This window comes from Patella vulgata, chromosome 7 (assembly GCF_932274485.2).
Source record: "Patella vulgata chromosome 7, xgPatVulg1.2, whole genome shotgun sequence".
Classification (NCBI taxonomy): domain Eukaryota; kingdom Metazoa; phylum Mollusca; class Gastropoda; family Patellidae; genus Patella; species Patella vulgata.
The window spans coordinates 4,159,934-4,448,291 of record NC_065885.2 but is presented as its reverse complement, the minus strand read 5'-3'; the positions used below and the strand labels follow the sequence as shown (position 1 = coordinate 4,448,291).

At 38.6% G+C, this 288,358-nt stretch overlaps 6 protein-coding genes and 3 long non-coding RNA genes across 9 annotated transcripts; 7 read left to right on the top strand and 2 right to left on the bottom strand.

The window, feature by feature from the left end:
• Positions 1-95,765: 95,765 nt before the first annotated feature.
• On the bottom strand, positions 95,766-120,439 carry LOC126827133 (cytochrome P450 4F6). The gene is made up of 13 exons (XM_056102214.1): positions 118,963-120,439; positions 116,929-117,115; positions 115,518-115,687; positions 114,102-114,213; positions 113,021-113,041; positions 103,439-103,457; positions 103,042-103,104; positions 102,494-102,617; positions 101,958-102,087; positions 100,658-100,787; positions 99,853-100,131; positions 98,844-98,909; positions 95,766-98,311 (listed from the first exon to the last, which is right to left on the bottom strand). Exons 1-13 carry the CDS (start codon positions 119,218-119,220, stop codon positions 98,209-98,211), a joined length of 1,662 nt encoding a protein of 553 aa, XP_055958189.1. The 5' UTR covers positions 119,221-120,439; the 3' UTR covers positions 95,766-98,208.
• Positions 120,440-126,526: 6,087 nt separating this feature from the next.
• Positions 126,527-132,796, top strand: LOC130013690 (uncharacterized). The gene is made up of 6 exons (XR_008788915.1): positions 126,527-126,665; positions 128,054-128,109; positions 128,868-129,057; positions 129,836-130,010; positions 131,709-131,815; positions 132,401-132,796. It is a non-coding gene; the product is annotated as an uncharacterized LOC130013690 (long non-coding RNA).
• A 2,923-nt stretch (positions 132,797-135,719) lies between these two features.
• Positions 135,720-142,168, top strand: LOC126827146 (uncharacterized). Its single transcript, XR_007682580.2, has 6 exons — positions 135,720-135,831; positions 136,698-136,753; positions 138,015-138,204; positions 139,706-139,880; positions 140,870-140,976; positions 141,671-142,168. It is a non-coding gene; the product is annotated as an uncharacterized LOC126827146 (long non-coding RNA).
• Positions 142,169-149,643: 7,475 nt separating this feature from the next.
• On the top strand, positions 149,644-160,148 carry LOC126827125 (uncharacterized). The gene is made up of 7 exons (XM_050556337.2): positions 149,644-149,783; positions 150,519-150,698; positions 151,574-152,914; positions 154,365-154,502; positions 155,264-155,362; positions 157,661-157,752; positions 159,925-160,148. Exons 2-7 carry the CDS (start codon positions 150,521-150,523, stop codon positions 160,051-160,053), a joined length of 1,977 nt encoding a protein of 658 aa, XP_050412294.2. The 5' UTR covers positions 149,644-149,783; positions 150,519-150,520; the 3' UTR covers positions 160,054-160,148.
• Positions 160,149-165,779: 5,631 nt separating this feature from the next.
• Positions 165,780-181,326, top strand: LOC126827145 (EF-hand domain-containing protein D2). Its single transcript, XM_050556381.2, has 4 exons — positions 165,780-166,121; positions 168,535-168,682; positions 169,585-169,722; positions 180,909-181,326. The coding sequence occupies exons 1-4, from the start codon at positions 165,943-165,945 to the stop codon at positions 181,047-181,049; spliced, it is 606 nt and encodes a 201-aa protein (XP_050412338.1). The 5' UTR covers positions 165,780-165,942; the 3' UTR covers positions 181,050-181,326.
• Positions 181,327-181,331: 5 nt separating this feature from the next.
• Positions 181,332-187,473, top strand: LOC130013534 (uncharacterized). Its single transcript, XR_008788718.1, has 2 exons — positions 181,332-183,404; positions 183,656-187,473. It is a non-coding gene; the product is annotated as an uncharacterized LOC130013534 (long non-coding RNA).
• A 651-nt stretch (positions 187,474-188,124) lies between these two features.
• LOC126827141 (integrin-linked kinase-associated serine/threonine phosphatase 2C) lies at positions 188,125-201,003 on the bottom strand. The gene is made up of 10 exons (XM_050556375.2): positions 200,846-201,003; positions 198,814-198,957; positions 197,275-197,392; positions 196,418-196,524; positions 195,015-195,108; positions 194,506-194,593; positions 193,961-194,082; positions 193,118-193,237; positions 191,219-191,300; positions 188,125-189,136 (listed from the first exon to the last, which is right to left on the bottom strand). Exons 1-10 carry the CDS (start codon positions 200,877-200,879, stop codon positions 189,014-189,016), a joined length of 1,032 nt encoding a protein of 343 aa, XP_050412332.2. The 5' UTR covers positions 200,880-201,003; the 3' UTR covers positions 188,125-189,013.
• Positions 201,004-211,894: 10,891 nt separating this feature from the next.
• On the top strand, positions 211,895-234,695 carry LOC126827134 (synaptotagmin-1). The gene is made up of 6 exons (XM_050556362.2): positions 211,895-212,142; positions 224,922-225,141; positions 226,380-226,549; positions 227,777-228,298; positions 228,761-228,878; positions 229,766-234,695. The coding sequence occupies exons 2-6, from the start codon at positions 224,970-224,972 to the stop codon at positions 230,071-230,073; spliced, it is 1,290 nt and encodes a 429-aa protein (XP_050412319.2). The 5' UTR covers positions 211,895-212,142; positions 224,922-224,969; the 3' UTR covers positions 230,074-234,695.
• A 45,431-nt stretch (positions 234,696-280,126) lies between these two features.
• On the top strand, positions 280,127-285,836 carry LOC126828121 (transmembrane protein 26-like). Its single transcript, XM_056102213.1, has 3 exons — positions 280,127-280,135; positions 284,292-284,832; positions 285,832-285,836. The coding sequence occupies exons 1-3, from the start codon at positions 280,127-280,129 to the stop codon at positions 285,834-285,836; spliced, it is 555 nt and encodes a 184-aa protein (XP_055958188.1).
• The last annotated feature ends 2,522 nt before the right edge of the window (positions 285,837-288,358 follow it).

Genomic DNA, 288,358 nt, shown 5'->3' with positions numbered 1-288,358 from the left:
TATACCCGCCGTGTATCCTGTTTCCCGTGACCTGTCCAACCTCGTGGGTTTTCTCCGGGTCCTCCGGTTTCCTCCCACTGCTAAAGCCCCCTACGCGCAAGCGAATTATTAAAATAAAATTAAACCATATGTTAGTCCCGAAATGACCTAGTTTGTGTCGAGTGGACGTTAAACCCCATTTCTCTCTCTCTCTCTGTTTCCCGTGAATAAAAGTTCCAACTCCACTCCAATGCTAATAACATAAATAATCTCACTATCTAACACACTAACAAGAGGAACCACATTATCCTTTGGGAGAGAGAGAGAGGAAGACTAATATATGGTTCAATTTTATTTTAATAATTCGGTTGCGCGTACGGGTCTTTAGCAGTGGGGGGAAACTGGAGGACCCAGAGAAACTCCACGGGGTTGGACAGGCAACCCTACTCCTCGTCACGTACAACCGGGGAATCGAAATACTATCCTTTGAATTACAGCGGTGCTCTTTACGTCAATCAGTATTGCAAATAATTTGCATTGGCCTGCACAATAAAAGAAATGAAATGAATGCTTGACGCGAACAGAACTTCAAAATGATGTTTAATACGAATCATAATTACCAGTACAACAACTGACTTCTACTTTTTACCCAAATTAAGGTCAAATAAAGGGTACGATGGACTTGTATTACAGAAGGGCCTTGGTTCGATGTGACTCCGATCGTTTTTACTTGAAACTGATTGTTCCACAGAAAGCTTATACAATTTACTACAAGATGGCGCCATTAACTGGGGTTCGTTGAAAAAGTGACTTAGATCGTTCTTCCCCGGGCTCTTCAATTCATTATGTACTTAGTACAACCAGAAGTGGGTCTTATGATCGTCTTAATATCGTAACGTCTCCAAATAAAATGGCGGAAGTTTCAATTAGAATTGAAATCAATTTTAGTTGAAGATGCATTATAATATAAGATCTAAACAATAATGCGGTCATTCATGCTAAAATAGTTTCAAAATAGATAATATTGAGAAATTATTATATTGAAAATTTCAGTCACATTACTTTATTTTCGTATTTCAAACCACTTAGGCTTAAAAACAAGCAAAGACCAATCTAAGACGTATCCTTAAATGTTCCTCACAAATGTTCTAAAATACATCTTAGTTCAGTCGGGGCAAAATAGCGTTTAAATAATATTTCTATGTCCTGAAATAGTCGTAATATGTCGGTAACAAATGGTTAAAAGTGCAGTCGCGTCAAAATAGCTTTTAAGTAGACATTTATTTTTATAATATCGTCTTCTTGTCGGATATATCTGTATGACTCTGTCTTTAAGACTTTTACTGCCGAGAAAATAATAGAATAATGGACCCAAATGAATGGAAGGCCATTTACGTCATGTATTTTTTAGAATGTCAACGACGGGTCCACTTCCGACATGTGAAATTCCCGAATATTTAATGATAATTACGTCTGTCTACATTATCCACGTTGGTCCAAAACAGGAGGAACTTAAACCCCATTTCATTTCATTGGAATAATATTATTTGTAATCCACACACAAATAGTAATGCATTTAGATTTAGACTTTCATATTTCACCAAAATGTCTTTGGGTGGCCGAATAGTTAATGCATCACCAAGTCTGTCATTAAGTCAAGTGGCGTGGGATCAATTTCAGGCTTGTACGTAACAATGAGTACGGTCGTTTGTCCAACCTCGTGTATTTTCTCCGGGTACTACAGTTTCCTCCCACTGCTAAAGACCCCTACGCGCAAGCGAATTAATGAAATAAAATTGAACCATATGTTAGTCCTAAAATGGTCTAGTTTAAGTCGAGAGGGGGTTAAACCCCATCTCCCTCTTTAATAGCTCAATCAGTGCATAATTAGTCTCGAAATTACCGAATTTGTGTTGAGTGGACGTTAAACTCCCCCCCTCTCTCTCTCTCCTTTACATAAATCCTTTCCGCTTAAACAGTTATGGGTAATGGGTGTTCTCTGTTATAAAATGAAATAAGAAGGACCACCACCCAATAAAAATTCAATGACCTGTAATGATTTCATAACAAAACTTAGATTAAATCTTTACGAGCACGATTCTTTCCTTTTATAATGCTAAGATATTTATTATTTCAATCCATTGCAAGTGGTTTTTCTTGTTAATTCAAATCTATAACTGTCATAAACCAATTACATGGTTTAAATTAAAATATATATATCTTCTGAGGCAAATAGGAAATTCGTTTTACTCCGTCGATCGAATGATTACAGTAAACATTATAAGATTTATGTGCTAAAATAAATCGATTAACGCTTTGTTGAAATTGTCATTTAAACTCTTCAAGAAGACCACAGACATGAACTACTTAACCTTCATTCACTTCAAGAACACAACAAGATTTGTTTCTTGCTGTATATTATTAACCTTTCTTGTAAGTAATTGTACATGGTAAAAAGTGGGATCGCCTGTCTAACCTCGTTGGTTTCCTCCGGGTTTTGCGTATTGCTAAAGACCAAAAGCGCGAAAGCCCTGTATTGAAATAAATATATCAAATTTGCCTAGTGAGTTGAGTAGATGCTAAATCCCCTTTCACCTCAATTTCCGTAGGAGGGAAATGCATTTTGTTGTGGGCGGGGAGCTGGAAATTTTAATTGATAAACATATACTAAGCAGCAAAAGAAACGTCAGGTCGGTATGTTACTCTGAATAGACGCATTGCATAAAACTTGCCAAATGTTTTTATTGTATATTTGTGACCACATCTCCAACTTTACCTGAGCAATATAGTTCCTTCCCAAAAACAGAATTGAACCCAGGAAATGTTCTCAAAAACGCAACCTGACTTCTGAGATGGTAATGTGTTCTCTATGATTTTCATGTAACTCACGCTGCACCAGCCCTATAAAATGCACCCCCATACCTGGTTGAATCATTCACACTACAACGTCAGCAGCATTCCAGACTCGACGCTGGCCACACTGCCCAAGCCGTTGCCAATCACTTTCAGGTTAATGTTCGGACCATCTACAGGCTTCAACAACGCTTTCGGGCCACCAACACCACGGATGATCGCCCCCGAACTGGTAGACCAAGGGTTACCACAAGGCGACAAGACCGCCATGTTGTGTGACAGCACGTACAGAATCCCTTCACACAGGCATCTGAGACAGCACGTCAGACAGTGGGAACACACGGAAGACTCATCAGTACCGATACAGTGCGTCGACGTCTCACCATATAGAACCTCCATTGCCGTAGAACTTACCGTGGACCGATCCTCACCCCTCGCCATCGACGTGAACGTCTACAGTTTGCCCAACAACAACAGAACTGGCGACACAGGCAATGAAGAACTGTTCTGTTCACAGATGAGAGTCGGTATTGCGTATCAACTGCAGATGGCAGGGCCAGAATATGGTGTCGACGTGACCAGCGTTATTCTGATCAACGTGTCATGGAACGAGACTCATGGGGAGGTCCAAGCATAATGGTTTGGGTGGAATCGGCCTGAACCAGAGAGTGGGTCCTGAGGTGTTCCAGCAGTGCGCTACGTCGGCCAAGCTCTCAGTCCCCACGTCATACCACATTTCGCACGTCATCGAAACACCGTTTTCCAGCATTACAACGCCCGTGCCCACACCGCCAGAGTTACTCGGGACTTTCTACTGCAGAACGGTGTCAACGTTACGCACTGGCTAGCCCTTAGTCCGTAATTAAACCCCATTGAACATCTTTGGGATGAAATTCAGAGGAGATTTAATAACGTCGTACCGAGACTAAACACAACCGATGGATTGCGCCAGGCTTTTCTGAGAGTGTGGTTCCAGGTGCCAACGGCGTTCATCAATCGTCTGGTCCACTCCGTGTACAGACGCTGCGCTGCTGTTATTGACACGCGCGGTGGACACACCAGATTCTGATGTATAGACTGTGTACAGACTCTAAACCTTCTCTTAATGTCTTGGAATTGTGATGAATAAATCACTAATGTGTAAACATACTGTTCACAAATAATTGCTTTGAGTCATTTAGTAAGTCGTTTTCTAGAATGCTTTGTTTAAAGTGCCTTTCTGATTTTGAAATCGTACTGACGTTGTTTTGCTGTTTAGTATATATTTGCAAATTAATTGAGTGAAGACCCCTGCCCAATTCTCTCCAACAGGTTCCGAAGTTCCTGCCTTAATCCGATCACCCTATGAACAGCACATTCATTACTTAAAGATACATTAGTTAAGAGTTTAATAAAGAGTTGGTCATTCTTGGTATAATAATTCAAAAAAAGAAAATATTGAAAATTCCATTCAAATTAATTCATTCTCAGCCAAGTTATTACTGTTTGTAGTTTTGACAAGATGTGTGCATAATGGTAACCAGGGCATTGGTATAATCGGGACTTAGCCCCGCTTTCCCCAGTTTTAAATTAAATTTTTAAATGGCGAACCGTTTTAATCTAGTTAAAAGCTCGAGTATCCGATGCCATCGAGAGTCGATTATGGTCTTGTTTTGTTAATAAATGTCTAACTAATAGTTTATATAACATTTCAGGCCTAAAGAAAGACCTGCAATAGGCAGATTTATCTCTTGTATAGTGTATGTTTAATTGATCTAATTCTCCGATGTAGCGCAAATGGTTCTCTGGTGTATAATACCGACCATTTCTTTTCGGATTCATTTTTCTGCTTCAAATTACGTGTTTTAATATTTTTCGGTACAATTATGGGCGCCTGAAGTGTTTTGCTCCTGGACGCTGAGAACCCTTGCTACGCCAGTCTTAATATAATATTTCCTTGGGTGGTGCTTATTCGGAATGGTTTAATTCAGTTCATCGACCGCTTACCACTTTTGTAAAGAAAAAAAACCTGAATTCTAAGATGGATGAGATATGAAGCGAGTGGGTGTATTTTTTGTCAATGGCAGTACTAGGTCTAGTGTCAATATGATTTCAGTCAAAATATTTTAAATCAAGTGAAAATAAACACACTATGTGACGAAGCATAGATAGTTTGAATGATGTATTAGTTCAAGTAATAATACGGCTTATAAACGTTTGAGGAAGAATATCCCTGTTTAAAACGTGTTCTCAACACTTCTAATTGAATTTCATTGACAATTTGAAAGCACTCTGGTCCGGAGAGTAGATGGGGTTTGATTTCTGAGAGAAGTTTGACAATAATCTGGCATCAACCCTTCATTCAGTAATAGACTGGGTTGTTTTACAATACCCTGGCTTCAGTCTTTAATTCAGTAATAGACTGGGTTGTTTTACAATAACCTGGCTTCAATCTTTAATTCAGTAATAGGCTGTGTTGTTTTACAATAACCTGGCTTCAATCTTTAACTCAGTAATAGACTGGGTTGTTTTCATTAAGGTAACAGTATAGATAATGTTCAAATATGACACGATAATAGGCAGAAAATGAACCTCGTGTATTTTATTCTCCTTACATTGATTTTAAATGTGTTTTTATTTGCCCTAATTTAACCGGGGGTTTTTTCATTTGCCTTGTATTAAAGATATGATATTAGATTTTAATCCTGATTTTAATGTAGATAAGCTAGAACCATTATATGATTTATTGCTTAGTTGTATTCCAGTTGAATGGTGTGATATCAATAAGACGTCGTGTGGGGATTACAGTTCTGACTTATTGCCCGCTATTCTATATGACGACACAGTTTGTAAAGTTGATTACAATAACCTGGCTTCAACCTTTAATTAAGTAATACATTTTTGTTTTGTTTGTTTTTTGTTTTGATTAATGTTATCAAAATAGGTTACGTTCAACTATTACACTTGAGTAGAATTGATATTAAATCTGTTTCCATTTACCCAAATTTCATGTGGATGTGTCTTGTCGTCGCCAATTCAGTAACAGGCTGGGTTGGTTTTATTAATGTAACAGTGTGTTACGTTCAGCCAGCGCCGGGGTAAATATCCAGTCCCGGCTAGCTAACCTGTTTTATTGAATTACGAGAGTCACAGTTGTTCAGTTGGTAGGACGTTGGCTGGCTAACCTGGAGGTCGTCCCTACGTTGGACGAGAAACCCCCGTCATTGATGTAGGACGGAGGGCCTGGCAAGGAACAACGTATAGCCGTTCGGGTGGGACGAAAAAACTCCAGTAATGGCGTGGCGGCCCGTTAAAGCCACCGGCCACATGATCATCATCGCTCCATAGCCGGTCCAATGCCCCCCCCCCCCTTATAATGTTCAGCAGAAAAGGGGTTTTGAGACGAATATTGACAGAATTTTTTTTTTCAATTTGTGTCCGACTGGCACTTCGGGCGATCGCCCGATGGCCCAATCCTCTTCTGAATCTGTGCTTGTAACCTATGTATCCAGCGCTTGATATAAAATGTTACTGGTATACAATCGTCTTAACTACGGAGATAGTAACCTGTAAATCGCAACGTAAAAGAGGTTTTAAGAGAGAATTGAAAATCTTTCCGAGACAAATCTAGACGATCATCAAGGCTAATAAAATGTGTAACCGAAGAGAGTATGCGTCACACGTCAGCTGTCGGTAGTTTATGGGATGGGCTTTCCATATCGCGTTCTTTTAATGATTTGTTGGTTTCGAACGAACTGATATTTCTTCCCAGTCTCATATAACAACTTGATCTTCACTGCCTCATATAACAGCTTGATCTTCGCGGTCTCATATAACAACACAACTCTTGATCTTCACGGTCTCATATAACAACTTGATCTTCACTGTCTCATATAACAACTTGACCTTCACAGTCTCATATAACAACTCTTGATCTTCACGGTCTCCTATAACAACTCTTGATCTTCATATAAAAACTCTCGATCTTCACAGTCTCATATAACAACTCTTGATCATAAGGAATAGATACTGTTCCAAGCCATGCCCCCGTCGTCAACTGCTGACAAGGGGAAACAACACAGGAATATCATTCTTAGCCAACACTGGGAGCGAATCCGAGGCCAGACGTGTTAATGGCATGCAGTTGTATATAATCTATCTTTCAGAAGTATGAATGGCATACAAAAGTGACGATGAAATGCTGTGAAAACAGATCATCTTTTTGAAGTGTCGATGAAATTAGCATTTCGGTTGAGGTTTTATAACACTTGAAAGGAAGTGTCTTTGGAAATGTTTCTAAAGTGAACACTTCGCTCTAAGTGTTCCAAGAAGATTGTTATAAATGAACATTTCGGTGGAGTTTTTTTTAAACCCTTCAAGGGAAGTGAGTGTGTCAGAAATGAACACTTCGTTTGAAGCGTTCCTAGACGTGTGTCATTTCCGTACGGGTGTGGCTCTGAAAAATATATTTGGAATGTCTTGAATTATTAACATCACATCAGTAAAATTGACGCACGACAACCTTTTCCTTTAAATCAAAATAGGAGCCCTCGACTAGACAAGACACAGTAAACCATTTGATTAAGAGAAATATTAGATAGTTATAACCAGTTCTTGGATTTGCCACGTATCAGAGATAACCTACATTGAAATGTCGAATGTGTGATCATCAATGACATGAAGACTTTTATGGACAAACCGATAAATACACGACCAGGACAAGTATCGTTATTTCAATATATCTCTGGTGTCATCCCAGTTAATTAAAGACTTCTCTAATATACGGTTCTAAAACGCCCGTACGTCATATCAAACTGATACTAATGACAGACGGAAGAACAAAATAGGGAAATGATTATTAGTATTGTCCGTCACCTGCTACATAACTCATTTTCATTGTAATTTTACTGACGTTCTGAAGAAAGGTATCAAGTTTAATTACATTAATAACCACTCTTCTTATTTTTGTATCAAATGTGGCCATTGATTCACTAGTCTACACAGAATATCAAAACTGACATCGGTTTTATTTCGTCTCCACCAAATGTTGTATTAACTCTTCAAATTGCTTTCTAGAATGTTAACTTCCATGTATTTGGTTTCGAATTTGAGCTTTTAGTCCGTTTATATGTTACATCGTGGGATTCGTTTTGTTCAGCTCGGTTTTATTTCGTCGCGACCCAATTGTTATCCTATCAAATTGTATTATACAGTGAAGTTAATGATTGTATTTCTTCTCAACCAAGGGGGTTGGGTGGCCGAATTGTTCGCGCGTGTGCGTTGTATCACAAGGTCGGTCATTGAGTCAACTGGTGTAGTTTGTGATTCCCCGGTTGTACGTGACAAGGAGTAGGGTCGCCTGTCCAACCTCGTGGGTTTTCTCCGGGTCCTCCGATTTCCTCCCGCTTCTAAAGACGCGAGAGAGAGAGAGAGAAATGGGGTTTAACGTCCACTCGACACAAACTAGGTCATTACGGGACTAACATATGGTTCAATTTTATTTCCATAACTCGCTTGCGCGTAGGGGTCTTTAGTAGTGGGAGGAAACCGGAGGGCCCGGAGAAAACCCACGAGGTTGGACAGGCGACCCTACTCCTTGTCACGTACAACCGGGGATTCGAAACCACGCCAGTTGACTCAATGACAGACTTTATGATACAGCGCGCACGTGCTAACCATTCAGCCATCCAACCCCCCTTCTAAAGAGCCCTACGCGCAAGCGAATTTTTGAAATTATTTCGTCTAATTAGTAAAATAGTGTGTAACTGATCAGACATAATAATTGTGTAGCAATAATATTTTCAGTAAACTGATTGTGAAAAAAAAAACGTCCATCAGGCAGAAGGTAATTGGTAGTTGAAATATTGCTAGCCGGATGTGGACAGTGTGATTGACAAGGCATATACTGGATGTGGGCGTGGCCTGCCTCTTTTTTTTACGCCGTACAATCCCCATGTTCTACAAATTGAAAACAAGTATGGCGATTATTTAGGGCGTTATCTGTTGTTCAGCTTTAATGGCGATAAAATACTCGATGCCTTGTGTTATCAAAACGATACGTTAAAGCCTCTGTGCTCCAAAAGAGTAAGCAAAACTCATAGGTGGCGCTATCGTGTTTTGACTATATCCTATATATTGTTAGCAGTGGGTTTGTATTCCTTATCCCAGTTGTAGCAGAACAGTAGGACGTTAAACCCCATTTCATTTCATTTTTCAGTAGTGGTTACCGGGTGTAAACCAATTTCCAATTCATATCTTGGTAAACACGGAACGGAATCATTTTTGGATTGTTATTGCTTGCAAGTGATTAACAAGCCAAAACTTGAATTCCCGTTTCTTTAATGAGCTGTCCACCATCGTCTCAAATCAAATCACTTTCTGAACTTGTGTAATGAAGCGTGTGGGACAAAACAAATACTACCTTGTCACTGAATTGCGGAAATGGACAAATTACAGACCAGTGGCAGAAGACATTAATCTTGATTGAATAAATGGATATGTATTTACAGGAAGCAAGTACCTTCCGTTTCGTAACATATTCCAGATGTCAGAAAACACGACACTGTGACGTATCTGACTTTAAGAGTGTACGAGCATTTGTCAAGCGGTGTAATTACCAGTTCCAAGATTCTAAATTAACGGAGAACTCGTAATAAAATGTGGTTTATTTCACATTTGTTCTTTGGGTGAAAATACATTAAAAGCTTTGGCTACAAATCGACTCGGTTTGTCTGTCTTAAGTTCACAAAGTCATCTCAATATCTACTTTACGAGTCGGGGTGTTGGGTGGCCGAATGGTTGAAGACGTGCGCTTTTTATCACTAGATCGATCATTGAGTCAAGTGGCGTATCGGTGCTTATTGGCCGAATGGTTTTAACATGTGAGCGATAGATCATTGATGGGTGGGGGGGGATGGTTAGCGCGCGTGTTGTAATATACGGTCTGTCATTGAGTCAAATGGCGTGGTTTCGATTCCCGGTTGTACGTGACAAGGAGTAGGACCGTTTATTCAACCTCGTGGGTTTACTCCGCCCCCCCCCCTCTACTAAAGACCCCTACGCGCTTGCGAATTATTGAAATAAAATTGAACCATATGCTAGTCCCGAAATGACCTAGTTTGTGTCTAGTGGGCGTTAAACCCCATTTCGCTCTCTCTCACTGTCATTGAGTCGGGAGGCGTGGCTTCGACTCACCTCTTTTACGTGACAAAGAGTAGCGTCTATGTCCAACCATAGGTTAGTCCCGGAATGACCTAGTTTGTGTCGAGTGGACGTTAAACCCCGTGTTCTTTCGCTTTTTCTAATAAAGCCGCGTCTCTTCTAAATAAACGTGGCCTGGTAAAACATCAACATAAAATAAATGAATTCAAAGGACAATATTGGTATTACTCAGCTATCGTAGCAATGATCTCTGTGTTAAAATTATATTTGGAATGTGTTTAACCAGCTTTATCACATATGTGATAATGACTGGCACCAATATTGTCCTTTAATGTTTTCTCTTTACGGCTATCCGAACCATCTCAACAAGATTTTATAAATTCACTGACTCAATTAGCACACACCGACTAGTCGCCGTCCCTTGTCAGTCCTGCAACTCTGACGACTAGGGTCATCACCCGAGAAACGTTCTCGACCAACAACAACATCGAACCCGGGACATCCTGCTTAGTGAGCCACTGGAGCTTCAGAAAACGGAAGATCTTGTAAAATTGCCCCGCTCCCCAGAAGCATGTACTCCAGAATCTTGTGACTATGATTGCTACACAATTTACTACAGAAGCATCAAAGGCTTCGTGTCCAGACACATTCTGACCCGTATGGCTATTAAAAAGAGCTCATCAAGTATAGATAAACATTTCTACTATCTTCTGCACAATTTGCTACCAATAGTAAACTACCAACTGTTTCACAATTGGTACTCATGGTTTCCTACTATCTTCTGTACAATTGCTACCCATTATGGCCTACTCCAGTTGTAAAGAAGGTATAAAGTAGGCAACCATCTATATAGTTGATCGTTCGGTCTATTACCTTCTACACAGTTGGCATCCACAATGGTATGTCACGTTGGTATCCATTATGGCCCACTATCTTTAACACAGATGGTACCCATAGTGACCTACTGCCTTTAACACAGATGGTACCCATAGTGAGATGGTACCCATAGTGGTCTACTACCTTTAACACAGATGGTACCCATAGGGACCTACTGCCTTTAACACAAATGGTACCCATAGTGGTCTACTACCTTTAACACAGGTGGTATCCATAGTGACCTACTACTTTTAACATTGATGGTACCCACGGTGGTCTACCACCACCCACGCACTTGGTACCCATATTGACCTACTATCCTTTGTAGATTGATTTGAATAGTTTTGGGATTGGTTAAAATCAGGGACATTAGAAAAACTTAGCAAAATGATAAACACATCTGTGCTATCTCAAGAGAAAATACCTACAGACTAATTACTTTTTTCTGATAATTAAAAAAAACGATAAAGTCAACAATTACCATTTGGTATGAAGCTTTGTTCAATTTTAAGGCATTTTCTAATGTCTTGGACCTTTATTAACACCAATTAAAATATCATTGTTTTCAATAATTTGTCAAAACGTATTAAATGTGTGGTGTTAATTATTCTGAGGAGTATCAATTTGGAAATCACAGTAGCAGGGGTGATTAAAAAAAGCGTTAATCATTTTGAAAAAAAAGATGTCTACACTTTAAACAATATATACCTCATTAGCCGATATCGGTTCAGGATTCTGATAGGTGTGAACGTTGTGAAATGAAATGAAATGGGGTTAAACGTCCTACTGTTTTGCTCCGATACTGGGCTAATGAAGACGGGCATACGCCACGCAGTGGAAATTTTGCCCGGACAGCGGCAGTATGGCCTACTCTTATATTGAGTTCCAACTGCCAGGGGATCTTTTACATGTACGCCATTGTTTACACGTGACCTAGGTTTTCGTCCCATCCGCACGAGTAGACAGCTGTCCTTGTCAGGCCCTCGGTCCTGCATCAATGAATAGGGGAGCCACGCCGGAAAAACTGGATGAACTTTCTCGGTCAATGCAGGGATATAACACCCGACCTCCAGGCTAGCGAGCCAGCGTCTTACCCATTTAGCCACCGTTATCCCCTGTTGGGAGTGCTATCATAAGCCCGACACCAAGGGAGCAGTAGCCTCATATCCTACAAATTAAATCATCATCATAAAAAAAAATCTTGGCATGTTTTCTCCATTTAACTAGTTGAAAGGAACATATTATGGGGTGGCTTACTATAGCTACACCGCATCAGATATAAAACGTGTATAATCGTTCTCTTAAAGATGCATTATGTAAGATTTAGATAAAGAGCTAGCCATTCTTGTAATAATAGTTCGCAAAAGGATAATGTAAAATGAACAATTTGAAAATTTCATTCAAATTACTCTATTGCGAGCGAAGATATTAGCCTTTGACAAATTTGAAGGTTTGACAAGAAGTGTGCAATAGTTTCAACCACCGTACTGGTTGTTCGAAGCTAAGTCTCGCTCCTCCATTTTTAGCTTTAATCAAAATATGGCTGAACTGTTCTAATCTATTTAATATTGGAGAAATCCGATGCCATCGAGAGTTAATTATGGCCTGGATAAGTTAACTTATGTCTAATTAATAATTTAGAAAACATTTCAGGTCTAAAGAAAGACCTGCAATAGGCAGATTTAGCTCTTGCATAATGTATGTTTAAGTTTTGGTATTACACTACAGCGTAATAGTAGTACAAGTCTCGACAGTAAGGTAACTTTGTGTTTAGGATTGCTTTCTAGGCCTTCTAGGCCTTGCAATCGACAGAAGTACCTATAGTCAACCTTGGTTTTGTCTAAATTTATATCAAATCAGACTAAGCCAAACAAGGTCGTTATTTTTTTTTTTGGGGGGGGTGGGGGCGGGGGTCTATCGAAGTTTCCCCCAGAACTGCTACCCCATGGAGCCTCACGTGCCACATCTGTTAATATTGTTCAAACCTACACCATAAGGATCAGTTATTTGTCAAGTCTACAGGTCGGAAAGTACCAGGAATAGAGCAATCGAAATATAGGCTAAAATTTGGATAAGAAACTCTACCGAAAAAAAGAAAATGCTGTGAAAGAACTTTAAGCAATGAATAAGTCATTATTTTTTTCATTTTTTACTACACCTATAGCAGATATCAGGACTGAATTAATGTTATAGTTTTTAATGTGTTTATTTCTGCAAAAAATTGATGTGCAATTTAGTGAACCATTTACATACATATATGTAGACCTGTGGTTTTTATTAATAAATGTTTTAATTTGTTCATTTATTTATATTTTAAAAAAAAGCTTTGTATAGTTGTATGTGTGACGTGCGAGTATAGTTGAGAATGATTTAAATCCATATATTTATGTGTTTATTTTTTTTTATTTGCTTTATATTATAGATATTTGTCATTTTTAATTGGGAAAGTTATGTTTCAGAGTTTGATATATGCTTTTCCTCTTTTTTTTTTAAAAAAAAAATTACAAAAAAACAATCTTGCTATTTACGGCGGGGGGGGGGGGGGTATTTTTTTATTTTATTTGAACAAAAAATCTAAAGAAAAACCAGAAAGGACAATGAGAGAAGCAAAGATGTTTGTTTTGCTATTAACTTTAAACCAGCGGTTGCCAGGCAACATACGCCCACATTTTCCAAGAGATAGTTAGAGAACAAACTAAAAACAAAAGCGATTTTTCGTACAACCATGGGCCATAATCCAGAAAGTTATTGTCTGAAATGCGCAAGGGACTGAGATCATTTGGAAATAAAGCAGTATTTGAAGTTTCATCAAAATCGGATAACAATTGTGACTTCTAGAGTGTCCACACACATACTTGTTATTACATACTTTTACACTATTTGCGTACAAAGAGCTGCCATTTTGTCTGGAAGTTTCGGTCAGATTTTTATGAAATTCAAACTCAACCTTCATTGATGTGTAACGTTGATATATGCGAACGGTGTTTTAAATCGGAATTGTGATCTCTAGAGGGACCAAAAGCTAAAAACGCGATTTTTTGTACAATCGGAGGTCATTATTCAGGAAGTTACGATCCGATATGCGCCAATATCGAAAGGAACAAAGATCTTTGGGTTATAAACATGTATTTCACTTTTATCAAAATCAGATAAGAAATGCGACATCTAGAGTGTCCACAAGCTAAAAAGGTGATTTTTGTACAATCAGGGGCCATAATCCACGAAGTTATGGTCCGATACATGCCAATATCGAAGGAACCCAGATCTTTGGGGTATAGACCTATATTTCAAGTTTCGTCAAAATCGGATAAAAATTGTGACCTGTAGAGTGTCCACAAACAAATTATAGACGGACAGAAATGAAATGGGGTTTAACGTCCTACTCTTCTGCACCTAACCTGGGCTAATTGAAGACGGGCATACGCCATACAGTGTGCTATGAGGGAAATTTTGCCCGGGCAGCGGCGCTACGGCCTACTCTTATATCGAATTCCAACTGCCAAGGGATCTTTTACGTGCACGTCAATGTGTACACGGGACCTCGGTTTTTCGTCTCATCCGAATGACTAGACAGCTGTCCTTGTCAGGCCCTCCGTCATGCATCACTGACAAGGGGAAACCACGCCGGAAAATCTGGATGAACTTTCTCGGCCAATGCAGGGATCGAACACCCGACCTCCAGGCTAGCGAGGATTTTGAATACATAACAGGAGATATTGTCTGCCGAAGTAGGACAAATGGGCGCAGCTGTGTATCGGTGCATCGCAAAAATAGTTTCAAATTGCGACATCTACCAGCGACAAAGAAAAATATTTTACTGCAAAAACAGACTCAACAATCATAATAAAATTTAAAAAAAATAATAGGTTTTTTTTTCAATGTGCTGACATTTAAATTTCTTGTAACACGTAGTTGGTCATGACTCACAGCACTTTGATACAACGTTTGGGTAATAATTCCTCTTTTTCTTGAATTGTTTCCCTTATTTTTACTTTGTTTTCAATTTGAGTGAAACGTGTATCACTGAAGGCCCGGGACCATACTGCGCAGTGAGTGCATACGCCTAGCCCACCGCTGGTCCATTCTCCTGATTTGATATAATTTTATATGATTGTTGTTGTTTTAAAACTTTGTGTATATTGTTTCATATATCCGAAATTTATTGTGTGCCTTGTCCACGAGTCTGTTTTGGGTAATGGACTGTCCATGTAGCAGTTTTCCTGCACTAAATATTTTTGTCGTCTAACCGGGTGCAGTCCTGCTACACTGACTACTTTTGTCGCCTAACCGGGTGCAGTTCTCTCACACGGACTACTTTTGTCGCCTAACCGGGTGAAGTTCTCCCGCATGGACTACTTTTGTCGCCTAACCGGGGGAGGGGATGATATGTCCTAGTGGACGAGAGGATCGCCCTTCGAGCCCTAGTAATTCGGTCACCTATGGCTTGAGTGTGCGCTAAGCATAATAAACTAAGACAACTTAAATAAATGTGACATCACCAAGATTCTTCTGTCGGTACCCCCCCCCCCCCCCCACACGCACACACCACAACAACATCAGTTGAACTATAAAACTGTTCACTGATGAATTATCGATATAAAATCGATGGAACATGTAGTGTGTGAATATTAAAGATGTTCCGTACATAGGAATTAGTATTCTTTGTCAGAAAATTGATAGTAATAGCTTAGTTACAATATCGACTATTCCCTTGATCTAATTAAAGTCTAATTCATCTCACGTAATTAGAAAACATAAACAACCTTCGTTCAACTCGTCTGAGATTTTTTCATCAATAAAATTAGCAATCCTTCGTTCCTTCACAAAACCTGAATATGCCTTTCTAGTCCAGGTCAATCAAAAATACATTTTTGTTGAGATTCCAATCTACTCATTATTTTTTTTATAATTTTTAATTCCATGGAAATAACCCAAAACGCACCTTCGTGGAAGGGGGTGGGGGGTAATCATTGAGTCAACTAGCGTGGTTTCGATTCCCCGGTTGTACGTGACAAGGAGTAGGGTCGCCTGTCCAACCAACCTCGTGGGTTTTCTCCGGGTCTCCTCCCACTGCTAAAGACCCCTACGCACAAGCGCACAAGCGAATTATTAAAATAAAATTGAACCATGTGTTATTCCCGAAATGACTTTGTTTGTGTCGAGTGGACGTTAAAACCAATCTCTCTCTCTCTCTCTCTCTCTGGGGGGTTGGGTGCGCGCTGTACCATAAAGTCTGTCATTGAGTCAACTGGCGTGGTTTCGAATCCCCGGTTGTACGTGGCAAGGAGTAGGGTCGCCTGTCCAACCTCGTGGGTTTTCTCCGGGTCCTCCGGTTTCCCCCCACTGCTAAAGAACCCTACGCGCAAGCGAATTATTGAAATAAAATTAATTAAACCATGTGTTAGTCCCGAAATGACCTAGTTTGTGTTGAGTGGACGTTAAACCCCATTCTCTCTCTCTCTCTATCTCTTTCTCTTCGTGGAATATTATAAGATGTCATATTCATGTTTGAACACATGGAGCACTGGTGGCACATCAATCTGATTAAAAAACAGATCGATATTTCGTTTCGTTTTTTTTAAATACTTTCGATGGCCTATACTACATGAAGATCTGACCAGTTGCAGTGGGAGGTCGCGTCTAGGCTTTTGACTCTATGACGTCAGACACTTGATTAACCAATCGGCGTTGATGTTTCTAGTAGGATACCCACAGTTCCAAGAACTCGCTGCAACAGGCCCGTTTCATTGGCTAATCCCTCACATCAGCCAGAACGCGCAGGTTATATAACAACTTTTCCAGATCCTAGCGTAGTAAAGACAAGTAAAACGAAATTTTGAACTATAAAAAACGAAACGAAATAGGATCTGTGTTTTAATCAGATTGAGTCTCACATCTATTTTTTGTCTGTCGGGATTCACCATATTATGTTTGGCGCAATATAGCCCGGTTGGAGCTGACGTGCCATTAAACAACATTTCTCTAATCATTTGTCTGTCGGGATTTGTCTAAACTACTCAAAACAAGTAATTTACGGACAATATTTATCAAGTGTGAATAGATTCATGATCTTTCACATGACGATCAGCGACTTGTTTTTTTTTTTGTTTTTTTTTAATTCTCTGGACAACATTTGAGGGATTGCGCAATACCATGCACACTATAATGACAGATGGGACAGTAAAACAAAGTCAGCCCCATAATGGGCTAATTCCGCTCAGTATTTATGAAGATATGCATTGAAAATTTGTCAACATTCCGCATCCACTCGACACAAACGAAGTCATTTTGGGACTAACATATCATTCAATTGTATTTCATTAATTAGCTTGCGCGTAGGGGTCTTTAGCTGCGAGAGGAAACCGGAAGACCCGGAGAGAAGTCACGAGGTTGGACAGGCGAACCTACTTCTTGTCACGTACAACCGGGGAATCGAAACCACGCCAGTTGACTCAATGACAGACCTTATGATGCAACGCGCACGCGCTAACCATTCGACCATCCAACCCGACCTCTCCTCTGTAAGTAACGGTCCGATATACGCCAATATAAACATGCATTTCAAATTTTATCAAAATCAGATAAAAATTGTGACATCTAGAGTGTCCACAAGCTAAAAAGGTGATTTTTTGTACAATCAGGGGCCATAATCCACGAAGTTATGGTCCGATACATGCCAATATCGAAGGAACCCAGATCTTTGGGGGATAGACCTATATTTCAAGTTTCCTCAAAATCGGATAAAAATTGTGACCTGTAGAGTGTCCACAAACAAATTATGGACGGACAGGGGCGACGGCATAATACGTTCACATGAAAATGTGGGCGTATAAAAATTATCCAATAATAAATACTGAATATGAAATTATATTATTTTGTAACACTCATTATGCATCTGGAATGTTCATGTTATTCTGTTTTAGTATTAAAAGGTAGGCAAAGCAATAAATGATTGAAGATTCTAATGTTTTCAATGATTTCATTTTTGGGGTTTTTTTTTACCAAAATTTCATTTTGTCTTGTATCGCCGAAATTCTAAATATAGGTGTTAACCTATATGTAGAGTGTTATGGCGGCGACAAAGCAACTTGACAGAAGGGACGTATTTTTAACAGCGTGTTGTGTCGCTCGTACTGACTCCAGCGAGGTAAGCAAGGTCTTATTTTCTCACTAAATGTTCCTTCACATTGGGCAGGTGTACTGACATCCGATCGTTTAACAGTAAAAAGTTGCCAAGTAAAATTGACCTCGACAAGGATTCAATAGGGCGGTTCCTGAACGTACCGAGTGAGTGTAATGCGACCTACGCTCAGAACTGAACTACAACCATGGTAGTCTGTTACTCCCCTTAAATTCAAATTTAATTTGAATAAATATGGTTTCTCGTTCTATTACTTGCCAGTACGGGCTTCAGTGACACATTGATTATTGGTCTATCAATCGCCTAAAACAGGTTCACGTCACGAGAATATCCTTCATTATAGTATCTGGAACACTAAACTAACAATACCTCAACTAACAATACTCTCTTTCAAAAATTATTCCAAAACATTAGTGGGAAGGTCTAAAAGGTTGGTACAAGATTGAACGTCGTTCTGCCATCGCCATGCTAGTTTACGTCTAAGGCGCGTCAATGTTGTCTAAGGTGACGTCATTATGAAAAGTGGGAGGAGCTACCGGTGTCTGACGGAACGGTCAATTCCAGGAACAGAGCGAGGTCCAATTTGTGTAGGTGTCGCCTACAGACCGCAATTCTTGAGATTTAATCCTTACACCATAGGGATGATCTCTAGTGATTATGATGCATGTGCCTGTGTGTCGTCTACAGGCCGCAATTGTTAACGGATCGTTTTGAGACTTAATCCTTATACCAAAAGGATGACCCCTAGTGTTTATGATGCATGCCCAGCCCATTTTTTTTCTTTGTGTGTTGCCTACAGGCCGCAATTCTTGATGGGTCGTCTGAAACTTTGCATTATTATTCCTTATTCCCTAGGAATGACCGCTGTTTTTTTTGGTGTTGGCCGTGAAATTCTCTCGGGCATTTCCCGTCTGTTTTCACCTTGTTATTTGTGTAATACGGAGAAGACAACCCGAGGTCCTGTGTACACATCGGTGTGCACGTAAAAATAACAATTGGAATTTGATACAAGAATATGCCGTAGCGCCACTATCGATATGCCTTGCCTGTCTTCATTAGCCTAATCGCTGCACAAAAGTCAAACTCCGGAAGTGTGGTTTAAAGTTTTTAAATTAGTTTAAATTAGCATACGGCATACAATAATATCTTTATAGGGATAAATTGTTTGCGCGCACAAGAGTTTAGGGGGGGGGGGGGGGGTCTACGCCTTGCAACGTAGAGCCCTAACATCAATGCCACGTCACTATACTCAATGACAGACCGTGTGATCTAATTAACTTAGGGAGGAAGTAAAGCTCTTGCCACGTTGAATTACGAGACTCAATGAAAAGCCGTGCGATGATTTTAGATGTCATCTGAACGCATCGGGGGCGCCGCTGGTAGGGGTCTGGGGGGGGGGGTTCTCACCCTAGAAAATTTTTGAAATTTGACAACGGGAAACGTGTTTTGCAAGCACTTCTGGGAGAAATCTAGGTATCATATTTTCCAAATATATGCTGCTATTTTGACTATAAGACACACTACTGTACTACACAAGACACTCATGACAGGTCTGCTTAATATAATGCTAATACAATGTATTTCTATCCAAATAATAAATTGCATCTTATACATATCGAGGCATGAATACATGTATCAGAGACCATTTCACCTTAAGGTGACAGACATTTGCACGTCAGCATAATATATTTTACTAATCGTTGTGTATGTATGATTTTTCGCGTGCGCACTCTCAATTTTTTGAGGGGATTCCGCGTGAAATTTAGAGCTCTCAGCGGGGGTCCGCTTATACGGGTGGACTTATTGTTTAAAGCGGGCCTGGGAGGACACCGTCCTCCTAAACTCCCTGCCAGCACGCCCCTGGAACGCATAATGAAATTGTTTGTATCTGTACTTCATATTGTAAAACTAATATTAGCGGTGTTATTTATTTCATAGTTCACTGTAATGAGCATGCTATTAGCAATGAACATGCTAGCGGAAATTATAGCATTCCATACAAGTGATATTTTACACGTCAAAACAAGTAGCCTATTTTACTTGATGCCTTCCGATCAAAGGAAATCATTTGCAAACCTTGAATCAAAAAAAGCTTACAAATGGCTATAAAGATAACAGAGACTCAGAAATATCCGATTTTAGAATTATATAATAAGACTATATTTGAACCTAAACGACTTCCCTTCGAAAGAAAAGTTGCAATTAGTGGAAGCAATTTCATTCAAAGATATATAAAATAACGTGGAATTGGATTCTTACCAAAAAAAAAACGTGTTAGTGTGGATTGCTTTAATATAAAGATGCTTTCTATTTAATGTTAAATCGAGAGAGAGATGGGATTTAACGTCCACTCGACACAAACTAGGACATTTCGGGACTAACATATGGCTTAATTTTATTTCAATAATTCAATGCGCATAGGTGTCTTTTAGCAGTGGGGGAAAATCGGAGGACCCGGAGAAAACCCACGAGGTTGGACAGGCAACCCTATTCCTTGTCACGTACAACCGGGGAATCGAAACCCCGCCAGTTGACTCAATGGCAGTCTTATGATACAGCGAGCACGTGCTAACCATTTGGCCATCCAGCCCCCTTAATGTGAAAGGAGCTAAATCTGTACATTGTGGTATCTAAAATTGACGACAATGAGCCAATCTCAGTGTACATGAACTGATTTCCATTCTTTTTGTTTTTAAATTTTATTGTAAAAATTGACACTGGGCCAATATGAGTATACATCAGCTGATTTCTGTTCATTTTTTAAAAACTCTGTTTTAATTGCTTACCGGTTATGTTCAGTCTGCATTGGAAATACGGTTTGACATTACAGATACGCACTGACGGTTTGCCTTTTTCATCAAGGTGCTCATTACAAATTGCGCCCAAGAGCACGTACTGATTTTAAAATTGTTCATTCTGTCTTAAATAGTGGATATTAGTAATTAGGATCAAATATTTTCCCGGTAAGATTAGCATGGATAAAAAATTAAGTTTGCAATGACGGTGTCTGTGATTCTCCGGAAACGGCGAATGCACAAAATTAGGGATAATGCGACTTGTTAATCGGGATTCCATTATTTCCCGCGTTTTTTTTTTTTTAAATTTTACTGTAAAAAATTAAACTACCGGTAAATTCACAACGAAACGAAAAAATGCAACATGCTGATAATACACGAAGGCGTATATTTTAAATGCCATTTAAAGACATGTCTTCTATTAAATATTCACTTATATGTGTTAATAATTATACGCTGATGAAATAATAATTATTTACAGTTTTTCGACCAAAAGTAGATTTCAAGATAATTTAGATGGGCAGATTCGTCTGATTTTTTGCATACTTTGTAATGTTAACATGTCCGATAATCAAGTGGCATTATTCCTATTTTTGGTCCGTTCGCCATTCGCCGTTTTAGGAGAATCGCAGCCACCGACGAATTAGAGGTTTATGTCCTTTTACAGATTTTGAATACATAGCAGGAGATATTGTCTGCCGAAATATGACAAATGGCGCAGCTGTGTATCGCTGCATCGCAAAAATATTTTTAAATTACGCCATCTACCAGCGACAAAGAAAAATATTTTACTGCAAAAACAGACTAAACAATCATAATAAAATAATAATAAAAAAAATAATATAGGTTTTTCTTCAATGTGCTGACATTTACATTTCTTGTAACACGTAGTTGGTCATGACTCACAGCACTAGGATACAACGTTTGGGTAATAATTCCTCTTTTTCTTGAATTGTTTCCCTTATTTTTACTTTGTTTTCATTTTGAGTGTGGGGGGATCACGTGGCTAAGTGGGTAAGACGCTGGCTCACTAGCCTGGAGGTCGGGTGTTCGATCCCTGCATTGGCCGAGAAAGTTCTTCCAGATTTTCCGGCGTGGTTCCCCCCTTGTCAGTGATGCAGGACGGAGGGCCTGACAAGGACAGCTGTCTAGTCCTTCGGATGAGACAAAAAAACGAGGTCCCGTGTATACATTGAAATGCACGTAAAAGATCCCTTGGCAGTTGGAATTCGATATAAGAGTAGGCACACTGTATGGTGTATGCCCTTCTTCATTAGCCCAGTATAGGAGCAGAACAGTAGGACGTTAAACCCCATTTCATTTCAATTCATTTCATTTTCAATTTGAGTGAAACGTGTACCACTGAAGGCCCGGGACCATACTGCGCAGTGAGTGCATACGCCTAGCCCACCGCTCGCCCATTCTCCTGATTTGATATAATTTTATACGTTTGTTGTTGTTTTAAACCTTTGTGTATATTGTTTCATATATCCGAAATTTATTGTGTGCCTTGTCCACGAGTCTGTTTTGGGTAATGGACTGTCCATGTAGCAGTTCTCCTGCACTAAATATTTTTGTCGTCTAACCGGGTGCAGTCCTGCTACACTGACTACTTTTGTCGCCTAACCGGGTGCAGTTCTCTTACACGGACTACTTTTGTGGCCTAGCCGGGTGAAGTTCTCCCGCATGGACTACTTTTGTCGCCTAACCGGGGAAGGGGAAGATATGTCCTAGTGGACGAGAGGATCGCCCTTCGAGCCCTAGTAATTCGGTCACCTATGGCTTGAGTGTGCACTAAGCATAATAAACTAAGACAACTTAAATAAATGCGACATCACCAAGATTCTTCTTTCGGTACCCCCCCCCCCCCCACCCCACACACAACAACATCAGTTGAACTATAAAACTGTTCACTGATGAATTATCGATATAAAATCGATGGAACATGTAGTCTGTGAATATTAAAGATGTTCCGTACATAGGAATTAGTATTCTTTGTCAGAAAATTGATAGTAATAGCTTAGTTACAATATCGACTATCCCCTTGATCTAATTAAAGTCTAATTCATCTCACGTAATTAGAAAACATAAACAACCTTCGTCCAACTCGTCTGAGATTTTTTCATCAATAAAATTAGCAATCCTTGGTTCCTTCACAAAACCTGAATATGCCTTTCTAGTCCAGGTCAATCAAAAATACATTTTTGTTGAGATTCCAATCTACTCATTATTTTTTTATTATTTTTAATTCCATGGAAACAACCCAAAACGCACCTTCGTGGAAGGGGGGTAGTCATTGAGTCAACTAGAGTGGTTTCGATTCCCCGGTTGTACGTGACAAGGAGTAGGGTCGCCTGTCCAACCTCGTGGGTTTTTTCCGGGTCCTCTAGTCTCCTCCCACTGCTAAAGACCCCTACGCACAAGGCACAAGCGAATTATTAAAATAAAATTGAACCATGTGTTATTCCCGAAATGACTTAGTTTGTGTCGAGTGGACGTTAAACCCCATCTCCCCCCTCTCCCTCTCTCTCTCTTCGTGGAATATTATAAGATGTCATATTCATGTTTGAACACATGGAGCACTGGTGGCACATCAATCGGATTAAATTACAGATACATATTTCGTTTCGTTTTTTTTTAAATACTTTCGATGGCCTATACTACATGAAGATCTGACCAGTTGTAGTGGGAGGTCGCGTCAAGGCTTTTGACTCTATGACGTCAGACATTTGATTAACCAATCGGCGTTGATGTTTCTAGTATGATACCCACAGTTCCAGGAACTCACTGCAACAGACCCGTTTCATTGCCTAATCCCCCACATCAGCCAGAACGCGTGTTATATAACAACTTTTCCAGATCCTAGTGTAGTAAAGACAAGTAAAACGAAATTTTGAACTATAAAAAATGAAACGAAATAGGATCTGTGTTTTAATCAGATTGAGTCTCACATCTATTTTTTGTCTGTCGGGATTCACCATATTATGTTTGGCGCAATATAGCCCGGTTGGAGCTGACGTGCCATTAAACAACATTTCTCTAATCATTTGTCTGTAGGGATTTGTCTAAACTACTCAAAACAAGTAATTTATGGACAATATTTATCAAGTGTGAATAGATTCATGATCTTTCACATGACGATCAGCGACTTGTTTTTTTTTTTTTTTGTTTTTTTTTTTAATTCTCTGGACAGCATTTGAGGGATTGCGCAATACCATGCACACTATAATGACAGCTGGGACAGTAAAACAAAGCCAGCCCCATAATGGGCTAATTTCGCTCAGTATTTATGAAGATATGCATTGAAAATTTGTCAACATTCCGCATCCACTCGACACAAACGAAGTCATTTTGGGACTAACATATCATTCAATTGTATTTCATTAATTAGCTTGCGCGTAGGGGTCTTTAGCTGCGAGAGGAAACCGGAAGACCCGGAGAGAAGTCACGAGGTTGGACAGGCGAACCTACTTCTTGTCACGTACAACCGGGGAATCGAAACCACGCCAGTTGACTCAATGACAGACCTTATGATGCAACGCGCACGCGCTAACCATTCGACCATCCAACCCGACCTCTCCTCTGTAAGTAACGGTCCGATATACGCCAATATAAACATGCATTTCAAATTTTATCAAAATCAGATAAAAATTGTGACATCTAGAGTGTCCACAAGCTAAAAAGGTGATTTTTTGTACAATCAGGGGCCATAATCCACGAAGTTATGGTCCGATACATGCCAATATCGAAGGAACCCAGATCTTTGGGGGATAGACCTATATTTCAAGTTTCCTCAAAATCGGATAAAAATTGTGACCTGTAGAGTGTCCACAAACAAATTATGGACGGACAGGGGCGACGGCATAATACGTTCACATGAAAATGTGGGCGTATAAAAATTATCCAATAATAAATACTGAATATGAAATTATATTATTTTTTAACACTCATTATGCATCTGGAATGTTCATGTTATTCTGTTTTAGTATTAAAAGGTAGGCAAAGCAATAAATGATTGAAGATTCTAATGTTTTCAATGATTTCATTTTTTGGGGTTTTTTTTACCAAAATTTCGTTTTGTCATGTATCGCCGAAATTCTAAATATAGGTGTTAACCTATATGTAGAGTGTTATGGCGGCGACAAAGCAACTTGACAGAAGGGACGTATTTTTAACAGCGAGGTAAGCAAGGTCTTATTTTCTCACTAAATGTTCCTTCACATTGGGCAGGTGTACTGACATCCGATCGTTTAACAGTAAAAAGTTGCCAAGTAAAATTGACCTCGACAAGGATTCAATAGGGCGGTTCCTGAACGTACCGAGTGAGTGTAATGCGACCTACGCTCAGAACTGAACTACAACCATGGTAGTCTGTTACTCCCCTTAAATTCAAATTTAATTTGAATAAATATGGTTTCTCGTTCTATTACTTGCCAGTACGGGCTTCAGTGACACATTGATTATTGGTCTATCAATCGCCTAAAACAGGTTCACGTCACGAGAATATCCTTCATTATAGTATCTGGAACACTAAACTAACAATACCTCAACTAACAATACTCTCTTTCAAAAATTATTCCAAAACATTAGTGGGAAGGTCTAAAAGATTGGTACAAGATTGAACGTCGTTCTGCCATCGCCATGCTAGTTTACGTCTAAGGCGCGTCAATGTTGTCTAAGGTGACGTCATTATGAAAAGTGGGAGGAGCTACCGGTGTCTGACGGAACGGTCAATTCCAGGAACAGAGCGAGGTCCAATTTGTGTAGGTGTCGCCTACAGACCGCAATTCTTGAGATTTAATCCTTACACCATAGGGATGATCTCTAGTGATTATGATGCATGTGCCTGTGTGTCGTCTACAGGCCGCAATTGTTAACGGATCGTCTTGAGACTTAATCCTTATACCAAAAGGATGACCCCTAGTGTTTATGATGCATGCCCAGCCCATTTTTTTTTCTTTGTGTGTTGCCTACAGGCCGCAATTCTTGATGGGTCGTCTGAAACTTTGCATTATTATTCCTTATTCCCTAGGAATGACCGCTGTTATTTTTGGTGTTGGCCGTGAAATTCCCTCGGGCATTTCCGGTCTGTTTTCACCTTGTTATTTGTGTAATACGGAGAAGACAACCCGAGGTCCTGTGTACACATCGGTGTGCACGTAAAAATAACAATTGGAATTTGATACAAGAATATGCCGTAGCGCCACTGTCGATATGCCTGTCTTCATTAGCCTAATCGCTGCAGAAAAGTCAAACTCCGGAAGTGTGGTTTAAAGTTTTTAAATTAGTTTAAATTAGCATACGGCATACAATAATATCTTTATAGGGATAAATTGTTTGCGCGCACAAGAGTTTAGGGGGGGGGGGGTCTACGCCTTGCAACGTAGAGCCCTAACATCAATGCCACGTCACTATACTCAATGACAGACCGTGTGATCTAATTAACTTAGGGATGAAGTAAAGCTCTTGCCACGTTGAATTACGAGACTCAATGAAGAGCCGTGCGATGATTTTAGATGTCATCTGAACGCATCAGGGGCGCCGCTGGTAGGGGTCTGGGGGGGGGGGGGGCTCTCACCCTAGAAAATTTTTGAAATTTGACAACGGGAAACGCGTTTTGCAAGCACTTCTGGGAGAAATCTAGGTATCATATTTTCCAAATATATGCTGCTATTTTGACTATAAGACATACTACTGTACTACACAAGACACTCATGACAGGTCTGCTTAATATAATGCTAATACAATGTATTTCTATCCAAATAATAAATAATTATACATATCGAGGCATGAATACATGTATCAAAGACCATTTCACCTTAAGGTGACAGACATTTGCACGTCAGCATAATATATTTTACTAATCGTTGTGTAGGTATGATTTTTCGCGTGCGCACTCTCAATTTTTTGAGGGGGGTCCGCTTATACGGATGGACTTATTGTTTAAAGGGGGCCTGGGAGGTCACCGTCCTCCTAAACTCCCTGCCAGCACGCCCCTGGAACGCATATTGAAATTGTTTGTATCTGTACTTCATATTGTAAAACTAATATTAGCGGTGTTATTTATTTCATAGTTCACTGTAATGAGCATGCTATTAGCAATGAACATGCTAGCGGAAATTATAGCATTCCATACAAGTGATATTTTACACGTCAAAACAAGTAGCCTATTTTACTTGATGCCTTCCGATCAAAGGAAATCATTTGCAAACCTTGAATCAAAAAAAGCTTACAAATGGCTATAAAGATAACGGAGACTCAGAAATATCCGATTTTAGAATTATATAATAAGACTATATTTGAACCTAAACGACTTCCCTTCGAAAGAAAAGTTGCAATTAATGGAAGCAATTTCATTCAAAGATATATGAAATAACGTGGAATTGGATTCTTACAAAAAAAAAAACGTGTTAGTGTGGATTGTTTTAATATAAAGATGCTTTCTATTTAATGTTAAAGCGAGATCAAGAGAGAGATGGGGTTTAACGTCCACTCGACACAAACTAGGACATTTCGGGACTAACATATGGCTTAATTGTGTTTCAATAATTCAATGCGCATAGGTGTCTTTTAGCAGTGGGGGAAAATCGGAGGACCCGGAGAAAACCCACGAGGTTGGTCAGGCAACCCTACTCCTTGTCACGTACAACCGGGGAATCGAAACCCCGCCAGTTGACTCAATGACAGTCTTATGATACAGCGAGCACGTGCTAACCATTTGGCCACCCAACCCCCTTAATGTGAAAGGAGCTAAATCTGTATATTGTGGTATCTAAAATTGACGACAATGAGCCAATCTCAGTGTACATGAACTGATTTCCATTGATTTTGTTTTTAAATTTTATTGTAAAAATTGACACTGGGCCAATATGAGTATACATCAAATGATTTCTGTTCATTTTTTAAAAACTCTGTTTTAATTGCTTACCGGTTATGTTCAGTCTGCATTGGAAATACGGTTTGACATTACAGATACGCACTGACGGTTTGCCTTTTTCATCAAGGTGTTCATTACAAATTGCGCCCAAGAGCACATACTGATTTTAAAATTGTTCATTCTGTCTTAAATAGTGGATATTAGTAATTAGGATCAAATATTTTCCCGGTAAGATTAGCATGGATAAAAAATTAAGTTTGCAATGACGGTGGCTGTGATTCTCCGGAAACGGCGAATGCACAAAATTAGGGATAATGCGACTTGTTAATCGGGATTCCATTATTTCCCGCGGTTTTTTTCTTAATTTTACTGTAAAAAATTAAACTACCGGTAAATTCACAACGAAACGAAAAAATGCAACGTGCTGAGAATACACGAAGTCGTATATTTTAAATGCCATTTAAAGACATGTCTTCTATTAAATATTCACTTATATGTGTTAATAATTATACGCTGATGAAATAATAATTATTTACAGTTTTTCGACCAAAAGTAGATTTCAAGATAATTTAAATGGGCAGATTCGTCTGAATTTTTGCATACTTTGTAATGTTAACATGTCCGATAATCAAGTGGCATTATTCCTATTTTTGTGGCGTTCGCCATTCGCCGTTTTAGAAGAATCGCAGCCACCGACGAATTAGAGGTTTATGTCCTTTTACAGATTTTGAATACATAGCAGGAGATATTGTCTGCCGAAATAGGACAAATGGCGCAGCTGTGTATCGCTGCATGGCAAAAATAATTTTAAATTACGCCATCTACCAGCGACAAAGAAAAATATTTTACTGCAAAAACAGACTAAACAATCATAATAAAATAATAATAAAAAAAATAATATAGGTTTTTCTTCAATGTGCTGACATTTACATTTCTTGTAACACGAAGTTGGTCATGACTCACAGCACTATGATACGTTTGGGTAATAATTCCTCTTTTTCTTGAATTGTTTCCCTTATTTTTACTGTGTTTTCATTTTGAGTGTGGAGGGATCACGTGGCTAAGTGGGTAAGACGCTGGCTCACTAGCCTGGAGGTCGGGTGTTCGATCCCTGCATTGGCCGAGAAAGTTCTTCCAGATTTTCCGGCGTGGTTCCCCCCTTGTCAGTGATGCAGGACGGAGGGTCTGACAAGGACAGCTGTCTAGTCCTTCGGATGAGACGAAAAACCGAGGTCCCGTGTATACATTGAAATGCACGTAAAATATGCCTTGGCAGTTGGAATTCGATATAAGAGCAGGCGATAGTGCCGCTGCCCGGGCAAAATTTCCCTCATAGCACACTGTATGGTGTATGCCCGTCTTCATTAGCCCAGTATAGGAGCAGAACAGTAGGACGTTAAACCCCATTTCATTTCATTTTATTTCATTTTCAATTTGAGTGAAACTTGTACCACTTAAGGCCCGGGACCATACTGCGCAGTGAGTGCATACGTCTAGCCCACCGCTGGTCCATTCTCCTGATTTGATATAATTTTATACGTTTGTTGTTGTTTTAAACCTTTGTGTATATTGTTTCATATATCCGAAATTTATTGTGTGCCTTGTCCACGAGTCTGTTTTGGGTAATGGACTGTCCATGTAGCAGTTCTCCTGCGCTAAATATTTTTATCGTCTAACCGGGTGCAGTCCTGCTACACTGACTACTTTTGTCGCCTAACCGGGTGCAGTTCTCTCACACGGACTACTTTTGTGGCCTAACCGGGTGAAGTTCTCCCGCATGGACTACTTTTGTCGCCTAACCGGGGGAGGGGATGATATGTCCTAGTGGACGAGAGGATCGCCCTTCGAGCCCTAGTAATTCGGTCACCTATGGCTTGAGTGTGCGCTAAGCATAATAAACTAAGACAACTTAAATAAATGCGACATCACCAAGATTCTTCTCTCGGTACCCCCCCCCCCCCCCACACACACACACACACCACAACATCAGTTGAACTATAAAACTGTTCACTGATGAATTATCGATATAAAATCGATGGAACATGTAGTGTGTGAATATTAAAGATGTTCCGTACATAGGAATTAGTATTCTTTGTCAGAAAATTGATAGTAATAGCTTAGTTACAATATCGACTATCCCCTTGATCTAATTAAAGTCTAATTCATCTCACGTAATTAGAAAACATAAACAACCTTCGTCCAACTCGTCTGAGATTTTTTCATCAATAAAATTAGCAATCCTTCGTTCCTTCACAAAACCTGAATATGCCTTTCTAGTCCAGGTCAATCAAAAATACATTTTTGTTGAGATTCCAATCTACTCATTATTTTTTTTATTATTTTTAATTCCATGGAAATAACCCAAAACGCACCTTCGTGGAAGACGGGTGGGGGTAGTCATTGAGTCAACTGGCATGGTTTCGATTCCCCGGTTGTACGTGACAAGGAGTAGGGTCGCCTGTCCAACCAACCTCGTGGGTTTTCTCCGGGTCTCCCAGTCTCCTCCCACTGCTAAAGACCCCTACGCACAAGCGAATTATTAAAATAAAATTGAACCATGTGTTATTCCCGAAATGACTTAGTTTGTGTCGAGTGGACGTTAAACCCTCCCTCTCTCTCTCTCTCTCTCTCTTCGTGGTATATTATAAGATGTCATATTCATGTTTGAACACATGGAGCACTGGTGGCACATCAATCTGATTAAATTACAGATCGATATTTCGTTTCGTTTTTTTTATATACTGTCGATGGCCTATACTACATGAAGATCTGACCAGTTGTAGTGGGAGGTCGCGTCAAGGCTTTTGACTCTATGACGTCAGACATTTGATTAACCAATCAGCGTTGATGTTTCTAGTATGATACCCACAGTTCCAAGAACTCGCTGCAACAGACCCGTTTCATTGGCTAATCCCTCAAATCAGCCAGAACGCGGATTATATAAATACTTTTCCAGATCCTAGTGTAGTAAAGACAAGTTAAACGAAATTTTGAACTATAAAAAATGAAACGAAATAGGATCTGTGTTTTAATCACATTGAGTCTCACATCTATTTTTTGTCTGTCGGGATTTGTCTAAACTACTCAAAACAAGTAATTTACGGACAATATTTAGCAAGTGCTAATAGATTCATGATCTTTCACATGACGATCAGCGACTTGTTTTGTTTTTTTGTTGTTTTTTTTTTAATTCTCTGGACAACATTTGAGGGATTGCGCAATACCATGCACACTATAATTGTGTGACAGCTGGGACAGTAAAAGAAAAGTAGCCCCATAATGGGCTAATTCCACTCAGTATTTATGAAGATATGCATTGAAAATTTGTCAGCATTCCGCATCCACTCGACACAAACGAAGTCATTTTGGAACTAACATATCATTCAATTGTATTTCATTAATTCGCTTGCGCGTAGGGGGTTTAGCTGCGGGAGGAAACCGGAAACCCGGAGAAAACTCACAAGGTTGGACAGTCGACCCTACTTCTTGTCACATACAACCGGGGAATCGAAACCACGCCAGTTGACTCAATGACAGACCTTATGATGCAACGCGCACGCGCTAACCATTCGACCATCTAACCCGACCTCTCCTCTGTATTTTTATAGAATATAACTTGTGACTAGATTATAATATTTTAGAGTAAATTTTCTAATGCCACATTATCTTTAAGTGTGTGACCGAAAATAATATTAGTCGTTTTTTTCATAATTTTACCAAGTACGAAGTATTACGAAGAGAGTGGCTTGCTTGTGTAAATTATGCAAATCCTGATTTTTGAACTTAAGATTTCAACGGCGGTTTGCAATGGACATTTTTATGACCTACGACATAACTTTATTGAACGTTTCGGAATTCTGAACCAGACAAATATTTTACGGGTACCATTCCCGAAATTTAAGTACTCTATAACTTTCATCAAATTGAACGATCATTTAGGTGCATAGAACTTATTAACATAAGCTGCTGTTGATAACTATGTTATATTGACTTTGTATATACTTCTGTTAAGTTACAAACTACATAAGATCTGTGCACACGCTCCGCATTACTTCAAAGGAATACATGACGAGACAGTTGCATGTATGATCATGAGTCTTATCTATGATCGGAGGGTATATAACTGGAGACGAGGAGAGACACAGAAAAGAGACGACTGGAGAGACGCAGACGAGAGAAAGGCAGAGACCGTTGGATGGACTCGTCCGAGTTCAGCCGCTGCCTTTGAAGAGGGGCAGAATGTTGGATTTCATATAGTTATGTGTGTTCCTGTCGTAGTCTAGTTCCTGTATAGTTTAAGTTCCCGTGTTGCTGTTGTGTGTATGTAACTTTAGCTGTTTTATATACCTGATGTAAATAAATCATATATTTACTACACTCATCTCTGTTATCACTAAAATAGTGTTATGACCCTTCCTTATTGATATATCGGTTACTATTTAAAACTTAGCCGTTAGCCAACACATAACACACATGTCCTTCATTCCTTTTTCATTTTGAACATCTTTCAAAAAAAAAAAATAAATAAATCGAAAGGGGCAGTAGATACGTGTGGTTTTCTTGTCGTCTACTCACATCGATGTCTTTTTAATTTGTAAACTTGTACTTATTTAAATTCGGTCGACATTATTCGGTAAATTCAAGTTTAACATACATTATGCAAGAGCTAAATCTGTCTATCTGCCTATTGCAGGTCTTTCTTTAGGCCTGAAATGTTTTCTCAATTATTAATTAGACGTTTATTAACTTATCCAGGCCATCATCAACTCTCGATGGCATCGGATTTCTCCGATATTAAATAGATTGGAACAGTTCAGAAATATTTTGATTGGAGCTAAAAATGGAGGAGCGAGACTTCGCTTTTAACAACCAGTACGGTGGTTGAAATTATTGCACACGTCTTGTCAAACCTCCAAAGGCTAATATCTTCGCTCGCAATAGAGTAATTGGAATGAAATTTTCAAATTATTTATTTTACATTATCTATATTCGAACTATTATAGCAAGAATGGCTATCTCTTTATCTAAATCTACATAATGTAGAGTGAATCACAGATTTTTTTTTTAAAGGCTCAATACCACTCTTGTTGTAACTGAATAATATGTCCCAATCTTTATTCTGGTCAACAAATTGTACTATTTTACAATATTCCAATTAATTGATGATACGAATTTCATCTTAACACACCTAATTTAAAAAATTGGAAAAATTCAACTAAATGATTTTAAAAGCCTAACGTAAAGCTTTTCAAATGTGACTTGGATTTAAAAATATTTTCGAATCCTCTGGACAAGTAAAATTGGATTTAATAGATAATTTACACAACAGGTAGGATACTTAAACATCTAATACTTAGAATAAGGCTATTATTTATTTCCTGGAGCTGTCAAGCCAGCAAGAGTGTTATTGTCCCTTTAAATACATTATGTCCTTTTAACAACGAGTGAGGGTGATAACAGAACACACGTATATCTGCGGCGGCTTCTTTGGTGATCAAGAAACTAAACTTGATTACCCAATCAACAATCTTAATCAAATGACCGCTAAGGTGCTAATTAATTGTTAGTTACTTTAGTAACATAAATTGTATCGGCTCTGCTCTCTACTACGTTACTGTCAGCTCCTAATGACAACTAGTATGAAAATAAGGCTTTTCACCATCTCGGTTCTAGGGCTATTTTGGAACCCTTGCCGTCTATTTTTCACTGTGATTCTTCTTTGGTCGCCAAAAAGGAATCATTTCTAGTCACATCCAACACCATAGATGCACCCAAACCATTCGACGAAATTCCAGTAAAATAGCGTGATTGGCCAATGGACTATCGGTATGCAAATTGCGCGTGATGAACAGTGTTAACGATGTAGTAGACATATTCAGGGAGATAGTATACGCGTCAATTAAATATATCTAGAATAATAGCCGAGTGAGACATGTTATATTCACCAATCAAGTTAATATGACGGCCATAAAACTTTTTAAAGGTTTTTTTATAAATAATACAAATGTTGAAATCTATTTGTTAAGTAAAAGCCTATATAATTTAATTATTTATATTGGTTTCATTGGTGTTCATATATCAGCGGCGTCTATTATTGTAGATATATGGTTGACTTACTCGAAGGGGATCGGTTAGCACGTGAGCGCGGTATCATAAGGTCTATCACTAAGTCAACTGGCGTGGTTTCGATTCCCCGTCGGTACGTGACAAGGAGTAGGGTAGCTTGTCCAACCTCGTGTGTTTTCTCCGGTATCCCCCACTGCTAAAGACCCCTACGCGCAAGCGAATTATTGAAATGAAACTGTACCAGATGTTAGTCCCGAAATGACCAAGTTTGTGTCGAGTGGACTTTAAACCCCCTCCCTCTCTCTCCCTCACACTCTCTCTCTCTCTCTCGCTTACTCGAATATATTCCGATTAAAATGATACGGGAATATGGCTACAGCCACTATCTTGGATATGGCATTGATAAAACAAAGTCTAAAGTTAAATGACAAATTGCCCCGCTCATTTCATATATAAAAAAAATATTCATTAGTTAATTGTTTTATTTTATTAGGGTATTAAGGAATCAGTCAGGCGTCAATGAGTACACACCCCGGGTGTGTATATGGTAATAAAGAAAATGGTGTTTGAGCGGATTAAGAGTGTTTTCGATGAATGACAAATTCGTTTTTACGGGATGGCCTAGTGGTCTAGAGTGATGCGCTTCGAGCTCTATTTTGCCGGTCGACTCTGGCTTGCGATCGTGGTTTGAGCGTATATGGATTGCAGATAGGGGCGTCTTCTCAACCCTCGTGGGTTTACTCCGCGTACTCCGGTTTCCTCCCACAGGAAAGACCCTCTGCCCGTGCGTAGAGATAATAAAAATGAAGAGATTAAAGAGGAAGTTAAAGACTAAGAACAACAACGAAGGTGGCTCATTGTCTGCGATATAACCCTAAATAGAAGCGGCGGTAAAACCACTACTAGAAGTAGAAGATGACTCGATCAATTTTAATCAGACTGGTGTGACCCAGTAACCACTGGCTATAAGCACAGACAATTTTGTTTGGCCATTTTATGTGCTCTTTAAAGTTTTAACTGATCTAATTGGTTTGCTTTAAGTCATTTTAAGTTAAATTGGGTCAATTACTTGACCTGTTTGGATATTTACTGTGAATCTGGCATGTAACCGGGCTGCTAGCTTAATAATATTTTCTACGAATCAATCAGACATCTCGTTTGTGTTTTTTTTTATAAATACGAGAAAATCTTCTTTCCTAAGCATTTGAACCTGTAATAAATAGTTGTATTTGATATATATTGTTCGTGAAATAAATTTTATTGAGGGATTTAGACAAAACCCAACCGATACAAAAAATAGATCTGTCGTGCCCGTACATGATTCTGTCATTAGGCATTCCATTCACGGATTAATGGATGAAATAAAGCGTCATTTCCTTGCTTTTGTATTGAATCTTCTCCTGGAAAATTAAACTAAGTCCAAACATGAAAATATCAATATTCATCAATGCGTAAGCTCTTTATATTTTTCTTAATTACGCTGGACTCCGTTTCACCGATTATTTCACGGTCTTAAACGTTACAATGAGCAAAAATCAAACAATCGTTTAGATTTATTTCTGGATTGGGTAATCTCCCTTGTATACCTTTAAAGACTCCTTATGAATCCGCGACAATATAATACTATATGTAGCTATGGGATTATTACGGTTAGAAATATACTGCTTAAAGCTGAACTCTGATTACAAAACTACTGAAATAATTAAATAAAAACTATGTTAACACCCTAAACAACCGCCATACTTGTTTTCAATTTATAGAACAAACATGGCAATCGCTTAGGGTTAACAAAAACACATAATATCAATATGCATCAATTCGTAAGCTCTTTATACTTTTTGTCCCCCGACTGTCGAAGAAAGCACTAATAAAATGGATCGGGGCCCTTATTCACGAAAACTTAAACTAAGATACAATCGAAATTTTAAGAAATACTGCAATTCGATTGGCTGACCAGTAAAATCAATTTGAATATATCCAATTTGCATATTGGTCAGCCAATCGAATTGCAGTATTTCTTAAAATTTCGATTGTATCTTAGTTTAAGTTTTCGTGAATAAGGGCCCTGTCCATCCGCCTATCTGTCCGTCACACTTTTTGGGACACAATAACTCTGCTTCTAATTGAGCTAGAATGTTCAAACGTGGTGTAGGTGTTTATTACGTGCATTTCTTGGCGGAGTTCGAAGATGAGCATTTTCTGCTTATGGTCAGCAGAGATAAGCAATCGGTTGATGCTTTGGGATACGATAACTTTAGTTCTAATTAAGTTAGAGGGGTGAACAGTAGAGTATTGATTCATTATATTAATACCTTGACTATGTTCGATAATAAGCATTTTCTGCTTGGGCTAAGTAGCGATAAGCAATTTGATTGTTCAAGACATGGGAACATAACAACTCTGCGTTTAATTGATGTAGAATGTGTAACCTTGATGTAGATGATCATTAAGTAAATGTTTTTGACTGAGTTCAATGATTAACATTTCCCACTGAAGCTAAGCAATTTCATTAGTCGATGCTTAGGGACAATATAACTTTGATTCTAACTGATGGAGAGTGATGAAACTCAGTGTATAGTTTCACTACCAGGTTTACTTCAATACCTTGACTGAGTTTGGTTGTGAACAGTTTATGCTTAACTGCAGTTGGCCAACGTTAAAGGTGCTGCCCAGACCAAAGACCAACACATTATTAAGCGAAGTTCCTCAAGCGAAACGTACAATGCGCCGTATCGGACGTTGACGCAGGGACATGACAGTCATCTCTCAGTGTTCCTAGAACAACCTCAGAAAGGGTTCCTATAGGGACCATCATAGAACCACCTCAGACAGGGTTCCTATAGGGACCATCATAGAACAACCTCAGAGAGATTTCCCATAGGGACCATCATAGAACAACCTCAGACAGGGTTCCTATAGGGCCTCAGACAGGGTTCCTATAGGGACCATCACTGAACCACCTCAGACAGGGTTCCCATAGGGACCATCATAGAACCACCTCAGACAGGGTTCCTATATATAGGGACCATCATATAACCACCTCAGACAGGGTTCCTATAGAGACCATCATAGAACAACCTCAGACAGGGTTCCCATCGTCATCATCATAGAACAACCTCAAACAGGGTTCCCATAGTGACCATCATAGAACAACCTCAGACAGGGTTCCCATGGAGACCATCATATAACCCCCTCAGACAGGGTTCCTAGAGACCATCATGTAGATTTTAAAAGTGTTTTGAAACCATGTAGGCAGTTTGATGTTTTACCACATCAGTACATTGTTCTAGACTCAGTTTTTAAACAGGCATTATTCAAGAGCTCTACCTGCTTATTGAAAGTCTTCCTTTAGGCCTTAAATTTTATATAAATTATTAATTAGACATTTATTAACATGGCGAGACCATAATCAACTCTCGGCGTGATCGGATGCTCTAGATTTTCAACAGATTTAAATACGATTTGTGGTTAATGATTTAATTTAAAATGTATAATCGAGACGTGGTAGTGTTATGGTAGTGATAAATTAAACAATGCATTTTAATAATATTCTTAAATAAGATATGATACATAACTGTAGCAATGACAATCGACGATAACTCTGCTCAGAATGAAGTAATTATGCTGAAATTTCCAACATACTCCCTTTTCATTATCTATTTGGGAATTATCGTAGCGAGATCTGCAGGGTCGTAACTAGCCCAGAGCAACGAGGGTGTGGGAAGTGTTCTCAGGGGAGCTGTACAATTGATGGACAATTTTTTCACGGGGGGGGGGGGCAGGTTGATACGGACCTGGCGATCTGTCTGCCCTCAATCTATATATTATATAATGCATATTTAAGTAAAAAAAAAAGTACACAACGTGAGTGAAGTCAGGATGATTAAGTGATCTGTGATATGCTTAGTCGTGACACGGCGTAGTGTCGTGTCCTTTTGAAAGCCGTGTCTGCGAGGGGGTTGGATGGCTGAATGGTTAACAAGTGCGCGCTGTATCATAAGGTCTGTCATTGACTCAACTGGCGTGGTTTCTATTCCCCGATTGTACGTGACAAGGAGTGGGGTCGCCTGTCCAGCCTCGTGGGTGTTCTCCGGGTCCCCCGGTTTCCTCCCACTGCTAAAGACCTCTACACGCAATCGAATTATTGAAATAAAACTGAACCATGTGTTAGTCCCCAAATGACCTGTTTTTTGTCGAGTGGACGTTAAGCCCATCTCACCTCCCTCTCTCTCTCCCTTGTCTGCGATATCACACTCGATGGAAGCGGACGTTAGACACTAACAGCAAAAGAATGGAGGATAGTGTTATAACAAGAGAGTTATTTTTTTTATCAATAAAACTAAATGTTGCTAGTCAATCGACACATCCAGGATATTAGACAATAATTCGTCTGGCATCAAAAACATTAACTAATAAAGTTCCCTTATGTAATTTCAACACGAACGTCTTGTTGTTTAGTGCAATGATTGTTACTTATGTTTAAAACAAGAAATTCCCTTGAGTCTGACGAATGAATAATACGTTGTATTATGAGAAATTATGTGATAAAATGGTGACATGTAGCTAGGCTAATGGCGAGTTATGAATCCTAGTGGAATTTGAAAGTATGTATTCTGGACGTAATAAATATCGAATCACTTATTAAATTTGATTTTGTTATGTTACTTTAAATTTATTCGAAAGCGATACAAGATTAATGGCAGCCATTTTAATCCTCTGTGTCCTTCAGTTTATAATAAAATAAACACATTGGCGCGTGGAGTATTATCGTTCATATAGAAATCATTTGTTAAGGCGAGCTCAATTTTCGCCAAGGTCGCTGAGATGTAAATAAGGTTAGGGCACATGATTGTTGGCGTCATTGTACATGTACCTTAGGGTTAGGGTAAGGGTTAGGGATAGGGTTGGGATCAGCGCTAGCCCTGTTTACATCTCATAACCTTTGAACAAACTTGAAGTTGGCCTTATCAATTAGTCTAACCCCCCTGTCAGTCGTGCAGGATGGGAGACCTAACAAGGAATAGTATCTATTCGTCCAGATTGGCGTGCACGTAAAGTAACTATTGACCACTAGGTGGAAGCGCAACTGTCCGGCACAATTTAATAAATATTATTTTGAATTCTAATTGTCAAGGGTTCTTTAACTTGCATGTCACGTGTACATGGAACTTCAGTTTTTCTTCCAATCACCGACAAGAGGAAACCCTACTTGGAAATCCCGGAAAACCTTCTCTGCCAACAATTGGACTGAACCGCGGACCTTACTCACAGAGTTCATTGGGATTGTCCGGCGTGGTCCCCCCTTGTCCGTGGTGCGGGACTGAGGGCCTGACACGGACAGCTGTCTAGTCCTTCGGATCGTACGGAAAACTGAGGTCCCGTGTACACATTAGCATGCACGTAAAAGAACCATTGACAGTTATAATTCGATATAAGAGTAGGCCGTAGCGCCACTGTCCGGGGACAATGTCCCTCATAGTTATCTTTAGCCGGTCAGAGCAGAGCAGTAGGACATTAAACCCCATTTCATATCATTTGTTATTCACTGAGCCCCGGCGGCCTCCACCACCTATCTAATGAATGTTAGAAAACTGAGTCATCCAATATTCATTACAATCACTAATTCTGTCGAAACACAATACTAGGAAGATAAACTCCATCTTATTTCATTTCTAATGTTGAACTGTTTAACTTACAGACTGGTGACCATTGTCGCCTTTTTTAAGAAAGCCAGAGCGCCGCTGTCCGGGCAAAACTTCCCCTTATAGCACAGTTGGAGCAGAACATTACAACATTAAACCCTATTTCATTTCATTTCTATCTTAAATGATTTTTTTTTCTATCTTAAACGCTTTTTTAAAAACAAATAATCCAAACAAGGAAGAAATATAGCCATTTTTTTATATGCCCCTGTTTCGTATGGTACCCAATAATCTGTTCAAGTTGATAGGATGACAATACCACAGTCTAAACTGTAATACATATTAAATAACTTTCAATAACCAGTTTTTTACACGATCATTTAGTCTGGTTGATAGACATGACATTTAGACTACATATCTTATTAAATAAAAATCACCAATAAATGTTTTATCTATTGCTATATATTTTAATACCTTTCAGTTTAATTAAATCTGGGACTTATCTAATGGGCTACAGGACTTATCTAAGGACAGGGCCTTGTTTAATGATATGGTACAGCAAAGTTAAAACGAAACGGTGACTCGACACGTGTCGAGTGTTTGATATTCGCTTCTGTTAGCCGAGGAGGTTAAATTCCTCAAATTAAAAATTAACATCTACCAATCTTGGAATTTGATTGACAAATTGACAACACGAAACCCTGTTACTCTTTTATTTGGAAAATGAGTGACTCCTAATCGACAGTCTCACGTGTGACTAAGTTCTCGAAATTTTCAGCAAATACGAAACGACTATCAATTGCTGACATTGCCTACGGATTACTAGTAGTCAAATCGTTAACGGATTGCTTGACAATGACCTTTGACCCTTATACGATTAATCAAAAGAAATAGATTAAAGGTGTTACGTGCAAGCATATTTGTTATAGCGTTTGGAAGCGTTTCTTTTCGTTTCGTTCTAATCTGAGTTGACAGAAATGAAATTAAATGGGGTTTAACATCCTACTGTTCTGCTCCGAGCTGGGCTAATGAAGACAGGCATACGCCATACAGTAAAAATCAATTTGCATATATCCAATTTGCATATTGGTCAGCCAATCGAATTGCAGTATTTCTTAAAATTTCGATTGTATCTTAGTTTAAGTTTTCGTGAATAAGGGCCCTGTCCATCCGCCTATCTGTCCGTCACACTTTTTGGGACACAATAACTCTGCTTCTAATTGAGCTAGAATGTTCAAACTTGGTATAGGTGTTTATTAGGTGCATTTCTTGGCGGAGTTCGAAGATGAGCATTTTCTGCTTATGGTCAGCAGAGATAAGCAATCGGTTGATGCTTTGGGATACGATAACTTTAGTTCTAATTAAGTTAGAGGGGTGAACAGTAGAGTATTGATTCATTATATTAATACCTTGACTATGTTCGATAATAAGCATTTTCTGCTTGGGCTAAGTAGCGATAAGCAATTTGATTGTTCAAGACTTGGGAACATAACAACTCTGCGTTTAATTGATGTAGAATGTTTAACCTTGATGTAGATGATCATTAAGTAAATGTTTGTGACTGAGTTCAATGATTAACATTTCCCACTGAAGCTAAGCAATTTCATTAGTCGATGCTTAGGGACAATATAACTTTGATTCTAACTGATGGAGAGTGATGAAACTCAGTGTATAGTTTCGCTACCAGGTTTACTTCAATACCTTGACTGAGTTTGGTTGTGAACAGTTTATGCTTAACTGCAGTTGGCCAACGTTAAAGGTGCTGCCCAGACCAAAGACCAACACATTATTAAGCGAAGTTCCTCAAGCGAAACGTACAATGCGCCGTATCGGACGTTGACGCAGGGACATGACAGTCATCTCTCAGTGTTCCTAGAACAACCTCAGAAAGGGTTCCTATAGGGACCATCATAGAACCACCTCAGACAGGGTTCCTATAGGGACCATCATAGAACAACCTCAGAGAGGGTTCCCATAGGGACCATCATAGAACAACCTCAGACAGGGTTCCTATAGGGCCTCAGACAGGGTTCCTATAGGGACCATCACTGAACCACCTCAGACAGGGTTCCCATAGGGACCATCATAGAACCACCTCAGACAGGGTTCCTATAGGGACCATCATATAACCACCTCAGACAGGGTTCCTATAGAGACCATCATAGAACAACCTCAGACAGGGTTCCCATAGTGATCATCATAGAACAACCTCAGACAGGGTTCCCATAGTGACCATCATAGAACAACCTCAGACAGGGTTCCCATAGAGACCATCATATAACCCCCTCAGACAGGATTCCTAGAGACCATCATATAGATTTTAAAAGTGTTTTGAAACCATGTAGGCAGTTTGATGTTTTACCACATCAGTACATTGTTCTAGACTCAGTTTTTAAACAGGCATTATTCAAGAGCTAAACCTGCTTATTGAAAGTCTTCCTTTAGGCCTTAAATTTTATATAAATTATTAATTAGACATTTATTAACATGGCGAGACCATAATCAACTCTCGGCGTGATCGGATGCTCTAGATTTTCAACAGATTTAAATACGATTTGTGGTTAATGATTTAATTTAAAATGTATAATCGAGACGTGGTAGTGTTATGGTAGTGATAAATTAAACAATGCATTTTAATAATATTCTTAAATAAGATATGATACATAACTGTAGCAATGACAATCGACGATAACTCTGCTCAGAATGAAGTAATTATGCTGAAATTTTCAACATACTCCCTTTTCATTATCTATTTGGGAATTATCGTAGCGAGATCTGCAGGGTCGTAACTAGCCCAGAGCAACGAGGGTGTGGGAAGTGTTCTCAGGGGAGCTGTAAAATTGATGGACAATTTTTTCACGGGGGGGGGGCAGGTTGATACGGACCTGGCGATCTGTCTGCCCTCAATCTATATATTATATAATGCATATTTAAGTAAAAGAAAGTACACAACGTGAGTGAAGTCAGGATGATTAAGTGATCTGTGATATGCTTAGTCGTGACACGGCGTAGTGTCGTGTCCTTTTGAAAGCCGTGTCTGCGAGGGGGTTGGATGGCTGAATGGTTAACAAGTGCGCGCTGTATCATAAGGTCTGTCATTGAGTCAACTGGCGTGGTTTCTATTCCCCGATTGTACGTGACAAGGAGTGGGGTCGCCTGTCCAGCCTCGTGGGTGTTCTCCGGGTCCCCCGGTTTCCTCCCACTGCTAAAGACCTCTACACGCAATCGAATTATTGAAATAAAACTGAACCATGTGTTAGTCCCCAAATGACCTGTTTTTTGTCGAGTGGACGTTAAGCCCATCTCTCTCTCTCTCTCTCTCTCTCTCTCTCTCTCTATCTTTCCCTTGTCTGCGATATCACACTCGATGGAAGCGGACGTTAGACACTAACAGCAAAAGAATGGAGGATAGTGTTATAACAAGAGAGTTATTTTTTTTATCAATAAAACTAAATGTTGCTAGTCAATCGACACATCCAGGATATTAGACAATAATTCGTCTGGGATCAAAAACATTAACTAATAAAGTTCCCTTATGTAATTTCAACACGAACATACTGTTGTTTAGTGCAATGATTGTTACTTATGTTTAAAACAAGAAATTCCCTTGAGTCTGACGAATGAATAATACGTTGTATTATGAGAAATTATGTGATAAAATGGTGACATGTAGCTAGGCTAATGGCGAGTTATGAATCCTAGTGGAATTTGAAAGTATGTATTCTGGACGTAATAAATATCGAATCACTTATTAAATTTGATTTTGTTATGTTACTTTAAATTTATTCGAAAGCGATACAAGATTAATGGCAGCCATTTTAATCCTCTGTGTCCTTCAGTTTATAATAAAATAAACACATTGGCGCGTGGAGTATTATCGTTCATATAGAAATCATTTGTTAAGGCGAGCTCAATTTTCGCCAAGGTCGCTGAGATGTAAATAAGGTTAGGACAGATGATTGTTGGCGTCATTGTACATGTACCTTAGGGTTAGGGTAAGCATTAGGGTTAGGGATAGGGTTGGGATCAGCGCTAGCCCTTTTTACATCTCATAACCTTTGAAGAAACTTGAAGTTGGCCTTATCAATTAGTCTAACCCCCCTGTCAGTCGTGGAGGATGGGAGACCTAACAAGGAATAGTATCTATTCGTCCAGATTGGCGTGCACGTAAAGTAACTATTGACCATTAGGTGGAAGCGCAACTGTCCGGCACAATTTAATAAATATTATTTTGAATTCTAATTGTCAAGGGTTCTTTAACTTGCATGTCACGTGTACACGGAACTTCAGTTTTTCTTCCAATCACCGACAAGAGGAAACCCTACTTGGAAATCCCGGAAAACCTTCTCTGCCAACAAGGGGACTGAACCGCGGACCTTACTCACAGAGTTCATGGGGATTGTCCGGCGTGGTCCCCCCCCCCTTGTCCGTGGTGCGGGACTGAGGGCCTGACACGGACAGCTGTCTAGTCCTTCGGATCGTACGGAAAACTGAGGTCCCGTGTACACATTGGCATGCACGTAAAAGAACCATTGACAGTTATAATGGCCATAGCGCCACTGTCCGGGGACAATGTCCCTCATAGTTATCTTTAGCCGGTCAGAGCAGAGCAGTAGGACATTAAACCCCATTTCATATCATTTGTTATTCACTGAGCCCCGGCGGCCTCCACCACCTATCTAATGAATGTTAGAAAACTTTGTCATCCAATATTCATTACAATCACTAATTCTGTCGAAGCACAACACTAGGAAGATAAACTCCATCTTATTTCATTTCTAATGTTGACCTGTTTAACTTACAGACTGGTGACCATTGTCGCCTTTTTTAAGAAAGCCAGAGCGCCGCTGTCCGGGCAAAACTTCCCCTTATAGCACAGTTGGAGCAGAACATTACAACATTAAACCCTATTTCATTTCATTTCTATCTTAAATGATTTTTTTTTCTATCTTAAACGCTTTTTTAAAAAAAAATAATCCAAACAAGGAAGACAAATAGCCATTTTTTTATATGCCCCTGTTTCGTATGGTACCCAATAATCTGTTCAAGTTGATAGGATGACAATACCACAGTCTAAACTGTAATACATATTAAATAACTTTCAATAACCAGTTTTTTACACGATCATTTAGTCTGGTTGATAGACATGACATTTAGACTACATGTCTTATTAAATAAAAATCACCAATAAATGTTTTATCTATTGCTATATATTTTAATACCTTTCACAGTTTAATTAAATCTGGGACTTATCTAATGGGCTACAGGACTTATCTAAGGACAGGGCCTTGTTTAATGATATGGTACAGGAAAGTTAAAACGAAACGGTGACTTGACACGTGTCGAGTGTTTGATATTCCCTGCTGTTAGCCGAGGAGGTTAAATTCCTCAAATTAAAAATTAACATCTACCAATCTTGGAATTTGATTGACAAATTGACAACACGAAACCCTGTTACTCTTTTATTTGGAAAATGAGTGACTCCTAATCGACAGTCTCACGTGTGACTAAGTTCTCGAAATTTTCAGCAAATACGAAACGACTATCAATTGCTGACATTGCCTACGGATTACTAGTAGTCAAATCGTTAACGGATTGCTTGACAATGACCTTTGACCCTTATACGATTAATCAAAAGAAATAGATTAAAGGTGTTACGTGCAAGCATATTTGTTATAGCGTTTGGAAGAGTTTCTTTTCGTTTCGTTCTAATCTGAGTCGACAGAAATGAAATTAAATGGGGTTTAACATCCTACTGTTCTGCTCCGAGCTGGGCTAATGAAGACAGGCATACGCCATACAGTGTGCTATGAGGGACATTTTGCCCGGAAAGCGGCACTACGGCCTACTCTTATATCGAATTCCAACTGTCAATGGATCTTTTACGTGCACGTCAATGTGTACACGGGACCTCGGGTTTTCGTACCATCCGAACGACTAGACAGCTGTCCTTGTCAGACCCTCCTTCCTCCACCCCGGAAAATCTGGATGAACTTTCTCGGCCAATGCAGGGATCGAACACCCGACCTCCAGGCTAGCGAGCCAGCGTCTTACCCACTTAGCGGGGAGTTTGGATGGCTGAATGGTTAGCACGTGCGTAATGTATCATAAAGTCTGTCATTGAGTTAACTGGCGTGGTTTCGAATCCCCGGTTGTACGTGACAAGGAGTAGGGTCGCCTGTCCAACTTCGTGGGTTTTCTCCGGGTCCTCCGGTTTCCTCCCACTGCTAAAGACCCCTACGCGCAAGCGACTTATGAAAATAAAATTGAACCATATGTTAGTCCCGAAATGACCTAGTTTATGTCGAGTGGACGTTAAACCCCATTTCTCTCTCTCTCTTTACCCACGTAGCCTAGCACCGTGACGTAGCTTTATCTATGTAATATTTTGCCAGGAATTAGAATTGGTTTTATTCAAGTGTTTTATTACAATGCTAGTAATTACGATTAAACAGGATGGGAAGTGGGGGGGGGCGAATGGTTAGCGCGTGTGCGTTGTATCATAAGGTCTGTCATTGTGTCAACTGGCGTGGTTTCGAATCCACGGTTGTACCAAATTTGCCAATACCCGTTTATTTTATTTCCATATTTTAAAGAAAATTACTTTATTTATGAAGTGTTCGTCTCTTACTTCGCCATATCCAGTAACATTATATGTATCTTTTCGATAGGCTTATTCGTGACAGGAAGGAGGGTCATCCAAGGTAGAGAGGTAAAAAAGGGGTGAGGATTATCTTGTAGAACACGGGGAAGGGTAGTGGGATCATCTGGTACTTTTAATATAACGATGTGAAGAAAATAGTATTACATATATAGTATACTGTATAATGTTCTTGACAACATGGTATAACACTGTATAATGTTCATGATAACATAGTATCAGTCAGTATAATGTTCATGATAACATAATAGAACACTGTATAATGTTCTTCTTTTTTAACACAGTATACTATATAATATTCTTGTATACTGCTTAATGTTTTTGTATTACACATTATACTGTATAATCTTCATGATAACATAGTATTACACATATATATACTGTATAATGTTCTTGATAACAGGAAGTAGGGTCGCCTGTCCAACCTCGTGGGTTTTCTCTAGGTCCTCTTTATTGAAATAAAGTTGAAACATATGTTAGTCCCGAAATGACCTAGTTTGTGTTGAGTGGACGTTAAACCCATCTCTCTCACGCTTTATTAAACAATAACCAACAATTATATAAAGAAATAAAACCAAATAATTTCAAAAACCCAGATTTGGAAATAAAAATACATTAATGTTACCCGTAATACGAACACCGTGGTTCTGAATATATCTGTTCAATGTTTTTCGATATATGTTCAAAACTGACCCATTTACCTTAATAGATTTACACTCTCCTATCCATGCAGTGCAGTTGCTTATAAACAGAGAAATCAACGAAAAGAGCAACTTTACGGTAGTACCAAATTAACTCTCACTAAATAAATATCTGGAACGAAATCTGGAAGTAGATTATCTGCGATCACAGATAATTGAAAGTTCATCGACTCATAAATCATAGTTATGATAAATCCTATCAATATATGTAGTGGATATGTCACGTGTGGTAATTTATCGAGGTAGTCAAGAAGTACTCTAGTAGTTAGATATACCCAGATGAATAAAATCAAATCAACTTACAATTCCTGGTAACAAATTCTTGGATTAATTTTAGTTGTGATCGATACTCTACTTGTAAATCTTATTGATTGATCTAAGAAGTGGTTAATATAGATATGTCCTATATTTTCACTTGTGTTATAATCGTTAACATGAAGTCTTATCAATATACAAGTGTAATCAACAGATATCCTAAAATATCGATAAAAATAATCAGTTTTCATTTAACAAAATACACCAAATCCATCTGTAGGAGCCGAATCGTGTTTCGGTTTATATCTACCAGATGATCTTTACATGATGAAGATGGAAGAAGCGGTATTCCGTACATTCCGAACGACCAGACGCTTTTTAGAGACACCCCCTGGACCACTGGCGATACCAGAGGAACTTAAAGGAGCTAAATCGCTAATATTTGGGACCTAGAAATTGACACAAATGGGTCGCAACGCATACAGTAATATGAACTGATTTACATTCTATCGTTTCCGTTTTTACTCTAATTTCAAATCAGTTATGTTCGGCGAAATACACCAGACGTCTCAGTCGAATACCAATCTCTAGCGTCTGGTTATTCCAGTCTATTGCGCATGCTCTCCATATAAGAATATGGCGTCAGCGATTGGCATGACTTACGGAATCTCCAGTCTTTCTTGTCCCTTGTTAAAAATGAATGACACTGAAACGCATATTTGTCTTAAATATTGGATATATTTTTCCCGGTAAGATCACAACATCCATGTTGATTTAAACTGACAAATAATTGGTGTTTTCAGTGTGGAAGATTTTGGATGATATTGAGTTGGAGACTTAGCTACTTTAATGTGACAATGATTATATTTTGACTTGTGTTTATAACCATTAAATAAAGAGGGGAGGATAACTCTTGTTTTCCATTTTTTGCGTCACTTCCGTTTCTTGAAACTTCTTTACGCATCTATCGTAGCAATAATCTCTGTGTTTAAATTATGTTTGGAACGTGTTTAAGGAGTTCTATAACATATGTGATAATGGCTGACACCAATATTGTCCTTTAATATACACGAATACAGATAACTGCGTCTATAATACCGTCTACAATTTCTAATTAACTTCAACCTAAATTATATCAAAAACATTGACTTTACTTCCGCATTCACCGGGTAAAAACTTGATGAGAAAGACAAAGACTTTTAGATAAAATTGTAAAGGAAATGATATTATTATTTCACCTGTCATGATTTCTTTGATTCTGTTTATTAAGGTAGATAAAAATGGCGAACAACTGACAAGCTACGGAACCAACAAATACTAGATACAAGTTCTCACCGAGATTAAAATTCGAGCTATTCTAGTAGACCATGACCATCGTCCATAAAACAGCATTATAAGGTAAAGTAGTATGTAGAGTCGACACAAACTAGGTGATTTCAGGACTAACATATGGTTCAATTTTATTTCAATAATTCGCTTGCACGTAGAGTATTTCTTTAGCAGTGGGAGGAAACCGTAGGACCCGGGGAAAACCCAAGTAGGCAACCCTATTCCTTGTCACGTACAACCGCGAAATTGGAATCACGCCAGTTGACTCAATGACATACCTTATGATACAGCGCACACGCACTTACCATTCGAACATCCAACCCCTAATCGTTAAATAGAAGAAGAAGCCGAAAGACTAGACGACGTTTCTCGGGGTCACCTTCCTGAACCAATGACAAGGCGAATAAAAGACGCCGGACGACTAGACGTTTTTTAGAGACACCTTCCTGAACCATTGACAAGACGATACCAGAAGAACTTAAATCAACCATGGATGGAATCACACCTACTGGCTCCCATTTACAATAGAAGATAACTTGAAATATATGTATTGATAACACCAAAAGATTAGTGTTTTTTTTATTTGGTTTTGTAGTCTTGACCCCTTTCTCCAGCTTTAGTCGCGGATATTGAATAAATCGATACTAAAAGCTTTTTAGCGAGATGTTGTATCCAATAAGTGATTATTAAATTGTCGCTAGCGTGTTCAACAGACATTAAAAATATACAATAACATTAAACAGGATGTCAAAATCACAAAACAGTCTTTAGTGGTGAATAATCGACTAATAATCAAATCTAAACTTAAAACCAATATTAGACGACTAGACATCATTCTTCTCTCCGCAATTCTTTTATTTTCCAACATATCGTCTTAAATTAGTATCAACTTCACCGAGTCTTTATGGTCTTAGAGGATAACTCTAGTGATTTCCGGTAATATTACTGTCGCCATATGTAATTATATTATTTTATATAACCAGATTAAATAGATGATACAATCGGTCAACTCTGATAAGATGAGGATCAAGTGTAGATATGATTTGTACCGTCGGAACTTCTTCATTCATTCTTTATAGATAAGGTTTAACATTCCACGTGTCTGCACCCACATGGCTAATGAGGACGGGCGACGCCATGCGATGTGATTTGAAGGACATTTATACCGAAATGAAATGCAATCGGTCAACTCTGATAAGATGGGTATCAAATGTAGATATGATTTGTACCGTCTGAACTTATTGATTCATTCTTTATAAATAGAGGTTCTGCACCAACTTTGCACAAGGGAGGAAAACGGTGTCTTCTCCTAATCATTATTAATATCTGGTGACACGGTATTCTGAACAGTGGCTTCGTGGGTCAGACGCTGGCTGGCTAGCCTGAAGGTCGCATGTTCGATCTCGGCATTGAACCGCGAAAGTTCATCGGGATTTTCTGGCGTGGTTCCCCTTGTCAGTGGTACAAGATGGATGGCCTGATGGGATGGGACGAAAACCCGAGGTCCCGTGTACACATTCTTGTCAGTGGTGCACGACGGAGGGCCTGATGGGATTTCGCGCACGTAAAAGATCCCGTGGCAATTGAATTCGATATAACGGCCATTGTGCCGCTGCCCGGGCGAAATGTCTCTCATAGCAGACTCTATAACGTATGTCCGTCTTCATTAGCCCAGTCGGAGCAGAACAGTAGGACGTTAAATCCCATTTCATTTTATTTCTGTATTCTGAAAATGCTGTTTTAAACGTTTTCTCGGGATCGATGAATATCTCTTACACTACATTATATTAGTAAAGATTTAAATAGAATTAGTGATGTCATGGATACAACCTAATTATAATAGTAAGGATTAAAATAGAATTAGTGATGTCATGGATACAACCTAATTATAATAGTAAAGATTAAAATAGAATTAGTGATGTCATGGATACAACCTAATTATAATAGTAAAGATTAAAATAGAATTAGTGATGTCATGGATACAACCTAATTATAATAGTAAGGATTAAAATAGAATTAGTGATGTCATGGATACAACCTAATTATAATAGTAAAGATTAAAATAGAATTAGTGATGTCATGGATACAACCTAATTATAATAGTAAAGATTAAAATAGAATTAGTGATGTCATGGATACAACCTAATTATAATAGTAAAGATTAAAATAGAATTAGTGATGTCATGGATACAACCTATATGTAACATTAGAAAAAAATGTCTAGGAGGAAATAATTAGGGATTTCATGGATACTGGCATTGAGAAGAAACCAGGCTAGAACATTCCGAGTAAGATTCTTGGCCAACCCTGGATTTGAACCCAGGACCTTCTGCATCGTTGGTTAGGCAGCCTTATATTTACTGGGCCATTTTATGTAACGAGGCGCCACAATGCGACAGCTAAATTGTCCGGACGTTTGTCTGGCTTCAATGGTACCGTGAATTATTATTTAGACGTATTCACATGCCAAACCCAAAATCGAGATGATATTGGATGTTCAAGCCTGTCAGAACTCGATGCTTATCTATAATTTGAAGAATTTTTGTCAGCAAGATCCAAAGATCAAAAATAATTAGAGATTTCATGGATAAAAACTTAAGTTGGAAATTGACACCCGCATGATATAGTGTTTTAAAATGTTTTCTGTTTAAATTAATCACCCACTTCCTGCTCTACCTCCATTTAACTAAATATATTGTAAAAATGGTAATTGTACAAGAAGTAGGCGTTTAAATATAATAATAATTTGATTTTATCTATCTGCTGATCATAAGAAAATACATAAATCTCAAACGATGAATTCATTTTACATAAATATTAACAAAAAAAACTTTAGAAATATTTGCCATTACAGCCGTAAGTTGGTGGGTTTTTTTATAGGTTATATATCAACGTGAAGAAATATGTCACAAAGAATATTGGTTTTGACTGGAGTAAAAAGGAACGACAAACACATGACATTTAGTCTTTAGAATTTCTTTAATATGAAAAACAAAATGTTTTTTTTATCATGAATTAAATGATCGCTCAACGCACGAGAAAATCAATATGGATTAGCGACATACAAATGACATCCACACTTGCTTTAAAATTTGTTGTGCAGTTAGTTTCATAACATGCGGTTCTCTTTCTGTCATTAAAGGGCAATATTGGTGTCAGTCATTATCACATATGTGATATAACTGGTTAAACACGTTCCAAATATAATTTTAACACAGAGATTATTGCTACGATAGATGCGTAATCAATGTTTCAACAATCGGAAGTGACATGAACACGAAGAGAAAAATAGAAAAAGTCCGTGCATTACCATGTTTTTATTAAGTATAGAATGAATAAAAACAAGGGAATGCACGGACTATTTCTTTTTTTCTATTGTTCTCTTATCTATTGACATTCAATTACTTTTTTGAATTGTCAGATATCCTTTCACAGTCTCATATAACAACTTTTTGTCTTCGAAGGAATTATTAGTGAGCAGAAATTCGCCCATGTATCTGTTATCACTCGTCACTTTAGTCAGTTATATAGAGGATAACTCGTGTTTTCCTTTTGCGTTCGTCACTTCCGATTGTTGAAACATTGATTACGCATCTATCGTAGCAATTATCTCTGTGTTAAAATTATATTTGGAACGTGTTTAACCCGCTCTATCACATATGCGATAACGACTGGCGCCAATATTGTCCTTTAATATCATAATAATTAATCAATCACACGCCGAGACGAACCTTTTCCTGTTTTGTTCACAGTGCAAATATTGAGAATGATCCTTTGGTTCTAACTCTTATTCTCATGTGATGGTTAAACCCCATTTCATTTCTCACGTGATGTCCGTGTTCATAAAACCTTGTAGCTATTGTTTTCGTTTGTTTTTTTTTTTTTTTGGTTTTTTTATGAATTACATCTGTTAGCTGTACATGGTACACGTGTATGGTGGACTATGGTTGCCATAGCAAATATATATTATTTTGATATAATTTTATATTATTTTTCAAATTATTTCCAATTCTATTTATTATTAATTTTTTTTTTAATTTTTTTTTAAATTTTTTTCTACTTTTATTAATTTTTATTATTATTCATTTAAATATTTTATTTATTTTATAATTTTTTTTAATATTTATTTATTTGAATTCTTTTTTTCATCTTCATGATTTTTTTTTTTTTTTTTTCATGACAATTTTTATTTTTCATTTCATATAAAACTTTTTTTTATTTCACAAAAAACTTTTTTTATTTCACAAAAAAAACTTTTTTTTATTTCACAAAAAACTTCTTTTTTTATTTCATACAAAACTTCTTTTTTATTTCATAAAAAACTTTTTTTTTTATTTCATAAAAAAACTTTTTTTTATTATTATTTCATAAAATACTTTTTTTTATTATTATTTCATAAAAAACTTTTTTTTTTATTCCATAATTTTTTGTTTTTTTTCATTCATAAAAAAACTTTTTTATTTTTTTTTTCATTCATAAAAAAACTTTTTTATTTTTTTTAATTCATAAAAAAACTTTTTTTTTTTTTTTTTTAACACGTCCCCTTCTTTGCCATAGTGTTTAGGTTATCCACCCCTGAATGGTATCTGATTGCAAGTTGTCTCCCTTATGAAGTAGCCTGATTGTCAAGTTTTGACTTTCGATCCGATACCTACAAGATTTCAAAACCCAATAACAAAAGAAAGTGGGATGATATGAAAAAGGACATGACAGATCGCCGCAAAGGACGAAAAGTGGGCGCAAATCCCGAAGAATCTGACGTGACAATTACTGTGCAACGTGTTTCATATATCCCATCCCAATGATTACTAACATCTAAACATTGTCTCGTCAGATCCTGCTCCTGAGAGAGAAAGGGGGGAACATGGGGTTTAACGCCCACTCGTGGGGGTCTTTAGCAGTGGGACGGGGCGGCGTTGGTGTGTGTGAGAGAGAGAGGGGGGGGGGAGAGATAAATGGGGTTTAACGTCCACTCGACACAAACTAGGTCATTTCGGGACTAACACATGGTTCAGTTTTATTTCAATAATTCGCTTGCGCGTAGGGGTCTTTAACAGTGGGAGGAAACGGAGGGCCTGGAGAAAGCTCACGAGGTTGAAAGGGCGACAATGGCGGTTTTAAAAACAGTTTTAATAGAAAACAATAAAGAGCATCTAAATATATAAATCACATTAAAATTAATTTTCAAATAAACGAAAGCAGAAACATTCGTGTCAAATGGAGATCTATATTGGACTGAAAATTCTAAGTCTGTTAATGTCGTGCTGTCGTCTAATTTTAACTTCCATTCATGTAATTTCTAAATTAAGACAATGTCTAAACTAATTTATTTGTTCAGGGTAGATTGTAATTACATGTCATCTTACTTCTAGTATTGAGACGAAAAATGTCTTCCTCATTCACGCTTTACATGTTTAGCATGAACATCGAGCACATTTAGAATTTTGACATCATTATGAAGTCGTTTAGTGTCAGCACTGCGTGCTCAACTGGGTGATTTAGTACCTGATGGATTACCTTGGTATCAACGACCCCTGCTTCATCTGATTGAATGGTTGGACAGAGTAGGCCTACTATAATTGGAAACAAGAGAGAGAGAAATGGGGTTTAACGTCCACTCGACACAAACTAGGTCATTTTGGGACTAACATATGGTTTAATTTTATTTCCATAATTCGCTTGCGCGTAGGGGTCTTTAGCAGTGGGAGGAAACCGGAGGACCCGGAGAAAACCCACGAGGTTGGACAGGCGACCCTACTCCTTGCCACGTACAACCGGGGATTCGAAACCACGCCGGTCGACTCAATGACAGACTTTGTGATACAGCGCGCGCACGCTAACCATTCAGCCATCCAACCCCCCAATTGGAAACCATATCGAACATGATATAGTTTTCAAAATACTTTGTCACATAGACTAAACAACCATTTGTTCATAATGATACGGACAATGTGCCAAGCTTACATTATTTATACTGGTTGCAATATTGGACCCGCGTGACGTATTTCATTGAAACGCGCTTGCTGGATAGTGTCTGTATTTTTAAGTTGTTTAATGGTCTAGTGTAAGACATTGCGTAATATATAGATATAGCCCTCGTGCTATCGCACTCGTACATCATCAATATATTAATTAAAAATACATTATGTAAGATTTAGATAAAGGGTTGGCCATTTTTGCTATAATAGTTCGAAAATAGATAATGTAAAATGAATAATTTGAAACTTTTATTCAATTTACTCTATTACGAGCGAAGATATTAGCCTTTGAAGGTTTGACAAGACGTGTGCAATAATTTCAACCACCGTACTGGTTGTTCGAAGCTAAGTCTCGCTCCTCCATTTTTAGCTTAAATCAAAATATGGCTAAACTGTTCTAATCTATTTAATATCGGAGAAAAAGCACAATGCGTGACGCATGTCCGTCTTCATAATAGCGCTTGGTAAAGAAAAATAGCGCAATGTGTGGCGTATGTCCGTCTTCATAATAGCGCGTGGTAAAGAAAATAGCACAATGTGTGGCGTATGTCCGTCTTCATTATAGCGCGTGGTAAAGAAAAATAGCACAATGCGTGGGATATATCCGTCTTCATAATAGCGAGTGGTAAAGAAAAATAGCACAATCCGTGGCAGATATCCGTCTTCATAATAGCAAGTGGTAAAGAAAAATAGCCCAATGCGTGGGATATATCTGTTTTCATAATAGCGTGTGGTAAAGAAATATAGCACAATGCCTGACGCATGTCCGTCTTCATAATAGCGCGTGGTAAAGAAAAATAGCGCAATGTGTGTGGTATGTCCGTCTTCATAATAGCAAGTGGTAAAGAAAGATGGCACAATGTGTGTGGTATGTCCGTTTTCATAATAGCGAGTGGTAAAGAAAAATAGCACAATGCGTGAGATATATCCGTCTTTATAATAGCAAGTGGTAAAGAAAAATAGCCCAATGCGTAGGATATATCCGTTTTCTTAATATAGCGCGTGTTAAAGAAAAATAGCACAATGCGTGACGCATGTCCATCTTTATAATAGCGCGTGGTTAAGAAAAATGGCACAATGCGTCGGATATGTCCGTCTTCATAATAGCGAATGGTAAGGAAAATAGCACAATGCGTGGGATATGTCCGTCTTCATAATAGCGAATGGTAACGAAAAATGGCACAATGCGTGGGATATGCCCGTCTTCATAATAGCGAATGGTAACGAAAAATAGCACAATGCGTGGGATATACCTGTCTTCATAATAGCGAGTGGTAAAGAAAAATAGCACAATGTGTGGGGTATGTCCGTTTTCATAATAGCGAGTGGTAAAGAAAAATAGCACAATGCGTGGGATATATCCGTCTTCATAATATAGCGCGTGGTAAAGAAAAATAGCACAATGCGTGACGCATGTCCATCTTCATAATAGCGCGTGGTTAAGAAAAATGGCACAATGCGTCGGATATGTCCGTCTTCATAATAGCGAATGGTAACGAAAAATAGCACAATGCGTGGGATATGTCCGTCTTCATAATAGCGAATGGTAACGAAAAATAGCACAATGCGTGGGATATGCCTGTCTTCATAATAGCGAGTGGTAAAGAAAAATAGCCCAATGCGTGGGATATATCCTACTTCATAATAGCGAGTGGTAAAGAAAAATAGCACAATGTGTGGGGTATGTCCGTTTTCATAATAGCGAGTGGTAAAGAAAAATAGCCCAATGTGTGGGATATATCCGTCTTCATAATAGCGAGTGGTAAAGAAAAATAGCCCAATGCGTGTGATATATCCTACATCATAATAGCGAATGGTAAAATAAATATAGCGCAATGCGTGGGATATGTCTGTCTTCATTAGCGCGATTACTGCAGGAAAGGAAAACGTAAAACCCAACATTATTCACACATAAACAAAATAAAATGAATCTATTTGTAAATATACTTCACAAGAGTAGGGTGACCCACCATAAATAAATATCTCCATATATCTCCTTATATCTCGACAATTACGCCACAATATTTATATATATGCCAAGCCTCAAATCAGTTTCACACAATTATAGTCACTAAATAAACGATCATGTTGTACTTAATAAGCTATGACCATTAATCATCTATAAATAATAGACTGAAAACTGGTTCCAAGTGTCGTCCATTACATCCAGACACTTTTGAGTAAAAGATAGGTTACGTGCCCTTGTTTTGAAATTAGTCTCGCTTAACCAGTCTATCGACCATTCTACGTCTGATTGACAGGTCGGGATAATCAAGACTACTTTTTTACGAAACATAACAGAAAGCTAGAACAAGAAATTGAATTTAGAAATAAGCACGTTAGGTAGCTCAACAATCGTTTTAAGAACCTTGTAAAAGTAAAATGAAACTACTGCAAGTATCAGGTTCCTGTCTAATCCGAGTGATTCAGAGATATTATTTGTACTAAACCAAAAGATGCCGCTCTTAACGGTACAGTTAATGATAAAGCGATTTAAAAAATGAAACGAACGTAATTTCTAAATCTGCTGTAATAACCAAGAAGCTTAATTTCACTGCTATTCAAAATCGTCAACAATAAATTTTTTACGGCTGTAATAGTTGATAGATTTGTAGAGAATTGCACGTGCCATGGCTATTTATAGTATCATATTGTCAGAAAGTTGGTCTCGGCACGGCGAATGTATACGCTTCAGTGGTAGTCTCGAACTATCAGCGGTGGACTTTATTTCTGTAGAGCACATGGGCCACCCTAACAAGAGGTCGGTTGTCTTTCCAACCTCGTACCCCTACGCACCAGTAAATTACTACCCGTGTTAATATAGGTAACATTTCCTTTTCATATATGTAATTTTCTTTAAATAGATTCTTATTACGTTACTCAGCGGGTCGAAATTTATATCAGGTTTTTTTACACGTTGTATATTTTCCCGTATAAGTGGTTCAGTGAGTAAGACGTTGGTTCGCTAACCAGGTCCTGTGTTCGATCCTTGCGTTGGTCGAGAAAGTTCATCTGGATTTTCGGGCGTGGTTCCTCCTTGTCAGTGGTGCAGGACAGAGGGCCTGGCAAGGGACGACGTGTACACATTGGCGTGCATGTAAAAGGTCACATTGGCTGCTGTCCGGGAAAACTTTCACCCATACCGCACTGTACAGCGTTTGCCCGCCTTCATTAACCGAATCGGAGCAAAACAGCAGGGCGTTAAAACCTACTTCATTGTATTTCATGTCCGTATTATTCTTCTTTCTGTGACATATAGTTTAAGGGGGGACATGGCCGAATGGTTAGCACGTGCGCGCTGTGGCATTGAGTCAACTAACGTGGTTTCGATTCCCCGGTTGTACTTGGCAAGGAGTAGGATCGCCTGTCCAACCTCGTGGGTTTTATCCATATGTTAGTACCGAAATGACCTAGTTTGTGTCGAGTGGACGTTAAACCTCATCTCCCTCTCTCTCTCTCTCTCTCTCTGAGTTGTATTATGAAGAAGCTAGTCGGGTGTCTCTATTTGCTTTAGCTGAAGTATCAATTAATAAACGGCTGTCATCATAAAAGTGTGTAATCAAACTAGTAATGTGAGTAGTCCACGAGTGATTATTTCTACAAATACACAGGCATCTAGAGAGAGTTTGGCGAAAAATATCGTCATTTTGGTTACCCAATCTGTGTACTAATTATGCTGTGTAATTTTCTATAGAGAAAGTCTGACTAAATGCGGCCCTGGTCACCATGGTCACCAGTCTGTATGTTTGAATCTTTACTAATATAATGTAGTGTAATAGATATTCATCGATCCCGAGAAGACGTTTAAAACGTCCAATATTATCTACATCCGCTTTTTTCCCAGAATACAGAAATGAAATGAAAAAGCAGCGATGAGTAATTAGTAACAGATTTGATCAGTTTTCCAACAATGGTTTGAAGCTAAAAATGTAATACAGGAAAATCCTGCTAAAACAAAACAGATCCTATTTCGTTTCGTTTTTATAGTTCAAAATTTCGTTTTACTACACTGGGATCTGGAAGAGTTGTTATCATTGACGTGTTCTGAATGATGTGAGCTATTAGCCAATGAAACGGTCTCTTACGGCGAGATGTAGGCGTGTTTTCCACGGAAGTGTGGGTAATCCATTTGTAACATCAATGCTGATTGGTTAATCAAATGTCTGGCGTCATAGGGTCAAAAGCCGCTCGTATGACCTCTAACGCGACCTATCGCAAGCGAACTATTGAAATAACATTAAACCATAAGTTAGTCCCGAAATGACCTAGTCTGTGTCGAGTGGACGTTAAACACCCTCTCTCTCTCTCTCTCTCTCTCTCTCTCTCTCTCTCTCCCCCTCTCTCTCTCGCTCTCTCATAACAACCGTTAGCGCTAAATGTTATTGAAAATATAATTGCAAATTTAATCAGATAGTTGTGGAACAGTCCGGATAAAACTGTTTTTACCTAGAATATACCAAATGGAGCTCAAAGCATGTGAAAGCTAAATTAAATTAAAGGCTCAATACAACTCTTGTTGTAACTGAATAATATGTCCCAATCTTTATTCTGGTCAACAAATTGTACTATTTTACAATATTCCAATTAATTGATGATACAAATTTCATCTTAACACACCTAATTTATAAGTCAACTAAATGATTTGAAACGTCTAACGTAAGCCTTTTCAAATGAAACTTCGATTTAAAAATATTTTCGAACTCTCTGGACAAGTAAAATAGGATGTAATGGATAATTTACACAACAGGTAGGACACTTAAACATCTAGTACTTAGATAGTGGTATTATTTATTTTCTGGAGCTTTCAAGCCAGCAAGAGTGTTATTGTCCCTTTAAACATACATTATGCAAGAGCTAAATTTGCATATTTTAGCTCTTTCTTTAGGCCTGACATGTTATCTAAATTATTAATTAGACATTAATTAACGTATCCAGGCCATAATCAACTCTAGATGTCATCGCTAGCCTGCGATATTTACTGGAATGGGGTCCGATTTGCTGCTCAACTTTCATTCATGATTTAATCATTAAATGGATAATATGTTGTTTTTTTTTATCGTAACGGCTTTAGTAATGATGATCGAGGCTAGGTCGAAAATTCAATCGCTAAATTCTCGGTTCAGAGTGAATCAATTTGACTGAAATGTTCGGCAAATTCCCTTTAAATTATTTAGTTTTTAACTAATATAGTGAGAACTGGCAGCTCTTTATCTAATCTCCCATAATGTATCTTTAATTTTCCAAGTGTATTTTTTGGATTACAAAATAATTTCAAACCATGACTTATTCCATTTTACTTAATTTTGTAAAAGATAATGGATGAGCGTATCTGTCAGTATGTTATTATAAAAAAAAGGGCATAAATGTAAAACAAATCCGTTGTATAAAGAATTATTAACTAACTGACATGAAATATATACTAATTATATCGACAGTAAAGTTCCTCTTGAAAAACAAATTACAGAGAACAACAAACAATGTTCATGACAATACGACGAGATATATGGTTTGCAACTTTTAAGGGGTCAATAGTTCAAAGGCAGAGTACGATTACAGAGTACGGGGGATGGATGGCCGAATGGTTAGCGCGTGCGCGCAGTATCATAAGGCCTGTCATTTAGTCAACTGGCGTGGTTTCGAATCCCCAGTTGTACGTGACAAGGAGTAGGATCGCCTGTCCAACCTCGTGGGTTTTCTCCGGGTCCCCCGGTTTCCTCTCACTGCTAAGACCCCTACGCGCAAGCGAATTATTGAAATAAAACAATTAAACCATATGTTAGTCCCGAAAAGACCTAGTTTGTTTCGAGTGGACGTTAAACCCCATTTCTCTCTCTCTCGTACTGGTGTGCTTCGATTGGGCTAATGCAGACAGCAGGATTTAAAATAGAAATATTCATTGTTACGTTTATTAGATAGGTTGTGCAAGTTGAGGCGGCCGGGATTCAGTGAGTAAGGAATGAAATGGGGTTTAACCTTCTACTGTTCTGATCCGACTGGTCTAATGATGAAGGACATACGCCATACAGTGTGCTATGAGGGGCTACTCTTATATCGAATTCCAACTGACAAGGGATCTTTTACGCGCACGTCGATGTATACACGGGACCTCGGTTTTACGTCCCATCCGAACGACTAGACATCTGTCCTTGTCGGGCCCTCCGTCCTGCACCACTGACAAGGGGAAACCACGTCGGAAAATCCCTATGAACTTTCTCGGCCAATGCAGGGATCGAACACGCGATCTCCAGGGTAGCGAGCCAGCGTCTTACCCACTTAGCCACCGTAGCTCCAAAGGCAGAGTACACTAAGAGTACTGTCATTATGAAGTACAAAGGGAAAATATAGTTTATAGATTAGGACTCCAGCCAGGAATTATGTAAAACATGATTAGAATAGATAGCGTTTATACTTCATCTTTTATAATTCTCAACATGGGAACTGTTAATAAACACACGCGTGTCCTCGAAATAGAACATAATTACTCACCGACGATATTACTATTTTTATAGAATGCAAAACTCTTCCTTGTCGAGTTTAGAATCCGGGAGATAGATGGAGTCCACTAGAAACAAACTATATCATTTTTCAATCTGGTTAAAACACAGATGCTATTTCTTTTCGTTTTGAATTTACTACATATGCTTACATTCGTATTTCGTGTAGCATATAGCAGATCATGACTCCTGCTGGCATTACACAATGGGTTTTTTGGGTTATATTCCTAATTATTTTCAAATTTGAGTGAAGTCTGTGTCACTACAGACCCGGGACTGTACAGCGCAGTGGACGCTTACGGCTAGCCCCCGGATCCATTCACTTTTTTTTTAATTGTCTGTATCTTTGTGTTTTCCTGAGTATGATGTCTTGTCCGTGTATTTGTTTTTTGTGTAAATTTTGTGTGGTGCAGTCCACCTGCACTTACTATTATAGTTCAAAATTTCGTTTCACTTGTCTTTACTACACTTGGATCTCGAAGAGTTGTTATTTAACTCGTGTTCTGAATGGTGCCAGGGATAAGCCAATGAAACGGTCTGTCACGGCGAGCTTTAGGCGTGTTTTGCACGGAACTGTGGTTAATCCACTAGTAACATCAATGCTGATTGGTTAATCCAATGTCTGACGTCATAGGGTCATAAGTCGGTCTTTTGACCCCTGACGTGACCTATCGTTATAATTTGTCAAATCTTCATGTAGTGGAGGCCATCGAAAGTATAAAAAAACGAAACGAAATATAGATCTGTATTTGAATCAGATTGATCATTTTTGGGACTAACACGTGGATCACCTTAAGCTTTATAATTCGTTTGCGCGTAGGGATATCGTGCAGTGAGAGGAAACCGGGAGATCTGTCGAAAAGCCACTAGACGGGGTGTAACGTTCACTAGAAAAAAACTATGTCATTTTCGGGACTAACATATGGTTCAATCTTATTTCAATAATTCGCTTGTGCGTAGGGGTCTTTAGCAATGGGAGGAAACCGGAGCACCCGGAGAAAACCCACGAGGTTGGACAAGCGACATAAACATTATTTATCAACTTAAGCACAATAATTGGTTTGCACGTAGGGGAGGAACCTAGAGTACCCAGCGAAACGCCACTTGATTCAATGACAGGCGTTACAGCATTCGACCATCCACGCACCTGTTTTAGAAACAGTGAGATATGTCTACTTGTAGTGATAAATAGGCCCGTTTAACTTTATTAATATGGCGTTATGGTCGACTGTGGCGTCAGAGAGTATTTCCATATAACGTTTTTTAATGATATTGAAGGGCATACTATACCATTAAGTTAATTGATTTTGTGATGATTTGGCTGACAATGTTTCCAAAGTCTGCATACGATACATAAGTATGATCGTCAACTACATACAGAGAGAGAGAGAGAGAGAGAGAGAGAAAAAAACTTGACTCAATGACCGACCTTATCATCTACACCCCTCACGTTAGACTACCCGACAACCACAACCTCCCTAGTACCTTGAGGATCACGATGGCTAAGTGGGTAAGACTCTGGCTCGCTAGCCTGGAGGTCGGGTGTTCGATCCCTGCATTGGCCGAGAAAGTTCATCCAGATTTTCCGGCGTGGTTTCCCCTTGTCAGTGATGCAGGACGGAGGGCCTGACAAGGACAGCTGTCTAGTCGTTCGGATGGGACGAAAAACCAAGGTCCCGTGTACAAATTGGCGTGCACATAAAAGATCCCTTGGCAGATGCAATTCGATATAAGAGTATGCCGTAGCGCCGCTGCCCGGGCAAAATTTCTCTCATAGCACACGGTATGGCGTATGCCCGTCTTCATTAGCCCAGTTTAGGAGCAAAACAGTAGGACGTTAAACCCCATTTCATTTCCTCAGTACCTTAAAGATACATTAGTTAAGAGTTTTATAAAGAGTAGGCCATTCTTGCTATAATAATTACAAAATAGATTATTAAAAAAAGAAAATGTTGAAAATTTCAGTCAAATTAGTTTGTTCTGAACGGAATTGTCACTGTTGGAAGTTTGGCATCAATTGTGTCTGCATCGTCTATGAGAATTGGCGATCGTTTGATTGACAGACGATAACTCTACCAACATATTCTCGATTATCAAGTAACATGCTTAATGGCTATGGTAGCCTCGCTTGGCAGGCCTTTTATCACCAGTTTCCGATAGTGACATCAGCTACTAACGTTAAACGTTAGCTTGGTCCGCCCTTTATTGATTTCATTTTAAATGGACGACTGTTTAAATCTGTATGCAAGCCATCCATGGGTCTTCAAAGTTGATTTTGAGTTTGTCGTGTAAATATAGGTCTAATTAATAATTTCTATAACATCTGAAGCCTAAATAAAGACTTGCAATAGGCAGATTTAGCTCTTGCATAATGTATGTTTAAAGCTTACAGGCCGTTGCATTAAGATCTCTTTACGGTCTGAGAAAGGTTAAGAACCGATGTGTATATAGAAATTTGGCCATAGGGGAGTCCGGGGTGGAGACAACGTCAAGTTTATAGTGTGATGTATGGGGGGATTACCACAGAAGTTTATAAAATCAAAAGCTCTGAGACAATATTTAATGTGAGGTCTGGGGAAATACCACAGCTATGTATAAAATCAAAAGCTCTGAGACATTATTTAATGTGAGGTCTGGGGAATTACCACAGAAGTGTATAAAATCAAAAGCCCTGAGCCAATATTTAGTGTGAGGTATGAGGGGGTTACCATCAGAAGCTCTGAGACAATATTTAGTGTGGGGTCTGGGAGAATTAGCACTGAAATCTGTACAATCAGAAGCTCTGAGAGAATATTTAATGTGAGGAGGTCTCGGGGGAATTACCACTGAAATCTGTACAATCAGAAGCTCTGAGACAATATTTAATGTGAGGAGGTCTGGGGGAATTATCCCTGAAATCTGTACAATCAGAAGCTCTGAGACAATATTTAATGTGAGGTGGTCTGGGGAAATTACCCCAGACACCTGTACATTCAGAAGCTCTGAGACAATATATCTGCTCAGTTATGTGTATACATCAATAGGATTACAGTGGTGTAAGTTTTAAACGGCTGCAGGCTCCACACATTTGAAGAGGCCCGGGTAAGAACGATCTAAGTCGCTTTTTCAACGAACCCCAGTTAATGGCGCCATCTGGTAGCAAATTGTATAAGCTTTCTGTGGAACAATCAGTTTCAGGTAAAAAACGATCTGTCGAGTCACATCAAACCAAGGCCCTTCTGAAATGGCCTCCCGGACAAAATCCATCGTACTCTTTATTTGACCTTAAGTTGGCTGAAAATTGGAAGTCAGTTGTTGTACTGGTAATTATGATTCGTATTAAACATCAAAAAGGGGTTTAACGTCCACGCGACACAGACTAGGTCATTTCGGGACTAACATATGGTTTTTAATTTTATTTCAATAATTCGCTTGCGCGTAGGGGTCTTTAGCAGTGGGAGGAAACCGGAGGACCTGGAGAAAACCCACGAGGTTGTACAGACAACCTTACTCCTTGTCACGTACAACTGAGGATTCGAAACCACGTCAGTTGACTCAATGACAGGCCTTATGATACAGCGCGCACGTGCTAACAATTCGGCCATCCAACCCCCCCCCCCCCTCAGGATGAATGTAGATGAAAACATTTGCTCTGTGAAAGCAGATAAAAATCTAGCCCCACCGGACACACGCCTGAAGAGAATAACACAAGAGTGTGCTAAATGTAAGTTATAACAGACCCAGACCTACTATAATAGAAGTTGCAACCAGAAGACGATGTGTTGTGCTGCAACAAAAACAACATTAATTACATGCTGATGGTCTGAGATATGTTTTTCATTACTGATTAAAGACACATATTGCTTCAAACAGTCCTGGCTAGCAAAATATATGTTGATATTTTAGGGAAACAATAAGAATATCTATTGAGTAGACTTGCTTCCAGAAGGCTGTATTTTAACGATTATAAGCAGATATAAACAGAAACACGATTCGGTCACATACAGATGAATATGGTGTATTTTCTTTAATGAAAACTGATTATTTATATCGATATTTTAGGATATATGTTGAATACACTTGTATATTGATAAGACATCATAACACAAGTGAAAATATAGGATACATCTATATTCACCACATTCGTAGATCAACCAATAAGATTTACAAGTAGGGCATCGATCACAACTAATATTAATCCAACAATTTGTTACCAGGAATTGTACGTTGATTTGATTTTATTCATCTGGGTATATCTAACTACTAGAGTACTTCATGACTACTTCTATAAACTACCACACGTGACATATCCTCTACATATATTGATAGGATTTATCATAACTATGATTTATGAGCCGATGAACTTCCAATTATCTGTGATGGCATATAATCTACTCCCAGATTTCGTTCCAGATATTTATTTAGTGAGAGTTAATTTAGTACAACCGTAGAGTTGCTCTTTCCGTTGATTTTCTCTGTTTATAAGCAATTGAACTACATAGATAGGAGAGTGTCAATCTCTAATGGAAAATGGGGTTAGCTTTCAACATTTGCTGTCTATAGACACACACACACACACTATGCAGTATGTGTATGGAAATTATTTTGTAATTGTTGTCCTTCCCTCTCCATGTAATACTATATATGTAGGATATTAACCTACCCAGGGATCACGCGGCTAAGTGGGTAAGACGCTGGCTCGCTAGCCTGGAGGTCGGGTGTTCGATCCTTGCACTGGCCGAGAAAGTTCATCCAGATTTTCCGGTGGGATTCCCCCTTGTCAGTGATGCAGGACGGAGGGCCTGACAAGGACAGCTGTCTAGTCGTTCGGATGAGACGAAAAACCGAGGTCCCGTGTATCCATTGGAATGCACGTAAAAGATCCCTTGGCAGTTGGAATTCGATATAAGAGTAGGCGATAGTGCCGCTGCCCGGGCAAAATTTCCCTCATAGCACACTGTATGGCATATGCCCGTCTTCATTAGCCCAGTATAGGAGCAGAACAGTAGGACGTTAAACCCCATTTCATTTCATTTATTAACCTACCCGAGGATGATATGATAGAGAACACGCGGGCGAAGACCAAGTATTCCCTTTCATATCGATCTGAGGGAGAGAAGGTTTATATCGGACATATACAACGTCATAGTTTTAATCACCTTTAAATAAAGTGGACTCTCCCATTAACAGTCAACAATGATTGGATAATTGCTCGATAGTTTCCGCCAAATAACGAAAATTACCGAACTAAACACGTGGATGTTATTGTTTATACCCAATTACAGTCGCCATTTTGGAGTAGCAATAGGTTCAATTGAATTGAAAACAAAACAAAATACGTTAATACGTCATCAGACGAAGAACCGAAGAGGATCTACTAGTTGCTAGTCAATAGGATGAAGACATTTTGTATTAAAAGGCAATCTTTTCCGATAATTCTGACAGTGAACCTTGAAGGTTTTCGGTATGTTCAGAGAAGGATTTGACCGACTCTGTGAAGTGGACTGTGCCCAAAAATACTTTACAAAGGAACTCTTGGGATGTAAATGCTTTCAAGTCTTGGAGGGTGTAGACATAATCGAAATGTGGACGTAAAAAACCCAATTAATCAACATATAATGACGTCATGAAAGGTGACGTTATATGAGATATAACTGCTACGCACATCAAAGAAAAAAACTTCCGCCAGTTCTATATTGATCAGATATCCCTCATTATTAAGAACCACGATGTTCATATTAAGGGCATCATAAATGTGGGGTTTGTCCTTTATATAATTCTCGGCTTTGGTTTATTAGCTTGAAATTATTTTGAAATTGTTGGCTATGTCTTAAAATAAACGTCATATCAATTTCATCCTGTTCTTTCCTCTGTAAAACTATCAATTTTATCCAATCCTTTTACCTGTAACAGAATTAATCAGCAATGTAAACATTAACTTATTTACATTTGAAATTATGAATCGAACCAACTTCATGTAATGATTTAATTTGCAATTGTAATAATTAGTTTTGTCAACAACAGATGTACGAGTATGTCGCCTTAATTAAACATACGGCTATCAGTAGAGATAAAGAATCAATAGAGATGTTTCCCGTTTAACAGTTACACTTACATTTACATTTAGACAAGTGTAAGTATAACTGTACATTAGAGAGGTTTCGCAGCTTTACATTTGCACTTACATTTACATTTAGACGGTGAAACGTCATCAGTTTTTGTGACGTATGACGTGAAGCGAACCACACTCATAAAAGTGAACTATAAGTTCACAACACTAAGCTAAACCTTGTTTAATTTCTATAACCCAGTCCAATTTTAACTGTGAATCGTGGTTTTCACGAAATAAATCCACAGAGAAGATCTTCTCCTTCATGTAGATAAAATAAGAAAAGACTGAGACAAAAACTCTGCGCGCTTTACTAATCTCATCTTTAGCAATCGATCTGTGATCGTGGACCTAGTTTATGTCGCCACCTACTAATTGTAACAGTAAGTGTGAATTTAGCGCTACGTCATAATGTATAGTTTCCACTTAAACGCTTACCTAAATGTAAGTGTAGCTGTTAAGTTGCGAAACACTTACACCTAATAGGTGGCGATACAAACTGGGCCATGATGAGATTACTAAAGCACGCACATGTTTTGTCTCAGTCTTTTCTTACTTTATATACATGCAGGAGAATGTCTTCTCCATGAAAACCACGATTCAGAGAAAAATTGCGGACTGGATTATAGAAATTAAACAAGGTTTAGCTAAATGTTGTGAACTTACATTTATGGGGGCTGTTATCCATTGGACATACTTTTATGCCGCGGGTTCGCGTCATACATCACAAAAACTGATGACGTTTTACCGTTCAAATATAAATGTAAAGTTGCGAAACCTCTCTGTTTTGTAATAATATTACAAAACAAAGCGGTTTCGCAAGTTCTGTCTGGCTGAAAGTAGGGACTATAATTTAATACACCCTACTTTATCACACCCCATCCACCTATCTTCTCATTCCAAATCCCAAGAAGCGATAGTTATGATTTTTATTTTTTTTCGTATCCTACATGCAGTAATGCAGTTATAGAACGGTAAACATTACAAATATTGTTTAAACCAATACTTAAAGTAGCCAAGTCTCTAACTCAATACCATCCGAAACCTTCGACAATGAAAACACGAATTACTTGTCAATTTTGATCAACATTGGTGTTGTGATCTTACCGGAAAAAGATGGGCTTCTGATATCCAATATTTAAGACAAAATAAACATTTTACGATTGGTACACGAATCGTGTACCATAAGGCGTTTCAGCGCAATTTCTAACAAGCGACTCGAAGAACGAGGTTAAATATATTCCACAAGTCATATCAAACGGTGACCCCATATTCTTATCTGGAGAACATGCGCAATAAATACTATCGGTGTAGACTGGAATGACCAGACACTAGAGATTGCCATTGGGTTGAGACTTCTGGCGTATTTCGCCGAACATAACTGCTTTGAAATTAGAGTAAAAACTGAAACGATTGAAAGTAAATCAGTTTATTTACATTCATATTACATTATTATATACGTTGCGACCCATTTGTGTCAATTTGTAGGTCCAGCATATTAACGATTTAGCTCCTTTAAGAGCTCTCGTAAAATCGTAATCTAGGCGTTACTCTTGAACATGTGTTATCTTAAACTGTTTTAAATTATCCGATCTCTAGACTTAATTTTATATCAGGAGGTGTAGTTAAATTGTAGGCCTACAATTAAATACTCAAATTGCATTTTATTACAGAGTTTTGTCCCATAACAGCAGCCCACGCCGGTAGAGAACCCGAGACCTCTAGCAAATGAGCGTGTTACGTTCTGCGCCACTGCGACAACTACAATTATATACTCAGATAGCGTTTTATTATTATTATTCTACAGTTCTGTCTTATTACAAAAACACTCTCTCTCTCTCTCATATTCATATGGGTGATTTGATCTTTAACGTCTGCTGTCTGAATTATAGTTATCGCCGACAACCTTTTTAGCACCTGTTAGCCCTAATTAAACTTTTGTCCGAAAAACATTGTTCTACCCCTTTACGATGTTTTCCTAGGAAAAAACGGATAGCACGCCACGAAATGAAACGCTCTATCAAATATGCTTTGGTCGGCCTTGCATATTAAACCTTTAACATTTTTTTCTGATTAATCGTATAAGGATCAAGGTTCATTGTCAACCAATCAATTACCGACTTGATTCTATTAACTACTTGTAATTTGTAAGCAATGTCAGGAATTGATAGCTATTTCGTATTTGCTGAAAACTTCAAGAACTTGGCCACACGTGAGACTGTCGATTAGGAGTCACTCATTTGCCAAATAATAGAGTAACAGGGTTTCGTGTTGTCAATTTGTCAATCAATTTTCAAGATTGGTAGATGTTAATTTTTAATTTGAGGAATTTAACCTCGTGTTGTCAATTTGTCAATCAAATTTCAAGATTGGTAGATGTTAATTTTTAATTTGAGGAATTTAACCTCATCGGCTAACAGCAGGGAATATCAAACACTCGACATGTGTCAAGTCACCGTTTCGTTTTAACTTTCCTGCACCATATCATTAAATAAGGCCTTACCCTTAGATAAGTCCTGTAGCCCATTAAATAAGTCCAGGATTTAATTAAACTGTGAAAGGTATTAAATTATATAGCAATAGATAAAACATTTATAGATGATTTATATTTAATAAGATATCTTGTGTAAATGTCATGTCTATCAACCCGAGGAGAGGGTCATGTAACAAGAGACACCAACTAGGTGGGTAGAGTTAAGGTGTGTGTAGAAACAGGGTAGGTGGGTGGAGGCAAGGGGCGTGTTGAAACAGGGTAGGAGGGTGGAGGTAAGGGGCGTGTCGAAACAGTGTGGCTTGGTGGAGGCAAGGGGCGTATTGAAACAGGGTAGGTGGGTGGAGGCAAAGGGCGTGTTGACACAGGGTAGGTGGGTGGAGGCAAGAGGCGTTCAGAAACAGGGTAGGTGGGTGGAGGCAAGGGGCGGGTAAAATCAGGGTAGGTGGGTAGAGGCAAGAGGCGTTCAGAAACAGGGTAGGTGGGTGGAGGCAAGGGGCGGGTAAAAACCGGGTCAGTGGGTAGAGGCAAGAGGCGTTCAGAAACAGGGCAGATGGATGGACGCAAGGGGCGTGCAGAAAAAGGGCAGGTGGGTGGAGGCAAGGGGCGTGTAGAAACAGGGTAGGTGGGTGGAGGCAAGGGGCTTGTAGAAACAGGGTAGGTGGGTGGAGGCAAGGGGCGTGTAGAAACAGGGTCAGTGGGTGGAGGCAAGGGCGTGTCGAAACAGTGTGACTGGGTGGAGGCAAGGGCGTGTCAAAATAGTGTGACTGCGTGGAGGCAGGGGGCGTGTAGAAACATGGTAGGTGGGTGGAGGCAAGGGGCGTGTTGAAACAGGGTAGGTGGGTGGAGGCAAGGGGCTTGTAGAAACAGGGTAGGTGGGTGGAGGCAAGGGGCGTATTGAAATAGGGTAGGTGGGTGGAGGCAAGGGCGTGTCAAAATAGTGTGACTGCGTGGAGGCAAGGGGCTTGTAGAAACAGGGTAGGTGGGTGGAGGCAAGGGGCGTGTAGAAACAGGATAGGAGGGTAGAGGCAAGGGTGTGTAGAAACAGGGTAGAAGGATGAAGGAAAGGGGCGTGTAAAAACATGATGGGGGGGGGATAAGGGGCCTGCAAAAACCCTGATTATCATATATAAATTAATTATTTAATACAATCTAGAGTGTGATAATGTCATTTCATCAACCTGTTGAGATTTTCATGTAGCAGGACGATCGGGGGCTTTTTTTCCAAAACAAATAGGGCTTAGTTTGGTAGAGCAACATATGTATTTGGAATAAACTGCGTTATGCTCATCTCCTACTGCTTTCATCATAATTAATGTTTATATCTGTACGTAGCAAGGAGTAGGGTCGCATGTCCAGCATCGTGGGGTTTGTCCGGGTGCTGAAATAAGATCGAGTCATATGTTAGTCCCGAAATGACGTTAAACCCCATCTCTCTCTCTCTCTCTCTCTCTCTCTCTGCAAAGATAGACACGATGATGTATGAAACTATCGCTCGAAAACTAAATGATAGCTGTATAGTCTCTGCTGGTAGAGGGTCTCTGTGTAGCCTCTGCGGTACTCTGAATACATGTAAATAAATGATCTGTATATGAACGAGAATACTCCATGCGCCAATGTGTTTATTTTATTATAAACTGAAGGACACAGAGGATTAAAATGGCTGCCATTAATCTTGTATCGCCTTCTAATCAATTTAAAGCAATAGAACAAAATCATAGCGACCCAATATTTATTACGTCCAGAATACATACTTTCAAATTCCACTAGGATTTATAACTCGCCATTAGCCTAGCCACATGTCACCATTTTATCACATAATTTCTCATAATACAACGTATTATTCATTCGTCAGACACAAGGGGATTTCTGTTTTAAACATAAGTAACAATCATTGTACTAAATAAAAAGACGTTCGTGTTGAAATTACATAAGGGAACTTTATTAGTGTCCATCCGACACAAACTAGGTCATTTTGGGACTAATATATGGTTCTATTTTATTTCAATAATTCGCATGCGCGTACGGGTCTTTAACAGTGGGAAGAACCGGAGGACACGGAGCAAAAACAATAACTCAGTTGTAACACTACCGCCCCTTGCTACTTCTTCTTTTAGTGTTTAACGTCCGCTTCCACCGAGTGTGATATCGCAGACAAGTTTATTTTCTTTTATTATCTCAGCGCACCTGTAAACCAACAAGGTTGAAATGGTGCCCTCTATCTGCAAGTCACATACGTTCACACCAGGGATCTACGCGGCGACCGTAAGCCAGAGGTAACCTGCCAGCTAAAACTCAAAGCGCAACACTCTTTTTTGCTTGAGAAAATTTTATTCAGGTGCTATTAATACATCCACATTCACTCTCTAGATATAACAATGTAGGCCACCCAACCCCCCATTGCCTTTCCGTGTCCCAGGTCTTTAAAAAAAAGTAAGGGGCGGGGTTGATGGTCGAATAGTTAGTACGTGCGCTTTGTATCATAAGGTCTGTCACTGAATCATCTGATGTGGTTTCGATTCCCCTGTTGTGCGTGACAACGGCTATACTTGTTTTCAGTTTGTTGAACAAACATGGCGATCGCTTTGGGCGGACAAATACACAGGCAGGCCACACCCACATCCAGTATATGCCGTGCCAAGCAAGGTGTCCACACCCGTTTAGCTAGTCAACTACCAGTTACCTCCTGACTGATTGAATTTTTTTCACTATCAACTTACTGAAAATATTATTGCTACACAATAATTACGTCTGACACGGCATATACTGGATGTTTGTTATTTGTTAGGATGTTATTTTTTTTTATTTAATTATTTCCGTAGTTTTTTTTATCGAAGTTCAGCTTTAAGCAGTATATTTCTAACCGTAATAATCCCATAGATAAATCTAGTATTATATTGTCGCGAATTCGTAAGGTATACAAGGGAGATTATCCAATCCAGAAATAAATCTGACCGATATTGTTTGTTTTTTGCTCATTGTAACGTTTAAGACCGTGAAATAATCGGTGAAACGGAGTCCAGCGTAATTAAGAAAAGTATAAAGGTCTTCCGCATTGATGAATATTGATATTTTCATGTTTGGACTTAGTTTAATTTTCCAGGAGAATAGTCAATACAAAAGCAAGGAAATGACGCTTTATTTAATCCATTAATCCGTGAATGGAATGCCTAATGACAGAATCATGTACGGGCACGACAGATCTATTTTTTGTATCGGTTGGGTTTTGCCTAAATCCCTCAATAAAATTTATTTCACGAACAATATATATCAGATACAACTATTTATTACTGTGACAGTATTAGTTCTTTAATCAGGTTTAACGTCCACTCGACACAAACTAGGTCATTTCGGGACCAACACATGGTTCAATTTTATTTCAATAATTCACTTGCGCGTAGGGGCTTTTAGCAGTGGGAGGAAACCGGAGGACCGGAATACCCACAGTTCCGTGCATCGTACACCAAGAACTCGCTGCAACAGTACGTTCCATTGGCTAATCCCTCACACCAAGCAGAACGCGGGTTATATATCAACTGTTCCAGACAAGTAAAACACAATTTTGAACTATAAAAAACGAAACGAAATAGGATCTGTGTTTTAATCAGATTGCGTTTTTTTTTATTAACACGAAGATCACAGGAGAATATGAGTTACAACCAAAGAATGGTTCTAAATATTTGAAGTGTAAATAAAAAAGAAAGTGTTTCTACTCGGCGTGTGGTTAATGTATCGTTATTTTATTATGATCAAATATTAAATAAGGGGCATGTTAATAAACAAAATTTAAATCCAGTGCGAATGTCATGTGGATGTCGCTAATCTATATTGATTATCTCTCGCGTGGAAAGATCATTTAATTCAAGATAAAAAAAGCATTTTGTTTCCTATATAAAATAAATTCTAAAGACTAAATGTCATGTGTTTGTCATTTCTTTTTTACTGCAGTCAAAACCAATATTCCATGTGACATGTTCAGGAAACATAAAAATTCTTTATCGACAAAAAACTACACATTGATATATGACCTAAAGAGATCAACTTAAGGAAATAAAGACAAATATTAATCAAGTTCTTTTGTTAATATTTATGTAAAATGAATTCATCGTTTGAGATTTATGTATTTTCTTATGATCAGCAGATAGATAGACTCAAATTAGTATTATATATATACGCCTACTTCTTGTACAATTACCATTTTTACAATATATTTAGTTAAAAAGAAGTAGAGCAGGAAGTGGGTGATTAATTTAAACAGAAAACATTTTAAAACCCTATATAATAACGGATGTAAATTTCCAACTTTATTTTTTATCCCTGAAATCTCTAATTATTTTTGATCTTTGGATCTTGCTGACAAAAAATCTTAAAATTATAGATAAGCATCGAGTTCTGGCAGGCTTTATCTTCATCATACTCCTGACAATGTTTCGTTTGATTATACCTAATCCCACTAAACACTGCTTTAACGAAGGCAAATTTCTGTTCCAAATTATGACTGGTCCGATTAACAACCAATAGCTAACTGCGTTACAAAAGCATTACGCTTAAAACAGAACTCCAAATTGGACCAAATATGTTTACATAACGTTACGTCATGACTCACGATTTTGTTATGCCCAATTAACCAGTGCATAGCAGAATATTGCAGAAAAACTAATTGCGTGACAAACGAGGTTATCAAATCGAAAACAATGTAAACAATACTGTTTGGAGACGAACAACTTTCACCGTTTTTAATACTGTAAATCACTGTCCAAAGTTTTAGGGAAGACCAAGATTAAACGAAGGGCTGTCATGTTGCTGTACTTGGGATAGACAAACTCCCTCAAAAGCTCGGGTATCAGAAGCCAATCCAGTAATGGTCAGAGAGGGATTTCTCGGGCCATTGCTTTAGGAATATGTATCTTCATCTGATATTTTGATTTGGCATGTGAATACATGTCCAAATAATAATTCATAGAATAACTGAAACCAGCTAAATGTCCGGATAGCTGTCGCATTGCGCGTCTCGATAAGTAGAATGGCTCCGTAAAGATGGGGCTGGCTCCACTACGATGCAGAAGAGTCTTGGTGCAAACCCAATTTTTTGCTCCATAAAATCCCTAATTATTTTCGTTTGCGGGACTTACTTAGAATTGTTTTTTAGTGTTACATATATTCATCGATCCCTGGAAAACTTTTAAAAGATACAATATCATCTTCATCCGCCAGAGAGAGAGATGGGATTTAACGTCCACTTGACACAAACTATGTCATTTCGGGACTAACATATTGTCCAATTCGGCCAGCTAACCCCCCTGAATGAATTAAGAAGTTCAGTCGCTGTCCGGCTAAACTTTTCCGCGTATGTCCTATCTGTTAGGCCGATTGGTGCCGAGAAGCAGGAAATTAAATCCGATTGAATTCCAGAAACGTAGGACCTTAGCAGGGGGGGGGGGATTTAACTCTTTCATAATGTATCTATAATAATATGTGTGGCTGTCGTTGTTTGTCTGTCTGTCTGCCCATGGTTGATGACTACACTAGGCCTGTTCCGAGGCTGAAATTTGGTGTATAATGGTAGGGCTCGGAACGGGAGGTAACATATGCCTGGTGGCGATGGACTACCACTTCCGGTTTTGGAGTTATGCTACTTCCGGTTGCTGCCTATACCCGTGCTACGCCTGGACAACCGATACTCTTTAATAAAGAATGGATTACGAAGTTCAGACGGTGAAATTCATATCGGAAACCTACGGTGGCCCATATACCTTTAAATATTTTGTAGTTTTGGGTTTTGTTTTTTCTCCCCCGCCTTTCGAAGAAAGCAAGGGACTATTATAATATGTTCGTTCGTCCGTCTGTCTGTCTGTCCGTCCATCAGTCTGTCCGTCACACTTTTTGGGACACAATAACTCTCCTTCTAATTGAGCTAGAATGTGCAAACTTGGTGTAGGTGTTTATTAGGTCAAAGCCTTGATGGAGTTCGAAAATGAGCATTTTCTACTAAGGGTAAGCAGAGATAAGCAATTTGGTTGATGCTTTGGGACACGATAACTTTAGTTCTAATTAAGTGAGAGTGGGGAAACTTGGTGTATAGTTTTATCGCATCAATACCTTGAGTATAGATTTATTATATCATTACCTTAACTAAGTTCGATGATGATAATTTTCTGCTAAGGCTATTTGATTGGTCAAGACTTTGGAACATAACAACTCTGCTTTTAATTAAGGTAGAATGTTTAGACTTGATTTAGATGTTCATTAGGTGAATATCTTGACTCAGACTAATGTTTAACATTTCAAGCTAAAGCTAAGCAGAGCTAAACAATTTCATTGGTCGATGATTTGGGACAGGATAACTTTGATTCTATCTGATAGAGAGTGATGAAACTTAGTGTATAGTTGATTATCAGTTTGATTACTTGATACTTTTGAAAAAAATAAATATGTGATTAATTAATATGTGTCATCTATTTATTTTGTGATTTCGGCGGGAGACAACAGCCTCACTGTTAGCTTGTTAGTTTTAGTTTTAGGTTTGTTTTTTTGTTTTTTTTTTTTTTATTTTTGTTTTTTTGTTCTCACCTACGTAATTGTGTGATCATAAACTAGTAAAGATATAATGACTATGACCGTGTTTGTGACTTTGGTTTTTGACTCATGACGTTGGAAGTTTTGTCAAGATTCGGTGCATTGACAGCTCTATCGGTTTAACGTCACGACACGCTATAATTAATTGGCATAGGCGAAAAGTGTGTGGTCGTATATAAAGAAGTATTGATAAAAAAAATATGACATCTTTTTTATCTTTATAATTAAAAAAAAAACATCCGGAAAAGGAAGATCACTTGATTTCAAGTTAGATGAACTGGTATATACATCTAAAAAAACCACTTTCTCTGATTTAAAGCTGAACTACGATTACAAAACTACAGAAATAATTAAAAAAGAAAAGGTAAAGCCCAAAACAACCGCCATACTTGTTTTCAATTTCTAGAACTAACGGTTGCAAAAGTCCATGTTGTTGCCACAACTACTGTTTTACAGTTGTTGTTGTATGATATTATGGACAGGTTGATTTAATTAAATTATTTACACTTGAAAATTGTTAAAAACACAAAATAAAAAAAGTCCCCAGATATCAAAAGTTATTTAAAAGACACTTATAAATTCACTGTCGTATGAAGAGAGGGCGGGTCATCTTCTCCCTTTGTCATAATAAAGTTAAAACAGGAGGTCCAGCTGACTGATGTTTGGCGTCATCAGAGTGGATAGAAAAAATAAACCGCGGGGAAAACGAATCCGCTGGCTGTATGTGGAAAAGCGAAGTGCTCGCAGTAAAAACTACATAGCTGGGCCCGTTTTAGTTTTAAATACAAATTCGCACCAATCAAATTCAAAGTCCTAATTCAAGGCACTTCAGTCAGCTCTGATGAGAAGATTACCAACATTTGGGACCTGCTTAATTAACCCTGAAACACGTCATTGTCAATGGGCATACATTTTGCAAACAGTAGTGATATTTATATTGTAGCACAAATTAGAAATTTCCTCGATTCTGATTGGTCGAAAAGTGTGATCGAATGGACAATAAACCCCCTCTAAATAATCAAGGCGAATTACTGCGTATAAATATAACAGTGTACATTTTTTTTCATTTTTGTACCCCATGATCTTCCTCAACTCAAATCTTTATTGGCAAATATCTTCAAGGAATTCTGCACACATGACTATCACATCATTTTCAAACATCATCTTTTATGAAAACACATTCCTGAAATACATAAAACAGTAAAATTCAGTCATAAATTAATTAAACCCGTTTTCAGGTATCCAAATTATTTGTAACTAGGCAGTGACTGTATGGACAATTTTTTTTTCGTTTTTGGTAGGCTTGCTTCACTCACCGATTTTTACTTAATCAGTGGAATTTTTTTAAAATCATGCTTTCAAAATCTGACTAGTATGATCTACCTAATAATAAGTCATTGGTCACAAGAAATACAATGAGGGAGTCGAAAATAGCAGCTGAAATATAGGTCTAATCATTATGCTGAAATTGTCATTTGTTGACAACACGTCAGAACAGCTACATAGCAACCACTAGCATCTTAGGCTAGACATCACTGTCATGGTTTATATGTTATTTTTGAGGATGTAAGTATGAACTTCAATTGTGTAAAGAAGAACTAGCTACAACATTGTGATAACAGTCTGCAAAATAAAATAATAAAGGCTCAAAACTTACATGAAACTCCCGAAATGAAGTCATCTTTGTTGCCAAGAGTTACTTCTCTTTTAGTCTCGGATAGCAGGCCGAACTTATTTCAATCACGCTGACACCCGTTTCGAAATACCGCAATATATACTAATTTCCTGTTCGTTTACAAATCGTCAAACGGTAAAAATATTTTTGTTGTCTATATCAGAATAATATTTTCTTTCATAATTCATTTACCAGCAACTCGAGAATCAAACATTTTAAATTTGCTGGAAAAAAGGACGATCTAAATCTATTGAGAATGTTTTGATAAATGAACGCAAGCACGTGGCCAAATAACGACTTTTTAAAATGAGTGCAAAAATGTTTCCTAAATAGTTCCCAAGAAAATCTCCAAATATTTAAGCTACAATATCGATAAACACGTTCCTGTTACGTATTTAGAGGGAGTTTATTGTCTCGTGTTCTAATGATTCAAGCATGGTTAAATGGACAATAAACCCCCTCTGAATACGTTACAGGAAGTGTTTATCTCCTAATTGAACTATGATCATGACTCTGTTATATCAGGCGTAACGTTATATCGTCGAGGGGGGGGGGGGGGGGTCACGGTGGCTAAGTGGATAAGACGCTGGCTCGCTAGTCTGGAGGTCGGGTGTTCGATCGCTGCATTGGCTGAGAAGTTCATCCAGATTTTCCGGTGGGATTCCCCCTTGTCAGTGATGCAGGACGAAAGGCCTGACCAGGACAGCTGTCTAGTCGTTCGGAGGGGACGACAAACCGAGGTCCGATGTACACATTGGCGTGCACGTAGAATATCCCTTGACAGTTGGATATAAGGGTAGGTCGTAGTGCCGCAGTCCGGGCAAAATTTCCCTCATAGTTCACTGTATGGCGTATGCCCGTCTTTATTAGCCCAGTTCCGAGCAGAAGAGTAGGACGTTAAACTCCATTTCATTTCATTTTATATCGTTGAGTAATTTATTTTGAGGAACAACAGTTAAGACACATTATGTAAGATATATGTTAAAGATATATTATGTAAGATTTAGATAAAGAACTAGCCATTCTTGCTATAATAGTTCAGAAATAGATAATGAAAAATGAAAATATTGAAAATTTCATTCAAATTACTCTATTGCGAGCGAAGATATTAGCCTTTGAAGGTTTGACAAGACGTGTGCAATAATTTCACCCACTGTACTGGTTGATCGAAGCGAAGTCTCGCTCCTCCATTTTTAAATTAAATCAAAAAATGTCTAAACCATTTAATCTATTTAATATCGGAGAAATCTGATGCCATCGAGAGTTGATTATTGCCTGGATCAGTTAATTAATGTCTAATTAATAATTTAGAAAATATTTCAGGTCTAAAGAAAGACGTGCAATAGGCAGATTTAGCTCTTGCATAATGTATGTTTATTATGATTAATACAATGACATCATTATTAATGTGACGTCATAATGTATGTTTATTATGGTAGGATGTTATGTGGTTTAAAACGGTGAGTTTACACCTGGGTGTGAAAAGGTTATCACCTAGGTGAAATGTTACACTGTTGTTCCTTTGAATCAGGTTCTTGGTGACAACACTGGTTTAACGTCATATGATACTTTTATTATTTATCCAAACATTACAAGACTCCTTAGTTAATGATTGCTTAGTTGCATGGGTCTCTGCCCCCCCCCCCCCATGATTTTGATCGCCAGGACAGATTTTCAGGTTTATATCCACACGAATGTCCCGTTTTGAAGGCTATCTAACCACTGCCTTTGGTCTCGCCACAGTAATTCATCTTCACGATACGGCTTTCATCGAAATAACACTGGTAAACTGTTCGTAATTGTTATTTTGGTTTGGTAATGAAAGGTTCCAGGGTTCGCCCGTCCCCCCCCCCCAATTTTTTTTTTTATGACAAATCCACGCCCTTGCTTAGTTAATTATTTGTTAGTTAGCTTGTCTTGAGTATATAACACCATCTGGTAATGGCCAACCATATGTTTAATGGATCGAACTCTCTGTCGTGACAGCTGACATGATAGGATATTTAAATGGTCAAAGATGGCATGATATCGTTTAGATATTATTCTCCTAATTTGTAACAGAAAACGTTTCCACCTTGGCGAAAAGTTATCACCTAAGTGAGAACTATAAAGAAAACCTGAAAAACAAAACCCAAAACTACAAGCGAGTTTTCTCCGAGTCCTCCGGTTTCCTCCCACAGCTAAAGACCCCTACGCGCAAGCGAATTATTGAAATAAAATTGAACCATGTGTTAGTCCCGAAATGAACTAGTTTGTGTCGAGTGGACGTTAAACCCCATTCCTCTCTCTCTCTCTCTCTCTCTCTCTCTCTCTCTCTCTCTCACTTCGGTATAAATGGAACCACGGTTGTACGTGACAAGGAGTAGGGTCGCCTGTCCAACTTCGTGGATTTTCTCCGGGTCCTCCGGTTTCCTCCCACAGCTAAAGACCCCTACGCGCAAGTGAATTATTGAAATAAAATTGAACCATGTATAGGTCCCGAAATGACCTAGTTTGTGTCGAGTGGACGTTAAACCCCATTTCTCTCTCTCTCTCCCACTTGTTCGGTATAAATGAAGTCACGGTGGCTAAGTGGGTAAGACTCTCGGTTGTTCGATCCCTGCATTGGCCGAGAATGTTCATCGGAATTTTCCGGCGTCCTTTTCGTGGTGTAGGACGGAGGGCCTGACAAGGACAGCTGTCTAGTCGTTCGGATGTTACGAAAACCAAAGGTCCCGTGCACACATTGGCGTGCATGTAAAAGATCCCTTGACAGTTGGAATTCGATATAAGGGTTGACCGTAGTGCCGCTGTTCTGGCAAAATTGCCTTCATAGCACACTGTATGGCGTATGTCCGTCTTCATTAGCCCAGTTCGGCGCAGAACAGTAGGACGTTAAACCCCATTTCATTTCATTAATTATAATAACTGCAACCAGCCAAATGTCCGAACAATTTAGCTGTCGCATTACGCCTCGGTAAGTAGAATGGCTCCATAAGGATAGGGCTGGCCCCGCAACGATGCAGAAGGGTCTTGGTTCAAACCCAATTTTCTTCTCCATAAAATCCCTAATTATTTTCTTTTTGCGGTTCTTACTTTGAAATGTCTTTTTAGTGTTACATATAGTCATCGATCCCTGGAAAACATTTAAAACAATTCGATAAAAGAGTAGGCCATAGTGCCACTGTCCGGGCAAAATTTCCCTCATAGCACACTGTATGCCGTATGTCCGTCTTCATTAGCCCAGTTTAGGAGCAGAACAGTAGGACGTTAAACCCCATTTCGGTATAAATGTCGATGATCTTTTAGAGGCATTTAGTAACTGGATAGAGCAATAAACTATAACACATACTTATGGAAGAACAATTACTCATTTATGTGTATGTGTGTATGTGTTATAGTTTATTGGTATAAATGTCCTTCAAATCACATCGCATGGCGTCGCCCGTCCTCATTAGCCAAGTTGATGTGGACACGTGGGATGTTAAACCTTATATATAAAGAATGAAACAAGAAGTTCAGACGGTTCAAATCATATCTACATTTGATACCCATCTTATCAGAGTTGACCAATTGCATTTCATTTCTGTATAAATGTCCTTCAAATCACATCGCATGGCGTCGCCCGTCCTCATTAGCCATGTGGGTGCAGACACGTGGGATGTTAAACCTTATATATAAAGAATGAAACAAGAAGTTCAGACGGTACAAATCATATCTACACTTGATCCTCATCTTATCAGAGTTGACCGATTGTATCATCTATTTAATCTGGTTATATAAAATAATATAATTACATATGGCGACAGTAATATTACCGGAAATCACTAGAGTTATCCTCTAAGACCATAAAGACTCGGTGAAGTTGATACTAATTTAAGACGATATGTTGGAAAATAAAAGAATTGAGTAGAGAAGAATGATGTCTAGTCGTCTAATATTGGTTTTAAGTTAAGATTTGATTATTAGTCGATTATTCACCACTAAAGACTGATTTTGACACCATGTCTAATGTTATTTTATATTTTAATGTCTGTTGAACACGCTAGCGACAATTTGATAATCACTTATTGGATACAACATCGCTCTAAAAAGCTTTTAGTACTGAGATATCAAATATCTGCGAGAAAGGACTAACACATGGTTTAATTTTTAATTTCAATAATTCGCTTGCGCGTATGGGCGTCACACGTGGAACACGCTAGCGACAATTTGATAATCACTTATTGGATACAACATCGCTCTAAAAAGCTTTTAGTACTGAGATATCAAATATCTGCGAGAAAGGACTAACACATGGTTTAATTTTTAATTTCAATAATTCGCTTGCGCGTATGGGCGTCACACATTGGGGGGGGGGGAATATCTATACAACTTTCTTGTAAATGTGTATATGTATGTATATAGTATTGGTTATGAGCTTCAATTGTTAGCAGCTTAGTATACTAGTGTTTCATACGTTCCATAGGAACGGCAAGTGCAGAGAGGTTGCATCTTGAACATCATCATAAAAACCCACTGCCTGGCATCTGATATGGAAAATGAAACAGCGAACAATAGCAGTAATGATATACAATAATATATTTATGGATCACATCAAATCCCACACATGTATCACACATATAGATATAAAAATCTGTTTATGATGACCACAAGTCCTACACATATAAATATATCTTACAATTATAAAGAGTATTAGAGAGAGAGAGAGAGAGAGAGAGAGAGAGAGAGATGGTTTAACTTCCACTCAACAAAAACTAGGTAATTTTGGGACTAACATATGGTTCAATCTTATTTCAATAATTCGCTTGCGCGTAGGGGTCTTTAGCAGTGGGAGGAAACCAGGGGACCGGGGAACCGGGGAATCGAAACCACGACAGTTGACTCAATGATAGACCTTATGATACAGCGTGCACGCTCTAACCATTCGACCATCCAACCCCACAAAATATATAAGGGATATCTGTTAGTAGAAAACAGTATTCAGAAAAATCTTATTTCTATAAAAGTTATAAAGAGTCGATTCTTGTGGGCACTGTCTTATTGATTACATACATGCAACGCATATATCTATGTCATAACTAGCAAGATAATATCGAATGAATTATGGACAACGAGCTAAAATCAACAGCAGACTAGATCAAAATAACGTTTTTTCGTTTCTTTTATCGAAAAATGTATCACTTCCTTCTGCAAACCCGTCTGTTCCTTCGTTTATTTAATTGGCCATCGTATTTCTGGTACTGTATAAACAAAGTTTCATGAAGACGCAAACAGGAGCGTGTTGTGTAGGCCGTTAAACCAATATTGACCCCTAGTAAAGCCAATCCATCGCCTTGATAATATCTCCTAATCTTATTAACATGCCATTCCACACCCCTTCTTCAAAACATTATTTGACTGAGTTGCCAATGCTTGTTTTATTAGATTTTTATAAGACTAATCCATTGATCGTCACTTTAATCTACTTTAAAGCCCCTGAGTGTAGTCAATTATTGCAGCTAAAAAGACATTTTATCAAGAATGTTATAAAGTTAAACGATTTTTGTTTTTGTAATGGCCAATCACACCCTAATCTGTTGCATTTAGATATATGATGTAATTTATTAACTGGGTAACCGAGATTTATAGCTGATGTGGGTTTTTATTTATTATATTTTATCAATTTTAGGAAAATTGCAAACTTTTGACAAAACGAGCTATTGGGTAAAATTGATAAAAAAAATTTCAGATATTCTCTCTAGTTACATCATGTTTTCTGAGCTTTCTCGGCCAATACTAGGATTATTACAACTATCTGAAACAGATAAAATTAATTTGTACTGCGACTTGAGTTCCCAATTGCCGCATTTCTGGGACATTAGAAGCAAACTATATCTGTACTCACACGTTTCTAGATAACGTCAGCCACTGAGTCGAGCGCTGCTATATATGTACGTGTTTTACCCACACCTTACTAGATAACTCCAGCCACTGAGTCGAACGCTGCTATATCTGTACGTGTTTTACCCACACGTTAGTGGATAACGTCAGCCACTGAGTCGAACGTTGTAATATATGTACGTGTTTTACCCACGCCTTACTAGATAACGTCAGCCACTGAGTCGAACGTTGTAATATATGTACGTGTTTTACCCACGCCTTACTAGATAACGTCAGCCACTGAGTCGAACGTTGTAATATCTGTACGTGTTTTACCCACGCCTTACTAGATAACTTCAGCCACTGAGTCGAACGTTGTAATATATGTACGTGTTTTACCCACGCCTTACTAGATAACGTCAGCCACTGAGTCGAACGTTGCAATATATGTACGTGTTTTACCCACACGTTAGTGGATAACGCCAGCCACTGAGTCGAACGTTGCAATATATGTACATGTTTTACTCACACGTTAGTGGATAACGCCAGCCACTGAGTCGAACGCTGCTATATCTGTACGTGTTTTACCCACACGTCACTAGATAACGCCAGCTACTCAGTTCCAAATTCCCGCATTTCTGGGACTTTTATTATGATTGAAATTGTTGTTGCCTCCAGTGATTGCCTCTAGTGCGTTTATACCGACACGAAACGTTAACCTTTTATTGAAGTTCGATAACTCTTCAAATATCAGAGTCAAAAACAAATTCGGCAGATATAAGGAGGGATATTCTGATGTAGTTTCGTACATTGCATTGATAACGGCCGGTTATTGAAATTCGATATTATTCTGTGCGACTTTAAATATTAGACGAGTAGGTTGTCCTTAGTGTGGTACAAGTCTAGATAAACAGGAAGGATAGGGTAACACAAAGGTTGGAAAAACATGAGAATAAAACCAGTATCTGATTCCGATCCTAGGACGCAACATCAATACTTATTTAACACAGGCTTTCTAGAAATAGATATCGTCACTATTTTACAATATTTCTAAAATAAATTCTTTAATGTATCGCAGACCGGGGTTACAGTTTATCATGTCTCTTATAGACAAGACATCGCTCTCTGATCTATGTACAAACCCAGAGAAATCTGGTTTGCCATTGAGTCAAGTGGCGTGGATTCGATTTCTCGCTTGTACGTGACAAGGAGTAGGGTCGCCTGTCCAACCGCGTGGGTTTTCACCGGGTCTTACGGTTTATTACGCTGCTAAAGACCCATACGCGCAACCGAATTATAGAAATATAATGTTAGTCCAGAAATGAACTAGTTTGTGTCGAGTGAAAGCAACCGAATTAATGAAAAGAAATTTAACCATATGTTAGTCCCAAAATTACTTAGTTTGTGTCGAGTGGACGTACCTCTCTCTCTCTCTCTCTCTCTCTCTCTCTCTCTCTCTATCGTGTATAATACGACCACATCAGCAAACTAAACGCAAGCCGTTTTGAACATATCTAGATTTTATGTCGTGTAGTAAATTAGAATCATGGCAGTGAAGCCAAGATATGGAGATCATTTTGATTAGATGAATATCGATCTTGATCATAATACATTCTAATCATAATCGATTAGCCCATTACTGATATCAAGGCGTCTTACCAGTTGTGGGCGCATAAGGTTGTTTTCAAAATCAATTACTTAATGAAGCTGGCCATGTCTTGTTTTGATCGTAAAGTCGGAGTCGACTTCGTTCTATTCTAAGTAGGAGGCAATCGGATTAAAATACAGATCTATACTTCGTTTCGTTTTTTAATACTTTCGATGGCCTCTACTACGCGAAGGTCTGAACAATTGTAGTAAGAGGTCGCGTCGGGGGTCATATGAGCGGCTTTTGACCCTATGACGTCGACATTTATTAATCAATTAGCGTTGACGTTGACGCCAAGAATTCGCCGTTACAAAATATTTTATTGGCTGATCCCTCACATCAAGCAGAACGGCAGTTATATAACAACTCTTCCAGATCCTAGTGTTGTGAAACCAAGGTTGAAGTACGAGGCATAGTGGTGAAGGTGCTGGGTTCGCTAACCAGAAATGAAATGAAATGGAGTTTAACATCCTACTGCTCCGACTGGGCTAATGAAGACGGACATACGCCATACAGTGTGCTATGACCCCATCTCTTATATCGATTCCAACTGTCAAGGGATCTTTTACGTGCACGCCAATGTGTACACGGCACCTCAGTTTTTTGTCCCATCCGAACGACTAGACATCACTGACAAGGTGAAAACCACGCCGGAAAATCTGGATGGACTTTCTCGGCCAATGCAGGAATCTAACATCCGACATCCAGGCTAGCGAGCCAGCGTCTTACCCACTTAGCCACCGTGGTTCCAGCTGGTTACCGAGCCAGCGTCTTTCTTACTGAGCCACCGCAGCTCCCCACGCTAATCAGCTTTCCAGCGTGGTTTCCTCCTTGTGTATACGTGGACATGCAGGTAAAAGATACCATGAAATAAGATTAGGTCGTAACGTTTCCGACGTGGTTCCCCTTGTCAGTGGTGCAGAACGGAGGGCCTGACAAGGACAGCTGTCTAGTCCTTCGGATGAGACGAAAAACCGAGGTCCCGTGTATACATTAGAATGCACGTAAAAGATCCCTTGACAGTTGGAATTCGATATAAGAGTAGGCGATAGTACCGCTGCCCGGGCAAAATTTCCCTCATAGCACACTGTATGGCGTATGCCCGTCTTCATTAGCCCAGTATAGGAGCAGAACAGTAGGACGTTAAACCCCATTTCATTTCATTTCATTTAAGGTCGTAGCGCCGCTGTCCGGGCAAAATTCCCTCAAATGCCCGTCTTCAGTAGTTCGGTTGGTTGAGAAAATGAAACACCATTTCATTTCTATTCCTTGTGTAATTGTTTAACAGTGTTATGTTATGAGAATGTCTAGTCGTTCGGATGGGAAGAAAAACGAGTTCCGTGAACACTTTAAAGACGCCTTGGAATTCAAAATAAGAGTACCGCATAGCGCAATTGTCCAAGAAAATTCCCCCCATAGCACTCTGTGTCGCGTATGTTCGTCTTCATTAGCCCAGTAGATACACACAATTAGTGCGTTAAAGCCCATTTCATTTGTATTCTATATGTACAATCGTTCACCAATCATATGTCCGTCTTCTTTAATCCGGTTGGTGTAGTCGCCTGTCAAACCTCGTGGGTTTTCTCTGGGTCCTCTGATTCGCAAGCGAATTATTGATATAAAATTAAAATCTTATGTTAGTCCCGAAATGACCTCGTTTGTGTCGGATTGGCGTTGAACCAGATCTCTCTCTCTCTCTCTCTCTCCTCTCTCTCTCTCTCTCTCTCTCGCTCTGGTTGGTGCAGAAAAAAACAAATAATTTGTATTCTAAGTGTAATTGTATAACAATCATATTTTATGAGGATGTCTAGTCGTTCGGGTGGGACGTAAAACCGACGTTCCGTGTACACATTTCTATTCTAAGTGTAATTGTTCAACAATCATATGTTATGAGAAGTTATTGGGTCGTGATGATCAGTTCTACTGATACGTCACCAATTATTTATACAAATAGACTCTGTTAACCAGTACAATAACATAAATCTAGTGATATTTGTTATTGTAAATCTTTCTTGTCGTAAACGCATCAATAGTTTTACACCAATGTTTTCATCATCAGTACGTTTTTGTTTGACGTTTTCGGATGATATATAGTGGTAATATTTGTATTTCTGTTGTAAGAGGTTGGAGTAATAGTAGACTGGATAAGCTGTTCTAAGACGTCACGCTGAGCAGGTTATCCAGTGTAAAATAATTAGCGCTTGGATAAATGGTTGACGTACGAACGATCAAAAACTAATCATATCTTTAAAGTGTTAGGAAAGTAAAATAAACTATAAACTCGCGTTCAGGAAGAACAGCTTACTGATTAAAGGCATTGTATAACGTTCAGACGCTTATTTTTAAACTAGTTCATAATCGCTGGGGTTTTTAAGACAGCGATCGTGTTGCGTTCACACGTACTATACGCCAAACCAGTTTAACTATTCTGACCTCTTCGGTCGGGGGTTAAAGTTAACTACGCATGGGTAGCTTCACATCCTTTATTCGGTTCTCGCAGGCTTTCGATCAATCTGTTTTACAGAGAATTACGAGTCCTCTAATATATCTGTAAAAGATGACTGCCTTTAACACGTGCCGTCACAGCACGCGGCGTCAATCATTGGCTGAATGGCGCGTGCATTGTTTACATAAGACGTTACTGCTACTGACAGAATGCTGCCTTTTACTCATTTTAATACCCATTTACACTAAATACGTCAAACGTCTGTATTTATTTTTCTAATATATAAAAAAATGTTTTAGAATTTAATTTGTTGGTGGAAAAATGTAAATATTTGAGACTCATTAAGTCGCATTGATGTCATCCTTATCAGTGATTGTAGAGGCCTAGCGAATATTCACTGCTGATCAGTGTTGCTTTCGATAACACTGGCACTTACTGGAATGTAACTTACTGCGCAAAACGAGCCGGAGCCGGGGTTTTAAGCCCACCCGTTCAGACGGCCAAGATGAATCAGTTTAAAATAAAAAGCCTTCACGAGACAGGTCGCGAGCTTGGGTTTTTAAACTGGCTTATTTGCCCCACATTGCGTTCAGGCGAGAAAGTTGAACTGGCTTAACGATACCCGGGTTTTTTAAACCAGTTGAACTTAAGCGTCTGAACGGGCTATTGTGTCTTACAATTATATAACAACCGTTTTTTTTTTATAAATAGACTGACTTGGTGTATATTTATGATTAACTTCATAACTGTATGTTTTTGAATAACAAAGATGTAGTTATGTGTAGGATAAAATACGAGACTGAAGATAAACCTTCTATGTTTACATGTACGCAAAATGAGAATATCCCAGAATTCCCATAAGAAAAACCTTAGACCATGTTTTCTTATAGAAAAAAAAAACCCCTACCTTGGAAGAATAACCTGTTACAGATTTAAAGAAAAACTTTCAGAAGAATAACCAAAATTCCACTGTATATATCCGACTTTCAGACCTCAAGTTATTCCGGGCATAGAATATACCCCAAAGATCAAATAGATTTACCGTTATAGGTTTATAAATCCATATATTGTGTTTTTGTTGTTAGTTTTTGGTGTTCAACCCTATCAACTTATTTTTTATCTACAAGTGTCTAGGTCGAACGTTGCTATATCTGTACTTGTACTATCTACATGTTGGTCTACACCGGGATCGAACACGGGGCCCCAGGTTAGCGAGTCAACGTCTTACCCACTGACCCATTGCGACGTCTCGTCAATATACCGTAATGTGCCATCTATACTTCGACCGTTTTGTCCCATCCGTCAATACCTCGAACGTTTTGTCCTATCTGTCTATACCTCGAACGTTTTGTCCCATCCGTCAATACCTCGAACGTTTTGTCCCATCTGTCTGTACCTCGAACGTTTTGTCCCATCCGTCAATACCTCGAACATTTTGTTCCATCCACCAATACCTCGAACGTTTTGTCCCATCTGTCTATACCTCGAACGTTTTGTCCCATCTGTCTATACCTCGAACGTTTTGTCCCATCCGTCAATACCTCGAACGTTTTGTCCCATCCATCTATACCTCGGCAGTTTTGTCCCATCTGTCAATACTTCGAACGTTTTGTCCCATCTGTCAATACCCCGACCGTGTGCAAAGCCAGGTGAATATTATCTGAACAGCAGCGTGTCCGCCTATTTTTCATCTAATTCCAAATGTCAAGAGTTTTTAACGTGCACGCCAATGTGTAAACGAGTGGACCTTGACTTTTTGTCTCATCCGAACGACTAGACTAGACACACCTTTCTTGTCAGACCAGTAGGCGATACTCCTTACAAATAGAATCCAGGCATGAAAAAAATCGAAACCACTCTACTTGACACAATGACAGACCTTGCGACCTAAAGAGCATCCGCTAGACCACTCGAGCACTCAAACCCCTTGTTAACCATGAATAAATAACCTTAAATTAAATCTCGGACATTTATTTCTTTTAACGTAATGATAAATATAGGTCAATGACTATACATGATGGCACTTGACTGAAATTGACTGCACGTGGCCTAATTTTCGTAAATATTGGGAACGTTTAGCCTTTTAAGTAAAAATGTTCAATTATGTACCCATTCAGCGAATGGTTCCTGAGAGTAGATTTCGTATAGTCCTATTCTCTAGAGTGCCATTAGTTGTCAATGAAATGGTTGGAAACCTAACGAGTTGCTATTGTTAGTCAGTGAACTACGGTTCATACAGATCGTACCGCTCGAGGGTAAACTCGTACCCATTCATACACGATGTAGTTAAAGATGTGTTCCCTGGGGGTATAATTAGGTCACTTATTGGAAACCCCCCAAAACCTGTTTTTATTTTCCAGAAAATATAATGCTCCTCTATCCACAATTCGAGGTTTTGCAACCCCTTTCCGTACTTGAATATTAGATAATCGTTTCGCTAACCCAAATACCTTCTGTATAATATTAACTTGTTTGCCTTGGGTTAAGGTTGTACGTGACAAAGAGTAGGGTCGCCTGTCCAACCTCGTGGGTTTTCTCCGGGTCCTCCGGTTTCCTCCCACTGCTAACGACCCCTACGCATAAGCGAAATAATTGAAATAAAATGAAACCATATGTTAGTCCCGAAATGACCTAGTTTATGTCGAGTGGACGTTAACCCCCCCCCTCTCTCTCTCTCTCTCTGTGTCTCTCTCTCTCCTTGGGTTAATTAACAGTGTATTATTTATGATTATAAATTTTAAATAATGTGGTGGATCACGTGGCTAAGTGGGTAAGACGCTGGCTCGCTAGCCTGGAGGTCGGGTGTTCGATCTCGATTTTCCGGCGTGGTTTCCTCTTGTCAGTGATGCAAGACGGAGGGCCGGACAAGGACAAATGTCTAGTCGTTCGGATGGGACGAAAAACCGAGGCCCTGTGTACATATTGGCGTGCACGTAAAAGATCCCTTGGCAGTTGGAATTCGATATAAGAGTAGGCCGTAGTGGCGCTGCCCGGGCAAAATTTCCCTCAAACAACACTGTATGGCGTATGCCCGTCTTCATTAGACCAGTTTAGGAGCAGAACAGTGGGACGTTAAACCCCATTTCATTTTAAATAATGTAATTTCATTTTCTGTAAATGATTTATTAAAGGAGACGGATGTATATAATCTTCACCTTGTTTTTACATTCTCTAAGTATATGTTGTATTTTTATAACATCTAGATATTTATTCAATACAAAAAGTTGATGCTTTTAAAATTCAGGAAAAAATTGGTCTTTGCGTAAAGGGTTGGATCATTAACCATAAAGATCGGGGTTCGTTCAAGGTGTGTGACCATTAACCATGAAGACCGAGGTTCGTTCAAAGTACCATTAACCATAAAGACCGAGGTTTGTTCACGATGTCTGACCATTAACCATGAAGACTGGGATTCGTTCAAGGTGTTGGACTATTAACCATGAAGACCGGGGTTCGTTCAAGGTTTTGGACCATTAACCATGAAGCCCGAGGTTCTTTCAAGTTGTCTGACCATTAACCCTGAAGCGTGGGGTTCTTTCAAGGTGTTGGACCATTAACCCTGAAAGCTGGGGTTCTTTCAAGGTGTGTTACAATTAACCATGAAGACCGAGGTTCGTTCAAAGTACCATTAACCATATCGAGGTTCGTTCAAGATGTCTGACCATTAACCATGAAGACTGGGATTCGTTCAAGGTGTTGGACCATTAACCCTGAAGACCGGGGTTCGTTCAAGGTGTTTGACCATTAACCATGAAGACCGGGGTTCCTTCAAGGTGTCTGACCATTAACCCTGAAGACCGGGGTTCGTTCAAGGTGTTGGACCATTAACCATGAAGACTAGGGTTCGTTCCAATCTGTTTCACAGAGAATTACGAGTCTAGTATTAGTAATATCTCTGTCAAAGACGACTGTCTTAACACGTGCCGTCACAGCACGCGGCGTCAATCATTGGCTGAATGGCGCGTGCATGGTTTACATAAGAGGTTACTGCTTCGGAGAGAATGTTGCCTTTTAGTCATTTTAATACACTTTTACACTAAATAGGAAATAATATTTACCTACAAACACGTCAAACGCCTTTATTTATTTTTCCAATACATAAAAAAAATGAAATGTTTTAGAATTTAATTTGTCGCAGGAAAAAAGCTAATATTTCTGGTCATTGAGTCGCATCGATGCCATCCTTATCAGTGATTGTAGCGGCCTAGCGAAAATTCACTGCTGATCAGTGTGGGTTCGTGCAAGGTGTTGGACCACGAAAGTTTCTCGAATCTCTACAGCCAGCATGATTTCCCCTGGTCAGTGATGAATCACGAAGTGCCTGGGAAGTAAGGGAGGGCACCAGCTCTTTGGAATGGGGTTACACGTACACGTTGACGTGAACTTCAAAAAACCTATTGGCAGTTTGCATTCGATGAAGTGTGGGCAGATCGCCGGTGTCCGGAAAAAATTTCATGCCGTATTTATTCAGAGTGATGCAGATAAACAGGACTTTAAACCCCATTACTTTCCAAAAGACCGTGACAGGCACGGTGACATGAAACAATTCCAGAAATAATATATTAATTTCTAAAATGGAAAACCGTTGAGATACGTGACATCCCGCACACAAAGATAGACCAAAAACATCGATGGTTACAATAATATAGTGTAATTGAAGCGTGTATGTTTGTGGAATTAATGGGAAAAGTGTTTGGATTCACTTTAGACTATAGAAATTAGACGACTCAATGTCTCCGACGGTCTACACATATGTACGTTAATTGCCAACATCACTTGTTATTCCCTTCATTTAATTTAATATAAAATGGTTTAATAACGTAGAGGAGATCTTGTCGTCATCCTGATGCTTCTCATGTTCGCCATCTTTATCGTGTTTATTATCCGGTAATTCGTGGTGTGGTAAATGGTCACGAAGAAAGAGTTTTTAATCTTTCTTCGGCCACGTTTATTTGTAAAATTAAGCGTGACTTTATAAAAATATGACTAGCTACATATTTAAAGCCGTTGGTCATTATTTTCAGACAATAATATATAATTTGTCAGGGGGTTAATAACGGCGAAGATTTTAATAACTGTTAAAATATTTGATTAAGAAAACAAAATATCAACAGTCAATTCTAACACGAATCTATCATAAGGTCTGTTATTGAGTCAACTGGCTGTGTCTCGATTCCCCGGTTGTACGTGACAAGGAAGAGGCTAGCCTGTCCAACCTCGTGCGTTTTCTCCAGGTCCTCCGGTTTCTTCCCACTGCTAAAGATCTCTACGAGCAAGCGAATTATTGAAATAAAATTGAAACATATGTTAGACTCTCTCTGGTCTTGGGTTAATTAATTGAGAAAAGACATCATTTTCTTTCTACCGTATACCAGTGTATTATTTATGATTGTAATTTTTAACCAATGTAAATGATTTCTTAAGGGAGAAGGATTTATACCGTTCATTAGTCCTGAAATAAAATAAAATGAAATGGGGTTTAACGTCCTTCTGTTCAGCTCCGACTGGGATAATGAAGACGGGCATACGCCATACAGTGTGCTATGCGGGAAATTTTACCTGGACAGGGGCCCTGCGGCCTACTCTGATATCGAATTTCAACAGCCAAGGGAATTTTGCATATACACAAATGTGTACACGGGACCTCGTTTTGTCCTCCCATCCGAATCACTAGACAGTTGTCCTTGTCAGGCCCTCAATCCTTCACCACTGACAATGGGAAACTTTCTCGACATCCATCCTAGCGATCGAGCGTCTTGCTTTCTTAGCCACTATGGCTCGCAGTCCTGAAAAAACCTAGCGTGTGTTAAGTGGAACTTGTACTGACAAACAGTAGGGTAGACTGTCCAGGCTCGGGTGTGGGTGTGTTCTTGTTCTCCCCAATGTCACCTGACAGCCACAGACAATAACCAATCATGTGTTAGCATTAGTAACTGGGAGTATTTAAAGCCAGTTCCTATCCATTACACAAATGAAGATATGACGTCACCCATATAAAGCGTTGATAACCCTACCGCAGTGATTTTAACCAGTTGTCGCTGCACACATGTTTGCCGCGAGATCTTCCTAATTTTGAACGGCACATTAAGAAAATGCGACAAACCACGTGAAACCAATTGAGTATTCCCTGGTGTCGACTGATAAGTTTATAGTCTCCATCATCCAGAAAAATATTCTACGAATATTAGCATGGGTCCGTTGTCAACATTTGAGAATAGCTATGTCATCGGCTAGATTATCCATTTGTCATACCGTACAGAATAATAATCCCCTGAACAAGATGTGCAAATTCACCAACTAAAGGGAGCTAACTCTCAATATCATGGCACAGAACCAGTAAGTCTTTCCCTGTTAACGTGATCTCATCATGGCATTGGGCAGTGTTTGTGAATGGATTTTTAAGAGAAAGAGAGAAATGGGGTTTATAGTCCACCCGAGTTTATCGTCCACTAGATACAAACCAGGTCATTTCGGGACTAACATATGATTCAATTTTATTTCAATAATTCGCTTGCGCGTAGGGGTCATTAGCTGTGGGAGGAAACCGGAGGACCCGGAGAAAACCCACGAGGTTGGACATGCAACCCTACTCCTTGTCACGTACAACCGGAAAATCGAAACCACGCCAGCTGACTCAATTACAGACCTTATGATACAACGCGCACGCGCTAACCATTCCTCCACCCAACCCCGCTGAATGGATTTTTAAGATGAACAAAGTAACAGGCTTAAACAACATTTTTAATGTTTTTTTAAAAAACGTTTTAATCTTCCTATAATATTATCACATTCTGCAATAGAAAATTGAAGAATAATAAAAAGAAATTAAGTTTATGACCTTGAGTGCCAAATACAAAAATGAAATGAAATGAGGTTTAACGGCCCACTGTTCTGCTCCGACTGGGCTAATGAAGACGGGCATACGCCATACAGTGTGCTATGCGGACAATTTTGTCCTGGCTCGGTTTGCCCTTGTCAGTGGTGCAGGACGGAAGGCCTGACAATGACAGCTGTCTAGTCGTTCGGATGGCACGGTTAGGTTAGGTTAAGCATTGGGGCTAGGCCCAGGGCGAGGGTTGGGGTTGGGATTAGCGCTAGCCCTATTTAGAACTCGTAACCTGTGACAAAAATTTGATTTGGCCTAATCATTTAGCACAAAACCGTCTTCATATACCGAAACAGATGCCAAGTTATTAACCTAATATGGCAAAGTTTACGTTGTCATGGTAATATTTACCCACCTTCCTTGTACTTTATCAAGTATTGTTTGTTCCGTAGCTTGCATCTATGTTGTCAGTTGTTCACCATTTTTATCTACTTTAATCTACAGAAGCTACAGAATCAAAGAAATCTTGACAGGTGAAATAATAATATCATTTTATTTACAATTTTATCTAAAAAGTCTTTGTCTTTCTCATCAAGTTTTTCCCCGGTGAATACGGAAGTAAAGTCAATGTTTTTGATATAATTTAGGTTGACGCTAATTAGAAATTGTAGATGGTTTTATAGATCCAGTTTTTTTGTCTTCGTGTATATTAAAGATGCATTATGGGAGATTAGATAAAGAGCTGGCAGTTCTCACTATAATAGTTAAAAGGTAGATAATGTAAAGAGAATATGTTAAAAATTTAATAAAATTGAGAAAGTTTATTTAGTCTTTGTGTATTTGCCAGATGTGAAACGGGGAAGAAACGCGTTACAAAACAGTATACTCATTTTTAGATATGGCGACCATTTAATGCAGAGATCTATTCTGGAAGTATGAGGTAGATGGATTTCTGTGTTAAAATAGTACTTAATGCACTTGCATGGTTTATAATACGGATTAGAATTTCCTATTTGGCAAATTATATCACAGAATGGACTTCCAGCTTCTCTACTTTCAGCATGTGGATGAACATCACTGATGCACACAAAACCAAAAACTAATACCAAAACGAGCACGAATGTGAAACGCATGACTATTTCCCTGTCCTCCAGAATAAAATGATTATTTGAGCAGCCACAAATTTTGATAAATGTCAGAATTAACCATTAAATATCCTAATTTTATTTTTAATATCGGAACATCAAAGACAAATGTTATTTAATTAAGTTAGAATGGTATCCATTGTTGTTTGAGGTCGCTGGATATTGTTAATAACGCATTGTTCACAAATATATTTAATGTTTTAATGGAAACAGGTTGTCGATAGACACATAAAAAAAGAAATAATATCCAGAATAAACATTGGGTTTTTTATTATTTTGTATTAGAATAATAACATTTATCGTACTTATGAATAGATTGTGTCTAAACTTAAAAGTAAGATTAAGTAAGATTTTTTTAAAACGTTGTTTTTGTTAATCCCGTCTTCATTATTTCTAGGGGGATTGGATGGCTGAATGTTTAGCACGTGTGCGCTCTATCATAGGGTCTGCCATTGAGTCAACTGGCTTGGTTTCCATTCACCGGTTGTACGTAACAAGGAGTAGGGTCGCCTGTCCAACCTCGTGAGTTTTCTCCAGGTCCCCCGGTTTCCTCCCACTGCTAAAGACCCCCTACGTGCAAGCGAATTATTAAAATATATCAGTCCCGAAATGACCTAGTTTGTGTCGAGTGGACGTTAAACTCTCCCCCCCCCACTCTCTCGCTCTCTCGCTCTCTCTCATTAGTACTAATGCGATTATCCATGAGACTGAACTGATGGAAATGTGAATTTAAAGACTGGATAATTTGTAGTACTAAAAGAATACATGGCTTTAAGTGCTTTTTGTATGCGGCGGAATGGCAAACATTCTGGTGAAATACTAGAATCAAACATAATAATGCAAATATCATGTTTAAACAAATGCATAATTTTAATGGTGTTATCCATGCGGTTTAAGCGCCGGAATAATATAAATATCATGTTATAGACTGGTGATGTACTAATACCTAACGAATACATAGCTTTAATAGTGTTATCCATTCGACTGAACCGCCAGCATAGTTTGCGGAAATAAACGGACCTAAATAACCACAGAACGTCAACGGAACAGTCAGAATAATGGAACATTTTATGTAATAGACTATACATCATTTACGTGAAACATTTGATATGATAAACCTGAACGTAACATAAGAATGACTTGAGTATTTAAAAAAAAATAATAATTTGATCTCTTGTAATAGTTTTTGCGTTGTATTACAATCCTTAATATTTGCAATAACAAAAAATAGCTTAACTCTAAAGCCGTTGATAGTCATTGCAATCTGATTAAAATACAGATCTATATTTCGTTTCGTTTTTTTAATACTTTTGATGGCTTCCACTACATGAAGATCTGACTAGTTTTAGCGGAAGGTCGCGTTAGAGGTCATACGAGCGACTTTTGGCCCTATACCGTCAGGCATTTGATTAACCAATCAGCGTTGTTGTTTTAGTGGGTTACCCACAGTTCCGTGCACCTCACGCCAAAAACAGACCGTTTCATTGGCTAATCCATCACAAGGCTCACATCATTCAGAACACGGGTAATATAACAACTCTTCCAGATCCTAGTGTGGTAAAGACAAGTAAAACGAAATTTTGAAATTTAAAAATGAAAACGAAATAGGATCTGTGTTGTAATCAGATTGATAGTTATTGTCGGTTTTTAGACATTATTGATTAGTAAAGATTTAATTAAGAAAACAAAATCAAAACCAGCGATATTTTTACAATATTGTAGTTAGTAATGCCCCCGTCAGACCGGGTGGCGTCCTTACTGCGCAGCAGCGACCGTACGGCGACCACAAAATGCAAAAGATCGCTGGCAAACGTGTCCCAAAATATTACAAACTTGAAAAACATCGCGTTTTGACATCTTTCCAGGGCAGATCGCAGAACCTTGGCGTTTGTTTTGGACATGTAGTTTGTAAGAGTTACAAAATCCTTCAAATGAAAACCAGAGACTTTAGACCGGGGTGGCGTCCTTACTGTGCTATTACGGCGACTGAAAATGGTCCCAGAGCGCGTCAAGGTCGCCATAAGCGTGGTAAAAGCATGGTGGAAACGCCAGAAATCGCGATGTGGTCTCCATGGTCGCCAGTGATCACGGATTCACATTTTCTCGCACTGTGTTCACGTTTGCCAGCGACATTGTGCATTTTCTGGTCGCCGTACGGGACACCATCCCGGTCTGGCGAGGTATACATCGAGAATGCTATCAAATTAATGCTAGGTTCCCACTATCACGATTCGCGCTATGATTAAAATCGTGGAGTAATTGTGGTGATCCTACAGTTTTATAATATATTGAGGCCAGTCGTAGCAATCGTGTTGATCGTATCGAAACGTATCCGAACGTATCTGCACGTAGCAGATCGTGGACTCAGTAGGGACAATCCTACCATAACGCATCGCACGACAGTGGGAACCAGGCATAAGTAATATATCAATCAATATTTCTTATCTTCTAATCTCGGCGGAATTTTGTTTAATTTTGAAGTTAGACATATTTCAGCATAGGTCAGCCTATTGTCTTCTGGTAGCTGTTAATTTTGAAGTTAGACATATATCAACATAGGTCAGCTTATTGTCTTCTGGTAGCTGTTTAATTTTAAAGTTAAGACATATATCAACATAGGTCAGCCTATTGTCTTCTGGTAGCTGTTAATGTCTTCTGGTAGCTGTTATTGTCTTCTGGTAGCTGTTAATGTCTTCTGGTAGCTGTTAATTTGATTCCAGTTTCTGATCTCATAACGGCAGCCGTTTTTCTTCGAACCACGTGATTCGGGTCAACCTTTAACTCATATCTGAAATATTATATAATTCATTTTTCAAAATGAAATAAATTGATGTGGTAGTTTTTATTTTACTATATATCACAAATGGTGCAATATGTTAATTTTGTCGCCTGCCCAGTCTCCGGGTCCTCTAGTAATTATGTCAATAATTCGCTTGCGGGTAGGGTTCTTTAACAGTGGGAGGAAACCGGAGGACCGGGATAAAACCCGAGAGGTTGGACAGGTGATCCTACTCTTTGTCAAGTACAACCGGGAATCGAAACCACGCCACTTGATTCAATGACAGACCTTATGATGCAACGCACACGCGTTAATCATTCGGACACCCAACTCCCCGTATCAAAAAGAGGTCCAGCCAAGGATGTTACCTATCATCTTGTCGTCATATCGTTAGCGGAGGGTGCCGAATATATTTGTATTTTCTTAGTAAATGCCCATTGGAATATGAATATTTTGGACTTATACCGTTTGTCTAATGGTTTGGATTGTTCATACTTGGTTTTATTTTATTTCATCTAACTACGAGTACATATAATCATACCTTTGAACTATCCTGGATATAAGAATCTTTTCTTCGTTCAGGGCAAAGTGTTGTCCAATACAATTTCTGGAATAAAACCAAATTCATCTAAGTATATTTATATCAATTTATATCAAAATACAAAGATGGCAGCAACATGTTGACCAAAACTATGTGTGGAGGCTAAATAACACGTCAAATTATGCAATGGCGCGAATGTTTTAATCAACTGATTACCTCGGCCATCAAATGTTCTAGAGAGTTGAGTATTGCCTTGCTATGTGAATAAGCTCTAAATAAAAATTTAAATGATATCTGAAGTCAGAAAAGGGACTCGCAATAGGCAGATACCTAATGCAAGAGAGAGAGAGAGAGCGAGAGAGAGAGATGGGGTTTAACGTCCACTCGATACAAACTAGGTCATTTCGGGACTAACATATGGTTCAATTTTATTCCAATAAATCGCTTACGCGTAGGGATTTTTAGCAGTGGGTGGAGAAAACCCACGTTGATGGACACAAACTAGGTCATTTATGGACCAACATATGGTTAAACTTTATTTCAATAATTCGCTTGCGCGTAGGGATCTTTAGCAGTGGGTGGAAACCGGGGAGCCCGAAGAAAACCCACGTTGATGGACAGGCGACCCTACTCTTGTCACGTACAACCTGGGAATCGAAACCACTCAAGTTGACTCAATGCATGCCTCTTTAAACTGTTCACAACAATAAATGGTGAGAATTTAATTTTGATCATTGCTCACCCTCATCGGGATTTTCTCCTTGTCAGTGGTGCAGGACGGATGGCCTGACAAGGGCAGCTGTCTATTCGTTCGGATGGGACGAAAAACCGAGGTCTCGTATATACATAGGCGTGCACGTAAAAGATCCCTTGACAGTTAGAATTCGATATAATAGTAAGCCATAGTGCAATTTCTCTCATAGCAGACTGTATGGCGTATGCCCTTCTTCATTAGCCCAGTCAGAGCAGAACAGTAGGACGTTTAACCCGATTTCAATTCATTACTCACCTTGGGCCTGCTGAAAATGGAACAAAAGCATAACTGTCACGACCAGTCGTATTCTGTGGCAGGAAACGATCTGGTTGAAACTCCCAAGGATCAGACCAGATTAAAGGATTATGATGAAGATTAATGAGATGAATTGAGCAAGCTGTTCCTTCAGGAATCACGTGACCATCTAATTCTGTATCCTGGGTTAACTGACGCTGAGCAAATGGAACAGGACAATGTAGCCGCATCCCTTCTTTGATAACGCGACTTAAATAGTCTAATTTATTCAGATCGCCCCTGAAAATAAATAAAAATAGGTTGCCATCCAATATTCACACAGCAGCTAAGTCGTCCGTGCAGCTCCACAAAAATTGTGGCATATTTATTCTTTTATCGTTAATGGTAGCTAAAAATGCGTATCATTTTCAAAGCAATTGGCTGATAAATTAAGCCTCTGTGGTGCCTAAAGGCAATTGTGGACGCCAGGCGGAAGGACAGATCGACAAACGGGTGTGACGACTGCGACTTTTTGTAGTTTTTTTAAACCAGAAACAAGTTCCATGCAACTAGTAATATTGTTTTTGCTACTATCATTTGCTAGGTCATTTCAGGACTAACGGTTGTTTTAATTTTATTTCAATAATTCGCTTGCGCTTAGTGGTCTTTAGCAGTGGGTGGGAACCGGAGGACCCGGAGAAAACCCACGAGGTTGGAAGGCAACCCTACTCCTTGTCACGTAAAACCGGGAATTCGAAACCACGCCAGTTAACTCAATGATTTTAATTGTGATACAGTATACTTAAAAAATATCAGAATTTCTTACCATTCAAGATTGTCACCTTGTTTACTGTTTAAAATGTCATCTACTTCATCCCGTACATTTTGTTGATATTGAGGATGTTGAGCAAGGGAATATAATATCCAAGATATGGCACTAGCTGTTGTATCATGACCTGTTAATTATTAGAGCTACAAGTAACCAACGGGAATATATATCAAGGAGTTCAGATGATAACGTTGTCGCTAGGGCACTCACAAGATTTTACAAACGCCAAGTAACCAACGGGAATACATATCAAGGAAATCGGGTGATAACATTGTCGCTAGGAAGTCCAGGGCGTTCACAAGATTTTTTAAACGCCAAATCGCTGAATGTTACTATCAGAAATTCATGAAATTCAAGGAGCTTATTCATCTCACTGATGTAAACAAAACACGCATTTTCAAAAGATCATGCTCAGTGGTGAGGGTTGTCAAGCTCGAGGGTTGTCGAGCATTAGATGCTAAGTGGTGAGAGTTGTCAAGCACCAGGGTTGTCTGACCTTGGATGCTCAGTAGTGAGGGTTGTCAAACACCAGGTTTGTCTGACCTTGGATGCTCAGTGGTGAGGGTTGTCAAACACCAGGTTTGTCGAGCATTAGATGTTCAGTGGTGAGAGTTTTCAAGCAGCAGGGTTGTCGAGCATTAGATGCTTAGTGGCGAGGGTTGTCAAGTAACAGGCCACACTGATCCGCAGTGAATATTCGCGTGGCCTCTACAATCACTGATAAGGATGACATCGATGCGACTTAATGACTACAAAATATTAACTTTTTTCTTTCGACAAATTAAATTCTGAAACATTTTTTTCATTTATTAGAAAAATAAATAAAAGTCGTTTGAATTGTTTGTAGGTAAAAGTCATTTCCTATTTAGTGTAAATGGATATTAAAATAAGTAAAATTCACCATTTAGCCCGAATCCGTGACGTCTTATGTAAACAATGCACGCGCTATTGAGCCAATGATGGACGCCGCGTGATGTGACGTCACGTGTCGAAACAGTCATCTGTAACAGAGATATTAAAAAATCTCTGTGAAACAGATTGGTAACAGGCATGTTGAGCATTAGATGCTCAGTGGTAAGGGTTGTAGGGCACGAGATGAGTAATGCATGGCGATGTTTGTGGGGCACGGGGTGAGTATGGTGAGGTAAGGGTTGTCGAGCACGAGTCAGTGAGCGCCTCCTCGTTACATATTCAACCAGTTTACAGTTAGTTTTGGTTAATGATTTTAGTGAGATGACAAATAAAGATAAATCTGAATAATGATTTTAGTGATAATATCGATAAACTTAAAGTCAACCTTCAAATAAAAACGTATCCACTTCATTTCTGATTTCTAACTGTGATAATCCAACACCAGTTTCATCTCGAGCTGTTAGTAGAATATCTAGAAAATCTAAATATCTCTTTTTGGTTGGTCCTTCTCTCTCCTGTTAAAAACCGACAACTAGATATCAAAAATAATGAAATGAAATGGAGTTTAACATCTTATTTCTTTAAGCATCCTGGCTAATGAAGTTGGGCATATGTCATGCAGGGTTCCATGTGGGACATTTTGACTGGGCAGTGGCGTTTCCGCTTTGGACATCATGTTTTATGTTCTATTATTATTAAATAAGGGCCATTCCATGTCAAGTGGATTTGGGGTGGGAAATCGACCCCCTCGAAAAATCGGGAAAAAAATATATGTTATAATTATTCTACATATTCTACATGTTATTTCCAGATTTCTTCGAGGGGGTCGATTTCTGAAAATTGACCCACTTGACATGGAATGACTCATAAACATTACCAATCCAACGCCCGATTCAAGTTGGTTCAAAATCTGCAACTTACTAAAGTTTGTCGTCGTTTCTCGATGATGTCTTCTGAGACTGAGTGAACATAATCACACTGTTCTGCAAACCGTTTTCCATTCTTGGTATTATAGTAAATAAAATCAGGATACAGAAAGGGATTCCTGAAACAAAGTACAGTCAGACTCTTTTATATCGAACTGCAAATTCCATGAGATATTTTGCAAGATAAGCGAACTTCGATAAATTCATTTCTAAAGGGCACTGGACTAGAATGCTTAGGCACTGTTTCCATAAACCACAGCTCCCTTGGTCGACCCTCCGATATGACGTTATGGTCGATTCATATAGTTTATTATTGAAGCTTGCAAAAAATGAATACATGATCAAAAAAAAAACATGAATACATAATCTAAAGAAATTAATATATGAACCGAATAATTAATACACGAACCAAAATATTAATATATAAACCAATCAAATCAATACATGACCGAACAAATTAATACGTGATCCAAAAAATTAATGCAACAGACTAACGTGAACACATAATACAAAATATATTAGTAAAGAAAATAGTACAGGTACCTTCCTCTATTAAACCACAATTCAGACAATTCATTAACAGCTTGTACATACGGATGCGTTTCACTGAAAGAGAAAGTCAATGTATTCAAATTCTAAACTAGCAGGAATGAATTCAAGAAAACGAACTGCGACACCAATGACATTTCTTATTTCTTGAGTTCGCATCGCTACAACAGTTTTTGTTATAAACAGTTTGTATTTTCAATTTACAAACGAAATTGTGTGTATAATAACACAGTTTTGGGGCGAAATAGAGCTTCGAGGTTTCGTTTTTGAATTTCTGGCTTTAGGGTTTCACATAGCGCCGATGAAACCCGTCATAGCTGCTTCGCAGTTCTAGTTCTTTGTTTAGATACTAACAAGAAATATGTTTTAATTGAACAGGTAAATAACTCACCCTTCAAGTTGAATATTTCCTATATATATTGTAAAATAACTCACCCTTCAAGTTGAATATGTCCTATATTGTAATATAACTCACCCTTCAAGTTGGATATTTCCCGTATAAGACATAGCACATTGTAATATAACATCTAAGGTACAGAGTGATATTAAACTAAATAGTTCAAAACTTTCTCCTGTCTCAGCATACTGATCAATTTTACTCTGAAAGGAAAAAAAAGAAATGAAATGAAGTGGGGGTTAACGTTCTAGTCGTGTGCTCTGATTCGAGATATTGAAGTCAGATGCACGCCATGCAGTGTGTGTAGGGTGAGTGTGTGTGTGTTCGGGGGGGGGGGGTGGTATAGGGATGTGTGTGTAAGGGGTGGGGTGGGGTGTGTTTTAATATTGCAACTGTCACGTGTATGGCTTTCAGAATGAGGGCGATTCATTGATTGGCGATTTACAGTCCATACGAGAACTATTTTAATGTCCAGTTCAATCGACAAAATGTCTTCATAATAAACACCAGATTAAGCTTGATCTATCAGTTTAATTTTTATTTTTGTTTTACCAGATTAAATATTTCAAAAACCAACAAGTTTAACTCCGCAAGTTTTATAAAGTCATAAATGACTGGTCCTGTTCACAAACGAATAGTCCAGAAGAAGAAAAGGCAACCCAAATGGCGACTAGGCCCGTTAGACCACACAAACCACCCCAAACAATAAAATGGCCCCGAATCCTAATATGATTAAAATACAGATTTATATTTCGTTTCGTTTTTTTTATTCTTTAGACGGTCCCGTGACTCCGGACCTTTTAACCAAAATTTTGAACAACTCAAAAAAGCAAAACGAAATAGGGTCTCCATTTTAATCTGATTTCCGGGGCTCCATTTTGGCTCGCTATACTCTAACTGTTCCTACTTTATAAATTTCGTTGTTACGATCCTGTGCCGAATTTGTTTCCCAGAGGATTACGAAAGTCTTCTAATATCTCTGTAAAAAAAATGACTGCCTTCAACACATGACGCCATATCACGCGGCGTCAATCATTGGCTCAATGGCCGAGCATTGTTTACATAACACGTTACTGGTTAGGGCAGAATGGTGCCTTTTACTCATTTTAATACCCATTTACAGTAAACAGGAAATAATTTTTACCTAAAAATACTTCAAACGTCTTTATTTATTTTTCTAATACATAACAAAAATGTTTTAGAATTTAATTTTTCGGAGGAAAAAAGTTAATATTAGGGGCTCATTAAGTCGCATTGATGTCATCCTCATCAGTGATTGTCGCGGCCTATCGAATATTCACTGCTGATCAGTCTGACCTGTGCCCAGACCCAAGGGGTGACGATTCTAATAGTATTAATAAATAATATTGATATTAGACTCACGATCAAAATATCAGCTGCCTCATTGTAGATTTTAACATACGGTTTTAGAATATCAAAATGGAATGCTGGAGTTAGAAGTCGTCTGGATCTAGCCCACCTCTTACCACTGGCTAACAACAGGCCTTCACCTAACCAAGGTATAGCAAACTCATAAGCTCCACCTATTCCTCTAGGTTTAGGCTCTGAAACAAGAAACAAGATACGTTTTGTCATTCCATTCCTTTCCAAATCCGCAAATGGGAAATAAAAGGAGTTAAGCGGTACTCCAACGTAGTACTTCAGGAGGGTTTAACACGCGTGCCTTGGATCATACGGTCTGTCATTGAGTCAAGTCGCCTAATTTCGATTCCCCGCTTGCACGTGGTAAGGACTAGGTTCCAGTGTCCAACGTCGTGGGCTTGTCGTTCCAGCCGAACGACTAGACGTTTCCCTTGCCAGGCCCGCTGTCCTGCACCACTGACAACGGGGTACCACGCCGGGAAATCTCGAAGAACTTTCTCAGTTAACATCATGATTGAACACGGAACCTGCGGACTAGCGACCCAATGTCTTACTCACTCGGCAACCGCGGCTACCATGCATATATGAAATGGGGTTTAACGTCCTACTTTTTAGCTCCGACTGGGCTAATGGAGACGGGCATACGCCATACAACGCGCTATGAGGGGAATTGTGCCCGGGCAGCGGCACTATGACTCACTCATATCGATTTCCAACTGCCAAAGAATCTTTTACGTGCACGCCAATGTATACACGGGACCTCGGGTTTTTTTCGTCCCATCCGAACGACTAGACAGCTGTCCTTGTCAGGCCCTCCGTTCTGCATGCATATATAGACCTTCACGTCGTATATTAGATCTATTTACCTGATGTTTTCAATAAAACTTTTATCGTGTCAGGATGATTAAGTTGTATGACCGGTTTCAGCAGACTTGCCCACGTGCGATAGAATTTGGGATATTTCAATAACAGTGATTCGACATATTTCATTCTGTCTTCAGTGTTACTTGGTAACTGAAAATAAAACATCTATAAAATAATAACTCTGATTCTATTTATATACGTGGGATCACGTGGCTAAGTGGGTAAGATGCTGGCTCACTAGCCTGGCGGTCGGGTGTTCGATCCCTGCATTGGCGGAGAAAGTTCATTAAAATTATAAATACATGGTTTGTTTACATACATGTAGGTCTATTTCATATGGATATAAATACAGTGTGTGTTTAAATGTCGGCCTACTATATATAAATACACGATTTATTAACATGTACACCTACTATATATATATATATATATATATACACCCACACAGTGTATGTTTACATGTAAGTGTACTACAGAGTACAGTATGATGACATAATAGGCTTGAGTTAATACGTACCTTGTGTAGGTTACCCCATATCCAATGCAAGTCTGTTTCTCCTGGAAGATCATTGAAGAATTTAAAATATTTTCTAAATCGTCGGACAGCATCTACAAGCTTGAATACTAGATAAATCACAATGATAGAAAACACAGCCTTCCAAATTATACTAAGTTCGCCGGAAAACATTTTAAAAGGTCTATATGTTTTAACTCGACTTCACGGACTTCGATATGACGTAAGGTCAAAATATGGAACGCTTCACGAGTTGTGAGTACGTGCTAAACAAAACTTTATCTTGGTCAAAATCCATTCAGCGATAAGACGATAATACAACCTACTTTTTACACAGTGGTGGGACCGAGAGGGGTAGAAGCACCCGTATGCATGTGTAAAAGGGCACGTAAATGATAAGGCCAACTCAAGTTTTCGTCATAGCTCACGAGATGTAAACAGGGCTAGCGCTAATCCCAACCATAACCCTAACCCTGAACCTAGCCCCAATGCTTATCCTAACCCTAACCTACAATCTCGCCAACGTGCCCTAACCTTATTTACATATCAGCAACCTCGACAAAAGTTGACCTGGCCTTAACAAATAGATTTTGCCTGGGGGCAAATATTTCGATCATCTATGTCATCAGCGGTTGATATGAACTGAATATATCGACCTGAGATGACGTCATTAGCGGGTTGATATGAAATATCAACCTGTCATAACGTCATCAGCGGTTGATATGAACGAATATATCAACCTATGATGACGTCATGACAAGTTGTTATGAGATATAACTGCTATGGACATCAAAGTAAAAATTACCGCCAGTTGTATATATATAAATAACCAATTTTTATCATCACCGGGTGGATGTGACCTTTCACAAAGGAATAAAAGAGAGTTGTTCCCCTTATGTCGATTGTCAGTCCGGAACGTCCCGAATTGACAGAAATGCGATACAGTGACGCGGTATTCATTCCTGTCACATTTCCTTCAGTCCGAACAACTGAGGTGGTGTAGAATCATGACGTAATATGTTTTTACTGTAATGATTGGTTGATATATTTCCTTATGCAGATCACGCATGCGTTATAGCTCTAAATCCCCCGTTTCACTCGATTGTCATTATCTTGGGGATAGGGAGAATTCAATTCCGGGACATTCAATCGGGTATCCCCGGATATCCCCATTTTCCCAAACAACTTTCTAATGGATAGGCTTTCTAGGAGAACGTCGGATTCATCTGAGCAGTGCAAAAACAAATCCGCAACAAATGATTCTTACTTTGAGTACAAAAACTGAAAATCGGCCTTGGACAAACATAATTACAGGTGTTTTGGGTACCAACCCAGTTTCCCAAGTCCACCTTTGTGGAAACTGATTTCATGCTAACAAAAAATATGCTTTATCCGCTATTAGACCATCGAAAAAATCATTATCGTCAGATTTGACTAAATTCCATAGTGGGAAATTCTAATTGTCGAGACATTACTAATTGTCCCACCCCAAAAGCTAAACTAGATTACCCCATTTACTAACCCCAAGGGCTAAGCCAGCTGAGTCCATTTACTGACCGCACAAAGCTTGTTGCAAAATACTCAGCATATCCTATCCTCATGCATCAAGAATGACCATCGCCGGACACGACGCCTTTTATTGCCCGACCTCCAAATGTAATGTACATTAACTAACCCTAACCCTATCGAATAAAATGTTCTTTAATAATGGATTACGCCAATGTGTATAATGTGGCCTCGGTTTTCCGTCCCATACGAACGACTAGAGACTCTCCTTGCCAGGCCCTCCGTCCTGCACCACTAACAATGAAACACCGCACCGGAACTGCCTCGGCCAACACCGGAAGTTCATGAATAATAGATAAAGAAGGAATCGAAGAATATATGTTATTTATTCAATAGAATAAGTAAAAAAAAGGGTCGAATTATCATGCCAAACAAAACAGCATATAAAAGATATACATTTAATAATATAATTTGTTAAACTGACACGCATGAAGCCCTTTCATACATTAAAAGGGGGTATCCCCAGACGGATATAGGACATTAACAGGGGGTATCCCCAGACGGATATAGGACATTAACAGGGGGTATCACCAGACGGATATACGACATTAAGAGGGGGTATCACCAGACGGATATACGACATTAAGTAGGGATATCCCCAGACGGATATACGACATTGATATCGCCATAAGGATGTGTTACATTAAAAAAGGGTAATATTCCCAGAGGATATAGGGGTCTTTAGCAGTGGGAGGATACCCTAATTTTGACAGTCCAAGATGGAAATCGAAACCATTGACCCAATGCCAGAACTGACGACCAAAAGCGCACGCGTTAGACCACTACATTCAATGACAGACCTCATGAGCTAAAGCTACCCCCCCCCCCCTCATCATACTGACAATATAAATGTAACCATTGGCGACTGATGAATTAATGAATTAATGAATTAATTAATTATACACTTTAGCAAGTAATATTTTCACATTATTAGTGGAGTATTTCTACGACAAAAATAAAACAAAACAGATATCAAATATTTTAAAACATGGATATGGAGTTATGTCTCAAACTTATCGTTATTGGACGATACACAATTATTATAAGGGATTCAAACATGAGCCTTTTAAATAAATAAAAACAACAACATGGAAAATATCCGGATGTTTCTAGAAGTTATCTAAACTTCCGTGGGTAGTCGTAACTGTCCGTAAATGTGACGTCATTTTAGTCCTTCTGCTCATATTCTAGTCTATATTTCTATGTGCAGAAGGACTAAAATGACGTCACGGATTGCTTATTGACGTAATATTGACGTTCGGGTTCGGGTTATACTTATGGAAAGGATATGTTGACATAATTACTTGCAATTTTTAAACTAAAAATGATGCTTTTCCGGTGACCTTTAAAATGGATTAGAACCATATTACAAAATAGTATACTTATTTTTGAACATGGTGGCGATTCAGGGCAGGGATTTATCGGTGAGACAAACCACATTTAATTCACACTTTTTAACTGTATTTATGTATTAACTAGAAGAATGCCCGGCTTCGCTCGGGGGTCATAACCCCGAAACCGGTAGTGGTAGACTAACGCCACCTGGCCTATGTTACTCCCGGTCGGAGCTACCCCTATACCCCAAATTTCAGACTCGGGGCAGACCTCGTGTAACCGCAAACCCCGAACAGACAGACAAACAGACAAACGAAAGTCCCAAATATTAGTATAGATAGATTATGATATTTGTTGAAATATGAAACTAAGATTTGAAAGTATGGCAACCCGTATACACAATAAGTATAGTTTAATGGTCGAGTGCGAGTAGACATTAAGTAATATATTGATATTGCACGGATGCGTTTTAGCACGAGGGATATATTTATATATTACGCAATATCTTGCACGAGAACATTAAACAATTTAAAATACAGACACTATCCATCACGTGAAATTCAATGAAATACGTCACGAGGGTCCAATATTGCAACTAGTATAAAGAATGTACGCTTGGCACACTGTCCGTACCATTTTTTGAAATAATGGTACGCCAACGTCAAAGGATGCCGTCATATCTGTATTTTAAATACCTTAAACAAACTCTCGTACAAAGGCAACGTACACACAAATATAATTCAAAAAAATGATTATTTTATCAAACGTTACCAGACTGTATAAACGTCTCTATATAAACCTGGCCGTTATCATTGCCAAGGATTCCATTGTCCACCATGACGCTGAGGATCGCTCATCGGATCAAAAGGTGGGTACCGACACGGCACGGACGATTGTTCGTAAAATGCTAGTCTGTCTAGAAGAGATCGCACAATGTCTAAATGATATGGTGATAGATCCGTCTCTTCAAATGGATCTTCACGAAGATTAAACAGCCAGATATTCTTAGCGTCCTTGTGTCTTCTCTTGCGGTGTCCTTCATCGATATAATTATGACGGGGAGTGCGAAGAAGGCCGGGCTCCCCCGAACCACCATCCGATAACGAGAATAACCACACACTGTTTGAACCATATTTAATACCCGGATTTAGATCACGTGCTATATATGGTGGGGGTATCCATGATCCATTACCTGAAATGATATTAATAGTAATGAGTTAGACGACTGAGAACGGGGGCGGTTGGGTCAATCTGATTCAAATACAGATCTATATTTCGTTTCGTTTTTTGAAATTTCGATGGCCTCTACTACATGAAGATCTGACAAGTTGTACTGATAGGTCACGTCAGGGGTCAAAAGATCGACTTATGACCCTATGATGTCAGACATTTGATTAACCAATCACCATTGACGTTACTAGTGGATTACCCACAGTTCCGTGCAAAACACGCCTAAAGCTCGCCATGACAGACCGTTTCATTGGCTTATCCCTGACACCATTCAGAACACGAGTTAAATAACAGAGAGAGAGAGAGAAATGGGGTTTAACGCCCACTCGACACAAACTAGGTCATTTCGGGACAAACATATGGTTTAATTTTATTTCAATAATTCGCGAGATAACCTAGTTTGTGTCGAGTGTTATTTATAACTACTGGCCTATTCAATGTGTCTTTACGATCATCCACGATTGGACCGATGGTAACGTTGCCGGCTATTTTTTCGACAACTGTTCAGAGGAGATGGGATAACATGGAAGTTCAGGGGAGTTGGGGTAACATGGATATTTAGAGGAGTTTGGATAGCATGAAAATTCAGAGGATTTGGGATAGCATGGAGGTTCGGAGGCGTTGGGACACCATGGAAATGTAGATGGGTTGGGATATCATGGATGTTCGGGGGAGTTGGTATATCATGGAAGTTTAGAGGAGTTGGTATATCTGTGGAAGTTTAGAGAAGTTGAGATATCTGTGGAAGTTGGGATATCATGGAAGTTTAGAGGAGTTGGGATACCATGGGGGTTCAGAGGAAAAATGGAAGTTCAGACGAGTTGGGATATGGAAGTTCAGAGGAGTTGTTTTTCTTATAAACAATATTTATTCAGAAACTGAGCGGATTGAGCAACAGGCAAAGCCTATATAAGCCATTCTCCCGGTTCAGAGTAGTTGGGATATTATGGTGGTTCAGAGAAGTTGGGATGAAATGGAAGTTCAGGGGAGTTGGGATAACATGGAAGTTTAGAGAAGTTGGGATAACATGGGATTTCACACTAACCTGGATCGCCGGTTATTAATTTCCAGTCACCAACTCGTATTGCTGCTCTGATTCTGTTATCAAAACTGTCTTTATAAAGACGTCTACCTGTTTTAACTGCAAGGGGATCAATATTATGTAGAAGTTCCTTTCTTGGACTCGGGGCATTTTCGCTGTTGAAAGGAAAACTCTAAATTTTAGATCATATGTACGGGTTTCACAGCCTAATATAATCTAATCATATATGGGCGTACTTAAACTAGAAATTAAATAAACACTAAAAGGAATTTGAAGTTCTGCGTTTCTGAATCAAGCTTGCTAATGAGGACGGGCATATGCGGCATAGTGAATATTCAGTGTGACGTCAGTGTGCTGATCAGTGTGACGTCATCCCTATCAGTGATTGTAACGACCGTTCGAATATTCTTTGTTGATCAGTGTGACAAATCATAGCCATCCAATCAGCAAGGGGACACAACTCCATTCACTTAGGCGGGCGCATATTTCGGAACATAAAAGGGCTTAGAAACGAAACGAAATACTAAACTATTAATAATTAATTAAGCCGTCTGTGATATGTCACTTTAATTACCCCAATTCTAAATGATGCGATCTTTTGAAATGCTTATTACCTTATTGTGGTCCAAAGGTCATAGCCATCGATAGGTTTTGTACCGTTTTTTCTGGCTCCTGCTAACTTTATCAACGTGAGAAACCAGTCCGACACGTGAATTAAATGATCATTATTACCACTGTACTGAAGTAATGGACTGCATACAAAACCTACTGCTCGCATACCGCCATCCCACAATGATCCTTTCCATCCTCTCAATGGCCAGTTGTTTCCGCCTTCCTCGATGGAGCCACCATTATCTAATAATATGTAAATACAATGTCAAAGAATGTTGGAATATGGAAACCGAAATGATATGGGGTTTAAGGTCTTATTTTTGGATACCGACTAGGCTATTGAAGATGGGAGTACGCCGTACTGTGGGTGGGCGATTGGTTAACGCTAACGAGTTTGATCATAATGTCTGCCATTGACTCAGGTGGTGAGGTTTCGATTCCCCGCTTGTACGTGACAAGTAGTAGGGTCGCCTGTACAACCTCGTGGGTTTTCTTCGGGTCCTCCGGTTTCCTCCCATACGCCCAAGCGACTTATTGAAATAATATTGAACCATATGTTAGTCTGTACACATAATTTCGGTTTTCGTTCTATTCGAACGATTACTATACCACGAAATAACCGTAGGCCCACGTATGTATCCCATGGCAACAACATACGTTACAAACCCATGGAAACGTAATACGGTGCTTTACCATGGGAACACCATGCGTTACTATGTCATGGAAGCGACATATGTCACTTTGGAATTGGAACGCCAGTTACTGTGGAATGTTTGTATGGGGAAGTCCATGTACTATGACAATAAGTGTCCTCCTTGTTTTTATGGCCTGTAAATTTGATTGTGATACTCACCAGTTGAGAAAATAAACACAGTATCATCCCACATATCATAATCTTTTAAAGCATCGGTAAGATTTCCTATACCTTCATCTAGACACGATACCATTCCTTAAACATTATAAACATAACTTATCATACACTCTAGACACGATACCATTCCTTAAACATTATAAACATAACTAATTATACCATCTAGACACGATACCATTCCTTAAACATTATAAACATAACTTATTATACAATATACATCTAAATTTACAAACTAACAAACATATGGTTGAACTTATAAATTTTGAAATAACTTCATGATAGCTATTTTGTTTATATAATGAAATTTAATGATCCGGTTATATTTTATTTGATGCATTATTTAATAATGAAATTTGCCCAGCATGACAAAGAACTCTATTTTGTAATATATGGTTCTAGGGGCTACTCACCGTACACAAAGTGTTTGCGCACTTGGGATGAAATCAAACCAGTTTAAAGTAACTTCTCAATAACCATTTGTTTTAGAAGGAATTTAATGGTGATATTTAGTGCAGTATTTGTAATTCCAAATGGCAAGGGTTAATTTACGTGCACCTCAATGTGTACTCGGAATCTCGGTATTTCGTCTCATCCGAACGACTATACGTTTTGCCTTGCCACCCGCCCTGTACGTGATGGTTGATAAAAGGAGGACAGATCTTGAAGGCAAACTTTCGGAAAAAAAGATCTCATGATACAGGTTTCTATCAACTTAAATACATACTACCCTATGTAAGTCTTAAACCCAACCCCATTCAATTCCTAAAACGTGGCACAAGTCCAATTGGAACGTATATATATGAATGTGAAAACCACCAATGATCAGGGCCGTAACTAGCTCAGAGCACCGGGAGGGGGGAGTGTTCTCGGGGTTGCTGTAAAATTGATGGACAATATATAAATCTATTTTTTTTCTGGTCGACAATTTTTTCACACGGGGGTGGGGCGAATTTTTTTGCAGGGGGGGGGGGGCTTTGTCCCCCCTGCACCCCCACCCCACCCCTATAGTTACGGGCCTGCCAATAATCTAAAATAAATTACATTGTTATAATCTTTCAATGGTATTTAGTAACAAGATAGAATCCAAACAAAATAGCTACGAGTGGATTTTAAGGCGACGTTTTGATAGTGTATTCTCTCAACGTTATCAAGCTAAAATACACTAGTGGCTGTTTTCCATAAGTATGTGTTTTATTTTTTAATTACATTGTTATGGATATTGAACAATATGAAATCGTACCTGCGTATATTCTGCGGTTTTTATCTGTAAAATGATCGTATTGCCTGATGTAACTTCTGGGTACTTGAAGAGGTGAATGAACTGCTTGGTACGACAGATACAGGAACAATGGCTGATAGAATGAAAACAAACAAACAATCAGATTCTTGAAATGAAATGAAATGGGGTTTAACGTCCTACTGTTCTGCTCCTATGCTGGGCTAATGAAGACGGGCATACGCCATACAGTGTGATATGAGGGAAGTTTTGCCCGGGCAGCGGCACTATCGCCTACTCTTATATCGAATTCCAACTGCCAAGGGATCTTTTACGTGCATTCTAATGTATACACGGGATCTCGGTTTTTCGTCTCATCCGAATGACTAGACAGCTGTCCTTGCCAGGCCCTCCGTCCTGCATCACTGACAAGGGGGAACCACGCCGGAAAATCTGGATGAACTTTCTCGGCCAATGCGGGGATCGAACACCCGACCTCCAGGCTAGAGAAATAACTTTCATTGTGGTCATGTAGCAAAAGAATCCTTGAGAGTTGGAATTCGAACAAGATATCTGGCATAGCAGACTGCATTACAGATGCCTGTCATCATTAACCCCATTGTATAACTGACTTTTATTTAATTTTAAACATACTTTATGCAAGCGCTAAATCTGCTTATTGCAGGTCTTTCTTTAGGCCTTAAATGTTATATAAACTATTAATTAGACATTTATTAATATGACAAGACCATAATCAACTCCTGATGCCATCGTTAGCCTGTAATATTTAGTGGATTTGAATACGTTTTGTGTTGGGTGCTTTAACGTAAAAATGGATAATCGAGACTTTGTTTATTCTCGTACCAAGGATAGTAATGACGATCGAGGCTAGTCTAAAATTGAATCGCTACTATATCGGTTCAGAGTGAAACAATTTGACTGAAATGTTCAGCATATCTTGTTGTCATTATCTATTTTTTTAAAGGAGCTAAGTCGCTAATATTTGGGACCTAGAAATTGACACAAATGGGTCGCAACGCATACAATAATGTAATATGAATGTATATAAATTGATTTACATTCAGTCGTTTCTGTTTTTACTGCAATTTTGGATGATATTGAGTTAGAGACTAAGCTATTTGAACTATTCCGGTTTCCTCCTACCGCTAAAGACCCCTACGCGCAAGCGAATTATTGAAATAAAATTAAACAATATGTTAGTCCCGAAATGACCTAGGTTTTGTCGTGTGGACGTTAAACCCCATATCTCTCTCTCTCTCTCTCTCTCTCTCTCTCTCTCTCTCACTTTAACTATTATAGCGAGAACTATCAGCTCTTTATCTAATCTTACCTAATGCCCTTTTAAGATGGATTTCAAGCCAGCAAGAGTGTTATTGTCCCTTTAAGATGGATTTCACTATGTTATAATATTACACCCACCTTTCTTTGGTCGTGATTTCGGATGACGTCAATTGCTTTCTCTGTGAATAGATGTGTGGAATATTGCCCCGTTCCATTAAATATATTTTTGTCGTTGTCATGGAGATCATAACCACAATAATCAAAACATCGATAATGATCGAAATAATCCTCAGCCCCTGTCAAATAACCTGAAATTAAATGAAATGGGGTTTAACGTCCCACATGTTTGTACCAAACGGATAATGATGACGGACATACGCCATGCAGTGTGGGTGGTGTTTTACAAGAACCGACGCGTTTCCGCCTACCCTTCGTAGACTTCCGGCCGCTAACGTGTATACGGGCCCACCGCCCTGCTGCATTGACAAATGCACACTCTATTACCAGCAACTGTGACAGCAGGGGCAACCCGGAACACAGATACCAAAATTGTCTAGCGACTTGACATGCCCCATTTGCTCCTATGGTACTGTTGAATGCTTATTTTAAATTCGGTAAAAATCTTACAATTTTGTCGAACTCTCAGTTAAAAGTGTATTTCCGTGCATATAATATAAATTCTTCGCTTAAAATAACAAATAATGAGTGTTATTACTCGAATTACAAATGGCCGGAAACGTCAATTTCATTAGAAGGTCAGAGAACACGTGTTGTATACCAGAATCAGATACGGCCACAGACCACACCCGTTGACACAAATGATAATGCCCGTCTCTTTGATGGGGGTTTGGATGGTCGAATGGTTAGCGCGGGAGCGCTGTATCATAAGGCCTGTCATCGAGTCAACTGGCATGTTTTCGATTCCCAGGTTGTACGTGACAAGTAGTATGGTCGCTTTTCCATCCTTGTGGGCTTTCTCCGGGTCCTCCGGTTTCCTCCCACTGCTAAAGACACCTACGCGCAAGCGAATTATTAAAATAAAATTGAACCATATGTTAGTCTCGAAATGACCTAGTAAGAATCGCTCAATAAAATAGTACACAACTTGTTCAATATGGTGGCCATTCAGAGCAGAGATCCAATCTCAAAGTAAATGTTTGTCTATGTGCCAATCTGATTAAAATACAGATCTATATTTCGTTTTGGTTTTTTATACTTTCGATGGCCTATACTACATGAAGATGTGACCGGTTGTACTGGAAGGTCGCGTCAGGTGTCATACGAGCTGTTTTTGGCCCTATGACGTCAGCCATTGATTAATCAATCAGCGTTGACGTATCTAGTGGTTTACTTGTCGTAACAGACCGTTTCATTGGCTAATCGCTCACTTCAACCAGAACGCCGGTAATATAACAACTCTTCCAGATGCTAGTGTAGTAAAGACAAGTAAAACTAAATTTTGAAGTATAAAAAACTAAACGAAATAGGATCTGTGTTTTAACCAAATTGTCTATGTAGAGAATGTCGTGAACAAAATAAATTGACAAACCATAGAATGAATCAAATCCTCTATTTGTTGGTAGAAATTTTTCTTTGTAAAATCCCAGATGCCATTTGCCTATAGCATGTGTAGAATACCCAACTTCCTGGAACTTCTCGGCAATTGTTGGACTGTTTCTGGGTAAGGCATTGGCTTGACTTGGACGAATCACGCCATGTTGTAATCCTGTGTGAATCTAGAAATTACAATTCAGAAAATCTTTTTTTAAGAAATTAAATATAGTAATCGTGATTAAATAATATAGATACACATAGTATATACGTGCGGAGACGTTTGGGGGGGGGGGGGGATTGGAGGTGGGAGGGGTGAGAACGTGGTTGGGTGGGGTGTCGTTGGATGTCGTTGAGATGAAAAACAGAGTTTCAGTGTACAAATCTTAGTAAAAGAACCCCTGACCGTTGGAATTCGATATATACGAGTAGGCCGTCGCACCGCTGTCCAGCTACAATTTCCCTCATAGCACACTGTATAGCGTATGCCCGTCTTCATTAGCCCAGTCGGAGCAGAACAGTAGGGCGTTAAACACCATTTCATTTCACTAGTTTAGCCAGGCCACAATATTTGTTCAATATTAAACTGAAATCCACAACAGTAGAGAAGTTTTTGAGTTTTTTGTGTGTATGTTGTGAACGGCAATTGGTCCCCAACGTTCTTTGAAAAAGGCCTAAAACTCCTCCAACTGATGTACGATGAACATGAAGCATGACTCTTCCTTGGATTGACGGATTTTGAGTTTTGATATGACTTCGAAGATGGCGGCGATGACGCCCGGGTCCTGGTCAAAAGTAAGCCCCTTTTCCATAATTATGCGTTTTCACGGCGTTTCTGCGCGGTCCCACTACATATATAAGACCAACTATTTCACCGGCGAACACGCCGCTAAAACGCGCACATGGGAAACGGACCATACAGAAATGAAATAAAATGGGGTTTAACGTCCTACTGTTATGCTCCGAACGGGCGTATGCCATACAGTGTGTTATGGGGGAAATTTTGCCTGGACAGCGGCACTACGGCCTACTGTTATATCGAATTCCAACTGTCAAGGGATCTTTTACGTGCACGCCAATGTGTACACGGGACTTCGGTTTTTCGTCCCATCCGAACGACTAGACAGCTGTCCTTGTCAGGCCCCCCGTCCTGCATCACTGACAAGCGGGGCGCCACGCCGGAAAATCTGGATGAACTTTCTCGGCCAATGCAGGGATCGAAACGGACCATACGCTCGTCTATTATCAGACTATTACTAAAAACAGGCTATACAAAGCTTACATAACCATGCCTACAGAAGTTGGGCCAGTACAGATTATCGCCCTTATAATGGGAATTGAAAACATGAGAAATATGTGTATAAAATGGTATAAAAAAACCGGAAGTAGGAGTTTAAATAAATAATATTATGTCTGTATACATAGAGTTGTACCATCTGGTTACTATAACACACGTTAATTTAACAGTAACAATTGACAGGTGCCCGTTACTATATCATACGTTGGTTTAACGGTAAACATATACCAGTAACAATATACAGGTGTCTATAACTATACCGCAGTGTTAGTTTATTATATATAGTATAACATCCCCCCCCTCCACCACACATACATCTCTTTGTTTATGAAATAAAATGAAATGGGGTTTAACGTCCTATTGTTTTGTACTAATGAAGACGGGAATACGTCATGCAGTGTGCGATGATGGACATTTTGCCCCGGCAGCGGCGCTATGGCCTACTCTTATTTTGAATTCCAATTGTCAATGAGTATGTGTACACGGGACTTTGATGTTTTGTTCCAACCGATGATTATAGTAATTGTCCCTTACCAAGCCGTCCGCTCTACACCGCTCTACAACACTGGGATCGAACATGGGACCTCCAGGTTAGCGGCCATTGTCTACTCCCTAGGCCACCGCGGCTCCTCTATTTTAAGAATCCGTCGATATTTATTATTATTACTTTATCTACCTATATATTTATGGTGTTTATCAGAGGGTAAATATTATAAATAGATAAACCTAACTTACTTGATAACGCCCAGTCATAAACTGACTACGGGTCGGGGTACAAACTGGTTGTACATAATAATTCTCCAATCGAACACCACCCGAGGACAATCTGTCGATGTTCGGCGTTTTAATCTCTGATCCGTGATATCCAACATCGTGGTAGCCTAAATCGTCAGCAAAAACAAACACAATGTTTGGTTGACGCCTTTGTCCGTTGATGAAATTAAACAGAAATGTCAGCATAAATAGAAACTGTACTTGTTTATAAAAACACATGGTCTGGGGTGTGTATACGTCACCTGACAAGGTTCATGATCGTGTCAGTATTTTCAGGAAAAGTCTTTTCACGGGAACTTTGGTCACGTGACAGGATTCCGTTTTTCTAAAGCGAAAATTCTAACAATTCCACATAAGAGTGTCAAAGAGAAGTTATAGAGTACGAACAACTGTGAATTAAAACTATATTATCATTGTCGCTCAGTAATACACTAGGACAGTATTCCACAGCGATAATTCTGACCATGCCACATTAGAGTGTCGAAGAGACGTTATACAGTATAAACAACTTTAAAGTAAAACTATATAATCATAGTCGTTCTGTAATACACTGGGACAGTATTCCACGGAAGTGTATCCAGTGTATTTCCTTTCTGTGTATTTTCCTTAAAGGTTTATCACAGTATACAGACTAGAGAACAAACATAGATTTGTATTAAGTGTATTTCATTTCTTTTTTTCCTTAAACGTTCATGATATCATACACAGTCATTGCATTCCATAGACTTGTACGTGACAAGGAGCAGGGTCGCCTGCCCAACCTCGTGGGTTTTATCCAGGTCCCCCGGTTTCCTCCCACTGCTAAAGACCCTACTCGCAAGCGAATTATTGAAATAAAATTAAACCATTTAATCCCGAAATGACCTAGTTTGTGTTGAGTTGACGTTAAACCACACTTCTCTCTTTCTTTCTCTCTTTTCTGTTTATTTTCCTTAAAGGTTTATGATAGACTGCAGACTAGAGATCCTAGTCCATCAGTAATAAACAGCAATTGTATTCCATAGACTTCTGTGTCCTGTGTCTCAGTAACAAGCAGTAATTCTATTCCATATACCTGTGTCCTACGTCCTAGTTATAAACAGCGCTAATTCTATTCCTGTGTCCGGCGTTATAAACAGTCATATAGTATACCACAGAATATCATAACCCATGTTTCAGTAATAGTATTCTATAGAACTGTTACGTGTATTTCCAGTAATTGTATTCCGCAGAACTGTGTCCTGTATATTCCAGTTCATTTACTAAATGTCATTGGAACAGCGAATAAACAGCGTTAAATAAAACTTCCTTCCTTTGTTTATCTTATCATCCACTATAAACGTGGGTGAAGTGAAGCAATGTCCAATATCTGGTACATACTGATTAATACCCAACCACAGTTAGTACTAAATGATAAGGCCAGCTCAATTTTTCGTCATAGGTCACGAGATGTAAACAGGGCTAGCGCTAATCCCAACACCGAACCCCAACCCTGGACCTAGCCCCATGCCTACCCTAACCCTGACCTACAATCTCGCCTAGGGGTCACGGTGGCTAAGTGGGTAAGATGGTGGTTCGCTATCCTGGAGGTCGGGTTTTTGATCCCTGCATTGGCCGAGAAAGTTTATTCAGAATTTCCGGCGTGGTTCCCCCTTGTCAGTGATGCAGGACGGAGGGTCTGACAAGGACAGCTGTCTAGTTGTTCGGATGGGAGGTCCCGTGTACAAACTGGCGTGCACGTAAATGAATTCGATATAAGAGTAGGACGTAGTGCCGTTGTCGTGGCAAAATTTCCCTCATAGTACACTGTATGGCGTTTACCCGTCTTCATAGCCCAGTTCGCGCAGAACAGTAGGACGTTAAACCCCATTTCATTTCATTTCTTTACAATCTCGCCAACAATCACGTGTCCTAACCTTATTTACATCTCAGCGACCTTGACAAAGAATTGAGCTGGCCTTAACAAATAGATTTAGCTATCCAACCACTAGATCCCATTTGAAAATGAACCTTGAACTCAAATACCAGCATCCATGTTTCTAACACATCATCGTGCGTATCTTAAGAAAGCGTCCAAAATTGCGGTCAAGAGAGAATGACGTCATAATGTTATCTAGTTCTGTACAGTTTAAACTAGATATAACTGTAATTGGTTGAAAATGGTTCAGCATACATTTATCAACTGAACTGGGTTAATGACCTTTGACATCGATCCTATCAGTGTGCATTTATCATTCATAATATTTAGATTCTTAGAGATAGCGTGTATTGTTACGGCGGATGCAGTTGGTTTGGTATGGTACAATTATTCTCGTCTTATGAAAGAGATTTCATCCATGGAGTAATTATTGCTGAAATATCGAAAGCGTTTGTTTGTCTGTTCAGGGTTGGCAGCTACAATAGGGCTATCCCGAGACTGACATTTGGTGTACAGTTGTAGGCCTCGGGGCGGGAGGTAACATATGCCTGGTTGCGATGGCCTAGTACCACTTCCGGTTTTAGAGTTATGTAACTTCCGGTTCATGGCCATACCCATACTCCACCGGGTCAACCGCTAGTTGATCCATAATCTTCTTTGAGTGGTATTTAGCAAGTGCCACGCGTAATTAAAGTAGCTAAGTCTTTAACTCAATATCATCCACAGTCTTCGACATTGCAAACACTAATTATTGGTCAATTTAAATCAACATTGATGTTGTTATCTTATCGTAAACGGATGGGCTTCTGGTATGCAATATTTAAGACACAATGAAAATTTTAACGATTTAGCTCCTTTAACACAAAATACAAAAACATAATTTAGAACACATTTCTAATTAAAGCGACGTTTCGTTGAGTGTTTTCTCAAAGTTATCACGAAAATGATGATGAATATAATATGAAGAAGTTGAATATACAAAAACAGGTAATAAATTGATTACAAATTTCACGTCCAATACATATAAAAGAAAAGAAATGAAATGAAATGAAATGGGGTTTAACGTCCTACTGTTCTGCTCCGACTGGGATAATGAAGACGGGCATACGCCATACAGTGTGCTATGAGGGCAATTTTGCCAAGGCAGTGGCACTGTGGTCTACTCTTATATCGAATTCCAACTGCCAAGGATCGTTTACGTGCACGTCAATGTATATATGGATCCTCGGGTTTTTCGTCCCATTCGACTGACTAGACAGCTGTCCTTGTCAGGTCCTCCATCCTGCACCACTGACAAGGGGAAACAACACCGGAAAATCCCGATGAACGTCCAATACATATAACATGATATTATGAACTGTCTGGTTTAAATAAAAAAGAAATTTTGTATTTATTATTCATAATATTGGAAATTAAAATCACGAATGAGAATTCCACATTGGAGTGAAAATATGGGACCCTAATATCCAATATTTGAGACACCATAAGCAATATAAAATCAGAAAACGACCTATGGACATAATGATTGGGTTTAACGTCCACTCGACACAAACTAGGGCATTTCGGGACTAACATATGGTTTATTTTTATTTTTTTATTTGTTTTAGGCCCATTTCCGTATATTTTAAGATTCCGAAGAATAGAGTTATACGCCCTTTAATTCTTGTATTTGTATTAGATGATATTTATTGTAGTGCATGTTCGAGAAAACAAAACTAGTTTAATCGTTATACCAGATACACGATGATCTCAAAGATAATAATGATTAACAATTTGCTGTCAGACATTATTATTATTTTATGCAAAGGGTATATAGGAGTAACACATATATACTATTCAAAAAAAGTAGGGGATATTTGATTTTTAAGTGTTATTAAAGTCACCTAATGAAACTGACGAAGAAACAAATGACAAAATGAAATGAAGTTCACATTCATCGATTTATTCCAAATGATCGTTAGACTAAGTAAGGCACAGACTGACCATTATAAGGGTAAAATGATACCCGGGGTCAAACAGCAAAGTTACCACAGCATCACAACCAAATCAGTAACGGGTAAATCCTCCTCTGTTTGCCCAACAAGCATTGATCCGACGTGGCATACTCCTAATGAGACGTCTAAGGTCATTTTGGTCCAGATTGTCCCATTCCTGTTGCAACGCAGCAGCAAGTTCTTGGACATTGGCAGGACGTTGTTGACGTTGACGTAACCTCTGTCCGGAGAGGTCGGGACTCAGTGCTGGTCAAGGTAATGTGGTGATGTTCTGTTGTTGGAGGTAACCTGTAACGATCCTGGCCCTGTGACATCTTGCGTTGTCATACTGGAAGATGAAACGGCGGCCTTGGCGTCGTGCGAACGGCACAACATGGACTGCCAAGATGTTGTCCCGGTAGTACTGGCCTGTAACACGCCCTGCAACAACATGTAAAGCCGTTCTTCCAGCAACAGTGATGCCTCCCCACACCATAACAGAACCACCCCCAAATCGATCATGTCTGATGACGTTAACGTCTTGGAAGCGCTCGTTTCGACGACGCCACACCCTCCTACGTCTGTCCAAAAAATCAACAGTGAACCTTGAATCATCTGAAAACATCACATTGCTCCAGCGTCGATTATCCCAGTGTTGACGATCCCTACACCAACGACGTCTTGCCTGAATGTGATGATCTCTCAAACAAGGGATCACGCGAGGACGTCGGGCGCGAAGGTGACCCCTATGCAGTCGATTCCGAATCGTCTGGCCACTCACTCTCACACCAGTGTCTGTTTGAAGACGAGCGCTGATCTGATTTGCTGTGATGACACGATTTCTCAAGGCCAAGGTACGGATAAATCGATCCTGGGCTTGAGTTGTCGCCCTTGGTCGACCTGAGCGTGGTCTGTCCTGTACAGATTGTGTATCACGGTATCTGGACCATAGCCTGCTTATGACAGACTGAGAAACATTCATCGTCCGCGCCACAACCGCCTGTGTTGTGCCGATCTGTAGCATGCCAAGGGCACGTAACCTTTCATTTTGGGTAAGCCGACGCATATCAAAATTTGTTTTCTGGTCACTAAAACAATTAAACTGATGTTTCCACCCTGGAATTCAATGCCACAATGACTGTAACATTCAAAGTCAGAGTCGTGCAAATCTTGGGTTGGACCCCCATGATGATCCCAAGCATCACATGCATTCCATGCGGTAGCTATTGGTGCGTTTGGGCGTCACATGTAACTGGAAATGTTTCTTCTGTTAGGTTCTATAGTGACTTTTTTCGTAGTCATTTGCATATTTTAGTATTATGCCCCCAAAATCAAATATCCCCTACTTTTTTTGAATAGTATTTATTTGCTCTTATATATTCATGTGTTCATCGCATGAAATGAAATGGAGTTTAACGTCCTGCTCTTCTGTTCCAACTGGGCTAATGAAGACGCGCATACGCCATACAGTGTGCTATGAAAGCAATTTTGCCCGTGTAGCAGCACTACGGCCTACTCTTATATCGAATTCCTACTGCCAAGGGAATTTTTACGTGCATGCCAATGTATACACGTGACCTCGGTTTTTCGTCCCATCCGAACGACTAGACAGCTGTCCTTATTAGGCTCTCCGTCCGGCACCGCTGACAAGGGGAAACCACGTCGGAGGATCTCGATGAACGATGTCGGCCAATGCAGGGGTCGAACACCCGACCTCTAGGCTAGCGAGCCAGCTTCTTGCCCACTTAGCCACCATGACTCCCACATCGCATACAATACCTCAAATTGATCAGAAGTGAAAATTCACTAGGCCGCTACAGTCACTGATAAGGATGACATCACACTGATCAGCAGTGAATATTCGCTAGGCCGCTACAATCACTGATAGGGATGACATCACACTGATCAGCAGTGAATATTCGCAAGGCTGCCACAATCATTCAGAGGGGTGACATTAATTAGCTCGCAATATTAACCTTTTGTCCTTCTGCAAATTTAATTGTAGAACATTTTTTGAAGTATTAGAAAAATAGATAAAGGTGTTTGAAGTATATCTTGAAAAACATATTTCCTATTTAGTGTAAATGGGTATATAAAATGGGTAAAAGGCACCATTTTGCCCAGACCAGTTCACGCTACAACGTCTTATGTAAACTATGCACGCGCCATAGAGCCAATGGTGGGCGCATCGTGATGTGACGTCACCTGTAGAAGACATACTTAAACTTATAAAGGTCTGCCATCTAATACAGATTGACAGCACATATGTTCCTGGTTGATGAAGATGGAGTAATTAAACGTATTGTGGGTCGCTTTTTGAGGCTGTTGTTTGGAGCCAATTAACACAGATTCTGTTTTCTCATATTTCTAGCCTAAAGAATGATTTAAATCCGATATAATAATATTGCTTTCGATGATGCATTTTGAAAGACCAAAATTAATATTTTGGAATAGAAGGCCATATTTCTTGAAAATTGAACCGAACGCTTTAGTATACAGGCTGAACAGAATTGGACCGAAAACAGACCCCTGTGGCACTCCTTGGGGTAGTTCAACCTCGTATTCCGGCAGTAGGTCGAAAACCTGGAAATGTGGTTCACCTAATGTTTTTTGATGGATTATATATTTTCTGTATGTGAAGGTTCAGAATCCGAATGATGCCACCTTGGTACCGTTGTGGAAATTTAAATATTCAAGATGGTCGTCCTTCGGCATTTTCGGGTTGTTTACTGTAATTTAGTGTGGTAACATTTGTCCGAGGTGTGTAATATATTGAAATATAGGTTTTCGTTGTCAATTATAAACATAAAAACAGTTCCGAACAAAAAGAAAAGGTATTCCAACCAGAGGATATTCTTCCCCTTGTATTCTTATAAGGACACAAATTTCACACGGTCAAACACCATCAACTATCGGACCATCGTGAGCTGAAAGCAAATGTTTCTAAAATCTAACTGGTGCTAACAGATTTGTCGTGCCCATCCTTACGTATTTATATAACCCACCTTTGCTTGGGTTTTGTGTTTTTGAGCAGGGCGTGTATATGTTTTGTTGACTGACTTTTTGATTAAAATGCGCGTTTGGGGGATAATTTGTTGTTAACTGGTTTTATTTTTGGTATTGTATTTAAAACAAAACTGCGTGTTTAAATCAGTGTTCATTAAATAGGTGTATTACGCAGTCACATGTTTTTTCCGGTAGACTATAACCCAATCAGGGCCGTATCTGGCGGGGGTGCAGGGGGTACATTGCACCCCCAGAAAAATAAGGCGCCCCGAGAAATTGCGCCCCCAACCCAACCAAAAAAACCCAAAAATTATTTGACAATCTTTCAATTATAAAATAATCCACTTGATTATGATCACACAGTAATGCTCTTAAGGCACTGATCAGTCGATCGGTTTTAAGGGCGCCCACACCCCAATGGGTTCGTTTGCCCTGATCCAAACTTTCTTATATCACATACGTGGAGGCTATGGCGCCCCACCACTCTGCTGCACCCCCACTTTTAAAATCCTACATACGGCCCTGAACCCAATATATGTACTTATATCATTATCAGATTGTATTAGCTATTAAACGAAATTTTGTACTATTTGAAATACCAATCTATTACAGAACTGAAAATGTCAAAGGATGAACAGAGACACCGTTTATAGTTAATTGCAATCCTCTACTGTGAATATATTTAAAGGTTGATTTTAGTTGTGAACAGTTGGTACATGTGCCTCTATAAAGTATGAGAACTCCCGTATATCTGTTGGCTGTTTTATTATGGATTAACCTAATCCAAGGTAAGCTTGAGTGTACTACAGACAATAGGCATAGGGTCTGGGGGCACTGAAATTTGTACACTGAGTATAAGATTATACAATATATTTAAAATCATAAGGGCCGCAGTACAATCAGTATAGGGCCAGGGGTATGGGGCCGTTGTGCAATAAGTACAGGACCCGGAGTATGGGGCCGTTGTGCAATAAGTATAGGACCCGGAGTATGGGGCCGCAGTACAATAAGTATATGACCCGGAGTATGGGGCCGCAGTACAATCAGCATAGGACCCGGGGTATGGAGCCGCTGTACAATCAGTATAGACCCGGGGTATGGGGCCGCTGTACAATCAGTATAGACCCGGGGTATGGGGCCGCTGTACAATCAGTATAGACCCGGCGTATGGGACCGCTGCACAATAAGTATAGACCCGGGGAATGGGGCCACTGTACAATCATTATAGGCCCACAGTGGTCCAAAGGGGAGTGAATTTGGGATCCCACCAATGACTTTGATCTAGGACCCACAAATAGGTAAACCCGACTCTAACTAAAGATAATGCTGTTTTTCATGTTTAAAGTAACACTATTAATGTATAAAAACCAGGTCCAGTTATCAGTTTATAAAACGCCACCACGTCCAGTTCAAACATACTATTTTATGGTCATCGACAAGCTTTCTGACTCGTACAAACATCCACATTTCTCAAATACAATACTTGAAAACTCTAATTCTTAAATTGGTTGGCTATCCAAATAACGTGTGTTTAGAGTTATTTAAATGGGCATTGTGGAAGATTAGATAAAGGGCTGACAGTTCTCACTATAATTGTTAAAAACAAGATAATGTAAAGGGAATTTGCTGAAAAGTTCAGTCAAATTGATCCACTCTGAACCGAGTTATTAGCGTTTGAAGTTTGGGCCTAGCCTCGATCATCATTGGTAAAGTTGGTACGATAAAAATCATATCCATTTTTGGATTAAATCATCAATGATTGTTGAGCAGCAAATCGGATTCAAATCCAGTGAAAATCTGACACATAAGATGGCATCGAGAGTTGATTTAGATTTTTTCACGTTAATAAATGTCTAATTAATAGTTTATATAACATTTCGGATTCATATCCAGTGAAAATCCAACACATAAGATGGCATCGAAACTTGATTTAGGTCTTTTCATGTTAATTAATGTCTAATTAATAGTTTATATAACATTTCAGGCCTAAAGAAAAATCTACCATGGGCAGATTTAGCTCTTGCATAATGTATTTTTACTATCTAAATTAATATTCACATTCAATAATTGGTATGATTAAAATATGACGAATGACGATGGATTATCTGAGCTTTCATACCCTTATTACCACGTTAATACAAAAAGTGAAAAATGTTTGATCTTGCTTTTTTTTCAGCTGATGTCTTTTTTCATCATGGAGATACTCAAGTACGCTATGTGACCAAGACCAAGGTACATTATTATTTATCACGTGATTGTTATGTTTATTATTCGTCATAAACAGGAATATAAATAAATCGAAAATACATCTGTTTAAAGATTAATCAACTCGATCAATTATAAGTTTTATCCATTTGAAGTTTATATCGATTTTAAATTTCTAGGTAATAATAATTATAAAACGATTTCTATACAAAACAGATCATATGAACCGGGAACCAAGCATGGCATGATCGCAGCCATCTGTGAATTATAACGTCATATCAAAAATCGAAGTCGCCAATCCATGTGTAAATTTTCAGTGGATCCGGCATGACAAATGTCAAGTCCATCGTACTTGAAAGAGTGTTGTCCACAAGAAGATGCACAACAAGAACAAGAGTAGGGCTTGGGGCCAAGTTCCTGGTCAAAAAAGAGGGTGCAAACGGAACTAATGGGTAACCTAAACGCTAAATCTATAGGATAAATTGACATTGTAGAGACAATTATCCATTCAGATTTTGTCTTTCTTTGCTGGTTCAGAGCATCATAGGGGCAGTTCATGGAGATTTTTCAGAAGATCAACAGCCAACACATTAGGTCCACAGCCAACAGCCAACACATTAGGTCAACAGCCAACAGCAAACACATTAGGTCAACAGCCAACAGCAAACACATTAGGTCAACAGCCAACAGCAAACACATTTGGTCAACAGCCAACACATTTGGATCGAACACTACCACTGTATCCATAGTGGTGTTACGATACTTTTTGTTTTTGTTTATTATAGAATGGCGATGTGAATAAAAGGGCGGATTGTAGCTGTTATTGCAAACGGAAGTGGAAGAAGGATACGTGGGATTGTTGTACATGCTCCTGGACAGATAATATCTGTTTCCCTGGTGACGTCAGTGTTACCCTGGAATCAGGCAAGGTCATTGCCATGGATAAATTGAAACAAGGACATAGAGTTTTGGCGGGTAAGTCTTTTATTTGTTTGTTTTTGTATTTGTAATTTTTAAAACGTCAAATTCTACAGAACAATACGAAAATGTCTTGTTAACCAGTGAGTGGTTTAGATCTATCGGTATATTTGCAAGAATGTAGCCTGACAAATTTTGATCAAAGTCATTATTGTAGTCTGAATGAAACCTGGGGGCGCTTCTTGTGCGGGGGTTATGGTCGTTGCTCGCACTGGAATTCCAGTTGATGATGGTGTGCCCTGTCACTGGTTCTAAACATTATTGTTGCTGAACATCTAGCTGTCAAGAATGGGCCTGCAACTGGTTTAACCATCATTGACTCTACTACTGTATTCTTTGTCGCTGTGACTTCTTCGATCTTTAGTCCCTTTGGTAAATGTCCTAACAGCGCATGCATCCGCCAGATGTTTGCTAAAAAAGGTAGGTGGGGGGGGGGGGCAAGGTACCGACGTTACGATTTCGCTAAGGGGGGCACGCCCCTGTTGAGATTCTCCAGTCTAGTGTTAAACCAAAAGAGCAAAGTTATTTTAAAACAGCCAGTAGTTGATCGGGAGTTACATTATAGAGCCCCGGGTTGAAAGTAGTATAATTTCGACACCGGACGTGATCGTGTCACTCCCAGGTCCTTAATACCGGAGTTGCATGGATAGGGTCCCGGGTCGAAAGTCGTACAATTTCGACATCGGAAGTGGTAGTGTCACTCCACGGCTCTTTATATCACAGACAGACAAACATACAAACAATAGTGACAAATATATATGTTTATATATTCTAGTCACTGCAGAAGGTCAACTTGTGTTTAGTGAAGTAAAGACGTTCCTCAAACGTTATCCAGACAATATGGCCGTCTACTTAGATTTGATAACAGAAGATCAGCAGACGATATCGTTATCGGAAAGTCACGTGATATTTAGTTCCACAACCAATAATACTAAAGAAATGATTCCAAAGTAAGTTCATAGGAGCTAAGTGTAAAACTCTTTGATGGAGTTCAAAATGGGACGTGCTCAATAAGATTTATAATTTGTTTGGCGTGCACGTAAAAGATCCCTCGGCAGTTGGAATTCGATATAAGAGTAGGCCGTAGTGCCGCTGCCCGGGCAAAATTTCCCTCATAGCACACTGTATGGCGTATGCCCGTCTTCATTAGTCCAGTATAGGAGCAGAACAGTAGGGCGTTATTTTTAAACCCCATTTCATTTCATGTTATTTCATTTATAATTTGTTTAGAAAGATACATTATGTGAGAGGTAAATCTGCCTATTGCAAGTCTTTCTGTAGGCCTTAAATGTTATATGAATTATTATTTAGATATTTACTAAATTGCCAAGACCATAATCACCCCTCGATGCCATCGGATGCTCTAGATTTTCAATGGATTTAAACACGACTGGCGGTTAATGATTTAATTAAATAATGGATATTTGAGACTTTGTTTACTATCGTAATAACGGTAGCAATGACAATCGCGACTTCACTATTCTCCACACAGCCCTAACGTCGCTGAGAATGAAGCCATTTGATTGAAATTTTCAAGATATTCCCTTTACATTATCTATTTTACTATTATAGCGACAAGTGTTAGTCCCTTATAGAAATCATACATAATTTTGTTTATGAATTTTATCTTCGTTATAGACTGACTGTGTCTAGACAGTAACATGCTAGAGCTACAACGGTTCAATGATTAATTCAGTGAACCTCGGTAGACTGGCTGTGTCTAGAGTCTAGACAGTAACATACTAGAACCGTAACGGTTCAATGATTAATTCAGTGTACCGTTATAGAGCCGCAACCATTCAATGATTAAGATAACGATGCATCATTTACATTTTGAAGTGACAAAACAATGATTTACTCTTGACCGTAGCGTCTTAAAGGGTATAGCCGATCGAGACAGTTCCGAGAAATATGCCAGCCTGGTTTGCTATTGGCAGTTGGCCTAACAAGGATCAGCGCCTAGTCCTTTGGATGGGACTAAAACCGAGGACCCGTGTACGTAAAACCGAGGACCCATGTACACGTTAGCGTGTACGTAAAACAACGCTTGACAGTTGGAATTGGACGACGGGGAGAGAGAGAGAGAGAGAGAGAGAGAGAGAGAGAGACAAAGATTAGAGACATATGCTCTTTAAATATAATTTTCTTTCTTGATAACGAAGTTTACAATGTGTCATCTGATCAATAGTTATCTAAAATAATGAGATCAAACAAAATTCATTTGTATCATAAGGTCTGTCATTGAGTCAATTGGCGGGGTTTCGAATCCCCGGTTGTACGTGACAAGGAGTAGGGTCGTCTGTCCAACCTCGTGGGTTTTCGTTGGGTCCTCCGGGGGTCCTTCGGTTTCTTCCCACTGCTAAAGACCCCTACACGCAAGCGATTTATTGAAATAGAATTGAACCACGTGTTCGTCCCGAAATGAACTAGTTTGTGTCGAGTGGACATTAAACCCCATCTCTCTCTCTCTCTCTCTCTCTCTCTCTCTCTCTCTCTCTCTCTCTCTACAACTGCAGGCAGTTTATGAGCTAGTTGTTGGTATTCATTATTACTATTGTGTGACTACCCTTTGTTTTCACATGCTCATCTGAATCCATTTTTTTTTGTTTTTTTTATTTTAAATGAATTTATTTTGTTGTATTTTTAAGTTTTGCTGGAAGAGTAAATATAGGTGATTATTTATTCACTACAGATAACTGTAAAATTGGGATATGTCAAGTTAAAGTTAAATCAATTACACACAATGTTAGAAAAGGTAAAATATTAAATTAAACAATTACTCACAATGTTAGAAAAGGTAAATTATTAAATTAAACAATTACTCACAATGTTAGAAAAGGTAAATTATTAATGTAACGTTAAATAAAACAATTACACACAATGTTAGAAAAGGTAAATTATTAATGTTACGTTAAATACAACAATTACACACAATGTTAGAAAAGGTAAATTATTAATATTACGTTAAATAGAACTCCGCCCAGAACACACCCGGTTGATTCCGGTGATAAACGAAATGTTCACAAGCAGAACCCCCTTTCTAGACCACATCTAGAACAACCCTGCACCTGGTGGTTACCAACGAGCTTCGTCATGTTTCGGTCTCGAACGGTTGATTCCGGTGGTAAACGAAATGTCCAGAAGAAGCGAAAAGGGAAGAACAGAAAGTGAGCGCCGATTAGACTTTGTATGGTATTCGCATCACGCGGCAAAATGACCTACGTACATTGTTCAGTTGACATTAAACTAGTTTATTAAATTTTCATCGCTAATCATTTTTATTTTCGAAATATGCCATTCAGAAATGTTTCTTGCTCACCAAAATGTGAATATTTTTCAGGCGTCTACGTTCCGCTTACAGATGAAGGCACGGTGGTTGTAAACAAAATGGCGGCGTCTTGTTACAGCTCCATCAATCACCACCTAGCTCACCTGTTCATGACACCAATCAGAAGATATCCATGGCTGTTGGGAGATTATCAACAACAAGGCTATAGTCCATTTATAAGTTTCTTAAAGGACTTTGGTCACTGGATTCTACCAAATAATATGCAATTCGATTTAAGTAAAGAAGGATTCATGGCTGCCAGAACTCAAACTGAGCTATAAGCATCGTGTATTTAGGAGTTGATCCATATACGTTTCTTGTGTTTAATACTTATAATGTTTTGTGTGACTTTTATGGATTTTGAGAGAATGAATTGTCTAATGATTCTTAATATAATGTCACGTTTAATTTATTGTATTGTTTTATAATATTTGTCTTTAAATATAAATAGCGAGATAGAGAGAGAGAGAGAGAGAGAGAGAGAGAGATTGGGTTTAACGTCCACTCAACACAACTTAGGTCAAATCGGGACTAACGTATGGTTCAAATTGATCTTGTGCATAGGGGTCTTTAGCAGTGGGAGGAAACGGGAGGACCCGGGGGAAACCCATGAGGTTGGACAGGCGACCCTACTCCTTGTCACGTACAACCTGGGAATCGAAACCACGCCAGTTGACTTAATGACAGACCTTGTGATACAACGCGCACGCGCTAATTATTCGACCATCCAATCCCCCTAATAGCAACCATTACGTTATAATTCGCAAACCATTGAAGGGGGCGGTCAACGATTGTTAACAGGTTTTAAATATGTATTAAGAAACAATCCTATTTTCCAATGTGGATTCCCCTTGTCAGTGATGCAGGACAGAGGGAGAAACAAGGGCAGCTATCTACTCGTTCGAACGGGACGCAAAACCGAGGTCCCGTGTATACATTAGCCCGGTCAGAACCACAATCGCCGCAGTGTTTCGTTTGATTAGAGCTAATCCCACTAAACACTGCTTTAATGGAAGCAAATTTTTGTTCCAAATTATGACTGGTCAATAGTCCGATTTACAACCAATAGCTAATTGCGTAACAATTTGAATACGCTTTAAACATAGCTCCACATTGGAACAAATATGTTTACATAACGTTACGTCATGACTCACGATTTTATTATGCCCAATTAACTAGTGCATAGCAGAATATTGCAGAAAAACTAATTGCGTGACAAAGAGGCTATCAACACTGATACAGTGTCAACAATACTGTATGGAGTCGAACAAGACTTTCACCGTTTTTAATACCTTAAATCACTGTCCAAAGTTTTAGGGAAGACCCCAGATTAAACGAAGGGCTGGCATGTTGCTGTAATTGGGATAGATTTGATTGAACGGGGAGAATAGACACACTCCCTCAAAAGCCAATCTACCAATGGGCAGAGAGGGATTTCTCGGGCCATTGCTTCAGGAAAATGGGTCAGAGCAGAACAACAGGACGTTAAAGCCCAATCAAAAAACTTTTTGTAAGCGATAACTTTTTTTTATTATTATTAAAACCGGAAGTGATGTAATTGGTTCAACTCGCACGTGGTCTCTATAGCAAGCAAACAAATTGTTGTTCACGCATCGTCGTTGGCTTAAAATCTGATAAAAGGGATTGTGTATTGGGATGCTATAAGCATGAAATTATGGGGGGGGGGGGTAATTTCTCGCTTACAAAAACATTTTTGCGCGGGTTTCAGAGGGGATTGTTTCTTAAAAACATACTTAAATTTATGGAAACCGTGTTGAAAAATCGATGCGGACATGGAGAAAACCCACGAGGTTGGACAGGCAACTCTACTCCTAGTCTCGTAAAAGCTAAGAATCGAAAACCCGCCACTTGACTCAATGATAGACCTTATGATCCAAAGCGCATGCGTTAGACAATTCGGCCACCTAACCTTACTTTCGTCCAGGACAGAAAGATAAGTTAGCAAAACAGACATGGCATCCAGATGACATAGAATGAGATGAAATGGGGTTTAAATGTCCTACTGTTCTGTCACGACTAGGCTGATGAAGCCCGGCATACGCCATACAGTGAGTTATGAGCTAAATTTTGCCCGGACAGCGGCGCTATTGCCTATACTCTTATATCGAATTCCAACTGCCAAGGGATCTTTTACGTGCACGCCAATGTGTACACGGGACCTTGGTTTTTCGTTGCATCTGAACGACTGTCCCTTGCCACGCCCTCTGTCCTGCACCACTGATAAGGGGGAACCATGCCGGAGAATACTTCCTGATAACGATCATAGTCTTTTTCTTGAATGTAACTTTAGGTTAAATATCACTCGATTTACCTCGTTCTTCCATTTTCCCAGCATTGCAAATGCGCATGTATGGTTTGGTGGTCAAGCTGACGTGAATTTGAAATTTGAAATTTACTAACAACCATTTTGACGTCAGATTGAATTTCAGATTTTGTCTGCTGTTTCCCCGTTTTTTAAAGGGGGAGAGAGAGAGAGAGAGAAATGGGGTTTAACGTCCACTCGACACAAACTAGGTCATTTCGGGACTAACATATGGTTTAATTTTATTTCAATAATTCGCTTGCGCGTAAGGGTCTTTAGCAGTGGGAGGAAACCGGAGGACCTGGAGAAAACCCACGAGGTTGGACAGGCGACCCTACTCCTTGCCACGTACAACCGGAGATTCGAAACCACGCCAGTTGACTCAATGTCAGACTTTATGATACAGCGCGCGCACGCTAACCATTCAGCCATCCAACCCCCCTTATTTAAAGGGACATTAAGATTAGATAAAAAGCTATAATAGTTACAATATAGATAACATAAAGAGAATATGCTAAAAAATTTCATTCAAATTACTTCACTCTGATCCGAGAAACCCAAATTTCAAAAACACTGTAGCCTCGGTTTCCATTGTTACCATTGTTACGATAATAAACAAAGTCTCGATTATCCATGTTTACGGTTAATCTTATGCTTCAATTTAATCTGTTTAAAATCGTACCCAACAGATGGCACCGAGACTCGAGAGTTGATTATGGTCTTGTCATGTTAATAAAAGGCTAATTAATAATTTAGATAAAATTTCAGGCCTAAAAAAGACCTGCAATATGCAGATTTAGCTTTCACAATCTGAATGTTTAATAAGAGTGTACGAAATAGTTTCATCGTTAGATTATAATTAAATGGGTATATTATCAAATTATTCAGCTATTAAACATAATTTTCAGCCCTGTGAGATACCAGTCTATTATAGAATTGAAAATGCCAAACGATGAACCGAGAGAAGCGATTACAATTATATGCAACCCTTTGCGTATTTAAAGCGTGATTTTATAGTTGTGAGCAGTTAAATAAGTGAAGTTGATACGTGTACATCTATACGGTATGAGTACTCCCGTATATTTGTTGACGGTTTTATTATGGATTAACCTAGTCCAAGGTAAGCTAGAGAGAGGGAGAGAGAGAGAGAGAGAGAGAGAGAGAGAGAGAGAAATGGGGTTTAACGTCTACCCGACACAAACTAGGTCATTTAGGGACTAACATATGGTTCAATATTATTTCAATAATTGGCGTGCGCGTAGGGATCTTTAGCAGTGGGAGGAAACCGGGGCATCCGGAGAAACCCACAAGGTTGGACAGGCGACCCTACTCCTTGTCACGTACAACCGGGGAATCGAAACCGCGCCAATTGAATCAAGAGAGAGCAATGGGGTTTGGGGTTAATGTACACTCGACATAAACTAGGTCATTTCGGAAGCGATAATTCAACGCCATCAGGCCAATGTTACTCTTGAATCAAGAGAGAGCAATGGGGTTTGGGGTTAATGTACACTCGACATAAACTAGGTCATTTGGGAAGCGATAATTCAACGCCATCAGGTCCGAGCTACCCCTATACACCAAATAAAAATTTAGTTAGTGATATTTCATAGTTTTTAAAATATATTAGATTGGTATACAAAGTTGATTTCACTGTGGGGGGAGCGCTGGTGGTCATCTTTCGGTGTCGCTTGACGTGTTCTGGAATTTTTGTTTCTGAAAAAAAAAAGAATTAATTTGAGGCTCTCGGGTTAGGGTCACATTAGTGTGTTCCCTAGTAAGGATTGAATTTTCTAAAAATGAGTTTTTCCGCTATCCCGGGGTTAGGGCGAGGGGTTCTTATAACTAGTTGATTTTATTTGCATGTGACCGTGGATGTTGACCACTGTCTCATTGCACGGTTTTCAAAGGATAGCAAATCATCAACAATAATGATCAGAAACGTTGATGGACGAAGTGTAAAATATTTGATCTTGCTTTTTTCAGCTGATGTGTTTTTTCATCATGGCGATACTCAAGTACGCTATGTGACCAAGGTCAAGGTGGGTTATTATTTATCACGTGGTTGTTATGGTTATTACGCGCCATAAACAGAAAGTTTGCCTAGTAGCCTATAAACAGACTATAATCATTAGTTGAAAAATATCAGACCACAAATACTCAAGTCGATCAATGCTAAGTTTTAGGGGAGTTACGGTGGCATTACCGCCGTGGTTTCCCCTTGTCAGTGGTGCAGGACGGAGGGTCTGACAAGAACAGCTGTCTAGTCGTTCTGATGAGACAAAACACTTAAGTCCTGTGTACACAATGGAATGTACACAAAAGATCCCATGGCAGTTGGAACTCGTTACAAGAATAGGCCGTAGCGTCGCTGTCGGAATAAAATTTCCCTCATAGTACACTGTATGGCGTATGCCCGTCTTTATTTCATTTTTAAGTTTTAGACATTTGAAGTTTTCGAACAGTTCATGATAATTTTATGTTTCAAGACATTTGAAAACATAGAAATAATGATAATTCTAAAATAATTTAAATGCAAGTCATACCTTTATGTATTATATATATAATTGTTAACTAGAAATTTTAAAAAGCAAAGCATAAAAAACAATTGTGTAACCACAACGCTAAGGGAGTCGGGGTCGCTAAGTGATTAGGGCGCTAGCTGAGTAACGAGGATATCAGAGGTTCGATCCTGGTGTTGGGGCGGGGGGGTGACAACGTCTCATTCAGTCCATGATGAGTGGGGTTTACCGTGTGACCTATGCTGACGGAGGGTACACCAGATATTGACCATTGTCACTGATCTATGGACAACTTGAACATGAATTTCCTATTGACCTGTACCAGTCATAGAATCATATTTCCTTTTCTTTGCTGGTGCAGTGTTTTCTGTAGGCAGTTCAGGAAGATTGAATACCATCCAGAACGTAAAATAGCTAACATATCAGAACAGAGGGAGATAGAGACAGAAGAGGGGTTTAAAGTTCACTCGACACAAACTATGTCATTTTGGGACTAACACATGGTTCAATTTTATTTCAATAATTCGCTTGCGCGTAGGGATCGTTAGCAGTGGGAGGAAACCGGAGGACCCGGAGAAAGCCTACGAGGTTGGACAGGCGACCCTACTCCTTGTCACGTACAACCGGGGAATCGAAATCACGCCAGTTGACTCAATGACAGACCTTATGATACAACGCGCACGCGCTAAACATTGGGCCATCAACCCCGCGTATCAGAACAACCACTATCACTTTATTGAAACAGGGGTGTTACGATACTTTTTGTTTTTGTTTATTATAGAATGGCGACGTGGATAAAAGAGAGGAGTGTAATTGTTATTGCAAACGGAAATGGGGAACGGATTCATGGGATTGCTGTACATGCGGCTGGGCAGATAATATCTGTTTTCCTGGTGACGTCAGTTTAACCCTGGAATCGGGCAAGGTCATTGCCATGGAGAAATTGAAACAGGGACACCGAGTTTTAGCGGGTAAATCTTTTATTGTTCTTGTGTTTTTATCTTTTAAAACAATCAAATCACACAGAACCATGCAAAGAAAGGAAAATGGCGCCGTGATTTCTTAACTGGCAGGTTGTTTAGATCTTTCGATATATTTACAAGACATGTAGCCTGACAAATCTTCAACGTCATTGTTGAATTCAAAATGCAACCTGGGGATTTCTCCGGTACCATGCAGTTGTTATAGTGTATCTTTGTATATATTTTATAATATAATTTTAGTTATGGTAGTAATCGACCAATGTCCGAATTGATATCTCACTAATCTTTCGAGTCCTTTAACTGTTTGGTTTTAAACTTAATGTAACGATATATATTATGTAATTATAGTTAACACGCGTTCTTGCTATGTCGATATCTTCTTCTGTATTTAAACATCTGTTTCCTATGTACAATTTAACATCTCTAATCAAATATTATTATATAATTATTTTACTCCTAATCTTGTATATATGTTCTATATTCTACTGTAACTTTAGTCTGGTGACCGGCTCGCCCTAGCGATACCTATCTCGTTATTGTGACCGTTAGCCAGTTTTGGACACTCGTTTATTACAAGTACAATTTTAACTATTTATCTGAGTTTTCGTCGTTAATGTTGGAATAAGCTACAACCCCCAGAAAACAGCACTTCGGCACAAACATGAGAATCCGGTGACGTGGCACTTCCCGAGGGCGATTAGATATATCAGTATAAAGTCCACCATATCAATATAAATGACATTTACTGGTGAAAATATTAAACGTGCATCTTTACATTGTTCTTCTTTGAGACTTTTGAGATCGTTAGTCCTAAGGGGCAAATCCGAGTATGATCATGCTGTTGGCTTACATTCTAGTACTAAAACAAGACTAACACAAAGTTATTTACGACTACGAGTTGAACATAGTTCCGAAACAGGAAGTGATGGTTTAAAGCATGTGTCACTCCCCAGATCCAAATGTCGATCTCTGGACAACCCTATAGAGGATGTAACCGCCAACCCTAAATACATATGCTTGCAAACGCGATAGAGACTACTGTTTTAACGGAAGCTTTTAGAATCGGGTGTAAAGCATTTGGATCATTGAAAGGACGAACCCTATCGACAATCAGTGTTCTGGGACTTTTCGTACCAGAGTTATATCCCTTTGCAGAAAAAAGTGTGAACGTGATAGCGGCTATAGTTTTGAATGGATACTTTTCAAATTTGGTGAGAAGCATAACGGGCCATGGACGACAAACCCGATCGATATTCAGCGTTCTGCGCCTTTCCATGCAGAGTTATTCCCTCTTTGCCGAAAGACTTGTCAACGCCATAGACAGTTATTAACAGACTTTTTCAAGCTTGATAGAGATCAGATTCCTTGAAGGCATCCCCTATCAAATTTGGTCAATATGGTAGTTTTCTTTTCGAATAAGCTGTTGCCGGGACATGTCGACTATGTGAGCGTATTTCCACGCATTGCGTGGCTATCTTTTATATTTTAGTAACGGAAGAAGGTAAACTTGTGTTTAGTGAAGTGAAGACGTTCCTCAAACGTTATCCAGACAATATGGCCGTCTACTTAGATTTGATAACAGAAGATGAGCAGACGATATCGCTCTCGGAAAGTCACGTGATATTTAGTTCTACTACCAATAATACTAAAGAAATGATTCCAAAGTAAGTTAGGTTCAACTAACCTAGAAACAATTGCATCAGAAACGTGTTTTTCGGTAAACAACTTCTGAACTGATTTTAAATATATGTAGATTACATTAAAGGAGCTAAATCAATAATATTTGGGACCTACAAATTGACACAAATGGGTCGCAACGTATATAATAATGTAATATGAATGTAAATAAACTGATTTACATTCAATCGTTTCCGTTTTTACTCTAATTTCAAAGCAGTTATGTTCGGCGAAATACGCCAGAAGTCTTAATCCAGTGGCAATCCCTAGCGTCTGGTTATTCCAGTCTGCACCGATAGTATTTATTGAGCATGCTCTCCAGATAAGAATATGGGGTCACGGTTTGACATCACTTGTGGAATATGTCTAACCTCGTTCTTCGAGCCGCTTGTTACAAATTGCGCTAAAACGCATTATGGTACACGAAGTACCAATCGTAAAATGTTTATTTTGTCTTAAATATTGGATATCAGAAGCCCATCTTTTTCCAGTAAGATCACAACATCAGTGTTGATTAAAATTGTTTTCATTGTTGAAGGTTTTGGATGATATTGAGTTAGAGACTTAGCTACTTTAAATTGGTGGGCAACTGAAATATCTTTTGTGTACAGTAAATGATGTTAGAGTAATGGTCATTATTCATGAAAGTTGCAAGTACTGGAGCTTAAACTGTTAGAATTTCTAAACTAAGGGAAACGTATAATCGTTCGGATGGGACGACAAACCGAGGACCCGTGTACACATTGGCGTGCACGTAAAAGATCCCTTGGCATTTGTATTTCGATATAAGAGTAGGTCGTAGTGCCGTTGCCGGAGTAAAATTTTCCTTAGAGCACACTGCATGACATTAAACCCCATTTCATTTCTTTTCAGGGTAGTATTATTTAAAGCTGATTAATAACAACAAATTATTCTGGCTTTAATGAAATTGTTGCCGTTTTAACCTACGAATTTATTTTTTTGTTGTATTTTCAAGTTTTGCTGGAAGAGTAAATATAGGTGATTATTTATTCACTACAGATAACTGTAAAATTGAGATATGTCCAGTTAAAGTTAAAAGAATTACACACAACGTTAGAAAAGGTAAATTATTAAATTCAACAATTACTCACAATGTTAGAAAAGGTAAATCATTAAGGTAACGTTAAATAAAACAATTACACACAATGTTAGAAAAGGTAAAATATTAATGTTACGTTAAATACAGTCAGTTAAATAGAACTCCATCCAGAATAACCCCGATCTAATCCGGTGACAAACGAAATCTGTCCACAAGAAGAGAATGTGAATAGCACCGCGGGATAATGACCTGCGTATATTGATCAATCTGCACAAGGAGAGAGAGAGAGAGAGAGAGAGAGAGAGAGTTGAACATTTCGGAACTAACAATTTTATGGCAATAACCCGCTTGCGCGTAGGCGTTTTTAGTAGTGGGGGAAACCGGGGGACCCAGAGAAAACCCACGAAGTTGAACAGGCGGCCCTAGTCCATTGTCACGTACAAGCGCGGAATCGAAAACCCGCCACTTGACTCAATGACAGGACTGATTTCACGCGCACGCCTTAAACCACTAGACCACCCGAATACCCAAACCGCCCCTGGCACAATGAGGGAAAAGGACAAAGCGAACGGTGATTAGATCCTCGTATTGACTGTTCGCATCGCGGGGTAAAATGACCTTCGTATATTTTCAGTTGACTTTAAACTTGTTTCTTAAAATTTCATTGCTAATCAATTTTATTTTCGAAATATTAACGCAAATGTGAATATTTTTCAGGTGTCTACGTTCCCCTTACAGATGAAGGCACGGTGGTTGTAAACAAAATGGCGGCGTCTTGTTACAGCTCCATCAATCACCACCTGGCTCACCTGTTCATGACACCAATCAGAAGATATCCATGGCTGTTAGGAGATTATCAACAACAAGGCTATAGTCCATTTATAAGTTTCTTAAAGGACTTGGGTCACTGGATTCTACCAAATAATATGCAATTTGATTTAAGCAAAGAAGGATTCATGGCTGCCAGAACTCAAACTGAGCTATAAGCTATAAGCATCGTGTATTTCCAGCGCTAAAAACCCCGTTCTAAACTATACCAAATCCCTAGTGATAAGTTCAATAAAATTTAAACTGAAAACAAATTCTAAGACTTTTCTGAATTATAAGAGTATACATTACAAGGCTATCATCCCTTGTATACTTGAAATATCTTTCAACAATTCCATGCATACATCTTTAAAATGATGCTAAATATAAAGTTACTTCTAATTCTAATTTATTTATTGATTTTTTTATTATTATTATTTTATATTTTTTATACAAAAGCTTTTCCGCTCGAAGGAAATGGATCGGTCATTTTCTTGGGGCAAGACTGGCGCCAGGTGTGGATTTTCTGTGTTCTACGTGCTATTTCTCTCCCTTTTTTTTCGCCCCCGGGGGGTGGGTGTGGGGTGGGGGTGTACTGTAAATCATTGTGCGATCCAAAAGTATCTGCTTCGCACGCGACATCGGCGACTACAGGCCTGTTTAAAGTAGCTAAGTCTCTAATTCAATATCATCCAAAGTCTTACACGCTGTAAACACGAATTTTTTGTCAATTCAAATCAACATTGATGTTGTGATCTTACCGGGAAAAGATTGCCTTCTGATGTCCAATATTTAAGACAAAATAAACATTTTACCATTGGAACGAGGCTAGACATATTCCACAGCCCATGTCAAACGGTCACGCCATAGACTAGATTAACCAGACGCTAGAAATTTGCATTCGGTTGAGACTCATGCCGTATTTCGCTGGACATAACTGATTTGAAATTAGAGTCAAAACGGAAACAATGGAATGTAAATCAGTTTATATAGAACCCGATTACATTAATATTATATGCGTTCAGATCCATTTGGGTCAATTTCTAGGTCCCAAATATTAGCGATTTAGCTCCTTTAAATATGGACTATACATACAAAAAAGTGTTATTGGAAGTGTTAGCAGAAAATAGGGGACATCTTTATCATGAAAATTTCGGGGATAGCTAACATTTTAGGTTTGTAGTCAAAGCTTAATAAAAGAGCTAAATCGCTAATATTTGGGATCTAGAAATTGACCCAAATGGGTCGCAACGCATATAATAATGTAATATGAATAGATTGATTTACATGCAATCGTTTCCGTTTTTACTCTAATTTCAAATCAGTTCGGCGACATATGCCAGAGGTCTCAGTTGAATGGCAATCTATAGCGTCTGGTTATTCCAGTCTACACCGATAGTAATTATTGCGCATGCTCTCCAGCTAAGAATATGGCGTCACCGGTTGGCATGACTTGTGGTATATGTCTAACCTCGTGCTTCGAGTCCCTGGTTACAAATGGCGCTGAAACGCATTATGGTACACGATTCGTGTACCAATGGTAAAATGTTTACTTTGCCTTAAATATTGGATATTAGATGCCCATCTTTCCCGGTAATCAATGTTGATTTAAAAGGATAAGTTATTCGTGTTTTCAATGTCGAAGACTTTGGATGATACTGATTTAGAGACTTAGCTACTTTAAATATTTTTCAAAATGTGACGTGAGTTCGAGAGAGAGAGAGAGAGAGAGAGGGGGGGGGGGGTAACAACGTCCTCTCGACACAAACAAGGTCATTTCGGGCCTAAGATGTGGTTCAATTTTATTTCAATAATTCGCTTGCGCGTAGAAGTCTTTAGCAGTGCGAGGACCCGGACAGAACCCACAAGGATGGACAGGCGACTCCACACCTTGTCACTTAAAAGATCCCTAGGCAGTTGGAATTCGATATAAGAAAAGGCTATAGTGCCGCTGCCCAGACAAAATGTCCCTCATAGCACACTGTATGGCGTATGCCCGTTTTCATTAGCCCAATCGTACAGAACAGTTGGACGTTAAACCCCATTTTATTTCATTTCTCTCTCAACCCCGTAACTCGTTGATCGAGTTTACTGACGGACTTTAATACATCATATGGCTCTTCTACAAATCAACGTGGTCTACTCAATCCAGATGGTGTTTCTTGAACCTCAGGGGTACTTCCCAACGAAACTACATGGTATCTCCTCTCTCAAGAAGCCAATAGGTCTCTAAAACTCTATAGGATCTTAATCAGTCTTTTAATCATTGACAATGGTTTTGAGACAGCCCCGTCAATTATTTAATGGGACAAATATTACGTAATTGGTTATGATGATTGATTACTAAGCCTAATCACGTCAATGTAGCCGTTTCTGTTTTTGTCGTGTATTTGTACACGGTGAACAGTCCATTTGCTGATTACACTATTTTGCCTATACCGTTTTTTAGTACTTCGAATTTTTTGTAATGGTTTGGATTGTTCGTACTTGATTTTATTTTATTTATGCACTAAAGTCTTAGAATGGAGATGCACCAGCCATGATTTGTCTGAAGTGACGGGATCGCCAGTATTTTGACTTAATGATCTGTATCATTGTTACCCAAGCTGTTAAAGTTTTAACTTGTATAGTGAAATCTTGTGCATCATCAACAAATGGTTCCGCTCGAATAATACGAATTGCTATGTAAATATCAATGATAATTACTTAATTAAAATTGTATTAGTCGGCTATTATGTTTATTTTTTGGGGTATTGAACATTTAGATCTACGTGAGAGAACAAAGTCCCTATATCATACTGATGGTAAAAGTAATTAATACGTACACAGAGAGATTCAACAATTCTATTGAATTTGAAATGATGACAGTAAATACTGTTTTGTACTTAAATAACTGGAACAATTCATAGTCCTAATTATAACGACCTCGTCAACGTCGAGTTATTAACTCTTGAAAATGAGAGCCATCTGTAAACGTTGTCATTTGTTATGATGATGATGTTAGATAGGGAAGTTTGCACAGTCAATTGTTATTATGATGTTAGATAGGAAAGTTTGCACAGTCAATTTAAAACTACTGAAACAACTCTATGGGATGCAATTACTTGGTAATACTAAACGACAATGGCATGCAGGGATGGGGGGGGGGGGCAAAGTTGGCGACGTCTCCGATCATCCACCTAAAATGGAGTATACAGTTGAAGACTGAAATCAAAGATTAGGTGGGTTTGTTTGTTTTTTTTAGTTTGAAATTATCGCTGTTATTTCTGCTATACCAGCTGTCCCGAATAGACCATTGTCCGCACGTTAGGCTAATTTGTAGGTTAACTATGGTCTTGACTAATTATTGGTTTCATATCCATAGACAAGGCATATCTCACGTAGACAAATTCTGGGTTAATAACAAAATAACATATCTGATTCTCCTGGTGGAAAGTTTACACTGTCCATAAAAGGGTGATTCTTGACGTGATTAGGCTTAGTAATCAATCATCATAATCAATTACGTAATATTTGTCCTATTAAATAATTAACGGGGCTGTCTCAAAACCATTGTCAATGATTAAAAGACTGATTAAGATCCTATAGAGTTTTAGAGACCTATTGGCTTCTTGAGAGAGGAGATACCATGTAGATTCGTTGGGAGGTACCCCTGAGGTTCAAGAAACACCATCTGGATTGAGTAGACCACGTTGATTTGTAGAAGAGCCATATGATGTATTAAAGTCCGTCAGTAAACTCGATCAACGAGTTAGGGGGTTGAGAGAGAAATGAAATGAAATGGGGTTTAACGTCCAACTGTTCTGTACGATTGGGCTAATGAAAACGGGCATACGCCATACAGTGTGCTATGAGGGACATTTTGTCTGGGCAGCGGCACTATAGCCTTTTCTTATATCGAATTCCAACTGCCTAGGGATCTTTTAAGTGCATGCCAATGTATACTCGGGACCTTCCTGACGACTAGACAGCTGTCCTTGTCAGGCCCTCTGTCCTGCAACACTGACATGAAAATCCCGATGAAATTTCTCGGCCAATGTAGGGATCGAACACGCGACCTCCAGGCTAGCGAGCCAGCGTCTTACCCACTTAGCCACCGTGGCTCCCTGGTTGAGAGAGAGGATGTTGATTTTGAGTATTGTAATGTAAACTATGCTTGTAACCTATGTATCCAGTGCTTGACATAAAAGAGCATTGCTGTTCCTGGTAGACAAACATCTTAGCGGTAGAGATAAAAATAAATACACAACATGAGTCCTAGCCAAAATAAGAGAATTACATATATAACCAGAGACAATACTAGAGGATCACAAAGCCAATATAATCTGTAACAGAAGAGGGTATGCGTCACACGTCGGCTGTGGGGAGTTTTTGAGAGTTAGACTTTCCACATCTGACCAGCGACGCATATTGGTACAACGCATCTTTAAAGGGGCTAAATCGCTAATATTTGGGACCTAGAAATTGACCCAAACGGGCCGCAACGCATATAATAATGTTATCTGATTGTATATGAACTGATTTACATTCAATTGTTTCCGTTTTGACTCTTTTAAATCAGTTGGGTCCAGCGAAATACGGCATGAGTCTCAACCGAATAGAAATTTATAGCGTCTGGTTTATACCAGTCTATTGTGCATGCTCTCCAGACAAGTTATGGCGTCGCCGTATGACATGAGTTATTGAATATGTCTAGCCTCGCTCTTTCTGGTCACTTGTTACAGATGACGATGAAACGCACTATGGTACACAATTCGTGTACCAATGGTAAAATGTTTATTTTGTCTTAAATTTTGGACATCAGAAGCCTACCTTTTCCCGGTAAGATAACAACATCAATGTTGATTTGAATTGACAAATTATTCGTGTTTTTAACGTGTAAGACTTTGGATGATATTGAGTTAGAGACTAGGCTGCTTTAAAACAATATGGAATGGGTTCTACTTGTCCGTACTGACCCGCATACATCATAAATACCGTGTTGTTTTTCTATATGAGAGAAATTTTAATATCGCTCGTATCTGAGCTATAACTTATGGGTCCGCGCTTCAAAAGAGTAGACTTCGTCATATTACAGTTTGTGTCTTATCATTCATTGTCAGCCCACGATTGTTGTGATTTAATACTTTTATGTATAGTGTCATCATTGGTATACAATACCCTTCATCAAATACTAATTAATCGCCGCCTAAAGCTACTAACGGATATTTTGTTTGTAATGATTGCGTCTAGTCTATAAACATTAATCGGATGATGCATATCATAAAGTTATTAATATGTTTGCGTTGCCCGGAATCAATATTCTCCTCAAACAGTTTTTTTTTATCATTATTTTTTGTAATCTGCAGTTAAATTATTCATTCTGTAGTTTAAATATGGATGTAGTTGTACCCGACGGGAAGGTGTAAGTATTAGTTTAATTCATCAGTTTCTTTTTGGGCGTTGGGGGCTCAGATGTCGACTGAAAGGGTTTACTTCATTTAATATTTTAAATATGGATACACTTGTAACAAATGTTAAATTTATATTTTAGGTTGGTTATTTTTTTTTTTATTTTTTTATTTTTATTTTTATTTTATTTTTTTTTTGCGGCGGTGGCGGGGTGGTGGGGGTAGGGTGAGGGATGGTTATTGTGTATGTGTGTGTGGGGGGGGGGGGGGGTATTAGTAGTTTTCTTTGGTTAAAGCATCATTGCGTCATTTGCATTTTTCGCTAAAATATCAAATTTCTCAGGACTTAATTCACACTAATATGTACCCAAATTAATTATCAAAATACCAACGTTAGATAACCATCCGGATTAGATTCAATCGGATTTAAAATAGGCCTATCAATTCTGTTCATCGACTACAAAATGGCGGCTGGCTTATTACATACGGGACAGCATATATTTGTAAGTACCGAATGGAAATGAACCCCTTTTTGACTGATATTCCTATTGGAGATTCAACTTCCACGATATCGTAGTTTTCAGGGGATTCATATTGCGCTAAAAATACGCACGCAATGGGATTTTAATAATGTTAAATGGGATTGAGCTGATACTTTATCATTATATTTTGTTCAGTTCAAGTGTTTTATATTGTTCAGTGATTATATTTTGTTCAGTGATTATATTTTGTTCAGTGATTATATTGTGTTAATAATCTGATTTTGGTCATCGTCCTGGCCAAATAATTTTGTTTACATCTGGTGGAACAATCGCGAGAATGGTTTGGTTTGGTTTGGTTGGGTTGGTATAGAGGAATATATATGTTCTCTACTGGATATCTAGAAATTACATGGCCCCCGGATCCACCCACTTGACTTGATATATATGCGTTTGTTGTCCCCCGCCTTTCGAAGAAATCAGGGGACTATTAAAATGGGTTCGTCCGTCTGTCTGTCTGTCTGTCTGCCCGTCACACTTTTTGGGACACAATAACTCTCTTTCTAATTGAGCTAGAATGTTCAAACTTAGCGTAGGTGTTTATAAGGTCGATGCCTTGATGGGCATTTCTACTTAGGGTTAGCAGAGATAAGCAATTTGATTGGTTGATGCTTTGGGACACGATAACTTTAGTTCTAATTAAATGAGAGTGATGAAACTTGGTGTATGGTTTCATTACATCAATACCTTGACTAAGTTCGCTTATAAGCATTTTCTGCTCAGGATAAGAAGAGCTATAAGCAATTTGATTGATCAAGACTTTGGAACACAATAACTCTCCTTCTAATTGAGGTAGAATGTTCAAACTTGGTGTAGGCGTTCATCAGGTCAGTGCCTTGATAGAGTTCGAAGATGAGCATTTTCTGCTTCGGGTAAGCAGAGATAAGCAATCTGATTGGTTGATTCTTTGGGGCACAATAACTTGGGTTATAATAAAGTGAGAGTGATGAAACTCTTAAAATAGATTCATTATATCATTACCTTGATTAAGTTCGATGGTGAGAATTTTCTGCTTAGGCTAAGGAGCGACAAGCAATTTGATTGGTTAAGACTTTGGAACATAACAACTCTGCCTTTAATTAAGGTAGAATGTTTAAACTTTATGTAGATGTTCATTAGGTGAATTTCTTGACTTAGTTCAATGATTAACATTTCGAGGTTTGCGTATACATTTTCATCCACGTAAAAGATCCCTTGAGCAGAACAGTAGGACGTTAAACCCCATTTCATTTCATTTCATTCATTCTTTGAAATAACATTTAGTAAATGAAATAGTAATCACTTAAAGGTGAGGGAAATTTTGCCCGGACAGCGACTCTACGGCCTACTCTTATTTCGAATTCCAACTGTCAAGGGTTCTTTTACGTGCACGCCTATGTGTAGACGGGAATTCTATATATATATATCAGTAGGCCGCAGCGCCGCTGTCCGGACAAAATGTCACGCATAGCACACTGTGTGGCTTATGCCCGTCTTCATTAGTCGAAGAGTACGCTCGAACTTGCAGCAATTTTTATAGCGATTTTCCACGAGTTGTTAATGGAAGGTTTTTTTGTTCCCATTCCTAATGGCGTTACTCGACATTTGGTCACTCGACATATTGATGTTTACACAGCCATAAAATAGATCAGTTAAAGACGCTTAGAATTATCCTTTCCCTAGAATCGATTTCCTCGAAAAAAAAGTAGTTCATTACCATTGAATTATAAGATAATTCCAATAAAATGGACTCTTGAGCTGTGTCTTGCACCTAAAACTTAATGTAAAATTAATTTGTACACAAAAAATAAAGGTTTGAAAAAAAATCTGCGATAATTGCAGGAATTGTGATATAGTCAACTAATTAATGACGCGACAATTATCTTGTTAACTTGTTTGGTTTGTAGATATTAACTGCTCTCAATGATTAATGTGTTTTTTTGTTAATAGTTTGGGTTTTTTTTGATCTGATAAATTGAGCAAGGGGGTAGAGCAAGTGATGGATGGTTCTAGCATTATTACTGAAACGACTGGCGTCGACAGAGGTGTGCTTCACACACCTGTATAGTATAACGGATTAATCAATTAGTGAGGATATCTATACAAAGGGTCCAGGTGAGTTATCAAAGTTTATGTTGATATTCATTGTATTGGCTCGCTAACCTTGGGTTTTCGTCCCATCCGAACGGCTATACGTTACCCCTTGCCAGGCCCTCTGTCCTGCACCACTGAAAAGGGGAACCACGCCAGAAAATCAAGATGAACTTTCGGATGGTACGAAAAACGTCGACACGGTGTACACATTAGCGTGCGCGTAATCGAACCCTTGGTAGTTGGAATTCAGTGAAATACTATAAACTATATATTACGTAAAATACTATAAACTATATATTACGTGAAATACTATGAACTAAATATTACGTGAAATACTATCAACTATATATTACGTGAAATACTATAAACTATATATTACGTGAAATACTATAAACTATATATTACGTGAAAAACTATAAACTATGTATTACGTGAAATACTATAAACTAAATATTACGTGAAATACTATCAACTATATATTACGTGAAATACTATATATTACGTGAAATACTATAAACTATATATTATGTGAAATACTACAAACTATATATTACGTGAAATACTATATATTACGTGAAATACTATAAACTATATATTACGTGAAATACTATAAACTATATATTACGTGAAATACTACAAACTATATATTACGTGAAATATTACGTGAAATACTATATATTACGCGAAATACTATATATTACGTGAAATACTATATATTACGTGAAATGCTATATATTAAGTGAAATATATTTTTAGAAATGAAGTCATCAAAGGTTCATTCGTCTTGTGAAATCAGCGGTTCGGTAAGAACGGTGTCCGTTGCCACTCTGGCATCTCTAACCAAGGATGCGGAGCAAGATGTGAAGAAACCATCTACTGGAAGTCTGGCAAGTAAATTTGCATCATTCTGGCGTAACAACAATTTAACAAATACCGGTGAGTGGAGCTCCTGATTTTGTATTTACTTTGGTTGGGTTTTCGTATTTTTGCAGCTTAGGCTCAGTTATGGAGTTTGTGTGTGAAATAGCTTTATTTAACGTTCGTTTCCAACGAAGTGATATCGCAGACAAACAGCTTCTATGAAAAAAATGCATATTTATATTCATTGTGTGGCATATTGGGCATAGTTTATATAGAAAACATGCATTGGTTTCTATACAGCACGACGTTTCGGCACGAGTTCTTTTATTGTTAGAAAGCACCAATTTAAATTAATATTTGTATAAAACGGTTAAACTGGAGATCATTGTCGCCGCAGTAGTTAGATGGCACTCTTAACCTTTCCGGCCTATTCGATCCCCGCATTGGCCGAAAACGTATCGGGATTCAACAGTGTGGTTTCTCCTTGTCAGTGGTGCAGGACGGAGGTCCTGACAAGGACAACTGTCTAGTCGTTCGGATGGGTCGAAAAACCGAGGAACCTTGTACACATTGGCGTGCACGTTAAAGATCCCTTGGGAGTTGGAATCCGATATAAGAGTAGGCCGTAGTGCCACTGCCCGAGCAAACTTTCCCTCATAGCACACCGTATGGCGTATGCCCGTCTTCATTAGCCCAGTCGGAGCCGGACAGTAGGACGTTAAACTCCATTTCATTTATTTTCCTTTCTTAGCACGAACTTTGACGTTTATTGACATCGGTTGCCCCTGGGAATATACCGCCTTATTCTATATCCCATTGTCGTCGTAGTATAGCAGCTTGGAATCGTGGAATCGTTTTCAGCAATGACCTTGACCTTAGTTGACCTTGGACTATACCTGGTTATTCTATTGTAAATATATCTCATTATTCTGATGATTTATCTAACTCAGGTAAACGAATGCAGATGCTGAAGATGTTGTCTCTGACCATCATCCCAACCGTAGCCTTGGTTGTCATGTGCATCATTGATGTCACGAACGTTAGTGCACAAACCATTGCCGGTAAGGAGATACATGACATGGTGCGACTGAGTACAGAAGTGGGTAAACTGATCCATTACCTTCAAAGAGAACGAGGTTATTCATCTCTACACGTGGTCTCGGACGGTCAAGCTAAAATTCTCACTCGTGCTCTCTTATCGGGCAGCTACAAACGAACATCAGAGGTACTCGATACAATGAGCAAATGGCCCGGGGAAACTAATACACCATTTGAAAAATTTCCTACAAAAATGGCTCTTGCGAAGTATCTAGCTGATCATCGGATAACCGTGGATAATGATGGATCTGCCATTTCGGGAATGAGGCGGGAGTTGAGATTTTACAGCGGTGTTGTCACCGAATTTATCAATTGGTTGTATAGTTCCATCCAGTTTTCAAATTCGGGAAACGACTGGAGGAAGCTTGTGGCCTACCAACTGCTGCTCACCAGCAAAAACGATATGGGGATTGAACGAACACTGGGAAGTATTTTTTACATTAAAGGTCACTTCGAGGAATTTCAGGATTTCGAGTGGTATTTTTCAGAAAGAAGTATGGGAAAGGGGAATTTTATAGCATCCACGCTCTTTTCTCCTGAAGTTGCGGATATGTTGCAGACACGATTAAAAACTGATAAACAAAATGTGACATATCATATCGAACAGATGAGGCAACAGATAAGTTTAAATAATCATTCCTTTATTCAAGGCTCCCTTCAAATGAGTTTTTGGTGGTTTCAAAATATGAGCAACTATTTAGATATACTATTTGACGTCCAGTTAAGCCTAGCCGACATCATTGTAAATAGTATCAATGAAGATCTCGCAAGTGATACAAAGAGTATATCCATAAGCGTGTCCATTTTGTGTTTGGTGGTCGTGATATGTCCTGTTATCATCCTTAGCGTTAGAACATTGGTGTCAGATATTCAAAAATACGCCTTCAGTTTAGCCGATCAGACAAAACAGTTGAGCAAAGAACGACAGAGAACCGAGTCTCTGCTTTATCAGATGCTTCCCAGACCAGTAGCGGATCAACTGAAAAGCAATAAATCCGTTGACGCCGAAACATATGAGGAAGTGACGATATTCTTCTCGGATATAGTCGGTTTTACTAGTATCTCAGCAGCGTGTAGTCCTATGGAAGTAGTTGGACTCCTCAATACCCTATATCTGTGTTTTGATACCAGGCTAGAACTGTATGATGTTTATAAAGTGGAGACCATTGGTGATGCATACATGGTTGCTTCTGGTAAGTATATTTAATGATTGTTTTCCCTTATTTATTATCAACTGGCGTGGTTTCGATTCCCCGGTTGTACGTGACAAGGTCCCCTGTCCAACCTCGTGGGTTTTCTCTTCTGAGTCCTCCGGTTTCCTCCCACTGCTAAAGACCCCTACGCGCAAGCGAATTATTGAAATAAAATTGAACCATATGTTAGTCCCGAAATGACCTAGTTTGTATTTATTAGGAAGCCAATCCTAGCTCAATGAGTAAGATGCTGGCTCACTAACCTAGAGTTAGCGTGTTCGATCCCTGCGTTGGCCGAGAAAGTTCATCGGGTTTTTCCGACGTGGTTCTTCCTTGTCAGTGATGTCAGACCGAGGGCCTGGCAGGGGGCAGCGTATAAACGTCGGGATGGGACGAAACCCTGAGACGCAGTGTATTCATTGGTGTGCGCGTAAAAAACTCCCTTCAATATAACTTCCCCCCATAGCACACTGTATGACGTATGCTCGTCACCATTAATTCAGTCAGAACTGAACAGTAGGACGTTAAACCCAATTTCATTTCCTTATTTATTATCATGTATAGTGTGTCTGGTCCCCACGCGCTACTGATGGTGCTACTCCTTGTTATTCTTGGCGGTGACACTCTTCGACGTTACAAGTCCAAGATGACTGTGATTAGGTTAGTGCTAAATGATAAGTGCTTATGTGGAGACTTAGCCTCTCCCCAAAATCCTTAAACCTAACCCTGGACCTAGCCCCAAAGCTTACCCTAACCTTAACCTACAATCTCGCCAATCACGTGTCCTAACCTTATTTACATCTCAGCGACCTTGACAAAAATTCAGCTGGCCTTAACAAATAGATTTAGTAAAGCTTGCAAATAGACTTACTCTCTTCATGAGAATAGACTTGGTTCATTTGTCGGATTTCCCCAAATTATGTTAAAAATCGCTGATCATATTTAAGGAATTTTGAACCTACATGTGTACAATATTGGTAATGTGGGATCTCTACAAGGAATATCTGTCCCAAATGGTTAAAATTTCGCTCCGTGATTACAACGATATGATGAATCGAAAATTTGGTAACATTCAGCCACTTTGGCCAAAACTGCTAAAATGCGGATTCGAATCAAGTCATCAATATTTAATCGGTCGTGATTTTTTCGTATGGCCATTATGATCAATCTGTGGCCATTTTGTCCAAATTTCTAGTGGTTTTTAAAGGCCGTTTCGTCTATAAGCCATTTAAGCAAGCCAGTGCTACCTATAATATATGCCAATCTTGTGGGTTTTCTCCGGGACCTCCGGTTTCCTCTCACTGCTAAAGACCCCTACGCGCAAGCAAATTATGGAAATAAAATCGAACCATATGTTAGTCCCGAAATGACCTAGTTTGTGTCGAGTGGACGTTAAACCCCATTTCTCTCTCTCTCTCTCTCCCTATAATATATGCTAATAATTTTACAGGAGTTCCAAACAGAAATGGGAGACGTCATGTCAGCGAAGTGGCCACAATGTCATTGGACCTTGCTCATCACGTGACACACTTGGAAATTCCCCATCTTCCAGACACATTACTGAGACTGCGAGCAGGAGTCCACACTGGTAAATAAATCATTATTATTATTTCGAGAGCCACGGTTGTTCAGTGGGTATGGCCCTGACACGCTAACCTGGGTGCTCCGTGTTCGATCCCTGCGTTGCCCGACAAAGTTCATCGGGATTTCCCAGCATGGTTCCCCCTTGTCGGTGGTGTAGGTTGGAGGGATGGGACGAAATACCGAGGTTCCGTCTACATATTGGCCTGCCCGAAAAAGAACCCTTGACAGTTGGGATTCGAAAAAAGAGTAGGCCGTACCACCGCTGTCGGGGCTAATTTTCCGTATAGCACACTGCATGGCGTATGCCCGCCATCATTAGCCGAGTGACCATCTTGGACGCCATTTTGAATTTCACCCTTCCTTCCCATGATTCAGAGTTCCCACCCATGTTTGTTTTTACTCCCACAGGGGTCCCAACCATGATTCAAGAGTCAAATTGAGGAGACATACAAATGCCCACAGGACTCCCCTCAGCTGATCGACTGACGTCATGACGCAAAATTGATGGGAAGCGGGTGTTATTAACAGCAAGAACAACAACGAAGATCTTGAGTTTTAACCAGATTGATGTAATTAACAATGGTTGGGTTTTACTTACGCCCCCCCCCCCACACACACACACATCTCCATCAGTCCGAGGGGTAGCCATGAGACTGGGGGCCATGATACTGGGTTTTACAAATGTAAACCCTTGCTAATTACCGGGAAAACATATTCCCTTACCTTTACGTTGCATTATATAGATTCAATAATTTCATTTTCCAGGTCCTGTAGTTGCTGGGGTTGTAGGAAGTAAAATGCCAAGATACTGTTTATTTGGTGATTCTGTTAATACCGCTTCCAGAATGGAATCTACCGGACAAGGTCGGTATCTTTTGTAGAATCTCTTCATTTTGTTATAGGCCTACACTCGACCTCCGATTTTCGTCCCACCCGAACGACTAGACCATGTGTCTCCGTTCTGCGGCAATGACAAAGGGAAACCACGCTGAAACAAAATCCCGAGTAACTTTTTCGACCAACACTTGGTTGGAAACCGGGACCTCCTGATCCTGGGCCTATTTTAACGTGCCTACAGACACGGACGTGCCTCGAAATGAAAAATCCGTGCTTGGAGAATCTAAAATTCATGCTTTGAAAAGATGGATTCATGTATCCTTGTGAATCTAAAAAGATGGCATGAGGAAATTTAGCAAGTGTGTCATTAACAATCATTGTGATCATCAATCAATGCGTTTGGTTTCGATTTAATTTCGTGGCTTGTATGTAAATGTCGAAAAATAAAGCTGTTGTTGACGCAAGTAGTCAGCTGCATGTTACAGTAAAGGTTCGTCTGCTTTTGGGCGTTTCTTTGGACTGCCAATGATACCGATACGCAGCTATAAATACAAATGTCTATAGTATGCAAATTTTAATTTAGGCCTCAATTTTTGACCGTTTTAGATGTTGAGGATCAAAAGATCTTGGTTGAATTCGATTTTGGTGCATCTGCTTGGATTATTCCCTTACATACACAGAGTGTAACAAAATTTGTGAGCTTTATATTGTGATGAATTGAGAACACGGAAGCAAGAATCATGTCGATAATCAGTATTCCGCTACCTTCTGTTCCGGAGTTAAGCCCCCTCGAAAACCTTGTGGCAGCGACAGGGGCTTGCGTTTTAACCGTGTTTTATTTTTTCACATTTGATGTGAAGTATTTGGGGTCATGAGGCGACAAACCCCATCAAGTTACCAAACTTTGCCAAATACCTTGTGCACGCGATATAGGCTACAGTTTCATATTCGATGTGAGGCATTGTTACAATGAGAGGTTGAGCCCTATCGATTTTTCCTGTTCCCTATCCATATCTTACAGAATCTCGGCGTATCGTGTGTGCCAACCGCTTGTTTTGTTATAGAAGTGTAAGCGTGGTGATAATTCAGGAAGTTTTTATTTCACTTCTGGTGAGCCTTTGTTTTGGTCACTAATTCAGAAGGTTTATTCCAACACATTAGAGCTAATAACGGTGATGGAAGAAGCCAAATTGAGCTACCAAGTTCTGTGTGGAAAATCGTGAGTCACGTTTTGGAAATTTTGTTGGAACCCAAAGGGGGGAAACCCAATCAAAAAACTTCCATCTCCGGAAACCGTGCTTCGTCAATAAAACCTTGAAATAGGCCTTGATCTTGGGGCTATCAAGCAATGCTCAGTAATAGGTTAGTCGTCACTGAGCCACAGTTTGCCAAGCAACAGGTTTTATAATACTGAGGTTGGGGGGGGGGGGGCCGAATGGTTTGCATGTGCGCGCTGTATCATAAGACCTGTTATTGGGTCTACTGGCGTGGTTTCGAATCCCCGGTTGTACGTGACAAGGAGTAGGGTCGCCTGTCCAACCTCGTGGGTTTTCTCCGGTTTCCTCCCACTGCTAAAGACCCCTACGCGCAAGCGAATTATTGAAATAAAATTAAACCATATGTTAGACCCGAAATGATCTAGTTTGTGTCGAGTGGACGTTAAACCTCATTTCTCTCTCTCTCGCTCTCTCTCTCTCTCTCTCTCAATTATAGTTATGTAGTTTGTACCAGTAATTGTAATCCATAGAAGTCCCGTGTAGGAATTTCCAAACTTAGAAACATCGTTCGTTCGCTCGTTGAGGTTCAACGTTCGCTTCCCTCTTGGGTAATATCGCTGACAACTTAAAAAAACTTTTTATAGAAAAGCTCTGATAACATAGCTGTAGGTTGGCGGGCGCTTCAGTGGCATGGAAACTGGGGGCGTGGTGACCCATAATTTTGCATGAGGAACAAGATTCTGTCCGGTCCCCAAAAACAATATTTAAATTTGTGTGTGTTTCCGGGGGGGGGGGGTGTCCCAGTGCCGCCGAGTAATATATGGCTGTGTGGAACATACTATATGGACGATTTGTAGCATATCTGACCCACGGTATATGTTTGAAATTGGTTGAGCGTTTTGATTATGATTATGCTGTTGAAAACCACATTGAAACCGCGTGATTTTTTGCCATTTGCGAATGGGCGCAAAAATTCAAGGGCGCAAAAACTCAAAACCATGACGCAAAGCTCGTCATTGCGCCCCTCTCACTTTGACTTAGCCCCTAATGGAAACACATCCCAGTACATTTGTCCGATATGAAATCAGTAACCTTTTTACAATTTCAGCTGATCGCATCCAACTTAGTTGGATAACTCAGGCGATTCTTCAGCAGATCGGTGGCTTTAGAACAATCAAAAGAGGAGTTGTCGAAGTCAAGGTTAGTGAAATGAAATGGGGTTTAACGTCCTACTTTTCTGCACCGACTGGGCTAATGAAGACGTACAATATAGACAACCATTATAAAATTCCGAAAACGTTTACGATACTAACAATTTTTCGCATCAAAGGGGGATAACTCCGAAATTGATAATGTCCTTTTCTGCCCAGGGACCTGTTTCACGGAATTTTAACTAAGATAAAATCCAAATTTTAGTAATTTGATTGGGTAATATTAAATTGATTTTAATGCTTAGCCAATCAAAATTGAAGTATCTACTAAAATTTGGATTTTATTTTTAGTTAAAATTTCGTGAAACAGGGCCCAGATTTATGCTGGCTGAAAGCGTCCATTTAGATCGGCGTGTTTCTAGATACAACGCGAGAGTCGCCGTTAAGCCAGCACGACGAAAAAGGCGCCGATCGGCGACTTTTTCGTCGTACTACCTTATCGGCGACCAGCGACTTTCACAACACGAGAGTCGCCGTTAAGCCTTTTTCGGCGACTTGCTTAACGGCGACTCTCGCCTCGGAAGTTTATAGTTAGTTACATGCGCAATGGCTACATTTTACTTCTTGTATATAAAATGGAGGAGCTTTTGGATGAGTTAGGACTTGTAGGCTAGCCTACTTTCTGCCACAGATGGAGCAAAATGTGGCAAACTCTTGCACAAAAGCATGTCTGAGGTTTACCATGAAAAACTTGAAATACACAAGCTGGAAGTAGGGACAAGTAAACATGCAATTTTCGACCCTACATTTCAACCTAACCGACCTCTCAAAATCATGAATATTCACCAAAACCTGGCAGAAAATGTATTTTCAAACCCATTTCTTCGATTCTACACCAAAAATTGCCATGCAAAAGGGGGAAAAGGGAGAGAAAGACTAAAAATAACTTTCGCCCTACATTACGGCGTAGAAATATTTGGTGATCTGTGTGCGTAAAATGTAGCCATTGCGCATGTAACTAACTATAAACTTCCGAGGCGAGAGTCGCCGTTAAGCAAGTCGCCGAAAAAGGCGCCGATTTTTTCGGCGACTTTTTCGACGTGTGGCTTAACGGCGACTCTCGTGTTGTGAAAGTCGCGGGTCGCCGATAAGGTAGTACGACGAAAAAGTCGCCGATCGGCGCCTTTTTCGTCATGCTGGCTTAACGGCGACTCTCGCGTTGTATCTAGAAACCCGCCGATCTAAATGGACGCTTTCAGCCACCATACAGATTGCATATAACGAAATCTGCAGTCGGCCTTAAAGCTCTAGACTTTACCCCGTATTATAATGCTTTGGATTTTAAGCACTAACAATATGTTAGTCCCAAAATGACCTAGTTTGTGTCGATGGGACGTTAAACCCCATTTCTCGCAACATGGTTAGATCTATTTGATAAGGCCCACTTCAAGTTTGCTTCAAGGTCACGAGATGTAAACATGGCTAGCTCTAATCCCAACTTACAATCTCGCCAACAATCACGTGCCCAAACCTTAATTTAACCCTTTAGTGACCTTGACGAAAATTGAGCTGGCCTTAACAAATAGATTTAGCCCTCGTAACACTGCTGGGTAATCGTAGTCTCTACAAAAAACATTCTGCATACAGTGATCCATCTACTCCATACTTCAAGAATAGATTTCAGCCCTAAATGGCCGCAATATCCAACAAATAGTATACTGTTTTGTAATATGGTCCTACTTCGGTTCACATCTTTTATACCCAAGGAGACTAATTAAATCTTTACAATTGTATTAAATGAAAATGACTAACATTTTGTTATGCGGTTATAATTCGTTTCATACACATAAAGACTAAATAAATTTTTTACATGTAGTACATATGAAAATGGAAGTGGAATAAATGGCGTTTAACGTCCAACTCGACACAAACTAGGTCATTTCGGGACTAACATATGGTTCATTTTTTTATTTCAATAATTCTCTTGCGCGTAGGGGCCTTTAGCAGAGTGGGGAAACCGGAGGACCCTGAGAAAACCCACGAAGTTGGACAGGCGAACCAACTCCTTGTCACATACAACCGGGAAATCGAAACCACGCCAGTTGACTCAATGACAGACCTTATGATACAGCGCGCACACGATAACCATTCTGGCATCCAACTACCCATCCCCACCCCCATTACGAATAACTATTAAGATGTATGTGTGTATTTATTACAGGGCAAAGGTCACATGGAAACATACTGGTTGCTAAATAAAGACGGGTTTGAAGATTCCTTGGTCTGTATGCCAGATTGTCATAAATTATCCACTGCTGAATATCGACGGATTAGTGAGATTAAAGCATAACTTAATTAACCAGCAAAAATTTGACCTTCGACCCTTATATTGTACCCTAACTTTTTAGGCGTCCTTGATATGAATGTGACCGGTTTCGTATTATTTCACCGACGAATTAAAGAAATAAATTCGGGCTTCACCGTCCTATTTTTATGCACTCACTGGGCTAATCAAGACGGTAGTTGGGCCTTTAACTGACAAAATGACGTCGTGCATTTTTGAATATTTCGGCTTGACCGGTCATATATAAGCGTTTAATACCGATCAGACGGGCATGGTCTAATTCACTCAATACCCTGGCCACCCAATGGTCTAGAGAGATGATTATGGGCTTATCATATGAATACATATCTAAATAATAATTTATATAAAATTTGAAGCCGGAAATATATTAAACACTTGCATAATGCGGCTTTAACCTGACACATCCGAAATACATGTATGTGTAATGTCGGAGATTGTTTTGAATTATACGGCGCTTGTTTTGTCTATAATGGATCTACTTTTAATTTGTATTTAGAACACACAATATCTCGTTTGTATGAATGGGGACCAGTCAATGATCTATAGTTGGGCGTCCACTCCAACGATGATTTTAGTTTGGTGCTGTGTGGTTCATATTTATTGCACTGTGGTCATTGGTCCGACGATTATTTCTCGATGCTCATTGGTCCGACGATTATTTCTCGATGCTCATTGGGCCGACGAATATTACTCTGTCCTCATTGTTCCAACAATTACTGTTCGGTGTACCTGGGACAGACGCGTATTCGATGTTGCTCATTGGTCCAACAATTATTATTCGGTGCACAATGTGCTCCTAGTAATTCATAATAACAATGGACGTCAAACAGGGTGTTTGATTTTTGTCTTTATAAAACTCGGTGTGCATGTATGCCTATACGTAATTTGAAGACGATGGTGGTGCATATTTCCTAACATGAACATGGCAAATCCGGTCCTGCAAAAATTTCTGAATCCGCCCCTGCACCAAAACGAACGACTAGACACTGACCTTGCCAGGTCTTGGGTCCTGCACTATTAACAAAGGGAAACCACGTCGGAAAATTCTTTAACAATACTAAATATAGTGTGTAACCATTCCTTGTTTAATTTATATGGTTTTATGATCGATCTCGTGATTGTTAAATTTGTCAACATTCTGATGATTAAATTTGTTTTTTTAAAATAAACTATACATGTACTTTGTTTTATATATTATTTTAGAGTTGGAGGGTGGATGGCCGAATGATTAGCTTGTGCGTGTTGTATCATAAAGTCTGTCATTGAGTCAACTGGCGTGGTTTCGATTCCCTTGTTGTACGTGACAAGGAGTAGGGTTGCCTGTCCCACCTCGTGGGTTTTCTCAGGGTCCTCCGGTTTCCTCGCACTGCTAAAGACCCCTACGCGCAAGCAATTATTGAAATAAAATTTAACCATGTGTTAGTCCCAAAATAACCTAGTTTGTGTCGAGTGGAGGTTACCCCCCCCCCCCCCTCTCTCATCTCTCTCCCAACGGACGGCTTCTACCTGCCCATATGTCCGCGCGATTGTTTCGAATACCAAGATGGACCTCTGTATATTTGACCCACACTAATGCTGCAGCCCCGGGTGGTGTTACTCGTTGTAAAATGGAAAATCTCTTTAAAAAAAAAAAAAAGCCGAGGCTCAGTATTGTGAGTAAAGTCGATCGCGTTCTTTTTCACGTATCAAGTTCAGGGGCAGATAACTCGTCTAAAACAGTCTTTCAATCGGAGATTTTCCATTTTAATGTGCCTTTGTCGTGAAAAATTCGCTGTCAGGGCCAAATTCACAGTCTATCATGTGACACTTGGTGGCGAATGTTCGGCTGAATTGTCCCGTGTGTTGCAGAAACGTAGAACGTTAAACCCCATTTCATTTCAGTTCATGGTTAGGCTATTATTACTAAATACTCCGGCGTGCCCCCCCCCCCCTTGTCAGTGATGCAGGACGGAGGGCCTGACAAGGACAGCTGTCTAGTCCTTCGGATGAGACGAAGAACCGAGGTCCCGTGTATACATTGGAATGCACGTAAAAGATCCCTTGGCTGTTGGAATTCGATATAAGAGTAGGCGATAGTGCGCTGCCCGGGCAAAATTTCCCTCATAGCACACTGTATGGCGTATGCCCGTCTTCATTAGCCCAGTATAGGAGCAGAACAGTAGAACGTTAAACACCATTTCAATTTCATTTCATGGTTATCTACTACTATAATAAATACAAATCCTGTCAGAATATGACAGTGACCCCATAAATCATTTTCAGTGTAAATAACATAAATAAAGAAAATTGTTTTCAATTCAGTATACCTGCTGTGTTACAAATGACTTGTTTACCTGAATATATTACTTCTCTTCTCTCAAATAATAATAAAAGCGTGTGAATTTCTCTTGACATCATCGCTATTGCTCCACCTTTTTTTATTTTTCTAAAAAAAAATAATGAGGCATTTTTTTTTAGCAGGGGGCACAGACCAAAGGAGAGGGGATGCAGCCAGTACATCGCTCCGGGGACCATGAAATCTCATGGCGTCCATAAATATAGTATATCGTCATTGTTTTAAGTGCCACAGGGCCCTCTCTCCGATCCCCGCTTCCCTACTCTGGGAGGGGGCGGGGGCGGGGGGCAAAATTTGTCTAGCTCCGGCCCATAAAAATTTTCTTGGTGGCCTGGTGGTATATTTTCCCCACTATTTATTTTACTAAAAAAAATGCCTTTGAATTTTTTATCAAACAATGAGGGGTGGGGGTGAATGGTTTAACGTGTGCGCGTTAGAACATAAGGTTTGTCATTAAGTCAAATGGGGTGGTTTCCATTCCCCGCTTATACGTGACAAGGAGTAGGGTTGAATGTCTAACATCGTAGGTTTTCTCTGGGTCATCCGCTTTCCTCTCACTGCTACAGTCCCCTACGTGCAAGCGAATTATTGAAATAAAATTGAACCATGTTAGTCCCGAGTTAGTCTGTGTCGAGTGGACGTAAAACTCCATTCTCTCCATTTTTTACATACGGATACTTGAAACACCTTTATTTATTTTTCTATTGTTTAAAAACATGTTCTAGAATTTAATTTGCAGAAGGAAAAAAGTTAATATTAGGGGCTCATTAAGCCATATCGATGTCATCCCTATATATCAGTGAATGTAGCGGACTAGCGAATATTCACTATTGATCAGTGTGATAATGGACAATAAACTCTCCCCCTCTCTCTCTCTCTCTCTCTCTCGTGTCAAGCAGTGAAAAGTGTTAGTAATATTAAAATGATGACTAATTACGACTATCATCACTGATTATTTATTTATGAGTAAATTGTGTGTCATTTTAACACGCTTTAAGTAGACAAACCGACTACAAGTTTCTTGTCTTTCAGGGTGACTCATCGTGTGAATAGGTTAAATACAACGGTTTATAAATAAATCACAAATTGCTCATTCAGACAGCCTAATGAAAAACATTCACATCTTTACTGAAAATGATATAGACCAAGATTTTATAATATACAAGCCTGGCAAACCACAACCGGCGTTACATAAATTGAAATGAAATGGGGTTTAATGCCCTGCTCTAGTCCTGTTAAGTAAAAATGCCTTAATTTCACTCAAAATAAACCTTGGATGTGAACATGGTGGGATGGGGGGGGGGGGCTAAAACTACCTGTTAATGTGTGTGGGGGGGGGGGCATCCCTGCATACCCTATGCACCCATTTGTAATTAAAGAAACTATTTCATAAACCGATTTTCCGTCGTGGTTCCTCATTGTTGGTGGTGCAAGACCGGGGGCCTTGCGATGGAAGAACTTATATATATAGTCATACGGGTGGGACGAAAAATTGAGGTCCCGTGTACATTGGCATACACATTAAAGATCCCTTGACAGTTGGAATTCGATATAAGAGTAGGCCGTAGTGCCGCTGTCCGGGCAATATTTCCCTTATAACACACTGTACGTATGGTCTGTCTTCGTTATCCCAGTCGGAGCAGAAAAGTAGGACGTTAAACCCCACTTCTCGTAATTGATTTATACAATGGCGTCAACTGGGAGTTATTTGAATGTCAGTAGGTTGTAGCATTAATATAATATCGACTTTCTCCAACTAATCCAGGGCACTATAATGACGGCGACGGGATTTTCGGCGAAATACGAGAATTGGGTGTCTTGGATAATAAAATGAACCTCCAGATTAGCACGTTAGTGCTAAATGATAAGGCCGGCCCAATTTTTCGTCATAGGTCACAAGATGCAAACAGGGCTAGCGCTAAACCCAACCCCAACCCTAACCCTGGACCTTGCCCCACTGCTTACCCTACAATCTCGCCAACAATCACGTGCCCATATTTACAATCTCACCGACCTTGACAAAAATTGAGCTGGCCTTAACAAATAGATTTAGCCACTCACTGGGCTAAGTGGGTAAGACGCTGGCTCGCTAGCCTGGAGGTCGGGTGTTCGATCCCTGCATTGGCCGAGAAAGTTCATCCAGATTTTCCGGCGTGGTTCCCCCTTGTCAGTGATGCAGAACGAAGGACAGCTGTCTAGTCTTTCGGATGAGACGAAAAACCGAGGTCCCGTGTATACATTGGAATGCACGTAAAAGATCCCTTGGCAGTTGGAATTCGATATAAGAGTAGGCGATAGTGCCGCTGCCCGGGCAAAATTTCCCTCGTAGCACACTGTATGGCGTATGCCCGTCTTCATTAGCCCAGCATAGGAGCAGAACAGTAGGACGTTAAACCCCATATCATTTCATGTCACTCACTGAGCCACCGCGGCTCCCGAGTCTGACTTGGATAAAGAACACACACTATTAACAAAATAATTAAAAACGGCGAAATGATTTCGGTTGTCAATTTTCAAAATTTCCTCATTGCGACCCATCTTGCCTCACGGGTCACATGTTGATAGATGCATTCCCACGAAGGTATTTGTAGAGTAGTTATTTCTAATAGAAGTATAGACAAATTTTATATATAATATGGAAAACAGAAACGCCCAAATATGTTACTAGAAAATATACTTTTACGGCTTGGGGTTCGTTAATTTTCTTGAGATTACAATGTTTTCTGTTGTTGTTTTTTGATGGTTTTTTTGTTGTTGTCGTTGTTGTCGTTGTTGTTGTTTTTTGGTAGATAAATTAGTTTGAATATATTTTTAATCCAAATATATTATCAACTCACACAGTTTGTAAGCTATATAGGCCTACTCGGAAAGGCACCTTTAAAGCTTTTAAATATAACTCCTTAAAGGGGAGTGTGCGATGCCCCCAGTCCCCGTCTGGCGCATTGATCGAGAGATGCACAGTATCGTGACCTTAATATTAGAAGAAAAATGTGTTGAAAATGAAAAGCATATATTAATGTACGGTACGTAATATAAATGTATACAAACAAATTTACATATTATGGCGCTCTCTTTTGCCACTCAACCATTGTACAGTGTAATATTTTGCCTGGGGATATTATACGTCTCTTCATTTGTAATCTAGCGCTCACCGATCATATCTTTAATGGGAGCTTTACAAATCATTGTGTACGATAAATTCGACACTGAAATTTATCACAGCCCCATTTAAGATTCAATCTGACAAACCTCCGTCAGTTAGCATTACGTTTCACTGATAAATGACAGCCGGGGAAAACAACGGTACATTCTTAATGAGGGGGATTCCATGCATAACCTTTGACGTTTCTGACAATAACGTAGTCACGTGATAGGATATTTCTCATGGTTGGTCGATTAAGGAAGGAGCATTTCGCTTCGACACTCAACAGAGAAGTTAAATACAAATTGGATGATTAGGCTATAGGGGTGTACATTTGTTGTTTCCGTAGTGCTACCAGTGTGTTGGCTACAGTAAATATTATACCAAAAGTGTCGAAATGGCCACCGACGAACTTGCTAACAAACTGAATCGACGGATTCTCATCAATGAAAGTGAGGACGCAGAAAATGGAACTGTTCCAGCGGTTCAACCATCACTGCAGGTGTTCAATCCATACACAGAATTTAAAGAGTTTAGCCGAAAGGAAATACAGGATTTCCAAAAGACATTTAATAAGTGAGTACGACACGGCCGTGGATGTTTTTAAAATCAGCTAGGTTCAGTTACGAATACGATATGTTCAGTGACCCGTATGACACAAAATTATTGTACAATTTGTAGTAACACTGAATAGGGTTATCGATAGAGGCCTATTAATCACGTAGTGAGTGTTGTTATTCATAATAGTAATAGAGCTAAACCCATAGAAACAGGCTACTATATTATTTCATATATTACATAAATAAGATAACTTTATTTTTATCTGATGTTCATAGGCCTACAATAAGAAACCCTCACTCACTGTTCAAAGCCATTGGAATTGGAAACGAAATGAAAAGGGTTTAATGCCCTACTTTTCTGCTCTGACTAGGCTAATGAAGAAGGGCAAACGCCATACAGTAGTGTGCTATGAGGGAAATTTTGCCCGGGCAGCGGCACTATGGCCTACTCTTATATCGAATTCCAACTGCCAAGGGATCTTTAAACGTGCATGCCAATGTATACATGGGAACTCAGTTTATTGTCCCGTCTAAATGACTATACAGCTGTCCTTGTCAGGCCCTCCTTCCTGCACCACTGACATGGGGAGACCACTCGGAAAATCCTGATAACTTTCTCGGCCAATGCAGGGATCGAACACGCGACCTCCAGGCTAGCAACCCAAATCTTACCCACTTATTCAAAGTCATTGGAGATTTTGATTTAAAACCAGCATAGATACAGTACCGGTCACTTCGAAACAGAGCGATGTAATTCTAGAACTATCACAACTAAAGTTTTCAGTTACCGTATCTCTGATTTTAAAATAAAAATATTAAAAATAAGTTCTCTACTTCATCAATTCATAAATTTATACAACCCAGTGTTCAACGGGTTTTCAATGAAACCATTATTATTTTAGTTCTGAGTAGAGGTGTGAACATTTTTTAGCAATTCCCAATCGACAAAAAAATAATACATAGGCTCCTTCATTCATTGGGACGAATTTAATAAATTTATATAAAGAAAATTATTTATGTAATAAGAGAGCATATGTTTATTTATTTGTGTGTCAGTTTCAACCTCATCATTCATGTTCCAGTGCCTTGGCAAAATCCTCTCAAAAATATAACCTAGAGAACAACCATCTTTGCTGTTTGTAAGCGCAGGAAAACATCATCATCACGTACATGTACACAAACAGACATTTCACCCACAATATGACAAACCCGGATAAGATTAAGTGATGCAGCACTTAAGGTTAGACCTAATCCTGTGTCTAAAAGGATAGCTAAAAATAACTCAATCATGTTCAAACTTTACTATTAAGATACTTTCTGAGTCTCGTCATCCTCCACCACATTTAACTTTCCTGACCTTCACCTTCTCATGATTAGCGCGTATTGAATCGTGAGACACTGAATCGATGTATCGCAATTCTTTTTTATTTTTGTTGCTTCAATAAGTACCGTAACCTGTCACTATCCCCGTCACACATTATTCATAGATACACATTATTTTGATCCACATCAATATCATGATACATGATATAAAACAATTTTATTTCAAAATATCAATTATTCATTTATCCTGTTGTTTTCTTGGTAAATATTGACCTGGTTATGAATTATGATACAAAACGTATCGTAGCATCTGAATCGCAATACATATCATATCGTGACAGCAGTGGCAATACCCAACACTAAAGTGTTCGAACAAAGACCCTCTTAGTTAATGAGCCAGCTTCACACACAACACACAATAAAAAAACAATCAAATCAAGTATTTAATACTCGATATGATTTACATCCCATCCAAATGACTAGATCAGGTTCCTTCAATCCTTGTCGGGCCCTTTGTCCTCCACAAGGAGAAACTACTACTACGCCATCACTGGGTTCGAACCAGGGACCTCCACGCATGCAAGCCAGCTTCTTGCACACTGAGGCAGCGTACAAAAAACTTATATTCAGTATGATGTTACAATTTCATCCTGTCGTCATTTGCACAATCGGAGCAGAACAGTAGGACGTTAAACCCCATTTCATTTCATTTCTCATTGGCGTACACCCCCGTCTTCATTAGCTCAGTCGGAGCAGAACAGTAGAACGTTAAACCCCTTTTCATTTCATTTCTCATTGGTGTGTGCTTGTCTTTGTTAGCCCAGTCGGAGCAGAACAGTAGGATGTTAAAACCCCATTTCATTTTATCTATCATTGGTGTATGCTCGTCTTCGTTAGCTCAGTCAGAGCAGAACAGTAGGACGTTAAACCCCATTTTATTTCATTTCATTTCTCATTGGCGTATACCCATCTTCGTTAGCTCAGTCGGAGTAGAACGTTAAACCCCATTTCATTTCATTACTCATTGGTGTATGCTTGTCTTTGTTAGCCCAGTATAGCAGTAGGATGTTAAACCCCATTTCATTTCTTTTTGTTTATTATTTCAGATATGATGTAGGTAAAGATAAGTTTATAGATTTCCATGAGTTAAAACTGATGATGGAGAAGTTAGGTGTACCTCAGACACACCTGTCGTTAAAGGAAATGATAAAAGAAGTAGATGAAGATCATGATAGTAAAATTAGTTTTAGAGAGGTAAGATATTTGGGAAATATTTTATTTTTTATTTATATTTCATCCCCATCCTAGTCAATGAGATCGGACCCCGAGTTCACAAAACATTCTCAGACTTAAGTTAAGAATTTACTCTAAATTGTTTGTCTTATTTAAACTAAAATATAGCCCTTTATAAAACTTTTGTTGTTTTAATGTATCAAAAACATCAATAAAAAACTATGTGCAAAGTTTTGTGTTTCTGGATCAAAGATATTTCTCATAAACAGTAATTGTAAGTTAAGTAAATAACTTAAATCTGATAATGTTTGGTGAACTTGGGGACTGATCTTTCCTTTAATGTACAGGAATTCTTCCACTCATCAGCAGCACTCTTAAGTAAGGAGTTAATACATCACAGTTTTGGATTTTACTTAGTACTACACAAAGTCTACATATTCTTTCCAAACTTGTGGGTTTTCTCCGGGTCCTCCGGTTTCCTCCCACTGCTAAAGACCGCAAGTGAATTATTGAAATAAAATTAAACCATATGTTAGTCACGAAATGACCTAGTTTGTGTCGAGTGGACGTTAAACCCCATTTCTCTCTCTCTCTCTCTTTAAAGACTCTTACACGCCCACTTTTAATTTAATACCACAATAACAGTTTTATGGATAAAATTCACTAGGTTTATTAACTGCAACGTTTCAGTGAGGATACTCTCACCATTATCAAGCAATGATACAATCAAAGATTATACCATGCCTACCAGTTATTTAAAGGAGCTGAATCGCTTATATTTCGGACCTAGAAATTGAGACAAATGGGTTGCAGCGTAATAATGTAATATGTATGTATATAAACTGATTTACATTCAATCGTTTCTGTTTTTACTCTAAAATCACATTTAAATGCCACTCAAAGATTTAGAATTTTATTTTCAGTTTTTACTGATATTCCGTAAAGCTGCAAGTGGTGAATTAAGTCAGGAGAGTGGTTTATTAGACCTGTATCGTAACGTTCAAGAGATCGATGTTGATGTAGAAGGTGTAGGCGGAGCCAAAAATTTCTTCCAAGCTAAGGTAAGTTCCATTATGAAATGTTCAAAAAAATTGCAACTAAGCATCGATGTCCTACTCCACTGTGTGCATGTTAAGACTCCTTGACAGTGGAATTCAATATAAGAGTGCCACTGTCCTAGAAATATTGACTTGCAGTCTGCTATGAGGGAGATTTTACCCTGACAGAAGTGCTGCTGCTTACTCTTGTTTTGAATTCCAACTGCCTGGGGATCATTAAAGTGTGGCCAATGGTATACAAAGGAACTTGGTTTTTATTATCATCTTTTTCTTAGCAGGCCGTCCATCCGTCCTGCACCATTGACAACGGAAAACCAAGCTGGAAAATTCTGGGGAACTTTCTCCGCCAAAACCAGGATCGAACCTGGTCCCTCACAGTTAGTGAGCCAGTGACATGCTTACCAAGACCTCTATTATGAGTGGTTTCCCCTTGTGTCTAGTCGTTTGGATGGGATGAAAAACTGAGGTCCCATGTACACATTGAAGTGCACATAAAAGATCCCTTGACAGTTGAAATTCGTTATAAGAGTAGGCCGAAGCGCCGCTGTCTGGGCAAAATTTCCCTCATAGCACACTGCATGGTGTATGCCGTCTTCATTATACGAGTCAGAGCAGAACAGTAGGATGTTAAACCCCATTTCATTTTCATTTCCTAAATTTCCTCTATTATGATTGTTTTCATTTCGTGTTAAACATTTTAATTAAAATCTTATGCATCTCGCTTCGAGGAATTTTTCAAAAATACCCATGAAATGGAATTCTTATGTACATTTCAAAGCCGTTAAATTATCTCTGATAGAATTCTGAGAATGAAATGTTAAATATCTGTTAAGATACTTTTGTTTCTATGTTTGGATTAAAACATCTCTAATAGATACATAACTCCACTAAACATTTCTAAAATAAAACAAGATTAGGGGACACTTAAAACAAATCTTTCCTGATTGAGTCTCCGCAGGACCGTGCTGTTTGTTCTAGCTAAATCAATGTGTAAACCGTATATAAGCGTATAGGTATGTGATGTTGACAGCTCTTAGAAACACAATGTTAAGCCTTACAGATACTATAATCTACAGGTATTTACCCAGACAATAACTGCTTAAAACCAAGTTAAACACTTTAACTATTCATATCGGTGCAGTATTTGTCGATATTATTGAAAAACTGTTGATTTAAATCTACTCTATAATCCCCAATTTCCAGTGGCATGACAAGCTGGAATAAAAAGTGTTTCTATTTGTTTTAATGACATTTGAACTAGAAATACAAAAATGAAATGAAATGGAGTTTAACGTCCTATTGTTCTGCTCCAAACTGGGCTAAAGAAGACGGGCATATGCCATACAGTGTGATATGAGGGCAATTTTGTCCGGACAGCGGCGCTATGACCTACTCTTATATTAAATTCTAACTGCGAAGGGGTCTTTAACGTGCATGCCAATGTGTACACAGGACTTCGGTTTTTCATACCATCTGAACGACTAGACAGCTGTCCTTGTCAGGCCCTTTGTCCTGCACCACTGACATGGGGAAACAACGCTGGAAAATTCCAATAGACAATCTCAGCCAACACCATGATCGAACCCGTTTTTTTTATACTTTCGATAGCCTCTACTACATGAAGATCTGACCATTTGTAGTAGGAGGTCGTGTCGGGGTCATACGAGTTGCTTTTGACCTTATGACGTCAGATATTGATTAATCAATCAGCGTTGACGTTTTCTAGTGGTTTACCCACACTTCCTTGCATCTCACGCCAGAAATTTGGCTTAACAGACTGTTTTATTGGCTAATCCATCACTTCAACCAGAACGCTGGTAATATAACAACTCTTCCAGATCCTAGTGTAGTAAAGACAAGTAAAACGAAGTATTGAACTATACAAAAAGAAACGAAACAAGATCTGTGTTTTAATCAGATTGGTAAAACAATACCAGGTTAATTCTGAACAACCAGAGACACCCTTCTAATTACCTTGAAGGAAACCTAACTTAATTAACGTAAAATTATCATGAAAGTGATCAAAGTTGATTGGAGTAGAACTAATAACAACATCCAATATGATACAGATTACTTTACCTGAAAATAATACAATTTAATTAATGGACGACCTGTAAAGAAAAAAGCTCATAATTAATCAATCGTAAGTGAAGCCTAGTCGAAACATAGCTCAGTAATTGTATTCCATAGAATTGTGACCTGGATATTATTATCCCAATTTGACAATTTATGTGATGTTTTCCGCAGAACAATTTGCAAATTACAGTCCTTTTCTGTCTGTAAAACCAATGATTTGATTGGCAATACCTGACTTTGGGAGCTGTGATGGCTAAGTGAGTAAGATGCTGGCTCGCTAGCCTGGAGGTCGCGGGTTCACTCCCAGTATCGCATGAGAAAGTTTATCAAGATTTTCGGGCGTGATTTCCCCTTGTCAGTGGTGCAGGACGGAGAGTCTGACAAGGACAGCTGTCTAGTCATTTTCATGGGATGCTAAACTGTGGTCCCGTGTACACATTGGCATGCACGTTAAAGATCCCTTGGCAGTTGGAATTCGATATAAGAGTAGGCCTTAGTGCCGCTGCCCGGGCAAAATTTCCCCCATAGCACACTGTATGGTGTATGCCCATCTTCATTAGCCCAGTCGGAGCAGAACAGCAGGACGTTAAACCCCATTTCATTCACTGACTTATTAGCCCAATTGTGGCAAAAAGGTAGAACGTTAAACCCCATTTCATTTCGTTTTATTTCATTGCTTCAGATTAAAAACATTAGAGAGGGAGAGAGAGAGAGAGAAATGGGGTTTAACATCCACTCGACACAAACTAGGTCATTTCGGGACTAACATATGGTTTAATTTTATTTCAATAATTCGCTTGGTTTCGAATCCCCTGTTGTACGTGACAAGGAGTAGGTTCGTCTGTCCAACCTCTTGGGTTTTCTCCACATCCTCCGATTTCCTCCCACTGCTAAAGACCCCTACGCGCAAGCGAATTAATGAAATAAAATTGAACCATATGTTAGTTTTGAAATGACCTAGTTTGTGTCGAGTGGATTTACTGGCAATTTGGCATATAGTCGTAAATGTTGTCTTTATTTTCATTTTAATGATCTTAGCGCATGCGCAGGGGTTTTTGCTGTGGGAGGAAACCGGAGTACCCGGTCTAAACCCACAAGGTTGAGAAGGCGCCCCTATCTCCAAGCCACATACGCTCACACCAGGGATCGAAACCACAGCCGCAAGCCAGAGGTGACCGGCCAACTAGAGGTCGAATTGTGGCACTCTAGAACACTAGGCCATCCCAACCCCCCTAACTAATAGATCAAAGTCATCAGTTTATATACATAATGTGTATTAGTTAATTAAAATTGCTAGTACCCTAATCAGACAGTAGTCATTAAGTAAGGGTTATGTCACTAAGGTGTTAAAAGTGTGACTATTGAATGATATACACCACTATTGTCTAGGTTTATGTATTCAATAGTGATGGCTGTTATAAATTATCATGCTTTTAAACCAATAGTGACATCTTTTACAGCTAGTTCATGACAACTGTATAATTTCTAACCACTTTCTATACATACTAAACATTAGTTTAGAATACTGACCATACTAAACATCAGTTATGATAAATTGTATATGATTTAATGACAAAATTTGTCATTACTAAAAAGCTCAGGTTCATAAGTTAACAGTATCAGGTTACCAGTGTCAGTTGGTGCAAAAATATAGGATTTTAAATGCCATTTCATATCATTTCATTGCTTCAAACTAAATATATTTTGACACATATACCAGTATTTCAGATACCAGGTATTTTAAAATACATAATATCTATTGTTTATACAGCATTTAGTAACTGGCTGACAGAGAGAGAGGAATGGAGTTTAAAGTCCACTCGACACAAACTAGGTCATTTCGGGACTAACGTATGGTTTAATTTTATTTCAATAATTCGCTTGCGCGTAGGGGTCTTGAGAATAACACATGACACAATTGTATAGAATACAAGTCACTTGAAGAGTTTATTTTAGTGACGTTTCGAGGGTTCTCCCGTCTTTATCAAGCAAAGAGAGAGAGAGAAATGGGGTTTAATGTCCACTCGACACAAACTAGGTCATTTCAGGACTAACATATGGTTTTAATTTTATATCAATAATTCGCTTGCGCGTAGGGGTCTTTAGCAATGGGAGGAAACCGGAGGACCCGGAGAAAACCCACGAGGTTGGACAAGCGACCCCACTCCTTGTCACGTACAACCGGGGATTCGAAACCACGCCAGTTGACTCAATGACAGGCCGTATGATACAGCACGCACGTGCTAACCATTCGGCCACCCAACCCCCATCAAGCAAAGAATGACAACCATAGTACAATGAAAATATATATACAAAATATGAATATACAATCAGAGATAATTATATTTAGAAACCAGATATAAATTCCACATAATTGTGTCATGTGTTATATACAATATCTAGTTGATAATTAGTTTAAAGTATATATTAGATGACTTGTCATTAAAGATAAATTATGTAAGATTTAGATAAAGGGCTGGTCATTCTTTCTATAATAGTTCGAAAATAGATAATGTAAAATGAATAATTTGAAAATATTTGAATCACTTTATTTTGACAAGATTTAGCACTATAGGTCGTTTATTTTTGTATTCCCCTTTTTTAAATTGAATCATTAAATAGTGATAGTGTTTAATCCATATAAATCTCAGCCATCCTTGAATAAATGTCCAATTGATAAATAATATAACATTTGAAGCCTAAATAAAGATCTGCAATAGGCAGATTTACCTCATTCTCAACCCAGAGAGCTATCTACTTCGAGTATAGACTTCTGTCCTGAATGGCCGCCATATTGAAAAATGTGTCTACCATTTTGTTATGTGATTATAATTCGTTTCAAATACATACGAAGGCTAAATGAACATTTTCATTTTCACTACACATGAAAATGGAAGTGGAATAAACACTTCTCGAAATTCCTGTAATATAGGCTACTTTGTGTTTTCGACTTACATTGTCAAAAAGGGAATTAAAATGTCGGCCAATTAGCTTAGTGTCTGTTCTCATGTGGAGCTAATTGTTGACGGACATCGTAACCTCTTACATACATAGTCATCTTTAAATAAGGGGAGAGAAATGGGGTTTAACATCCAATTGACACAAACTAGGTCAATATGGGACTAACATATGGTTCAATTTTATTTCAATAATTCCTTTTAACAGTGGGAGGAAACTGGAGGACCCAGAGAAAACCCACAAGGTTGGACAGGCGACGCTACTCCTTGTCACCTACAACCGGGGAATCGAAACCATGACAGTTGACTCAATGATAGACCTTATGTTACAGTCCGCACGTGCTAACCATTCGGCCATCCAACCCCAAAAACTAGGTCATTTTGGGACTAACATATGCTTCAATTTTATTTCAATAATTCGCTTTAGCAGTGGAAGGAAACTGGAGGACCCGGAGAAAACTTGTCATGTACAACCGGGGAATCAATGACAGACCTTATGTTACAGTGTGCACGCGCTAACCATTCAACCATCCAACCCCCCATCTTTAAATAAATATACATGCTGATACATAATGTTGTACATGGCTATAGACTCTATAGATTATATATAAACTTGTCAAACACACCATGAGAGATATGATGTATATCATGGAGGGGTTTTTTTTTATCATTATTTAAACATATCAAGTCAGACTTGTTTCTCTGTCATTTAATTTTGACAAATGATGTTTTAATTTAAATGATATTTAAAGTGTCTGACAGTCATTTGCATTTTTCAGAAAATATCTAATTAATCATACATTATGCAAGACCTAAATCTGCCTATTGCAGGTCTTTCTTTAGGCCTAAAATGTTATATAAACTATTCATAACTATAATGACAATACTCAACACTAACTGGTTTCTGACATGACGTTTAAATTATCTTCAGAGGATGCCAGCTGTTGACAAATATTGAAATCATCTGTCTGCCATTTTTCATAACGCATGGAAACTTTGCAAATCAAATTAATATTTTATGTTTTTATTTATGGTACGGTATCTTGAATTCATGCATCTATACCACTTCACACAAAGAATGTATATATTGGACTAAGAAGTAAAAATATTTGTAGGGCCTAAATAATTATTTATTAATGAAATATTAACTTTTGGCTATTTAAATAGGTTTTAGTATTGAATTTTTTATCTTTTGGTTAAGAAGACAAATAAAGAACTGAATTGGCTGTTCAACATGTATTACCACATGCTCTATTTAAAACACACTGAGAATCCACGGTGGCTAAAGCAGTGGACACATTAGCCGAATCGTTCGGCCGAATCAATCCGCGCCAAATTTTATTTGGCCGAATGGGTGGACACACTAGCCGAATGCTTATCCCGATTCAACCTGTCGATTGCATCACCTTTCACGTCACATGATTAAACATGGCGGCATCTATGTCTTCAATTTATCACGTGACTTCTTGATATGAGTGGGGATTGGCTAATGAATTCTATATTCGGCCGAATGCTTCGGCGAAGCGGACACACCAGGCGAATGACAGTGGACACACTAGGCGAATTTCGACGCAGATTGATTCGGCTAGTGTGTCAACCGCTTTAGTGGGTAAGATGCTGGCTCGCTAGCCTGGAGGTCGTGTGTTTAATCCCTGCATTGATCCAGAAAGTTCATCAGGATTTCCTGATGTGGTTTCCTCTTGCCATTGGTCCAGGACGGAGGGCCTGATAAGGACAGCTGTCTGTCACTCGAATGGGACAAAAAAACAAGGTCCTCTAAGTGCATTGGCGTGCACATAAAAGGCCCCTTGGCATTCAGAATTCGATACAAGAGTAGGTCATAGTTCCACTGCTCGGGGAAAATTTCCCTCATAGCACACTGTATTGCGTATGCCCGTCTTCATAAGCCCATTTCATTTAAAGCGATATTTTCTAAGAAAGTCAAAACATAATTATTTCTATGTCTTTTGCTCAATAGGTTATCAACTCACTATTATACGACCATGGGCATTATTTCCCACCCTTAAAAATCATTGAAACAGGAAATAATAACACAATTACCTCCCTTGTTTTCCTATTGCCTCCATGCATTAGCTACCTTCAAACGTTGGAATTTGAAGTTGAAAATAATATTTTTGCCAATTTCTCAGCTGGCAATAGTGACTTATAGGATTAATAGGATTATTCTTTAACAAGGTAGGACGGTTTATGGATACATTCTATTTTAAGGCTTTATTTTAATAAATTTTAAAAATATGAAATTGCAGCTTTAAGACAGACTGACCTTGATAATTTTGAATTGTATAAAAGTAACTTTGAAGTGAAGATACCTTTGTAAATACTGAACGCACATGTAGCCATCTTTGGCTTTTAGAGATTCAACTTTCACTATTTTGTAGTTGGCAAGGTGATTCCTCAAAGTGACATTCAGAGATTTTACTAAATAAAATATAATCGGAAATTATTCAGGGCTTGACAGGATAGCATTTAAATTGCCGGGCATTATAGCGATAGACGTTTAAAGAAGAGTGAGGATAATGTGTGGGATTATCCAGCACGCGGTCAGAATAACCTGTAGTCAACATCATCTGTCTTGAAAGTTAGTGTAGTCATGTTTACCCAGACTTGTATCTGTTTACCATCGCCAGCATCGGTACACAAATTGTGCAAACAAAATTTGTCGAGTCTGTTGACAATTTATTCTTTTTTATTTCAACTTTATCCGCTGTCTTAAGTAATACTGTATGACTCATTGCCACCGCCCCGGTCAAATTATCTATTTTGTTACAAACTAAACTATTTGTTGTTTGTCTGTTATAATTCTCTTGGCAAGAAATTTCATATTTTTGTTCACATTATCACGAAAGGCTTTGAAAAAATTGTCCATAGAAAATTTTAGTTTTTGTTCTGTTACATGTTGGCTGTTGGAACAAACCTTTAAAACGTTCAAACTTTGACCCTTAGGCCATGCTAATTCAATTTTCTGTTCTTCAGGATGGGAACTCTTGTTAAAATATGGGGTCTTATTTCTTGTGGCGGGGCTGGATTGACGAATGGTTAGAGTCTGCGCGTTTTATCATAAGGTGGTCTGTCATTGAGTCAACTGGCATGGTTTCAATTCTCTGGTTGTATGTGACAAGAAGTAAGATCGCCTGTCCAACCGCATGGGTTTTCTGATGGTCTTTTTGCTTCCCCCCTACTGCTAAAGACCCCTATGCGCAAGCGAATTGTTGAAATAAAATTAAACCATATGTTAGTACTGAAATGACCCAGTTAATGTCAAGTGGATTTTAAACTCTCTCTCTCTCTCTCTCTCTCTCGTGCAAAAGAAAATGATTTTTAAAATCAAAGATATCTGTTTGAATTTTTTAGTTTTTAGATTTTAATAGAATTCGAGTGGGCATTTATTTCTCCAAACCCCAAAGAATTAAAAAAATAAATAGTTTTGGCCTGATTATCAGGTAGTTATGGAATCATGCCAGTATAAAAAGATAGCCTTTGTGATTGTATAGAATAAGTAGCCAATTTGATTATTAATATTTTTACTGTCTATACAAATAGATTTATACTCATTATTAGATTTTGAATAAAACATTATTCACAAAATTCAAGTGGGTATATATACAACAAGACTCTACAGAAGTGAAAATTAAATAGAGTTGGCTTGATATCAGTTGACTATGGAATATTGCCAGGATAAATAAAGATAGCCTATTTGATTGTTAAATATCCTTATTAGCCTAGGCTGTATAACAAGTAGTGGGGGGTTGGATGGCTGAATGGTTAGCATGTGCACGCTGTATCATAAAGCCTGTCATTGAGTCAACTGGCGTGACAAGGAGTAGGGTCGCCTGTCCAACCTCATGGGTTTTCTCCGGGTCCTCCGGTTTCCTCCCACTGCTAAAGACCCCTATGTGCAAGCGATTTATTGAAATAAAATTAAACCATATGTTAGTCCCGATATGACCTAGTTTGTGTCAAGTGGATGTTAAACCCCATTTCTCTCTCTCTCTCTCTCTCTGTATAACAAATAGCCAGTTTTATTCTTAATAAAGCAAATTAAATAAAGTAGGTTTTAACGTCCTACTATTCTGCACCAACTGGGCTAATGAAGACAGGTGTTAAAGGGGCATTATGGGAAGAGTTGACAGTTCGCGCTATAATAGTTACAAAATAGATAACGTAAATAGAATATGCTGAAAATTTCAGTCAAATTACTCCACTCTGAACCAAGTTATTAGCTTTGGAATTTTAGGCTAACCTCGATCACCATTACTACGATAAAAAACAAAGTCTTGATTATCCATTTTTACATTTAATTATTTTGACGTTAAATCATCCTTCACAAAATGTATTCTAATCCAGTAAATATCACAAGATAGCAATGGCATCGAGAGTTATGGTCTGTATAAGTGAATTAATGTCTAATGAATAATTTAGATAACATTTAAGACCTAAAGAGAGGCCTGTAATAGACAGATATAGCTCTTGTATAATGTATGGTTAATAATTTATATACATTTAAGGCCTAAAGAAAGACCTGCAATAGACAGATTTAGCTCTTGCATAATGTATGAATAAAGATTCTATTTAAAGAGATATCATAGCCAATGTGGTTGTATACAACAAGTAGCTAACTAGTTTGATAATAATAAATAAAGTGATATTGGTGACATCACTTTGTTGGAAGGGAGGTTAGATAAAGCTATTTCATACCCTATACGCTGGGCTATTAGCAACAGGTCTACATGTATATACAGAGATACTGTAGTCAATTAAAGTAGTTAGCCAGGGAGAGGGGTTTTACATCGGGTTTTCCCCAATCCTATTCAGACATCCCGAATAAAAATATTATTTAAAGAAAAAAAGAGTAGCCAGACAGTTTGATTGTTAATAATGGTCTATTTAAGTAGATTGATACTGTTTATTGATAACTTCCTTCATTGAATTATAATCTATATTCATAACTTCCCTATTTATCAACCCTATAACTGACATTAATGGTTTTAACCAGTCCCTATTATAACTTCCTCTATGATTTATCACCTTCCCTGTTGTAATGTTTGTTTTATTTCGTATCAACAGTTTTCCTTGTCAATATTGGAATGGTGTATATGTACATGTTTAAACTTCCTTTTGTGTTCAGATATAAAAATAAGAAATGTAATGCAATTACACATACATGCATAGACCAGTATTACAGAGAGAGAGATGAGGTTTTACATCTTAACATCCACTCAACACAAACATAATTCATTTCAGGAATAACAAGTAGTACATGTACATAAACCTTCATGGAGTGTCCCCCATGAGAAAAAAATGTTTTACTATTTACACATGTACTAGAATTACTTAAACCCCAATGTAGGCGTCCCACTAGGAAAACACTCTTGAAAAGGGTTTTTTTTTTTCATTATGTTGATGAAGAGTCATGGTGACTAAGCGAGTAAGATGTTGGCTCGCTAACCTGAAGGTTGCATGTTCAGTTCCTGCATTGGTTGAGAAAGTTCATCAAGATTTTTCGGCGTGGTTTCCTCTTGTTACTGGTGTAGGACAAAAGGGGCTGGACAGAATTGTTTAATGCTATCCATCTATCCGTCGTCCACAATTTCTACATTTATCATCCGATTGTTTTAAAAATTTATGTATGTTGCTTACATTAGTGAGATGAAGAATCCTATTTAATTTCACCGAATTCGTTACATTTATCTAGTTTAATAATGTGTAACGTAATAAATCTCATTGATAGTACAAGTAAACAATGTAAACATTTCAGATTGGGGAGCCATGGTGGCTAAGTGGGTAAGACGCTGGCTCGCTAGCCTGGAGGTCGCGTGTTCGATCCCTGCATGGGCCGAGAAAGTTCATCAGGATTTTCCGGCATGGTTTCCTGTTGTCCGTGGTGCCAGACGGAGACTCTAACAAAGACAGCTGTCTAGTCGTTCGGATGAGACGGAAAACTGAGGTCCCATTGGCGTGCAAGTAAAATATCTCTTGACAGTTGGAATTCATAATAAGAGTATGCCGTAGTGCCGCTGCCCTGTCAAAATTTCCCTCATAGCACACTATATGATATATGCCTGTCTTCATTAGCCCAGTCGGAGCAGAACAGTAGGACGTTAAACCCCATTTCATTTCATTTTTTTTCTATTTCAGATTGAAGCCCAAACTGCTGATAAAAAATTTGAAAATGAAATAAAACAAGAACAGGAAGAAAAGAGAATCAAAGCAGAGGAAGCCAAAGAAAGAAAAAAAGCTTTCAAAGAAAAGGCGAGCGTCTTTAAAAATGTTGCATAGTTTGTAAATTGTTAATCACACATCAAACTTCATACCTTTACCTGTTGTTATTCAGCCAAAACATCAAATAAATACCAATTTCTACCTGTCAGTTATAATTACATACCGATTGACACACCTCAACACCTGAACATTTCAAATATGAAGGTATATTCCCCAAGCGTTACTCATGTTTTTATTGTTTTACTTAAAGATACATTATGTAAGATTTAAAAAAGAACTAGCCATTCTTACTATAATAGTTCGAAAAAAGATAATGTAAAATGAAAATATTGAAAAATTCTGAACCAAGATATTAGCTTTTGAAGGTTTGACAAGATTCGTGCACTGGTTGTTCGAAGCTTAGACTCGCTTCACCATTTTTAGATTAAATCAAAATATGGCTGAACCATTCTAATCTAGTTGAATCTCGAGTATCCAATGCCATTGAGAGTTGATTATGGTCTTCTTTTGTTAAAAAAATATCTAATTAATAGTTTATATAACATTTCAGGCCTAAAGAAAGACCTACAATAGGCAGATTTAGCTCTTGCATAATGTATGTTTAATGAATTTGAAATCTATTCATTAAATTTTTCATTATGTGATGAAAACATACCTTTTACAATCGCCACACGTATATGATGTTAAAAATACAGATATTTCAATATCCTTTGATAATCACTAAGGCTAGGTTCCCACTATCACGATTCTCGCTACGAATGAAATCGTGGAGTAATTGTGATGATTCTATCAGGTCTTATCATATATTAAGGTCAGTCATAGCAATCGTGTTGACCGTATCAAAACGTATTCGAACATATCTGCACGAAGCAGATTGTGGACTCAATAGGGACCATCCTATCGTAACGCAATGAACGACAGTAGAAACCTAGTATTACCATTATTTCAAATAATGGTACAAGATGATGGAAATACATGTATTTCATATCAAATCTGTATTTTTTTTAAGTTATAAAAAGGTTTTGAGCTACACATTACATATGGTATTTCCTGTCACGCTCTTGACCTTTAACCCAAACATTTAATTGTCACTAAATCATTCAGACATTTATCTGCAAATAGACTGCTAGATTAGATATAAATTATTTATATTGTATATGAAATTCATATTTGTAGAGTTTACTGTACTCCTGTCATCAGGGTAGTAATATGCTGATTATGATTTTTGTATGGTTAACTGTAGGCTACTCCTGTCATTGGAGTAATAATACGCTGATTACGATTTTAAGGTTTATGTACAATCTGATTAAAACACAGATCCTATTTCGTGTCGTTTTTTTATAGTTCATAATTTCGTTTTACTTGTCTTTAGTACACTAGTATCTGGAGGAGTTGTTATCATTGACGTGTTCTGGATGATGTAAGGGATTAGCCAATGAAACGGTCTGTTTTAGACGTGAGGTGCATGGAACTGTGGGTAACCCACTAGAAACATCAACGCTGATTGGTTAAACAAATATCTGACATTGATATAGGGTTAAAAGCGGCTTGTATGACCCCTGACGCGACCTGTTACTACAACTGGTCAGATCTTCATGTAGTAGAGACCATCGAAAGTATAAAAAAACAAAACGAAATATAGATCTGTATTTTAATCAGATTGAGATTATGTATTACCATTGTTTCAATGGCATTTAGTTAATGAACTGGACATACAGGTGACCATTCTATGGAATACAATTACTGCTTATTACTAAGCAAGTTTCAACTAGGCTTCTCGAGGCATTATCAAGCATTATAAGCAGTAATTGTATTCCATGGAAACGTGACCTGTATATATATATATATTACCAATGATGCTTAACTTACACTATATAGAGCATAATAATCCTTCTTAATATATTTACAGTATTGTAAACTATGAGGCTTGCCAAATTTATTATAACCTGTAAACTGTGCCAGATATACATGTACATGAAAAGGGGTCCTAGGTTATTCAACTTACGAGGACCCTATAATTATAAATCTTCCAAAGAATAATGCATTGGTATTAAAATTTATTTAGATGGCTAGGTTTGTGTATGTATATATTTAGGCAGTGTCTTTGATCAGCCAAAAAAACCTGAATGTCGAAAAATAGGGAAAATGCTGCTTGATCAGCTAGATTCAATGGTTCTTTTGTGAATCAAAGACACTGCTACTCTTAATAATTAAATATGTAACTTCTAAACATTTCATGATATATCAATATGAATTGTTTAAAATGATCTGAGCATTTTGTATATAGTTTGTTTGTTAACATATTATAGCCTCTCCTGATACTATTGTCCCCTTCCAGCCCCTCAAACCGCCATAAGTCAAACCAATACATGTAGCTGTCAACTATTTGTGGCTTATAAATCTTAGTACAAAGTTTAGCTCTTAGCCAATAAAAAAACTGCTTTCTTAAAATATTTTAGTTTTAAGTTTTGGTGAATTTAAACCAGAATAATTAGGTTATTAACTAGCTACGAATTTAAGAATTAAGAATTTTCAAACCTCGTATTCAAAAAATGTGAAGGCTCGTAAGATTCGTAAGTTTATAGCTGACCATAATATTGTCAGGGTTCCCGCGGTCATTGAAAATCCTTGAATATCCTTAAAGTTAAAATTTCATTTTCAAGGTCTTGAATATCCTTGAATTTCGCGGAAATAGGAAAATATCCTTGAATTTCTGTTGAGATCCTTAATTTTGTTTCAAATGTCTTCAATTCCTTTTAAATATGAGATTATAACGATAGTTGGTAATGTTTTGGTTATTTTTAAGATGAAAAATTGTAACATTAGGCTAAAAAAATGTCCATGTGAATCCTTGAATTTGACGTATATTTATCCTTGAATATCCTTGAAAAAATGTTTGACGAAGCCGTGGGAACCCTGATAGTATGTTTTAACTTCATGCTTCAATTGGAAGTGGTTGGTTTAAAATTATAAATTAATGACAATATGTATAAAGGGGCTTCCATGAATGACCATAATACAACACTGTAATCCAGGTATCATTTAATCTTGTGTATTTAGCATTAATTTCTTTCACATTTATTCAATATCAAATTTTGAGATTTGATATTAAACAAATGTGTAAGAAATTAATGCTAGATACACAAGATTAAATGATACCCAGGTTACAGTGTAGTATGTTCAACTTCATGCTTAGATTGATTGTGGTTGTTTTTTTATGAATTAATACCAATATTTATAAAGGGGCTTCATTGAATGACCATAATAGTTATACAGTACGTTTAATTTTACGCTTATATTGGTCGTTGTTGGTTTTTTATAAATGAATACCAATATTTATAAAGGGGCTTCCAGGAGTCAGTAAAAGTATCAAACTGCTCCACTGTAGTAATGTGAAAGGCTGAGCGAAAATTTACTATGAATCAATTTGTAATGATATGTCATTGTTGTTCAACAGATATGCAAGGGAAATTGTTACCCAAATATTTAGTTTTTTTATACTTTAATATATTACTTTGTTATTTATACTGTTTGTTATAAACTGTTTGTCAATCAGATTTAAACACAGATCCTATTTCATTTCGTTTTTTATACTTCAAAGTTTCGTTTTACTTGTCTTTACTACACTAGGATCTGGAAGATTTGTTATATAACCTGCGTTCTGGATGGCGTGAGGAATTAGCCAATGAAGCCATCAGGTTAGATGACTTCTTGCGGTGCGATGCACGGAACTGTGGGTAAACGACTAGAAACGCCAACGCTGATTGATTAATCAGGGTAAAAAGTTGCTTTATGACACCTGACGCGACCTCCCACTATAACCGGTCAGATCTTCGTGTAGTGTAGGCCATCGAAAGTATAAAAAAAAACGAAACGTAATAAAGATCTGTATTTAAATCAGATTGGGTGTTTGTATGATAGATGACATAGGCCAAAACATAAAATACCTGCTTTAATGGTTACTGGACCCTATTTTATTCTTAGCCAAAATCACAGACCCTAAACTTTTTTCTCTCATTTTCCAGACCCTATATAACTCGGTCTTGCCCAGATTTTCTCTAATCAAATTCCAATACTGAAATTTCAGTATTATTCTATTCATTATAAGACATATAGAAATAGATTTTACAAATTAAAAACACTTATATGGATATACTACTTCTGAATTTTATTAACATGTTAGTTTCAATACACATACAGGTATCACACATACATGTATCGTTATCAAGCACATGGGTATGGTTATTTGCTTGATAACGATATCTGTATGTGTATCGAAACATAGTATGTTAGTAAATTCAGAAGTAGTATATTCAGAAGTGTTTTTAATTCAGTTTTATTTTCAAGAACAATACTCAGTAATTAAACTAGAAATGATAAGAAACAGACAATACAAACCTAACAAAATAAAAAGAAAAAGATTTTCCGACCCACCCTATGTTTTTTTACAGCCAAGTTACCAGTTTTTTCTTGGCCTTATAGGTAGTCATGCTTGCATTTGTAGATAGAATTTGATTATTTTTCTAATGACTTATATTATAGTGCTGGAATAGATCTGTTGACGATTTCATTATTGTTTATTTTACACCTAGATATTGATTTCTGTTGCATGCATGTTTAATTTTTCAAGCTGTCATTCAGATTTATGTTGTAGGTTAGGTCATCATATTTGGGGATCCGCGCTGACTCAGTGAGTGAGTCGCAGTCATGAATTTGATCCCGGTATTGGCAGAGAGAAAGTTCTTGAGGATTTTTCAGCGATGTTTCCCCCCATGTCTGTGATGCAGGGTGGAGGGCCTGCAAGGAACAGGATTCACTTGATCTGATTGAACGACAAACCAGGGTCCCATGTGCCCCTTTGCGTGCACGTAAAAGATCCCTTGTTAGTTGGAATTCTATGGAGTGTAGGCAGACACACCACTGTCCAGGCTAAATTATACTCATAGCACACTGCATGGTGTATGCCCATCTTCATTAACCCAGAGGGGGGGGGGAGCTTTCTCGACTGACATTAGGATCGAGCCCGTGACCACCTTGTGAGCCAACATGTTACTCACAGAACTCTCTGTAGAGATACCCAGGCTGATCATCCATAGGATTTCTATAAAGCACGGTTCTCACTTAAACTATTTTACCAGTCAACCATTGCCCGTTTGTGAGAGGGAGATAAATGTGGTTTAACATTAACTCGACACAAACTAGGTCATTTCGGGACCAACACATGGTTCAATTTTATTTATATAATTCGCTTGCGCGTAGTGGTCTTTAGCATGACCCTGAGAAAACCCATGAGGTTGGACAGGAGACCCTAGTCTTGTAACGTACAACCGGGGATTCGAAACTCCGCCAGTTGACTCAATGACATACCGTATGATACAGCGTGCACGTGCTAACCATTCGGCCACCCCTCCCCTCCCTTGCCAGTTTCTATACAGTATGTTAATGTTATAATATTAGTATCTGAAAATATTCTCTTTAAAGATGCATTATGTCAATAATGTCAATAAAAATTCAGACCAATCTGTGCCAGACAAAGATAAAATCCAAATTTTAGTAATTTGATTGGATAATATTAGATTGATTTTAGTGCTTAGCCAATCAAAATTGAAGTATCTACTAAAATTTGGATTTTATCTCTTGTTAAAATTTCGTGAAACAGGGCCCAGGGGGATTGTGTTGATAGCCAGACATTGGTCATGGCAGGTGTTTTATTACTAGGCATGTGTATACTACTAACAAGTAGTTGGATGAAATTCAAAAATCTAATTTACTTAATCAAAGCAGAATTGTTCAAAGAACAAGCATACAAAATTTTATGTCGATCGGACTTGAATTGATGGAGCCTTAGACATTTTTTAAGAGTGTTTCCCCCCCCCCCACCTCAAAAAACAAATAAGTATGCATTCTAGTAGGTAAATTATAGTCAAGTGAAAGCCGTTGCATGGTTTGTGAGACAATCCCAATCTGGTAGGACGAAATCAAATAAAATGTCCCTGGTCAGATCTAGTAGGACAATGACTGGTAGAAGAGTCCAAGTGAGATCGAGTCCTGGCATGGTCTGTGAGACAATCACAATATTCTCTGAGACAATCTGGTAGGGTGATGACTGGTAAATTTTAAGTCAAGTGAGAGCCCTTGCAAGATCTGTGCGACAATCACAACCTGGTAGGGTGATCACAGGTAAAAGAGTCCTGGCATGGTCTGTGAGACAATCACAATTTGATAGGGTAATAACTGGTAATTTAGCACAAGTGAGAGCCCTGGCATGTTTTGTGAGCTTGTAGAATTACATCTATATATATATATTATACAGTATTGAGGGTTTATGTTACTTGCTCACATATCTCCTACCGTATACACATTAATTATCATTCATTTATCATGGATTTGTTTTTACGTTAAATATATATATTGTGTTTCCTATTACTATAAATATAGTATTATATATTTAAGTTTGTATTAAAATAAACATTTCACTCAGGATGCTTGTTTTTAATTTTATGTCACGATCCAGTATACACGTTGGTAAGTGACCCCTCCCCTCGACTGTTGGGATTTGATAAAAAAAAAAAAAAAAGCAAGCAGAAACTTATTGGCATAATTCTCTGGGATAGGATTTTAAACATACGAAATACATACTTGTAGGTTAGTTTTGTTTCAAAATAACCAAAACTCCATTTAAAAGCAACATGAGTTATACAGATCAAAATTTGAAGCATTCTTGGGTCTTTAGCAGTGGGAGGACGCGGGGATTCAAAAACTACGCTACTTGACTCAATGATAGACAATGATAATCCAGTGCACATGCATTAATCATTCGGTCTTCCAAATCTCCCTCAAAAAGGTAAAACCAACCATTTGAAGAGCCCCGGGGAAGAATGATCTAAGTCACTTTTTCAACGAACCCCAGTTAATGGTGCCATCCGGTAGCAAATTGTATAAGCTTTCTGTGGAACAATCACATTGAACCAAGGCCCTTCTGAAATGGCCTCCCGGACAAATATGTCCATCGTAATCTTTATTTGACCTTAATTTGGCTGAAAAGTCAGTTGTAATGGTAATTATGATTTGTATTAAACATCATTTTGCAGTTGTAATTAAACCCACTTGAGTCACTGCGTATCCAGTAAATATACAAGTTATGTTATTGTTGATATTTATTTTATTGTATAGTTGACATGTTAAATAGAAAGTCGTACAATAAGGCCATTTAATATAAAACAATGGTTTTCAGATACTGATGTGTCACTTAGAATGGAGAGAGAGAGAAACGTCCACTCTCGACATAAACTAGGTTACTTCCGGACTAACATGGTTAAATTTTACTTCAATAATTCATTTGCACATAGGGGTCTTTAGCAGTGAGAGGAAACCGGAGGACAGGTGACCATACTCCTTGTCACATACAAGCCGGGAATCGAAACCATGCCACTTGACTCAATGACAGATCATGAGGAAAGGCTGTATACAGAGCCTCCCAATATCCTTATCTTCACAATTAGAAGAAGACAATGAAAGTGTATTTTGAACACAATTGAGTTAAGCCGAGGATTTTTACAGATCATGAGCGGGATGGGGGGGGGGGGGGATGGCCAAATGGTTAGTACGTGCGCCTGCATCATTAATGTATGTCATTCAGTCAACTGGCGTGGTTTCGATTCCCCGGTTGTACGTGACAACCAGTAGGGTCTCCTGTCCAACATCATGATTTTCTCTGGGTCTTCCAGTTTCCTTCCACTGCTTCAACAGATCCCTTCACGCAAGCGAATTATTGAAATAAATTGAACCATATGTTAGTACTGAAATGACGTAGTTTGTGTCGAGTGGACATTAAACCCCGTCTCTCTCTCTTGACAGATCATGAGACCCTTGGCTTCAGCCTAACAAGCCTACAGGTAAATTTGGCACTACTCCCAGGTAAATTCGACATTGTTCCCAGGTAAATTCGGCATTGCTCCCAGATTGCCTGACAACCAGAATATATATTTTTTGTATGGCCTATGTAACAATGGTCAATAGAATCAGGATTTAATTGACGTTAAAATAACGGTAACATTATCACCACTTAATCGTAACACGGCTTCACTGGTTAATTTAGTACAGGCAGTCTCAAACTGGATAGCTGAATTACATTCTTCACCAGTCTGAAAATATACACAAATAAAATGAAATGGGGTTTAACAACCTACTGTTCTGCTCCAACTGGGGTAATGAAGACAGGCATACACCATACAGTGTGCTATGAGGGAGCTTCAATATGGCCTACTCTGGCCACTGTGGCTCCCTTCTGAGATATAAATGAAATGAAATGTGGTTTAACGTCCTACTGTTCTGATCCAACGGAGCTAATGAAGACGGGCATACGCTATACAGTATGCTATGAGGGAAATTATGCCCGGACAGCGGCACTAGAGCCTACTTTTATTTCGAATTCCAACTGTCGAGAGATCTTTAACTTGCATCACAATATGTACACAGGACCTCGTTTTTTTGTCCCATTCGAAAGACTGTCCTTGTCCCTTGCCAGGCCAATATATACACAAACACTTAATTAAAGCCTCTGTACATCATTCATTTAATAGTAAGTACAGGGGGACCACACCACACACAACCAATTACACAAGACAAACCTATGGACACAACACACAATATACAGACACCTCAAACAACAAATGTACATATCAGATCTAGTAAATGGATCCGGAGGCTAGCCGAAAGCGTCCACTGCGCTGTAGCGTCTCAAGCATGTATTGATACAGACTTAACTCATAATAAAAAACAAACTAACAACAAGAGAATAAGGGGTATTGAAATGTTGCATGAAATAAAATAAGAAATAGATCTAGTGAATGGAATGAATCCGGAGGCTAGCCGAAAGTGAGAGAGAGAGAGAAATGGGGTTTAACGTCCACTTGACTCAAACTAGGTCATTTCGGGACTAACATATGGTTTAATTTTATTTACATAATTCGCTTGCGCGTGGGGGTCTTTAGCAGTGGGAGGAAACCGGAGGACCCGGAGAAAACCCACGAGGTTGGACAGGCGACCCTACTCCTTGCCACGTACAACCGGGGATTCGAAACCACGCCAGTCGACTCAATGACAGACTTTATGATACAGCGCGCGCACGCTAACCATTCAGCCATCCAACCCCCCCTAGCCGAAAGTGTCCACGGCGCTGTTCAGTAAGGTATTCAACCAGTTTTTATTATCAAAATTTCTTCTTTGGTTACAGAACAAAAATAGAGCTGAAATCCTTCACATTGGGTAGGAGAAGAATTTGAATATGTACAAAAATATCTAAATTGGACACTCGTTATCAAAATTTATCAGTCAGCTTTAAAGGGACAATAACACTCTTGTTGTAACTGAATAATATGTCCCAATCTTTATTCTGGTCAACAAATTGTACTGTTTTAGAATATTTCAATTAATTGATGATACAAATTTCATCTTAACACACTTTATTTAAAATTTTTGGAAAATTCAACATAATGGTTTGAAACGTCTAACATAAACCTTTTCAAATGAAACTTCAATTAAAAATATTTTCGAACCCTCTGGACAAGTAAAATAGGATGTAATGGATAATTTACACAACAGGTAGGACACTTAAACATCTAATACTTAGATAGAGATATTATTTATTTTCTGGAGCTTTCAAGCCAGCAAGAGTGTTATTGTCCCTTCAAACTGGACATAAGTACAAATTTGATGATTTTTGGTGATTTTAAATGATTCTTACATAATTTAAACAAAGATTTGATATTGAATGAATGTGAAAGTAATTAGTTCTATATATACATGAAATGAAATGAAATGGGGTTTAACGTCCTACTCTTCTGCACCTAACCTGGGCTAATTGGAGACGGGCATACGCCATGCAGTGTGCTATGAGGGAAATTTTGCCCGGGCAGCGGCGCTATGGCCTACTCTTATATCGAATTCCAACTGCCAAGCGATCTTTTACGTGCACGCCAATGTGTACACGGGACCTCGGTTTTTCGTCCAATCCAAACGACTAGACAGCTGTCCTTGTCAGGCCCTCCGTTCTGCATCACTGACAAGGGGAAACCACGCCGGAAAATCGAGATGAACTTTCTCGGCCAATGCAGGGATCGAACACCCGACCTCCAGGCTAGCGAGCCAGCGCCTTACCCACTTTGCCACGTGATCCCCTCTATATATACAAGATTAAATAATATCTAGATTACAGTGATACTTACATCTAATATATTATTGACAAACTTGATACTTTCTTCCATTGTAAAACTTTTCCATAAACCATCACAGGCCACCATTAAATATCTACAAAATTAACATCATTTGAATATAAATACTGTACTTCTACAAACAAAACATTGTTACATAATCACAGATGTTATAGACGCTTCCTGCCACCTTGACACATGAAAGTGATTTTAATATCAACATCAACCTGTCTGACCCCTGGAGTGCTTGGTAGGATTCCTTATGTGATTATGTAATCTTAACTTGTTGTTGGCATGTTTTATTTAAACTTTCTTTGTCTGATTGTATCGAATGTTAAACCTGATATGATACATCAGCCAGATGTCTAATAAGATCCCTTGTTTGGAAGGGTTTATAAACCCAGATAACAAACGAATCGACAGTTAGGTCCGGCCAGGACACAAAAGCAAAGGCCGTGGGCGCCTTGGCACAGGACGAGACGGAACGAGGGAGAGCGCCAGAGAGTTGGCACATTTGTGCCAAGCTAAGCCATGGCTCCCTCAACACAAGCTAACTTGATTAAAAGAAGAATACTGTAACAACATTAATCTTATTCTAGTGGTCTAACCGTTGCACTTTCGATAATAAGTGGCATGGTTTCAAAAGAAAGAGAAAGAAATGGGGTTTAACGTCCACTCGACACAAACTATGTCATTTCGGGACTAACATATGGTTCAATTTTTTGTAATAATTCGCTTGCGCATAGGGGTCTTTAGCAGTGGGAGGAAACCAGAGAAAACCCACAAGTTGAACAGGCGACCCTACTCCTTGTCACGTACAACCAGGAAATCGACATCACGCCACTTGACTCAATGACAGACCTTATGATGCAGCCCGCACACGCTAACCATTCGGCCACCCCCCCCCCCACACTCAACAAGAAGAAGAGTAAAAATAACTGTTCATTTTCAATAAATCCTGGATTAAGATGTTTGAACAGATAATCCTTTATCTGGTTTCAAAGATAGCTGAACCTGGGTTATCTCCCTTTAGTCTTCAGTATTTCATCAATTTAATTTCTTTCCTACAAAGAGGTACCAAGACCAACTAAACAAATATATTTTGTTGACCTTGTCAAAATAGTATCTATATGTTAAAACAGATTGGATTAGACGAAATTGGGTTTATTATCCCACTTTTCTGCACTGACCGGGCTGATGAAGACTGAAGACAGAAATTTTGTTGTGGCAGTGACACTACTTTCAGTGGTTTACATTGGAACATATCACATTTATATTGTCCACAGTACTGAATGTTTATAAATTTTCAATTCACCATATCTTTGTAAATACTGAACTATTTTTGGACGGACATTCCTTTTATAGGTTCAACTTTCACAGTATTGTAGTTTGCAAGGAATTAAATAAAGATGCATTATGTAAGATTTAGATAAAGAGATATAACGGTTCAAAAGTAGATCATGAAAATTTTGTGCTTGAAATTTAAGTCATCTACAGTATAACATTTAAAGCCAAAGACCTGCAATAGGCAGATATAGCTCCTACATAATGCATCTTTAACAATCCCTCAAATGATGCTCGGAAAGAGAGAAGGAGAGAGAGAGAGATGGGGTTTAATGTCCACTCATCCACTCGACACAAACTTGGTCATTTTGGGACTAACACATGGTTCAATTTTTATTTCATGTACAGATCATTAGCAGTGGGAGGAAACCGGTGGACCCGGAGAAAACCCACAAGGTTGGACAGATGACCTTACTCCTTGTCCCGTACAACCGGTGAATCGAAACCACGCCAGTTGACTCAATGACAGACCTTATGATACAGCGTGCCCACGCTAACCATTCGGCCACCCAAACCACCCATGATGCTCTGAGTCTTTAATATAAAAAAGAAATAAAATAATATATAAACCTGTCATCATCTGTCAGCTGACATCTTTTTATATCTGGTAAACAAGAAACTCCATGATTTTTATACGGACCATCCCCTAATGATCGTGATACTTCTAATACACCCATCACACGCCCTTCCCTGAAAATATCCACGCATAATATATTTGGAAAATAAAACTTCTGATATACAAGTCTAAAGTGAGAGAGAAAGAGAGAGAAATGGGGTTTAACGTCCACTCGACACAAACTAGGTCATTTCGGCACTAACATATGATTCAATCTTTATTTCAACAATTTGCCAGTTGACTCAATGACAGACCTTATGATACAGCGCACACGTGCTAACCATTCGATCATCCAACCGCCCTCCCCCTCTCAAGTCTAAAGTATACAATCGGACTATCAGCTAATGGTCGCGATACTTCTAATATAATCATCACATATTCAAGTTGTGAAATTTTCATTTTAAAAACAAGTCCAAAGAATCAGATATGTGAGTCCTACTTTCCAGTACAACTGGGCTATACAATGTGCTTTAAGGGAAGTTGAATTAATATGAGTAAATATTTCTTAGAAAAAAAAAATGATCAATTTCCCTTAGTTTTAATTGACATCAAAATAACTAACACCAAATAACATCAACAAAAATTATTTGAATTTGAATGTGACATGCTAGAACACCAGATAACATTTCTTAACAATTTTTGAAGATGATTTACAAAACTATTTTGGAACATGACTTACGAACTATTTTTTGAAGATGAATATTAAAACATTGTAAAGAACAATAATGAAATATATACCTTACAGTTCCGCCGGCCATTTTAATTATAATCTTGCAAAGAAATATAATGATATTTACCTAACAGTTCCACCGGCCTTTTGTATTCGTTTTCTTTCTTCATACACACTGGGGCTATGATCCGTTGTTAGTGGCAATGCTGTATATTTACCACTGGTTTTATTATATCTACATAATATAGCCTAAAATATAAGTAATAATATAGCCTATAATATAATATAAACTACAATATAAGTAATATAATATAGTCTACAATATAAGTAATATAATATAGTCTACAATATAAGTAATATAATATAGCCTTCAATATAAGTAATATAATATAGCCTATAATATAATATAGTCTACAATATAAGTAATATAATATAGTCTACAATATAAGTAATATAATATAGTCTACAATTTAAGTAATATAATATAGCCTACAATATAAGTAATATAATATAGCTTAAAATATAAGTAAAGTAATATAATATAGCCTACAATATAAGTAATATAGTCTACAATATAAGGAATTCATAATAGCCTTCAATATAAGTATTAATGCCTTCAATGTAATAATGCCTACATAATAATATAGCAGTTCAAAGTATCAAACAGCGTACCTTACTATCACCAAGGTTGGCTATATACATAGTATCATTAATAACTAACACTGACACGGCTGTGGTTCCGTCCTTCCATGATGGTTTACTACGGGAAGAAATTAAAAACATTTATTTCACAAATTACACAAATTACCTGCCTTTTTCGCAAGCACCATTTCTGACAAAGTCCGAGCTTGAATTTAGCTGATAAAGAGACTGTATGTACATTGCACATGTAAAGACAAAATGAAATGAAATGGATTTTAACATCCTACTATTCTGCTCCAACTGGGCTTATAAACACGGGCATATGCCATACAGTGTGCTATGAGGGGAACTTTGCCCGGACAGCGGCGCTACTGCATATTCTTATTTTCAACTCCAACTATGAACGGTTCTTTTACGTACAACCCAATGTGTACACAGGACCTCATTTTTTTGTCCCATCCAAAGAACTATGTATAAAGACAATTTGCCTGTCCATATTTCTTCTTAAAGAAAATACAGCAGAAATCATCTACTCTTACTTTTTTGATGCTTTGTGCAGGAAATCTTCGTCCAGACTTTTAAAAGTTTCAATAAAAGTTTTTCTAATTTCTTTCTCTACATTGGTAACATCACCTGAAAAAAGAAATGACAAACCGTAAAGATAGTTGTATAAACTTAATTTACAGACATTTACTTTTCTTTCTTTAACAAAATTTACGTTTTTATTTTAAGTAATCATTTCAAGATTTCTAATATAATGTCGTATAATATTCAAAAGATCAATTTATTTAAGTTTTTACTAACAAATTCATTTCATAAGATATATTTTTCAAAAATAGATTATATTTAATATTTATTTATTACATAGTTGACAATAAATTTGTTTAAAATTGTCTCAAAAAAAGTAGTCTGCCCCTGCCATAACACAACACAGAGAGAGAGAGAGAGAGAGAGAGAGAGAGAGAGAGAGAGAGAGAGAGAGATGGGGTTTAACCTCCATTCGGCACAAACTAGGTCATTTCGGGACTAACATATGGTTCAATTTTATTTCAATAATTCGCTTGAGCGTAGGAGTCTTTAACAGTGGGAGGAAACCAGAGGACCCGGAGAAACCCATGAGGTTGGACAGGCGACCCTAATCCTTGTCACGTACAACCAGGGAATGGAAACCACGCCAGTTGACTCAATGACAGACCTTATGATACAATGTACAAGCACTAACCATTCAGCCATCCAACCTCCCCAATTCTGAAAAAAAGGGAGACAGACAGACAGAGACAGAGAGAGAAATGGGGTTTAAGGTCCACTCAACATAAACTAGGTCGATTTTGGGACTAACGTATGGTTCAATTTTAGTTCAATAATTTGTTAGCGCTTAGGGAAGAGAGAGAGAGGGAACTGGGGTTTAACGACCACTCGACACAAACTAGGTCATTTCGGGACTAACATGTGGTTTAATTTTATTTCAATAATTCGCTTGCACGTAGGGGTCTTTAGCAGTGGGAGGAAACCGGAGGACCCAGTGAAAATCCACAAGGTTGGACAGGCGACCCTACTCCTTGTCATGTACAACCAGAGATTCGAAACCACGCCAGTTGACTCAATTACAGGCTTTATGATACAGCATGCACATGCTAACCATTCGGCCATCAAACCCCCCCAGCGCTTATGGGTCTTTAGCAGTGGGAGCAAACTGGAGAACCCGGAGAAAACCCACGACCTTACATACCACCGAAAAAACGAAACCACACCACTTGACTCAATGACACACCTTATGATACAAGTACAAGCGCTAACCATTCGAGCCCCCCCCCCTCCAATTCTGGATAAAGGAGGGACAAATGAAATAAGAGAAGGACGACATAACATGTAACACTTAATACAATTTATGGCAGGGGCATAAAGAATGAAATAATTCTATGGGGATATCCTTTAACAGTACCCTTGGGAAAGGTATCCCTCAGAACTATGTGCAATTGGCTGGAAGCGAACCTTGATGCTCTCGAACCACCATGACCATCAAATACACAATATAAAGCCAGTCTTGAACTGAAACGATATTTAATATTTACATAAGTTCATTAAACATACATTATTTAAGAGCTAAATCTGCCTACTGCTAATTTCTCTGTTCAGAGTGGAGCAATTTGGCTGAAATTTTCAGCATATTCCCCTTACATTATCTAGTTTTTAACTTTTTTATTGCGAACTGTCAGCTCTTTATCCATTTTTCTATAATGCCTATTTAATAAATGATATTTTTCCTACAAACTTATGGGCCTTTCTTTCAAATTTAAATCGATTTTTTAAGGCTAGTATTTAGAAAGAAATGACTGAAATTATATTCCAAGGACATGGTAGATGGAAGGAGCGACATTCATAAGCAGAACCGAGTCATGGTGTTTGTGAAGTTGAAAGTACGAATTTGAATATTTTGTGACAGAATTTTTAATTGTAGTCTGAAACCACCTGTATAAATAACAATAAGAGTTATGCAACTTTATTTTCGTTCATGAGTGTAGATGGGTGTATATTGTTATATTGATGGGTGTAGATGGGGTATATTGTTATATTGATGGGTGTAGATGTGGTATATTGTTATACTGATGGGTGTAGATGGGGTATACGGTTGTATTGATGAGTGTAGATGTGGTATATTGTTATATTGATGGGTGTAGATGGGGTATATTGTTATATTGACGGGTGTAGATGGGGTATATTGTTATATTGATGGGTGTAGATGGGGTATATTGTTATATTGATGGGTGTAGATGGGGTATATGGTTAGTTGAAACTTACATTGATGGGTGTAGATGGGGTATATGGTTAGTATAGTCGTTTAATAGAATATGAGCATCCTGCATTTCTTCTCTTTCACCTTTCTGAGCAGATACACAACCTTTTAGCTTATATTTATCTGAAATGAAATGAAAATGAAATGAAGTGGGGTTTAACGCCCTACTGTTCTGCTCTGAACTGGGCTACTGAAGACGGGCATAGCCATACAGTGTGTTATGAGGGAAATTTTGCTCGGGCAACGGCACTACAGCCAAGTCTTATATCGAATTGCAACCGTCAAGGGATCTTTTACGTGCACGCCAATGTGTACACCAGACCTTGTTTTTTCATACCATCCGAACGACTAGACAGCTGTCCTTGTTCGACCCTCCGTCCTGCATCACTGACAAGAGGGAAATGATATGAAATGGAGTTTAATGTCGTACTCTTCAGTTCCATCCAAGCGAATGAAGGCGGGCATGTGCCATACAGTGTGGTAAGTAGGAAATTTTGCCCAGACAGTGGTACACTATTTTACCAAATTCCAAGAGTTTTTTAACGTGCACGCCAACGTGTCAATCCGACACAAACTAGGTCATTTCGCGACTAATGTACGGTTCATTTTTATATCAATAACACCCTTGCATGTAGGAGTCTTTAGAGCAGAAGGAGGAAACCAAAGGACCTGCAGAAATCCAACAAGGCTGGACAGACCTTATGATCTAAAGCGCATGCATTAAATCATTCGGCCACCCAACCCCGCCCCTCACTACTCTATGCGTAATAAGGCATCAAATTAACATTTGTAAAAAACCCAACCTTATAGATTAACTATTCTTACAATCAGATTAAAACACAGATCCTATTTTGTTTCGTTTCTTATAGTTCAAAATTTCGTTTTACATGTACTTGTCTTTACAAAACTAAGATCTGGAAGAGTTCTTATATATATAAACGCGTTCTGAAGGATGTGAGGGATTAGCCAATGAAACAAATGAAATGAAATGAAATGGGGTTTAACGTCCTACTGTACTGCTCCCATACTGGGCTAATGAAGACGGGCATACGCCATAGAGTGTGCTATGAAGGAAATTTTGCCCGGGCAGCAGCACTATCGCCTACTCTTATATCGAATTCCAACTGCCAGGGGATCTTTTACGTGCATTCCAATATATACACGGGACCTCGGTTTTTCGTCTCATCCGAAGGACTAGACAGCTGTCCTTGTCAGGCCCTCCATCCTGCATCACTGACAAGGGGAAACCACGCCGGAAAATCTGGATGAACTTTCTCGGCCGCCAATGAAACAGTCTGTTACACCAAGTTATTGACGTGCTGTGCCTGGAACTTTCATCAGATTTCTTTTTTGACAAATCATGCTATATTATAAGATTTAAAAATTAGATACACAAATTATATGTGAAATGTCTTATATTTGTTCTTATTTGTTCTAAAATCTATATTTCACATGAAATTCAGTTGCAAATAATAATAGTGAAATGTTAAAATTAAAAAAAAATTTATGTAGAGATTCCTTCCCACCACCCCCAATAATATTACATTTTTTATAGGTTTTTGTTTCGTCTATCCTTTTTTCATCAAACTTAATCTTCTTCTCTTCCACAAGCGCTTCATCAAGACTTGTTCTTTTCTTTCCATTTTTAGATTCCACTGATATAGTAGAACTACCAGTACTTGTTGATTCTGTAAATAACACGAAACAATATTGTATTATATTCAAAGATATTCATTAGATACCCGAGAAGGTAAAGAAAATGTAACTACTTGAACAACACAATTCAGCATATATGGCCAGCAAGAGAGAGAGAGAGAGAGAGAGAGAGAGAGAGTGAGATGAAATGTTTTGTTCTGACTGGGCTAATGAAGATGGGCATACGCTACACAGTGTGCTATGATGAGGGAAATTTTGCCCAGACAGCGGCACTATGGCCTACTCTTATATCAAATTCCAACTGCCGAGGGATCTTTTATGTGCACACCAATGTGTACATGGGACTTTGTTTTTTTGTCCCATCCAAACAACTAGACAGTTGTCCATGTCAGGCCCTCCGTTCTGCACCACTGAAAAGAGGAACCAGGTTGGAAAATCTCAATGAACTTTCTCAGCCAATGCAGGGTTTGAAGAGAGAGAGAGAGAGAGAGAGAGAGAGATGGGCTTTAATGTCCAATACAAGCAAACTAATTTATTTCATGACTAACACATGGTTCTATTTATTTCAATAATAAGTTTGCGTGTTTCGTTCTTTTAGAAATGGGAGAAATCGGAAAACCCTGACCATGTACAAGCTTAGAGTCGAAACCATGCCACTTGATGACAGACCGTATGGAGCAGAATAGTAGGACATTAAAGAACATTAGAGAGAGAGAGAGAAATGGAGTTTAACGTCCACTCCACACAAACTAGGTCATTTCGTGACTAACATATGATTCAATTTTATTTCCATAATTCGCTTGTGCGTAGGGGTCTTTAGCAGTGGGAGGAAACCGGAGGACCCGGAGAAAACCTACGAAGTTGGACAGGCGACCCTACTCCTTGTCACATACAACTGTGGATTCGAAACCACGCTAGTTGACTCTCACTCAATGACAGACTTTATGATACAGCACGCACATGCTAACCATTCAGCCATTCAACCCCCAACATTAGAGATAATAACAGAACACAAATTTCAAACGCATAATTCTCAATACTTAAGTTAAATATTTCAGATTCGTCAGTTCCCCAGAAAAGCGACGATTTAACCCCATTTTATTTCAGTTCAAAGAAAAAGAGCTGCTTGGTGTACTCAGCAGTGTAATTTTATACCATAGTCCAGGGGTGTCAAACATTCGGCCCATCAAGGGTTTAATTTGGATCGTGGAACCAATTTCATCAAACTGACGTGTGTCAATAATTCTTAGAAACTACATGGAGTGGTGAAAATCATTTAATATTGTTTTCCTGTTTCAGTAAAACTCTGACTTCTGTGTATGTCACAGATATCTAAGTAATACAAGAGAACGTTGTGTTCAATATTATATCTTCGCAATTTGGAAACCAGTCTAAAAAAAACTACCTGTGTCAAGGTAAGTTTGGCTTTTTTTTAGAATTCAGTAAAGTTCAAGGACATTTAGCCGGTTTAGCTTTGTTGTCAGAATTTTTGTATATCTCCAGCCCACTTGATCACTTGATGTAAAATTTTACCTGAATCAAAATGAGTTTGACACCATAGACCACATTATACATAATATAATGATATATATAGAGTTCCGGATATATTAGGCCTATTTGTTAAGGCCAGCTCAATTTTTGTCATGGTCGTTGGGATATAAATAAGGTTAGGAGTAGGACACATGATTTTGGGAGACATTGTAGGTTAGGGTTTGGGTAAGCATTGGGGCTAGGTCCAGGGTTAGGGTTGTGATTAGCACTAGCCCTGTTTACATCTCGTGACCTATGACAGAAAAGCGAGTTGGCCTTATCATTTAGCACCAAGACTAACCGGATGGTTTTTACCGTGGTGGACTTTATAAATAATGGTTTTACGAACGTCAAAATAACAAATACATTGACAGAATTTTTATTACTAACCCAATGGATCCGGCAAATCACCAAATAGGTCCATACTTTAACAATCTTGTCGGATGTGATTAGTGTTAACGAATATTAATAACAATCTACTACGTAAACAAAATATTTTTTGAGCTTCCATGACACTCGAGTTTTACCGGAAGTACCGGTTGAAATATATTTGGCCACAGATCACTAAATATTTCCCCATTGACTTTAATGTTAATTCTCGTATCTTAGACCGGCTATAACTTTTTCCCAAATTTTCGTTGGGTAGAACGCTTTCTGCCACAGATGGAGCAACAAGTGGCAAACTCTTGCCCAAAAGCATGTATGAGGTTCACCATAACAAAAACTTGAGATACACAAGCTGGAAGTAGAGATAATTAAACATGCAATTTTCGGCTCTACATTTCAACCTAACCAACCTCTCAACACTTATAATATCGCTCCGCCTCAAATCCTTTTCTTCGATTCTACACCAAAAAGTCAACAAAAATAGCTATGCAAAAGGGGAAAAAGGGAAAGGTATAATTAAAGACTAAAAATAACTTGTGCAACGATGTAGAAATATTTGGTGATCTGTGTCCATTTCACGAAGGATTAAAAAACGAAACGAAATGAAATGGAGTTTAACGTCCTACTGTTCTGCTCCTAACATGGCCTAATTAAGACGGGCATACGCCATACAGTATGCCACGAGGGAAATTTTGCCCGGGCAGCGGCGCTACGGCCTACTCCTATATCGAATTCCAACTGCCAAGGTATCTTTTACGAAACGAAATATTGAATTATATAATTTGAACTAGCAGTGAGATTATTTTTTACATGTTCTTATAACGACTATTTATTCTTGTGTGTCATAATTTATTTATACCTACATGTTTTAATAGTAACCAGGCCCTTACCCGGTAATTATTTTCTATGATGTATTACGAAACAATTTGAAAAAAAAATAATGGGCATTGGAAAAATAAATAAACAAAGTAGTCCTAGTCCTATATAAATTATATATAGTACAGTATACAACCCATATAAGAGAGAGAGAGAGAGAGAGAGAGAGGGGGGGAGAGGGTGGGCGCGTATGTTAGGGTGACCACCCGTCCCGCATTTCGCGGGACAGTCCCGCAAAATGTTTCCAAGTCCCGCGTCCCGAAAACCAGACAAAATTTCCCGCAACTGCTAACATGGAAGATTTCTGTAACAGTAATATGCGTGAATCTAGTCTCGTGATAGTCTATTTGAGTATTAGTCTAGTCAAAATACTGATACACGCCCACCACAAATTCCTTTAGAAGGCCTTTTGGTACCAACATGTAAATGACCTTTCCCTGTACATCATTCTGAAAATCCACCGAAATCCACCGGCGTGGTTCCCCCTTGTCACTGGTGCAGGACAGAGGGTCTTGGTCAATGTATACTCATTCGGATGAGACGCAAAAGAATCCTTGGCAGTTGGAATTCTATATAAGAGTAGGCCGTAACACAGGTCCCGGGCACAATTTCCCTCATAGGACACAATATGGCGTATGCCCGTCTTCATTAGCCCAGTCGGGCGTTAAATCCCATTTCAATTACGTTTAACTCAAAGAAATAAATATTTTAATGTAATAAACATAAGAAATGGAAAATATTGACAAAAATTAACGAATATAATTTATATAACATTGACACCCCACCCCTCTCTTGCACTACAACTACATCCACATCAGCAGCGCAACCGACAACACCACGACCGTCACCATACTAAAATTAAATTAAACGAATATAATTAATTCACATTTTATATTTAAACAATATTGTAAAGACCTGCACTGCCAGTAGAAATCTAAGTTCTCAGACAGTACATCTTTGAAAATCTCCAAATATTAACTTACAACTTGGAAAACGAGCCAGACCTTTTCCTTAGGAATAAACTACCAAAGTCAATTATTGTCAAAACAATCGAGGGAGAGAGAAAAAGATAAATGGGATTTTACAAACTATAATTCGCTTGCACATAAGGTCTTTAGCTTTGGGAGGAAACCAGTGGACGAGGTTAGAAGTCGACCCCATTCCTTGTCACGTACAAGCGGGGAATCGAAACCACGCCACTTGACTCAATGACAGAACTTATGATCTAAAATGCATGCGTTAACCAATGGGCCACCCAACCCCCCTCTTACCCAAAGAATAATAAAATTAAATAAATACTAGTATTAAAATTTGTTACATGGTGAATCACATAAACAAACAACATTAGCTGACTGGTTTAATGGAGTATCAATTGCAATCGCTTTCGCTTTGTCGTCTCTGAATTAGTAAAATTCAAATATATCTATTGATGCATAACAGAATATGATTGTGTAAAGGTATCTTGTATTATTAATATAGCATGACATGGTGATCAACCAGGGAAAGTTAAGGATGCATTACGTAAGATTTAGATAAAGAGCTGACAGTTCTTGCAATAATAGTCTAAACATACATCATGCAAGAGCTAAATCTGCCTTTTGCAGGTCTTTCTTTCGGCTTGAAATGTTATATAAACCATTAATTAGACATTTACTAACAAAACAAGCCTTGTGTATTAATTTAAAACCATAACGTTTTTGTTTCAAAAATGTTGTCTAGTAAGAGAGCTAGGTTCAGGTTGTTTCGAAAATCGAGTACAAAATTTTTACTATGCTAGATGAGAGTGGACAACGGTGCCCGATACTCTGAACCTTGATTCTTAAATTGAGAGTCCCCTTCCCATGGCTGTTGGGGTTCCGGCAGATAAGATAAGATGAGATAAAATTTTATTGTATCATTGCATCCACCAAGAACAGCATACACAGTTTAAACAAAAGTAGATAAAACGTCGAAATTTCGAGTTAAATTCGAGTTTAATTCAACAATAAACGTTCGTACATAAGTCGACCAACCTTAGATGTCACCAAAAACACGAAGACCAACGACCCGTCCTTCCTCCCTTAAGAACACCCTCTTTAGCTCCTAAACGGTACAACTACAGCATTAATTTTTTCGTCAAAAGTTTCACTATTGGTTCACTAGAACATAACACTATCTTAAGAACGCGAAATCGACTTCTATCCCAGATAGGAACTACAAATGTTTATCTATTTTTCCACGAGAACATATCAGTAACTTAAGAACACGAAACCCCCTTCTATCTTGGATAAGAAGGAAGGAAGTACAATTATATAGCGCTGCTCTGGGAGCTGGGAGCTGATTTAGTTGCCGTCCATTCTGTTTCACCAAAATACAATCTATAGGATTCGTCATACTCATGATATTCTAAGATTTTCCTTGTCATCGTTTAGTATTTGTAATTGTCTTCTCTGCTTTCTTTTCACGTTGTGTATTTTCTTCTTACTATCTCAGAGAGAGAGAAAAAAAATGGGGTTTAACGTCCACTCGACACAAACTAGATCATTTCGGGACTAACATATGGTTTAATTTTTTATTTCAATAATTCGCTCGTGCGTATAGGGGTCTTTAGCAGTGGGAGGAAATCGGAGTTCCCGGAGAAAACCCACGAGGTTGTGGACAGGCGACCCTACTCCTTGTCACTTACAGCTGGGGAATCGAAACCACGCCAGTTGACTCAGTGGCAGGCCTTATGATACAGCGCGCACGTGCTAACCATTCGGCCATCCAACCTTCTTACTATATCAGTAGTGTCTTCTCAGTAGTTAAGACATTTGTCTTACCAGGAATAACAATGCATCAGTTCGTTTTTACATTTTATATGTCAAGCACTGATTACATATGATACAAGCATAGATTACAATAAAGTCATTCTCTCAATCCCATTCCACCCCGACTCGCTGGAGCGAGTCTACTGATAGAAATTGCTACGGTCTAGGAACTTAGATGGAAATCTCTCCGGAACCCAATTATATCTGAATCATAAATGGCTGGCTTGGACTTTTTAACAGATTTGCTTACGTCATGGCTTAATAAGATTCTGCAAATAATGAATTTGATTGGATAGTTACAGTGTACGATGTAATTAGTAAATTTCGAATCACGTGTCAAACATGATATTCTGATTCCCACGGAACCATGTATGTTTACCAAATTATAACTCTTTTTATGTGTAAATCCGTCACTCATTATTTGAGTGCATTAGATATGAATTCTATGTGCAATGTGGGTATGTGAACCCAATAATTAGTAAAGGATACAATATGGTCGCAAGGACCATAGTACTACAAAACAGGAAGGAAGGGTCGGGTATTCTTGCGTAGTGTTTTTTTTTTCTTCTTTTTTTAAACAACATCTTAGGTTGGTCTACTGAATTAAACATATATTATGCAAGAGCTAAATCTGCCTATTGCAGGTCTTTCTTTAGGCTTAAATGTTTTCTAAATTATTAATTAGAAATTAACTTATCCAGGCCATAATGGACTCTCGATGACATCAGATTTCTCCGATATTAAATAGATTAGAACAGTTCAGACATATTCTGATTTAAGCTAAAAATGGAGGAACGAGACTTAGCTTCGAACAACCAGTACGGTGGTTGAAATTATTGCACACGTCTTGTCAAACCTTCAAAGGCTAATATCTTCGCAATAGAGTAATTTGAATGAAATTTTCAAATTATTAATTTTACATTATCTTTTTCCGAACTAGTATAGCAAGAATGGCTAGCTCTTTATCTAAATCTTACATAATGTATCTTTAAATCGCCAGTTTTGGTCAGTTCACGCATGGGCCCCGTTTTGTCGTTCTTATCCGATATTGGAGGTGGATTTCGCGTTCTTAATTTAGCGTTATGTTGTCCACTCAGTGAAAAAATTAATGTTGTACGCGGAATTCGAATTTACTCATCTCTAAGCGAGGTACAAGGGAAGGGGGGGGGGTCTCAAGAGAGGAAGAAGGAAGTAGAAGCATAGTAGAAAACCTGCTTTAAAATCGTTTTTCGGGTGCTTTTAGACACCAAAACGTTACAATGGTAAATTGGCATAAAGAAGGGTATATTATCAAATGTCGATATAAATTACTGTCCTGTAAGTTGAAGTAATGGTGGTTTTGGGTAGATTTTGGTAGATTTTGGTTGATTTGACATCAAAACGTTATGATTGTAAATTAGAAATGACGATTTGGTATAAAGAACGATGTGTTATCAAATGTCGATATAAATTATTGTCCTGTAAGTTGAAATAATGTTGGATTTGGGTAGGTTTGGGTGTATTTGGGTAAATCTTGTTCGCCTAATTCCACACCTGATTAGGCGCATACCGATAATTATTGGATTAACCACTTTTTGTTTCTGGGTTCTAATTATTATCCTCTCCGTGCTTGTTTTTTCTCTTCACTAATTTTAGACAGCTCGTAGTGAAACCATACAGATTGAATTGTTCAATACAGTTAACCAGTTCTCTTATTGTCGTTATAGACTATAAATAATTATAATTAGTCCAGAAACGATTTTATATACGGGTTAATTAGTACTCTTACTGACAACTTTCAACTTAATTGTTTGCATATTACGTTCATTAAAGACAGCATATGCATCCTGCATTGTACGTGCATACGATGGAGAGTGTATAGAAAATGTTGGAAGTTTTTGTATTGAATGTCTGTAAGAAAAGGGGAATATACATATAGCTTTGTTAAGTAATATGTAACATTAAATACTGACGATTACATCAACTCATAGCAAAACACAACACAAAGTATATATGGATATAACAACTTCTCTATTATTTAATAACGACGTTTCGTAACACATACAGGTCACGTTTTCAAGTTAATGATAAATATCCATCTAGTCAGCCTATTTATACATATTTTAGCTTACACCAACTTAATTAATAATCAGAAGAAACCATTAAAATGATTAGAAGCACCTGCAATAACAATAAATAATACAAACAATAATAATAATGACTGACCCTTTAGTAGGATAATAACAGATAATCAGAAGAAACCATTAAAATAATTAGAAGCACCTACAATAACAATAAATAATACAAACAATAATAATGACTGACCCTTTAGTAGGATAATAACAGATAATCAGAAGAAACCATTAAAATAATTAGAAGCACCTGCAATAACAATAAATAATACAAACAATAATAATGGGCATAAAAATGAGTAAAAGGCGCCATTCTGCTCGAATCAGTAACGTGTTATGTAAACAATGCACACGCCGTTGAGCCATAATTGGCACCGCGTGATATGACGTCATGTGTTGAAGGCAGCCATCTTTTACAGAGATATTACGAGAGCGTGTAAGAAAGACCGTATTAAAAATATTATATACTTTGGTCTGAGCCCCCCCCCCCTCTAGGTCTTGATGGTCTAGGCTTTGGCCTGCCAAGCCTCTATAGGTAAACCGAGTACTGAATTTAGTGTAACTAGACATTGGGTTTAAATGAAATGAAATGAGGTTTAACGTCCTACTGTTCTGCACCGACTGGGCTAATGAACATGGACATACGCCATACAATGTGCTATGAGGGGAATCTTGGACAGTGGCACCTCGGCCTACTCTTATCTCGAATTCCAACTGTCAAGGGTTCTTTTACTACACGGAACCGCGTTTTTTCGTCCCATCCGAACGATTATACGCTGTCGTTTGACAGGCCCTCTGTCGAGACCTGTCCCACTGGCAAAGGGGGACCGTGCCAGAAAATCCTGTGAATGTTCTTGACCAACACCGGGGTCGAAAACTGGACTACCCACCGTAACACCCTGTTAGGGTAACCCACTTAGGTATGTCTACTGTATATAACATATTGATAAACTTATAATCCCCAATAACTATATTAACACCGGTAAAACATATTGGTAAACTTATAATCCCCCTATAAATATATTAACATATTGATAAATTGTATGTCACCAGATCAATTCCCATAACATCTGTTGTTAAATATGATTATTATTTATTTCACGGGTAGTTTTAATAACACCGCCGTCCATAATCTCACCTGACCTAAATACAGCTGACATGTAGGTTAATTTGTTTGTTTTTGTTTTTCTTAAGGGGTGGCCGAATGGTTAACGCGTGCGCGTTGCAGCATAAGGTCTGTCATTGAGTCAAGTAGTGTGGTTTCGATTCCCCGGTTGTACGTGACAACGATTAAGGTCGTCTGTCCAACCTTATGGGTTTTCTCCGGGTCCTCCGATTTACTACCACTGCTAAAGACCCCTACGGTCAAGCGAATTATTGAAATAAAATCGAACCATATGTTAGTCCCGAAATGACCTAGTTTGTGTCGAGTAGACGTTACACGTGTCTTTAGCTGTGATAACGTATCTTTCCTTGTGGTAACGTGTCTTTAGCAGTGATAACGTATCTTTCCTTGTGGTAACGTATCTTTCCTTGTGGTAACGTGTCTTTAGCTGTGATAACGTATCTTTCCTTGTGGTAACGTATCTTTCCTTGTGATAACGTATCTTTCCTTGTGGTAACGTATCTTTCCTTGTGATAGCATATCTGTCCTTGTGGTAACGTATCTTTCTTTGTGATAGCGCATCTTTCCTTGTGGTAACGTATCTTTCCTTGTGATAGCGTAGCTTTCCTTGTGATATCTTTCCGTGTGATAACATGTGTCTTTCACTGTGGTAAAGTATCTTTTGTTATGGTAACGTATATTTCCGTGTAGTAACGTATCTTTGGTTCGGTAACGTATCTTTCCTTTGTGTTAAAGTATCTTTCGTAATGGTAACGTATCTTTCCTTTATGGTAACGTATCTTTCCTTTATGGTAACGTATCTTTCCTTTATGGTAAAGTATATTTCGTAATGGTAACGTATCTTTCCTTTATGGTAACGTATCTTTCTTTTATGGTAACGTATTTTTCCTTTATGGTAACGTATCTTTCCTTTATGGTAACGTATCTTTTCTCTATGGTAACGTATCTTTCGCTGCGGTAACGTATCTTTCCTTTATTGTAAAGTATTTTTCGTAATGGTAACTATCTGGCCTTTATGGTAACGTATCTTTCCTTTATGAAACGTATCGCTGCGGTAACGTATCGTTCCCTTATGGTATATTATCTTTCGTAATGGTAACGTATCTTTCCTTTATGGTAACGTATCTTTCGCTGCGGTAACGTATCTTTCCCTTATTGTAACGTATCTGTCGCTGCGGTAACGTATCTTTGGTTGTAGTAACGTATCGGTCATTTTGGTAACGTATCTTTCATGATAGTAACATATCTTTGGTTGTGGTAAGGCATCTATGGTTGTGGTAACGAGTCTTCCGTTACGGTGACGTATCTTTAGTTTATGATAACGTATCCTTCGCTGTGGTTACTTATCTTTCGTTGTGGTAACGTATCGTGCGCTGTGGTAATGTATCTTTCCTTTTGGTAACGCATCTTCTTTCGCTGTGGTAACTATTTTTTGTTATGATAACGTATCCTTCCTTGTGGCAAGGCATCTTACGTTATGGTATCGGATCTTTCGTTATGATAACGTATTGTGGTACAGAATCTTGTATTGGGATAACATGCCTGGGGGGTAATATTCATGACTTTTCAGCCCGGTGTCCTCTTGTCAGTGTTGTAGGACAAAGTCTAGTCTTCAATAGCCCGGTTGATACAGAAAAGTAGGACCTTAAACCCCATTCCATTGATTCATTCATTCATGTTTAAAGGAGCTAGTCCTCTAATGTGTTCACTAGCCTGGTTGGAGAGAGAGAGAGAGGGTGGGGGGGGTGAGAGCGAGAGAGAGAGGAGGGGGGAGTTTAACGTCCACTCGACAAAAAAGAAGTCATTTCGGGACTAACCCAATGTTCAATTCTGTTTCAATTCCTCGCTTGCGCGTAGGGGTCTATAGCAGCGGGAGAAACCGGAACAAACCCACAAGGGTGGAGACAAGCTACCCTACCCCTAGTCACGTACAAGCGGGGAATCGAAACCAAGCCACTATATCCCGACCGAAATTATAGTATTAATTAAGTTGATAGTTCATATTAACCTATACACAAGGCGACAAAAACGATTAACTCTAATTGTATTCTTGCATGTAATAAACTATATAATAGTTATGAGAATGCGGTCTAGTATATTAATTAATGTCTAATTACTTAATTAATTGTATGTAATTAAATATCCACTATATATATTCCCTGTTGTTGCGTATTATTAGGTTTTGATATAGGCCTATCGATATAAGATTATTTATCGGGCACCTGGTATTGTGCGTTTTGTAAGACTATTGTAGAATTTTTGTTTTTAAATGAATAATAGCCTTTTATTAATATTTTATCTTTTAACTAATTATTGGGTTCACATACAAGGATACGGTCTGTCATTGATTCCCCGGTTGTACGTGTCCAACCTCGTGGGTTTGCTCTGGGTCCCCGTTTTCCTCTCACGCGAAAGCGAGTTATTGAAATAAAATTGAACCATGTGTGAGTCCCGAAATAACCTAGTTTGTGTCGAGTGTATGTTAAACCCCATCTCTCTCTACCATCACTTATGGTAGGGAAATTACTATTGCATCATTTGGTATAGCAACCAATCATTATAATTAATTACGTCATATTCGACCAATTAGATAATTGAAAGCCGAAACCCATGGGTAGAAAACCATCTGGGGCCTGTTTCACGAAATTTTAACTAAGATAAAATCCAGATTTTAGTAATTTGATTGGATAATATTAGATTGATTTTAGTGCTTAGCCAATCAAAATTGAAGTATCTACTAAAATTTGGATTTTATCTTTAGTTAAGATTTCGAGAAACAGGGCCCAGAGAAATCAATCTAATATTATCCAATCAAATTACTAAAATCTGGATTTTATCTTAGTTAAAATTTCGTGAAACAGGCCCCAGAGCTCACTCAGTCTGTCAGAGCAGACATCAAAAGCTATTTACATTTTATTGAGAACGAGGAACATTGATGCCAATCGGCTTCAATAATAAAGTTGTATATAAAAACTAATCTAAGTTATAATTTCGATCACTAAGAAAACACAACATAGAAGACCAATAGTATTATAGTTTAAACTCATTTTTACAGGCGCGGAATCATCCCTAGTTACATGCGTTGAAGCTGGGGATTGGATGGCTGAAAGGTTATCTTGTGTGCGCTGTATCATAAGGTCTGTCATTGAGTCAACTGTCGTGGTTTCGATTCCCCTGTTGTACGTGACAAGGAGTAGGGTCACCTGTACGGCTCCGTGGGTTTTCTCTGGGTCCTCCGATTTCCTTCCACTGCTGAAGACCTCTACACACAAGAGAATTATTGAAATAAAAACTGAACCATATGTTAGTGCCCCTGGTTACATACGTATATAGGAGGCACTGAATCGTCCCTTGGTACCTTCTTCGTTTGTAACCCAAAATTGTGAAATTGGAAATTGAAGCCATTGCAGATGGAATTCGAAGAAACGCCTCTGAAACGCCTTCTTCCTGACAAAATACCCGGCGCTTGTCCGGGGAGGGGGGGGGGGGGGGTGCTAAGGTGTCCGCACCCCTTATTCTTGACGCAAAAAAGAGTTTTCTCACCTACATTCATGAAAATAACGCCGTTTTTGACCCCTCTCCACTGTAGTCCAATACATGTGTGCACCTAAATGAGTAGAAATATTGTCTCAGTACTTCTGAATTTATCATATTCGCGGGTAGTCCCCCCCCCCCCCACACCGACCGAACGTCAAATTTGACTTGTCTCCACCTTGGACAACCTCCACCAGCTGTTCAAATTCCTGGACACGCCCCTTAATAACCAACCTTCACATTACCCTATGTTAGTCTCGGAATGTCTAACATTCATAATTTTATTTGATACAGAATGATTAGGTCACCACAGGGGGTTGTCATGGTGACCTATAATTAAATACAACCTTTAACGTAATAATACATTAACGGATGTAAATAATCGGTAGACATATAATTACAACAATCGTTGATGGTCCTCTCAACTCGTTATATTATTCAGTATTGCTAGAAAATGACATTAAGCATAATAATAAAATGTAGGTCACGTGCTCTTGGAACCAGCTGTTAGGGTATTAATAAACGATGTTTGAATAACCAGTACAACTACTTATGTATGCGCATTTATCAAAACTGAAAAAAGAGTGGATGTTTGGGACTAAAAACTTCAAATTGATCGATAAAGTTCAATAGAAGTCCAGATGACGACCAAAGTGAAAACTGTTTAATGAGGGGGCTGTATGTTTAACTATTTCTTCAAGTTGACAAGACTTTCGATTAGTTTTGGTGTTAAATTGGGAGTCAGGTCCAGTCAACGGTTTTTGGTTATTGGCCATCTTGGATTACGAAACAAAAGCATTAAGCGGCGACATGTCCTGAAGTTTTAGAAAGTAGATTGTTGAAGTGGTGATCATGTTTAAACCGGTAAGTCGCTCATGAATATCACATTATTTAAAAGCCTTTGCAGGAATTTATTTTAAGGTTTTATTGGCGAAGCACGGTTTCTAGAGATGCGGGAGGGGTCACGCGTTGTCGGAAACACTAACTACTCTCATCCAGGGGCTATGTGAGAGGGACGCAATGACGAGCTTTGCGTCATGGTTTTGAGTTTTTGCGCCCCTCGCAAATGGCTAAAAATCACGCGGTTTCAATGCGGGTTTCAACATTATAATCACAATGCTTAACCAGTGTCAAACATATACCGATATTGTACAAATCGACTTCGTGGCACTGGGAGGGACTGAGACCCCGCCCCTCCCCCACCCACATAGAAATATTGTTTTGGGGATTGTTCCTCATGCAAAATCATGGGTCATCACACCCCTGCTCTCATCCCCTATATATCACTGATGTCCGACCCGACAAACGGACATGATCTCAAGAAGTGAATAAAAGACTCCCAGAATTATTAGAAATGACATGAAATGAAATGGGGTTTAACGTCCTACTGTTCCAGAATTATTATCTCTATAACAACGAATTGACAAAAATGTCCGCTTTACATTTATAACCTAGTGTCCGTATCATTAACAATCCAAGAGAAGGTCCAAAGTCCATCCAAAAGCACCCGATGACTTTGTCCCAATCTGTTCAAAAGACAAATCTATACTTATTCTTCTATTAGTGTTTAACATCCGCTTCCACTAATGGTGATATCGCAGACAAGTTGTCTTATTTTATTATGCCCAGGGCACGCGCAGGGGTCTTTCCCGTGGAATCAAACCAGAGCACCCGGAGTAAACCCACGAGAGAGAGAGAGAAATGGGGTTTAACGTCCACTCGACACAAACTATTTTTGAACCCTCTGGACAAGTAAAATAGGATTTAATGGATAATTTACACAACAGGTAGGACACTTAGAATAAGGCTATTTTTTATTTTCTTGAGCTGTCAAGCCAGCAAGAGTGTTATTGTCCCTTTAAAACGAGGCAGTTTTCAAAGGACTCCGAATACAAGATGGCAAAACAAATATTCAGGTATTTGGCGGGGATTATTGAAATTGGTTTGACGGCTCCCCCACGGAAACATTCTGAAATAACAGTTTTATATGTGCACTGCTAAAGACCCCCCCCCCCCCCATTAGTTCCGAACTGACCTAGTTTATATCGACTGGACGTTAAAGCCCATTTCTCGCTCACTCCCTTTCTCGATAAAGACCCCTACGTGCAAGCGAATTATTGAAATAAAATTGAAACATATGCTAGTTCTGAAATAATCCAGGTTGCGTCGACTGGGCCTTAAACCCCCTCTATCGTCGTGTATATAAAACTGAACCATATGTTAGTCTCATGAGGACCTCTAAACTTTGTCAACTAGACGTTACTCCCCCCCCCCCCCCCACACACACACACACGTCTCTCCAATGTGTTTAAACAGTTTGAAATAAAAACAAAGCTTTAGACACACCGTGTTTATAAAAAAAACTGTTATGAAAATATGAGTCCTCTCTCTCTCTCTCCCTCTCCCTCTCTCTCTAAAGACCCCCTATATATACGTGAAAGCGAATTATTGAATAAAAGTGAACCATATGTTAGTCCCAAAATAACATAAGTTGTGTCATGAAACCCCTTCTATCGTCGTGTATATAAAATCGAACCATATGTTAGTTCCGAAAGGACTTCTAATCTTTGTTAACCGGACGTTAACCCCCCACCCCCACCAAAAAGAACCCGCCCCCAACCCTGTCACCCCAACTCTCCAATGTGTTTAAACAGCTTGTCATAAAAACAAAGCTTTAGACAGGCCATGGTTATAAAAAAAAATAAAACTGTTATGAAAATATAAGTTTACTCAGCTTTATTTATTAAATATTCTTTCCATGAATAGATCTATGACAGGCAGGGGAAATAAATAACAAAACAATAATTTCTAGTGAAAGTGGAATTAATATCGATATTAATACCGGTATGTAACAGGTGTTGTTATGTTTATCTTGTATGATCAGATTATATTTTAATATTTTCATGACTAATATGGAATGAAATGAGGTTTAACATCCTACTGTCGGATATACGTTCTAGACATATGTTTCAGAGAGAGAGAGAGAGAGAGAGAGAGAGACGATCATATGGAACACATAAGTTTATTTCTGGCGACGTTTCGACGAGAGAGAGAGAAGAGAGAGAGAGAGAGCGAGAGAGAGGATGGGTTTAATGTCCACTCGCTCGACACAAACTAGGTCATTTCGGGTCTAACATATGGTTCAATTTTATTTCAATAATTCGCTTGTGCGTAGGGGTCTTTAGCAGTGGAGGGAAACCAGAGGAACCGGAGAAAACCTGCGATGTTGGACTTGCGACCCTACGCCTTGTCACGTACAACCGGGGAATCAGAACCACGCCAGTTCACTCAGTGACATGCCTTTTGATATAACGCGCACGCGCTAACCATTAGGGCATCCATAGAAATGAAATGGGGCTTAACGTCCTAATATTTTAACATAGGTTAGATATATTTTCTAAACGTATCTAGAAATGAAATAGGGTTTAACGTCCTACTATTGGATATATGTCAGCATGGGTTTGATAAATTTTCTAGACTTGTATAACTTTAAGTGGAAACCAGGCCGAATAAAATTTCTTTTATTCAAACGAATTTTTGATTTACAAAATTAGTTCAATTACCACGACAAACCACAGGCGCCTGTAACGTGGAAAATATTTCAAAAATAACATTAGGCCTAAGCTATGACTAAGTATATGTCTCAAGTCTGGTACGTCCATGTTCGTAAGAGAAAGAGAGAGAGAGAGAGAGAGAGGCGATCATATGGAATACATAAGAGTTTAAGATTCCAGTCGCCCACCTTGTAATTTCACTAGAACACCATTTAATTCAAATGGCACATTGGGGATTCCACTGGCCCGCTGTGTAATTCCACTGGCCCACCGTTTAATTCCAGTGGTTCACAATGTGATTCCACTAGCCCAATGTTTAATTCCTCTGGTCCACAGTGTGGTTCCACTGGTCCACCATGTGATTCCACTGGCCCACCGTAGGATCCCACTGGCCCACTATGCAATTCCAATGGCCCACCGTGTAATTCATAATCAGTGTATGTCAAATAATAATAGAATAATAATAGAAACTTTATTTAATGAGGCAACTTATTTAGTTTGCAAAAAAAACCTAATCTTCCATAAGTCAATCCTAAGCTACAAAGACATAATATATACATGTAATATCAGGATAAATTCAAAATCATCTGAAATGCAATAGCAGTTTAAAGTGGGAAGTTTGGGAAGTCACGCCTAAACTACAAAACATATACATTATACAAGTAGAATTTATGAAGAACACTATAATTACACGCAAAATAAAGTAGAATGCAGTTGCAAGTTAAATATACATGAAAAATAATAAGTAGGCCCCTATGTCATCAAACCACGAGACGATCACTCCCATATGTTAAATAATGCTTCGATGTGCTGGTCGATATATGTATACATATCAATAAAATATCTATTACAGTTATTCAAACTAAATTAAAATACGAACACGTTCAAACAATCTGATTAAAACACAACGCTTCAATGTCTGATGTAATAGGGCCACTTACAACCGATCAGATCTTCATGAAGCGTGGGCCATCGAAAGCATACAAAAAAAGAAACGAAATATAGATCTGTATTTCAACCAGATTGATGTTAAAATAAACACAAGGGAATCATTTCTGAAATGTGTCTCCGGATAAAATAAAGCTGCAATAGAAAAAGAAATGTTCTTCTCCGACTGGGCAAATGAAGTCGGTTTTCGATAAAATTGTTTTCAATATTTTTAATGAATATCAATTAAAGTATTAAGTCACATTTTTGTTGTAATATTAGTAGCAAATTGAGACGGGCATACGCCATACAGTTTGCTATAAGGGACATTTTGCCCAGACAGCGGCGCTACCTCCTATATCCAATTCCAACTGCCAAGGGAATTTGTACGTGCACGGGATATCAGTGTTTCGTTACATCCGAACGACTATATGTCAACTCTTGCCAGACCCCCCCCCCCTACACCACTGACAAGTGAGAATCACTTCGGGAAATCCTGACCCAGAATTAATAAAATGAAATGGGGTTTAACGTCTACTGTTCTGTTCCTATACTTGGCTAATGAAGACGGGCATACGCCATACAGTGTGCTATGAGGGAAATATTGCCCGGGCAGCGGCACTATCGCCTACTCTTATATCGAATTCCAACTGCCAAGGGATCTTTTACGTGCATTCCAATGTATACACGGGACCTCGGTTTTTCGTCTCACCCGAAGGACTAGACAGCTGTCCTTGTCAGGCCTTCCGTCCTGCATCACTGACAAGGGGGAACCACGCCGGAAAATCTGAATGAACTTTCTTGGCCAATGCAGGGATCGAACACCCGACCTCCAGGCTAACGAGCCAGCGTCTTCCCCATTTAGCCACGTGATCCACCCCAGAATAAAAAGAAGATATATAGACAATATAACATTTGAAAACATTAAACATAGATTATTCAAGAGCTAAATCTGCCTATTGCAGGTCTTTCTTTACGCCTGAAATGTTATTAATTAGACATTAATTAACGTACCAAGACTAATAGTCAACTCTCGATGCCATCGGATATCTCCAATATTAAGTTGATTACAACGGTTCAGTCATGTTTTTTGCGAGGCTAAGCTTCGAACAGCCAGTGCGGTGGTTGCAATAATGCATGCACATATCTTGTCAAACCTTCAAAGGCTAATATTTTCGCTCGCAATGGAGCAATTTGAACGAAATTTTCAATAAATTCATTTTGCATTATCTATTCTTCTTGAACTATTAAAGCAAGAATGACTAGCTCTTTATCTAAATCTTACATAGTGTATCTTTAATACATAAGACATTCCCCGGTTGTACGTGACAAGGAGTAGGGTCGCCTGTCCAACCTCGTGGGTTTTCTCCAGGTCCTCCGGTTTCCTCCCACTGCTAAAGACCCCTACGCGCAAGCGAATTATTGAAACAAAATTGAACCATGTGTTAGTCCCGAAATGACCTAGTTTGTGTAGAGTGGATGTTAAACCACATCTCTCTCTCTCTTTCTCTCTCTCTCTCTCTCTCTCTCTCACACACACACACACACACACACACACATACACACACGCGCACACAAGAGATAATCATTTAGAAACCATGAAAGGTTGATATATATACGGTTACTCTTCAAGGATGATACTAGATTTCTACTAGGTAAAAACTATTATAAACGTTCAGTTAAAGTGGCTAAGTCTTTAACTCAATATCATCCAAAGTCTTCGACATTAAAAACACGAATTATTTGTCAATTTAAATCAACATTGATGTTGTGATCTTACCGGGAAATGATGGGCTTCTGATAACCAATATTTAAGATAAAATATACATTTTACCATTGGTACACGAATCGTGTATCATAATGCGTTTCAGCGCCATTTGTAACAAGGGAATCGAAGAATGAGGCTAGACATATACCACAAGTCATGTCAAACGGTGACGCCATATTCTTATCTGGAGAACATGTGCAATACATACTATCGGTGTAGATTAGAATAGCCAGACGCTAGAGATTGCCATTCGATTGAGACATCTGGCGTATTTTGCCGAACATAACTGATTTGAAATTAGAGTAAAAACAGAAAAGATTGAATGTAAATCAGTTTATATACATTCATATTACATTATTATATGCGTTGCATACCATTTGTGTCAATTTCTAGATCCCAAATAAAATGGTGCCCAATCTGATTAAAACAAAGATCCTATTTCGTTTCGTTGTTTATAGTTTAAAATTTCGTTTTACTTGTTTTTACTACACTAGTATATGGAAGTACGTTATATAAGTCGCGTTCTGGTTGAGGTGGGGGATTAGCCAATTGCGGCGAGTTTTTGGCCCGTGGTGCGCGGAACTGGGGCAATCCCACTAGAAGCATCAATGCTGATTGGTATATCAAATGTCTGACGTCATAGGGTCAAAAGCTGCTCGTATGACCAGTAACGCGACTTTCCACTACAACCAGTCAGATCTTCATGTAGTGGAGGCCAAAGAAAGTATTAAAAAAAACGAAACGAAATATAGATGTGTATTTTAATTAGACTGAATGGCGCCATACCGAGTATACACAAAATCATAAAAAAAAAGACTCTTCAAAATTAATAAGAAAACTTACAACTCAATTAACCAAGCTACGGGTGTTAAGATATAGTTCATCGAACATCGAAAGTGTAAATAACCCACAAACAGTTATTTACCAGAGGTATCGATTCTTCGCACTGGATAATATAGATTATGTATATCAATAAATTTTATTTCTATAGAAAATAATTTTATATTTATTGTGAGTCATGATATCCGAACAGATGTTTCCATCATAAAACTAGAGTATATATATATAATTTATTATACTGACTTCCACACGTCAATAATACAGGCACGCTATAAATGATACTGACTTCCACACGTCAATAATACAGGCACGCTATACATGTATATAATACTGATATTTATCTTCAATAACTGTCTAAATATTCTTTTAAACATACATTATGCAAGAGCTAATTACATACATGTACCTAAAGGGGATTTAACTTAAACATACATTATGCAAGAGCTAATTACATACATGTACCTAAAGGGAATTTAACTTAAACATGCATTATGCAAGAGCTAAATCTGCCTACTGCAGGCCTTTTTTTAGGCCTGAAATGTTATCTAAATTATTAATTAGACATTAATGAACTTATCCAGACCATAATCAACTCTCAGTGTCATCGCTTGCCTGCGATATTTACTGGATTAGGGCCCGAACTGCTGCTCAATGCTGTTTCAAGATTAAATAAAGAAATGGATAATCGAGACTATGTAATTTGTCGTACCGACTTTAGTAATGATGATCGAGGCTAGGCCCAAAATTCAATCGCTAAATTATCGGTGCATAGTGGATCAATTTGACTGAAATTTTCAGGAAATTCCCTTTACATTATCTAGTTTTAACTATTATAGTGAGAACTGGCAGCTCTTTACCTAATCTCCCATAATGTATCTTTAAATATTATTAAATAATCATTTTGACACAACTTTATTAAATAAGATTCATAACGCCGCCAGTAACACCGCGAAATAATCATAATGACATTTATCTTAAGGCTAAATCTATTTGTTTAGGCCAGCTCAATTTTGTCAAGTTCGCTGAAATGTAAATAAGGTTAGGGCACGTGATCGTTGTCGAGATTGTAAGTTAGGGTTAGGGTAAGCATTGGGATAGGTCCAGGGTTAGGGTTAGGGTTGGGATTAGCGCTGGCCCTGTTTACATCTTGTGGCCTTATCTTATTGTGTTGGAACTTTGTAAGGTATGGCGGGGTATTTGAGTCAAAAGTCAGTGCTATGTTTTTCGTATTTTTACATCCCTAGTGCTGCAAAGGCTGAAAGTAATGTGTAAATTGCACCAAGTCAAATGTAAAAAATCCCAACTTATTCTGTGAAGAAACAGTTAGCTTCATACATCACGGCATTGCGTAAATTGACATCTTGACCAATTACATTTATTCTGTCAAAAGTCAAGGTGCCAGTTTACGCGATGTCGTGATGTAATCGAGTCTATTTTTTTTTCACAGAACAAAAAAAAAACACTTTTTATTTGTCAGTATTACATTCAATTATTTCTATTTTTACTGTATTTTCTAATCATGCAGTTCTGTTCGGCAAAATACGCGAAGAGTCCAAATCGAATGACAGTCTCTGGTGTCTGGATATTCCAGTCTACACTGTAGTATTCTCATGTGGGGTATGTTTAGCCTCGTTCACAGAGTCGCTTCGTTACAAATGTCGATTCGTGTGCCAATCTTAAAATGTTCAATTTTTATTTTCTCTTAAATATTGGATATCATAAGCCCATTTTCATGCAGTTGGGTTTCAATAACAGAATTACCCTGTGATATAACCGTATATGATATAACGGATCAAAGAAACGCGTACGCCCATCTTCACTCGTAGGCACCTTTTGGAGACTTGCTGAGTTCTATTTTTAGACTCATATCCCAACCATATCAGAAAGCATGCGAGAGAGAGAGAGAAATGGGGTTTAACGTCCACTCGACAAAAACTAGGTCATTTTGGGACTAACACATGGTTCAGTTTTATTTCAATAATTCGCTTGCGCGTAGGGGTCTTTAGCAGTGGGAGGAAACCGGAGGACCCGGAGAAAACCCACGAGGTTGGACAGGCGAGCCTACTCCTTGCCACGTACAACCGGGGAATCGAAACGCCGCCAGTTGACTCAATGACAGACCGTATGATACAGCGCGTGCTAACCATTCGACCATCCAACCCCCCAGAAAGCATGCAGTTCCACCTTACAGTGAGTTAAATTGATTTAAGGTTTATTATTATTACTTGTCGCATTTTGGAATTATTAGTATATTCAATCGTTTTTAACCGCTTAAACAATCACCAATCAAAAAAAAAAAAAAAAAAAAAGCAGGTAATGGTTTATTATTTCAATTCATTTCAACAACATATATATTTAATTGAATTTCTTTCAACAACATATAGGAAAAGGTACAAATCAATTTGAGGTACAAATTACGTGTGTATTCTAATTCTCGTTCGGCAGACATTTTTATAAATTTAGCGCAGCCGTTGGATTTAGGAAAAGGAACTAATCAATTTGATGTTCAAATCTCGTGCATATTCTAATTCTGGTTCGGCCTATTCAATTTCTTTCATCTGATTTAAATAACATAGGAAAAGGTACGAATCAATTTGAGGTACGAATTGAGGTACGAATGAACTAAGTACGAAACAGCCAGGTTACGAAACAGCCTGCACCCCCCATTTTTCCACGGTAAGATAACATCAATGTTTAAATTTAAATTGACCAATAAATCGTGTTTGCAATGTCGAAGACAATGGATGCCATTGAGTTAAAGACTTGCCTCCTTTAACTTGATATATTCTCGGAAAAGCCCAACACAAATCTGTTAGCTTTGTGAACACCTTAAACGTGAAATTGTGCTAGTTGTCCTTATACAGCCAACCCAACGAGCACCTGTTAAGCTGCGCGTAAGCTGTGTAATTTTATAATTAGTGAAGCTACTATATTTTAACCATAATGTTTTTTTAAGACCCCACTATGGTGGACGACTGCTCGCATCTGCTGCCCCGGAACTATGTAATTAATTTCAAATTAACAAATTTATAGTGAATCAAATGATTAGGCTAGTGATCGGGATTGGACAGACAGGTCTTCGATAACGTCCTGTTAATTTCTTGATTTCCTGCAATGACTGGAATAATGAAGGTGCGGTGCAGTGTGCTATAAGTGAGATATTGAATAGACCGTTGCGCTACGATTTTGATTTCCAACTGCCGGGGATCTTTAACGTCCTTCCAGTGGTATACACGTGATATATGTTTTACATACCATCCGAATGGCTAGACTCCTTTCCTTGCCAGACCACGTGCGCGTTGTATCATAAAGCCTGTCATTGAGTCAACTGGCGGAGTTTCGAATACCCGGTTGTACGTGACAAGGAGTAGGGTCGCTTGTCCAAACTTCGTGGGTTTTCTCCGGGTCCTCCGGTTTCCTCCCACTGCTAAAGACCCCTACGCGCAAGTGAATTATTGAAATAAAATTAAATTAAACCATATGTTAGTCCCGAAATGACCTAGTTTGTGTCGAGTGGACGTTAAACCCCATTTCTCTCTCTCCCTCCTTGCCAGACTCCCAATTATGCACCATGTAACTATCTCGCCACCACGGGGATCGAACGCGGGACATCCTCAGCGAATCTCGTTTCAGGGGCAGGTTAGTGATTGGGGCATATAAATCAAAGCCACTTTTTATTCTGATGCTTAGGGGGTTGAATGGCCTAATGGTTAGCGCATGCGCGTTGTATCATAAGTCTGTCATTGAGTCAACTGGCATGGTTTTGATTTCCCGGTTGTACGTGACAAGGAATAGGGTCGCCTGTCCAACCCCGTGGGATTTTTCCGGGTCCTCCAGTTTCCTCCCACTGCCAAGACCACAATCAACTCTCGATGCCATCGGATACTCTAGATTTAACTACGATTTGCGGTTGATGAGTTAACGTAAAAATCGATAATCGAGACTTTTTATATTATCGGAACAACGGTAGTAATGACAATCGAGGCTACATTGTAACTATATCGGTGATAACGCGGCTCAGAGTCAAGTAATTTGACTGAACATTTCAACATATTCCCTTTACATTATCTATTTTTTAACTATTATAGTGAGATCTGGCAACGCTTTATCTAATCTTACCTAATACTGCTTTAAGTTTATTGGGAGGTTGGATGGCCGAATGGTTAGCGCGTGCGCATTATATCATAATGTCTGCCATTGAGTCAGCTGCCGTGGTTTAGATTCCCCAGTTCTACGTGACAAGGAGTAGAGTCGTATGACCAACCTCGTGGATTTTCTCCGGTTCCTCCATTTTCTCCCCACTGCTAAAGACCCCTACACGTCAGCGAATTATTGAAATAAAATTGAACCATATGTTAGTCCCGAAATGACCTAGTTTGTGTCGAATGGACGTTAAACCCCACCTCTCTCTCTCTCTCTCTCTCTCTCTCTCTCTCGGTTTATTATTTTATAAACAGTAGAATTAGGTTAACCGTATGAATCATTATAAATCAATAAATTTCGAGAATATTACATCCGTGTTATTGTCCGTGTTATCTTCATTATTCAAGTCGACGCATAACAGTAGGACGTTAAACCCCATTTCATTTCCTATATTTTGTTTTATGTCAACAAATTCCAAGAGCAGGATGTCCACAACACAATTAATTATTTGGATTGGTTTTTTTTTATCCAACTGTCCTGGGCCCGATTCCTAGAAAATTCTTAAGCACGTTCTTGTGCTTATATTTTAAGTAGACTTTGCATTTAAGTAAACTTAACCTTATTTTGTGTTCCCAGAAAATTCTTAAGAACGTTCTTGTGCTAAGATTTTAAGTAGACTTCATTGTAAGCACAAGTACGTAATTATGCGTTCCAAGAAAAAACTTAAGCACAGCTTCGTTCTTAAACATAGTCAATCTAAGCAAAAGTCTCAAGCAAGTTATACGGCTTGCTTACCAACCTTAAGTCTGTTTCTGCTTCAAAAAGATGGCTGACCGTAGAGTTATTCGACGGCATTTCCGACACCTTTTGATACCAAAGAGACAATTAAAAGACAGAGAAAATCCTTCTCCAGAAGAAATTAAAGTAGCTAAGTCTCTAACTCAATATCATCCAAAACCTTCGACATTGAAAACACGAATTATTTGTCAATTTTAATCAACATTGGTGTTGTGACCTTACCGGTAAAAGATGGGCTTCGGATATCTAATATTTAAGACAAATAAACTTTTTACGATTGGTACACGAATCGTGTACCATAATGCGTTTCAGCGCAATTTGTAACAAGCGACCCGAGGAACGAGGTTAGACATACATGTATTCCACAAGTCATGCCAAACGGTGACCCCCATATTCTTATCTGGAGAGCAGTGCAATAAATACTACCGATGTAGACTGGAATAACCAGTCTCTAGTGATTGCCATTCGATTGAGACTTCTGGCGTATTTCGCCGAACATAACTGCTTTGAAATTAGAGTAAAAACGGAAACGATTAAATGTAAATCAGTTTATTTACATTCATATTACATTATTATATACGTTGCAACCCATTTGTGTCAATTTGTAGGTCCAAAATATTAGCGATTTAGCTCCTTTAAGAATGCTATAGAAAATTTTGCTTCTACCCTGAAACCATTTTATTTATTTGCCAATTAGTAAACAATAGGCTACAAACACACAGGCTACTTTAAGATCAGGCGCTCTCACATTTATGTGTCTGCGTTTTTTATCTTGTGGCACATTTTATATGTGTATAGGGGACATGTCAAATGCATCTAAATCAACCATATCAATGAAGCAGACGACAAAGTTTCTTACGTAAGAAAAAGTGAAGCATGACTTTGTGCTTACTTTAAGAATTTTCTAGGAACCGGGCCCTGAATGATAATAGAAGCTTTTCTCAAGTTGATCATGAGTTCAATGCTTCAGTCGCAACCTCGTTTATCAAAGCTTTCCGCTAAGTGCCCGGCAGCAATCCGATTTATTAAAGATTTCCCCTGAATGCAAGGTAGCAATCCTGTTTTATCCAGGGTTTACTCTAACTGCCCGGTCGTAATCACGTTTTATTAAAGCTTTACCCTAATTGCCCGGTCGTAATCACGTTTTATTAAAGCTTTACCCTAATTGCCCAGTAGCAATCCTGTTTATTAAAGCCTTACCCTAACTGCCCAGAAACAATCCTGTTTATTAAAGCTTTACCCTAACTGCCCGGTCGCAATCCGGTTAATTAAAGCTTCCCCTAACCGCCCGGTCGTAATCCTGTTTTGTTAAAGAGTACCAACTAACAACACGGTCGCAATACGGTGTATTAAAGCTTTACCCTAACTGCCTGGACTGTCCGGTCGTAATCAGGTTTTACGATCCGGTTTATTAAAGCTTTACCCTAACTGCCCGGTCGCAGGCCGGTTTATTAAAGCTTTACCCTAACTGTCCGGTCGTAATCCCGTTTTGTTAAGGGTTTACAGTAACAGCCCGGTCGCAATCCGGTTTATTAAAGCGTAACCCCAGCCCCCCCCCCCCGATGGTAGTCCTGTGTATAATATTTACAGAAAGTGTGTTGGATATTTTTCAGATAATGACGTCAACAGGATGCAGACCAGTTAAACAATGATGGGTCGTCATGTCGGCAGCCGAACAACCCTTCGTTCTTGAATTGGATGCTTTTGACAAGTTGGTCATCATCGCCGCTGCTTTTACATTCTTGGCGTTTGTCGTGTTGATACTCGTCTGCTCCCTGAGTCCATTCTGTTGCTTGTATGATTTGTGTCCATTTAATCACCCAGAAAAGAAAGGTAAGACTAGACCCAATCTGATTCAAATACAGATCTATATTTCGTTTCGTTTTTTTTTTAAACTTTCGGCCTACACTACATGAAGATCTGACAAGTTGTACTCGAAGGTTGTGTCAGGGGTCGTACGAGCGGATTTGACCCTATGACATCAGACATTGATTAATCAACCAGCGTTGACGTTTCTAATGGTTTACCCACAGTTCCGTGCATGGCACACGAAGACGTCGCCGGAACAAACCGTTTCGTTGGCTTATCTGTCACTTCAGCCAAAACACCTGTAATATAACAACTCTTCCAGATCCCAGTGTAGTAAAAATAAGTAATACGAAATTTTGAACTATAACAAAACGAAACGAAATAGGATCTGTATTTTAATCAGACTGTGCTAGAATAGACTTAATATATACAAAGTACGTACAATACCAAAACAATATCAGTGAATAAATTGAAATTAGCCATTTATATACACGTATCTTATTGAAATAAAATTAGATTTAATAACGTCCTACTTTTCTGCTCCGATAGGGCTAATGAATACGGACATACGCCATACAGTGTGCTATAAGGGAAATTTTCCCCTGGACAGCGGCGCTAAGGCTTACTCTTATCTCGAATTCCAACTGTCAGGGGTTATTTTACGTGCACACCAAAGTGTCCACGGGTTCTCGTTTTTTCTTCTTGTCCGAACAACTAGACCTCACCCTTGCCAGGCCCTCCGTCCTGCACTAACTGAGGAGGAGAAACCCCGGGAAGCTTTCTCGGTAAACACCGGGATCGAACCCCCGACCCCCTAGTTAGTGAGCTTGGGCGTTACTCACCAAACCACCGCGGCTCCCAAATTTTCACGTGTTTCTAAATAACGGGACTTGTTTTTTGGTTATTTTTTTTTAATTTATTGGCTTAATAATACATCAAATCAATTTACAAAAGTACATACGTTGACATAAGGATACAATTGACAGGTTTAAATAATATAGTATACACTATACCGGGGTTAATCAAGGAATCAGGGTTACGATACATCATACTGCCATTTTCAACTCAAATAAAGATTTTTAGATAGTTTAAATTTAATTGTTGATGTAAACTATATTATTATTTTTTCTCGCCAGATACATCATATTGCCATTTTGAACTCAAATTAGGATTTGCAGATAGTTCAAGTTCAATCTTGTTTCTTAAGTAATAACGGGACTTGTTGCTGTAGTAAACTATAATATTATTTTTTTTCTCCCTAGCTGTCCCGACTGCTGCTTATGGAGCAACTGAAGGAATTAGATTATACAGACCATCCATTATTAAAGATAAACCGCCCGGTTATTGGCATACGATGGGCACTCTTAAAGAATCCGACATGTCCGATAGTTTATCGGACGCTGGTACTGGTGACGTCATCGAATTAAAACATGTAAGTTACAATATAATGGGATTATTCTTCCCACGTATCTATAGCAACCGGGTAGATGAAGATGGGCATACGTTATACAGTGTAGTGCTATGAAGAAAACTTTGCCCGGGCAGCGGCTTTTGTCACCTTCAAGGTTTTGTCGTGAACGCAATAGGTGGCTCTCGGTTTTCCCTCCCATCTGAACTTTCTCGGCCAAAACCAGGACGAAATCCGGGACCTCCTAGTAACAAATGAAATGAAATGAAATGGGGTTTAACGTCCTACTGTTCTGCTCCGACCGGCCTAATGAAGACGGGCATACGCCATACAGTGTGCTAGGAGGGGCAGCGGCACTACGGTCTACTCTTATACCGAATTCCAACTGCCAAGCGATCGTTTACGTGCACACCAATTTGTACTCGGGACCTCGGTTTTTCATGCTATCCGAACGATTATACTTTGTCCCTTGCCAGGTCCCCCGTCTTGCACTACTTACAAGGAGGAACCACACCGGATAAACCGATTAACTTTCTCGGCCAACACCGGGATCGAACACGGGAGCTCTAGGTTAGCGATCAAACGTCCTACTCACTGAGTCATCGCCGAGTCCAAACAGTATTGCAATATGAATCTATGATCTTTATTCTCAGGTGCACCTTTCCAATCTGGCACCTTCCGTGTGTGTATCTATATACCAGCCCGATTACCCAGACACCGGAGTCGCTTGGTGGTTAACATTAACCACGTGGACAATGTAGTCTTGATCATCTGGACACTATATTACATAATATGATTAAAGTACAGATCTATATTTCGTTTCGTTTTTTTGTACTTTCGATGGCCTACACTACATGAAGATCTGACCGGTCGTAGTGGAAGGTCGCGTCAGGGGTCATACGAGCGGCATTTGACCCTATGACCTCAGACATTTAATTAACCAATCAGCATTGATGTTTCTAGTAGGATACCCACAATTCCGTGCATCGCACGCCAAGAACTCACTGCAACAGACCGTTTCGTTGGCTAATACCTCACATCAACCAGAACGCGGGTTATATAACAACTCTTCCAGATCCTAGAGTAGTAAAGACGAGTAAAACGAAATTTTGAACTTTAAGCAACGAAACGAAACAGGATCTGTGTTTTAACCAGATTGCTATATTACAGTATCAATTTATCCCTGTGTAGATTAAAGTTGTTTATTAACCATGCATTTATAACTATTTTTGGTTTATTTTTCCGGTACAGGAACGAACAACCAAAATACCAAGTAAATATTCTTCATCAAGTTCAACTGGTTCTGTTTCTCCGACCCTGTACGTTCATCAAGATGGCCGCTTGTCGTTTACGCTGATGTACGACCGTGTAGACAGCAACCTAAGTATCAAAATACAACAGTTGACTAACTTCAGTGCTACGGATCCAGATGGCGCTACGGCACCTTACATCAAAGTCAGATTGTATCGAGTACCGAAAAACTTTTTTACGTTTCGGGGTAAACTGGGCAAGGATAACTCCACTCAGAATTTGGTAGTTGAAATGCAGACGAAAATCCAGCGACGTAGTGATGATCCTATATTTAATGAAATGTTCACTACCCACGTTGATCAACATGATATATCAAATTATACCCTCAAGTTACTCGTCTGTGATTTCGACCGTTATACCCGCCATGTTGTGGTGGGCGAAGTGCTTCTCAATTTGTCCAAAGTTGATTGGCTGACTCAAACGGAAGTGCTGTTTGACGAACCTCTACAGCCACCAATTGAAGTAAGTTCTCCAACTGGTTTTTCTTTTTTAAAAAGGGGTGTCCTAATTTAAATTTAGTCATAGGTCACGAGACGTAAATAGCTCCAACCCTAACTCATACCCAAATCATAATTACATCTCGTGACCTATGATGAATTTTTCAATGGACCTTAGCTTTTAGACCTAACCCTACTGTACACAATGTTGACAATAAAGAGAGAGAGAGAGAGAGAGAGAGAGATATTTTAACATCCGCTCGACACAAACTAGGTCATTTCAGGGCTGACATAATTGGTTCAATTCTATTTCACTAATTCGCTTGTGCGTAGGGGTCTTTAGCAGTGGGGGACGGGCGGATGACCCAGAGAAAACCCACGAGGTTGGACAGGTGACAATACTCCTTGTCACGTACAACCGGGGAATCGAAACCACACCAATTGGTTATTGATCTAATAGTAATTGTTTGCTTTATATTATTTGTAGGAAAACTTGGGAGATGTTAATGTATCTCTGATGTTCTTACCAACAGCCGAGAAGCTAACTATAACTATAGTTAAAGCTCAAGGCCTGAAGATAATGGATCCACAGAGAAATACAACAGGTAATAGTTTTACTCTTATCAGTCTATTATAACACTATCTAATGTTCCACTTGTAGGGCAGGGGCGTGGTCACCCATAATTTTTACATGAGGAACAAGATCCCCCCCCCCTAAAAAACCTAACAATATTTATATGTGTGTGCAGGGGGGGGGGGGGGGTCCCTCCCAGTGCCACCTAGTAACATAGGGCTATGTGAACATGCTAGAGTCGATTTGTAGCATATCTGACGCACGGTATATATATGTTTGATGGTACTGGCTATTCATTATGATTAGGATTATAATGTTGAAAACCTCATGAAATTTTGCCAAAAACTCAAGGGGGCGCAAAAACTCAAAACTATGACGCAAAGCTCGTCATTGCGTCTCTTTCAATAAGATCCTGTTGTAGGGGAAGGCTAACCATACGGGCATGAGCGTGGAACTGGGCAGCTGGGCAGGATAAAACATACAGCCAAAAAACAATAAGTGACTAATGAGCCGACCTAGTTTGTGAAGGATACACGGTAAATTTTAACATTTAGACCGCTACCTATTATGATGTTCAATACATTCGTCAATCGGATTAAAACACAGATCCTATTTCGTTTCGTTTTTTATAGTTCAAAGTTTCGTTTTACTTGTCTTTACTAAACTAGGATCTGGAGAGGTGAGCCAATGAACGGTCTGGCGTCATAGGGTCAAAAGCCACTCGTACGACCCCTGACACGACTTTCGAGTACAACATGTCAGATCTTCATGTAGTGTAGGCCATCGAAAGTATAAAAAAAAACTAAACGAAATATAGATCTCTATTTTGATAAGATTGTACATTCGTTTTTTTCTTTGTCTATTGATAGTTTTGTTTGTGCTACTCGTTTATTAATTTTTCTGTTCTTCTTTTCATAGATTCCTTTATTAAAGTTGTTCTCATGTACGATGGACGTCAGATGAAGAAAGCTAAAACCACATTACGCGCTGGAGACGTGAATCCTGTTTTTAACGAGAGTATAACGTTCGACGTTCCTCTCTACCAATTAGATAAAGTCTACCTTAGTGTGTCGGTTATTCATCACGACATGGAGAAAGACAAAAAGCATTTGATTGGTCGATTATATCTGGGAACTCATTTCGACCACGATGCGCAGGAACAGTGGACGGAAATGACGCAGAATCCACGAAAACAGATCATGTGCTGGCATCGTCTTCAGAGTTGATGCTTTAGAACAATTTATGTAAAGAATTGTTTGAACTGAACCAGGAAGACCAAATGCCCACAGACCGAACTAATTTATTCGAGTTCTCTTCCACGTTGGTGAAATATTTTAGAAAACAAGCAGTTTAGTGTTTCAATCTGGACCCGAGTCAGGGAAGCAGAATACCCTCAGACTAAATCAATTTATAGGAGTTCTCGTTCAGACTGGTGAAACGATTTTAAAAACTACGCGGTTAGTGTTTCAAACTTATGTGATTGCGTAAAACATTGAATCGTGGCGACAAAATACTCTCAGACCGAACAACGTGTTGGAAAGTCTCTTCCACATTGGTGAAACAATTTTTAAAAAACATTCCATAGAGTATTTCAGTCTTGTATGATTGCGTAAAACATTGAATCATTGAGCAGAATACCCTCGGACCGAATTAGAAGGTCTCTTCCAGATTGGTGAAACAATCTTAACAACATTCCGTAGAGTATTTTAGTCTTGTATGAATGCATATTGCACTGAATCTCTCAGTCGGAACTACTTTTTGAGAGTTCTCCAGATTGTTTAACGATTTAGAAACCATCTGCCAGTATTTTAATCTTATAGTATTGCATATTACATTGTAGTAGGAGGTCGCGGCATGGGTCATGGTATTCTGGTATAGTGCTATTAATAATGTGATATATCTCTTGATTGGCTTTGATACAGCTGGTGTATATAAATACATATGTTTGTGGTCGCTTGTCAGACGGATTCTGATTGGCTGTGATATTCAAATGGGCAAATGTTTGTGGTCGCTTGTCAGGCGGATTCTGATTGGCTGTAATATAGCTTTGGTATATGCAAATGTTTGTGGCGTTTGTCAAACGGATTTTGATTGGCTGAGATACAGCTATGGTGTACGCAAATCATTTTTGCTCTCTTGTTATACTGATTCTGATTGGCTATGATACAGCTATGGTGTATGCAAATGAGTGTCGTCGCTTGTCAGACGGATTCTGACTGGCTGTGATACAGGTGTTTGTGATTGGCGGAGGACTATTATTGTATATTAGGTTAGAAAGAATTTGTTTTTGTCAAAATATCTTTTTCAAAATAATAATTTTACAATGTATATAAAATGTATATAGAATATATATAGACAATAAATGATATTTGGTATGGTGTCTTCCACAAAGCCAATACTGTTCCAGAGAGTTTGTATAGGCCTACTCCACTAAATACAAAACCTTTTTCTGTTTCCCCTCGAACTCATATTACCTTAATGATTTAATGTTTTTTGTTCACCTGTACAATCGGATTAAATTACAGATCCTATTTCGTTTCGTTTTTTTTATAGTTCAAAATTTCGTTTTACTTGCCTTCACTACACCAGGATCTTGAAGAGTTGTTATATAACCCGCGTTCTGGTTGATGTGAAGGATTGGCCAATAAAATTGTCTGTCGTGGCGAGTTCTTGGCGTGTAGTGAGTGCACTGAACTGTAGGTAGACATTCTCAGTAAAGACAAAGCAAAAGTTGTATTTCCAAATACCCACTTGAAACACCAAGCTGATTGGTTAATCAAATGTCTGACGTTATAGGAGCAAAACCTGCTCGTATGACCCGTGACGCGACCTCCCACTACAAAAGATTCGATCTTCATGTAGTGGAGGCCATCGAAAGTCTAAAACAATGAAACGAAATATAAATCCGTATTTTAATCCGATTGTAGTTTTATTATTAGTTGTATACACAACAAACTTTGTCCGAAACAATCCTTGTCTGATATAGGGTTGTCTTTCTTCTGTGTTTTATTGACTTCTGGCACCAATTTCAAAATGTTATTGACTAGTTCTAAAATCATTAATTCCATTCCTGGATATATAGTATGAAATAATTGTAATTTATTAGTGTATATACCCGTGGATCTTAAGGGCGTGGTTTAATTAGCTGTATATACCCGTGGATCTTAAGGGCCTGGTTTAATTAGCTGTCTATAACAGTGGATCCTAAGGGCGTGGTTTAATTAGCTGTATATACCCGTGGATCTTAAGGGCGTGGTTTAATTAGCTGTCTATAACAGTGGATCTTAAGGGCGTGGTTTAAACATAAATTCATTCATGTATTGGATTATATTATAATATATTATCTGGGGAATGCGCACATCTGTATTCTTTTGGTCACAAGACGTTAATAAAGGCCTCACTGTAGACTGATGTAAGTGGGATTTTTAAATGTTACGCCTTTTTCTAGTTTGAGCTATCTCGAATTTAATATTTTTTTATGTTTTCATGGAAACTAATTTGTTCTTGGTATTATTGACGACCGAAAATGCCTTATAGAACATGAAAAATGAACTCGGCCCTTTCCAGGAACGGTCGGTTAGGGAAATCGAGAGCTTCTGTTTAATAAAGCACTGCCTATTTTTAATTGTATTTTCTTTAGAATCTATCAGGGTTATCAATATGTTTAATATTATATTTGCTCATTGGCAGCTCTTCTGGGCAGATCTTACAACTACTTCAACAAGAACACTTATTGTTTTTTTTTTTCTCTTTCTTGAGACGGGAGGGGCAAATTGAGGTATTCTCAAAAGTTGGTGTTTGTAACATCAATTAATAAGTGAAACATTGCAATTAATTGGTGAAACATTTTAATTAATAAGTGAAACATTGTATTTAATAATTGAAACATTGCAATTAATTAGTGAAAAAGTGTAATTAATAATTGAAACAATACAATTAATTAGTGAAACAGTGTAATTAATAATTGAAACATTGCAATTAATTAGTGAAACATTGTTTTTAACAAGTAAAACATTGTCTTTATTTAGTGAAACATTGTTTTTAATAAGTGAAACATTGTTTTTAATAAGTGAAACATTGTAATTATTATGTGAAAAATAGACATTGTAATTACTGTATTTGACTTATTAAGGGGAATATAATAATTATTAAGTGAAATATAGAATTGTGCCATCATAAATCAATCAAACATTTTATGTGTATATAAAACGCTTTTCATCAACCTGCATGGATTATTGTAATCATTGAGTATAGGGCATGGTTTTATTATTATTATTTGTATAAGAAATCTACATTTAAACGTACATTATGCAAGTGCCAAATCTGTCTATTGCGGGTCTTTCTTTAGGCCTGAAATGTTATCTAAATTATTAATTAGACATTAATTAACCTATCTAGATGGCATCGCTAGCCTGCATAACTTTCCTTCGCGATTTAACGATTAAATAGATAATCGACACTATGCTATTTATCGTACTGACTTTAGTAATGATGATCGAGGCTAGGCGGAAATTGCAATCGCTTAGTTCTCGGTTCATAGTGAATCAATTTGAATGAAAATTTCAGCGAATTGCCTTTACATTATCTAGTTTTTAACTAATATAGTGAGAACTGCCAGCTCTTTATCTAATCTCCTATGATGCATCTTTTAACGTATAATAACTGTGAGATAACACTTCTTACGTTATTAAGTGGATTGTTTTCTGTTTTGAATAATTTGGTATAGTACATTTATTCGTAGATTTTTGTTGTGTAATTGTTTGTGTGTGGTGCAGTCCTCCTGCACTTACTATTAAACTTGTATATATATATGAATATGCTTAATGATAAGGCCAGCTCAATTGTTCGTCATAGGTCACGAGGTGTGAACAGGGCTAGCGCTATAATCCCAACCCTAGCCCTGGACCTAAGCCTAACCCTGGACCTAGCCTCGATGCTAACCCTAACCTACAATCTCTCCAACAGTCCCGTACCCTAAACGTATTTACATCTCAGCGAACTTGGCAAAGGAAGACCATCAGCGCCACCGACACCAAAAGAACTGCGAAACCAACCATTTATATTAATCCATGTATTGCATGCATTTTTAATAAAACTAGGAAATATCACGAACCAAATTTTCATCATCCTAGGTCAGTGCTTATGTGGAGACTCACCCTTCGCCGCATATTCTTAAACCTTAAGCTAAAATATCGCAAACAATCACGTGCCCTAACCTTATTAACATCTCAACGACCGTGACAAAAATTGAGTTGGCCTTAACAAATAGATTTAGCCGTGGATAATAGATCCTAATTTGAATATTTTAATATGTGGTCGGACAGTGCAATATGACAACAATATACAGAGCATGTTATATTATTATATTATTTATATATACTTATATATTTATATCTTTATTGAGTGGCATTTAGCAAGTAATAAACACAAAAACATAATATGGAACCAGGAGCGGATCCAGATGGAGTGTGGTGCACCCCCCCCCCTCCTCCGCATTGTCAACTGACAAATTACCTTAACAGGAACCTGGCAAACCCCCTCCTACAAAAATTCCTAGATCCGCCGCTGGATAACATTGAGAGAACCCTGTGCGTGCGTAGTGGCGGCGCCACCCGTCGGTGGTTGGAGGGGCAAAACTGGGGCATGCGTGCATGGAGTTTTACGTCCACTTCCACCAAGGGTGATATCGTAGACAAGAGAAAACCCTCAACGAAACAAAATTGAGTTCCATATAATATTTTTTTGTGTTGATTGTATATTTATAGTGGCTAATTATTTGGGAAATGATGTAAAATGAATTTATTGCTGCTGTAATATATCCTAGTTAAATATAATTATATTTATGTTAGTCACGAGTTGTTGGTTTTATGGTGATAGGCCTACATGTATCGATAATAATTTGACTTTTGAAGAAGGAAATGAACTGAACTCGCGTTTATAGTCCAGTCAATCTAGCTTAAAGGGACAATACCACTCTTGCTGGCTTGATAGCTCCAGAAAAATAAAAAAATAGCCTTATTCTAAGTAATAGATGTGTTAGTGCCCTACCTGTTGTGTAAATTATCCATTACATCCTATTTTACTTGTCCAGAGGGTTTGAAAATATTTTTAAATCCAAGTCACATTTGAAAAGGTTAACGTTAGGCTTTTCAAATCGTTTAGTTGAATTTTTTTCAATTTTTTAAATTAGGTGTGTTAAGATGAAGTTTGTATCATCAATTAATTGGAATATTGTAAAATAGCACAATTTGTTGACCAGAATAAAGATTGGGACATATTATTCAGTTACAACAAGAGTGGTATTGAGCCTTTAAATTTAGGGCAACATAGAAAAAATTGCAACAGGTTTCTTTGTACTGTTCGGGGCATCATCCTCTACAGCATATCCAAAGTTCTCTGATTTTCAGTCCGGAGAAAGGGCAATCTGATTAAAACAAAGATCCTGTTTCTTTTCGTTTTTTATAGTTCAAAATTTCGTTTTACTTGTTTTTACTACACTAGGATCTGGAAGAGTTGTTATATTACCGGTGTTCTGGTTGAAGTGAGGGATTAGCCAATGAAACTGTTTGTTACGGCGAGTTCTTGGCGTTTGATGCAATGAACTGTCGGTAAACCACTAGAAACGTCAACGCTGATTGATTAATCAATGTTTGGCGTCATAGGGTCAAAAGTCGTTCGTACGACCTCTGACACGACCTTTTACTACAACCGGTCAGATCTTCATGTAGTGTAGGCCATCGAAAGTATAAAAAAATGAAATGAAATATAGATCTGTATTTTAATCAGATTGAGGGAAGGGGCCTAGTATGAATGAATTTATAACTTTGGAGTCTCATATATCTTTTAATATTGAGTTCTCGCCTTACAAATTTATTACAGATTGAAAAATGGCCCCTGCGAGTTAAAAAATTATCATAAATTGAATTACAGATATAACCACTTCGATTGCCCTTTGCCATGACAGAAAATTTATTAAAATTGAGCAGAATTAACCCTCTATAAACCCTTTTTAAAAAGCGAATATTTTGTTGATAACGGAAGTGATGTCATCGTGTAGTGTCTTCGTTTGCTGTAGTTTTGTATGAAATGTGTAACAAATGTTCGTGGGATCATCGGCTACAACATATCCAAAGTTCTCTGATTCTCGGGGCGGTGAAATGGCCTAATTTACATAAATTCAACATATTAGTCTGGATGCGTTGTCAACATTTGAGAATATTAGGCCATTGGCTAGATTATCCGGTCTTTCACATTGTCATAAATAAAGTCTAAGGGAGATAACTAGTCCTAAAACAAAATGTCGACGCCCATGAAATTAATTTAAGAATGTCATTTCAGAAAATCCATTTGATTGCATTGCCAGTTCAATATCCAACACTCTTAATTTTTTTATAGTAAAATTTCTCTCTTCATGGGCCATAGTTATGTGGGGTTTTTTAAAAATTAATCCTAAGTCGTCGTCACGATTCATGTTTATTTATAATAATAAAAGAATGATTTATTGCTAGAAGGGGTGCAACTCTTACTTGACTTGGCCAAATATACTAGATAATCAACCACATAAAAAAAATCCCGGTTACGCATGGACAATGGAACTTTTCGTCAAATATTGACAACGGTCCCACACTCTCCGTATGTTCAAGACAAGGGGGTTCTTGATGCCCGACTAGGAGGTTCTGGGTGACCGAGACTAACAATATGAGCCATTATTCTTTCTGGAGCATCCTATATAAATTGTTTTAATGGTATTTAGTAATTAAACTGGAATATACAGATGACAATTCTATATAATACAATTACTGCTTATTACTGAGTGACCTTGCAACTAGGCTTTCTCTAGTCATTATCAAGCAATGATAAAATATGAAAATATAACAAGACAATACATACATGTACACAACAATACTTAGTTAATGTTGACTACCTAGAGATAATTACAGGTAATCTAACTTAATTAAGGGCTAAAAGGTTAAAAGCTAATAACAACATTCAATACGACCACTTTACCTGAAAATTAACACAAATTGATTCATTGATTAATGGATAACTTGTTGTGGATTAGGTTTTAATGACAAACGCTGAAAGAAGATCATATTTGATTAATGCTGATGACCACTTCACCTGTAATTTTACGAGGATTTTATCATCAACAATTTCTATATATGGATTTAATTGATATAAAAGTTGAAACTTGTATAATAATCCATGATGTTTCATATAAATATAAACATTATTCACATGAGCTGTTAAAATTGATTTAAATACGGCACGTATTTCTAACTTATGATTTTGCTTTAAGAAATACAACCTTCTCTTTAAAACAGCCAACCTAGCAGCCGATAATAAAAATACTAAAAATAAATTATCAGCTTCCTTTCTGACAGGATATATGTCATATATGAGCTCGTATAATGATTTGACATATTTACAGTCTAGTAAGATATGCCGCAAAGTTTCAACACATTGATCTTCACATAAGATACAAAAAGGATCAGGAACTAATTTAGCTTTACACTTCTTATAATTAGTCCATACAATATTGTGTACAATCTTGTAATCAGTATCTACAAATTCAGAACATTTGGAAGGATGGAATACCGACTTCCAAACATTCGACCAATCAACATCATAACCTAATTCTCCCCAATAATCCAGACTTGTAGGTTTAACAGAAAATACATTCCTAAGAATTTTATATACTGAACCAGATTTTATGTTGGTCAAGACAAAATCTTTATCCTGAACATTCAGAACAAAATCAACCGAGTAACTCAGATCAAGTGAATCTTGATAATTTGTATTGATGATATCAACCCACTCATTTGGCAATGCTTTTAATAGTGCAGAGTACTGATTTTTAACCTTTACCAATGAAGCCTCTGGAACTAGGCTCTTAATTAAAAAATAAATTTCATCAGCAGACAAAAATCCAGGAGTTAATTGACAATAAATATCTGCAATTTTCACAATACCTGATACTACAAAACCTTTGAAGTATAAGGATTTGGAACGATGAATTATTATATTTGGGTTATCAAAAAGAGGCTGATTTAATACATCATTAAATGACTCAAGTAGAGGACGTTTTCCATCAGAAAACCGATCCCATGCTAAAAGCATAGAACTATAAAAAAAGGGTAATGACTTTAAATGAATAGGTTTATATTTGATAAATATTAATTCAGGTGCTATCATTACAACAATTAAGATATTTTGACAACCATGCTAATCTAAAAGACAACTGTTTAAGTGATATTTCATTCAGATTCAATCCTCCTTGATCCAGTCCACCACAAATGGTATTCTTTTTAATTAAAGACGGTTTACCAGACCACAGGAATTGCCTTATTGAACGTTCAATTTTCTGAAGAGCCCACAGTGGGATGTCTGTAACACGGAGAATGTACCATAATGTTGACAAACACAACGTATTAATAACCACAACCTTTCCTTTTACATGAAGCTGCCTTGTTCTCCATAAATTTAAAATTCTGGAAATTTTAACGATCCTTGACTCCCAATTTAACTTTTCACACAAATTCTTATCAGGGCCTAGATAAATCCCAAGAATTTTAGTTGCACCAACAGTTTGTTTTACCGGAACACATCCACTATTGGATATCTTCGCGCTAACAGTAATTCGGATTTATCAACATTAATTTTTGCACCAGACGCAGAGCAATAGATATTAACAGTGTCAAGGGCTTCTTGTATAGAGTCAACGGTTGAAACAGTCAATGTTGAATCATCTGCGTGTTGAAAAATAAGCGAATCGTTATCAGATCCTGGTATACTAACTCCCTTAGTGTCTAGGTTTGACTTCACCAACAAATTCAAAGGTTCTGACGTAAGCACATACAGAAGAGCAGAGATTGGACATCCTTGTCTGACAGATCTTGAGACAGGGAAAGACAGGGATACATGCCCATTTATTTGTATGGAGCTATTAATTTGATTATATAAAATCTTGATATTATTCACAAAACTTTCACCGAAACCGCATTTAACCAACAAATCAAACAAGTATTGATGGTTAACCCTATCCAAGCCTTTTTCAGCGTCCAACTTAAGTAGGTAAAGGGGAAGATCCTCAAGCTCGACAAAATCGATAAGGTCTCGAATATTTAAGATATTGCAAGCTATATCACGACCAGGTATACAACAAGTTTGCTCTGGAGATATTATAGAAGCCATAACAGTTTTAAGACGTAGTGCCAGAGTTCTAGAATATATCTTATAGTCAACATTTAGCAGACTAATTGGTCGCCAATTTTTAAGCTCTGTTTTATCACCACGTTTCTTGTAGAATAATGATACAACACCTCGTTTCATTGATCGACTAAGTTCACCAAGCTTTTGAACTTCCTTGATAACATCGTAATAAATATTACCCAGTATATCCCAAAAATGTACGTAAAACTCAACTGTTAGTCCATCAGGACCTGGAGATTTGGATCTCTTCATTCCCTTTAAGGAATGGTACATTTCTTTCAAACTTATATCAGAGTCACAAAAAGAATTTTGATCATCGGATAATGTGTTCTCTACAAGATCTAATAAGACAGTTTGATTATTTTTTGTCAACAGGTTCGTCAGTGTATAATGTCTTATAGAACTTAACAGCTTCGTGAAGAATACTAATGGTGTCACTAACGACTCTACCATCAGACGATTTTACACTTTTAATTACATTTGATTCCTGGTGAAACTTTTCCAAATTCAGGAAAAATTTAGAACATTTATCTGATTCCAAAGAAATATCAGATTTAGCACGAAGAGCTGCACCTTGGCACTTAACTTTTTCATAGGTGTCCAGTTTACTTAGCAATTCAGATATCGGAGCATGGTCATAAGCTGGGTTATTATTAGCTCGAGAATAATGATGATTTAAAGCAGTTTGAATACTCCAAAACTCCTCCTGAAGTTTTTTTCCTCCTCCTTTGTGAATAAAAAATACTGACCTCTTTTAATTTTTATTTGAGGTTGTCCACCAAACTAATTTTTCAGTTTTAAATAAAGGACATTGCTGAAAATCAGTAATTGTTTTTCTAATTAATTGGCAGTACTCCAATTCTTGTAGGTAAAGATTATTAAACACCCAAAGACCCGGCCCCTTATCATAACCATCAAAATTCAAAATCACAGTTACATAGAGATATAAATGAATATGTACAATAAGATAATAAACACTTACTCAGAAATACATAGTCAATCCGCGATTGTTTGAGGTCACCTTGAACAAACTGGCGTCTGGTAAATACTTGTTTCTCGGGATTCTTCCTCCTCCAAATATCAAACAGATTATCACAAGTAAAAGTTGACAGCAATTTGTTTGTCAGATTGAAGGCAAACATGTTACTAGACCGGTCAAGATGCAGTTCCATCACATCATTGAAGTCTCCACACACTAAAACATTTTCAGAGGATAATATCATGGTTGAAACTTTGTCATAAAACGATTTCCTGTCCTGTTGATTATTTGGTGAATAAACACACAATAAATCAAATACTACGTCATTTTCATTTATCTGACAGCGAACGAGACGACCGTCATCATCACTGGAAACAAACTGACATTTTGGTACACAAAATGTTTAGAAATAAATATTGCACACTCTTTAAAGCCGTTATTCGAAATCGAATAAAAAACTTCGCCATCCCAAATATGTTTATAAGTATCAATAAACACGCCATCCCAATGTGTCTCTTGTACACAAATAATGTCTAACTTTTTGTCACGCCTGTTCGCAACAAAATTTTGATATTTCGAAAAACTTCTGAGACCATTGACGTTTATAATTGCTATCTATACCATTGAGATCACTAATAGTAAATTAGGAAACAGAAACATTTTTACGCAACGATTTGGAACGTGTACCTTTCATCACTGATTCTGATATTAAGGCAGCATTGGCTTGACTTAGTTTCAAAGAGTCACTTTTGGATTTAATTTTCTGTACTTTTTGTATCTTGCTCTGGTTTAAATCACCCACACTGGTATGTGCTGTGTCAACATGATCTGTTGAAGCACGCGCTATGGTAATGGTTGATGTAGCAACAATGGCCTTCGATTCACCCAAAACAACATTTTCTGGTTGATCATTGCTCCTACAATTATTCTCAAACATAGAAGTATCTCTTGATTTCAAACAATCACATTTCCAATCATCCTCATGACAACGTTGACAAAAGACAGATGTACAAGATTTCTTACCATGTCCATGTTGCTTGCACCTGTAACATCTAAAATCTGGGCAATCAGCAATCATGTGACCAGGCTGTAAACAAGAGAAGCAAACCTTCTCTTGGTCATTGTGGCGAACAGAATATGACGTACCACCAAAAACAGTCGCATAGGGTAAACTGGCGACTTTCTGGGGAAAGTTCACCTTTAAAAACCTTGTTCCGTCATACTTCTTCTTACCATTCACATCAATGGTTTTCCTAGTAATAGGACCCACGGGATTCACTCCCCATAATTTAAGTTTTGCAAATATTTCACTGTCTAATATATAGACTGGGATGTTCATGAAGGAAACCACCTTTATTCTTGAGTCTATGAATTTACAATGCAGTCCTCCTGCTTCAGTTTCTAAACCATTTTCAGTCAAACTTTCAGCAAGATCACGATTAATTAGAGTCACATCAGAGGAGTGCCTACATGGAACACAGGCAAACACACAATCAAATCCGAGTGAATCTTCTACTAATTCAATTACTTCTGTAGCACGGGTCTTCTTAATATCATTCACGAACACTTTAACAGTATTTCTTTTCACTAGCATGTTAGAGTCAATAAGGTCAGAAGTCATGACCGATGTGCTTGACCCCGATATTTTGAAAGTTCACAAATGGCTGTGAAAACAGCCGGGGCAAAAAAGCCCCTGAAGCCTATCCGTGGCACTCTATATAGAAATTCGTAAGTCCAAACTGACACTAACCACTTGGTATTTCTAAATTTCCAACCATCAGTATGGAAACCTAACAATTACCTCGATTAACAACGATTTGTGGAGACAGATATGCAATACATCTTTCCCCCATAAAGAGTCAACCGCCAACCTCAGTAACTCGCCGAACATAACTGATTTGAAATTAGAGTAAAAAAGGAAACGATAGAATGTAAATCAGTTCATATACATTCAGATAACATTATTGTATGCGTTGCGACCCATTTGTGTCAATTTCTAGGTCCAAAATATTAGCGATTTAGCTCTTTTAAATATTAAATATTGATTAAATAGAATTTGTTATGCTTAACCCATGATAATGTAATAAGAGTGTCATGCGCCTTGGGGAGGAACAATCCTTGATCTCATTGAACCAAATGTTAGTCCCGAAATGACCTAGTTTATAGTTTTTGTCGAGTGGGCGTTAACCACCTCTCTCTCTCTCTCTCTCTCTCTCTCTCTCTCTCATGTACAGGTTAGCACGTGCGTGCTGTATAATAAGGCCTGTCATTGAGTCAACTGGCGTGGTTTCGAATCCCCGACCGTACGTGACAAGGAGTAGGGTCGCATGTCCAACCTCGTGGGTTTTCTCCGGGTCCTTCGGTTTCCTCCCACTGCTAAACACCCCTACGCGCAAGCGAATTATTGAAATAAAATTAAACCGTATGTTAGTCCCGAAATTACCTAGTTTGTGTCGAGTGGACGTTAAACCCCATTTCTCTCTCTCTTTTTAGTTCATGCATCTTAAAATTTCATTGGTCAACCTCATACAATTTGTAGAGCAGAGACGCGGCCAGAGGTTACACCCTGTGGTGAAAAACGTTTAGCCCGATGAAAAATTGGGGAAAAGATGGGGCCGGTCAAAGAGACCGGAATTAAACGAAGACGGGTATACGTCACCACCTGGACGGTGGCGCTATGGCCTAAACTTATATCAAATTCCCTCCTCGGTATATCGTCCCATCTGACCAACTATACGCTTTTCCTTGCAAGACACTCTGTCCTGTATCACTGATAATGGGGAATCACGCCGCAAAATCAAGATCAACTTTTTCGACCAACAACAGTGCCTGAACCTCAAGGAAAGCGAGCATCAACCCGTGTCCCATTGCTTCAGCTAGTGATTCTCAACCAGTGTGCCGTGCCGCGAGATCTACCAAAGTGTGCCGCGAAATTTGGAACGGCAGACTAAGAAAACGCGAAAAGCCACTTGATTCCAATTGTGTATTCACTGGTGTCTACTGATAAGTCCATAGCTGTGTTTTTCTTTATATAGTTATTCTATGTTTCTATGACTAGTTTGTACGCCGTCTATGGCATGCCATATTTTAATTTTGCAAAATTCAGATATTTTTCATATATATTTAGCTAGGTGTGCCGCTATTTTTTCATGTGTTCCAAGGTTGAGAACCACTGCTTCAGCCTAACATCGTGTATGCGCAGAACCAATTTATTTTGTTTGTGAAGCTTTGTTACTCATGGTTTATATAAATAAAATATTTATTGTGTTATCCGCGATAACATTTGATAAATAACCCAACAAATATAGCTATATCCTAATCCACGGATGGTTTAATTATGGGCACTTGGAAATCTTCCTTTTCCTTTAGCATTAACATTAACACTGTTTATTGTGCTATTCATTGGTGGCGAATTGAATGACGACCTCGTGATATATTAAAATTAAAGTTCATAAAATATAATATGGTAAATATTTATTCGATGACAATGCAATTTGGTTTTGTTTAACGAAACATAATCAATATTTCTTGAGGGGTTGGATGACCGAATGGTTAGCACGTGCGCGCAGTATCGTAAGGTCTCTCATTGAGTCAACGGGCGTGGTTTCGTTTCCCCGGTGGTACGTGACAAGGAGTAGGGACGCCTTCCAACCTCGTGGGTTTTTTCCGGTTCCTCCTCCGGTTTCCTCCCACTTCTAAAGACCCCCACACGCAAGCGAATTGTTGAAATAAAATTGAACCATATGTTAGTCCCAAAATGACCTAGTTTGTGTCGAGTGGACGTTACCCCCCGCCCCCCCTCTCTCTCTCCCTCTCTCTCTGTCTCCATAGTTCTTCCCATCCGAATAAACATTGACTGTTCCTTGCCAAGTCTCTCGTTGTGCACCACTGACAAGGGGAAACCAAATCTCCAGGTAATTTCAAGACCAACACCTGAATCGAACCCGGCACGTCCTTGTTAATGAGTCACATTGGATTCAACAAAATCAGTTAAGAAAACTGAAATCTGTAACGCAAAATGAAATGAAACGCGGATTAACGTCCTACTGTTTTGCTCCGATTGGGCCAATGACGATGAGCATGCGCCATAAAGTGTGCTACGAGGGAAATTTTGCCCGGACAGTGGCGCTACGACCTACTCTTATATCGAATTTCAACTGCCAAGGGAACTTTTAAGTCCACATCGATGCGTACACGGGACCTCGGTTTTTCGTGCCACCCGGACGACTAGACCACTGACAAGGGGAAACCACGCCAGAAAATCCCGATGAACTTTCTCGGGCAACACCGGGAGCGAACCCGCGACCTGTAGGTTAGCGAGCCAGCGTCTTACTTACTAAGCCAACGTGGCTTCCTAGTGAGGTTTTCAAAGAATGTTATAAGTCAAAACTATAATAGTTTCGTCTAAAAAGAATTCTGTCTTGGAATGGGGAGAGAGAGAGAGAGAGAAATGGGGTTTAACGTCCACTCGACAGAAACTAGGTCATTTCGGGACTAACACATGGTTCAATTTTATTTCAACAATTCGCTTGCGCCTAGGGGTCTTTAGCAGTGGTAGGAAACCGGAGGACCCGGAGAAAACCCACACGAGGGGAATCGAAACCCCGCCAGTTGACTCAATGACAGACCGTATGATACAGCGCACCCCCCTAGTCTTGAAATGTGAGCAAGGTTTCAGTGCCAAAAGCAATATCTCTCCCCAGATGATTGATTGCCTTCAGGTTACGATCTAGCCCAGTGATTATCAACCAGGGTGCCGTCAGATCTTGCTAAGTGTACCGCAATATTTTGAACGGCACACTAAGAAAATTTCTCACTCAAGAAGCCTGCTATTTATATATCTGATGAAATTCCCAACACGACAATAAAGTAACTTCATAGCTGTGTTTTTCTTTATTTAGCATGAGTCATTCTATGTGTCTATGACTATTCTCTGTCTACGGTTGTATTCTATGACTTGCCATGTCTTTATTTTGCAAAATTCAAATATTTTTCATATATATATATATTTAGCCAGGTGTGCCGCTATTTTATCATATGTTCCAAGGTGTGCCGTTGTCCAAAAAACAGTTTGAGAACCACTGATCTAGCCGAACAAATCCAGCATTTCAAGGAATTAAAAGGCTTCGTGCTTAAAAGCCGCTGTCCGTGAATGAAGTAACGGAAGTGTATATGGATTATAAATTAAGATGGCGGGTATTTTTAACAGACATTTATTTCACCAATTATTTGGCTTTATTTTAATCCCTATTAGGCGCAGACGATCCTTTATAAATAATTCCCCTTTTACATTTCACATTATCCGAAAACGTCATCACAACCTTTCTAGTAGACCTAGGATGATATTAGTAAACAATAGGTAATAACAAAGAACAATGGCTTTTGAAAGAGTACTGACTTTTTAATGCGATAAGATTATTAATTGCAGGTGAGCGTATATAGAGAGTCTACATACTGATGTCAAGGAATGATACAAACAATACTAGCCTTTAACTCCGTTTGTTATACGTATGTATATAAAGGAACTGATGTACACATACATTGTCATATACTGATGTCGAGATAATAATAGGGACAATACTAGGTTTTGAGTCCGTTTGTTATGCGTATAAAGGAACTGAGACCATATACATACATTGTCAGATGTTTTTGTTTGCCAGATATTTTCTATCTATCGGTTATTGTTTTTTAAGTTCATTAAAGGTTTTTTTTTGTTTTGATTTATTTTTTATTCTTTTTATTTATTTTTTTTGTCATAAACAGGCTTTGAATTACATACACAATAAAATACAAATAGCCTCGCAAATTTTCTATCAACCGGTTAGTGTATTTGAAGTTCATTAAAGTTTTGTTTTTTTTTTTCATAAAAAGGCTTTGAATTACATACACAATAAAATACAAAAATAACCTCGCAAGATGTTGAAAAACAACTACGCTGTGTCTCAAAATAAATATAGCCATAGGCGTAAAGGCTCGATGAATGTTAAGGGCGCAGAACCTGAAATGCTCTGAAATCTTTTAGGGTTGTTGACAGCGTCCCCTCCACCCCCCCCCCCCCCCACACGAATATTTGAAAAATTTAACGGCCGTAAACGAGTTTTCCTACTATTCCAGCCAGTGAATACAGCAACTTCAAAGTGGTCTAATATAGCCTAACTTGGGTGGGTGACACGAATTACGATCAACAAATCAATTATTTACAGTCCACGGAGAGGGGTTCATCGGCAGAAAATTTTGAAAATTTAACTGCGGCAAACGCGTTTTCCTGCAATTCGAGTCCATGAATACAGCAACATCAATGTGGTCCAATATAGCCTACCTTTGGTGGCTGAACTGAATCCCAAACAATCAATCAATCGACGCTGGGTATGGGGACTGGAGTAGCAGTAACTACAAAGTTTTCAACTGTTTTGCAACCGAAATCCCACTCTATGTCGATTTCAATTCCAGCCATCCAACCAGACTGTAGGAGATAGAGAGAAATTGGGTTTAACGTCCACTCGACACAAACTAGGTCATTTCGGGACTAACATATGGTTTAATTTTATTTACATAATTCGCTTGCGCGTAGGGGTCTTTAGCAGTGGGAGGAAACCGGAGGCTCCGGAGAAAACCCACGAGGTTGGACAGGCGACCCTACTCCTTGCCACGTACAACCGGGGATTCGAAACCACGCCAGTCGACTCAATGACAGACTTTATGATACAGCGCGCGCACGCTTTTTTTTTTTTTTTTTATTCATAGAAAGACATTAATACATTACATGTTCATTGCGAATACAATCGTAATTAATCATTAATCAGACAGCTATTTATAATATACTATTCAAAAAAAGTAGGGGATACTTGATTTTGGGGGCATAATACTAAAATATGCAAATGACTACGAAAAAAGTCACTATAGAACCTAACAGAAGAAACATTTCCAGTTACATGTGACGCCCAAACGCACCAATAGCTACCGCATGGAATGCATGTGATGCTTGGGATCATCATGGGGGTCCAACCCAAGATTTGCACGACTCTGACTTTGAATGTTACAGTCATTGTGGCATTGAATTCCAGGGTGGAAACATCAGTTTAATTGTTTTAGTGACCAGAAAACAAATTTTGATATGCGTCGGCTTACCCAAAATGAAAGGTTACGTGCCCTTGGCATGCTACAGATCGGCACAACACAGGCGGTTGTGGCGCGGACGATGAATGTTTCTCAGTCTGTCATAAGCAGGCTATGGTCCAGATACCGTGATACACAATCTGTACAGGACAGACCACGCTCAGGTCGACCAAGGGCGACCACTCAAGCCCAGGATCGATTTATCCGTACCTTGGCCTTGAGAAATCGTGTCATCACAGCAAATCAGATCAGCGCTCGTCTTCAAACAGACACTGGTGTGAGAGTGAGTGGCCAGACGATTCGGAATCGACTGCATAGGGGTCACCTTCGCGCCCGACGTCCTCGCGTGATCCCTTGTTTGAGAGATCATCACATTCAGGCAAGACGTCGTTGGTGTAGGGATCGTCAACACTGGGATAATCGACGCTGGAGCAATGTGATGTTTTCAGATGAGTCAAGGTTCACTGTTGATTTTTTGGACAGACGTAGGAGGGTGTGGCGTCGTCGAAACGAGCGCTTCCAAGACGTTAACGTCATCAGACATGATCGATTTGGGGGTGGTTCTGTTATGGTGTGGGGAGGCATCACTGTTGCTGGAAGAACGGCTTTACATGTTGTTGCAGGGCGTGTTACAGGCCAGTACTACCGGGACAACATCTTGGCAGTCCATGTTGTGCCGTTCGCACGACGTCATGGCCGCCGTTTCATCTTCCAGGATGACAACGCAAGATGTCACAGGGCCAGGATCGTTACAGGTTCCCTCCAACAACAGAACATCACCACATTACCTTGGCCAGCACTGAGTCCCGACCTCTCCCCCATCGAGCATGTCTGGGACATGCTTGGACAGAGGTTACGCCGACGTCAACAACGTCCTGCCAATGTCCAAGAACTTGCTGCTGCGTTGCAACAGGAATGGGACAATCTGGACCAAAATGACCTTAGACGTCTCATTAGGAGTATGCCACGTCGGATCAATGCTTGTTTGGCAAACAGAGGAGGATTTACCCGTTACTGACTTGGTTGTGATGCTGTGGTAACTTTGCTGTTTGACCCCGGGTATCATTTTACCCTTATAATGGTCAGTCTGTGCCTTACTTAGTCTAACGATCATTTGGAATAAATCGATGAATGTGAACTTCATTTCATTTTGTCATTTGTTTCTTCGTCAGTTTCATTAGGTGACTTTAATAACACTTAAAAATCAAATATCCCCTACTTTTTTTGAATAGTATATAAAAACTTAATGCATTTCCCCTACTGTCGAAAACGAAATGTAGGGGTTCTCGTAGAAATAAGTCTCTACGCCACTTTGTTATCAACTAGAAAAGTGACTATATATCTATACATAATTTAACATGTGAACCTTCAAAAGTAATATAAGGAAGTGAGAGTATAGCGTTTTTAAATCTGTCATCTTTTAATTTGAAATACATATAATTCAGATGTTTTTCAAGCATTTTCATAAATAATTTAATAGTGTCTATCTTTCTATTATGGTTAATATACATAAATCTTCTTTTAATAATTGCTAAGCGTATAAAGGAGAAAAACATATTTAGAAAATTATTGGATTTACTATCTTTTAGTACTGGCATTCCAAATACAGTCCACGTAAGCAATTGTTCCTTTGTAAATCCATACGGATAGAAATCTATCAGGAACAGGCGGATCTGTTCGTGGAGTTCTGATAGTTCCGGACACCCCAGAAGCAAGTGATGCATGGTTTCTACAATATTCTTGTTACAAATTGTACAATATGGTTCTTGAATCATACGAATTCTACAAAGCTTTTCGTTGGTAACCATTCAGCCATCCAACCCCCCTCAGACTAGGAGCTGCATTCACAAATAACAATGGTTGCCCGAAAAGTGCCATTCAAAATAGAGTGGCTCCAGACAAAAATTTTTAATCCATAGTCAATTCAGTACATATTTCAATTAAAAAAAGGAAAATTAGTGTTTTATTAGATTTCGGGCACATTATTTTGCCAACTAGATGGAATAATAATTTTTGTATTTACTTTACCCGTCGTGGAGTATTTTTGGTGATCTTATCAGGTCCTATTACATGATTTAATTATGAATGGCAGTCGAACAGGAAATCGGAACCTAATCCAATAAACATCGCAGGCTAGCGATGACATCGAGAGTTGATTATGGTCTGGATAAGGTAATTAATGTCTAATTAATAATTTAGATAACATCTCATGTCTAAAGAAAGACCTGCAACGGCAGACTTAGCTCTTGCATAATGTATGTTTAAGTGAGAGTTATCACATTTACCTTGTAATTTCATACCAATATATATATTATGTATGATTACAATCTAATACAATGTATATAATATATATATTATGTATGATTACAATCTAATACAATGTACTTTATCATATTCCTGGGGGAAATGAATTTATATAAGCGCCGGCTTGTTTTCAGATCCCACAATCATATAGTGTAATTTTATAATATGTAAATATTTATTGAATAAATAGTGTCATAAACAAATTATTAAAACATAGAAATGCACGGACTTTTCCTATTAGTGCAATATCTTGTTCGTTTGACGGACGACCTTGTTGTGAGTGGATTATCTTGTTTAGATAGACGGACAAGGTCACTCCAATTAATTTTCAGTTTGACGAACAAGATAATGCACTATTAATAGGAGTGACCATTTCCGTCCAACTGAGAGAGAGAGAGAGAGAGAGATCGGGTTTAACGTCCACTCGACACAAACTAGGTCATTTCAGGACTAACATATGGTTCAATTTTATTTCAATAATTCGCTTGCGCGTAGGGGACTTTAGCAGTGGGAGGAAACCGGAGATCCTGGAAAAAACCCCACGAGGTTGGACATGCGATCCTACTCCTTTTCACGTATAATCGGGAAATCGAAACCAGTTGACTCAATGACAGACCTTATGATACAGCGCGCACGCTCTACACTAACCATTCGGTCATACAACCCCCCTCCAACTGAAACAGTGATCAGTGATGCAGGATGGAGGGCCTGACAAGGACAGATGTCTAGTCGTTCGGATGGGACGAAACACCGAGGTCCCATGTATACATTGACGTGTACGTAAAAGATCCTTTGGAGGTTGGAATTCGATATAAGAGTAGGTCATAGTGCCGCTGCCCGGGCAAAATTTCCCTCATCATAGCACACTATGGTGTATGTCCGTCTTCATTAGTCGAGTTGGAGCAGAACCGTAGGACGTTAAACCCCATTTCATTTCATTTCGTTCATTCGTCCGCTTCCACCGGGGTGATATCACAGACAAAGAGTTCCTAAGAAATCTGCCAGAAGAGCAGGACAATTGTCTAGTTGTTCGGGTAGAACGAAAAACCGAGGTCCCGTGTACACATTGGCGTGCACGTAAACGACCCCTTGGCAGTTGGAATTCGATATAAGAGTAGGCCGTAGTGCCGCTGTCCAGGCAAAATTTCCCCCACAACACACTGTATGGTGTATGCCCGTCTTCATTAGCCCAGTTCGGAGCAAAACAGTAGGACATTAAACCCCATTTCATTTCATTTCATATCATTAGCCCTGTTCGAAGCAGAACAGTAGGACGTTAAACCCCATTTCATTTCTAAGAAAAAAAATACTGTCTCGAAGTAATTAAAGGACGGGTAGATCTATTTTCAAATCTTTAAATCTAATCCCACATATTGATGATGTCATATGAGTGTATATATTGTATAAAATATTAAATTATATTCGCTGAAATAAGCGAACAGTCCAAATCGAACGACAGTCATTTGAACCTAATTAGGCCATACTACACGAAATGGTTTATTATATTATTCTTTCGGCCCTGAGTCTGCCATTTTTAACATTCTGCCCGCATTTTCTTCTGGGATATGTTTTTCTGTATTCAATACAAATGGTGCTCGAATCCATTATGTCCATAGAAATGAAATGGGGTTTAACGTCCTACTGTTCTACTCCGATTGGGCTAATAAAGACGGGCATACGCCATACAGTGTGCTATGAGGGAAATTTTGCCCGGGCAGCGGCACTATGGCCTACCCTTATATCGAATTCCAACTGACAAGGGATCTTTTATGTGCATGCCAATTTATACCCGGGACCTCGGTTTTACGCCCCATCCGAACGACTAGATAGCTGTCCTTGCCAGGTCCTGCTTCCTCAGCCACTGACAAGAGGAAAACACTACGGAAAATATTGATTAACTTTCACGGCCAATGCAGAGATCGAACACGAGACATCCACGCTAGCAACCGTGGCTCCCTATGTCCATAGAGTACACAATATTGTGTACTGATGTTAACATGTTCACCATGTCTTAAATAACAAATGCATTAATATTCAAATCACATCTATCTCGTTTGGATTATAGATTCCGTGAACGATCGGTTCTAATGGGGTGATTTCGCTGACAGAGCAAAATCGAATCTTATCTCAACTTGAACAACATGAGCCAAGAAAAGTCACGCCCACAAACAAAAGTCACGCCCACAAACAAAAGTCACGCCTACACCACGTGAACAGGACCAATGACCCGGATGACATGTCAATAATCATTCAATAAGTACACGTTTCTTAGAATTTCCTGTTTGCCATGTCTGTCAATCAACTGAAAAAATATCATATTTAATAATTAAACATTTTTTTTTGTCACGAAATGGAAACTGTTTTCTTGTACAGTTTCCGCTGACACCTCGAACTGATTGTGACTTATGGAGTTATGGAGATCGTTCATCTTCTTGTCTGTGTATTTATTGTTCCAAGTGTGGATTCTCGTCGTTGGCACCATTTATCATTAGACAACTATCTATTGGATAATTTTATTGTGAACGTAACAACACCTTCGAAGTTACGTTGTGCCTCTCTTGCGTCTACTGATACGGCGGTGCTGGGGTTTGCGTTCAACACGTTAGCAAAACGATGTTACCTCTATACTTATCAGCTGACACAATCGAGCCCAATTCTACAATATTTTGCATCGCCTGTCATTAAATCTTTTTACAAGACAATACCAGTACAACCAGAAGGTATTCTTTTTCTTTCTTTTTACGAATTAATTGCATCATTTGCATTTTTTGGGGGAGCCACGGTGGCTAAGTGGATAAGACGCTGGCTCGCTAGCCTGGAGGTCGCGTGTTCGATCCCTGCATTGGCCGAAAAGGTTCATCGGGATTTTCCGTCGCGGGTCCCCCTTGTCAGTGGTGCACGATGGGGTGTCTGGCAAGGACAGCTGTTAAGTCGTTCGGATAAAACGAAAACCGCATTTGCGTGCATGTAAAAGATCCGTAGACAGTTGGAATTCGCTATGAGAGTAGGCCGTAGTGCCGCTGTCCGGGCACAATTTCCCTCATAGCACACTGCATGGCGTATGCCCGTCTTCATTAGCCCAGTCGGAGTCGGAGTAGGACGTTAAACCCCATTTCATTTCATTTCCTGCATTTTTCGGAACGTTTCACAATTTACCCTGTTGGGTTTAATCCACGCTAAAACATATAGAGCAGCAAACTGTTTGGGAAACCTTTTAAATGTGGACCCATGTGGACCCAATACCACTTGGGGACTAATCTTTTGAAAAAGCACATTGCAAAATCCAAGATGGTCGACTTCCGTGCAACGAAATGTTATTTTTTTGCGATAAAATCCAACCAACTTGTCCTCTTTTGCAGATACTTAACATAAATTTTAAATTTGATCTAAATCTTTGGCTCTATATTACAGACTTTGTACAATTCATATTTTGCGTTAAAATAAAGGACCATAAGGCAACAAGTTGTCGTCTGATTGATACCAGAACGGAATTCGTCCAAGATATTTTGATCCTTAACATATATGGCAAGTTTATCTAAATCTGACTAAAAATTGTAAACTCTAGAGGGGCCACAGATTTTGCGTAAAAGGCAGGGGCCATAACCCATGACATTTATTTGCGTATACAAATTCTCTCAATAATTCCAGTTGGTAAAATTGTGTGAAAAAAAGCCGAAAATTTCAGCCATCTTGGAAAATGATGGACATTTTGAACCGACGCCTACGCAAGTTTTAGTGCGTGTAGTAACGAATATTTAAACATACATTATGCAAGAACTAAATCTGCCTATTGCACGTCTTTTTTTAGACCTGTCTAAATTATTAATTAGACATTAATTAACTTATCCAGACCGTAATCAACTCTTGATGGCATTGCTAGCCTACGATATTTACTGGATTATGATCCCATCTGCTGCTCGACTTCCATTCATAATTTAATCATGAAATGGATGATCGAGACTATGTTTTTTTTATCGTACAGACTTTAGTAATGATGATCGGTTCATAGTGGATCAATTTGACTGAAATTTTCAGCAAATTGCCTTAACATTATCTAGTTTTTAACTATTATAGTGAGAACTGTCAGCTCTTTATCTTATCTCCCATAATGTATGTTTAATGTTTTTAGAGTTATCTGCCTATCTTTGTAAATACTAAACGGAATTCAACCATTTTTGGACGAACATTCCTTTTATAGATTCAACTTTCACAACATTGTAGGGGATTTCTCAATACCTCATGGCATTTAGAAAAGTCTAAAGTAGCTAAGTCTCTTACTCATATTATTCAAAGTCTTCGACATTGAAAACACGAATTATTTGTCAATTTAAAGCTACATTGTTGTTTTGATATTATCGGGAAAAAAGGGAGCTTCTGATATCCAATATTTAAGACGAATCGTGTACCATAATGCGTTTCAGCGCCATTTGTAACAAGGTATTCGAAGAACGATGCTAGATATATTCCATTCCACAAGTCATGACAAACGGTGACGTCATATTCTTATCTGTAGAGCATGCGCAATAAATACTATCGGTGTAGACTGGAATAACCAGACGCTAGAGATTGCCATTATATATGTTTGACAGATTGTACCATTAGTTTGCTTACTCGACATTTTGCGCCGGCTCTTCATTCCATTCCAACTGTCAAGGGATCTTTTACGTGCACCTCAACGCCTGCCACCCAACTAGATGCTAGAAAGATGGAGTGTTGACGTCCTACTTTTCTGCTCCGACAGTGCTAATGAAGACGGCATACGCCATTCAGTGAGCTATGAGGAAAATATTGCCCGGACAGCAGCACTACGGCTACCTCATACCAACTGTCAAGGGTTCTTTTACGTGCACACCAATGAATACATGGGACCTTGTTTTGTAGTACGGCCGAACGACTAGAATTGTGTTAACGTTGACAGGGCGTTAGATTTCATTCCTTTCTTATTACGTGACGTCACAGGGGCATACAGACATCATTTTTGGATATATTGGGATCGACTTCCTATATGTCTGTAATAAATTGAGGGGTTGAATGGCCGAATGGTCGAATGGTTAGCACGAGCGAGCTGTATCATAAAGTCTGTCATTGAATCAACTGGCGTGGTTTCGATTCGCGGGTTGTACGTGACAAGGTGTAGGGTCACCTGTCCAACCTTGTGTGTTTTCTCTGGGTGCTCCGGTTTGCTCCCACTGCTACGCGCAAGCGAATTATTGAAATAAAATTAAACCATATGTTAGTCCCGGAATGCCCTAGTTTGTGTCGAGTGGACGTTAAACCCCATCCCTCTCCCTCTCTCTCTTCTCTCTCTATCTCTCTCAAAAGCCCAAAAGTCGATAGTTAACGCGGTATAGTAGCATTGGGCAGCCATTTTGTATTTATGCTAAGTAGACGGTCAAAAACTAAAATTTCGGCTTGGGAACACACCAAAATCATTCAGAAAAGTCATGTTCCCTACTTTTACTAAGAAATGCTCATTGATGTTTAAAGCATGGCCTTTTCCAGCAATTTGTCCAGTCTATTAGTAATCTATATGTTTGTAATAGAGAAGACATAAATGAGATTCAACGTCCACTCAACACTCACTAGGTCATTAAAATTTAGATCATACGCTTTCCCGTTAGTATTCTTAAAGCGGAAATTGCAAATTTTCAAGTTATATTTTTAAAATGTATTAAAATAAAGCCTTAAAATAGATGGTATCCATAAACAGTCCTACCTTGTTAAAGAATAATCCTATTAATCCTATAATTCGCTATTGCCAGCTGAGAAATTGGCAAAAATATCATTTTTAACTTCCAATTCCAACGTTGGAAAATGGCTGCCCCATGTTGTCAATAGCAAAACAGGGTAGGTAATTGTGTTGTTATTTCCTGTGTCATAGATTCTTAAGGGTGGGAAATAATGCCCATGATCGTATAATAGTGATTTGATAACATAATTGAGCAAAAGACATAGAAATAATTATGTTTTGACTTTATTAGAAAATTTGAAATTCTCGCTTTAAGCAGTGAGAGAAAATGGGGCGCAAACCCACGGTCCCGTACAAGCCTGGGATCAAAACCACAACACGGGACTCATTGAATACCATACCCGTGGAGCCATGTCTATTTTCTGTCTTGGGGGTTGGATGGCCGAATGGTAAGCATGTGCGTGCTGTATCATAAAGCCTGTCATTGAGTCAACTGGCGTGGTTTCGAATCCCCGGTTGTACATGACAAGGAGTAGGGTCGCCTGTCCAACCTCGTAGGTTTTCTCCGGGTCCTCCGGTTTCCTCCCACTGCTAAAGACCCCTACGCGCAAGCGAATTATTGAAATAAAATTAAACCATATGTTAGTCCCGAAATGACCTAGTTTGTGTCGAGTGGACGTTAAACCCCATTTCTCTCTCTCTCTCTCTCTATTTTCTGTCTTGTCCGTAGGTTTATCTTGTAGGTTTTTGTTTTACGTGTAGTGCGGTCCTCCTACACTTACTATTAGGATGTAAAGCGTTAGACCACAATGGTAATGTAATCATTATATGTTATGGTTCCGAGTTCAGACTTAAGTTAAGAATTTACTCAACTTTCAATCAGTGTTAATGAGAAATATCTTTGATCCAGAAACACAAAACTGTTTCACATAGTTTCTTATTGATGTATTTGATACATTAAAACAACAAAAGTTTTATAAAGGGCTATATTATTTTAGTTAAAATAAAGCAACCAATTTTGAGTAAATTCTTAATTTAAGTCTGAGAATGCTTTGTAAAATCTAGGCCTGAAGTAATGTTTAGAAAGAGTTTATCCGTAACCACAGTGGGGCTGGGTAAAGTTACGGTAATCCTAAATAAGATTAACCCGTGGTTGGGATTGTATTTACGAGGTGATCTTTATTCGTAAACACTGCGGTTACGGGGTAAACACTCGTAAACACGGTAGTTACGAGGTAATCTTTATTCGTAAGCACTGTGGTTACGAGGTAATCTTTATTCGTTAACAGTGTGGTTACGAGGTAATCTTTATTCGTTAACACTGTGGTTACGAGGTAATCGTCATCCGTAAACACTGTAGTTACGAGGTAATCTTTATTCGTAAGCACTGTGGTTACGTGGTTATCTTTATTCGTAAACACTGTGGTTACGAGGTAATCTTTATTCGTAAACACTGTGGTTACGAGGTAATCTTTATTCGTAAACACTGTGGTTACGAGGAAGTCTTTATTCATAAACACTGTGGTTATCTTTATTCGTAAACATTGTGGCTACGGACAAAGCTGTCTAAACCTCTATGCATTTGTCGTTTACTGATAAATGAAATAAAACGGGGTTTAACATCCTACTGTTCTGCTCCGAATGCTTTGTAAAATCTAGGCCTGAAGTAATGTTTAGAAAGAGTTTATCCGTAACCACAGTGGGGCTGGGTAAAGTTACGGTAATCCTAAATAAGATTAACCCGTGGTTGGGATTGTATTTACGAGGTCATCTTTATTCGTAAACACTGCGGTTACGGGGTAAACACTCGTAACACTGTAGTTACGAGGTAATCTTTATTCGTAAGCACTGTGGTTACGAGGTAATCTTTATTCGTTAACAGTGTGGTTACGAGGTAATCTTTATTCGTTAACACTGTGGTTACGAGGTAATCGTCATCCGTAAACACTGTAGTTACGAGGTAATCTTTATTCGTAAGCACTGTGGCTACGTGGTTATCTTTATTCGTAAACACTGTGGTTACGAGGTAATCTTTATTCGTAAACACTGTAGTTACGAGGTTATCTTTATTCGTAAACACAGTGATTACGAGGTAATCTTTATTCGTAAACACTGTGGTTACGAGGTAATCTTTATTCGTAAACACTGTGGTTACGAGGAAGTCTTTATTCATAAACACTGTGGTTATCTTTATTCGTAAACATTGTGGCTACGGACAAAGCTGTGTACACGGGACCTCGGTTTTTCGTCCTATCCGAACGACTAGACAATCGTCCTTGTCCAGCCCCCCGTCCTGCACCACTGACAAGAGGAAACCACACCGGAAAATCCCAATGAACTTTCTCGGCCAACACCGGGATCGAACCCGCGAACTTTTACTGATACTATTCAATCTGTTTAAACCAAAGATCCTATTTCGTTTCGTTTTTTTACAGTTCAAAATTTCGTTTTATTTGTCTGTACTACACTAGGATCTGGAAGAGTTGTTATATAACCTGCGTTCTGGACGGCGGCTTCTTGGCGTGCGATGCATGGAACAGTGGGTAAACCACTCGAAACGCCAACGCTGATCGATTAATCAATGCCTGACGTCATAGAGTAAAAAACCATTCGCACGACCTCTGACGCGACCTTTTACTACAGCCGGTCAGATCTTCATGTAGTGTAGGCCATCGAAAGTATAAAAAAACGAAACGAAATATAGATCTGTATTTTAATCAGACTGTGATAATATTCTCCCTGAAATGAAATGAAATGAAATGGGTTTTAACGTTCTAATATTCTCCCTATTTTTAGTTGTTTGTACTAATAATGGTTACCAATGGTGTTCCGGTTGCAATGGCTGTTTTAAAGTCTATCCTTCCTATGCAACAGTGACAGTTGCAAACCACACCTGCAACGATGATGGCGGATATCTGATAAGACTGACGTCCAGTGCCACGAAAACGTGGTTGACTTCAGAGATGCAGTCTCTAAATGGTAGGTTTAAAATATAATAAAATTTAATTTCTGATATCAGTCAAGACGTCACGTCTGCTGCGTATTAAGTCAGGGTCTTCTTAACGGCATTAAAGGGCAAATCAGTGCACTGGGGCCCTCAACTTCAAAACCAAGAAGATTCAAGAATCTGATTAAAATACAGATCTATATTTCGTTTCGTTTTTTATACTTTCGATGGCCCCTACTGCATGAAGATCTGACTAATTCTTGTGGGAGGTCGCGTCAGGAGTCATACGAGCGGGTTTTGACCCTATAACGTCAGACATTTGATCAACCAATCAACAATCAAGTGGGTTACTTACTCAGACCAAATGCTCGCCGTAACAGTCCGTTTCATTGGCTAATCCCTCACATCATCCAGAACGCCAGTAATATAACAACTCTTCCAGATCCTAGTTAAGTAAAAACAAGTAAAACGAAATTTTAAACTATAAAAAACGAAACGAAATAGGATCTGTGTTTTAATTAGATTGAAACCATTCACAGGAATAAAAGTGTAAACGGCCCATAAAATTCAACATATATTTAATGTATTAGTAATATAGGTTTAGTATAGTATGATATTATTTATTGACAGCAACTCACAACATACATGGGGGGTTGGATGGCTGAATGGGTAGCGTGCGCGCGCTGTATCATAAAGTCTGTCATTGAGTCGACTGGCGTGGTTTCGAATCACCGGTTGTACGTGACAAGGAGTAGGGTCGCCTGTCCAACCTCGTGGGTTTTCTCCGGGTCCTCCGGTTTCCTCCCACTGCTAAAGACCCCTATGCGCAAGCTAATTATTGAAATAAAATTAAACCATATGTTAGTCCCGAAATGACCTAGTTTGTGTCGAGTGGACGTTAAACCCCATTTCTCTCTCTTTCTCTCTCAACATACATAGGTTAGCATATGGCCACTCATCATCAATAGAAGGATTGACCTCGCTTTAACTCCGTACAACTTATCAAACCCTTCACGCAATACCCTGCATATTTCGGCAATAATTTTGATTGGCTACTGGCCCAGCTATGGAGCCTATTGGATACCCCGATCATCACGAATACCATAAATAAAATAAAACCAAGTACGAACAATCCAAACCATTAGACAAAATTCGAAGTCCTAAAGAAACGGTATAGGCAAACTAGTGTAATAAGGTAAAATAGTGTAATCAGCATATGAACTGTTCACCGTCTCACGCTTTCCAGTTAAAATGTCTACCTGTGATAATCGAGTTACAAAGTTCAAGGTTCGTTCAATGTCAAGGTTTCCGTTGAGGTCGCCATGTTTGAGCTATGCTGGTGGGGTCCTCGGGCAACTATTCTGAGCACCTATGTTTTGGGGTGGCCATGTATTTGGCGATAATGGTTATTTCGGGAAGTTGTTTTAGAAAGTAAGAAACTTGTTCCCAGGACAATTTCGCACATACCAGGTGGAAAAGCATGTTTGGCCACACCGGTTAGTTATAGAATTGGATCTTTATTTCGTTCCGGTAAATTTGACCAATTTAAGGGGAGTAAAACTTAATATTATCCTCGATATTTGTTATTACAAACATGAATTATTGGTCCATTCCACTAAATAGTGATTCTTTTATCAAACCGTGAAAATGTGGGCTCCTGCTTTCCATGTACGCGTGAGGCCCGGATTTTCGCCGGTTTTCTTTCAGTTTTCTGTTTTGAGATTTTCAAAAAAGAAATTAGGGTTAGAGGCTGCCGTATGGGAGAAAGCGCACGCGGGAAAAAAGTTGCTCTATGAGCGACTTGTTCGTAGCTTTTCCGCAGCGTTTTTTCCCTTGTCTACTATGGGCATGTGTGCCCAACCGGGTATGTCTGCTAAGTCAATCAACCCCTCCTGTTGCTGCAGAGGCGGATTTAAGGGGCGAGGGGCGCCCTAATCCTATAGAGTGACTATAGACAGACATCTTGTGGAATCGGCGGCGTATACACTCATGCCCATCACCGACGCGCATGAGTGCAACTTGATGTAGCATTGTTTCATGTGTGGACAGTACAAAGTACAAGTTACAAGACTTAAATAGTGAAGTGGCTAGGGAATAGATTCGTCTTTCTTCCCATCATAATGCCTCGCTCGCCTTGACAATTTTCGAGTCGCATGTTCAACTGGCTTTTTTGCTCTATTTTAAGGCTCTTTTTCAACGATTTCCGAACGTTTACTTAGACGAAAATATCAGCTAAATAGCTCTTGGAATGGCTACAGATGCAAGGAAATGACGGATAATTTTCTTGCCCCCCCCCACCCCTAAAATTTTTTTTAAAAACAATCCCCTCTCAGCGGCGTGCCCCGTCTCCGCGGTCAGTGCCCTCATTTTGCGGCGCCCCCCCCCCCCTTTTCAAAATTCCTAGATCCGCCCCTGTGCTGCATGTTCAGTTTCTAAATGTCAAATTCCTTTTGGACATGATGTGCGTTCTTGCCATTTCAAAAAGGCGGCGATTGAACGCAGGAAAACAATGTTGACCACAATGCTGTAAATAAAAATCCTCATTTAAGAAGGATTACCCAAACGTCTCAACGAGTTTATCAGTAAACATAGAAATAAAAAAAATCACACATGTGGAAATTTAGAGACATAACTGATCAAATATTACAATAAATTGAATTTAAATGTTATGTCGCTATTTGAAAATACATTTGTCAACAGTGTATCGATATTGTACTTTTTGTGAGCTTCTACATTTATTCATTGGCGTGGATACTATGTTTTATTTTTTTGACTCTAATTCTCTCAATTTTAATTTTTAGAATTGAAAAATTAACAAATCGACTTTGTTATGGTATCAGTTTTAATAATGAGTACATTTTTCCAAGTCCTGTAATTAATATTAGAATTCTCTTTAAATGTATATAGGATTTCCCCAATCTGGTTAAAAAACAGATCCTATTTCGTTTCGTTTTTTATAGTTCAAAATTTCGTTTTACTTGTCTTTACTACACTTGGCTCTGGAAGAGTTATCATTGACGTGTTCTGGATGATGTGAGGAATTAGCCAATGAAACGTTCCGGCGGGCTTTTGGCGTGAGGTGCAAGGAACTGTGGGTAATCCACTAGAAACATCAATGCTGATTGGTTAATCAAATGTCTGACTTCATAGGTCCCCAGCTCTTACGACCCCTGACGCGACCTTCCAGTACAACCGGTCAGATCTTCGTGTAGTGTTGGCCATCGAAAGTATATAAAAGAAAACGAAATATAGATCTGTATTTTAATCATATTGCTCACATACCTTGATCTGTTCACGGTGGCTCGCTAGCCTGGAGGTCGGGTAATCCCTGCATTGACCGAGAAAGTTCATCCAGAGTTTCCGGCGTGGTCCCCCCTTGTCAGTGATGCAGGACCGAAGGCCTGACAAGGACAGCTGTCTAGTAGTTCTGATGGGACGAACAACCGAGGCCCTGTGTACACATTGGCGTGCACGTAAAAGATTCCTTGACAGTTGGAATTCGATATAAGAGTAGGCCGTAGTGCCGCAGTCCGGGCAAAATTTCCCTCATAGCACACTGTATGGCGCATGCCCGTCTTCATTAGCCCAGTTCTGAGCAAAACAGTAGGACGTTAAATCCCATTTCATTTCATTTCCAATCATTTTCTTTTACAGTTCAAAAGGTATGGGTTGGCGCTCAGAAGATTACTCATGGTCTATTTTTATGGGATTCTGGTGGCCAGATTGATGATGCCTTATGGGCCACAAAACCCAGTGTAAATGATGTTCCTGACAACAGAGATTTTGTCACTTACGATGGGTTGTACATGTTAATTTTAAACAAGGTGTCCACACAAACATTAGTCAGTACAGCCTGTGAATTAAATATAATATGACTGTATCGGGAGTCTTAAGCCAGCCTCACATGTTGCGATGTAGCCTGCAATACATTATGCCGATCTTAGCAGACAAACGAACACGTTTCCGTTGTAGCCTTTATGGTTGCGATGACTCACCATAAAAAATAAACCCTTCCTTTGCATTATTTACTCTCAAATGTCATCCATATTATACGACAGTGATCCTCAACCAGAGATCTTCCTAAATTTTGAACGGCACACTAAGGGGGTGCTCGATTGTCAGTACGGAACTTCCCGAATTGACAGAATCGCAAAAGTGATACGGAATTCAGTCCTGTCACAGTTCTGCCAGTCCCAACAGCTGAGGTGGCGTGAGTAGAATCGTGACGTATTTTAAATAGCAAATAATATTTTTTGTGAAGTCGGCACATGCGTTGTACTCCGAAATTCTCCTGTTCACTCGATTGGCACTATTTTTGGAATTGAGAGAATTTAATTCCGGAACGTTCAATCGAGCATCCCCCTAAGAAAATGTGACAAACCACGTGACCCCAATGGAATATTTACTGGTGTCTACTAGTACGTTCATAGCTGTGTTTTTCTTTATTCAGTTTGAGTCATTCTATGTTTCTATTACTAGTCTCTGTCTACGGTTGTATGCCGTCTGACTTACCATATTTCTATTTTACAAATTCAAATATTTTTCATATATATTTAGCCAGGTGTGCCGCTATTTTTTCATGTGTTCCAAGGTGTGCCGTTGGCAAAAAAAGCTTGAGAACCACTCATGATAAAGAGGCATATTCAATCTGATGCTATTCAATCTAGTCTATCTACGTAAAGTATACACACTGTCTGAGCCCTGTTTCTCGAAATCTTAACTAAAGATAAAGTTTCCATTCCCCGGTTTACGTGACAAGGAATAGAGTCGCCTGTCCAACCTCGTGGGTTTTCTCCGGGCCCTCCAGTTTCGCGCAAGCGAATTATTGAAATAAAATTGAACCATATGTTAGTCATTGAGTCAACTGGCGTGGTTTCGATTCCCCGGTTGTACGTGACAAGGAGTAGAGTCGTCGGTCGACCTCGTGGGTTTTCTCCTCCTCCGGTTTCCTCCCACTGCTAAAGACCCCTACGCGCGCAAGCGAATTATTGAAATGAAAGTGAACCATATGTTTATCCCGAAATGACCTAGCTTGTGTCGAGTGGACGTTGAACTCTCTCTCTCTCTCTCTCTCTCTCTCTCTCTCTCTCTCGCCCCTCTCTCTTTCTCTCTGCCCATCTCTCTTTCTCTCTGCCCCTCTCTCTCTCGCCCCCTCTCTCTCGCCCCTCTCTCTTTCTCTCTGCCCCCCTCTCTCTCTCGCCCCCTCTCTCTCTCGCCCCTCTCTCTTTCTCTCTGCCCCTCTCTCTCTCTCGCCCCCTCTCTCTTTCTCTCTGCCCCTCTCTCTCTCTCTCGCCCCTCTCTCTCGCCCCCCTCTTTTTCTCTCTGCCCCTATCTCTCTCTCTCTCTGGTATATAAAGAAACCTGATACTTAAGACTGTCATCTTATTTGGCAGGTGTTTTTTATTTGACATTTCTATATGAATATTGATTTTGTGTATAACTGTTGTTATATCTATATAAATATTGTAGTTTATCTTACTATATTTTATTGTTTATACAAGCCAGCGATACGAGAATATTGACCTTAGAGACGGCCTATATCAACAAAAGACACGTGGCTGCTGTTAGTAATTTAAAATCAATCAACAATTCTTTCTAAAATATCTCCACGTAAAAAAACAATGACAGTTAAAGAGCAAAATTTCCCTCTTACATTGTAGTATCATATATGTGTCGGGCAGCATAATATATGACGCCAATCAGATTAAAACACAGATCCTATTTCGTTCCGTTTTTTATAGTTCAAAATTTTGTTTTACTTGTCTTTACTACACTAGGATCTGGAAGAGTTGTTATCATTGACGTGTTTTGGATGATGTAAGGGCTTGGCCGATGAAACCGTCTCTTACGAAGAGCTTTTGGCGTGATGTGCACAGAACTGTGGGTAACCCACTAGAAACATCAATGTTGATTGGTTAATCAAATGTTTAATGTCATAGCGTCAAAAGCCGTTCGTATGACCCTTGACGCGACCTTCCTCTACAACTGGTCAGATCTTCGTGTAGTGTAGGCAATCGAAAGTATGAAAAGACGAAATGAAATATAGATCTGTATTTTAATCCGATTGTATTCCCGTGTTCATCAGCCAAGTCGGAGCCATAGGCGTAGGGGGGGGGGGCGTATCTTTAAAATGTCACTCTGACATCCGACGGTGTAAATTTTGCAGCTTGCTAAGATTATGGTTACAGGAATAACAATACCACAGTTTGTTTCTACGTTTTATGTCAAGCACTGGATACATAGGTTACAAGCACAGATTAAAATAAAGTCATGCTCTCTATCCTACTCCCATCCGAACTCGCCAGTGCGAGACTGTTATATCTTCTCTTCTAAAAATCTGCCTGGTGTCTGAAAATGTCGCCCATCGTTCGTTCGTTTCTAGAGTTTTACGTCCACTTCCACCTTAGGTAGACAAGAAAAAATGTCGCACAGAACTCTGATGGTTTATATATGCCTGGACTTCTACTATCTATCATTTAATTGGTCAAATATTACGTTATTAATTATGATGATTGGTTACTAAGCCTATTGACGTCATGTATAAACCAAATATGGAACGGACATGCCTCATGACTTGCATACCAACAGGTGGCCTATGACGGATGTGTTTATTAACCTAAAGTTTAATTCATGTATCGTATTATCACAGATTTCCGTTGTTTCACGTGTTGTTTTGCTTGTCTATGAATCTGTTAACAATAACTAGTCAAGGCCATAATATTGTTATACATATATGTTGTTTTACACAAATCTCCCCCTAATATAGTACTACATATTTACACCGTCCCTCCGTTCGTTCGTACATTCGTCCCTGCATTGGCCGAGAAAGTTCATCCGGATTTTCCGACGTGGTTTCCCCGTGTAAGTGGTGCAAGACAGAGGGTCTGACAAGGACAGCTGTCTAGTCGTTCGGATGAGACGGAAAACCGAGGTCCCGTGTATACATTGGCGTGAACGTAAAAGATCCCTTGGAGGTTGGCCACAGTGCCGCTGCCCGGGCAAAATTTCCCTTATCATAGCGCACTATGCCGTATGTCCGTCTTCATTAGTTCAGTTGGAGCAGAACAGTAGGACGTTAAACCCCATTTCATTTCATTTCGTTCATTCGTCCGCTTCCATCGGGGTGATATCACAGACAAAGAGTTCCTAAGAAATCTGCCAGAAGAGTCAGACCTGTTTCAGAGCTTAGTCCGCTGTAGAGTTGGATGAGGAGGGCATAAAAATATAGAGATGACGATAATTCATATATGATTCTGAAATCGATAAGTGGTGATCCGGGTACCTCACCGCTTGTGGTCATAATCGATAATATTCCAAGATGGCTAAATTAAATTTGCTGGTCACTAAACTTAGTTGTAATCTGATTAAAACACAGATCCTATTTCGTTCCGGTTTTTTTATAATTTTAAATTTCGTTTTACTGGTCTTTACTACACTAGGATCTGGAAGAGTTGTTATATAACCAGCGTTCTGAATGATGTGGGGGATTAGCTAATGCAATTGTCTGTAACGGCGAGTTTTTGTTTTGGCGTGAGGTACAGGTGACTGTTGGTAACCCACTAGAAACATCAACGCTGATTGATTAATCGAATGTCTGATGTCAAAAACCGCTCGTATGACCTCTGACGCGACCTTCCACTACAACCGGTCAGATCTTTGTGCAGTAGAGGGCCATCGGAAATATAAATACAACGAAACGAAATATAGATCTGGATTTTAATCAGAGTGGGCTGACAATTGATCAACAAGACAAACAACTCTGTTGTTTTTCTTCTATTCTTTGAAAAATAAGTCAATTAAAATAATAATTGCATACAAACTTAATTGAATAACAATAATCGTCCATCATTATATATATTCTAATACCTTCACATGAAATAGTCTACCCGAACCTTTGTATCGATATCATTAAACACAAACTGACTCCAGAGTTTGAAAATGGTTTTCGCCGCACTGACAATCCTTTTGTTAGCTGGATTTGTCCAACCGGAATCTTGGCTCCTGACACCCTATAAGAATTTGGTGTTTGTCGAATTCTTAATGGATGTAGAAGTCAAATCAAACATAGCATGCGGTATATTAGCCAACAACGAAGCAGATGTGGTAGCCTTTGTGTATAAATCCAACACCGGCAACTGTTACCTCTATCCGTTCAGACCAACCCGTACGGATGATTATAATACTGTAGACAGTTCGACACTCTACTGGAAGATTGTAGGTAAGTAGTTAGTATATCACTAGATTCTTTTCACTCAGCAAATCTCGGTACCTATACAATTGCGATGGGGCAACGGTTTACTTATTAGGAAAGCTTGCCGCTTTTAAAAAGAAGTTCTCCAAATTGCGTCGTTCCAAGAGTGTGTCGAATTTTCAGCGTAAAGTTGTCCTTGTTTAAAGAAAATCGGATAAACTTGAAACAAAACAGCTCCAGAATTTGAAAGCTTTGTATGATAAGACATTCTTCAAAGGCGTCGTGATGGCCACGCCGTTGGTAATCCGAGAAGTTGAAAGTAGTTCCAATTTGGGACTTCGTCATACAGGCATGATACAGCCGAGGCTAGATATAGGGTACTGGAGTTTGCTGATGTTTTCCGAGTGGATTTGTTTCAGTTCAAAAAAATTCACAATGATAGCTGAATAAATTTGCGCCCGCTCCTGGCTAATTGGGTAAAACACTGGCTCGCAATCCTGGATTTCCGTCGTGGTTTCCCCTTGTCAGTGTTGCAGGATGGAGGGCCTGACAAGGACAGCTTTCTAGTTGTTCGGATGGACGGAAACGAAAAACTGAGATCCCTTGTACATATTGGTGTGCACGTAAAAGATCCAATGGCAGTTAGTATTCGATATAAGAGTAGGCCGTAGCGCCGCTGTCCGGGCACAATTTCCGTCGTAGCACACTGTATGGCGTATGCCCATCTTCGTTTTGTCAAAGCGGAAAACGCTCATAAAATTGGACGCGTCAGATGCATGTTAACGATGTACTATTATCCAATCTGATTAAAACATGGATCCTATTTCGTTTCGTTTTTATAGTTCAAAATTTCGATTTTACTTGTCTTTACTACACTTGGATATGGAGGAGTTGTTATATAACTCGTGTTCTGCTTGAAATGAGGGGTCAGCCAATCAAATGGTCTGTTGAATCGAGCGTTTGACCTTTTTTGCGCGGAACTGTGGGTAGACATTAGCGGCAATAGAAATCAAAACAAAGCAAAAGTAGATAAAAAAAATACACGGCGGTCGCTAATTGGTTAATTGAATGACTGACGTAATCGGGTCAAATGTCGCTTGCTTGGTACCTGACGTCATAGAACGTGAACTCCCACTATAACTTGTTAGATCTACATGTAGTGTAGGCCATCGAAAGTATAAAAAAACGAAACGAAATGTAGATCTATATTTTAATTAGATTGTATTATCTAGATTGGTCAATCTGCAGACAATATACCCTGGTTTGTTTTTAATCACCGAACCACAGGACTGATAAAAATCAGAAAAATGATTATCTCGTGACTGTTGATGGTTCAAAAAGTGTGAACGAATTTGCATTTCTAACGCTTTACCAGGGGTTCTGTGGCCGACTAGTCTAATGTGTGTTCATAAGGTCTGTTATTAAGTCAAGTGGGGTGGTTTCGATTCCGCGCTAGTACGTGATAAAGAGTAGGGTCGTTTTTCCAACCCCGTGGGTTTTCTCAGGGTCCTCCGGGTTCCCCGTTTTCCTTCCACTTCTAAAGACTCCTACGCGCAAGCGAATTATTGAAATAAAACTGAACCATATGTTAGTCCCGAAACGACCTAGTTTGTGTTGAGTGTATGTGACAAAGTACTCTATAACTTTCATCAAAATGAACAATCATTCATTTAGGTGCATAGAACTTATTGATCCCAGCTGTATATACCTCTGTTAAGGTACCAACTGGCTATGATCTAATTAAACATGTAATTAATCCCATATGCCATTTACAAACTACATAGGATCTGTGTACAAGTTCCACATGACCTCAAAGGCAGTAAGCATACCATAACGTGATAAAGAGACAATTGCATGTATGATCATGAGTCTTATCTATTGTCGGAGGGTATATAACTAGGCGTTTGCGGACGTCTAGAGAGACGCGGATACGAGACGACCGGGGATGAGCGGGAAGGAGAAGAGAGGCTTGGACGTGTGCATGGACTTAGCTTAGCTATCTTATTCAACAATTAAAAACATTTTCAATACAGATTGATCGATCGCAAGCACGAAAGCAAATTATAACATGTTTGTTTTAGCAATTACAATATATTATGCCACATAGACTGTGTTTCATTCCTCAACATTTTAAATTTCACCAAACCAAAATAAATAAATTGTTGAGTTCTTTGAGGTCTTGAGAAATAAATAGTTACCCGTGTCTCTTCAAGGGGCATTATGGGATATTAGATAATAGTTAAAATCTAGATAATGTAAATGGAATATGAGCTGGCAGTCGCACTATAATAGTTAAAATCCAGATAATGTAAAGAGATTTTGCTGAAGATTTCAGTCAAATTGATCCACTCTTAACCAAGATTTTAGCGATAATTTTCGGTCTAGCCTCGATCATCATTACTAAAGTTTGTACGATAAAAAAAACATAATCTCGATTATCCTGTTTTCGATTTTATCATTAATGAGCGTTGAGCATCAGATGAGATTCAAATCCAGTGAAAATCCGACACATAAAATGGCATCGAGAGCTGATTCAGATTTTTCATGTTAAACATACATTATGCAAGAGCTAAATCTGCCAATTTCAGTTCTTTCTTTAGGCCTGAAATATTATCTAAATTATTAATTAGACATTAATTAATTTATCCAGACCATAATCAACTCTCGATGGCATCGCTGGCCTGCGATATTTGCTGGATTAGAACCCGGTCTGATTAAATCAATAAATTGATAATCGAGACTATGTATTTTATCGTACCGGATTTAGTAATGATGATCGGGGCTACAATAGTCAGATTTAGCTCTTGCATAATGTATGTTTGAATATTGATATAAAATCTTTTGAGAAGAGCAACCAATTATTATTTGTTTTTTAAAAACAAAAAATCAGAAGATTGCATGATCTAAATTTCTTTCCTATTTTGGAAATTGGGCTGGTTGTTGTAGCTTGAAATGAAAATTATCCACACTTTCTCAATTTTAAATATCCTTCACTGTATTTTTTTTTTATATACACTATAGTCAATTGTTTTACACGTGTTTGGGGATTTAATTTCAGAAAACTGTCCATCAAACTACACTCTTTCAACTACAAATATATGTTACTATAGTTACCTGGTTTCAGGAAACCAAACCAGTTCTAAAGACATCTGTCGGGCTGATGGAGGATACCTGTATATTGCTGACACAGCATTGAAATATGATATAGTTAAAGAGAGTATTGGTGCAGGTTGGTTACAGTCAGATTTCACTAATAGTAATGGCTTATTTCAGTTCGGGTGGGGCGGGGTTGAATGGCCGAATGGTTAGCGCGTGTGCGTTGTATCATAAGGTCGACTGACGTGGTTTCGATTCCCCCGGTTGTACGTGACAAGGAGTACAGTTGCCTGTCCAACCTCGTGGCTTTTCTCCGGGTCCTCCGGTTTCCTTCCACTGGCAAAGAACCTTACACGCAAGCGAATTGTTGATATAAAATTAAACCATATGTTAGTCTCAAAATGACCTAGTTAAACTCTCTCTCTCTCTCTCAATTCGTGTAGTCGCGGTGAGTCAGTGAGTAAGACTGAATTTGGATCCAATTTACCTTTTTCCCCTCTTAAAAGGGTTAGGGCTAGTATCCCCTGAAATACTAGTATCCCAATTCCCCACCATCACAACTAGAGGAAGGTGAAGGTGTGTTTCATAGTAGCTAAGTCTCCAACTCAATATCATCTTCAACATTTAAAACACAAATTAATTGTCAATTTAAATAAACATTGATGTTGTGAAAAGACGGTCTTCTGATGTCCAATATTTAAGACAAAATAAACATTATACCATTGGTACACGCATCGTGTACCATAATGCGTTTCAATCCCATTTGTAACAATGGACTCAAAGAACAAGGCTAGGCATATTCCACAAGTCATGTCAAACGGTGACTGCATATTCTTATCTGGGGAGCATGCGCAATAAATACTAATGGCGCAGACTGGAATAACCGGACGCTAGAGATTGACATTCGATTGAGACTTCTGGCGTATTTCGTCGAACATAACTGATTTGAAATAAGAGTAAAAATGAAACGATTGAACGTAAATCAGCTTATATACATTCATGATTATATGCGTTATGACTCATTGGTGGCAATTTCTAGGTCCCAAATATTAGCGAGTTAGCTCCTTTAAAATACAGTTGAACCCAGTCGAGGATGAGGACGGATGTTTAAGACTACAGTAAAAGTAAGAAAGACTTATGACAGTGTCTAAAAATATAACATACCTTGGCTAAAGCCCCCCTTAAACGTACATTATGCAAGAGCTAAATCTGTCTATTGCAGGTCTTTCTTTAGGCCTGAAATGTTATCTAAATTATTAATTAGACATTAATTAACTTATCCAGACCATAATCAACTCTAGATGGCATCGCTAGCCTGTGATAACTTTCCTTCTCGATTAAACGATTAAATGGATAATCGAGACTATGCTGTTTAACGTACTGACTTTAGTAATGATGACCGAGGCTAGGCAGAAATTTCATTTGTTTAGTTCTCGGTTCATAGTGGATCAATTTGAATGATATTTTCAGCAAATTGCCTTTACGTTATCTAGTTTTAATTATTAAATCGAGAACTGCCAACTCTTTATCGAATCTCACATAATGTATCTTTAATCTTTAGGCCCAGGGCTTAATCATGTCCAGCATATAGGTAAATCCGACATGTATGTATTTATATCTTTAATTTTACAGGTAATGCTAATTACTACTATCTCGGAGCCAAGAGAATCAATGAAACCTATTTTGAGTGGGGTAGCGGTCAACTAGTGAACACGTATTGGTACGCAACTCCGTCGCAAATGGCCAATATATCATGTGTTGCCTTTCACAAAAATTGTCAAAAATTCCATGATCTTTCTTGTACAACTTCTCATTTTGTTATGTGCGAGATACCAATGATGTTTTAAAGGGACAATAACACTCTTGCTGGCTTGACAGCTCCAGAAAATAAATAATAGCCTTATTCTAAGTACTAGATGTTTAAGTGTCCTACCTGTTGTGTAAATTATCCATTACATCATATTTTCCTTGTCCAGAGGGTTCCAAAATATTTTTAAATCCAAGTCACATTTGAAAAGGTTAACTTTAGGCTTTTCAAATCATTTAGTTGAATTTTTCCAATTTTTTAAATTAGATGTGTTAAGATGAAATTTGTATCATCAATTAATTGGAATATTGTAAAATAGTACAATTTGTTGACTAGAATAAAGAGTGGGACATATTATTCAGTTACAACAAGAGTGGTATTGAGCCTTTAAACGCGCACGTTTCGTCTAGGCCTTTGCTTCGTTCACTATTACTACATTATGAGGCAGGAATGACCATGGTCGTCTAGGCCTTTGTCTTCGTTCACTATTACTACATTAGGAAGCAGAAATGCCCAAGGTCATCTTCACTACTCTTGGTCGCCCCAGCCTATATTATCTACGATTCGATAACACCGAGTACTGGTTTAGAAAAAGTAGCGGTAATTTAATAATATTATAGTGCCAAAGTACATCCGCACTGATATAGAAGATCAAGACTACACCCTCACGGTATAGAAGATCAAGACTACACCCTCACGGTTATAGACGACAGAGACTACACCCTCGCTGTAAAAGACAGCTGAGACAACACCCTAACTGTTATAAAAAATCGAGGCTACATCCGCGCTGTTATAAAAGATCGAGAATCCCGAAAAAAAAAGTGTGACACAATAGGGGAATAATATCTAAACGATGTCATGGCATAGTTGACATAAAGTGGGATTAATTAAATATCGTATGATGTATTAACATCTGGTCGGCCATCTTCAGATGGTGTTATGTAATGTCCGCCAGAGCGTTGCGCTATTTCTTGGTGGGTGGGGGGCAAGCCCAAAGTCCTAAAAACACCAGAACTGAATTAGATTCATCAGTCCAGACGGAGTCCAGGTCGGAGGGCGGCCGAGCTAGGACCAGGGTTCTCTTAATAAAAGTTAACTTTAAGGAGACATTTAATTATCAGTAATTGTACTTTATGTATCTACAAGAATAAAGGTATTATATGAAGTTTTATTGTTTATTAAACATAGTCTACATTATTCAACAGCTGAATCTGTCTATTGCATATCTTTCTTTAAACTATTAATTGACATGACAATACCATAATAAACTATCTCGATGCCATCGGATATCTTCGATATTAAGTAGATTAACACGGTCCAGACATATTTTAATGGAGAAGCGAAACTTAGCTTTGAACCTTGAAAGACTAATATCTTCGCTCGCAATAGAGTAATGTTGAATGAAATTTTCAATATATTCATTTTGCATTATCTATATTTGAGTTATTATAGCAAGAATGCCTAGTTCTTTATCTAAATCTTACATAATGTATCTTTAAATCAGTGTTGTCATCACGAACCTGGAAAACCGGTAGTGTAATAGACGTGCCAAATTCACGCTGCCTTTGGCGCTTGAGTTGGAATTTTAGCGACGTTTCCTTGTATTAGAATGTGGGAGCCACGGTGTCTAGACCTGGAGGTAGGGTGTTCGATCCCTGCATTGGGTCGACAAAGGTCATCCAGATTTCTCGGTGTGATTCCCCTTGTCAGTGGTACAGAACAGGGGGTCTGGCAAGGGACAACGTATAGTCGTTCGGATGGTCCCGTGTACACATTGGCGTGCACGTAAAAGATCCCTTGGCAGTTGGAATTCGATATAAGAGTAGGTCGTATATGGAACCCCATTTCACATCTTTTCATTTATAATAGAAAGTGTTTATAAAGGACAAAGATATTTATCTTCTTTTTTTTCTATAAAACAATTCTTTTTATTTTTTCCAAACAATAATTGGTTATATACGGCGCCATTTAGATTTATACTTTTAATTCGTTGCTTAGCGACGAGATTGTGTTTAATATTTTAGCTGGCCTCGTTCTATTCTCTGAGGGTTATGTTGTTATAAAATCAACCATGCATATCATATAAACCTCAGGGAAAGGCTATGGGGTTCAATCGAGTTCGTTGTTCGCATAGAAACAGACTTATAGCCAAGAGTTGGAGCGGGGGCTTCGGGGGCACTTTAGATCATAACGTTTGTTTTTGTGTCACGTGGCCTGTTCCCGACCTCAAGAAATAGGGTCACCTGCCCAACCTCGTGGGTTTTCCCCAGGTCCTAAAGACCCCCACGCGCAAACAAAGTTTTGAAATAAAGCTTACAGTTCGTTAGCCCCGAAATGACATAGCTTGTGTAGAGGGCGTTAACTAGTTTCAACGGTATTTACTGGGAAAGTACAGAACACCATGTTATGGTATACAATAACATGTTTATTACTGAGCGATGTTTCCAATAGAATTTCTCTTACTATGATCAATATAAGTGAAATGAAATTATAAAAAAAATTTGCATCTCTCAATCAGATTAAAACACAGATCCTATTTCGTTTCGTTTTTATAGGTCAAAATTTCGTTTTTCTTGTCTTTGCTACACTAGGATCTGGAAGAGTTGTTATATTACCGGCGTTCTGGTTGAAGTGAGGAATTAACCAATGAAACGGTCTGTTACGGCGTGGCGATGCCCGGAATTGTGGGTAAACCACTAGAAACGTCAACGCTGATTGATTAATCAATGTGTAACGTCATAGCGTCAAACGCCGTTCGTATCACCCCTGTCACGAAATTTTACTACTACTGGTCAGATCTTCTTGTAGTGTAGGCCATCTAAAGTATACAAAAAAAAACGAAACGAAATATAGATCTGTATTGTAATCAGACCGCGCCTATCAATAACAATCCTTACATATACCTGACAAAACTATCGATGAATTGAAAATGATATTTTATGAATTCTTATGGAAAGGTAAGGACAAAATCAAGCGTGAGGTAATATGTAAGGATTATACTTCTGGTGACATAAAGATGATGAACTTAAAAAAAACCAAACATATAACATGTAAATCATTTTTCTGGAAGGGCGTTGGATGGCCGAATGTTTAGCGCATGCGCGTTTATCATAAGAGTAGACGATAAACTCTCTCTCTCTCTCTCTCTCTCTCTCTCCTTTGGAATGATATTATCTCTTATTATTATCCGGTAACTATGATCAATATTGTTGTTTCAATATATTACGCAATATCTTAAGCTCAAGACCATTAAACAACTTAAAATACAGAAACTAGCACATGCTTTGTGCAATGAAATACGTATTCTAACTAGTATAAATAGTTTGCTTAAAATAATGGTACGCCAACATCAAAGGATAACGTCGCATCTATATTTTAAATGTAGTTTAATGGTCGAGTGCGAGACATTAAGTAATATATTGATGTTGCACGAGTTCGTTTTGCACGAGGGATATATCTATCTATTACGCAACTTTAAATACAGACACTATCCAGCACGTTACCTATTAATATTTATTATCAGTCTTGATGAACAGAACAGTCATGGATATAAAATGATATATTGCAGAACTTTAATAATTCAGGGACACCAATAGGAAAGTGAATGTAACGGATAATTTCTTGTCAAATCAAGTCTACCATATATATATATGTATGAATTAAAGAGACATTATGGAAGATACAGGGCTGACAGTTCTCACTATAATTGTTAAAAACTAGATAATGTAAAGGGAATATGCTGAACATTTCAGTCAAATTGCTCCACTCTGAACCGAGATATTAGCCATTGAATTTTAGGCCTAACCTCGATCGTTCATTACTAAAGTCGGTACGATAGTCTCGATAATCCATTTTTGGATTGAATCACCAATGAGCGTTAAGCAGCAGGTCGGATTCAAATCTAGTGAAAATCCGACACATAAGATGGTATTGAGAGTTGATTAAGGTCTTTCCGTGTTAATCAATGTCTAATTAATAATTTACATAATATTTCAGGCCTACAGAAAGACGCCTTCAATAGGCAGGTTTAACTCTAGCATAATCGTGCTAGGCAGGTAGGGTTTGCCTACCCTGTCCCCATAACTGCAACAACAAAAGAAAACTAAAATGGTTGATAATCTTCGAATCCGATGAGGTTTCCTAGCATGGTATAGGGGTAAATGTGGCTATGTACCCTCCCTTCCACAAAAGTTCACTCATTTCTGGAAACGTGCCCTAGTTTCTGAAAAAAAGTGCACTCATTTTTGAAAAGGTTCTCTCGAATTTCGAAATACTCATGCACATACCCGCGTCAATGTCATCATATCCCCACTGCCCCATTGACAACATTGTGCCCTTCTCCCCCACCCCTTTCCTGCTGCCATTTCCTTGTTCTAAACAGATCCAGCGATACTAAAAACCAAGCTCGTTCAATGTACGTACATGCATCATCGGTCAATCCTTCGAAATTGCCAGGCACGGGGTAGGTAGGTCTCGGCCCTCGGACCAACTGTCTTCGTTGGTCCCCCCCCCCCATCGCTGTGAAGAACACGTGACATGAAAACGAAACTAGTTTAATTCACTATTCGTGCACCTCACTCATGGATCATTTTTCTCCTCGGATTGAGACCATTATATTTTTTCAGTTGATACGAAGATCAATTTTAGTAATTTTGACAAAAAAAGTGGCGGGCTAATATTTTGAGAGATTTTTAAATTCAATCGATTTCCACCCGGCCGGAATTAAGCGGGGTTCTGACCTGGTTGCAGAAAGGATCCCCAGTTTTAAAAGGAGTCCCCAAATTAGTTCTAAATATAAATATGTATATATATACAATACTGACATTTGGAACCGACTCTAATGAAACTGTTGATACTTGTTTTCTTTCTTAGTTTGTCGTTGGGGATCACGTGGCTAAGTGGGTAAGAAGCTGGCTAGCTAGCCTGGAGATTGGGTGTTCGATCCCTGCATTGACCGAGAAAGTTCATTCAGATTTTCCGGCGTGGTTCCCCCTTGTCAGTGATGCAGGACGGAGGGCCTGACAAGGACAGCTGTCTAGTCGTGCGGATGGGACGAAAAACGAGGTCCCGTGTACACATTGGCGTGCACGTAAAATTGGAATTCGATATAAGAGTAGGCCGTAGTGCCGCTGCCCGGGCAAAATTTCCCTCATTGCACACTGTATGGCGTATGCCCGTCTTCATTAGCCCAGTTTAGGAGCAGAACAGTAGGACGTTAAACCCCATTTCATTTCATTTCATTTGTTGTTATGGTAATGTTGACATCTTTAGGACTTCGCCTACTCATAATCTCTCAAACAAGTGTCAAGGTCATGTCTCTCATATACGTCAAATCGATTCTAGCATGTGCCATAGAACCAAATATTTCCCGGTGCTAAAGACCCCTAAGCGCAAGCGAATTATTGAAATAAAATTAAATCATATGTTAGTCCTGAAATGACCTAGTTTGTGTCGAGTGGATGTTACCCCCCTCTCTCTCTTCTCTCCCTCTCCCTCTCTCCCTCTCTCTCTCTCTCTGTCTCTCTCCATAGAAATATACTCAGTGTATACATAATATATAATGTATATGTTTTATCGTCGGATCTATATTGTTCAAATATTATTCTACTAGATTGGTCAGATCAGTAAATGGAAATTTATAGATTTCACCCGAATGATCTCGAATGATTCTTTCCTTTTGAAATATATATTTGCACTTAGATAACTTAGATATTAACTGGGTCAGTGTACCCGAAACAATGGCGAGACTATCACCATGTTTATAACATCCATAATAACTGAATAATTGAAAATTCCACCATTAAAGTAGCTAAGTCTCTAACTCAATATCATCCAAATTCTCCAATTTAAATCAACATTGATGTTGTGATCTTACAGGGAAAAGATGGGCTTCTTATATCCAATATTCAAGACAAAATAAACATTTTACCATTGGTACACGAATCGTGTACCATAATGCTTTTCATCGTCATTTGTAACAAGGGACTCGAAAAACGAGGCTAGGCATATTCCACAAGTCATGTCAAATGGTGACGTCATATTCTCATCTGGAGAGCATGCGCAATAAATACTATCGGTGTAGAGACATACTATCATACTATTGATGACCTTTACTGGACAATAGAGTACTTATTGAAACGTTGCACTAATAAAGCTGCTGGTGATTGTTATTTATAAAGTTTTGTTTTGTGTTATTTCAATGTTCTCCTGTCACTAAATGTCTTACAAACAATATACAAGGCATACTATCGCGAATTTCATTGATCGAGACTAGCTAGGGAATACTATCGTCAATTACGGTACATTGATCGAGAATAATTAACACGCAAGGGAATACTATGTATTGTTTAATGGTCGAGAGCGAGACATTAAGTAATATATTGTAACAACATGAGGGCCGTAGGCCCGAATGTTTTTACAATATATTACGCAATGTCGTAAGCTCGAGACCATTAAACATCTTAAAATACTGACACTCAGCACGAGCTTTTACGTCACATTAGTCCAATATCTCACTGGTTTGAATAAAGTACTATTGGCAAGTTGCCCGTACGATTATTTGAAATAATGGTACGCCAACATCAAAGGGTGACGTCACATCTGTATTTTAACGTCAATTACGGTACATTGATAGAGAATAATTAACACGCAAGGGTGTGCTCTCGTCAATAAACATTGATCGAGACTAACTAGTGACGTAGTAATTAACAGACGAGGGACACACTATTGTCAATTACACTGATCGAGACTATATAGTGCCGTTTATGGGGCACGGGAAAACTATGACTAATTACATTGATCGAGACTATCTAGGGCCTTAATTAACGGTAAGTAATTAACAGACGAGGGTCATACTATCACCAATTACACTGATCGAGACTAACTAATGACGTAATTACATTGATCGAGACTAAAGTAATTTGACTGGAATTATCATTCTTCAAATACTCATAACTTCTCTCAGAATAAAGTAATTTGACTGGAATTTTCACCCATAGCTCACTGCATGGCATATGATCGTACCCATTAGTCCAGTTGGTACGTTAAACCCCATTTCATTTCATCATTTCATTTCATTTCGCCAGATCAGTTTATCTTTTAAATAGCCTATCTACATGTATTAACCAAAATCTAATCTCTAAACTTAAGTTATCCAAAACAATGCTGCCAGGATAGTTAGTCAATCATCCCGACGGTCTCACGTTAAACCCATATTGAAGGAACTACACTGGTTACCAATTCACTCCCGAATTGACTACAAACTTCTTTGTATTGTTTATAGATATCTTCATGGTTCCAGTCCTGCATATCTATCAGAGCTAATAAACCATTGCGTACCATCCCGTAACTTAAGATCACAAGATATGTGCTTATTACGTATTCCAAAGTACAATCTACAAACTTTCGGTTCTAGAACATTCCAGTATAGTGCACCCTTTTTGTGGCATTCCTTACCCCATCATCTTAAAGCAGCTCCATCACTTGAATCTTTTAAAACAAAATTAAAAACTCATCTATTTACCACTGCGTTTTAGTTGGAGTGGATCAGGATTTGTGTGTAAATAGTGACCATTGAGTACATAGTACGCACCTAGAGCATGCATTTGTGGATGGATGGGCGCTTTACAAATATACATTATTATTATTATTATTATTATTATTTAATCCGGGTTCGCTCCCGGTGAAGGTCGAGAAAGTTCATCGGGTTTCTCCGGGGTGGTTTCCCCTTGTCAGTGGTGCAGGACGGAGGAGCCTGACAACGACAATTGTCTAGTCGTTCGGATAGGACGAAGTCCCGTGTACACATTGGCGTGTACATAAAGATCCCTTGGCAGTTGGAATTCGATATGAGTATTCCTTAGTGCCGCTGTCCGGGCAAAATTCGTCTCATAGCACACTGAATGCCGTATGCCAGTCTTCATTAGCCCAGTTGGAGCAGAACAGTAGGACGTTTAACCCCATTTCATTTCATTTCATTTATTTAATCCCCTTTCTATTTATTTTAAATGTTTTCACTACGAAAGACGTAATTCTGGTCATGAGTTTGTATTTTGAAATCAGATAACTTCCAACTAAAAAATAGAATAATTTTGCCACAAATCTAATGATTGTGCGGGAATATCTCATCAATGAAATGGGCTGTTGTTTACCAATCTCTGTAGAGCTCTCTAAATAATTATCTTACAAAATAGTCATCTAATCGTGCCAAACTCTTCAAACCAATCCTAAGCACATTCCATGGAGCAAAAATCAACAGAATCCCGCCTTTTTAGGGCACGGTGCCTATTGTTCCTGTAAACATGACCTCATCGTGATATATCGAAGAGTCCGATCTGTTAAATGATTGGTGTATGATTCCATTATAACGATAACGTAATTTGGACCGTATTGATATTAATATGAATAGAGGAACACATTTTTGACACATTATTATTCACTACTTTACAGTGTCAACAAGCCTGTTGCTGGTCAACCCACAACCGTCTTGCTTTCAAACATTCGGGAATATATCAGTCTAGTTTATGTGAAAACCATACAATTTTCACTTCGAATTCTTGTGGAACTTAAATTTGGAAAATACTGAGTGATAAATCCATGTAACATGGTCGAATTATATATAGACATTTAGGGATCCTAAACTATCTGCAAATTTAAAGTTAGAAAAACTGTTATTTTGGAAATGGTTTGACATTTAGTTTAGTTGTATATTATTTGTTTAAAGTTACTTAAAGATAATGGGATGTTTAAAGAAAACCCTTCGATTCATCGGGATTATCAAAGCGATTATATCGCGATTTTTATTCGCTGGTCATGGATTTATCTGTATCTGGCGAGTGACTGTGATAAAGGAGAATCCAATATGGTGGTCGCTCGCTGGAACCCTTCCTCTTCTGTTTGTGGAAGCCATTTATACACTAAAGAAGAAAAAAGGAGGAGAATGGAAATGGTAAGTTGCAAGTTTCCGTAATATCAGAGGCTTAAAACAATTAAGAGAGAGGGGGAGAGAGGGAGGGGGTAACGTCCACTCGAAACAAACTAGGTCATTTCGCGATTAACATATTGTTCAATTTTACAATTTTATTTCAATAATTCGCTTGCGTATAAGGGTCTTTAGCAGCGGGAGGAAACCGCAGGCCCTGGAGACAACCCACTAGGTTGGACAGGCGATCCTACTCCTTGTGACGTACAACCGGGGAATCGAAATCACGTCAGTTGACTCAATGACAGACCTTATGATACAACGCGCACACGGTAATCATTCGGCCATCCAACAACCCCACCCCCGTAAAACAATTAAGATTCTGATGATTTGCTGTTCCGAATTCTTGGAAGCTGGACCAGACAAAAAAATCTTCAAGTTATTTTTTCGTAGAAAAGTGGGTCGTAGTGACTCAGTGGGAATGGCGTTGGCTAACAATCAGGTCCGTCGGAATCAGAGGAGGGCGGTGGCACAGTGAGTAAGAAGCTGGCTAGCTAACCAGGCATGGGCGTCACACATGGGGGGTCCGGGGGGGAGGGGGTCCGACCCCCCAATTGTTTTTCTTGGGAGGTCTGAATATACTTGGACCCCCAAAAAAATTTACATAGTAGGCCCAAACTCCTATTTATTTACAACAATTATTAGGATTAGTTAAGATTCTATCTGTATAAAACCTGTACATATCCCAATATGGTTTATACTGCTAAAATAAAACACAGAGATAATCATCCTGGAAACATGTGTGAAATGAAAAGTACCTGTGTTCCATAAAATTGTGTCTAGTTATCCTGTCAGTAATATTTTGTTATTTTTTTATGCCACTTATCAGAGTGAATCGCATGTAGGTACCGCAAAACATAACCGCCTAAACCAAATATTTATCGCCCGCTCAACCAGCAACGTAACGATAATGCTTTTGCACGCGGTGTCTTGGTAGACAGCATAGCCACATGGTGTTTGTTTATATTTTTTAGGGATTTTAAGAAATGGGTTAGGGTTAGGGTTAGGGTTGCGGACACCCCCCCCCCAATTATATATTTCACGGCTACGCCTCTGTAACCAGGACGTCTTGGGTTTGATTCCGATGTTGGCCTAGAAACTTCCTCGGGTTATTTCCGGTGTGGTTTCTCCTTGTCGGTGGTGCAGGGCGGAGGGCGTAGATTACATTCTTTTGAAGGTTAGGTCTATTTGATAAGGCCAACTTCAAGTTTGGTTAACGGTCGCTAGAGCTATTCCCAGCCTTAACCCTAACCCTGGGCCTAAACCTAATGCATACCCTAACCCTAACCTACAATCTCGCCAACAATCACGTGTCCTAACCTTATTTACTCACGAAAATTGAGTAGGCCTTAACAAATAGATTTAGCCTCTTTTGAGCCAAAAAAAATAATAGATTGGTTGGCCGAGTAGATTCTAGTCAATTCTGTCTGACCTAATTACATTCCAATGCTAAAGAATTCTATACGCAAGCAAATTATGGACATAAAGATATGTTAGTCCCAAAATGACCTAGTTTTTATTGAGTGACGTCAAATGTATTAATTGACACATTATCCAAAATACGTTCAAGCCCCTCCTCTCTAATAACTACATTAAAATATTAGAACCTGTTCATCGTTGGTGTTATTTAAGGAGCGCGTGGCTCTATTTTTTTGAACCATAAATGGGTCTAAAAGCACATAATAAAGATGCATTATGTATGATTTAGATAAAGAGCTAGCCATTCTTGCTATAATAGTTCGAAAATAGATAATATAAAATAAAAGATTTGAAAAGTTCATTCAAATTACTCTATTGCGAACGAAGATATTACCCTTTGAAGGTTTCACAAGACGTGTGCAATAATTTCAACCACCGTACTTGTTGTTCGAAGCTAAGTCTCACACCTCCATTTTTAGCTTAAATCAAAATATGGCTGAACTGTTCTAATCTATTTAATATTGGAGAAATCCGATGCCATCGCGAGTTGATTATGGTCTGGATAAGTTAATAAATGTCTAATTAATAATTTAGATAAAATTTCAAGCCTAAAGAAAGACCTGCAATTGAGTGCATATAAAGTGATCTATATCCAATTTAAAAAAAACAAATGTAATTTCTAATCAATTATGTTCGGTGAAATGCGCGAATAGTCCAAGCTGAACGGCATTCGTTTACGCCTAATTAGCCCATTCTTCACGGTTTTTATTATTATTATTTTATCATTTGTGAATCAGCCATTACTATTTAGTGCCGCATTGTAATTTAGGATATGTTTTTCTTTCTTCATTGGGTCTTAAATATTGGATATTAGGATCCGACATTTTCACGGCAACGTAACAACATCAATATGGATTGAAATGGGCCAATATTGAATTCTAATTTGTGTTTGTCGTTTCTAATATTATGGAAAATATTGAGTTAGAGACAAATTAATTAAATTGAAAACAAACTAATTCTTAGGGGCTTTTCCTCGGTAACACATCTTTAATTTTATTTTTGCATAACTGAAAATTTTCAAATTATTTCTTGTCGATTAGTAAAATCTATAAGAATAGATCTCTGCCCTATATGGCCGCCATTTCTGTCCTGAATGGCCGCCATATCCAAAAATTAGTATACATGTACTGTTTTGTAATGAGGTTTTACTCGTTTCACATTTGTCATACACACAAAGACTCAATAAACTTTTTCGATTCTATTAAATGGAAACAGAATAAACACTTAACAGAATTCTCGAAGTATACTTAAGGGCTTAAAGCGAGAATTTTATATTTTCTAAGAAAGTCAAAACATAATTATTTCTGTCTTTTGCTCAATAGGTTATCAACTCACTATTATACGATCATAGGCATTATTTCCCACCCTTAAAAATTATTGACACAGGAAATAATAACACAATTACCTCCATTGTTTTCCTATTCCCTCCATGTAATAGCTATGTTCAAACGTTTGAATTTGAAGTTGAAAATGATATTTTTGCCAATTTGTCAACTGGCAATAGTGAATTATAGGATTAATAGGATTATTCTTTAACAAGGTAGGACTGTGTATGGATACCATCAATTTTAAGGCTTTATTTTAATAAATTTTAAAAATATAACTTAAAAATATGAAATTGTAGCTTTAATATGTCGGTCAACTAGCTTAGTGTCTGTTTTCAAACGGGGATAACTGTAGACAGACAGCCTAAGTTTAGTATGATTAGTTAGTCGTGGCAATTGTGAGTTATAAAAACGTATTATTGAATATACTTATAGGGTTTGTCCAAGTGTGTTTCTATATCTGGCCACCGCCATTCCAGCTATATGGTTCCTGGAATTGGATCTACTCAATCAGAGGATAACACTGGAATCAGGTCGATCCAAAATAATTCGACAACCGGGAGGGAAAGCCAAAGTTTGGAACGGTGAGGTAAGAATTTGCATTCGATTGTTAGTTCCGGAATTTAAAGGTATTTGTTTTACGTCACGCAATTTTTAAAAAAATGAAATGAAATGAAATGGGGTTTAACGTCTCACTGTTCTGCTGCGAATGGGCTTATGATGACGGACATACTCTTATATCGATTTCCAACTGCCAAGAGATATTTTACGTACATGCCAAATGGCAATATATACACGAGACCTCGGTTTTTTGTCCAATCCGAAGACTAGACACCTGTCCTTGTCAGGCCCTCTGTCCTGCACCAGTGACAAGGGGAAACCATGTCGTGGCTCCTGATTTGTCGGCGGTACGTTGATGTATGAATAGGCTCACCAGTTTTGAATGATTTTTGTGGAATTGGCTCACCATTCCACATATAAATAAATGCCCTGCCTTCTAATAGTAAAGCGATACACGGGCCTATATACAGTATTTTGATATTATCTTCATTTATACTTACAGGGGTTTGTCCATTGCGGGCGGGAAGGGGGGGGGGGGGCTCCGGTGGGTCCAGACCCTCCTCTTGTCTTGGGCTTCTTCTGATTTTAAAAAAAATTCTCGGGTTATTTCCCAGATCTCATACCCAACTTGACGTTTTCTGCACCGTGTCCCCCCCCCCCCCCGCTCAAATTCATGAACACGCCCCTAGCCTATTTCATATTTTATTTCGCATTATTCTGAAACTATGACCAGATAATCTGTATATCTTTCATTCCAGCTAAATTTACCAATAAACCTCGTGCCTGATGATTGGTGTAAAATATTGGAACAGATGCTATTATTGGTTCTAATTGTGGGAAGATGGCTGCTACCTAAAGGGGAGATAAGTCGCGAACAACTCTCGCAACTTCTGCTCGTGTATATCGGTATGGCGGCTGATATTATTGAACTGTTTGAAGCATTTAAAGAGAGAGAAGTCAAAACGAACAAGATTTTGACGATCATTATCATGTCGCTGTGGACCGCCAGTCTGTTACAATTTACGTTCGTGTTGACTGCCACTAAGTCAAAACGGATGCGTCCAGTTCTTTTTCACGAGGCCAGTAACGCGAGTGCCATCTCTGTTGGCGGGAAATCGTGCTGTCCGACAGAAGTCATTTCAATCATGATAAGCGTGACCTTACAGGACGGACCATTCCTTGTACTGCGCATGCTCTTGATCTTCCGTTACAACGTCATCAGCTACACCAACCTCTTCTTCACCTCCAAGAACAGCCTCGTTCTTATTCTCCAGTTTTATCGTCTGTTTGTTCTTTTTTGTCAGACACCAGAACAACCGACAACTTTAATCATCGCTAACGACTCTGATGATGAAGACGAGGACGACGGTGAGGAGGAAAATGAGGGCTTTGGTGAAGAAGAAGAAGATGACGATTTAAGTGTCACTTCTTTGCCTAAACCAGTAGACTTATCAGAGCTGGAAAAGGGAACTTCGGATGATCAACCAAATAACAAAAAGCAGTCAGTCAAGAGGCAGAATTCTATTGGATCCGTGAAACCAATAAGCAAGAAATCACCAAAGCCCAAGGATAAAGACATCACCAAACACCAGAATTCAGAATCTGGAATCGAAGATGATGCTATTTCCAGCGGAAGTGAGGTTGTGAACAGCACCAAGAGCCCAAGAAAGGTCAAGGACAAGAGAAGTCAACAAGCCAAACAGAACTGGAAGAATGTAAAAAAAATGTCAAGCGCTATTTCATTTGTTAATAGTGCGGGGAATTCTAAGTACAGAACCGTTGTCTTGAATCCCAAAGACAAAGGAGCAATTCGATACGTCGTAGGCAAACAAAAACAGGGCAAAAAGCTTGGATCGAAAAAGAAAACGACCAAATCCTGAAATAATGATTTTAGCGCTTAAACGACACAAAAGTTTGAAACGGGTAGCAAAGGAGATATGAGAAATGGTGCCAAGGTCCAATTTAAAGACGTACAACCTGATCCTGCATTTTTCGGACTTGATCTCATTTTGTTCACGGTTTGATCCACGCTAGAATGTACTAAAACAAAACCAAAATAGCAATGGTAGACAATCTCACAGCATAGATTAAAACTTAGGCCCAGCAAAAGATGTTAGGGGGTGATGATTTGTTTATATTATCTGAAAATACCGAAAGGAATTGGGCCATTATTGGGTTGTTATTCGAAACATTGTACTTTGCTATTCTTTTAGAGTTAAAGTTTGGAACAATGTGACTTTGCTATTCTATTGAGGGATTAAATGTTCGAAACATGGTACTTTGCTATTTCTTTTAGAGATTAAATGTTCGGAATATGGTACTTTTCTATTCCTTTTAGAGTTAACGTTCGGGATATTGTACTTTTCTATTCCTTTTAGAATTAACGTTCAGGATATTGTACTTTTCTATTCCTTTTAGAGTTAACGTTCGAGATATTGTACTTTTCTATTCCTTTTAAAGTTAACGTTCGGGATATTGTACTTTTCTATTCCTTTTAGAGTTAACGTTCGGGATATTGTAGTTTTCTATTCCTTTTAGAGTTAACGTTCGGGATATTGTACTGTTCTATTCCTTTTAGAGTTAACGTTCGGAGCATGGTACTTTGCTATTCCTTTAGAGTCAACGTTCGGAACATGGTACTTAGCTATTCCTTTTAGAGTTAACGTTAGGATCATGGTAATTTTCTATTCCTTTTAGAGTTAACGTTCGGAAAAGTTGCCAGGGATTCAAAATGCCTCAATTGACAACCTGTGGCTTTAAAGATGCATTATGTAACACTTAGTTCAAGAGCCGGTCCCGACTTCACAATATTAAAGATGCATTATGTAAGATTTAGATAAACAGCTGGCCGTTCTCGCCTTGCTGTAATAGTTCAAAAATAGATAATGAAAAAGGAATATATTGAAAATTGCAGTCGAATTACTTTATTCTGTGCACAGTTATGATTGTTTCAAGTTTTGACAAGTATAGCGTAGTCTCGGTTGTCATTACCACGATAATAAACGAAGTCTCGATTTTCCTCTTTTTCTTTTCGTTAACCGATAAAATAGCGCGGGTGGTCTAATCCAGTTGATATCCAAGTCATCCAATAATCCAGATAGTCCATGTGAATAAATGTTTAGATAATAATTTAAATACAAATTTGGATTCAGAAATAAGACCTGCAATAAGCAGATTTAGCTCCTACATAATGCCTGTTTAAGTAAACGTAAATTGTTTCAGTGGCATTTAGTAATTAAACAGGGCCCTTATTCACGAAAACTTAAACTAAGATACAATCGAAATTTTAAGAAATACTGCAATTCGATTGGCTGACCAGTAAAATCAATTTGCATATATCCAATGAAGTTGAAGTATTTCTTAAAATTTCGGTTGTAACTTAGTTTAAGTTTTCGTGAATAAGGGCCCTGGAATATACAGGTGACAATTCTATGGAATACAATTACTGCTTATTACTAATGCCCCCGCCAGACCGAGGCGGCATCCTTACTGCGCCGCTGCGAACGTACAGTGACTAGAAAATGCACAATGTCGCCGGCAAACGTGAACACAACGCAAGAAAATGTCCCAAAATATTACAAACTTGAAAAAAGTCGCGTTCTTACAGCTTTCAAGGTCATATTGCAGGACCTTGCCGTTTGTTTTGAACATGCTCAAAACAAACGCCCGTGACTCGGCGATCATTGGGGAGCATGGAGTAACAGCACGATATCTGGCGTTTCCACCACGCTTTTACCGCGGTTATGACGATCTTGAAGCGCTCTGCGACCATTTTCCGTCGCCGTAGCGTCACAATAAGGACGCCACCCCGGTCTGATGGGGGTATGAGCGACTGGGTTTCTCTAGTCTCTGTTGCTTGATAAACGTTACAGTGATTGTATTGCATAGAATTATTACCTGCATATTAAGTACACTTACCAACATATTTAATCGAGCTATGTATTTATTTATTGAACTGTAATAACTTCGTAACATGTAGATTGTTGACTTCATCGATTAATTGTGGCTGTATGGAAATTGTACAAATATAAAGAAAAACCTTTCGATTTAAAACTATAGCATAAAGTCAGTCAGTTTTAGGCGCTATTTTTATTTAAATTTAACTCATGTAATCAAAACGATCTTGGGCCCGGGGGGGGGGGGGTCAACATGCAGTCTATGGATCTATGGGCATATTTGGGGTGGGGTATATCAGCTCAGCACGTAGAGTCAAAGATTGATTTGGGATTGGTTATATATCAGCTTGTACAGTACACGTGGGTGTATATGAAGAGTGGGGCTAATTACAAACCCGGTAGAGTCGGGGTCGTATTTACCTAGTTGTGGGCCCGGGACCAAACTCATCAGTGGGCCCCTAAATTTACAAAAATGTTGGCCGATAATTATTGCATTCGGCAAACCTCGGAGAGCCTCCGGTACCCTAAATCTAACCTCGACGGTATTACGAATTACTCCATTGGAACTATTTTCCAGTTCCCGGATTTACAATGGCGGCGCCCATGAGGACGCCTGTGAAGAGTGCTTTATCTCAAGAAAATTTACAAAACTTTCAATGTCTCTTTCAAGTTTATCCGATTTAAACTTTAAACAAATAACCACTATGCAATGCAAACTCTACACACTTCTTTCTAAAAGCGACAAGTTTTCCTAGCACCATCACAACTGTATGAGTGTAGCAACATATCACTTACCGCCAAACTGCCGAGGTTAAATGTAGGGTACCGGGGTCTGCCGAGGTTTTCCAAATGTACTTATAGTACAGGGGCCATTTTAGTTTTTGATATACATATATTATATAATGAAATATCTACTGAGCGACAAATTG

Bases quoted from the DNA above. Each gene is read 5' to 3' on its own strand.
- LOC126827145 (XM_050556381.2), top strand. From the start codon at position 165,943: ATGGCCACCGACGAACTTGCTAACAAACTGAATCGACGGATTCTCATC. The intron at 166,122-168,534 runs GTGAGTACGACA...TTATTATTTCAG, and splicing joins TTCCAAAAGACATTTAATAA to ATATGATGTAGGTAAAGATA. The intron at 168,683-169,584 runs GTAAGATATTTG...TTTTATTTTCAG, and splicing joins GTAAAATTAGTTTTAGAGAG to TTTTTACTGATATTCCGTAA.
- LOC126827134 (XM_050556362.2), top strand. From the start codon at position 224,970: ATGTCGGCAGCCGAACAACCCTTCGTTCTTGAATTGGATGCTTTTGAC. The intron at 225,142-226,379 runs GTAAGACTAGAC...TTTTCTCCCTAG, and splicing joins TAATCACCCAGAAAAGAAAG to CTGTCCCGACTGCTGCTTAT. The intron at 228,299-228,760 runs GTAAGTTCTCCA...TATTATTTGTAG, and splicing joins CTCTACAGCCACCAATTGAA to GAAAACTTGGGAGATGTTAA.
- LOC126827125 (XM_050556337.2), top strand. From the start codon at position 150,521: ATGAAGTCATCAAAGGTTCATTCGTCTTGTGAAATCAGCGGTTCGGTA. The intron at 155,363-157,660 runs GTCGGTATCTTT...TTACAATTTCAG, and splicing joins AATGGAATCTACCGGACAAG to CTGATCGCATCCAACTTAGT. The intron at 157,753-159,924 runs GTTAGTGAAATG...TATTTATTACAG, and splicing joins GAGGAGTTGTCGAAGTCAAG to GGCAAAGGTCACATGGAAAC.
- LOC126827133 (XM_056102214.1), bottom strand. From the start codon at position 119,220: ATGTGTTTTTATAAACAAGTACAGTTTCTATTTATGCTGACATTTCTG. The intron at 117,116-118,962 runs GTAAGTTAGGTT...TGTAATTTCTAG, and splicing joins TTATGACTGGGCGTTATCAA to ATTCACACAGGATTACAACA. The intron at 113,042-114,101 runs GTACGATTTCAT...ATAATGTTTAAG, and splicing joins AAACCGCAGAATATACGCAG to GAATGGTATCGTGTCTAGAT.
- LOC126827141 (XM_050556375.2), bottom strand. From the start codon at position 200,879: ATGGACCTATTTGGTGATTTGCCGGATCCATTGG. The intron at 193,238-193,960 runs GTAAATATCATT...GGATATTTTCAG, and splicing joins AAGGCCGGTGGAACTGTTAG to GGAAGGGCGTGTGATGGGTG. The intron at 189,137-191,218 runs GTAAGTATCACT...GTATATTTTCAG, and splicing joins TTGTCAATAATATATTAGAT to ACTGGTGAAGAATGTAATTC.